This window comes from Narcine bancroftii, chromosome 8 (assembly GCF_036971445.1).
Source record: "Narcine bancroftii isolate sNarBan1 chromosome 8, sNarBan1.hap1, whole genome shotgun sequence".
NCBI lineage: Eukaryota > Metazoa > Chordata > Chondrichthyes > Torpediniformes > Narcinidae > Narcine > Narcine bancroftii.
In genome coordinates this window covers 6,644,900-6,914,455 of record NC_091476.1, presented here as the reverse complement: position 1 = coordinate 6,914,455, position 269,556 = coordinate 6,644,900, and the positions used below count along the sequence as shown (strand labels likewise).

At 41.2% G+C, this 269,556-nt stretch overlaps 4 protein-coding genes and 2 long non-coding RNA genes across 15 annotated transcripts; 2 read left to right on the top strand and 4 right to left on the bottom strand.

Moving 5' to 3' along the window:
* The first annotated feature begins 102,129 nt into the window (after positions 1 to 102,129).
* On the top strand, positions 102,130 to 202,506 carry LOC138740318 (cytokine receptor common subunit gamma-like). Of its 2 annotated transcripts, none has more exons than XM_069892803.1 (8): positions 102,130 to 102,359; positions 113,665 to 113,813; positions 134,397 to 134,509; positions 157,950 to 158,037; positions 164,773 to 164,954; positions 169,226 to 169,365; positions 173,269 to 173,428; positions 202,255 to 202,506. In XM_069892803.1, exons 3-8 carry the CDS (start codon positions 134,407 to 134,409, stop codon positions 202,257 to 202,259), a joined length of 678 nt encoding a protein of 225 aa, XP_069748904.1. In that variant the 5' UTR covers positions 102,130 to 102,359; positions 113,665 to 113,813; positions 134,397 to 134,406; the 3' UTR covers positions 202,260 to 202,506. The 2 variants fall into 2 exon arrangements, with proteins under 2 accessions (XP_069748904.1, XP_069748903.1); XM_069892802.1 differs by lacking the exon at positions 202,255 to 202,506 and adding an exon at positions 184,408 to 184,846 and having other exon boundaries at positions 102,133 to 102,359.
* LOC138740317 (uncharacterized protein CXorf65-like) lies at positions 125,082 to 152,573 on the bottom strand. 9 transcript variants are annotated; one of them, XM_069892793.1, is made up of 12 exons: positions 152,100 to 152,556; positions 147,701 to 147,824; positions 145,400 to 145,486; positions 144,644 to 144,706; positions 141,722 to 141,844; positions 140,179 to 140,247; positions 138,377 to 138,435; positions 132,019 to 132,054; positions 131,167 to 131,269; positions 129,845 to 129,975; positions 126,903 to 127,035; positions 125,082 to 125,294 (listed from the first exon to the last, which is right to left on the bottom strand). In XM_069892793.1, the coding sequence occupies exons 2-10, from the start codon at positions 147,771 to 147,773 to the stop codon at positions 129,896 to 129,898; spliced, it is 693 nt and encodes a 230-aa protein (XP_069748894.1). In that variant the 5' UTR covers positions 147,774 to 147,824; positions 152,100 to 152,556; the 3' UTR covers positions 125,082 to 125,294; positions 126,903 to 127,035; positions 129,845 to 129,895. The 9 variants fall into 9 exon arrangements, with proteins under 9 accessions (XP_069748894.1, XP_069748895.1, XP_069748893.1 ...); XM_069892794.1 differs by lacking the exon at positions 147,701 to 147,824 and having other exon boundaries at positions 141,722 to 141,838; positions 152,100 to 152,566; XM_069892792.1 differs by lacking the exon at positions 147,701 to 147,824 and having other exon boundaries at positions 152,100 to 152,564.
* Positions 179,535 to 184,745, bottom strand: LOC138740321 (uncharacterized). The gene is made up of 2 exons (XR_011342824.1): positions 183,822 to 184,745; positions 179,535 to 180,271 (listed from the first exon to the last, which is right to left on the bottom strand). It is a non-coding gene; the product is annotated as an uncharacterized lncRNA (long non-coding RNA).
* On the bottom strand, positions 200,900 to 236,015 carry LOC138740316 (cytokine receptor common subunit gamma-like). The gene is given in 9 exon segments (XM_069892791.1): positions 200,900 to 201,672; positions 203,771 to 205,201; positions 208,577 to 208,661; positions 210,906 to 210,996; positions 211,887 to 212,052; positions 214,293 to 214,432; positions 217,384 to 217,565; positions 225,519 to 225,606; positions 235,804 to 236,015. Coding segments are annotated over 8 exon segments (1,212 nt in total). The 5' UTR covers positions 235,907 to 236,015; the 3' UTR covers positions 200,900 to 201,672; positions 203,771 to 204,844.
* Positions 236,016 to 237,178: 1,163 nt separating this feature from the next.
* On the bottom strand, positions 237,179 to 239,655 carry LOC138740310 (uncharacterized). Its single transcript, XR_011342820.1, has 2 exons — positions 239,269 to 239,655; positions 237,179 to 237,475 (listed from the first exon to the last, which is right to left on the bottom strand). It is a non-coding gene; the product is annotated as an uncharacterized lncRNA (long non-coding RNA).
* On the top strand, positions 239,326 to 264,505 carry cnpy3 (canopy FGF signaling regulator 3). The gene is made up of 7 exons (XM_069892773.1): positions 239,326 to 239,433; positions 239,540 to 239,656; positions 243,482 to 243,605; positions 244,723 to 244,819; positions 250,910 to 251,032; positions 256,742 to 256,859; positions 260,173 to 264,505. Exons 2-7 carry the CDS (start codon positions 239,551 to 239,553, stop codon positions 260,397 to 260,399), a joined length of 795 nt encoding a protein of 264 aa, XP_069748874.1. The 5' UTR covers positions 239,326 to 239,433; positions 239,540 to 239,550; the 3' UTR covers positions 260,400 to 264,505.
* The last annotated feature ends 5,051 nt before the right edge of the window (positions 264,506 to 269,556 follow it).

The window sequence follows — 269,556 nt, the reverse complement described above, 5'->3', positions numbered from 1 at the left end:
CCTGCTCCGCCATTCAATACGATCATGGCTGATCTAATTTATGACCTAACTCCATCTACCTGCCTTCTCCTCATATCCCCTAATTCCTCTATCATGTAAAAAATTATCTAACCGAATTTTAAATATGTTTAATGAGGCAGCCTCAACCACTTCCCTGGTCACAGAATTCCAAACATTCACTACTCTCTGGGAAAAACTATTTTTCCTCATCTTTGTCCTAAATCTACTCCCCCGAATCTTGAGACTGTGTCCTCTTCTTTTAGTTTCCCCGGTCAGCTCAAAAAACCTTCCTACATCTATCCTATCCATACCCTTCATAATCCTATATGTTTCTATAAGATCTCCTCTCATTCTTCTGAACTCGAGCGAATACAATCCTAGACGATTTAATCTTTCATCATAAGTCAACCCCTTCATCCCAGGGATCAACCTAGTAAACCTCCTCTGGACCGTCTCCAAAGCCAGTATATCCTTCCTCAAATATGGAGACCAGAACTGGACACAGTCCTCCAGGTGCGGTCTCACCAGCACCTTATACAGTTGCAACATGACCTCCCTACTCCTGAATTCAATTCCTCTCGCGATGAAGGCCAACATTCCATTTGCCTTCTTAATAACCTGCTGCACCTGCAACCTAACTTTTTGCGATTCATGCACAAGTGCTCCCAAGTCCCTCTGCACAACAGCATGCTGTAGTTTTTCACCCTTTAAATAATATTCAGCTCTTTTATTTTTCTTGCCAAAGTGGATAACCTCACACTTATTAACATTGTACTCCATCTGCCAGACCTTTGCCTACTCATCCAGCTTAACTATATCCCTCTGCAGACTCTCCACATCCTCATTACAATTTGCTCTTCCACTCAATCCGCAAACTTGGCTACACCACATTTTGTCCCCTCCTCCAAGTCATCAATGTAAATGATGAACAGTTGTGGGCCTAACGCTGACCCCTGCGGCACCCCACTTCCCACTCTCTGCCAACCTGAAAAACTCCCATTTATCCCGACTCTCTGCCTCCTGTCAGACAACCAATTTTCAATCCAGGCCAATATATTTCCCCGGACTCCACTTTCCTGTAACTTACTGAGAAGTCTCTTGTGCGGCACCTTATCAAACGCTTTCTGGAAATCCAAATATACAACACCAACCTATTCCCCTCTATCCACCGCACCCATTATATCCTCAAAGAATCTTAACAAGTTTGTCAAACAAGATCTTCCCTTTCTAAAACCATGCTGCGTCTGCCTGATTGAACCCTTACGTTCCAAAGGTTTCACTATTTCATCTTTAATGAAGGCTTCAAGCATTTTTCCAACCACAGACGTCAAGCTAATTGGCCGATAATTTCCAATCTTCTGTCTACATCCCTTCTTAAAAAGTGGCGTGACATTTGCTGTCTTCCAGTCTGCCGGGACCTGCCCAGAATCCAAGGAATTTTGGTATAGGACCACCAATGCATCAACTATAACTTCTGCCATTTCCTTCAGAACCCTTGGATGCATATCATCAGGACCAGGTGATTTGTCTGGCTTTAGTCCTATTAGTTTCTCCATCACTACTTCCTTTGTAACAACTATTTTATCAAGGCCGTCCCCAACATTCACATCCTTAATTCCGCACTTGGGCATGCTGGACGTGTCTTCCACCGTGAAGACTGACACAAAATATTTGTTTAATGCCTCGGCCATTTTCTCATTTTTTGCTACCAGTTTTCTTTTCTCATCCTCCAAGGGTCCTATGTTAATTCTGGCCACCCTCTTCCGTTTTATATATTTATAGAATTTTTTGCTTTCTGTTTTTATATTTTGTGCCAATTTACTTTCATAATCCTTTTTCCCATTTCTTATTACCCGCTTTGTAACCCCTTGTTGTCTCTTAAAGTTATCCCAGTTTCCCACTGCTCTTCGCAGCTTTGTACACCTGCGCCTTCAATTTTATACTCTCCTTTATTTCCTTTGTTTATCACGGTTGATTTTTCCCTCTCTTGCTGCCCTTTTTCCTGACCAGAATATATTTTTGTTGAACATTACAAAATATTTGTTTGAAAATCTTCCACTGTTCCTCAATTGTTCCATCAATTAGCCTGTGCTCCCAGTCCACTCTGCCCAATTCCTCCCTCATCCTATGGTTGTCACCCCTGTTTAAGCATAATATATTAGTTTAAGATCTAACGATTTCCCCTTCCATCTGAATGAGAAATTCAATCATACTATGATCGCTATTTCCCAGATGGTCTCTGACTATTACATCATTTACTCTACCTATCTCATTGCACAACACTAGATCCAAGAGAGCATTTTCTCTTGTGGGTTCCTTAACATGCTGCTCAAGAAAGTTATCGCGGATGCATTCTATGAAGTCCTCTTCCAGACTCCCACGACCAACTTGATTTTCCCAATCTATGTGGAAGTTAAAAGATCCCCCATGACGACTGCCGTATCATTATTACATGCCTCACTTATCTCTCTATTTATTTCCTGTGCCACTAAACTATTGTTATTTGGTGGGCGATAGATAACACCCACCAATAATTTTTTCCCTTTGTTATTCTTTATCTCTACCCAAATGGACTCAACATTATGCTCTTTAGATCTTATATCATCCCTCACTACTGCCTGGAGCTCATCTTTGATTAACAGTGCAACTCCACCTCCCTTACCATCCTGTCTATCTCTTTGCACCACCTGATACCCTTGAAAGTTTAATTCCCATTTAGGGTCACCTTGTAGCCATGTTTCCATAATGGCTACCAAATCATAGGCATGGGTACCAATTTGCACCTCAAGTTCTTTTCTAATACTGCAGGCATTCAGATAAAGTGCCCTTATGCTCTTTGTCCTTTTAATATCTAGTGACTTCTGTAACCTTTTCTTTTGATTTTTCTGCCCACTAGTTTTCTTTGTAATTTTCTTAAGACTATCATTGACCCGAAAATTCACTGCACCATCTGATTTTTTTTACTTTCTCCTCCCAACATTACTTTTCCTATTTTATTTTCCTGGCCATTACTTTATCTTCCCTACCCTTTTCCCTATCACTCTGGTTGCCATACCCCTGCCAAATTTGTTTAAACCTTGCCCCACTGCTGTACCAAACATACTTGCCAAAATGTTGACACCTTTTGGATTTAGGTGCAACCCGTCCCTCTTGTAAAGATCTTGCCTTCCCCAAAAGAGATCCCAATGATCCAAGAAGCCAAATCCTTGCCTTGTACACCAGCCCCTCAGCCACACGTTCATTTTCCTTATCCTTACATTCTTTTCATCACTTGCATTTGGAACAGGTAGTAATCCCGAGATCACCACCCTAGCGTTCCTGTCTTTCAACTTTCGTCCCAGCTCACTGTAATCCCTTTTCATTACCTCCTCCCTTTTCTTGTCAAAGTCGTTTGTACCCACATGTACCAAGACATCAGGCTGCTCTCCCTCTCCTCTCAGAATATTTTGGACTCGATTTGTGATATCTCGTACCCTTGCACCAGGGAGGCAGCACACCATGCGGGTATACTTATCTGGCTCACAGAACCTCCTGTCTGTACCCCTGACAATGGAGTTCCCAATAACTACTGCATTTCTCCTTTTCCTTTACTTTTGCACCACTCTGCCAGGCTCATTGCCATTGACCTGGTGCCCATGGCCATCTTCTGTCCGGTCATCTCCCTCAACAGAATCCAACACAACATAACTGTTGCTGAGTGGGATAATCACTGGTGTGCTCTCTGTTTTTCTCTCTTTTTTCTTCCCCCCCCCCCTGACGGTTTCCCACTTACCTGACACGGGTTCTGGAGTATTTATCGCCCTGAAAGTTGAGTCGATTAACTCCTCATTCCCCCTTAAAAGCCGCAGGTCATCAATCCGCAACTCCATATCCCTAATTCGCTCCCTTAGTAACTGCATCTCGGTACACCTGGTGCAGATGTGGCCATTTGGGAGGGTGGAGGTCACCCATTGTTCCCACATCTGACACCCAGTACAGAGCACTAACCCTACTGGCATGACTCTGAATACAAAGGCAAATAACTCAACTTACCTTTTTTCTGGCCGCTCCCTCCCCCTTTCACTCCTTTTATTGGCCCCTTGACCAATTAACCCTGTCACTTTCAGCAAGCTCCTCCTCCTCTGACTCACAGCCCAACTCTCTCCAAGCTCCTCCTCCGACTCCCAGCCGAACCAAGTATGGTAGTGGTTAAGGAAAGAGGAAGACATCTCAGAAACATTGGGGTAGGAATTCTCATTATCAGAGCATCACACATGAAGAAAGGGGAAATAAAGAATCCTAACAGGAAATAAGGTTGCAGGAGTTGAATTCGAATGGTTGAGGGTCTATACTGATAGATATTGGTTGTTAAATTATCCCTGATCTGCAGATGGACCAGTTAAGAAATGAAAGGAATGAATCAGTAAAGGGTGATATAAAAATAAGAGCAGAGTGGAAATTGACAGCAAAGCCAATGAAATTCTCAATGTTATTAACGTAGGGGGAAAAGAGGCAAGGAGTGAGGAATGTTTAGGATTTAAACAAGAACTGTTCCACGTATCCCTCCAAAAGGCAAGCATAACTTGAACTCCTACAGCTACATCTCTGATTTAGAGGAAGTAAGTGTAATAGAGAAGTTGTTCAATATAAGAACAAATTCACCAGGCAAATGAAGGTTGTGGCAGAGGAAAACTGCCAAGGGAGAAGCCAACCCTTATGTGGAATTGGGGTATAGACAGAGTGGACCATAAACTAGTGGGGACCATAAATTTGGATCTGTCAGGGCAGTGTGAGGACTGCAGGGGTGTCATGGAACTAAATGGGAAGGGAAAAAGAGTGATATTAATGTAGGGAGAAATAAGTTCTATGGGATATGGGCAGGATGCAAAAAAAGGTCTAGCAGGACTGTACTGTTTGGGGACCACGGAGAGGAGGTAGAAAGAGGATCGGCAGGATTGAGGGTTTATGAGGCTGGAGGCTATGAAGGGAGAACCTTACAAGAAAATGAGATCAATGATTATCTGAGTGCAGTGAACTGGAATTCACTGTCTTTGGGTAGATTAGATGACTGGCCCTTCCTCTTGGCTCCGCCCCCATCGGTCCCAATAGAAAACCCGTTTTACTGCCTTACCTCCAATTTACCGGAAGACTATTGTAGACACCAGCCATTAATTGTAAGCTAATAAAAGTGTGTTTGTGCTCCACACAAGTCTCTGAGTAGTATCAAGTATACTGGGAGATAAGAGCCTGATGTTCAATGGTGGGTGATGGTCCATTGGGAGGTATGAAGAGCATGCAAGGAAAGTTGAGGTAAGGGTCAACTTACCAAACTACCTCATTCTTCCCAGTATCACCTGAACCATAACATGGACAACAAAAGCTCTCTCTGAACTATTTGACAGGACACTTTTTCTGAATTATCGGTCAACCCTGTGAGCATTTATTTGTTATTTATTTTATTTTTAAAATTCCTTTTATATATTTTTTTGCCTTCATGACATCTTAACTGTACTAAAATTATGGGAAGCTCCAGCAAGTAAGACTTTCACTGCTTCTGTACATGATATTTATGTATTTGATAATAAACTCATTTATTCATTCCAATCCTTCAATCAAAGTATTGGGGTGGTCCTTAATGAGCGGACTACTGCAGGTTCAGTGGGGCAAGGTTAGCGCGAGTTAAAAACCAGCAGAAAATTTGAAATGTTCAATATTTACACTGGAAATAAACAATAAGTAGATTTAAAGAGTGTAAGAAGGAAGGGTCGACGTAACTTTGGAATTCTGGATTCGAGAGTTGGGGATGGGGGTGGTGTTGGGGATAATAAAAAGTATACAGTCTCTGGTGCCAAGGCCCATGGTCAAAGATGTGAGTATAGAAGTAAAGGTTGTAGAAGAAGGGGTGAACAGTATGCAGGGTGCAGTAAGATGGGGATGTAGTCAGTGAAGCTGAGTCCCCTGCCCAGCATCCGAGAGGGGTAAGATGGGGAAAATAGAGCAAGGGATTCCACAAGACAAAGACTTGGGGGTCGGGGGGTCAATGGAATAGGAATGGGGAGAATGGAGTTTTAGAATCCAAGAGCAGTTGGAATTTGCCATCTTTGATGTCTGAATAGAAGGAAAAGGACTTTCATTAAAACATAAATTGTGGACAAAAATGAAATGGAAGTACAAATTAGGACAGCTTAGATAAAATAAGTTGATATTATTCTAGTGAATTGAACATCTGGAAAACTGAAAGTTAAAAGAAAGAAAATGCTGGAGATACTCAGTTATGAACTATTGCTGTTGTCTTTCCACACACGCTGCTTGACTTGACTTGCTGAGTTTCTCCAGAATTTTGCTTTTATTATTTCTCATTTCCAGCATCTGCAATTTTCTTTTGCCTTTTGACTTGTTTTTGGTGTTATTGTTGATTTGATATGATGTTAATATCCCTGCTCTTCTGCAGAGGTACAATGGGATCAATGATATGCTCTCAATAGGATAAATATCTCTGAAAGACCATTACACAGAATGATATTGAAATGACAGACTAGATTTTTATGTACCTGTCTCAGGAATGGAGTAAGACATCAATCTTCACAATTCCATCTTGAACAAGAGGACGTTATCACTCACCTATAGCTAACTGTATCTGGACATTAGGATAAGGTCAGGTAAGCATTATTTTCAGAAATGAGGAACCCACACTTCATAAGAAGGACCATTAGAGCAATGTTTACTTGAGCAAGATTACATCTATGAAACTGAAACCCAGTTAGTCCTTTGTCCCGGGAAATAGGACATGGGAAGAGAATGTATCCTGATAAAATTGTCATCAACAAAAACTATTGGCTGCTTTGCTAATTTACACTAGAAGTGTAAACAAATATTGATATGGGCACTAAGATAATTACCAGTTCTTCAATGTGTGAGAAGATCTTCCACACCAAGTAAACAGTGGATTTTTTAGTTTAACATTTCACACAAAGAAAAGAACTTGTGTCAATGCAGCTTCCTTAGACTGGGCTCAAGTCTTGTTTTTGCTTAACGAGAAGTGGACTTTAATGCTGATTATCCATAAGAAGTATATGGAGAACTGCCTTCTTCACTTGCTCTAATTCATGTGGTGAAGGTATTTTCACAGCCATCTTGGACCGGGAGCTCCAGGATTTTGAGCCAATAACGCAGAAGAAACGGTAATATATTCCCAAGTAAGGGAGGTGAGCAAATCCATGTTGAGCCTTTAAATTTCTGTTGTCTTCAATTAATAGTTATAGAGTTACAAAGTTAGTGTACTGCATTACTGTCCTGTTCAGCAAGGTCATGGTATTTCGACACACATGGATACAGTGTAGATCAATGGGGCCATATCACCCCACCCCCACCCCCGGGAGCCACAACACATTTAATGGGGGCCATAGATTGAAACAAATTTTTTAAAATGTTTTTTTATGTGGTCGGTAGGAGGGAAGTATGGAAGAAACCAACCAAACTTGACTGCTTCACAGGGAAGAAGGCCCATAAACTTCAAGCAGAGTCCTAAGGGAGCCACATCCAAGAAAAGGCTGAGAATGGCTGGTGTAGAGGGCATTGATACATTATGCTGAGCTTCTTCACGAATGTCCTTTTGTCAATATCCCTTTTAAAACTTCAACAAGATACAAATAATCTGTCAATATGCATGTATTGCAAAATTATAGCTGACTTTCTCTGAAAAAATAAGCACCAGTTATAATTATAGTCCTTATCTTATGGGGTTTGATACTGAATCTGCTTTTGAACTTTTTTTGGTTCTGGATTTAAGCCCAGAGATGGCTTTGTTTGACTTGCTTAAAGTTAGCATTTTACTTCTGAAGCCTGCATTGCATTCAATTACGGTAGTGGGTTTTATAAAGGAAGGGGATGAATCAGCATACAGGATGGAGATTGTGAACTTGACTGAATGGTGCACCAACAACAACCTTGCACTGAATGACACCAAAGCTAAGGAGCTGATTGTTGACTTCAGGAAAGGAAAGCCAAAGGTATATAATCCAGTGATCAATGGGGAATCAGAGGTGGAGAGGGTGAGCACATTTAGGTTCTTGGGAATTACTATCTCGGAGGACTTTTCCTGGACCCAACACACCAATCTCACTGTGAAGAAAGCACGTCAGCGCCTCTACTTCCTCAGGAGCTTGTGGAGGTTTGGTATGACATCAGAAACCCTGGCAAATTTCTACAGAGGTGTGTGGAAAGTGCGCTGACTGGCTGCATCTTGGACTGGTATAGGAACACCAATGCCCCTGAGAATAAAGCCCTCCAAAAGGTAGTGGGCACAGCTCAGGCATTCACGGGCAAAACCCTCCTCATTGTTGTGTACATCTACAAGGAACGCTGCTGTCGGAGGGCAGCAGCAATCATCAAAGACCCACACCACCCAGCACATGCTCTGTTCTTGCTGCTGCCATCAGGAAAGAGGTATCGGTGCCTCAACTTGCACCTTCACACCAGGTTGAGGAACAGCCACTACCCCTCTACCATCAGACTCCTCTGCAATAAACTCAATCAGGGATTAATTTAAGGACTTTTACTTTTAAACATTATTGATTTTCTTTTTGTTCTCTCTGTATTGCACAGTCAGTTTGTTTACATTTGTTATCGGTGTACAGTTCTTTTATTTGTTTATATGTTTTATGCTGTGTAAAGTTTATTTTTTGCATGACCAGGTAATAGTAATTCTGCCAAGCTCGCAGGAAAAATAATCTCAGGGTTGTATGTGATGTCATGTATGTACTCTGACAATAAATCTGAATTCAGACTCAACTTCATGATCCAGTAATCAATGCTCCCTCTAATTCAATGGTTCTCAACCTTTTTCTTTCCACTCACAGACCACTTTAAGCAACCCCTTACTAATCACAGACCACCTATGGCATAGGGAATACTTAAAGTGGTCTGTGAGTGGAAAGAAAAAGATTGAGAACCACTGCTCTAATTTTTAAGTAATCAGTGTGTGCAAAAATTTGATGTGCAAATTCTTTTTCCTGTGGCAAAAGTATGTGTGCACTAAATGATTGTGCAAATGTGAACTTGAAATTGTTTCAAGATCATTTTGACCCAGCCTATCTCTCATGGCTAAAAAATCTGTAGTGGCACGTTTTAATTTAATACAACTAGGATTCCATTCTACGACATAATGTACTCAGTCAAGATTTTATTCTACACTTTGAGCTGCTTTGTTCAGTTTGTTGTTCCATTAAATTAAAATATCAATGAATATTTCTTATTTTTACATGATGCAATGTCAAAATAAATTAATGAACTAGTTAACAGAAACAGTTAGCTAAGAGATTATTTTCAAGAAGTGTAATTATTAATTACTACATTATTTTAGGTCACTCACCTTTTGTGCCCACATTCATTTCCTTTGTGCGCTGGTTGCAAGCTGGTGGACAAAGGAGGAAAAACCCAACACCCAACCCCAACCAACAAATTTTCCCCTGCAACCGTGTCTGCCTGTCCCGCATCAGACTTGTCAGCCACAAACGAGCCTGCAGCTGATGTGGACATTACCCCTCCATAAATCTTCGTCCGCGAAGCCAAGCCAAAGAAAGAAGAAGAGAGGGAGCAGCGTTAGAGATGAATAACCAGAATGGATTAGCCTTTAACATGGACAATTTTACGTACAGGAAGGGCTTAGATGGATATGGGACAAAACACAGGCAAAATGGAGGAGTGTAAGTAAGCAACCTGCTTGGCATGAAAGGTTGGGGCAAGGGGCCTGTTTGTGTGCTATAAGATCCTCTGATTCTGAATGTATGTACTGAATTTGCCTTCAGTCCTGACCATAAATTCAAAAGTGCCACAAGCTTTGGCTCCAATACATGTGCTTGACTTGTTCAATGGTCTTTCTACATGAATTTAGTTTGTTCCTTCTGATTTCTCTCATTGTTATACTTTTGGCGAGTTGGCTCCGGTCCAATCGAGAGGCCAAATTTGGTATTTCCAATCTCCTCCTCATGAAATGTTCTGCAAGGATATACCATATGGTAATGTCTGCAGTTGTCCTATTTATCAGAAAGAAGTTGGCCAAATGATGCTTTATCAAGTTGAGTCAAATTTATGGTCATCAGAAGTTCAAAGTTCAGCTGACGAAGCAGCATTCTTAGTGCAAACCATGCAGCCACAGAACAGACATAACGTGCACACAGGCAAACAACACGTATGCAGGACAGTTTTTTTATACATTCTAATAAATATTGTTTTGTACATAGCAGAGTCTTGGAGGGTGAGTGTGAGTGGTTCCTTTGGTCGTTCAGCGTTCTCACTGCCTGTGGGAAGAAGCTGCTCCTCAGCCTGGTGGTGCTGGCTCTGATCCTCCTGCATCATTTTTCTTTGGAATATTTTATTTATAGTTTTCAAAATTGAATTCAACATTTTACATGTCACCAACAGTTTTTACAAATCTGTGTCAATTACAACTTATTCTAATCCCGTCTATGCACATTCTCTGTTGAGTTCAAGCCTAACACTTCTTCCCCTTTTTCCCTCCCTCCCCCCACCCCATTCCCTCAACTTCAAACACTTAACACTTAGATAACCAAAAAAAAAAGAAGAAAAAAAAAACACTTAAGACTTTAAAACGTTCAAACACAGGAGTAAATCATATCGGGGAGCTATGGATCTGGCCTGGTCCAGTTTGGCCGATTTTACTTTGTTTTCCTGACTTTTCCTGGCTGGACTGAGGTGGACCCAATTCCCACCCACCCCCTCCAGAGATTGGGGAGGAATTGGGGTGAGCCTGGTCCTGAGGCAAATTTATCTTTTTTCTCAGCTGTGTTCGTATATGTCTCAGATATGGATGCCAATTTTTTTGGAAGGTGCCGTATCTTCCCCTCAAATTATAAGTAACTTTCTCCTGGGGAACACAGGCTTGCATCTCCCTGCTCCATTGAGCAATACTCAAGCAAGAGTCGGATTTCTAGGCAATACTCCTTTATCTCTTCCCCGACAGAGCAGCCGAAAGATGGTGTGTGTGGGGTGAAAGGGGTCCTCAATGATTTTGCACGCCCTCTTTAAACAACAATCTTGGTAGATCATGTTAATGGGAGTGAGGGAGACACCAGTGATTCTCTCTGCTACCCTTATGGATGTGTATATTGACTTCCAATCCATTTCTTTGCAGCAATCACACCACACTGTGATGCAGCCAGGCAGGAAGCTCTCGACAGAGTTCCTGTAGAATGTTCACGCGATGGTGGCAGGTATCCTTCATTCTCGTCAGGAAGTGCCATCGATATTGCTCCTACCTGACAAGTGAGGAGATGTGTGTCCACGATAGGTCACTTGTTAAGTGAACTCCAAGGAATTTGGTGCTCTCCACTCTCGCTACTACAGAGTTATTGATGTGTAGTGGAGGGTGGTCATTCCTGGTCATCCTGAAGTCCACGATAATCTCCTTCATCTTGAGACAAGTTGTTACTTTCGTGCCATATCACAAGATTTGCACTTTATGCTGAGTTTTGAAATCTCTGTGACACTTGCTTCTTGACAGTTTCTTTAGCTATGGACTAAACTTTCAACTGCTATACTTGAAGTTGAATGGGCATGAAGGAATGTGATAGGGGCATAGTAGTACAACTGTGTCATTAATCTGCTTCTAGTACTGTCTTTGTGGAGTTTGCACATTCTCCCTCTGTCAACATGTGTTTCCCTCGGGTGTTCTGGTTTCCTCCCAGTTCTCAAAGACTTGTGGGTTTTTAGGTGTGTGGTAGGATTTGGGGATAATGAATGTGAATGTTGGGAGAATAAAAAAAAAATTGGGATTAATGTTGCATTAATAGAAATGAGTGGCTGATGGTCGTCATGGTCTTGGTGTCCTGTTTACATGCTGTTTCTCTCTATGACTATGAGAGTATATTTGAAAGCATTGTTTTTCATAAAGTTTGTGAACACAACCGTGTTCGCTGAAAAGATTTATTGAGATAAACTGCAACAATTATAAACGTGCCTTTTTTTGGATCTAAGAGATTGCCACAGTGTTGATCAGGACTTTCAGGATTTATACCCAGTGATAATGAGGGACTGGAGTTAGGATCATGTTTTCACTACCAGCTGGAGGATGGTCATCAATACATTGGAAGGGGTGCAGAGGAGATTAAGCAGAACATTCAGGGGATTACAAGGCTTGAGTTATGGAGAAAGGCTGGATAGGCTGTGTCTTAAGGGTAGGCTGTGTCTTTATTCCCTAGAGCACTGGAGAATGAGGAATGATCTTAAAGAGGTTTATAAAATCATGGTGAATACTCATGGTCTTTTCTCCATGGTAGATGGCTCTAGATGTAGATGGCATAGGTTTAAGGAGAAATTTAAGACAAACCTGAGGGGCAACTTTTTCACTCAGATCTGAAAAGAGTTGCCAGATGAAATTGTAGAAGTGGCCAGAATTTTGACATTAAAATGATATTTAGGGAGATGTGTTGATAGAAAAGGCTTGGAAGGACATGGACCATATGCAGGCAAATGGGACTGGTCTTGCATGCCATCTTGGTTGGCATAGATGAGTTGGGCTGAAGGGTCTGTTCCATGGTTTACTGCTATCAGTTTAAAGGATTTGCCTAGTTAAAATTAAAGGAATTTCTTGATTTCAAACATTTTCTTCTTGATTGTCATTTTGATGCACTGCTGCCTTGTGAAAATGCAAAAAGCAAAACTGATGGGCTTCTCTTAACCATCAATCACATGGCTAATCACAGCACCTACATCAGAACCTGACACCTCCACCTCAAGCATAGATTTGAAATGAGCAAGGAGAGCACCACTTGAATTTCTTTTCTTGCTTTCACATCTTCTTGCTCCACAACCATTTCATATCCATTAATGGTGCAAGCACTGTTTCAAGATTTTGTGAGAAAATAAATGTAAGACTGATACCCCAGGAACAACTTTTTGCCGCAGTTTTAGGTCTTGGCACATTGGAAATGGCTTCTACCTTTTCTTGCACTTGTTGCAGGTCATTGTCATCTCCCTTCAAACCAAGGTACGCTACATCTCATTATAAAAGTGTGCATATGTTTCACTTGGTTGCATGTAAGCTCCCGCACCATTAAAAATCAGGAAAAATAATGTGTTTGCAACATTTTATCTGGGTTACCTCAGCAATGATAAGGTTTTATCCATTGTGGCCTGAAAAATGGAGAAACACAAAAGCTACAAATGCTGTAGCCTTGAGCAGACAAAGAAGTGCTGGAAGAACTCAGTAGGTCAGGCAGCTTCCATGGGGAGATAAGGCCAGTCAGCATTTTGAGTCAAAACCATTTATTAAGATTTGGAAACATTGAGCCTGTACTGCTGACTGCCTTGGTATGAGTGCTTGGAAGAGCTTATGGACATAGAGGACAAAGGAGCTGATTGTTGACTTCAGCAAGGGAAAGCCAGAGGTGTACAATCCCATGATCATTGGGAGATCTGAGGTGGAGAGGGTGAGCATATTTAAGTTCTTGGGAGTCACAATCTTAGAGGATCTTTCCTGGACCCAGCACACTAATACCATCTTGAAGAAAGCACATCAGCGCCTCTACTTCCTCAGGAGTTTACGGAGGTTTGGTATGACACCAGAAACCCTGGCAAATTTCTACAGCTGTGTGGTGTAAAGTGTGCTGACCAGCTGCATCACAGTGTGGTATAGGGACATCAATACCCCTGAGTGTAAAGCCCTGCAAAAGGTAGTGGACTCAGCCCAGAATATCAAAGGCAAAATCCTCCCCACTATCGATAACATCTACAGGGAACACTGCCATCGGAGAGCAGCAGCAATCATCGAGGATCTACACCATCTAGCACATGCTCTGATCTCATTATTGCCATCAGGAAAGAGGTATAGGAGCCACAAGGCTCACAACACCAGGTTCAGGTAGAGTTGCAATGCCTCCACCATCAGACTCCTCAGCATCGAACACAATCAGGGACTCAGTTAAGGACTCTTACTGTGCACTTTATTGATTTTTTTATTCTCTCTGTATTGCACAGTCAGCTTGTTTACATTCATTATCTGTTTACAGTTCTTTTATTTCTTTACATGTATATACTGTGTACAGTTTTTTCCCCGCAGTACCAATTAGTGGTAATTCTTCCATGCCCACAGGAAAAAGAATCTCAGGATTATATGTGATGTCATATATGGACTCTGACAATAAATCCGAAATCCATTATGTGAAAACCTTTCATCCAGTCAATCCGTGTACAAGAGTTGTAAAATGGACAGCAGATATTATTCACCTCTCTACAGTTTGATTGAGTTTGACTTTGTAGTCTCCACACTACCAGCCCCCCACATCTCCATCGGGCACACAAAACTCAAAACGGTCAACCAGTTTACCTATCTCGGCTGCACCATTTCATCAGATGCAAGGATCGACAATGAGATAGACAACAGACTCGCCAAGGCAAATAGCGCCTTTGGAAGACTACACAAAAGAGTCTGGAAAAACAACCAACTGAAAAACCTCACAAAGATAAGCGTATACAGAGCCGTTGTCATACCCACACTCCTGTTCGGCTCCGAATCATGGGTCCTCTACCGGCACCACCTACGGCTCCTAGAACGCTTCCACCAGCGTTGTCTCCGCTCCATCCTCAACATCCATTGGAGCGCTTACATCCCTAATGTCGAAGTACTCGAGATGGCAGAGGTCGACAGCATCGAGTCCATGCTGCTGAAGATCCAGCTGCGCTGGATGGGTCACGTCTCCAGAATGGAGGACCATCGCCTTCCCAAGATCGTGTTATATGGCGAGCTCTCCACTGGCCACCGTGACAGAGGTGCACCAAAGAAAAGGTACAAGGACTGCCTAAAGAAATCTCTTGGTGCCTGCCACATTGACCACCGCCAATGGGCTGATAACGCCTCAAACCGTGCATCTTGGCGCCTCACAGTTTGGCGGGCAGCAACCTCCTTTGAAGAAGACCGCAGAGCCCACCTCACTGACAAAAGGCAAAGGAGGAAAAACCCAACACCCAACCCCAACCAACCAATTTTCCCCTGCAACCGCTGCAATCGTGTCTGCCTGTCCCGCATCGGACTTGTCAGCCACAAACGAGCCTGCAGCTGACGTGGACTTTTTACCCCCTCCATAAATCTTCGTCCGCGAAGCCAAGCCAAAGAAAGAAAATAACCACTGTGGTCAATTTCTTTGCAAGCCTTTGGCATCTCCAGTTCAATCTCAGCTTTAGACCATATAAGACTTGTCTAAGCTTTCATCAGGCTGTACGAATACAAGCACATTTGTTAGATGTTTTATGCCCATATAGTTGTCTCCACAAATATTGTCATTACTTGCCAGGTATATCTTATAGTGAGTAAAACACAAAAGTCTGCAGGTGATGTGATGATCTAAAAACACAATGCTGGAGAAACTCAGCAGGTCAAAAGGTATAATTTATATCGCAAAGATAAAGATACATAATCAATGTTATGGATGGGGAGCAGTGTGAGAGATTCCCACAGAACCCCCTTCGGTGAGCAAAGAATTTCTCCTGGGTAGGCACATATTAAACGGATGCTCGAAACAACAACAAAGTTTGAATGTTGAAAACATCAAGTTGCCTCAGAAAATTCTTCCCATTAAAAATCGACTACCTTTATAATTTGCCACAATGTGGCACCCTTCCAATCCATGTTTGTTGGTGTTGCACCATACACCCCATTTGCCCTAATGTCTGTAAATCTCCACTAGGTAGGTTTTCAATTTGACAGTACTTACTGTCAACAGTACAGTCTCTGATTAAGCTTACACGTGCAAATGCCTTGACTCATTATTGCACAGCCTGCAGCAAGATCAATTTGCATCTCAATGGACTGGTTGTTAATCAATGAAAGTCAATCTGTTTGCTTCCATAACTGCTTGGGCTATGGAGCTAAACAATCTCAGTTCTTCTGCATCCAAAGAAATATTCAAATATTGAAGGTCCCCTTTGTATTGTTACAAATTGTTACTTTTTTTTGTTAGCTTGGATCTGTAGGCTGTCAAAATATGATCTTTCTTTTGGCAAGAAGATGGTGAGTGATTCTTTGCAACAGTATCAACTGCCTGAAGTAATCGATACTTTAGACTTTGATATGATCAACTGGCTCTGGAATTAAACGATACCAGTTGTATCTGTTGGAGAAATTCTTTGGCATTCTTGAATGTCACTTTCATTGACATAGTGATTCTGCATGAAACTTGAAACACACAGACAACATTAAGTGAATTTGCTCATCTATCAGCTCACATTCAAATCCTAATGCATAATCTAAACAGGCAGCAAAACTGCAAGGCAACGGATAAGTTCCTAATGAAATGATGTTCTCATTAAGAATTTCATTTTGCTTCTAGCCATTCATCGCAAACTTACAACACTTGCATATACTTTTTTAAAGTTTTTTACCATCCAGGCTTGGTGCATCTTTACATTTTATGACTGCACAATAGAAGGTGATTTCGGCTGTTTAAACCCATGCCGTGCAATTTCACCCAAATTAACCTGCAACCCTGGTACATTTTGGAGGGTGGGAGGATGCCAGAGCATCTGTGAAAAGCCCATGTAGTCACGGGGAGAATGTACAAACTCCTTACAGACAGTGCCAAATTGGAACCCGGGTCGTTAACCATGTTGCTAAATACAACACTTTTCACTTCCCACAAAACAGGGGTTGGCAGCACGCCATATGCTTCAGGCCCAATCTCCCTCAGGACCATAGGTTTTTTTTCTCTCACATTATTTTGGGCTCTCATGACAGTGCCTTCCATCTCCACGATATTGTTCCATTTAAAGAATGTCCTTTTATTTGATATGCTATTTGAATGGTTCTCAGGTTTGGTTTTTCATGTGGAAGTTGCCAGTCATGTTGTCTGTTCCTATTCATTGGTGACAAGGCTAGATGTGATTTGTGTGATAGTCCAAATTAAGTCAATGCCACAGTCTCTTGGCCCTGTAGCTTGTTGAGTTATGCAACCACATTAATTCATGTGAAAGAGGAGTATAGAACAGGAACAAGCCCTTCAGCCCAGTACATCTGTGCTGACCATGATGCCAAATTAAACTGCAAATCTGTTTGCACATTGTCTGTATCCACCCATTCTCTGCTTGTTCATATACCTTCTAACTACCTCTTAAACATTTCTATCTTGCATTTGTCCACCATGACCTCTGGCAATGACTTCCAGGTATACACTATTCTCTGTGTAAAGGATATTTCCTTAAAAATCACCTTTCAATGTTCGCAGCTTTAACCTGTGCTCTCTGGTAGTTAACATTTCCACTCAGGGTGGGTGGGGGAGGGGGGGGGGGAGAGAGAGAGAGAGAGAGAGAGAGAGAGAGAGAGAGACTAATTATCTACCTCTAATAAGTTTTCTTTGGCCAAACCAATTTTGAATCCAATCTACCAAGTCAATGTGGATCCCTGTTCCTTAATATTTTGGACTAGCCTTCCATGAAAGGCCTTGCTGAAAGCTTAGCTAAAGTTTTCATGGATACATCCACTGTCCCACCATCATCAATTATCTTTCCCATCTCCTCAAAAAACTCAATCAAGCTTGTAGGACGGCATCACCCACCGCACTAATAAGTCTCCTTTTCCAGATAAAAGTACATCTTAACTCTAAGAATCCTCTTATAACACTCCCCCCCACCCCCAATCCCCACTGACATTAAGCTCACCTACCGATAATTTCCTCCTTTATCCCTATTGCTTGTTTAAACAAGGAAATAACTGACCATTTTCCAGCCCTATGGGTAATGACAATGTAATGATCTGTGACAAGGCCTCAGCAATCTCCTCCCTTGCTTCTTTGAATAACCTGGGAAAAATCCCATCAGGTCCTGGAGATGTATCCACCTTAATGTTCTTAAAGAAACCCAACGCCTCCTCCTTAATATCAGGGTGCCCTGGAATATCAGCAGACCACTCCCTGATCTCACTGTACTCCATATCCTTCTCCTTGGTAAATGCCAATGCAAAGGACTTGTTTGGTGCTTTCCCCCACCCCCTCTGGCTCCAGACATAAATTCCCTCCTTTATCCTAGTGGTCATACCTTTTCCCTAGTTATGCTTTTGTTTAAAATGACTTGGGATTTTCCTTAATCCTGTCCAGCACATTTCCTGCCCTCTTTTAGCCCTCCTTTATAAGTTCTTCTTGATTCCTTTATATTTCTCCAGAGCACTGTTAGAAATTTTAGCTTTCTAAACCTTATAAATAGTATGCTTCCTTTTTTATTTTTGACAATTTTCACAATTTCTCCTCATTGAAGGTTCCCAAATCTTGCTATCCTTGTCTTTCTTTCTCCGGGGAACAAGTTTGTCCTGAACTCTGGACATCCAGCCTTTAAAGGGCTTGTGCGCATCGGGTGTGCACAATACAGCTGTATTGAGCCTGTCCTTTTTCAAGTTAGCACTTTCACCTGAAGTTCATTCTGATTTTTTCCATCCATAACTATTTGAAAATTTATAGAGTTGTGGTCACTGTTTCCAAAATGGTTTTCTACTGAATCTCTGACCACCTGACGAATACAAGGCCTCTTTCTGGGTTGAACTTATTTTCCCCAAAAGTAGATTTAATGTACAATGAAGTATTTACAAAAATGAAAACCATTCAAAGTATTTTTACAGCCATAGTGTCAATCATATCTATACATTCCCATCAATGTACATTCCCAAATTTCATTTGTTTTCTAGATACACCATTACCACCCTTGAGGAACCTTGCCACTTCCCCCCCCCCCCCCCTCTGTTATTTGAGGGACTTCCCCTCAGTTTCAGCCCCTCAATGCCTGGTAATGGGAGGACTCTAGACTTCTGCACAGTGCCCTCACATTGGCAGTACCAAGCCTCTTTGCATCCCTTAGCACCTGGAATGTTCCGGACGGCAGCATTCTCTCACCGGCATTTTCATGTGCTGAAAGACCAACAGGTCAGGCCAAACTGTATCTTTCACTGAGTTAATGGTCTTCTAGCAGTTCTGGGTGTCTGACTCCATGTGCATCCCTAGGAACAGCCATAGATCATGTTGCTGGCGGTGAACCGTGACAAGGAGCCTTGCAACCTTCTCCATGCACTCTTTGCGAATCTGCATTCAGCAAAGAGGTGGGCGACTGTATCCAATCCACTCAAGAACTATGTTAATGGTCAGTGATATTCGAGTTGTACAGGAAGCATCCGATTGGGAGGGTTCCTATCACCGCCAGCCAGACCAACCCTATCTACATAATGTGTCAAGAAACCCTCCTGGATGCATCCAACAAATTCTGCCCCAACTAAGTCTCTGACATGACCCCATCAATATTAGGGAAATTTCCTCCTGGCTATTAGGAGGTCCTTAGTATAACCCCATCATAGCGATTGAACCTTTCTTATTCCTGAACTCTATGCATTATAGTGTAGCAGCCCATGCGTGGAAGACATGGATCGGTCCGAAAACAGGCTGACAAACAAGGTGACCACATAGAACTGAGGGGATGACACCGACCATTGTCCCAGGTGACCTCTGCATGGTGGAAAGATGGGAACTATGGTGGAATGCCACCCAATGCCAGGCCGGCACTCCAATGACGTGGGGCTCTGACATCAGCACCTGGGGCCCATATAAGCGTGATGGCCAGAGCAATAGACCAGTTTCATTTTCCAAGACTTTGGTGTGCGTGTCGTTCTTCCTCACGCTTGCATAGCCTAAACTCTAAAATAGCCTCACAGGATGAACCCTCCAGAATGTCTTCTCTAAATGAAGCTGTGACATTCTCCCAGATCAGTATGTAACATTCCATTTCTTTTACCTCACTCTCAATTAAAAAAAATGTAAATAATTGCTGAAATGTCATTTTTTAATGCCACAAACTTACCTATCATTTGTCACATTTTCTGATGGAAATGCTACTGAAAATTTCGTTTCCCAATAATTTGTACTATCTTTAGGCACAATGGTTTATTTGCAAGACAGAACATTTGACATATTGAACATTTAAGCTTCTGTCAAAAATTGTTACATTATTCTGGTAGGAAACTGTAAGTTGCGAGTGAAAAATCAATAAAGGTGGTTTAGAATTTTAATGAAATGAAACATACATTATTTACATCAGAATTGCCTTGGTGCCTTGGTTGCCTTGGAGAAACAATGAATTACATTCAGATAAGAATGTAGCCATTGAATTAGTCTTGAGAAATAGAAAACTGAAGAGATTATTCTATATGCTTGAGATTTATATCTGTTACTGGGCTTTAGTGTGATGAAACCTTCTTGCACATTTTTTGTGGACCCATTTGATTCTCTTTTCCCCTCACAAGTGTTCATTTCCCATTTAAAACTGCATGTCGCAAGCTTCTTGATGGAGCTGATGGTGAGTTCATTTGAAAATAATGAGTAGATGAGTTCATTACCAGGTTAAGGACATGCATTATTCAGGTCAATGTGTCCTTTGACATTGTTTTTAACTCTCATTCTGTTGATTTTTGGCTCCACGCATTAATTTGAAATCAGTCTTTAAAGCTGATTGGATTTGGTTACATTTACCAAATTAATGAAGTTGTGGGAATGAACAGCTTTGTAATATGGTTACTGAGAATTTGAGAAGGTGCAAATTCCTATATATTTCTGCTGCAGCGACATTTTAAACTTCTTAACAAACCAAGCCAGCATTTGAAAGTTCATGCTTCCACCTGTGGAATCTGAAATGTTCATACCAAATGAACAAAGGTCTTGATTTATTATGGAGGTAAAACACTTTCAGAAACACATCTGTTGACTGGGCTTTTTGGATCAACCATGGGATACTCATTTCCACAAATTCTATCTACTTTCAGTTAGTTACTCTTGATGGCATTGCAGCGTTGTAGTTGGGGGACATTGGTCGGTAAGACTGAAAAGAAAGACTTTCACTGTTCCAAAGTTCTTTGCACTTCAATATTATTTCATTAGGTATAATCAGGACTATAAGAAGTGCCGCAGCCAATTTGCACAATACCAAGAATGATTGGGTTATTGATCGATGTTCTTGCTACATGGTTGAGTAAAGAATAATACAGTAAAACCCATGATATTAGGAATTCAAGCAACTGGCAGAAAAATAGAGGAAAATAAAATAATTAGGAATAAAATAAATGGCAAAATTGTAAAGGTAACTGTGAAGTAACACATAAATGTTTGGTGAAGATAGGAGCAGATATTCAGCCGGTGAATTGCCTTGGTCGGGCTTTGCTTGCAGCAGCTGTTTGAATAAAGTTGTGTTTGAATAAAATGGCACTGCCCAGGATGAAGAGCTGGTTGATACTGCTCACTGTTGGGGTGACTCCCTTAGAGTGTCTCCTTCTCCCTGCTTAGTAAATCACCCCAGTCATTGGCTTTATCTGTAAACTTGGAGGGAGGGTTTATTATCTCTAATGTTATTGTTCATCTTTCGGGGAGATGCAGCAACATTTAAATGTTTTCAATGAACGTGACTGAAAATATTGTGCTTTTCCTTTATATATTAATGCAAGTGAAGTTTGTTCAGTGTAAGTACAGTGTAGTATTTTTGTCTTTTTTTAAAATTTAAACTGTTTATTCTTAATACAGCTGTATCAGTTAGGCATTGCAAGAGTGTGGTGCTCTGTTAGCCAGAATCACACACACACGAGGTAAAGACTGTACCACAGGCTTTAATCCACAAAGACTTCCACAGAACCAGGCTGCCTGTAACTGCAGCAACTCTGAGTGAGCTTTGGGAGGCCAGCGCAGGCTTATATCCCGGAGGGTGATTGACACCTGACCGGTTGGGGCTTGATCCATTCACGCCGACTGATTAACAGCCGGCCAGGTGTTGTCCTGTCTCCTTACACTCCTGCAGGTACAGAGGTTGCCCCCTGCATTAGGCTGGTGGTGTACCACCACATTCGCCCCTTTCTTTAAAATTGTCCCAGGGGGGCAGTAACAAGGAATTGTACCCACTATACAAAATACAATATTTACAGTTTGAGATGATCTGGCGGCCGTCAGGGTCTCTGTGACTGTTGTAGGACTGGCTCCTGTTCACTGGTCGGAGGGGAAGTGGGGGGGCTGGCGGCAGGGGTCTGTGTGACTGGTGTGGTGCCGCGCAGAGTGGTGGCCAAGGGGGCCGGGGTCGAGTCATATTGAATGGGTGGTGGGGCAGGTTCACCCCCAGGGCTGAACCGGGCCCCTGGTGGTCAAGGAGGTTCTGCGCACCCCATAGCTGCCTGGGGATGGGGATGTATGCCCGGTCGGCGTCATCCTGGGCTGAAGAATGCGGAAAAGTGGTGGGTGTGCCTGCTGGTGCCAGGTCCCTGATTGAGACTGTGTCCTCCTTGCCACCACCAAACCTAACGTAGGCGTAGTTGTGGTTCGTGAGTAGGAGGAAGACCTGCTCGACCAGGGCTTCGGCCTTGTGTGTCCATACGTGTTTACACAGGAGCACTGGTCCCAGGGACGTGAGCCATGCTGGGAGGGACATTCCAGTCGCCGACTTCCTGGGGAATGTGAACAGACGTTCATGAGGGGTTTCGTTGGTAGCTGTACATAGCAGTGACCGAATGACATGGAGCGTCTCAGGCAGGGTGACCTGCCAGTACTCAATGGCCCACCCTTTCGACTTGAGAGCCAGGAAGACTGCTTTCCAGACCAACCCGTTTTCGTATTCCACTTGCCCATTGCCTCTTAGGTTATAACTCATCGTGCAGCTAGTCGTGATGCCCCTCGCCGTCAGGTACTGGCACAGCTCGTCTCTCATGAAACTACACTCCCAGTCGCTGTGGATGAAAGCAGGGTAGCCAAACATAGTGAAGATCTGTCCCAGGGCCCTGATGACGGTGGCCGTGGGGTGTCCGGACAAGGGATAGCGAAAGGGAAGTGTGAGTACTCGTCCACTACCGTGAGGAAGTAGACGTTTTGGTTTGTGGAAGGCAGGGGCCCTTTGAAGTCCATGCCAAGACGCTCGAAGGGCTGAGTGGCCTTTACGACATGGGCTTGGGGCGGGCCGAGAAACAGGGTTTACACTCCACACAGACCCGGCAGGCCTCGGTTATGTCCCTGACGTCCCTGATGGTATATGGCAGGTTCTGGGACTTAATGAAGTGGTACAACCTGACATCCAGATGGCAGAGGGACTCATGCAATGCCTGCAGCCTGTCGTCGTGCATAGGCGCGCAGGTCCGAGAGAGGGCATCGGGGGAGTCGTTAAACTTCCCGGGGCGGTACTGGATGTTGTAGCGCAGGCTCTTGTCGTTTTTGATCTTGCTCTTGTGGGTAGTGTTAAACGGACTGCTTCCACAATCGCCTGGGCTTCTTTTTCAATGACGGAATGCCCTAGCTCAGAGTCATGGAGGGTCCTAGAGAAGAAAGCGATGGGGCGCCCCCCCCCCTTGCATGAGGGTAGCGGTGAGGGCTACCTCGGAGGCATCGGTTTCCACCTGGAAGGAGGTGTCCTTATCCATGGCCTGCAATGTGGCATCCATGATATCCTGCCTGATGCAGATGAAGGCTGCCTGTGCCTCGGGTGGGAGGGGAAAAGTTGTAGCTTGGGCCAGTGGGCGGACCTTGTCCGAGAAGTGAGGGACCCACTGTGAGTAATAGCAGAATAGGCCAAGGCACCTGCGGAGGGCCTTTAGCGTGGGGTGGGGGGGTAACTCCATTAATGGGCGCATCCTTTCTTGATCTGGGCAGATGACTCCATGGGCCACGATGTACCCTAGGATGGCGAGGCGGGTGGTGCTAAATACACACTTCTCCTTGTTGTAAATGTGGTTCAGCTCCGCGGCCATCTGGAGGAATTTTTCCAGGTTAGCATCGTGGTCCTGCTGGTCATGGCCACAGATAGTAACATTATCCAGATACGGGAACGTCACCTTCAGCTTGTGCCGGTCTACCATGCGATCCATCTCCCGCAGGAAAACAGAGATCCCGTTCGTGACCCCAAAGGGAACTCGGCGGAACTGGTACAGGTGCCCGTCCGCCTCCAAGGCAGTGTAGGGCTTGTCCTTCGGGTGGATAGGGATTTGGTGATACACCAACTTTAGATCAATCGTGGAGAAAACTCGGTAGCGGGCTATCTCGTTGACCAAGTCAGCAATGCTAGGCAGGGGGTGTACCGGTTAATGGTCTGGCTGTAATCCATGACCATCCTTGGCTTACTTCCCCCTTTGACCACCAAGACTTTGGCTCTCCAAGGGCTGTTACTGGGCTCTATGACACCTTCCGCCAGGAATCACCGCACCTCAGTCTTGATAAAGTCTCTGTCTGCGGTGCAATAGCTCCTACTTCTGGCGGTGATCAGCTTGCAGCCTAGCGTAAGATGTGGGAAGAGCGCTGGTGGGGTGATGCATAGTGTGGAGAGGCCCCAGGTTGGCCGGGGCTGGTAGGTTGGTGTACTGTGTAACGGGAGTGGAGGTTGGGGCCCCCTAAGGCACTCTGCAGGTGGCACTGGAAATCTGGGCCCAGGAGGACTGGGATGTAGAGTTTGAGTCTGAATCCCGTGTAAGTCTCCCCTCCCACAGTTATATCGGCCGAGCAGCGCCTAAGGGTACCAACAGTCTTATCCTTGGCGGCGAGGGCGATCGAGCAGGTGGTGGGGTGGACTTTTAATCCCCAAGCAGTGGAGATTTCAGGTCCTTTACTATATGTCTAACTATCCCCATGCTTAAGGTATATATATATATATATATATATACACACACATATGTGGGAAAAAAAACACAACAAACCTGTCAGAAATACTTGAGAATCAGGGGTCTAGTGAGAAATAAAAAATGCAGAAAATAATTGTTCGTTAAAAACTCTCAGGAGCCAATGACCAATGATCTACATCTCAGAATTTGAGGGGTAGAGATGGTGAATCTCTAGAATTTTCCAAAATTCTATAGATTCAGGGATGAAGTCGCTCCAATGAATGTTGAGGATGGAGCAGAGACAACGCTGGTGGAAGCGTTCTAGGAGCCGTAGGTCAGCGAAGTACTCGAGATGGCAGAGGCCGACAGCATCGAATCCACGCTGCTGAAGATCCAACTGCGCTGGGTGGGTCACGTCTCCAGAATGGAGGACCATCGCCTCCCCAAGATTGTGTTCTATGGCGAGCTCTCCACTGGCCACCATGACAGAGGTGCACCAAAGAAGAGGTACAAGGACTGCCTAAAGAAATCTCTTGGTGCCTGCCGCATGGACCACCGCCAATGGGCTGATATCGCCTCAAACCGTGCATCTTGGCGCCTCACAGTTCGGCGGGCAGCAACTTCCTTGGAAGAAGACCGCAAAGCCCACCTCACTGACAAAAGACAAAGGAGGAAAAACCCAACACCCAACCCCAACCAACCAATTTTCCCCTGCAACCGCTGCAACCGTGTCTGCCTGTCCCGCATCGGACTTGTCAGCCACAAACGAGCCTGCAGCTGAGGTGGACATTTACCCCCTCCATAAATCTTCGTCCGCGAAGCCAAGCCAAAGAGAGATAGATTCAGGAATGTTCCTGTGGATTGGAGGGTAGCAAATGTTACCACACTACTTAAGAAAGAAGTGAGAGAGAAAACAGGGCTGACCTGTTAGCCAAACAACACTTAGTAGGGAAAATAATTTGTAGTTTCTTTGTGCCTCGAGCAGAAGAACACATCAATTTGTATTTCCATAGTATCATTATTTTCATAGAAAAAATTAGAATCCACAGTTTTCTTTCAATGGGATGAGGTTTTAAGGTCTTCTCTCCCCACCTAAAGGAGACTGAGGGAATGCAGTGAACGTTCACCAGAATTATCCCAAGTATTGGGGATTTGCCTTTCAAAATAGATAGAGCAGACTGGGCTCTCACTCTCTTGAGCTTAGAAGATTAAGAGGTGATGTAATTGAATCATATAATGGACCGGCCATTCAAGTTCTTGCATGGTAGACTCATCCAATAGGTTAAGGCATATTGGATCAAAGGTGATCTGGGTAATTAGATCAAATTTGGCAGTGATAGAAAACAGTAATAATGGTTGAAAGATGCTTTTCTGATTGGAAATCTGTGACCAGTGGCACAATGCAGGGATCACTGCTGGGACCCTTGTTGTTTGTAATGAATATTACAATGTAGGAAGTATCATCTGAGGGTGAAAGTTGGTGACATTGTGGATGGTGCTGACTGAAGCTACAATAGGATATGGATCAGATGGAAAGCTGGGCAGAGCATTGATAGATGGAATGTTAACCCAACAAGTGTGAGTTGATGCAATTTGGGCAAGTCAATAAGGCTGGGATATGTACATAAATGATTGGGCATTAAGGAATGTTGATAAATAGAGGGAACATGGGGTTTAAGTCCATGATTCCCTGAGACTGACGATATGAGAAGATAGAGGGCTGAAGATGATAAATGGCTTGCTAACCTTGACAGGTTAAGGCAAAGGACATAAGAGTTGAGATGCATGTGGAAACTTTACAAAATATTGGTAAGATTGCATTTGGAGTATTTTGTTCAGTTCTGGTCAGCACACTGGCCACACTCAGAAACCTGGCCAGGAATCCTGGGCAAGCATGGTGTCGGCAAGTGCAACGACAACGGGCGCCTCCTGTTGGAGCTCTGCGCAGAACAGCGGCTTGTCATTACAATCACCCTTTTTCAGCAGAGGGACAGCCTGAAGACTACCTGGATGCATCCCCGATCCAAACACTGGCACCTCCTGGACTACGTCCTGGTGCGAGAAAGAGACAAACGAGATGTGCTCCACACCAGGGTCATGCCCAGCGCGGAATGCCACACTGACCACCAGCTTGTTCGCTGCAAGCTCAACCTTCACTTCAAGCCAAAGTCCAGGAACAGTAAATCCCCCAGAAAGAGGTTCAATGTTGGAAACTTGCAGTCAGATGAAGTGAGAGGAAACTTCCAGGCAAACCTCAAAGCAAAGCTCGAGGATGCAATCTGCCTCACGGACTCGTCCCCTGAAACCCTCTGGGATCAGCTGAAGACTGCCATACTGCAATGCACTGAAGAAGTACTGGGCTTCTCCTCCAGGAAAAACAAGGACTGGTTCGATGAAAACAACCAGGAAATCCAGGAGCTGCTGGCAAAGAAGCGAGCTGCCCACCAGGCTCACCTTGCAAAGCCGTCCTGGCCAGAGAAGAAACGAGCCTTCCGTCACGCATGCAGCCATCTTCAGCGCAAACTCCGGGAGATCCAAAATGAGTGATGGACTAGCCTCGCCAAACGAACCCAGCGCAGCGTGGACATTGGCGACTTCAGGGGTTTTTACGAGGTTCTAAAGGCTGTGTACGGCCCCTCACCCCAAGTCCAAAGCCCGCTGCGCAGCTCAGATGGCAAAGTCCTCCTCAGCGACAAGATCTTCATCCTCAACCGATGGTCAGAACACTTCCAATCTCTTTTCAGTGCCAACGCTCAGTCCAAGAATCCGCCCTGCTCCAGCTCCCTCAACAGCCCTTAAGGCTAGAGCTGGATGAGGTCCTCACCCGGGAAGAGACAAATAAGGCAATTGAACAACTGAAAAGTGGCAAAGCAGCAGGTATGGATGGAATCCCCCCAGAGGTCTGGAAGGCTGGCGGCAAAACTCTGCATGCCAAACTGCATGAGTTTTTCAAGCTCTGCTGGGACCAAGGAAAGCTGCCTCAGGACATTTGTGATGCCATCATCATCACCCTGTACAAAAACAAAGGCGAGAAATCAGACTGCTCAAACTACAGGGGAATCACGTTGCTCTCCATTGCAGGCAAAATCTTCGCTAGGATTCTACTAAATAGAATAATACCTAGTGTCGCCGAGAATATTCTCCCAGAATCACAGTGCGGCTTTCGCGCAAACAGAGGAACCACTGACATGGTCTTTGCCCTCAGACAGCTCCAAGAAAAGTGCAGAGAACAAAACAAAGGACTCTACATCACCTTTGTTGACCTCACCAAAGCCTTCGACACCGTGAGTAAGAAAGGGCTTTGGCAAATACTAGAGCGCCTCGGATGCCCCCCAAAGTTCCTCAACACGGTTATCCAACTGCACGAAAACCAACAAGGTCGGGTCAGATACAGCAATGAGCTCTCTGAACCCTTCTCCATTAAAAATGGCGTGAAGCAAGGCTGTGTTCTCGCACCAACCCTCTTTTCAATCTTCTTCAGGATGATGCTGAAACAAGCCATGAAAGACCTCAACAATGAAGACGCTGTTTACATCCGGTACCGCACGGATGGCAGTCTCTTCAATCTGAGGCGCCTGCAAGCTCACACCTAGACACAAGAGCAACTTGTCCATGAACTACTCTTTGCAGATGATGCCGCTTTAGTTGCCCATTCAGAGCCAGCTCTTCAGCGCTTGATGTCCTGTTTTGCGGAAACTGCCAAAATGTTTGGCCTGGAAGTCAGCCTGAAGAAAACTGAGGTCCTCCATCAGCCAGCTCCCCACCATGACTACCATCCCCCCCCCACATCTCCATCGGGTACACAAAACTCAAAACGGTCAACCAGTTTACCTATCTCGGCTGCACCATTTCATCGGATGCAAGGATCGACAACAAGATAGACAACAGTCTCGCCAAGGCAAATAGCACCTTTGGAAGACTACACAAGAGTCTGGAAAAACAATCAACTGAAAAACCTCACAAAGATTAGCGTATACAGAGCCGTTGTCATACCCACACTCCTGTTTGGCTCCGAATCATGGGTCCTCTACCGGCATCACCTACGGCTCCAAAAGCACTTCCATCAACGTTGTCTCCACTCCATCCTCAACATACATTGGAGCGACTTCATCACCAACATTGAAGTACTCGAGATGGCAGAGGCCGACAGCATCGAATCCACGCTGCTGAAGATCCAACTGCGCTGGGTAGATCACGTCTCCAGAATGGAGGACCATTGCCTTCCCAAGATCGTGTTATATGGCGAGCTCTCCACTGGCCTCCGAGACAGAGGTGCACCAAAGAAGAGGTACAAGGACTGCCTAAAGAAATCTCTTGGTGCCTGCCACATTGACCACCGCCAGTGGGCTGATATCGCCTCAAACCGTGCATCTTGGCGCCTCACAGTTCGGCGGGCAGCAACCTCCTTTGAAGAAGACCGCAGAGCCCACCTCACTGACAAAAGACAAAGGAGGAAAAACCCAACACCCAACCCCAACCAACCAATTTTCCCTTGCAACCGCTGCAACCGTGTCTGCCTGTCCCGCATCGGACTTGTCAGCCATAAATGAGCCTGCAGCTGATGTGGTCATTACCCCTCCATAAATCTTCGTCCGCGAAGCCAAGCCAAAGAGAGAGAAGAAGAGAAGTCAGCACACTATAGGAAATATGTGGTTGTGTTGGAGAGAATGCTGATATTGCTTGTACTGGAGGACTTTAGTTATGGGGAGAGAGTTTTCACTGGAACAAAGGATATAGAGGGTGCCTGATAGAAGTATATAAGAGGCATAGATAGATGGGCAGAATCTTTTCCCATGGGAGAAGTATCAAAAACTAGAGAGCATAGATTAAGGCGAGAGGAAGTTTTAAAAGGGATTCGAATGGAGATTTTATTTACACAGTGGTTGATAAATGAAAACTCATTAAAAGAGGAGGTAGTGGACTCATTATGATTAGCAGATATTTAGTAAGGCATTAAAACATGCAAGGTCTATATACAAGGATACAGTGGTCCTAAAATGCACAAATGGGATTTGTGTAGATAGGCAACAAAGTCAGCATGGACATGGTGGATTGATGAGCCATTTCTTTGTGTACAACTCAATGGCTTTAAGAACTATACCTTGGTGCTGTGTGCTTTTTGAAGTGCCAATCGCGTTTATGAATGTATTTGGCACTTCCATTGAAAGGCATAGAGCATAAAAATAATGACCATGCAATTTAATTTTCAGTTCGCTGTTTCTCTGGTCATAAGTAAGTGCAAAGAGTTTGTTCAGTTTGCAAAGAGTTACTAAATCTTGTTGGCCACAGCCTACAGTGTATCCAAGCACAATATCTTTACTCAAGATAACAACAAGAAGAACCATTACTCTCTGCCTTCTGGGCTTTAATAAACTAACATCAACTACTGGAGGCGTTTCCTGTCTGTCTGTCTGCAATTGTTCAAATTCTATCTTGAATGAGCATACATTGACCAGACTTATACAGACAAGTACAGTGCAGTACTTTCTGCTTATTGCAGTTTATATGTGAGGAAAAAGTTTCTGCTTTATAAAAATTGTTTTTTTTATATTTTATTTAAAATTTTAAAACCATGATACATACAGTAGAAAAAAAACCAAATAATATATATTGTCAATAATGAATATAACCCAAACCCCACCCCAACCCATCCTACTATCATTCACCTCTTTATCCCCTCCCTCAATAAAGGTCGTTGTTAAGTATAAATTAAAACCAAGATTTGGATTTGAGCAAAATGTAGGCAATGAATAAAATTGGGGGTGGGGGATGGGGTGGGGGGAGGGGGCAGGAGGTCCCCTCACCATTTTATTCAGGCGCCTGCCTACATTTTTCTCAAACCTCAATGAAGGCCTCAGGTCTGAAAAGTTGGTTATGTGTCTTTACTTTGCTATATAAAGTACCTGCTGAGTTTCTCCAGCATTGCCAAATTTACAGATATTAACTAGTCTCCTTGCCACACATGAAGACTCAACAGTGTAGGGTGGTGGATGAACACAGGCTTGTTGATGAACACCAGCAAATCTCATAAACATCTAGAGGTGTACTGTGGAGAACATCCTGGCTGGTTGCATCACTGCCTGGTACGGAGGCGCCAACTCTCAGGGCAAGAATAAACTCCAGAGGGTTGTTAACTCGGCCTGTGACATCACAGGCACCAGACCTCACTCCATTGAGGACATCTACATGAGACGCTGTCTTATGAAAGCAGCCTCAAAGACTCCCACCACCCAGACCATGCCCTCTTCACTCTGCTACCATCGGGGAAAAGGTACGGGAGCCTAAAGACGGGAGCCTCAGCAGCACAAGGACAACTTGCTATCAGACTAATCAATGAACTGAAGACACTGTCTTACTTTTTGTGCATTATTACTGTTAATATTATATTATTTTTTATAGAAATGTCTTAAGATGGTTATAATATGAATGTTTGCCCTGTGACGCTGCTACAATTTCATGACTTGTTCAAGACAATAAATCGTGATTCTTATTCGGATTCTGATAATTGTGTTTTTACTTCAATCACATCATGTTTTACTCACATCAGAGACCGGGGCTACAACAGTTTCTGACTAAGAACCAGATTTTCATTGGGTTGAATTTTGTGCTAAACTAGGAGAAAAAAAAACTAACTTGTATCTATCATTGTTTCAATCTTGCTCCTATTTTGAAAGGAATTCTTGAAAATCTATTCAAATATTCAAACACACAAGGACCATTCAAAATGATAAATGTGAGGTAAGTGATACAATACGTATCGCTGGCTGGTTGGCATGGACTCAATTGGTTGAAAGGTCTGATATCATGTTGGCTGATTCCATGACCCGAATTTCCCTTGTGTTCTATGCCATCGTGCCCTTATTGATTCAAGTGAGCTGCTCATTGCTCCATGAAGGAGTAAAACACTACTTGCATTGTAGAAAAATACAAAAGCTACAGAAGCTGGAGCTTTGAGCCACCAAGGATTTACTGGAGCAACTCAATAGGTCAGTTGGCATCCATGGGTAGAAATTGTCAGTGAAGGGACTCACGTGATGGAGTAGTGGCTGGTCGGGTGGAACCATCCCTTTCCAGAGAAAAGAAAAAAAAGAGTGGAAAAAAACGGAGCTTAATAAACATAAAATACAGGAAGAGAAAGATAAAGTTACAGAGAAGAGACAGAAGATGGCACCCAAAAGAGAAATAGTAAGAATAGCAGAAAAAAGGGAAGAAGGAAAATCACCGGAGAAGAAAGAAGGCCTTACCTGCACGTCGGAGCAGAGAGCCACCGTGGAGAGGAGTGGCCAATCTCCAGTGTTGGAGAGTCCCCAGGGGAGCGGTGTCCTCCCAACTGGCGGAAAAAAATGGCTCTCAGAGCCAAGAAGAGGTGCACAACTGCGCATGCGCGAAAAGTTGCACATGCGCAATGCGCAAGTAAAAGAAAAGATTAATGCCGGTGGGAGGGGGATTCAGCTGGGGAGCGGCCAGCTGAGAGATGCCCAGTATTGGGGAGTTCGGCTGGGGGAAGCAAGCAAGAAAGAAGAAAAGAAGAGTGGTGAGAATGAAGGGCTGGGAGGGTGAGCGGCAATGGGGCGACCGGCAGGGGGATGACCTGCGGCAGGAGGCCAGCAGTGGGTCGGCCAGCGGCAGGTCGACCTGCTGTGGGAGGCCCAACAACAGGTTCACCTGCAGCAGGAGGCCCAACAACAGGAGACAGAGCAGCTGGAGGCCCAGCAAGGATACAGAAGCAGCTCATCAGAGAAGGATGAAGATGACACAGACATAGATACAGTCACAGAAGAAGAGGAGGAAGAAGACCAAGAATTTCAAAGGCAAGAAGAAGGTAAAATAGAAGGACAAAGTTTAGATAAAGCCTTTTTCAAAGAACAAATGAGGTCATTAAAAGAATGGCCATCATTAGAATTTAGTTCAATCAAAAGAAAAATGAAAAGAGCTGAAGACAGAATTCAAAGCTTAGAGTTGGTCATGACTGAAATAGGGAAAAGAGAAGAAAATGTGGAGGAACAAGAAGCTGCTGTAGAAATAGGGATAAATGATTTAAGAGGGAAGTTGGAAGAGAGCAGAAAATTTTTTTAAGAGACAAGATTTATTGTCACAAAAAATTGACGTATTGGAAAACTACAGTAGGTGAAACAACATAAAAATTGTGGGCCTGAAAGAAGTCAAAGAAGGGTCAGATATGAAGGAATTTATAAAAGGATGGATCCTGAAGGTGCTGGGAATGACAGAGCCACATGAAGAAATAGAAATTGAAAGGGCGCATAGAGCACTAGTACCGAAAACACCACCACATCAAAAACCAAGATCCATATTGGTAAAATTTCTAAGATATACGACAAGAGAAAAGATACTAGAGCAGGCAAGAAAGAAGGTTAGAGAAGCCATTGGAATATAAGGGACAAAAAATATTTTTTTACCCAGATATAAGCTTTGAACTTTTAAAGAAGAGGAAGAAATTGAACACAGCGTAAACAATCTTATGGAAGAAAGGGTATAACTTTATATTAAGATATCCAGCAGTACTCAAAGTATTTGTTCCTGGGGAACGGAATAGACTGTTTTCGGACCCAAAGAAAGCCCAAGAATTCGCTGAAAATTTGCAGGACAGGAGAAGAGAGGAGGAGAAGTGACAAGAAGGATGAAAGGCAAGAAAATATACAAAAATGTGTAAAAATATAAAGTAAAGATAATGTATATATAAAGATTTAAAGATGAATAAGAGAAGGGGAAAAAAGAGAGAGAGCTTTGTTATAAGTATAGGAAAATAGTGTTCTCTGGGGGGGGGCTGGAGAATAATAGTCACTGCAAAATTGGTTGACGCTTGCAAGTAAGTTCGCAAACCGAATGGAAAGGGGAGTGTGGTTGCCGTCAAGGCACAAGGGGCAATCCAAGGAGGGGAGGTCCATTTGGGGTTAAAGGGTTATTGCTTGTGAGGATTGTTGGGGTATTTCATGTCTTAAGTGCATTGTCATATATTGAGATTAAAAAGGAAAACGTAAAAAGCAGTAATGGAAAAAAGGGGGATGGAGGTGGTGAAGAGGCAGAAAAGAAGTGAAAATAAAGTTACAGAGAAGAGACAGAAGATAGCACCCAAAAGAGAAATCTTAATTAAGATGGGCATGATGGACTATATGACTGTAAGCATTAACGGAATATATAACCAAGTTTAAGTTTATCCCATTGGAAAAAAAAATTACATATAATTTAAAAGACAAAGTTACAATGTTTGAAAAAACCTGGGAAACATATATTGAACATAACAGAAAGAGCAGGCCTTGGACCACTTCCACCTAAAATGATAAGAAGATAAACACGATCAGATTTAATGTGAATAAGTAGATGATGCGTCTTTTTTATTTGTATTCCTTTTGTATAAAGATATTGTTTTATTGTATTTTATATGTTCAATATTTACTGTTTTTGGAAGTGGATGAGAGGGATGGGGAAAAAGAGAAAATGTCACTGTGAATATTTAAAGAGATGCATCTGTAAATATATTGGTTGATATAGTTAATAGTGTGATAAATAAAGAATTACAAAAAAAAGAAATTGTTAGTGAACATTTTGGTGTGAATCCTTTATCAGGACTAAGGCTCACCAGCAACAATATCTCATTAGTAGCTTGAGATTTGGTATGCCACCAGAGGCCCTCTCAAATTTCTATAGATGTACCATAGAGAGCATTCTGGCTGGTTGCATTACTGCCTAGTATGGATCACTGTCTGGTATGGAGATGTCAATGCACAGGACTGGAAAGGGATACAGAGGTTGTGAATTTGGCCAGACAGGTCATGGACATTTATCTTTGCTCCATTAAGGACATCTACAAGAGGTGGTGTCTCAAGAATGCAGCTTTTATAATCAATGACCCTCACCAACCAGGCCATGCCCTCTTCTCACTGATGCCACCAGGGAGGAGGTACAGGAGTCTGAAGATGAACACCCAATGTTACAAAAACAGCTTCTTCCCCTTTGCCATCAGATTTCTGAATGGACAATGAACCATAGACACTACTTCACTTTTTTCTCTTCTTCTACACTAATTTATTTATGTTTAAATTGTGTATTTATGGAAATGTTATTTACATCAATTTTTGCACTGTGTAATGCACAATCCTGCTGCTGCAAAACAAATTTCATGACACATGGTCAGGATAATAAACCTGATTCTGAGATAGAATAGCAGAAGGTGAGGAAGTGACCCAGAGGTGATAAGGGTCTGGGACAGAAGGTGTGGTGTGAGATGTGGAGAGTCAGGTAGAGGGAGGAAATATTAGAAAAGGATTGGGAAAACAACATTTAGAGTGACTGGAGAGAGTAGGTAAAGAAGAGATTGGACTGGACCACTGAAATCAGATGGGAGTAGGGGTTACCTAAAATTAAAAAATATCGATGTTCACGGTGTTGGGGTCAAGACTGTCCAGGAGAATATGATTTGTTTTTCCTTAGGTTTATGTTTAGCCTCACCGCGACTATGGATGTGGCCAAAGATGGACATGTCATTGTAGGAATGGTTTGGGGAGTTAAAGTGGTTGGCTACAGGAAGATGAAGTTTTGTCTCATAAACAGAGCTGAAGTGTTCAGAGAAGCGATCAACCAATCTGGGTTTGGCCTTGTGTTGGGTGTAGTTTTGTTGTTAACCATCTTGCTTGTTCAGACCTGTGTCCCACTTCATTGAGAATGATAATGTAGGCTGGCACTCCATTACAGTATCTAAGAAAGTGCTGTTTGATAGGGGCTTCATCTTTGAGATTATGTCTGCTGGCCAATGTTCCACTGTCCTAATTTGAAGAGTGGGGTGGTTGTCCCCAATGCTCTTCCCAAGACTTATTCCTTCATCATATTTACCAGAACAGATGACTTCATTACGTGATCACACAGGGAGTGTGGCCTGTGCCAATGCTTCCTACATTTCAACACTGGGAAGACCTGGGGAACATTTTAAAAAAAAATTACAAAAGTGGATTTTCCACAGGATCCAGAGTTGTACCTTCTGGGAGACATTGGAGATGTGTAGAGCTCGTCGAAAGAATGAAAGACTTGTTGATTCAAACCAAGGCTTTTATTAGCAAAAGACAGGAGCTCTTCACAGGCGGTCGACCAGTCCGGAATGATCCGACCTGGCTAGGGACACAACCCTTTAAGGCCCAGACAGTAGGCGTGGCTCAGCTCTCAGCCAATCGCTGTAAGCACAGTCATTACATACTCTAGATACTGTAACTATATACATTGGTGATAGGTCCGTACTATCACAAGATGTAAGTTTTAGACTGATCAAAGATCAAATTCCGATCGTGAAGATTCCCTTGGCAGTAGCCAGGAGTGTACAGCAGTTTCGTGGAAGTCAAAATCCCTACTAAATACCACATGATGGAATGCGGAAATACAGAGTTGCATCCTCCTGGAAAAACATGGCACATTCGTTAAAGTGTGGCAACCTTACTTGAAATATATTGGCACACAGATTGATTAGCTCCCCCCCCCCCCACTTTGAAATAGAGGTAGTGTGGCAATCTGTCCCAGCAGGGAAATGAATGTAATCAAAGAAGTGGGACATGGTGTAGATGATGTGTTTTTTAGTTTAGTTTTAAGTTTTTTTCCCTTTTAATATTTATTTAGCCTTTGTTATTTAGCCATCCTGGTTGTTTTTTTCCTAGGTTATTTCCTAGATTTCTGTAAGGGTCTATGACCCCATCGGAATTTGTATCTGTAGAATTTAATTGACTGTTTTTTCAGTAGAGTAAGGGTTGGGGGAGGGGGAGTTGGTGGGGAGGTGGGGAGGTGGGAGGGGGGGATAAACACATACTCTGAATGGTAAAAGATTATACTCTTTGTCTATGAAAATCAAAATCAAATATTTTTAAAAAATGGTTAGACTACTGAAGTACTGCACGAGTTGTAAATGTCCTGGGATGAAAGTGAGTCAGGTCCTTCAGTGGTTATCACCTATGTGTGTGTGCCTGGCTCTGAAATGCCTCCTTTGCCTAGGTAAGCAGAAAGCCAAAATAACAACAATAATTCAGAGGTCACATGACTTGTAGTTCTACCTCATTCTTAAATCATCGCTCCTTTAGCAATGGGCAGTTTTCCTGACTGGATGTGGAAGTGGATGTCCAATTGGCTTTGGACGTTATAGCTTCCCTCATTTGCATGGAGTATCTGGTGCCCTAGAATTTCACTAAAACCACCATTTCAAGGCTAGCACTGATTATCAGTGGGATTTTGGATGCAAATCTGCCAAAGGAGCAGAGGAATAATCATCCCTTGTAATGATGACCTGTGGGACTGTGCTTATTGCTGGAGGGACCACTGATGTTGCATCTAATTCATTAACAGACAGGGGAGCAGTCAGCTGGCTATTCATTTGTTGTACTATTTGGGGCATAAGGGTTGGGCCATATGCTGAGAAGTACTCCATGCTCAATTGAAAAACATCGGAGACAACAAAGAAGAATGTGGCAGGCTTGGTCTCTGACAACACATTGTGGTGTATGAGAACTAACTTAGTCAGAGACCCAGCCAAATAACAAAGGACAGGCATTGAAATCTCATCACAGATCTGGAATACAAACCTTATATAGTGACAACATAGACTGTTAGAAGCATTCACTTGGTTTTCTTAATATTTTTCAGGGAAATGAATCTGTCATTGTCCAAATCCACAACACAGTTAACGATTAACTGCCCTCTGAAAAGATATAATATCATTCACTTCATGGGTAATACATGTAAATCTTTCTGGTAATGACCATATTACCAAATGTATTTGAAAAATTATCAATCGTTCACCCTTCCTTATCTCAGTTCTTAATTAATGTGTGTGATATTTGGTGTCCCTTAGCAAACCTCAGTTTTAATGCATATCCTCAAGGAATATGCATCCACAGTATGCATATACTGTGCTCTTCAGTATCCGTGAAGAGAAAAATTGATATCTCAATAGTGCCAAAGAACCACCAGCTATTGTGTTTTAATTACATGAATTTAGCAGAACGTGTATAATAAAAGTTGAGGAACAGTTTCCAACTTGGTTATTAGTTATTAACCAAGGGCTGGTAAGAATGTGGAACTTGCTACTAATGGAGCAGTTGAGGTGAATAACAAACACACATTAAAGGGGAGGCTGGATGTCCACAATGGAGAAAGAGGTTTCAGATTGTGTTACAGGATGAGAATAAATAGGGCAGGCAGAGAGCTGAAGGGAATACAAGCACAGGTGCAGACTTGGGTCTGCTACTCTCCATCTCCTCCACCAGCATTGAAAAGTGAGGGGATGAATGCTCTCCTATATTGAGACATGTCCACTGTAAAGTTGCTGTCACCATTCACCAACTGTACTAGAAAATTATACCACCCCTTTAAGAGGGTGTGAGGGTGATGCGGGCTACTTGAACATGAAACTGGGTCGTGTGCAAAACCACTGGTCAACTAACAGCACAGTTAGCAGTGGCTGGATGCTGAAATATGATAATTAGTAGAAAGAATGAATTTGATGTACTGTCCATTCATCGTAGAACCATAGAACACTACAGCACAGCAAACAGGCCATTTGGCCTTTCTAGTCTACGGCAAAATATTATTCCACTAATCCCATCGACCTGCACATAGTCTATAACCCTCCAGACCTCTCCCATCCATGTATATATTCAATTTATTCTTAAAACAAGAGTGAGCTTGCATTTACCACATCAGATGGCAGCTCATTCCAAACTCTCACCACTCTGAGTAAAGAAGTTCCCCCTAAACCTTTCCTCTTTCACCTTAAAGCCATGTCCTCATGTATTTATCTCTCCTAATCTAAGTAGAAAGAGCCTACTTGCATTTACTTTATCTATACACCTCATAATTTTGTAAACCTCTATCAAATCTTCCCCCATTCTTCTACGCTCCAAGGAGAAAGTCCTAACCTGTTTAATCTTTCACCTGTAACTCAACTCCTGAATACTTGGCAACATCCTAGTAAATCCTCTTTGCACTCCTTTAATCTTACTGTTATCCTTGCTGTAGTTAGGCGACCAGAACTGCCCACAATACTCCATGCACTGTCATTCCTTTATTTATATCTGACAAACTCAACTCCTACAAGGTTTTCAAATGCAGCATGCTGACAATGGCTAACAATTAGAACTGTCGATAATTAGACCCAGCTTTGGAGAGCAACCAACAAGGCAAGGACTGGAGATCAGGGTTTAGAGCTTATTTGGAAATTGAATTCCTGTTTGTCTTTTCTTTCTTTTTCAATCTTTTTATTATTATTATAATTTATAAACACATACAGTTCAAAGAGATATAAAAAATACATAGTAAGTAATGAATTAATACAGAGATATTAAACAATAATATTACAGAATAAAAATATATCATAAAAAAAAATTTAGATCAGTTTAGGGTGTGAACTATCTCTAAAAAAAAAGATATAATTAATAAAAATATATGAAAAAAGAGAAAAAAAAGAAGAAAAAACAAATCTGAATTAAAAAAACTTAAAAAAAAAACAAAAAAAAACCTAGATATAGCTAAACCACGCCGATCACTCCGATCTCATCTTACAGCCCAATTATCATACATAATCATAGAAAGAAAACAGAGCCAGATCAACTCACCACAAATGAAAATATTGAATAAATGGTCGCCAGGTTAACTCAAACTTAGAAGGGGATTCATAGACAGAGTTTCTAATTTTCTCTAAATTTAAACATAGTATAGTTTGGGTAAACCATTGGAAAACAGTGGGAGGATTAACCTCTTTCCAATTCAATAGTATAGATCTTCTAGCCATTAGTGTAAGAAAAGCAATCATATGATCCGCAGGAAGAGATAAATAAGTCAAATCTATCATAGGTAATCCAAAAATTGCAGTAATGGGATGTGGTTGTAAATCAATATTCAAAACAGTAGATATAATGGAAAAAATTTCCTTCCAATAATTCTGTAAAGAGGGACAGGGCCAAAACATAGGTGTAAGGGAAGCTATTTCCAATTGACATTTATCACATATAGGATCGATATGAGAATAAAAGCGATGGAGTTTATCTTTAGACATATGAGCTCCATGAACAACTTTAAACTGTATTCGTGAATGTTTTGCACATAGAGAAGAAGAGTTTACCAGTCGCAGAATTTTATTCCAATTTTCATTGGAAATATGAAGGTTGAGTTCTCTTTCCCAATCATTTTTAAACGTTTCAAAAGTCCCAGAATTTATTTTTGTAATTATATTATATAATTTAGATATCACACCTTTTGGAGGGAATTTTGAATATAGTATATCCTCTAAAACAGACGTAGTCTCCCGATTGGGAAAAGAGGGTAAAGTCGAAACTAAGAAACTCCTAATCTGCAAATATCGAAAGAAATGAGATCAAGGTAAATCATATTTCATGGATTATTGTTCAAATGACATGAAAGAGTTATCCAAGAATAAATCCGAAAAGCATGTTATACCTTTCTGTTTGTCAATCCTACTGCATAAACATGAAGAAATCTCTACTTTGGCAGCACCAACTGCAAGGCACACATCTGTTTCAAACCTCATGCGAAATTAATTTTTCTTGACACTTGACTAGGGTCCTATTCACCGAATCTAAGGTGGAAGAAGAAGCTATAGCAGAATGGAGTCCAAATGAAAACAGCTCATTGTGAATGGGCAGCTCCAATTGTGTTCTTACCTTGAGCTGACAAGATGGTTTGATGATGTTTGGGCTAGGAAGTGGATGATGATTAGCATTTGTTACTAACATTAGAAGACTGTTACACAACAGTGTTGGGAGTTCTTTAAAAGTTAGGCTTGTGTGCATATGTGCACACAATTCAAAGTTTGGCTTGGCTTCGCGGACGAAGATTTATGGAGGGGTATGTCCACGTCAGCTGCAGGCTCGTTGGTGCCTGACAAGTCCGATACGGGACAGGCAGACACGGTTGCAGCGGCTGCAGGGGAAAATTGGTGGGTTGGGGTTGGGTGTTGGGTTTTTCCTCCTTTGCCTTTTGTCAGTGAGGTGAGCTCTACGGTCTTCTTCAAAGGAGGTTGCTGCCCGCCGAACTGTGAGGCGCCAAGATGCACGGTTTGAGGCGAGATCAGCCCACTGGCGGTGGTCAATGTGGCAGGCACCAAGAGATTTCTTTAGGCAGTCCTTGTACCTCTTCTTTGGTGCACCTCTGATACGATGGCCAGTGGAGAGCTCGCCATATAACACGACGTTGGGAAGGCGATGGTCCTCCATTCTGGAGACGTGACATATGTGCACACAATTCAAAGTAGATTCAAAACAAATATGCAATATTGCCAAATGGAATTAATTCCAGTCAACAACAGACAAGCCCTGACTATTACCTCCCTGAACAGGATGACTTCTCACCACTTCAAATGAGGAAAACAGGTTTTATATTTTAGTTCTCAGATGATTACATAAGAGCTCCAGGGACCTGAATTTGACCTTGACTTTGGGTGGAATTTGTATGCTCTTTGTAAGAGGATTGCGTGGATTTCCTCTGATTGCTCGACTTTCCTTCTCATTCCAAAGAATTAATGGGATATTAATTGACAATTACAAATGACCCTATCTTGATGGCCACCTTGATCAGAGCAAGCAATGAAATCCACCAGCAAATGGTACATTGCTTACATGCTCAACAACAGACTCCTGGCACTGACACTATATTCCAACCTATGTCATTGGAATTTACCTTATGGATAGAGCAAAAGATTCGAGGATCTAGTCAGAACTTCCTTGAGGAAGTGTAACATGCCTGCTGTCTTCTCAAAGCATTCTGGATGATACTGTGAATCTCAAGGCCATATACTGGGACCATGCAGAAGTCTTGTATCAGCAGTGAAGAAGCCACACTGTTACAAAATCCCACCTGCTTTGTCAACCCTTCTGGCCCATCTGTTCTCACACTGACCTTATTAGTCAGCTCAGATTCATTGATGATCCTTACTGATTGCTTAAGAAGAAGATATTCTCAAGAGATTTGAAAGAGGTAAGTTTTCCAAAGGTAACACTAATATACTGTCTAGATTCAAGGAGAGTATTTTTCCAGCAGTTCCAGGCTCTTGAGCTACCCATAATACCCTAACCACTCCATTACTCCAGGACTACCAGAGGTAGGAAAAAATAGAAGAGCAGATTATTATTTAAATGGTGAAAAACTACAGCATGGTGTCGTGCAGAAGGACTTGGGAGGGCTTTTGCATAAATTGCAAAAAGTTGGGTTGCAGGTACAACAAGAAGGCAAATAGAATGTTGGCCTTCATCACTGGAGGAATTGAATTCAAGAGCAGGGAGGTCATGCAGCAACTGTACATTGTCCTGATGAGGCCCCACCTGGAGAACTGTGTGCAATTCTGGTCTCCAGACTTGAGGAAGGATATACTGGCCTTGGAGGCAGCCCAGAGGAGGTTCACGTTGTTCCCAGAAATGAGGGGGTTGACCTACAAAGAGAGACTAAATCGCCTGGGATTAGACTCACTCAAATTCAGAAGAATGAGAGGAGATTTTATAGAAACACAAAAAATTATGAAAGGGATGGATAAGGAAGAGGCAAGAAAATTGTTTTCACTGGTAGGTGAGACTAGAACTAGGCGACACAGCCTCAAGATTCAGGGGAGTAGATTTAAGATGGAGATGAGGAAAAACAGTTTTTCCCAGTGAGTAGTGAATCTGTGGAACACATTTTTGTATTACAGGCCAACTGGGAATATTAATTTTTGTTTTTTTTTAATTTTTGTAGTGTCTAATGCATTGTTGATAGTGTGATTTATTTACCTGAGACGCTCCAGCAAGCATGACCTTCATTGCATCTGTACATTGTACTTATACATGTGATAATAAATTCTTCATTCATTTGGTTTAACTATGCATTGTTACAGCATATTGCACATCTTCCACATCAATAAATCTCTACAACACCCAAACCCAGTAATGAAAATTTGAGCGCACACCTGCTCAGTGAGAGAAAGCACTTATGATCCTTAGAAGTTACTTGTTAACCTTAATTAAAGAGTGAACACAAGTCACTTCTAGAGTTTATTTAATGTAGTATTCATGATTGTATAATACAGTAAGACCCCTGGTATCTGGCACCTATTAGGGATTGTTAGACGCCGGATAAGTGAATTTGCAGGTTGCTTGAGATTCTGTGTTGCGTGATTGGCAATCTGACCACCAAGGGCGCCAATGTTAAATGTTCTTATTTTTTACCTATTTATTTTCCGTGATTTTTCTACCAGTTGCTTGAGGCTGCTGGTTGCTTGAATCCTGGATAATTGGAATTTTACTGTATTAGAACCTAAACCACCCCTAAGACACAAACGTAAGAAAGATAGCTCCTGCATATAGAACAATTTCAGATTCTGTACACAGATGCCTTGTTCCAGACTGTGTCTGGTCTGTCAGCTAAAATTCTGAAAAAGCGCTGTGCAATTGCTAAATCTTTTATTGACACCTTTAACAACTCAAACACAAATCCATACAGATGGCCAGATAAGTGCAATATGACAATTGTGTCATGCCTTGATCAACTTTATTAAATGCTTATTGAACTGACAGTAGTTTACCCTGAGTTAGTTCAGTGGACAACTTCTTGCCACATTCTTTGTGATATCTCCACAAGTCAGGGCTAGGCAAGTAACCTATTCATTGATTCAAAGGAATAACATAAGTTCAGGTCTCACCTCAGCCAAAGACTCAGTGCTGTAAGATTGAAAGATGAAAATTTACTCCTTTAATGTCTGGTGTAAGACTGGTATATCACTTATTTCTTCCAGATTCTCTTTAGCAAAACTTGTGTCCTAAATTGTGAAAGAAATTTCTCAGGCAGACTTTGTCCATTTTAAATGAAAATTTTTAAATGTAGACATATAGATATACAGCATGGTAACAGGCCTTTCCGGCCTACGTCCGCACTGCCTAATTACACCCAATTGACCTCCAATATTTTGAAGGGTGAGACCAGGGCATGCAGTAGGCTACTGGTGACTTGAAGCTGTGGGCTGCTGGAGATTGCTGTCAGGAGACTTGCGCTGAGCTTTGGACTGCTGGAAACTGACTCGAACTGGTATCGGAACTAGGATGAGAAGAAGTGCTGAGGGCGCTGAAGGGTTCCTGACCATGTCGGAAGTTTGGATCTGGAGCTTGCGTTGCCAATGGTTTGGACTGACTCTGTATGGCTGTGGGGGGTGTGGGAGCGCTAGAGGCAAATCTACGGACATTCGGTGACTCTGGGGGGACTCTCTTTTGCTTCTCTCTCTATGACTGCAAGTCTGACTGTAAGAGGCACTTAGGCAATTCTAGCTGGTGGCAGCTTATTCTACAAACCCCACTATTCTCTGCATGAAGAAGTTCCCCATAAATTCCCTTTAAACCTTTCCCCTTTCACCCTTTACCCATGTTCTCTAGTTTTCATCTCCCCTAACCTCAGTGGTAAAAGCCTTATTGCAGATAACTTCTTTTGATTTGAATACCAGGTGCTCAAGTACATTGCTAGTCCCACAACACCACCCGAGATGATTTCCTACCTATCAATGTTACCATTTTGCCACAGAAAACTTATCATGATTAGCATTGTTTTTGTAACAATACATTTAAAGAAAAACTCAATATTTTTGAGTTCAATTGGATGGAAAGATGGGACATTCTATGCATTCTGTGGTCTAGTATGGCCTTACACATTTTATCCCATTCACGGCTCAAAGTTTCATGCTTCAGTTTTCCTGTCTATTAACATGTAAAAATGCATTCATGGAGAGTGCAGATTTGCCTATGGAAGATGAATCTCTAACAGAGCAATATAAATGAATCTGCATTGCTTCAATATGCACCTGGTTTATTTGGGATGTATTCAGGGAATATTGTGTATAGTTTGGGCACCTTATTTGAGAAAAGATGTGCTGGGATTGGAGGGGTTCGGAGAAGATTTACTAGAGTGATACCTGGGATGAAAGGGTTAGCACATGAGGAACAATTGTCGGGTCTTGGACTGTATTTGTTGGAGTAAAGAAGGATAGTTTGGGGGGGGGGGGAACCTCAGAGGAATTTCAAATGCTGAAAGGCCTGCACAAGATGTGGCAAGGATGTTTCCCATGGTTGGGGATTCTAGCACAATTGGGCAGAACTTCAGGATAAAAGGGCTTCAATTTAAAACTGCGATGCTGAAACATTTCTTTAGTCAGAGGGTTGTGAGTCTGTGGAATTGTTGCCACATGCGGCTGTGGAAGCGAGGACATTGGGTATTTTTAAGGCAGAGATTGACATGTATTTGATTAGTCAGGGCATTAGGGTTATGGGGAAAAATCTGGGGAGTGGGGCTGAGTGGGTGGAAGGATCAGATGATTAGATTGGCGGAGCAGCCTCGACGAATCAGTGGGCCAACTTCTGCTCCCGTATCTTGTGTTCTTCTGATTGCATTCCTCTGCTTTAACTATTGTTTGAATCATGTTTATTCTTTTGCCTTCCCCTTAAACACTCCGTGAAGTTTGAAAGATGCAGTTGAAAGTCTGTATTTGGTCAGTGCCATCCCTGAGGGGAGGTGTGAAATGAGCATCAGCAGTTGAGAATGAACACAATCTGCTGGGTGAACTCAGTAGATCAAGAAGCATCCGTGCGAGAAAACACATTTTCTCCCATTGATGATGCTTGACCCGTTGAGTTCCTCCAGCAGATTCTGTTAGCTTCAGATTCCAAATTGCAGCATCTGCAGTCACCAGTTGAGAATAGTCTGTCATAAGTAGAAAAGTTTCCCTTTCAGTCTAAAACATTTTTTTATTACACAGTGCTAGTTAGCAATGCCACAATAATGAACAAGAAAGCTTTTTTTAACACAGCAGGGATTGTTTTAGGATAAGATGAAGGTTGGAACTAAAGAGGAAGCCTGCTGTGCCAGACCCAGATAAACACCTTTCTCATTCATTATCCCTGTTACATTAAGAATCTGTTTATTTCTTTTGTATAATATTTAGGACTTTTCAGTTGCTGTCTCAAATGTTTTTGACCTGATTCCATTAGCTCTAACACAGAAGAAACAAGAGTTTCCTGAGATAAGTGGACAAACAAATGCTAGTGCTGTAAACGGTTATATGGTTATATATACCGCAGTATTGGTAATTTGGGTGTACATTGCCCACTGTTATCAGGTTAAGTCCCAGACCAGGAAGTTAAAATTGAGATACAGGACCTTTGAACAACTGGACATGAGCAATTATTTAATTGTGACCTTCAGTGGAATAAGGACACAATTATTTCCTTTGGAGTTATGAAACTGTGCACATAACGAGTCAATTAGGTACGATTAAAACAGAGGTTTTCAAACTTTTTCTTTCCACCCACATACCACCTTAAACAATCCTTTACTAATTACAGAGCACTTATGCCATAGTGAATACTTATAGTGGAATGTGAGTGGAAAGAACCACTGATCTAAAATCTATATAACTATCTAATAAGTACTTAACCATTTTTAATTTGTAAATTCTGCTGGATTTGTATTCCTTCCCTTCATATTTGTTTTGTTCTTGCAATATTTTTGTTTATGTGTGTTATTAGATTATTTCAACTCAGCCATGAAAATACTATGGAATCACCTCATTTTCCAGGACCAGCAGCTTTACATAATTTTGGCATCTTCCCTATCTTTGGCCAGAGACTGAGGTTAGGCCAGAAATGAGTGCAGAGTAGGGAGGGAGGTAGCATGGGGAGGGGGGTGGTTCGTGAGCTGGATGGGGGCTGGAAGCAGGGGCTCACACCTGCTTCAAAAGGGCCTCAATCATCCCGGTGCCCAAGAAGAGCTGTGTGAGCTGCCTCAACAAATTATTGCCAGTAGCACCAACATCTACTGTGATGAAATGTGTTGGGAGGCTGAATTAACATGTACCTAAGCAAAGATCTGGACCCACTCACAATCGCTCCATAACAGATGCAATATCGCTGGCCTTCCACTCAGCTCTGGATCACCTCGAAAACAGCAATTCATACATACGGCTGCTCTTCAACGACTACAGCTTGGCCTTCAACACCATTATTCCCTCAGTGCTGGTCAAGAAGCTACAAACCGTGGGATTCTACATCCCCATCTGCAACTGGATCCTGACTTCCTTATTGGAAGATCACAGTCAGAATGAATTGGAAACAACATATTCTCCTCACTGATTATCAACACAGGCACACCCCAAGGAGGCGTGCTTAGCCCACTGCTCTACTCACTATACACCCACAACTGTGTGGCCAGGCATAATTCAAAGCTACATACAATACCTCAATGTTAATAAAACCAAAGAGATGATTGTGGACTTCAGGAGGAAGTCAGGGGAACATGACCAAGTCTTCATTGAGGGCTCAGTAGTGGAGAGGGTCAAGAACTTCAAATTCCTGGGTGTCAGCATCGCCGAGGATCTGTCTTGGAGTCTTCATGTCAATGCAATCACGAAGAAGACCTGCCAGTGGCTATTCATTCTAAGATGTTTGAAGCAATTTGGTATGCCACCAAAGATTCTTGAAAACGTCTACAGGTGTACTGTGGAGAGCATTCTGGCTGGTTTCATCACTGCCTGGTATGGAGGTGCCCACGCTCAGGACAAGAAAAAATTCCAGAGGGTTGTTAACTTGGCTTGTGACATCATTCCAATGAGGACATCTACAAGAGGAGGTGATTATCCTTAAAGACCCCCACCACCCAGGCCATGCCCTCTTCACTCTGCTACCATTGGGAAAAAGGTTCAGTCGCCTTAAGACAAGCACACAATGGCACAAGGACAGCTTCTTCCCCTCTACCATCAGATTCCTGAATGATCAATGAATCAAAGACACTGCCTCACTTTGACTGTGCACTATTTTTACTTATTGTTGTAAGGTGGTTTATATGAGTGTTTGCACCGTGATGCTGTCACAATGAATTTTGTGACTTGATTATGGCAATAAATCCTGAATGTGATTCTGAGAGGCTACAGTGTATCACGGAGGTCTGGAGTCAAAGTGTGTATTCAGCATTCTCAGGGCTTAAGTAACAAGCAAAATAATAATTTGCAAAGTTAAAGAAAGACTTCAACTTGCATGATCAATCATCCTGTGATCAATGGCACGGTTTTCTATTCTCTAACATTTAGAAACATAACACAGATGACAGGCACCATCACAAGTTCCCAACACAAAGTGTAGTTGCCATTTTGCAAATGACAGAAACCAATTGGAGGACATGAGGCATTATCTGTCAGACATCTTCCCGCCATGACCACCAGATGCTGTAAATTGGTGGGGACCGGAAATCAATCCTTTGCTACACTGTTAAAAATGGGAGTTGCAGAAAAATACCCAAGGCTATTTTCGTTTGCTGTTTCTGTTCCTTCATCAGTGAGGGCTCAAGCCTGAAACGTGGGTTATGTTTGCATCGTTCTTTGCTACGTAAAGTACTGTTTGACCTGTTGAGTTTCTCCACAATTGTATTTTTACTATATTCATGGCATTGAACAAATTCCAGAGAATTAAATGGCAATTAGATAAATAAAATGAATTGAATGATCAGTCAGGAATCTTACCAGCTGGTTTCTGATCATCGTAGGTGGGCCATGAGTTCAGTCAGTTTGCTATGTGGAGTTTCTGGGCATAGAGCAGGTAGAAAAGATGACATAGGCATTGCTGGCAGAGCCACTGCCTCACAGCTCCAGAGACCCAGGTTCAATCCTGACTTCAAGTGCTGCCTGTGTAGAGTTTGCATGCTCTCTCTGTGACTGTTTTGGTTTCTGCCAGGTGTTCTGGTTTCATCCCATACCCCAAGTAATGCCGACTGGTAGCTTAATTGATCATTATAAATTATCCTGGTACTTAGGTGAGTGGTAGAATCTGAGTGACTAGGGTCTTTATAGGAGAAAATTACTGGAGTTCCTCATGCCTTAGTTTTAAATGTAACCTCTTTCCATTCCCTTAGCTGGTGTTTTGTTTCTTAAACACTTTACATGTTATCCACAACAGGGCTCTACTTATTGGGTTTGTTTAGCAATGGGATTTAATTAGCAATGGGATCCAGCTCATGAGACAGTTATTTACACAGACACTTTACAGAAAACAATGATGGTCTGCACATGGCACTATTTCTACGTAATCTTTGAGAATCTCTCTGATTGACTTTTGGTGGCCAATACATAAAAACAAATAAACTATTAAGTAAATTAATGTCACAACTTATTCCCTGGCCTGATTTTGGATCTACTCTGGATATTCAATACTCTCTGCTTCAAAGACTAATGGCATTTATTGTTCAGGATTCAGCAGTGTGTTTGCCACGAGATGGTCACACTGCTCCTGCCTATTACCGGTCGAATGTTGAAGTAAAACACAAAAGTCTGCAGGCGCTGTGGTTGAAGTAAAAACGCAATGTTGGAGAAACTCAGCAGGTCAAACAGAGTCCAAAGATAAAGATACAGAACCAACATTTTGGGCTTGAGCCCTTCATCGAGGTATGAACAAAATATAGGCAGTCACCCACAGCACCCTCACCCCTACCCCGCCATTTTGTTCAGGCACCTGCCTACATTTTGCTCACACCTTGATGGAGGGAGGCTCAAGCCCAAAACGTGGGTTATGTATCTTTGACTTTGCTACATAACGGAGGCCGTTGACCTGCTGAGTTTCTCCAGCATATTGTGTTTTTACAGGTAGAATGCTGTCCTTTGTTAGAGAGGTGTAGCTTGAAGGAGTTGAGGTGCAGGGAGAAAGATCCAGATAAAGGAGGCATAGAAAGAGACCTCGGATGCTAAGTGCTGAAGCAAAAAAAAAACCCCAAACTGCTGGAGGAACTCAACAAGTCATGCAGCATCAGGATGGTCAATGTCTCGTCTTGAGGCCCTGCATCAGCCCTGACGTTGCCTGCCTGACCGGCTAACTTCCTCCAGCAGTGTGTTTGTTGCATTGAGGTCACGTCTGGTGCAGATCTGTTGGTTAAGATCACACTTTACAAATTGCTAGTCGAGCGGCTGCCTCACAACACATTTTTTTTTATTTTGCAAATCCTTGCCACTGACAAGTCAAGATGATGTGGAAATGTTGTGCATGGTGTCCACAGTTCATCTGAAGTTCCTCCCGCAAGACACCAATTCTTGCCCAGATTGCCCCCACTCCAGAACCATTGCAGATGGCAGGAATGAGACCATGAACAGCTCTCACTCACTTCCTCGGTCAGAATCCCCCATCACCCTCTGGCGTCTCCTCTCCAGAGAAGGTTGAGGTTCTGCATTTGCGGATCTGCTGGTTGCTGTGTGGAGGTGTGCGGAGTGCTGATCTGACACAATGCAAGCAGAAGCATAAAGGGGGTGTCGCAGCGCCAGTAACAACACTGCGGGGGTGGGCTTCCAAGGTGCGGTCAGACCCTATCTGATCTCACTGCTGTGCAGAGCAAACTGTCGGAAAGATTAAAATAAAGACTGAAAGTAAAACGTCACTGGAATCGGTAACACGGCTCGTCTTTGCAAGGATGCAGCGCCTTGGCCCCCTGTTCCGTCCAGCAACAAGGCGGTGCGAGCGCGCACTGAACGAGCCGGGACCCTCGTCTCGAAATAGGGCGCCCAGCCCCGGCGGCTCCAGCGCTGCACCCGATCCGACCGAAGGGGAACCCTGAGTTCAAGTTTAGAGAGCGCTTCGGCCAAACTTGTCCGTGCAAAGGGCTAACCCACCCACCGCAAGGAATACTCGACCCTCGGGAACTCCTAGTACTTGGGACTCGAGGGAGGCAAAGCTCCAGAGGTTGAAACCCATGGAGGTTATTTCCAAGGTCCTAAAGAATAAAGATGGAGCCCATGAATGTTTCACCGTCTAAAATGCATGGATGTAGCTGCTTTCATGCAGCTTCTTCAGAGTTTGGTCATAGAAAAATGGACCACCTGGACAGGTGGGAGTCAGAAAGACACGGCTGAGAGAGGTGTCAAGGAAAGAAGGGAGCCAGAGAGTTGATGGAATTTTCTATACTAGATGATTGCAGAGACTGGGTTCAAATACAAACACAATGCTGGATAAACTCAGCAGGGCAAACAGTGTATAAAGATTCATAGCCAGCGTTTCGGGCTTGAGCCCTTCATCAAGCTACCCCGAAGAAGGGCTCAAGCCCGCAACATTGGTCATGTGTCTATAAAGTACACTGACCTCCTGAGTTTATCCAAGCATTGTGGTTTCACTTCATCCGCGGTGTCTGCAGACTTTTGTGTTGGATTATTGGAGGTATTTAAAGGGGAGGCAGATACATTTTTGAAAGATTGGGCAATTGAGAGCCACAAAGAATTGGCAGATCAGCCAGGCTCAATATGTCAAATCACAGATCAAACTTGAGGGGCCGGGTGGCCTGCTCCTGCTCCTCTGTCGAAAGATTCGGGCCCTGAACTCTTCCCACAGATGCTGTCTTACTTGCTAGTTCCTGCACTTTCTCTGTTTCTAGTCAAAAATTTGTTTCACAGTTATTAATGTGGCTGTTCTGCGGGGTCCAAAGACTTTTCGGATTTTCCTCTTTGTAAGCGGCCACTGGGAGATATCCAGGAAATTGACTTGTCATGTAATCTCGCACATCTTGGGATTGGACATTCATTTGGTGAGGAACTAGGGGACTATTACTGACAATTATTTCAAATTTGCAGAGTAGCAAAATGCTCAACTTGATGCATTAAATGTCAAGCTCACGCTGACACACAGGATGACTGTGACCTGCACATTCCAAAAAGCAAAATTAAACCAAACCATATGTATTGATATCTGTAAATCTACTCCTACACATGACTGATAAAATAAAGAAACTGTGTAGATCAAGGTGAAGAAATCCTATTATATCTGTTCTACCACAATCATTTCATTAAAAGCAATGATACACAGAGCAAGGTTTGAACTTCTTTTTGCACCATTTGTCCAGCTGTTGTGCAGAAAAGGTTAATTTTATGTTTGATGTAAAAGGAAAGATCTTAAAAACAATAGGATTTTCATAAAAATGAAGTCCAATTCAGTACAATCATCATCCCCTAAAGTGATCTCAAGGACATTTTGTTTTGTGATGAAGCATGAAAAGACCTGCAACTAGTGGGCTTTGCTTACAGTGTCCCCAAGGCTAAGTGTATTCTGCTGCATGTAAGCAGGTCATTTCCAATCCTGTCTAGTGGACGAACCGGTTCCGTGTTTGTTACGGCCGCAGCATCCATGTCAAGCTGGCGCCACTGGGTTTGGGCTCCTCCATGGGCAGAGGGACCCCGCATGCACTCTCGGCTGCTTCATCACGTTACAGCCGACATGGGGCGGGACGACTTGATGGCCGACTTATAAGGCGCAGCGTGGGTTTTTGAAATAAAAGAGTCGGAAACAAAACTGATTCCAGCGTTTAATCTCTGTTCTCATTCAGGCACATAGCCTACTGGTAGACGTGAAAGCCAAACACCTGGACTTTCCAAACCGTTCGACTTGATGCTACTGTCACCCACGACCCAGGTGTGGCTATGGTGAGCGCTCCTAAGGACAAGTATAGCCACATCCTGAATGAATTCCCAGCTACCCTCTGACCACAGTTCACTTCCACCATGCCACAGCACGGGGTGCTATACCACATACTGACCCAGGGGCCCCCGCTCCACGCCAAAGCCAGGAGGCTTCCCCCAGACAAACTGCAGATGGCCAAAGAGGAATTCTCCCGGATGCAAGAGTTGGGCATAGTCCACAGGTCTGTCAGCCTGTGGGCGTCCCCACTACACAGTCCCCAAATCCTTGGGCGGTTGGCTGCCTTGTAGAGATTACTGCCGCCTTAACGACTCCACCACACCCAACCGCTACCCAATCCCACACATACAGGACTTCACGGGCCAAACTTCATGGTGCGAAGGTGTTCTCCAAGGTCAATTTGGTACGTGGCTATCACCAAATCCCAGTCCACCCAGACGACATTGGCAAGACGGCTACTATCACTCCTTTAGAACTCTTCAAATTCCTCCACATGCTTTTTGGTCTCAAGAACATGGTGCAAACCTTTCAGCGCTTGATGGATGCGGTGGGAAGAGTCTTGGACTTTGTGTTCATCTACCTGGATGACATACTCATTGCTAGCAGGGACCACGAGGAACACAAGGCCCATCTCTGCAGACTTTTCGCTCACATGTCAGAGTTCAGGCTCACGGTCAAAGTAGCAAAATGTCAGTTTGGGAAGGATACCATACAGTTCTTGGGCCACACCACCACCACAAACGGGGCAGCACCATCAGCAGAAAAGGTTGCAGCCATACGCCAGTTTGCCCGCCCTGACACCCTCAAAGGCCTACAGGAATTCACCGGGATGGTTAACTTCTACAACCGATTCATCCCGGGGGCAGTTCACACCATGAGACCTCTGTTCACCATGATATCAGCAAAAAGCAAGACCCTAGTGCGGATGGAGAAGGGTGATGCAGCTTTCACTGTGACAAAGAACACCCTTGCCAATGCCACCTTGCTGGTCCATCCCAGATCCGACGTACCCACAGCACTCACCATGGATGTATCGGCAACAGCTATTGGGGGCATCCTTGAACAATCCTAAGGTCAGTGGAGGCTGCTGGCCTTTTTCAGCCATCCCCTGCGCCCTCCTGAACTCAAATACAGCGCATCCGACGGGGAGCTCCTGGCACTCTACCTGACTATCGAGCATTTTCGATATTTCCTGGAGAACAAGCTGTTCATGGTGTTTATGGACCACAAGGTCCTCACCCATGCCTTTGCCATGGCTAAGGACCCCTGATCAGCATGCCAACAATCCCATCTATCCTATATACCCGAGTTCACCACAGCCATCCGGCACCTCTCCGGCAAGGACAATGTCGTGGCCGACACACTCTCCCAGCCTGCCATCCAGTCCTTATCCCCCAGGCTGGACAACTCCCAGATAGCACAGGCCCAAAAGGAGGATGAGGAGACGCAGGCTTTCTACACAGCCATCACTGGCCTCCGCTTCGAAGAGCTCAGCCTGCCGGACAGCCCCGACACACTTCTGTGCGATGTCTCCACTGGTGCACCATATCCAGTAGTGCCACTGCAATGGAGGCACCAGGTCTTCAAGGCCATTCACGACTTCGCACACCCGTCCATAAAAACCACAACCCGCATGGTAGCAGAGAGGTAGGTGTGGCACGGCCTGAGAAAACAAGTCGTGCAGATGGCTTGCCACTGCACCAAGTATCAGGCATCTAAGGTCCACCATCATGTAAGACCCTGGTCCAACAATTTGACCCCCTGAAAAGACAGTTCGAATATATCCATGTTGACATTGTGGGCCCACTGCCCAACTCCTGAGAACCCCGGTACCTCTTCATGGTGGTAGACTACACCACGAGATGGCCGGAGGGCATCCCTCTAAAGGACACCTCAACTGATTCCTGTGCCAGGGCATTGCTCACGCATTGGATCACAAGGTTTGGGGTACCAGCACACATAACCACCGACAGAGGGGCGCAGTTCACGCCAGCATTTTGGACACAGCTTGCAACTCTCCTGGCCATCAAGCTGCACCACACCGCCCGAGCATTTCCACTGCCACATGAAGTCAGCCCTCACGGCCCGTTTAAATGGCTCCAATTGGGTGGACGAGCTCCCCTGGGTCCTGCTAGGCATCAGGTTGGCACCCAAAGAGGATTTACAGGCATTCTCAGCTGAATTGGTTTATGGCGCCCCACTAACCCTGCCAAGCGAATTCTTCCTTCTGTCCTGAGATTCAGGCACTGAGGGGAAGGCATCATTACAGGACCTACGAGATGGGTTAGCTTTGTTTGCAACCCCCCCCCCCCCCCACCCTCACACCATGGAAACTGGCCGACATCCAAGTCCAAGGATTTATCAACTGCAGACTTTGTATTCATCCGCCGTGGCCCGCATTGTGCCTCATTCCAGTGACCTTATGAAGGCCCATACAAAGTCCTATGCAACTCTGACAAAACTTTCACACTGGACATTGGGGCTAGGGAGGAACTCAGACTGGCTGAAAACAGCACATCTGGACCTCAGTCAGCCGATCATACCAGCACAGCCCAAGCGCCAGGGGCGACCACCTAAGGGCACGACCCCAGAGTGCTCAAGAGCAGCAGGACACTAGAGCCGGTTCTGGGGGGGGGGGGGGGGGGGGGGTGGTTTGTGTGGCAGCGCACATCGTGACGCAGGCAAACCGGCTGCAAGTTTGTTACAGCCGCAGCAGCGGAACAGCCGCATCAAAATGGCACCACCGGGTTTGGGCTCCCTCGTGGGCAGAGGGATCGCGCGCGCGTTGTTGGCTGTGTCGTGGCGTCACAGCCATCACGGGGGCAGGACTTGATGGCTGCCTTAAAAGGTGCAGTGCAGGTTTTTGAAATAAAACAGTCAGAAATGAAACTGACTCCAGCGTGCAGTCTCTGTTCTCATTTCCCCTTCGTAGCTACTGCTATACCTCATTTTTAAAAATCTCTTCTTTTGCACTAATTTATTTATTTTTAATTGCCTATTTATGGAAATATAGCAATTTTTTCATTGGTAATGCTCAGTAGTGCTGCCGCAAAACAACAAATTTCATGACACATGGTCATGACAATAAACCTGATTCTGATCTGAGTGGATGAGGATAAGAGATAAAATGTACAGTATATACAATTATGAAGCTATAGATAGAGAAGACTGGAGAATACTTTTCCCCTTATCTGAGGCTGAATAACTAGAGGACTTAGAATTAGGGAAAGGAGAAAGAGATTTTGCATGAATATGTAAATCAAATGTAAATCATAAATGCGTGAGATCTTCTTTAACGGAGAGTGGTAAATACCTGGAATGCACTGCCGGAGTGGGTGATTGAAGGTGGGGCACTGACAGTACTAAGAAGTATTAAATGAGTAGATTAGACCCATGCAATCCATAGCAAATTGGGAAATTGGATTCAAGATTGGCCTGGTAATGACAGGTGGAGGAGGGTCACTTTTCTGATTAGAAGCCTGTGCCCAGTGGGATCCTGCAAGGATCAGTGCTGGGACACCTGATATTTGCGATATGCATGAACAATTTGGCTGTGGATGTAGGAGGTATGGTTCTAATTCTCAGATAACATGAAAATTGTGGTTTTGTGGATAGTGAGGATTGTCTCAGGTAGTAGAATGGCGTTGATCAGAGCTATGGCAGGTGGAATTTAATCCTGACAGGTGTAAAGTGATGTATTTGGAAGGTCAAATAAAGGATAAACACAGTAAATGCGTTTTTTTTTTAGTTTCTTGAAATTAAGCTTACTAAAACTCAAATCATTGATACGCACTGTTAACAGGTCATCAAATATTCGTGATGTGAGCTTCTTGGATTTGACATTAACTTTTGATTTCAACTGGCTTTTGCAATGTACAGGCTGAACACTTTTACACGTTGTTTGATGCAGAAAACAACACGATGCCAAAGAAAGCTTTGCCCTCCCCCACCCCCCTGAGGAATAGCTTCCTGCATATCTGTAGCTGAGTTGAGGAGGATCCTTCATGTGAACCCACACAAAGCAGCAAGGTGTTTGGGTGGTGAAGGACTGTGTGGACCAGGTGGCTGATGTCCTCATGGATGTCTTTGATATCTCACTCTAGCAGTCCAGTGTCCCTGTAGGGGTCAAGGCAACCACCCATCATCCCAGTGCCAAGAGGAATACTGTCCAGTGTGAGACAATGCAATAGCCCTGACCCTTCACTCCATCCTGATCCACCTCATTCACCAGGCTTTTGTTCAACTCAATCATAGCTCAGAAATTAGTAGATAAACTGTCCTCGCTGGGACTCCGTACCCCTCTCTGCAACTCGATCTTGGACTTGATAGAAAGACCACAGTCTGTCTAGGTTGGCAGAAAACCCACAAGTGTCATCAAACTGAGGACTGGTGTACCTCACAGCTGCATGCTCAGCCTGCGACTGTTCACGTTGCTAACTTGAGACTGAAATGCTAGGTTCAGCTCCAAAACAGACTCATCAAGTTTGCAGATGACACGAGGGTAGTTGGCCTCATCGGCTACAATGACGAGCTGGCTTACAGAAAGGAGGTAGAAAGTGGTGCAAGAGCAACAACCGGAATCTCAAAGTGAACAAGACAAAGGAGATGATTGTGGAATTCAGGAGGACAAAGGATCACTCCCCTCTACATATCAATGGCTCCCGTCATAGAGAGAGTGGGCAGCACAAAGTTTCTTGGCGTCCATTTAAAGGACGACCTACCCCGGGCTCACAACATATCCTCATTAGTCAAGAAGATGCAGTAGCATGTCTACTTCCTAAGGAGGTTGAGGAAGTCAGGGCTAAGGGCCATCATCAAACAATGTTCTACAAGAGCACCATAGAAATTACTGTGGCTGCTGCATCGTAGTGTGGTAGGACAGTACACAGAGTGATTATAACTGGGGTCTCCCTTCCCTCTATCGACAATATCTACAAGGAACAGTGCTTAAAGACGGCTCAGAGAATCATTTATGGTTTTTTGACTGCAGGCATGTAACGGCACAATCAACAAAATTTGCCATTACGTGGGTAGTCTGAAAAGGAAAGTGCAGGAATATTTAGTCAATTCCTGCACCGCAATTTATCCTGCAGGACCCCTACTACTTTTCAGGGAAGCCTGGAGTCTAAATCGCACTGTAAAACTCACCTCCTGAATTCGACGCCCAGCTGATGACGCACTCAGTGTGCGACAACCAGCCTGCTCCATTCCTCTCCAAATCACAAGGGCATTTATGAAATGCGTGAATTCACAGTTCGTGTGAATAATGCCATACATGCTCGTTGTTATTTTCAGCATGGTCTGAGGATCGACAGCCACGGATGCCTTCTTGGACCCAGAGTAGTGACATCAGTGACGCCGCCAGCGTGATGACATCACACGTCAGATACCAGTTATAGACGCAGGCCACATTGCTCCGTGTAAAAGCACTGGGACTAACGCGCACAGGAGCTTCAGGTGTGCAGAGTAAATGACTACAAGGTGAGTAATTATGTTAATTTATGTTAAATTTTTCTGACATTGCTGTCTAAAAAACACTAACAAGGACCCTGACCCATTCAGCTGCAGTGAGAAACTATTTTCAAGGACAAGGTATAGGAGTATAAAAATCAGGACTGCCAGGCTGGGAAACAGGTTCTTTCTGCAGACATTATCCCCTTTTAAACTGCAGCCCCTGCGTAGCCCTCCTGGGACCAGGTGCGATTACAAGGTGCTGGAAGCACCTTTTAAATTGCAGGGACATTGACCCATTAAATCGTGAACTCGGTGATTTAAAGGGGATCCCACCCCTGCAATGACACATCACACACTCACTGGAAGTACCGCCGGATGTTTGGATGACGCACGCAAACGCTGACGTCACTGGACTAAGTGGGTCGGCCATTTTCCTGTTCAAATCGCCTGTGGACGTATGACCTTGGTAAGTTTAACTGGGTTCCCTGAGAACCTTTGAGGTAGGTCAGGGGACCTGGTTGGATTCTGATGGGGTTGACCGAGTCAGACCCTTTCTAACTGCTGCATAACTGGAGCGCTAACCGGGTAAATCCCTGGTTAACCCCATTTTACATGGGAGTTTGAAAGGACCTAGTGAGACGGTTGAATAGCCTTAGAAACCTGTAAGTCATTTGCATATATATTTATTATGGATTGCTATGTATATATGTCGGTTAAGTGTAGAGTGCTCTGTGTTTCTGTGTGTGCACACTATGGTCTGGAGCCATGTTGTTTTGATAATAAACTTAATCTTGAACATTCGTTTAATCAACAACCGTGCAGAGAAGGAAACAGTCCCCTGTATTGGAATGCTTATCACACTCTGACATCACCCTGAAGCCATATGGATGTGAAGGCCAATCTCTCTGGTTTTTCTCATTCTACATTTCAGTGGCATGGTTTGAGTATTAGCAGGGCCTGCACTGGTGCAATTAAGAAGGTCCACCTCCCAAAACATTATTGAGAGTCTGAAAGCTGGCAAAGCAGGTTCAGGGCCTTGCCAGCTGTAATTGATTTGTCATTATTTCTAAACACTGCTGACATTCATAAAAATTTAACAAATATGAAAATTAAAACTTAAAAAAAAACCAATTAATTGTTTTGAGATAAAGTGAACAATTAACTTTTATTTTCAGATTCTCTAGAGTACAGCAGTGGCATGAATCAACAGTTTTGAATTGATCTGAATTACTTGCGTAGTCTTGGACTTCTGAGTATGACATCACGTTGGCAGAAGTCCAACATCTAAGGCAGTTTAAATGTCCGAAAACTATTGATTCCAAGCTGAATCATTGGGATCACTGGGAAGGCCAAAAGGGATCCTGTCCATTAATTCTACACTCTTGGTGGAGAATGTCAATACGATAATTCTGTTTCATTTCATGAAATTGTGGAGGAAAGCTGATCTTTACCTGTGCTTTTGTCGAACACCCTCTAGTGCTGAATGTGGGTTGTTTTTCAGCTGTATGAATAATGCATATCTTGTTTGTATTGATAAACATTATTCTCTTTTATGTGAGATCATTGACCCTCTTTTTCAACATTCTTTGTAATTAAAAATCACCCCTTTTTGCTGTATTAGCTTAATGAATTCTGGGAATTGAAAACTTCAGTTTTATTAATTTTAGTTCCTGCAAAGAAAGCAATAATTATAATATGAGATTAAACCAAATCCTAATTCTACAGTATGTTATACTGTATCTATTGGCTTCAAGGAGCTCTGCAAGCGCAACATGTCTGACCTAGGTCTGGTTCGGTGCGGCCCTTTATGACCTGACCAGTAGGAGTGGCTACGGCTCTCAGCCAATCATTAGAACTGTATGCAAATATATGCAGTGGTGCGAGGATCCCATCCTATCGTGTGTGTGAGATATATTATATTTATAAATAAATAAAAGAATAGGATATTCTTTAGATACTACCACTCATTTCCACTTGCTATATTCTATGGCATTCCTTAATGCTTACCCATGGTATTATCACTCCTGGCCTTAATTTAATTCAACATTCTTTCCCTAACTTTCATTAATGTGCCATTTTGGACCTTGATAAAGGTTTTCCTAAAGTACATCTTTTGTACTTACTGCATTATTATACGTAGTAATTATAAGTAATTATTAAAATTATTGCTGCTACTGCAATTGGCTGTTTTCTCAAACACAATTTGAAAGAGATGCTGGTTAAAACTATTTTCTCTCTAACTCAGTACATTGCGGTTTTATGGTTAATTAGAGATTTCAGAGCAGTTACTTGGGGCAATAGCATCCAATTACTAGACATCCAATTAAGTACTAATAAACATTGTATTGACAATGCACCATAATATCCCATCAAAATAAATGCAAGGCTCTTATTTTTGCCCTGCTCATCAGTCTGATCCATCCTATTTCTTATATTCCTATGCAAATTCCAGTCAATTTTTTAAACCCTTCCTTAATTTAGACATTTTTAATTCAATCATTATTCAGCCTGAAGGAAGTGAGGCAAATGTATTAACTTGTTAAACTAACATTGCTTCCCAATACAGGTATCTGCCTCACCTTAGTTACTTATTCCTTCCTGTACTAAGATAATTTGAATTTTAGATGGACAATCCAGTTGACGTATCACAAAATCTCTTGTGTGCATTCATGAAACTAGGCACCAACAATGAATAATAAGAACCAATTTGAATACAAGCATTCGGCGAACCACATCAATTTCCATCCTGTTAAAAGTTTCTGTTCACCTGTGCAAATTTAACAATTTGCTGATTACACTGGACAACGAAGATTTTGCTTCCTCAACACTCTTCGGTGTATTTCATGGATTTCATTAAATCATCTTAACATTTTCCTATCACATACCTTTCACTTTGGATATAACCTATTTTTGTGGTTTTCTGCCATATTTTGTCTACTTCAAGCAACCAATGTGTCGTTGAAAATTCATTTTCTGCATTCGCACTTGGACATCTTCCCTGCTGATCTTGGTGCAGTCAGTGATGAACATAGTGAAAGGATTCACCAGGACATTGCAACCTAAAAAAGCAATATCAGAGCAACTGGAATCCACCAATGCTGACACAAGAGGCATCAGATGCTGAGTACAAACAAAAATCAACGACAAACATTTTTTGGTCAGTTGAACAAACAATGCGATTAAATATGCTAAATTCAATAAAAGTTAGTTTAATGTTTCTCCAACTTCCTACATGATACAGCAAATCTGAAAATATCATTGTGTTCAGCTTGAAGCTGGCTATCATAATCCACAATATTTTTTCAGGAAGCAAACCTTTTTATAAAAATTGTAGTTCAGTGTTGCATGGGATTCGTATCAAATATTTTTCAAATCAGTATCCTTTTCAAAAAAAGGAATGGTTTTAAACAAGAGTTGTTCTCAGGATGCCCTTAAAGAGAGCTTGTAAATTAGAGAGTCTTTATCAGTGAGAAATTTGATTATCAAGGTTTACAGTGTTTTCAAAAACTTAATTCAGGAAATTTATTATTAATAAATTCTCTCTATGGAGAGCTTGAAATGGGGTAACATAGAGGAGGAGAGTTTAATGGGCATTTATAGCCATTTATTAAATATATTGTTCCATTTTCTGGCCTGAATTAATTTAATGTACATACAGGGATGCAAGAGCAACTGAGTGCTCCAATATGATTTTTGACCAGAGCAATTACTACCATTTTTAGTTGAAACAATAAAGTTGCTGAATAATCCCAATATCGCCATTGATGTTAACCAGTCTTCCTCATTTGTTGGCGCTTGATAAATCTTTCCAGCTGACACCACATTTTGATTGTTGTCCAGAGGCCGCTGTTAATAGAAGCATCTCCAGAGGTGATCATATAACTGCATTGGTGTGTGGAACTCAATAACCTCTCTCAGTCAGATGTCTGTTTAAATGGCTATTTCTTTTATTATATTAATATTAAAGAGCTGATTTGAAATCCCTTTGATTTCTACTATATTTGGGATCACTTTCAACAAAGATCCAGTTTCCCAAGAACTGTATCATGTTATTATCCTGTAATTTAAGTTGGATAGCACATTTACTGTATATTTATGGGTTAATGTTTCTTTTGTTATCCACCACCAACTTTACCTTGGCTATTATATCCAGAAACCAATAGGCATATAGTATTCATAAATAAATGCAGACAAGTAAAAATATTGAATTATTTAACAAATTCTGAAAAATTATATGCATTAAGGCATATAATGTTGTCTTAAAACATTTTCCATTGACCGATCAGCATTTTTCCAGAATATCTTCTCTTAAACATCTTAATATTCTTCTTTTTAAGAGGGAAGCAATTTCCTCCTGACTGCGAGGAGTTTTAAATGCTAATTTTATATGCAGATTTGAAGATAATGAGCGCTAATATTGAAATGCAATGACATGCTTTATACTAAATAAAGGCATTACATCATAGAAGTTAATCTTGGCACAGTAGGCATCCTCATCTTAAGGATATCTTCTCATAAGTCAATTTCTAAATTTGTTTCCTCTCCCAGACTGCACACTTGCAAATATTAACTCTTGTCAGTATTCACAAATATTCCTGACACGTGACAGTGAGCAGTCGGTTATTGATGGATCAAAGAAAATGATCTCACTGTGGGTGTGACTCAGTTGGTAGCAGTTGTGCTTTTGATGGAGAAATCTGTGAGTACGATTGAACCCACTCCAGGGACTTGTGTACAAAATCCAGGCGGACACTTTAGTGCTGAACTGAGGAAACATTGTTGGAAGTGATGCCTTTTGAGTATGATATTTCACTACTCTCAGGTGGATGGAAACCTTCATAGCAAGGTTTGAAGGAGAGCAGAGAAGACTTTCCTGCTCTCCCCTGATTGTTAGCCTTTGATCTTTGTGGGATCATTTGGAAATCAACCTTCCTCCATAACCTTAAAAAGTACAGTAAGATCCCCATTATTCGAAATTCAAGTTACCGGCAACCTCAAGCAAATTGCAAAAAAAATATTTTTTGGTGGAAATATATATATAAAATTAGAATAAATAAAAGTTTAAAATTGTAAACGTAAATGTTCTTCAAAGTGACACCCAATCCTTTGGTGAAGATAGGAGCAAATATTCAGCCAGCGGAGGGCCTTGGTCGGGCTTTGCTTTCAGCAGCCGTTTGAATAAAGTTGTAATTGAATAAAATGGCCTAGGATGAAGAGGTGCTGTTTGAATTGTGACATACTTCAGTCAAGTGAAACATGAAAGTCTTCACAGGGAGTAACTGAATGGAGTGAGACACAAACACTTCTGGGTTTGTGACATAATTTCACATAGAGGTCATGAAGGATGCTAGATAAATGGAATCACATTTTGTTCTTCAAGAAAGACAAGAGAAATTGAAATGTATTTGTTTTTGCATTGCAGTAAAGGGATAGAATGATCTTGCGGCCCAGATCCTACATCAACACCCACACCTGTATTGAGGAAGTGCAGGTAGACAGGCCTACCTTGCAGGACTTGTGCGTCCTGGAGTCGAGAACCATGTTGACAGCAGAGAATCATCCCCAAAGTGCCTTGGTTCAATTTCACAAGCAGGCTACGAAAATTGCATTTGACTTTTAATGTTGGAAACACAAATAGATTTAAACACTTCTAAAGTTGAAATAAATGATCACAAAAAAATATAAAATTCTTTAAAAAGTAGGGAAATGTATTAAAGTCATATATATATATATATATATATATATGACTTTAATACATTGACTATTACACACATATATATATATATATATATATGACTTTAATACATTGACTATTACACACATATATATATATATATTTCTTTGGCTTGGCTTCGCGGACGAAGATTTATGGAGGGGGTAAAAAGTCCACGTCAGCTGCAGGCTCGTTTGTGGCTGACCAGTCCGATGCGGGACAGGCAGACACGATTGCAGCGGTTGCAAGGGAAAATTGGTTGGTTGGGGTTGGGTGTTGGGTTTTTCCTCCTTTGCCTTTTGTCAGTGAGGTGGGCTCTGCGGTCTTCTTCAAAGGAGGCTGCTGCCCGCCAAACTGTGAGGCGCCAAGATGCACGGTTTGAGGCGTTATCAGCCCACTGGCGGTGGTCAATGTGGCAGGCACCAAGAGATTTCTTTAGGCAGTCCTTGTACCTTTTCTTTGGTGCACCTCTGTCACGGTGGCCAGTGGAGAGCTCGCCATATAATACGATCTTGGGAAGGCGATGGTCCTCCATTCTGGAGACGTGACCCATCCAGCGCAGCTGGATCTTCAGCAGCGTGGACTCGATGCTGTCGACCTCTGCCATCTCGAGTACCTCGACGTTAGGGGTGTGAGCGCTCCAATGGATGTTGAGGATGGAGCGGCGACAACGCTGGTGGAAGCGTTCTAGGAGCCGTAGGTGGTGCCGGTAGAGGACCCATGATTCGGAGCCGAACAGGAGTGTGGGTATGACAACGGCTCTGTATACGCTTATCTTTGTGAGGTTTTTCAGTTGGTTGTTTTTCCAGACTCTTTTGTGTAGTCTTCCAAAGGCGCTATTTGCCTTGGCGAGTCTGTTGTCTATCTCATTGTCGATCCTTGCATCTGATGAAATGGTGCAGCCGAGATAGGTAAACTGGTTGACCGTTTTGAGTTTTGTGTGCCCGATGGAGATGTGGGGGGGCTGGTAGTCATGGTGGGGAGCTGGCTGATGGAGGACCTCAGTTTTCTTCAGGCTGACTTCCAGGCCAAACATTTTGGCAGTTTCCGCAAAGCAGGACGTCAAGCGCTGAAGAGCTGGCTCTGAATGGGCAACTAAAGCGGCATCATCTGCAAAGAGTAGTTCACGGACAAGTTTCTCTTGTGTCTTGGTGTGAGCTTGCAGGCGCCTCAGATTGAAGAGACTGCCATCCGTGCGGTACCGGATGTAAACAGTGTCTTCATTGTTGGGGTCTTTCATGGCTTGGTTCAGCATCATGCTGAAGAAGATTGAAAAGAGGGTTGGTGCGAGAACACAGCCTTGCTTCACGCCATTGTTAATGGAGAAGGGTTCAGAGAGCTCATTGCTGTATCTGACCCGACCTTGTTGGTTTTCGTGCAGTTGGATAATCATGTTGAGGAACTTTGGGGGACATCCGATGCGCTCTAGTATTTGCCAAAGCCCTTTCCTGCTCACGGTGTCGAAGGCTTTGGTGAGGTCAACAAAGGTGATGTAGAGTCCTTTGTTTTGTTCTCTGCACTTTTCTTGGAGCTGTCTGAGGGCAAAGACCATGTCAGTGGTTCCTCTGTTTGCGCGAAAGCCGCACTGTGATTCTGGGAGAATATTCTCAGCGACACTAGGTATTATTCTATTTAGTAGAATCCTAGCGAAGATTTTGCCTGCAATGGAGAGCAACGTGATTCCCCTGTAGTTTGAGCAGTCTGATTTCTCGCCTTTGTTTTTGTACAGGGTGATGATGGTGGCATCACCCGGGCGAAGGGTAGACGGCGGCGGCCCCGATACGGGCAGGAGCAAGGGGGAGACGGCGGCCTCGGTCGAGTGAGGCAGACGGAGGCCCCGGTCCGGGCAGGGAGTGGGAGGCGGTGGCCCCAGTCCAGGCACAGGGTGAACTGCGGCGGCCTCGGCCCCGGTCCGGGCAGTATGGACCGACCTAGGAGGGGAGGCAGGCCCCTCCAGCCCGGGTAAGAAACCTGCATAGGAGAAGGCCACTCCGATATAAAACCTACGACCCAAGGACCTCGCTGCCACGTCCCAGCTTGCTTGGCCACGGCACACGAACCATGGGTGTAAAGGGTGGGGCCAGTACTGCGCGCACTGCACTCCACCTAAAAGCTCCTTTGCGCAGGCCCGAGGACAGGTCCACGTCCTCCCCCTCAACGTCCTCCCCCTCCACGTCCTCCCCCTCCACGTCCTCCCCCTCCACGTCCTCCCCCTCCACGTCCTCCCCCTCCACGTCCTCCCCCTCCACGTCCTCCCCCTCCACGTCCTCCCCCCTCCACGTCCTCCCCCTCCACGTCCTCCCCCTCAAAAGATGCTCACAAACTCAAGCTAGCATGCTGGAACATCAGAACCATGCTAGACAAGACTGACAGCCATCGACCTGAACGTCGGTCTGCCCTCATTGCACATGAACTCCTCAGACTTGACATCGACATAGCCGCTCTCAGTGAAGTCCGCCTGGCAGATGTAGGCAGCTTCCAAGAACGCGGCGCGGGCTACACACTCTACTGGTCTGGCAAGCCTTCGGATGAACGACGCCTATCTGGTGTAGGCTTCATGGTCAAGAGCTTCATTGCCTCCAAACTCGAAAACCTTCCGACAGGCCTCTCGGACCGAATCATGTCCATGCGACTCCCACTTCAAAACAAGCGTCACATCACCCTCATCAGTGTCTATGCTCCAACCCTCCAGGCGGAACCAGCAGAAAAGAACAAGTTCTACACCGACCTGCGCAACCTCATCCAACGTACCCCTACAGCCGACAAGGTTGTCATCCTGGGCGACTTCAACGCTCGTGTCGGCAAAGACTCAGAAACCTGGCCAGGAATCCTGGGCAAGCATGGCGTCGGCAAGTGCAACGACAATGGGCGCCTCCTGTTGGAGCTCTGCGCAGAACAGCGGCTTGTCATTACAAACACCCTTTTTCAGCAGAGGGACAGCCTTAAGACCACCTGGATGCATCCCCGATCCAAACACTGGCTCCTCCTGGACTACATCCTGGTGCGAGAAAGTGACAAACAAGATGTGCTCCACACCAGGGTCATGCCTAGCGCGGAATGCCACACTGACCACCGGCTGGTTCGCTGCAAGCTCAACCTTCACTTCAAGCCAAAGCCCAGGAACAATAAAGCCCCCAGAAAGAGGTTCAATGTTGGAAAACTGCAGTCAGAAGAAGCGAGAGGAAACTTCCAGGCAAACCTCAAAGCAAAGCTCGACGTTGCAACCCGCCTCACGGACCCGTCCCCTGAAACCCTCTGGGATCAGTTGAAGACTACCATACTGCAATCCACTGAAGAGGTACTGGGCTTCTCCTCCAGGAAAAACAAGGACTGGTTTGACGAAAACAGCCAGGAAATCCAGGAGCTGCTGGCAAAGAAGCGAGCTGCCCACCAGGCTCACCTTACAAAGTCGTCCTGTCCAGAGAAGAAACAAGCCTTCCGTCGCGCATGCAGCCATCTTCAGCGCAAACTCCGGGAGATCCAAAATGAGTGGTGGACTAGCCTCGCCAAACGAACACAGCTCAGCGCGGACATTGGCGACTTCAGGGGTTTCTACGAGGCTCTAAAGGCTGTGTACGGCCCCTCACCTCAAGTCCAAAGCCCGCTGCGCAGCTCAGACGGCAAAGTCCTCCTCAGCGACAAGATCTCCATCCTCAACCGATGGTCAGAACACTTCCAATCTCTTTTCAGTACCAACCGCTCAGTCCAAGATTCCGCCCTGCTCCAGCTCCCTCAACAGCCCCTAAGGCTAGAGCTGGATGAGGTTCCCACCCTGGATGAGACATATAAGGCAATCGAACAACTGAAAAGTGGCAAAGCAGAAGGTATGGATGGAATCCCCCCAGAAGTCTGGAAGGCTGGCGGCAAAACTCTGCATGCCAAACTGCATGAGTTTTTCAAGCTTTGTTGGGACCAAGGTAAACTGCCTCAGGATCTTCGTATATATATATATATATATATATATATATATATGTAATAGTCAATGCCTTAGAAAATTCAACCCCCCTATATTTGGCCCCAAAATGTTGCATTTTTCATATATCGCCTGTAAAATTGACCCCCCCCCCTCCACCCCCGCTCATTTGAGCTCCCGAGGCCCTGACTGCGGACTCTTGCCCAGGACCCGGCCGCCCGCCCATCCGAGGTCCCAACCACGGGCCTTGCCCCGGCCTCGCCTGAGCTCCTGATGCCCCAACTGCAGACCCTTGTCCAGCTGCCTGCCCATCCAAGCTATCGATGGCCCGACCGCAGACTCTTACCTAAGCTCAGGCCCATTCGAGATCCCAATGCCCAAGCTGTCCACTACATGTATTTACCACAGTAAGTTTGTATGTAATAGCCAACCCTCTAAATTTTACTTTAAAAATTACTGCACAAAATTTGACTTATTACACACATATATATCGTAATTACAAACACATTGCAGTAAAATAATGCAAAAAAGAATGAATTGTATTCTCTTTTTCATCTTAAATCTCCACTTTAAATTTCTCATTTAAATTGAAAGGATCACTAATCCTGCACCAGGTCTGATGTGATTAATCTAAAAGGACCTTCACATCCAAGAGGATACAAGAGATACTTCTCCAATCTAAAGTCTGGTTAATGGAGTGATCCATTGACCATACACCTGCTTATGTGGAAGGAAGGCAAGGATTATAATCAGAACAGAAGGAGCTTCAACAAGTCTGAGACACATCATGAAGTGGTGCAAAATATTAAATCACATTCACAGCATATCAACATTTTCTTTACCCGTGGGTTCATGTTGGTGTATTCCTCCTAAGATTTGATGGGAGAGAAAGTGGAATACACCAGGGATAGCAGTAGAGGCGGATTCTGCTGTGGTATTCAAAGGAGAGCGAGATAAATATCCAAAAGAATTTGTGATGAGGGTGTAAGGAAAAGGACGAACTGTACTGCTCTTGCTTTGACTTGGTATAGACTTGAGTGGTTACCTTCTCTGCTGCAACTATTGGATGATTCTGTGAGTCTGGAAAAAGTAGTTGTTCCCAAATTCTCCATTAGATTTTTTATAACCAAGTTCTATTTCTGCTCTAATCTCACCTACAAGTAGGAATTATCAGTCTGGAAAGTGCTTTTTTAGACATCAAAACAGCATTGCAGGTTTCCCAACACAAAGAAAGTTGCATAAAGAATGAGAACTTCACAGAATGATATTGCTTAGCTTCCTGTGTAACGTTACACTTAGGCTAATATAGTTGGTTTCAGTGACTGATCTTTATTCATGTGCTGTAATCTTACAGCTGTCAGCATTTAGCATGGCTAATGCAGTCTTTGCAGCCAGCCTTTAAAGGAACTTACTGCAAGATAAGCAATAGTCTAGTTGCAACAGGCCACTGACGAATTGATGTTCATTGATGGGAGGGGTGGGGAAATGTTTCTAGGTCAGAGGGTGAAGAATTTTTCCTGCAGGCAACTGTCCAAGTGATCTGAGCAGGAGGTTGCCAGGGAGATCACTGAAAAGATATGGGAGGAGGAGTCTTTAAACGTTTCCACTTTGGAGAAGGCAAACTGCAGCCAAATGTCTGTACACATCCTCCCTGTTCCTGTAAGCTGCTGGAAAAGGAGACAATGTCACCCCTCCTTGAGTATGCAGATTGGGCAACTTCCCTAATGTGCCAGAGAACAGTAAATCACGATACTCTGCAGAGAGCAGTAGAAGCGTCTGGAATGGCTCCGAGGTTAGGAAACTGAGGGAGCCCTTGACCCTGACCTTCATGCACAAAGCTGTGTAGGTAAACTGGGTAGGCTGTATTTACAATCCGCAGAGGTCAAGGCAAAGAATGGAGTTTGTATTAAAAACAGAAAATGATGGAAACACACAAGTAAGTCACGCAGCATCTATGGGAAAGGAAACAGTTAAAGTTTCAAGTCAAAGAACTGTTCTGATGTTGGTTTTTTAAAATGTAATTTAGACATACAGCAAGGTAACAGGCCCTTTTGGCCCATGAGCCTGTGCTGTCCAATCACACCCAATTGGCCTACACTTCTAGAACATTTTGAGCGGTGGGAGGAAACCGAAGCACCCGGAAAATACCCGTGCAGACGTACTGTAGCGCGTCAAATGACTCAAAGACTTGTTGACTCAAACCAAGGCTTTTATTAGCAAAAGACTGGAGCGTAGTACATCGAGGTCGACCAGTCCAGACTGGGCCTGGTTAGGAGCAGGCCTTTATGACCTGCCAGTAGGCGTGGCTAAGGCTCTCGTCCAATCACTACTATATGTAAATATATACAAATATATACATTTGGTGATAGTGTCCTGTACTCTCACTCGTACAAACTCCTTACAGATAGTGCTGGATTCAAACCCGGATTGCTGGTACTGTCACAGCATTGGTTTAACCACTACTCCAACAGTGCCAGTCTTCAATCAAAAGCATTATTTCTGTTCCTCTCTCCACCGATGCTCCCTAACCCAGTGAGTGTTTCTGCATATTTTGTTCTTAGAGATATACAGCGTAGCACCGGCCTACCTGAGGTTGTCGTATTTGCCTGTGTTTGCTCATATCCATTCATTTCTACCCACGTTCCTACCCAAATATTGCTTAATCATTGTAATGGTACCTGCCTCAAACACTTCTTTTGGAAGAGACATGCATAATTACTTCAGATCATTTCAGACTTTCATCATCTGCAATTTATTTTAATTAATTTGCTATGTAATTTATATTGTTGGCCTTTAAATAACTGTTTGATAAGAAATTAGGCAGTGAAGCCTGGTTGTCGAGAAATAAATAAAAATTGCATTTTTGAGATTGAAATTGAAGAGGAATTTTGGAGGTTGCACCGTATGGTGGCAAGGCGGGTGGTGCTGAACACGCATTTCTCTTCGTTATAAGTGACGTTCAGCTCCTCGGCCGTCCTGACAAATCTCTCCAGGTTGTCATCGTGGTCCTGCTGGTCGTGGCCGTAGATGGTGATGTTGTCCAAGTATGGGAAGGGCACTCTTAGGTTGTGCTGGTCTACAATGCGGGTCCATTTCAGGATAACCTGCTCAGCTGGATTTTTTTGTTGGTTGTTTTTTTTATTATTAGAGCAGGTTAGGTGGGTTTTTTATACACCATACTTATGATTTTTTTTTCATTTTCACCCATTGCAGTGGTGGGGGGGGGAAGGGCTCAAATTTATACTGTTTTTATATTGATATATATACATATGTGATAGTGTATTTTCAGTTTTGTTTCCTTTTCTTCATTTTACTGTATTTCCTATATAAAAAAAATTGAGAAAGATTGAAAACTTTTCTGAACACAATTGACAAACTCCAATCCATCCAGCCCTTTTACAGTATGGGAGACCCAGTCAATATGTGGAAAGTTAAAATCTCCTATATCACAACTTTCTGTTTCTTGCATTGGTCTGCTATCTCTCTTCAGATTTGCTCCTCCAATTCTCTCTGACTATTGGGTGATCTGTAATACAACCTTGTGAGTGTGGTCACACCTTTCCCGTTCCTCAGCTCCACCCATATGGCCTCTGTAGACAAGCCCTCCCTCCTGTTAATGCACAGCTGTGATACTTTCCCTCACTAGCAATGCCAATTTTCCCCTTTCATCCCTCCTCCTATATCATTTAAGAAACAACAGAACCCTGGAACATCAAGCTGCCAGTCCTGCCCCTCCTGCAATTGTCTCACTAATAGCAATAATGTCTGTCATCCCATGTGCCAATCCATGCCCTAAGGTCATCTGCTTTACTGATAATACTCCTTGCATTGAAATAGATGCACCTGAGGACATTTCTAACACGTACAAACCTCTGATTTTTGTCTAAACATGCAGTCCTCGCTTAACGCTTGTCCTCCTCCATCTCACTACCTGCTCTAACACTCTGGTTCCCCTCCCCCTGCAAATCTAGTTTGAACCCCTACCCCCCCCCCCACCCCAGAGCAGCAAACCTACCCGCAAGGCTGTTAGTCCCTCTCTAGTTCAGAGAGTTCACCCTGTACAAAAACAAAGGCGAGAAATCAGACTGCTCAAACTACAGGGGAATCACGCTGCTCTCCATTGCAGGCAAAATCTTTGCTAGGATTCTCCTAAATAGAATAATACCTAGTGTCGCCGAGAATATTCTCCCAGAATCACAGTGCGGCTTTCGCGCAAACAGAGGAACTACTGACATGGTCTTTGCCCTCAGACAGCTCCAAGAAAAGTGCAGAGAACAAAACAAAGGACTCTACATCACCTTTGTTGACCTCACCAAAGCCTTCGACACCGTGAGCAGGAAAGGGCTTTGGCAAATACTAGAGCGCATCGGATGTCCCCCAAAGTTCCTCAACATGATTATCCAACTGCACGAAAACCAACAAGGTCGGGTCAGATATGGCAATGAGCTCTCTGAACCCTTCTCCATTAACAATGGCATGAAGCAAGGCTGTGTTCTCGCACCAACTCTCTTTTCAATCTTCTTCAGCATGATGCTGAAACAAGCCATGAAAGACCTCAACAATGAAGACGCTGTTTACATCCGGTACCGCACGGATGGCAGTCTCTTCAATCTGAGGCGCCTGCAAGCTCACACCAAGACACAAGAGAAACTTGTCCGTGAACTACTCTTTGCAGACGATGCCGCTTTAGTTGCCCATTCAGAGCCAGCTCTTCAGCGCTTGATGTCCTGTTTTGCGGAAACTGCCAAAATGTTTGGCCTGGAAGTCAGCCTGAAGAAAACTAACGTCCTCCATCAGCCAGCTCCCCACCATGACTACCAGCCCCCCCCACATCTCCATTGGGCACACAAAACTCAAAACGGTCAACCAGTTTACCTATCTTGGATGCACCATTTCATCAGATGCAAGGATCGACAACGAGATAGACAACAGACTCTCCAAGGCAAATAGCGCCTTTGGAAGACTACACAAAAGAGTCTGGAAAAACAACCAACTGAAAAACCTCACAAAGATTAGCGTATACAGAGCCGTTGTCATACCCGCACTCCTGTTCGGTTCCGAATCATGGGTCCTCTACCGGCATCACCTACGGCTCCTAGAACGCTTCCACCAGCGTTGTCTCCACTTTATCCTCAAAATTCATTGGAGCGACTTCATCCCTAACATCGAAGTACTCGAGATGGCAGAGGCCGACAGCATCGAGTCCACGCTGCTGAAGATCCAGCTGCGCTGGGCGGGTCACGTCTCCAGAATGGAGGACCATCGCCTTCCCAAGATCGTGTTATATGGCGAGCTCTCCACTGGCCACCGTGTCAGAGGTGCACCAAAGAAGAGGTACAAGGACTGCCTAAAGAAGGAAGACCACCTAAGGGCTGACTCCACCTGGCCGGCTGTCAATCAGCCGACCCGAATATAGACCTGAGTCGGCCCCTTCTGAGCCAGTCACACAGGAACCACTAAGGCATGAACTGGTGTTCAGACTTTTACTGGAATAAAGCCTGTTTAAAGTCTTTTGAGTTTTGCGCTTGTTTCCTGCTACCTCAGTGCACCACAATTTATTCCAGTAAAATTTTAAAGAATGACCGTGGAGAAGTTCCTGTCAATCGGGAGCCTGGAGATCGACCCTCAACACCTGGACGCCCAGGCAAGCTTCAAGATCTGGAGGCACGAGATTGAGGCAATCATCCTAACCCAGGCAGAAGTGATCAACACAAACCAGAAACTGCTCAAGGTCTCCACACCAAACTGGGCCCACAAGCTTTCCAGGCCATCATGGACTGCACAGACTATGAACCTGCGATGGCTGTCCTGGAGAGCATGTACAAGCCCCCGACACCAGGTACCTGCTCAGCACTAGGTCTCAGCAGCCAGGTGAGATGGCAGATGCCTATCTGGGGGCCTTGCGGGAGCTAGCTCGCTCGTGCCTGACCGAGACTGGGGTGACTGAAGGGGAAGTGGAGCGATTGATCCAGGACACCTGTGTTCAAGGGCTGCACTCGAGGAGTGCCTGGCAGAAACTGCTAGAAGAAAACATTGCCTCACTTGCCAGGATAATGGATGTGGTCCGCTCCCTGGAGGCTGCAGCTCTTCATGCTGAGGTTTTTGATGCCCAACTTCCCCAACCTCTGGTCTGGCAGATGCAGACGACTGCTGTGGTCGAAGGCCTTCATGTGGAGGAGACTATCGCTGCTGCTGGCACCCCAGAGCCCTATAAGTTCTGCGGGTCCCAGTGTGGGTCAGACAGGCGATCCCGCAAAGGCTGTCCGGTGAGGAGCTTATACTGCTCCCGATGTGGGAAGAAAGGCCACTATGCGAAGGTGTGCCTTTCCAGACCTGTCGGGAGCACTGCGGCCCTCCGCGACCAGCTGGTAGCCCTCCCGAATATTGCCACATGCGATGACCAGGCGACGTCATCACTTCCACCCGCACTGCCGGTGACGTCACTTCCGGCCCAACCACCGACCGACATCACTGCAGTATGCTTGCCCTGAGCACCGCCATCTTCTCCCGGACGACTTCCACCTGCACCAATGATGTCACTTCCACTAGTACTAATGGCGTCACCTCCTACTTCACGGCCAGCCGAGTTGTCCGATCGCATTGATGCCACGTACATCCACCAGGTGCCACCATCTTGGAGACTAGTGTAGAAATTGCAAGGGCCCTGGCAGATATATTCAAAATGTCCTTAGCCATGAGTGAGGTGCAGGAGGATTGGAGGGTAGCTCATGTTGTCCTGTTGTTTAAAAAGGGTCCAAAAGTAATCCAGGAAATTACAGGCCAATGAACCTGACGTCAGTAGTAGGTAAATTATTGGAAGAAGTTCTGAGAGATAGGATAAATAAGTATTTGCACAGCCATGGGGTGATTAAGGACAGTCAGCATGGCTTTATGCATGGTAGGTCATGTTTAACAAATCTTTAGAGTTTTTTGAGGAGGTAGATGAAAGGCTGTGGATGTTATCTACATGGACTTTAGTAAGGCCTTTGACAAGGTCCACTATAGGAGGTTAGTTCTGAAGGTTCAGAAACTAGGTATCCATGGAGAGGTTGTAAACTGGATTTGAAATTGCCTGTGTGGGAGAAAACTGAGAGTAGTGGTGGATGATGCTTCTCAGACTGAAGGCCTATGATTAGTGGTGGCCTCAGGGATCGGTGTTGGGACCATTGTTGTTTGTTGTCCATATCAATGATCTGGATTATAATGTGGTAAATTTGATGAGCAAGTTTGCTGATGACATAAAGATCGGAGGTGTAGTGGTCAATGAGGAAGATTTTCAAAGCTTGCAGAGGGATCTGGACCAACTGGCAGAATGGGCCAGTAAATGGCAGATGGAGTTTAATGCATACACGTGTGAGGTGATGCATTTTTGGAAGAGCAAACCAAAGTAGGACATACACAGTAAATGGTAGGGCACTGAGTAGTGTGGAGGAGCAAAGAGATCTGGGAATACAGATACATTTTTCCCTGAAGGTGGTGTTGCATGCAGACAGGGTTGCAAAGAAAGATTTTGGTATCTTAGCCTTTATAAATCAAAGTATTGAGTATAGGAGTTGGGATGTAATGTTGAAGTTGTTTAAGACATTGGTGAGGTCAAATTTGGAATATTTTGTGCAGTTCTGGTCAACTAACTACAGGAAGAATATCAATAAGATTGAAAGAGTGCAGAAAGATTTACTAAGATGTTGCCAGATCTTCAGGAGTTGAATTACAGGGTAAGATTAAACAGGTTAGGACTTTATTCCTTGGAATGAAGAAGAAAGAGGGTAGATTTGGTAGAGATTTACAAGATTATGAAAGGTATAGACAGAGTGGATGTGAGTAGGCTTTTTCCACAGATTGGGGAGATAAGTATGAGAGGATGCAGCTTGAGGGTGAAAGGGGAAAAGTTTAGGGGGCACGAGGGGAAATTTCTTCACTCAAAGAATGGTGGGAATGTGGAACAAGCTGCCATCTGAATGTGGGTTCGATCTTAAGTTTCAAGAATAAATTGGATAGATACATGGATGGGAGAGATCTAGAAGGTTATGGAATGGGAGCAAGTCATTGGGACTAGTGGAATAACAGTCGGCACAGACTAGAAGGGATGAATGGCTTGTTTTCTGTGCTATAGCGTTCTATGGTTCTTTGGTTCTCTGTAGTGCGACTCATCATTGTTGCTGATGAGGCCAACGACTGTGGTGTCGTCTGCAAACTTGATGAATCTGTTGGAGCTGGATCTTGCGATGCAATCGTGGGTCAGTAGCGTAAACAGGAGCAGGCTGAGCACACATCCCTGAGATGCACTTTCTTTTTTAAAGTGCATTTCCTTTTAAAGAATAGAGTGCAGATTTCTTCTTTAAGACTGGGTGCAGCTCTGAGCATGCCCAACAGTGCTGGAATAATTTACATGATCCCAGCACTGATTCTGTAAAACAAAATACAATTGTAAAAGCTGACCTATCACAGTTTATACACATTTTCATCTTCTAAGGGGTACATGCTAGTAACATGTTTCTATTTCTGTGACTGTATAAGTTGACGGGGGGGGGGGGGGTGGGGGGGTGGGTGGTGAGACAATGAATAGTGTAAACCATGCATCTCTGAACCGCACCCCAATCAGCAAGGCTGCACAAGGATTAAGAAAGTGAATATGAGGACAGGAAACGGGGTGAAACATGAAGCAACAAGACAAGGTGGCTGGAGGGGCAGGAAAATCAAATCAACATGCATTACTTGCCATTAAGGGCCTATGTTGAAAATCCTAAATTCTGGGGCTCAAGTTATTTGTAAGGATGTTTTCTTAGCCTCAGAAAATATTAGCGTCATTGAGAAAAGGGTTTTACTAGCTTTCAGGTGGAGAAGTGGAGAGGGTGAGCAAATTTTAATTGCTGGTAGTTACTATCTCAGAGAAACTTTCCTGGACCCAAGACGTGAATGCCATTGTGAAGAAACCATGTCCGTGCCTTTACTTTCTCAGGAGTTTGCCACGGTTTGGTATGGCATTGAAAGTAAAATTGTACAGGTGTGTAGTGGAAAGTATGCTGACTGGCTGCATCACAGAATAGCATGTGGGCACCAGTACCTCAGAGCAGAAAACCTTGCAAAAGGTAGTGGTTTCCCCATCATCGAGGAAATTTACAGGGATCGCTGCTGTTGGAGAGCAGCAGCAATCATCAAGGATCCACACTACCCAGCACACACTCTGTTCTCATTACTACCATCAGGAAAGAAGTCTGGGTGGCACAAGACTCACACAACCAGGTTCAGGAACAGCTGCTATCCCTCCACTATCAAAACAACAAACTAATCAGTGACTTATTTAAACGCTCTAACTTTGCACATGATTTATTATTGAATATTGTTTGCATTTCTGTCTTTGTTTACATTTCTCTCTATAATCTTTCGTGAGTATGGTTTTTATACTACTGATGAATAGAAATTCTGCCTGGCTCGCAAGAAGAAGAATCTCAGGGTTGTATGTGACGTCGTGTATGTACTCTGATAATGAACCTGAAGTTTGAACATATAATTAGATAGCTACCATTTGAGATTCCCATAACAAATCCATGGACCATTTACAATGGCCAATTAATGTATGTTTGGGCATGCTTGCATGATGTGAGCGGAAATTTACAAGTAACTGGGAGAACATGCAAACTGCACACAGACAGTGCTGGAGGTCAGGATTAAAACTTAGTTTCTGAGATGTCAGGCAGTAGCTCCATTAGCCGCACCATTGTGCACAGGCGGTCTTCCCCAAATATGCCTCAGTCTGCTTATCTGGATACTCGGAGTGAGTGGAAGGAGACTACCAATCCATTGCTTCCAAAGGCACTATTTCACTGAAGGAATTGTCATTTATAATTTACTGGTGGCTCCTTTAATGAACTGTTCAAGTGAAGGCACAGCTGAGGGAACTGTGATGGTTCAATTTATGAGATTTAACTTGTCTGTTTGCAGTATAGATTCTTGCATTTAGCTTCTGACTCACAGGAATAAAGTGACATGAGTAACAAGGCAAAAGATTTCAGATTTCCAATTTAGATTTATTGGCACAGTACATACATGACATCACATACAACTCTTGAGATTCCTTTTTCCTGCAGGCGTGGCAGAATTACCACTAATTGGTAGTGCAAAAAATAAACTGTACACAGCGCGAACATGTAAACAATCAAAAGAATTGTAAACAGATAATGAATGCAAACAAACTGACTGTACAATACAGGGAGAGCAAAGAAAATCAATAAAGTGCACAAGTACGAATCCTTAAATGAGTCTCTGATTGAGTTTGTCATTGAGGAATCTGACGATGGAGGGGTACCAGCTGTTCCTGAACCTGGTGGTGTGTGTCTTGTGGCACTGATACCTCTTTCCTGATGGCAGCAGTGAAAACAGAGCACGTGCTGGGTGATGTGGATCCTTGATGATTGCTGCTGCTCTCGAATGGCAGCATTCCCTGTAGATTTTCTCAATGGTGTGGAGGGTTTTGCCTATGATGTCCTGGGCTGTGTCTACTACCTTTTAGAGGGCTTTATGCTCAAGGGTATTGGTGTTCCCATACCAGACCATGATGCAGCAGGTCAGCACACTTTCTCCCACACTTCTGTAGAAATTTGCCAGGGTTTCCGGTGTCATACCAAACCTCCGCAAACTCCTGAGGAAGAAGTGGCGCTTTCGTGCTTTCTTCACAATACCATTAGAGTGTTGGCTTCAAAAAAGATCCTCTGAGATAATGACCCCCAATAACCTAAATCTGTTCATCCTCTTCACCTCTGATCCCCCAATGATCATTACTGGATTGTAAACCCCTGGCTTTCCTTTCCTGAAATCAGCTCCTTAGTTTTGGTGACATTAAATGCAAGGTTGTTGTTGGTGCACCATTCAGCCAAATTTTCATTCTCCCTCCTGTCTGCTGACTTATCCCCTTCCTTTATACAACCCACTACCATGGTATCGCCGACAAATTTGTAGACTGTTATTGTCGTACCGAGCTACAAAGTCGTAGGTGCAAAGTGAGCAGAGCAGGGGGCTAAGAACACAGCCCAGTGGTGCTCCGGTACTGATGGAGATTATAGAGGAGAAGTTCTTACCAATCCTCACTGATTGTGGTCTGGAGGTGAGGAAATCAAGGATCCAATTGCGCAGTGGGAAACAATACTGTAAGGCTCTGATTGTTTTCTGATCACAGACTGTTAAGGAGATTAAACCCTGCTCCAAGTCCTTCAAAGACACTGCCAAATTTTTCTCTGACTTTAAATACAAAATTTCACATGGCCACTGCAACACTTCCCCAGAAGCCCCAAGGTTTCAGGTCTCACAAGAAGAGGGAAAGGGAGCAGTGTGGGCTGCCTCAACGACTACCACCCAGTAGCACTAACTTCTACTGTGATGAAATGCTTTGAGAGGCTGGTCATGGCCAGAATTAACATGTAACTAGGCAATTTGCCTATCATAACAACTGCTCCACAGCAGACGCAATATCGCTGGCTCTCTAGGTGTCAATGTATCCAACGATCTGTCCTGGTCCCTTCATGTTGACACAAGCACAAAGAAGATTTGCCAGTGGCTATACTTTGTGAGGTGTCTGAGGAGGTTTGGTATGTCACCGAAGACTCTCATAAACTTCTACAGGTGTACCGTGGAGAGCATTGTGGGTGGTTCCATCACTGGTATGGAAGTGCCAAACCTCAGGATGAAGAAAAACTCCAGAGGGTTGTTAACTCAGCCTGTGACATCACACGCACCAGACCACTCCATTGAGGCAGGTGTCTTAAAAAAAAAAGCAACCTCTATCCTCAAAGACCCCCACCACCCAGGCCATGCCCTCTTCACTCTGCTACCATTGGGGAAAAGGTACAGGAGCCTAAAGACGAGCACTCAGTGGCACAAGGACAGCTTCTTCCCCGTTGCCGTCAGATTCCTGAATGATCAATGTACCAAAGACACTGCCTTACTTTTCGTGCACCATTACTTAAAATGTTTTTTAATGTTTATTTTTATAAGATGGTTATAATTTGAATGTTTGCTCTATGATGTTGCCACAAAAACACCGAATTTCATGACTTGTTCATGACAATAAATTCTGAATCTATTTTGATTCTAAACTGGATTTACAAGTACATTTGTGCTAAATAGTCTAAGGTAGTCTGATGCAATGCTCCTGTTTTGCAGTTCCAGACACTCAGCTTTGCAAATCTAAGGTCATTTACGTAGCAGCTCTGGAACTAAGCCAGCACATTGAAAGAGGATTGGAACTCTTGACATGGAATGGCCCCCAATAAACCTTGTTCCTGCTGCTGAAAGGTTTGAGGCATGTTGAGAGCAAGACTTCATCATAGGCAAACTGATCAACCTGAATGGATGTGCTTTTACAGTTCTCCAGCTTGTTTACATTTACTTGTTACATTATTAGCTCGTGCAGCGAGAAAGATTATTCTGCAAGCAGTCTATTAGTTTATGTCTAATATCTACACAGCCAAGTGAAGAGCACAGTTTGCAGAGCATAGAGTTACAACGAAAAGGAAGATCAATTTATATCAAGTAAGGGCAGCATGGTTGGAGGAGTCACGTGATGGAATAGTGGCCGGTCGGGGAACTCCAGCCCTCTCCAGAAAAGTAAAAAAAAGGTAGAGAAAAAACAAAGGCACAAACAAAAAAACCATAACAAAGTGAAAGTGAAAGTGTGGAGAAAATGGCAGCAAAGAAAGAAAAACCAAAAACAACGGGAAGAAAAGAAGAAGGAAGGACGTTGGAGGAGGAAGGTGAAGGCCTTACCGGTATGAGAAGGCCCGCCGTGGAGAGAGAAGACCGCTCCCCCAAACTCAGGACTACAAAAATGGCTCACGGAAGATTCGCGCATGTGCGGATGCGCAAGACAAAAACAACACCGACGGGAGGGGGGACCAGCTGAGGAGTAAATCTCCACAGCTGAAACAGACAAGTATAACACCACAGCAAGACTCTCAATAGGAAAACATAGAAAATAACGGGAACAAGAAGGAAGAGAATAAAATAAGGAAATCAAAGAAACAACAGATGACCCACTCAGAGGAAAAAGACCAACACCAAGACACTTTTAATAAAAATAAGAAGAACAAAAATACCCAACAAAATAAAATAAACAACCCAACAAGAAAATTAGAAGAGACAGAGGTAAAAGACACAGATCCTGGAGTGGACCCAGAAGAGGAGGGAGAACACAGAGAAATGGAAGATGAAGGGAAGGGCAAGTACATGGATATATTTTTTTTTAAAGAATATATGGAAACAGTAAAAGAATGGCAGATGCAAGAATTCAGTGAAATAAAAAGAAGAATAAAAAGTACAGAAGAAAAAGTGAATAGATTAGAGATGATCATGACAGATATAGGAAAAAGAGTAGACAAGGTGGAAGAACGAGAAACAGCCATAGAAATGGAGGTAGATGACTTAAAAAAAGAAATTAGAAGAATCTAATAAAAAAGTTAAAGAAACATAGGAGCTGTTAGCTCAGAAGATAGATATAATGGAAAATTATAATAGAAGAAGCAATATAAAGATAGTGGCCTTAAGGAAGATGAAGAAGGCAAGAATATGAGAGAATTTATAAAAGAATGGATCCCCAGGGTCCTAGGAAGACCAGAGTTACAGGAAGAACTGGAAATAGAAAGGGCACACAGAACATTAGCCCCTAAACCACAACCACAACAAAAACCAAGATCCATTCTAGTAAAATTCCTAAGATATACAACAAGAGAAAATATATTGGAGAAGGTAATAAAAAAATTAAGAGAAGACAAAAAACCACTGGAATACAAGGGTCAAGAATTTTTTTTCTATCCAGATACAAGTTTTGAACTCCTGAAGAAGAGGAAGGAGTTTAATGCAGCAAAAATGACCCTATGGAAAAAAGGTTATAAATTTATGTTAAAATACCCAGCGGTACTTAAAATAGTTATCCCGGGGCAGCAAGGCAAACTATTCTTGGATCCGGAAAAAGCACGAAAATTTGCAGAACAACTACAAAACAGACAGAGAGATGAAGAGATGTAACAAGAACAAAAATAACAAACTATATATGTATATATTAAAAAAATAGAGTATAAGTAAGAACTAAGAAGGGAAAGAAATGGAAGAAAGGAAGTAAGGAGGGAATTAAGAGAGTGACCTTTGTTATATATGAAGATTAAAATCTTTTCTGGGGGGGGCTGGGTGGGGAAAAATAACAGTCACTGCGAAATCAGTTGACGCTTGCGAGCGGATTCGCAAATCCAAATGGAGAGGGGAGATGTGGTTGCCCGACAAGGGACAAAGGGCATCTCAGAAAGGGGAGGGACTATTGGGGTTAAATGAATTTTAGATATGAGAATAGTGGAAATATTGTATGTTTTAAAAATGTTGTCTTATAATGTGTTCAAAAAAAGAAAGCAGAAATGGATAAGAAGAGAAGGTGGTGATGAGAAAACAGAAAGGAAAGATAAACAAAGTATGAAATGACTATGTTGAATTATATGACTTTAAATATTAATGGAATACATAACCAAATCAAAAGGAAGAAACTGTTAAATTTACTGAAAAAAGAAAAAAATGATATAGCATTCGTACAAGAAACACATCTAACTGAAGTGGAACACAAGAAATTAAAGAGAGATTGGATAGGACATGTAACAGCAGCATCATATAATTCAAAAGCCAGAGGAGTAGCTATATTAATCAATAAAAATGTACCAATCAAAATAGAAGAGGAAATAATAGATCCAGCAGGGAGATATGTAATGATAAAATGTCAGATATATTCAGAATTTTGGAATTTACTCAATATATACTCACCTAATGAAGAAGATCAAAAATTTATGCAAGATATCTTTTTGAAGATAGCAGATATGCAAGGGAACATACTAATAGGAAGGGATTTTAACCTTAATTTGGATTCAAACATGGATAAAACTGGAAAAAAACTTAACAGAAAGAACAAAGTACCCAAATTTATAATTAAATCAATGCAAGAAATGCAACTCTTGGATATATGGAGGAAACAACACCCAAAGGAAAATGTATATTCATATTATTTGGGTAGGCACAAAACATACCCAAGGATAGATCTATTCCTGTTATCAGCCCACATTCAAAGGAGAGTTAGGAAAATGGAATATAAAGCTAGACTATTATTGGACCACTCACCCCTGTGATTGGCAATAGAGCTAGAGGACATCCCGCCAAGAATGTATAGATGGAGATTAAACTGCATGCTACTTAAAAGACAAGATTTTAGGGAATTCATTGAACGACAAATTAAAATGTACTTTGAAATAAATACGGAATCAGTGAAAGATAAGTTTATACTATGGGATGAAATGAAAGCGTTCATCAGAGGGCAAATAATAAGTTATGTAACTAAGATGAATAAGGACTACAATCGGGAAACAGAACGGTTGGAAAGGGAAATAACAAATATAGAAAAAGAATTAGCAATAAAGGAAGATACAACTAAAAGAAGAGAATTGGCAGACAAAAAATAAAATATGAAACACTACAAACATATAGGTGGAGAAGAACATAATGAAGACAAAACAGAAATATTATGAGCTAGGAGAAATAACGCACAAAGTCCTAGCATGGCAGCTTAAGACAGAACAAACTAAAAGAATGGTATTGGCATTAAGGAAAAAGGACAAACAAATTACATATAATCCAACAGAGATCAATGAAAACTTCAGGGAATTCTACAAGCAACTATATCAAACTGAAAACAAAGGGAAAGAAGACAAAATAGATGAATTTCTAACTAAAATTGAACTACCGAAATTACAAACAGAGGAGCAAAATAAATTAATAAAACCATTTGAAATAGAAGAAGTACAGGAGATATTAAAAAAAACTACTGAACAATAAAACACCAGGAGAGGATGGACTCCCAATAGAATTCTATAAAACATTTAAAGACTTATTAATTCCTCCCCTCCTGGAAGTAATCAACCAGATTGATAAAAGACAAAACATACCAGATTCATGCAAAACTGCAATAATTACAGTAATACCAAAGACAGGGAAAGATCCACTAGCACCAGCGTCATATAGACCAATATCTCTACTTAACACAGATTATAAGATAATAGCTAAACTATTAGCAAACAGATTGGCCGACTATGTACCAAAAATAGTAAATCTAGACCAAACTGGATTTATTAAAAAAAGACAAATAATGGACAATATCTGTAAATTTATTAACTTAATTCATGCAGTAGAAGGAAATAAAACTCCAGCAGTAGCGGTTGCTTTAGATGCAGAGAAGGCCTTTGACAGAGTAGAATGGAATTATTTATTCAAAGTACTACAAAAATTCAGCCTACCAGAGAAATATATTAATTGGATTAAAGCATTATATAAGGGGCCATTGGCGAAAGTGACAGTAAATGGATATATATCAAAACAATTTAACTTAAGCAGATCAACAAGGCAGGGATATCCACTATCTCCGTCACTGTTTGTGTTAGCTATAGAACCACTAGCAGAACTGATAGGAACAGAAAATAAAATAAGAGGGATAAAAATAAAAGAGAAGGAATATAAAATCAGTCTATTTGCAAATGACGTTATAATATACTTAACAGAACCAGAAATATCAATAAAAGAATTACATAGGAAATTGAAGGAATATGGAGAAGTATTGGGGTACAAGATCAACGCAAATAAAAGTGAAGCAATGCCAATGAATAATGAGGATTTCACAAAGTTCAAGAAAGAATCACCATTTAGATGGCAAACACAAGCAATGCGATACCTAGCTATACAACTAAATAAAAATCTCGGCCATCTATATAAACTAAATTATCATCCATTAATGAAAAAAATTACAAGACGACTTAGAGCATTGGAAAGACTTACCACTAACAATGAATAGGAAGGATAAACTGTATTAAAATGAACATTTTCCCAAGGATACAATACCTATTTCCGTCATTACCAATTCACCTAACAGAGAAATTCTTCAAGGAGTTAAAGAAAATAATAAGGAAATTCTTATGGAAAGGGGGGAAACCGAGGATAGCACTAGATAAATTAACAGAATGGTACAAACAAGGAGGCTTACAACTACCAAACTTTAAGAATTATTATAGAGCCGCACAATTAAGATACCTATCAGATTTTTATCAAAGAAGTGAAAAACCAGATTGGACCTGATTAGAACTAGATAAAATAGGGGAGAAGATACCTGAACATATACTATATAAATGGGATGAAAAATTGGTGCAATGTAGGAATTCACCGGTATAGCATCATCTACTCAACATTTGGAAGAAGATTCATGTAGAAAGGAATAAAACAAATTACCAACTACCAAAACTAATATTGACGCAAAATCAACTAATCCCTTTCACAATAGATAACCTTTCCTTTAGAGAATGGGAGAGAAAAGGGATCAAAAGAATAGAAAATTGTTTTTCGGGAAATAAATTATTATCCTTTGAACAAATGAAGGATAAATATAATATAACTCATGATACAATGTTTTCATACCACCAACTGAAAACCTACTTGAAGGACAAATTGGGAAACAGTCTGAGGTTACCAGAAGGAAGCAATTTTGAATATGTGATTACAGACACAATGATAATTAAAAAATTTGTAACAAACATGTACATCAAACTGAAAGAAAAGGAGAATGAGGAAACAAACGGTAAAACTAAACAAAAATGGGAACAAGATCTAAACATAAAGATAAAGAATGAAACATGGGAAAAGCTATGCTCCGGAACTATGAGAAATACAATAAACACGAGGTTATGCATGATACAATATAACCGGATACACAGGCTATACATCACACTTCAAAAGTTAAATAAATGGGACCCAACAGTATCAGACAGATGTTTTCACTGTAAAAAGGAAACGGGAACAATTCATGCAATTTGGACATGTGAGAAAGTGAAAAAATTTTGGGAAGATCTAAACCAGATATTAAATAAAATCACAAAAAGCAATATACCAAAAAAACCCAGAGATCTTCTTCCTAAATAATATAAGAAATAAAGAATTTGGACTCGATTTGGATGGAGCACAATAAAGATTTGTTATGATAGCCCTAGCTGTAGCAATAAAATGTATTATGTCAACCTGGAAATTAGAAGACAACTTGAGAATACAACAATGGTACATAGAAATGAATAAATGTATTCCATTAGAAAAAATAACATATAATTTAAGAAATAACATCACAATATTTGAACAAATATGGGAGCCATACATGAAATACAATAGAGAAATCCTACCATGGACTTCCACCACCTAAAATGACAGAAGGAGAAGACAACGAAAAGAACTGACTCAGTAAAATTTCTTGTTTATTTTTATTAAGTGACAACATTGTTTAATGGGTTTAATGTATCTTATAGATTGAACTTCAAATAAATGGGAAAGGGTGTGAGGGAGGGAGGGAAGGAAGGGGAAAAAAGGGGGAGAAAATACACTGTATATATTCAAGAAAAAAAATGTCTGTATGTATCTTGGTCAATATGGTTTATAGTGTGAAAAATAAAATAAAAAAAAAAGTAAGGGCAGCATGCTAGCAATGTGGTGGGGTTCATTCAGGAGCCTGATGTCTGTTTGGAAGAAAATACCATTAGGCCTGGTGGTGAACCTTCTCCCCAATGGGAGGTGGGAGATGAGGGTGCGTGCAGGGAGTGATAGGTGTTTCCCAGGCAACAGGAGATGTAGATGGACTGGCGGGGAGGGGAGTTTGTATCATGATCTGAGCTTCCTTCACCACCTTCTGTTGATCTTGAGTAAAGCAGCTTCTGTACCATGCATCCAGTAAGTTAGCTTTCAATGGTGCTCCTGTATCAATTGTTGAGGACAAAGGGGGACATGCTGAAGTTTCTCAGTCTTCTAAGAAAGTAGAGGCATGGTGCACTTCCTTGAATGTCACATCAACGTGCCTTTCCTAAGTCAGGTTTATTCCTAAGAATCTGAAGCTACCTATTCTTTTGACTTCAGCACCATTGATGTCGACATGGATATGGACTCTGCTCGCTCTCCTGAAGAGTGGATTTCAAACCCTGCTCGTTCAGCATCTTGATGGGCAGTCTTGGATGTAGGGTGGTGGTGTGGAGGTGGGAGTGATAATTCCACGACCCCAAGATAGTGGAGAGCTCATTCTCAAGTGGTGCCTGTACAACATCTCTTCCCACACCCGTGAGACACACCCACAAACACTTGTAAGATCACTACCTGTTTTCAACAATTATCCTCGTTCAGATAGCTAGTCTCATTTCAAATGCATTCATAGCCAATAGAAGATTTGTCTCTGAGCAATAGGAGTTACTCAAGGATATTCATGAGGTTGCCATAAAAGATAAAGGACAGAACTACCAGATCTCCATCTCGCTGGATGCAAGGTCCATAATACGAGAAAGGGAAGTTTTGTAAGGCACCCTTCGCCAAAAAGTATGGAAGACAATATGCAAGAGATAAAATAAAGGGGATTTTGGAAACACAGGTGACCTTAAAATATTGATAAGTAAGATCAATCAAAGTCTCTTACAAATACATAGAAAACAAAAGGATAACTAGGAAAGAATAGGATATAGAAGTAACTTAGGCAGAAAGTGATGTTAAGGGCTTTGGGCCTTCTTTCCAGAGGAGGATGTGCTGCTCTTGTGGGGATGATTGTGAAATATTAGTTGGGATAAACATAATTAAAAAGGAAATACTCAAGAATTATCATCTTTTGAACACAAAATATTCGGAACAGGACTGGAGTATTCAGCCCCTCTAGCCTGATCTGCTATGCATTATGACCATGGCTAATCTAAGCTGACCTCAGGTCCTCTTCTGTGCCAGTTCTCCGTGACCCTCAATGCCCCGATTTTTCAAAAATCTCTCTCTAGTGGTTACAGTTCCAGACTTGCATGAAACATTTCCAAAGATGCAAGGGAGGAAATGACAAAGGCTCTGGCCATAATTTTTCACTTCACTCTGGCAACAGGTGCAGTATCAGAGGTTTGCAGAAGTCCTAATGTTGTAATGTTATTAAAATGGAGGCATCACAGTAATTACAACACAGAAGATATAAACAAACATCCCATCCTAAGTGTTCATGCCCTTTATTATTGATGCCTGGCAATCCCAAGCCATTTAGTTTAACTTGGATGGTGAGTGTTATTGGAATCAATTCTAAGTATAATCCTTCTTTTGGAAAGACATAGGCTACTTTATTAACCATCTGTGTACATCCCCACTTCTGTCCTTTTGATAGAGAGAGCAATGATGAAGTTGCTGACGATATTTGTTTCCAGGACACTTCACTAATCAACTCTTGCAGTGATTTCCTGAGACTGGGATGATTGACCTTCAACCACCTTTGCACAAGGTATGACTTCAGCCAATGGAGCCTTTCATGTTTACCAAGGCTCTTTCTTTCATGTCACAGTCAATCAAATATTACCTTGAGGTCCTAACTCTCAGCGCACTCTGGAACTCAGCTCTTCTGGTGCTGTGCTCAGGACTGGAGCTGAATGGTACTGGTGAAACTCTAGGCCATTTCATGTCAGGTCTCTGCCTGGAGACCGGCTACAGGAGCGGATTGAAAACTTAAAACTTTCCTTACTACCCTAAAAGGCTGCTCCTGCACTGCATTCATATTGAGCAGCACCTCATAGTGCCCTCTGGAGCCAATGGAGGCAGGGCAACTGGTGCCATAGCACCCCCACGCAGCTGGAACCGCTCTGTGGTTCCCAGAACAGTTCCAGTTGCGTGGGGTATTATGGGCAGGGAAGATGGCCATTACTCTGCCACGTTCCCGAAGGCCGAAGTGGCCCGGTGAGGCTGTCACAGCCTGCTCCGACCACCCCGATGGCTTATGCCGGCTCTCGGTGTCCCAACGATTCCCAACAGCTCCTGCTGCCTCAACGGCCCCTGCCGGCTACAGCTGCCACGATGGCTCTTGCCAGCTCCCGCTGCTCCAACGGCCCCCGCTGGGTACAGCTGCCCCGATGGCTCCTGCCAGCTCCCGCTGCCCCAATGGCTCCAGCTGGTCTCTGATGGCCCCCAACGGCTCCCGCTGCTCCCCTGCCTTGAAGGGGCAATGGAGGGAGAGGGATGAGTGGGGAGATGGGTCGCGGGTTGATGGCATCATCAGCCCGCCCCTAACCAGCCACTTGCAGTGTCTGTACATTCAGGTCCGGCGGCAGAGTGCAGCGCTCCGCCGATGATCTTTCCCCAAGAAGGATTGGACTCAGTGCCTTGGATCCAGCCACAGCGCATTCAGGAAGGTACGTCTTTAGCCATAAGGGTGAAGAACCTCTGCCTTTACAAACGGGTATTTTCCCTGCTTGAAAGCACCTTTTGCAGACTGTTCATTGGTGAGTAAGTGCAAGACGATAGCGTTGTTAATGACTTCACTGTCTTCACATTGCTGACGGCTGGAAGTAGGGTAGGCGATAATTAGTAGAATTGGATTTTTCATGCTTTTTGGATTAGTTTTCCACATGGTTGGGGAGATGCCAATGTTATAACAATACTGAATGTGGATAATTCAAACTATGCAAGTGTGCAGTATGAAAGAGGCAAATGTAAACAGTGTTTTAATAAAACTTCTAAGTATTTCCATCCCAATGTAATTGATTGTATGGTTCTCATTCATCTTCACAACCAAATTCCATTTAAATCTTAGCAACTTATCAATCAAACAACACAAGAATGAGAACAACATAACTCTGTCAACTGTCACCGAGCTTTCATTCTCATTCACTATTTAATTGATATGCTGTAATTTTAGTCATTTATTTGCAAAATAATAATTTAAAATTTATATTCAGACACAAGCTCATGCCGTTCAATTTACCTAGAATCCGTATGAGTTTTGAAGGGTGGGAGGAAACCATGCACCTGGAGGAAGCCCTCGCAGACATGGGGAGAATGCACAAACTCTTTACAGACAGCGTTGGATTTGAACTCAGGTCGCTGGTGCTGTTACAGTGTTGCGTTAACCACTTTGAAGATCATGCTCGCACGCCCCCCACCTCAGGAAAAATCTATTAAAAGGTTTTTTTGAATCTGTGCCTTTCAGAAAGTTGCATTGTTATGTCTGATCTAACAGGCATGTTGTTCTACGCAGTCCAGGCCAGGTTTGTCTCGATCAGACTACTGCCAGACAATGACAGCTCGTGTCAGAGGAGCTCAGGAGGATCCCCCTGTGGAATCAGTGGAATAACTTGTTTCACTGACTAAACAAAACCTATCTCCAGCTGCTCCCCATGCCCTTGTCCCAGAAGTTTAGGGTAAGAGACTCATAAAACTCAGAAATAGCCCTTCTGTCCCAACTATCAAACACCTATTTATTGCAAAGAGCTGCAGATGCTGGAATCTTGAGCAAAAATGGGAAGCTAGTGGTTCTCAGGGGTTAGGCAGCATCCACAGGGAGGGGAAAAATGGTCAGCTATCGAAAGTGTCCAGATCGAAAATGTTGACAGACTATTTTTCTCCATGGCTGCTGTCTGATGTATTGACTTCCTCTAGCTCCCACTGTTTACTCATTTCCACAATCCCATCAACTCACACCCCTCACCCACACACTAGGGGCAACTCAAAGAAACCAGCAAATCTGCCACTCTGTACACCTTAGACACATTGGAGGAATCTGGAGAACTTGGAAGTAATGCAAGGGAGCTGGTGAACTCCACATTGATAGCACTGAATGTCAGGATTGGACGGGTCACCAGAGTTGTGTGGCAGGTTGCAAGTCCACGTTTGGGGCTTCGGGAGCTCGGATGGGCAGGTGTCTGTGGTGAAGGCGAAAATCGGTGGCTGGGGCATTGGGACATCCAGGGCCGAGGCGAGATTCCACAGTCAGGTCATCGGAAGCTTGGATGGTCTCAGCCTATGTATGTCAAGGAGCTACCTGTGGTTTGTTTGGCCACACCTACTAGTTGTGCTACAATAGGTTCAGTATTGCTGGCTTATGGCAAGCATGGGGGAGGAGGGACAGAAGAAGGGGAATCATCCCTCTGGACCTCTCTCTGATGTCACTGCAGCTCTTGTGGCTTTCATATTACCAGAGACCAGACAGCTCTGTGGAGGTTTACGGTGGGTGCGATTGGATTGGGAATAGTGCGTGCTGTGTTGTGATGGGTGATGAGTGATGGGTCTCAAAAGAAAGGACTTTGAATGCAGTTTTGTAGTAAATTATTTTATTTATGAAAGATGGGTGTAGGAAAATGGTAACGGGAATAACACACACGTGCGAACACAGTTTATAGCGCAGCAAAGTTAGCAGTAATTTACAATACGCACACAATTTATAGACCAAGTGGGAAAGTCGCACTGGACACACGCACACAACGAACTGGGTACATGCAACAATGAAGGAAAAACTTGTATGATATCTACCATAGTGCTACTAGGGACACTAATTAAATGCTCCCAACGCTTTAACAGTGCACATCTTACCAACAATTTCTCCTGCATGATTCTAGGCCTGGAGTGAAGCAAGGTGGTTTCAAGATGGCAAAGAGAAAGAACTGAGTACACATGGTACCTTTTATAGTGCTGGATGGCTGGCAAGTCCAGCCCAGGTCGATTACAGGGAGGTAAATGGCTTGCTGCCAACAAGGTTAATTTGTTTACAACATCCAATGGCCCAAGGCCAAGTACAGGCAGGCTGGCTAGGCCAGCCCAGTCAATTATAGGGGGCCAATGGCTAGATGCCAGCAAAGTTAAATTGATTACAAAAGCCAATGGCCCAAGTGTAAAGGAATTTAAATTGGCAAATGGCAAGGTGTGCACTAATGGGTGGGGCCATACCTTCATTGGCAGATGGTGTGTCTTCTGACCAGCTCATGTGACAGCATGACCCTTCACAATGCATGATGTTAAAAAGCTTTGACCTCAGATAGTGGTTAGAGATTTGTAGTTAAGATTCTTTAGTTAGAACTGTGGTCTGGTTTTCTGATGATTTGTGCAGGTAAGTGCAATTTCCTCTCTCATTAGATGCTATGTCTTATTTCCAGCACTGAAATAGTTAAACCAACATGAGGTGACAGTGGGTGTCTTAGCTAGCCTGGATTTCAGCCTATGAAGCAGAATCAGAAACTTGTTTCTCCACTGAGCTTTATTCCAATGGAAATTAAACTTGTGGGTGACATGAAACAAAGCAACAGTATTCTATCCATTTTATGTTATTACACAAAACAAAATCCATCCCCTAGTTTTAGGACATTGAGGCTAATTTTAGTCAAGGTTAGAGGTAGATATAAAAGCTGCAGAATTCTCCCCTAATATGGCTAAAACGAATCTTTCAAACAACTTTACTACCTGGTCATTTATCTCATTGACATTTGTTGGACCTTACTGCCAGTATGTTAATCATAATCCCAAAATGCCTCATGGGAAGAGGCTGCGGAAGTACTGGAGGTGAATCCGCCGACACTCAATAACTCCAAAGGGATTCTCTTTTGCTTCTCTTACTGTAAGGTGCGTCAGGCAATAATGGCAAATCTTTGTCTGCCCATATGGCAGGCAGAAGGGAATTATGTGTAATATTTCATGTTCTGGACTATTACTTGACAATAAAGGGATCTTGAATTAAATGGAGAAAAATAGCAGTATGGGCTCTTTGGTCCACAATGTTGTGCTGACCTATAAAAACCTATTCTGCCATCAATATAACCTTTCCTCACACCCCATAACCCTCTCTTTTTCTTATATCCATGTGCCTATCTGAGACTTTTAAATGTTTCTATTTTACCAGCCTCCACCACCACACCTGGCAATGTCTTCCAGCCACCCACTACTCTGTGTAAAATACTTACACCAGCCATCTCCCTTGAACTTTCCTCCACTCACCTTAAATGGATTTCAAATGGTATTGACCAATGTCACCCTGTGAAGAGGGTGCTGGCTGTCCATGTTATCTATGCCTCTCATAATTTTCTTCACCTCTTATTAAAACACCTCTCATCCTCTAAAGATAAAAATCATAGCCTGATCAATCTTTCTTCATAAAGATGTGCTCTAATCCGAGTGCTATCCTAATAAATCTCCTCTGTTCCTCCTTAAAAGATTCTACATCCTTTCTGTAATATGACTAACACAATATGCTGTTAAACAAGAAAGTCTGCAGACGAGGGCAATGTACAGAGTGCTGGAGAAACTTAGCGGGTCACACAGCTCCTATAGGAAGGGTTTAGACCCAAAATGTTGGTTATGCTTTACTTCCTATTGATGCTGTGTGACCTACTGAGTTTCTTCAACATTTTCTGTATTGGGAGTGTGGTCTAACCAGTGTTTTATTGAGCTGCAATATTAAATTGCAGCCCTTGAACTCAATTCCCCAACTAATGAAGGCCAGCGCATCATAACCTTCTGAATCACCTTATCAACTTGCGCAACAACCTTGAGGGATCTAAGAACTTGGACTCCAAGACCCTCCACACTGTTAGGAATCCTGCCATAAACCATGTGCTCCACCTTCAAGTTTGACCTTCCAAATTACATCACCATGCTTTTCTGGATTGAACTTTAATCTGCTCAGATCTGCATCGTGCCATTCTGCTATTATAATGGAAGACTACCTTCTACACCATCCACAGCACCTCTGACCCTTCTCCAAACTTACTGACCCACCCCTCCACTTCTTCATCCAAGTTATTTTTAAAAATCATAGGGATCTGGAGACCCAGAGTAGATCAGTGAGGAATGTCACTAGTCACCAATCTACAGACAGAATATGCTCCTTCTACTACCTCCCTTCAGGTTCTGAGAGCAAGCCAATTCCAAATCCACACAGCAAAGGTTCCTTGGATGCATCACTAAAACCCACCACATCTACTGCCAGACCTTCATCATTATCTTTTGTTGTCTCCTTGGAAAAATTCAATTAGGTGTCTGAGGCATGACCCTTCCCCTCACAAAGCTGCTCTGGGTATCCCTAATAAGACTTTATTTCTCCAAGTGCTCATACGTCCAATAGTTAGCCCTCCACTAATACGAGACTCACTGGTCTGCAATTCCCAGAATTCTCCCTATTACTTTTCTTAAACAGTTCCTTATTTCACCTCTGCATTGACCAAGAAGTATTTGCCAGAATGGAGGACCATCGCCTCCCCAAGATCGTGTTCTAGGGTGAGCTCGCCACTGGCCACTGAGACAGAGGTGCACCAAAGAAGAGGTACAAGGACTGCCTAAAGAAATCTCTTGGTGACTGCCCCATTGACCACCGCCAGTGGGCTGATCTCGCCTCCAACCGTGCATCTTGGTGCTTCACAGTTCGGCGGGCAGCAACCTCCTTGGAAGAAGACCGCAGAGCCCACCTCACTGACAAAAGACAAAGGAGGAAAAACCCAACACCCAACCCCAACCCACCAATTTTTCCCCTGCAACCGCTGCAACCGTGTCCCGCATCGGATTTGTCAGCCACAAACGAGCCTGCAGCTGACGTGGACATTTACCCCCTCCATAAATCTTCATCTGCGAAGCCAAGCCAAAGAAGAACATACAACTCCAAGGTTCTTTTTCCTGTGGGCAAGGCAGAATGACCACATATTGGGAAGGCAAAAAATTGTACTCAAAAAGATATCAACAAATGTAAACAACCTGACTGTGTAATACAGAGAAGAAAAAAATTCAATGTCCATAAATGACTTGTCCTTAATGAGTCTCTGATTGAGTTTGTTGTTGAGGAGTCTGATGGTGGAGGGGTAGCAGCTGTTTCTGAACCTAATGGTGTGACTCGTGGCACTGATACCTCTTTCCTGATGTTAGCAGGAAAGCGAGAATAGAGCGTGTTTCGGGTGGCATGGATCCTTGATGATTTCTGCTGCTCTCTGACGGAACTGTTCCATATAGATGCTCTCGATGGTGGGCAGGGATTTGCCTTTGATGTCCTGGACTGTGTCCATTTCCTATTGCAGGAAGTTCCACTTGGGGTATTGGTGTACCTGTACCAGACCATGATGTAGCCAGTCAGCAGACTTTCCACCTCATCTATAGAAATTTGCCAGGTTTTCTGATGTCGTACCAAACCACTGCAAGCTCCTGAGGAAGTAGAAGTGCTCATGTCCTTTCTTCGTGATGCCATTAATGTGTAGTAACCATTTGAAAGTTGCTATTCAAACAAGTTTTCTCTATTTAAAAGAGAATGAGATATAACCTGTGAGACAGCTTCACAACTGACCAGTACATTTCCAGTCTGACACATTCGACAGTGAATTCTCCAAAACACAAAACCACTGGCCTCCGGTTGCTTGGTTTGTGGATATGTAATTTGTGGGTGATATTTAGAATAATTGTGAACAGGCAGCTAATGAAACCAATAAGAGATTGAATTATATTTGTCATGTTCCCCACTTGTTTGCATTTCTGCAGGATAAATATTTCCTGGTCTCAGAATGTATTCACAGAATTTGCCCTCACTCCCTCTTATGCTCATGTCATGTTGAAAACAAGCTGAGGTTCTGCTCCCTGAGGCCACTCTGGAAACTACAATATAGGTGGGAACCGAATGTATCCCCAATTAAATTATAATTAACCAAATTAATTTCTTATTCCTTCATGACATTTGGAATGCTTTCAGATGAAAAGGGCCCATATATTCAGAGGAACAGAGATATGTTAATCTGTGTTTGTTTGAATTGCATACCGAAAGCTGTTCCTGCCACAGACCTTGGGTCTTTAAGTGATGCAAGAACCAAGGTAGCCTACAGCTCCTTAATCATTGAACCATGGAAAAACATAGAAATATGTTTCAATTTGTTAGCAATTGCGAGAGCCCCAGGAGACACCATGGTAGTGCAATACTTAATAGGAAGTGGCAGATAAACAAGCAATTTTAGAGTGGAAAATGAAACTTGAAAGTAATACTGGATGAGATAAGCAACATTTCTTCTTCCAGCAATGTATGGAATTTGAAAGGTAATAAAAGGGTTGAAGATTTTTATAAGAAAATGTCTGGGATCTGTACATTTTTTTTTTAAAGATCATGCAGTATACAGTAAAATTCTACCTCCACTAATTCCAAAACCATTTTTTTCAAAACTCTTGCATGCAGGTCATCTTGCCGCTTTTCTATATATTTCCATATATTTCTCTAGAGCTAATTTTTTTTTAGCCATGTCAAATTCTTATTTATACCAGACCTTCCACTTGTGGGAAAATGGATCAGCTCAGGATTAAATGGCAGGATAGACTCAATGGGCTGAATGGCCTGTTTCTGCTCCTATGTCTAACTATTTTTGAGGAAGTTTCTGCACCTTTGGTTAAAAACAAGCATGTGTTTTATTCCTCTACTATTATGTTATTCCCCCACAGAATTTCTCTCCTCTGTGTTACAGCGTTAACAGCAGCAAAAGTTTTTTCTTCATTAGAAGCTTTTACAATCAGTCATCACTTGTATTCTACTCTCTCTTTCCTATTTTCCTATTCTAAATTCTGAGACTTTCCCAATTCAAAGAGTTCTTGCTTCTATTCAAAGTTTTCTGATTGAATGCTAGTTTTAACTTTCTTTGATAGCCATGGCCGAATTACTTATCATGTCGGGATTTTTTAAAATCTAGAAATAATTTATTTTACATGTAAACTGCATATTTTTTGAATGGCTGCCATTGTTTGCTACCATAAATTTTAACGTAGTTTCCAAATTTACCAGACCAACTAATGCCTCATGCCACTGCATTTTGCTTTGCTCAGATTTCGGATCCTGGTTTCAGATTCAACTAATTAACGAATCAATTTCCATTTTTCAATAGATTTGTATCATAGTGCGCTTTTAAAAAATTTTTCACTCTATGAACCATATTGACCAAATTACACATAAACATTTCCCTCTTCCCACCCTCCTCCCCACCCACTCAATGCTCAACATATACGATACATTAAACCCTTTAAACAATGTCATCACACAATGAAAATAAACAAGAAAATTGTGTCTTCTACTTTTACACACTAGGTCAGTTCATTTCATCTTCTCATTCTGTCATTTTAGGGGGTGGAGGTCCACGGTAGGCCCTCTCTGTTGTGTTCCATGTACGGTTCCCAAATTTGTTTGAATACTGTGACATTATTTCTTAAATTATATGTTATTTTTTCCAATGGAATACATTTATTCATTTCTATGTTCCATTGCTGTATTCTCAGGCTATCTTCTAATTTCCAGGTTGACATAATATATTTTTTTGCTACAGCTAAGGCTATCATAATAAATCTTTTTTGTGCTCCATACAAATCGAGGCCAAGTTCTTTATTTCTTGTATTACATAGAAGAAAGATCTCTGGATTTTTTGGTATGTTGCTTTTTGTGATTTTATTTAATACCTGATTTAGATCTTCCCCAAACTTTTCCACTTTCTCACATGCCCAAATTGCATGTACTGTTGTTCCTGTTTCCTTCTTACAGCATTTCCTTCTTCCCGTTTCCTTCTATCTGATACTGTTGGGTCCCATTTATTTAACTTTTGGGGCCTGTGTAACCATTTCTATTGTATCACAGTTTGCTTTGATGCTTCCTTAGACACTCTAACCCTGTCATTCTCAACCTTTTTTTTTGGCTATGGCACGCTTGGGCCTCTCCTCAAAGTTCCCCGTGAAGCAGTTAAGTTTAGTTGGTTTCTTCTGTACTTCTCTCATGGCGACAACATTTTAAAAAAAATTCACGATTTCAGTCTGTGGCCACCCCTTAACTATGCCATGGCTCCCATTGAGAATGGCTGCTCTAACCAAGATCCATTTACTACCAGATTATCAATTCATTCTTATTTCACAACTTTTGATGAAGCAGAGACTGTTCTCTCTTTTATCCCATTGATGTACTAAACTAGAATGGTTTGTCTCCAATACTTTCAGCATGACATCTTCGTAAGTCTTATCCTTGTTGGTTTCCTCGTGAACCACAACAACTGGCACCATTGACAGCCTAAAAATAAAATTTGTGTGTGTAAATATATAGATATAAGGAACTGGCCAGTTGTACCTGTGGTAAAGTTCACAATGCATAAATTAGGATGATGCAATTTAAAAAACAAGTCAAACCAGTTGTTCAATGTGCCGTTTGCTAAGTCAGCCATTATAAAGAGTATGCCTTGACCATGAGAGTTTAAACAATTAACATGGAACATAGAAATCTACATCGACAGCATCGAGTCCACGCTGCTGAAGATCCAGCTGCGCTGGATGGGTCACGTCTCCAGAATGGAGGACCATCGCCTTCCCAAGATCGTGTTATATGGCGAGCTCTCCACTGGCCACCGTGACAGAGGTGCACCAAAGAAAAGGTACAAGGACTGCCTAAAGAAATCTCTTGGTGCCTGCCACATTGACCACCGCCAGTGGGCTGATAACGCCTCAAACCGTGCATCTTGGCGCCTCACAGTTTGGCGGGCAGCAACCTCCTTTGAAGAAGACCGCAGAGCCCACCTCACTGACAAAAGGCAAAGGAGGAAAAACCCAACACCCAACCCCAACCAACCAATTTTCCCTTGCAACCGCTGCAATCGTGTCTGCCTGTCCCGCATCGGACTTGTCAGCCACAAACGAGCCTGCAGCTGACGTGGACTTTTTACCCCCTCCATAAATCTTCGTCCGCGAAGCCAAGCCAAAGAAAGAAGAAGAGAAATCTACAGCACAATACAGGCCTACCAGCACACAGTGTGGTTCCGACCTAATAATCTACCCTAACAACTGCTTCGAATTTTCCTTCTGCATAACCCTCCATTTTTCTCAATTCCCTGTATCTAATAATCCCTTAAAAGATCCAATTTGCTCACTGCCACCCATTGAAGAAATCTAAAGGAATAACTTGCATTTATAATTCCTTTTCACATTCTCAGGACAGCAAATGATTTACTTTGAAGTCAACTCATTTTAGATTTTTGGCGAATAGTTCAGCCAATCTGACAATTTAAAATGTCACAATCTATGATGTATAGTCTGCATTTTGTCGTGACTGTTGAGCAATAAACAGGTTGATGGGAGTAAGCCCCAATCCTTCAAATAATGTCTTGTCATCTTTTGTATCCATTATGTGTCCTTGCAAGAATTGGTTTGCACTTCTGTCCTATTGTGGTGAGTGCAGACAAAAATAAATGCAAGATAGCAGTTACCATTTGGTAATCAGATAACTGTTTGCATGATATTTATTCACTGATAAGAACTCTAAATGGTGCATGGGATGATAAGAGAAACTGAAAACCCCCATTTCCACTTTTCTAAGACCTTGGAGCTTCTATCTGGTGCCAGTATATGAAGCATTCTACGTGAACACACAATACAGGCAGTGGAGTATGCTGGAGCTTCAGTCTAAACATTCTACTTTTACTAATTGCCTGAAAGTTCCTAAAGTACATGAATTTTCCTTCACTGCTTCTCTGGAAGGAATCTGGAGGAAGTATGTTTTCAAGCATCATCCAACTTCAACAGGGAACCCTCGTAACTGCCAACCTATTATCTCCTCCCCCCCCACCCCCCCCCCCCCACCCACCACTGCCCAGTCCCTGTCTATCTGTTTTGAATTCAGTGATGAGTAAACAGTATACAGCAATTAAATATTTCTAAAATGCAGTGAAATGCATTAGATTATTTCTGTGTGGTATGTTTCCACAAATAGGAGTGACATAAATAACACTAAATTCTTTGAGTTCTGTTGAATGAACTTCCCTATTCTTCTTTAAGAAGTGACATTTGATATTATTAATTTACATGAGCTGACAGATAGGACCCAAGTAAAATGCTTCATCTCCTTTGAAAAGGACAGCTCCTTCTCAAGCAGCCCTAAATTTCAGTTAAGATGGTGTTCAATTTCCCCTCTCCCCTCAACCCCATCTCCCATACCTCTCTCACTTGTGTTTTTTATATATATATCTCAATGATTTATTTTGCAAGGAGAAGCCCGTATATACTTTCAATGCATTTATTTAGACTTAATTTGAAGAGATTTTCTCTGAGATCAGTGTTACATTCCCAATCGCCTTTATTTTGGATGCAAATAATAATATTAAGAGGGAAATGCTTATTTTTAAAAGAAAATTGAAGCAAGGGATGTTAATGAATTTGGTGCATTGTAAAATGGCTCAAAACAAGTTTAGGCCCAGATTAAATCTATTTTAATCTCAAAATTTTATTCCTTAATTCCTCAAATAAACAGTTTTGTATTAGACCCAAGCCCACAGTGAATTGGAAAGTACTCTGCTCACTTTGTGTGGAACTCTGATAGGAAAGTTTTACACTATGAACTGAATAAAGGTGTAATGCTAAACTCTAATCGACACTAAAACCAGGCTTCCTCCAGTCAATCCAATAATTTTTGAAAGAATATTCACTTTTCATGAAAATAATTCAATTATTAATAATTAAAGCACAAAAAATGAGTTATTTGTCATATGCTGAGCAACTTGGGGGGGAAAAACCAGTTCCCCTGTAGAAATTCAGGGATCTCTTTGAAAGGGCTCCTTTTCAGAGGTAAATGTTTATATATTTATGATGAAGGGGATTTCTGCTCTATTTCCTGCATCACCAAGGCAGTCACAGTTGGAAAGAGAATTGTGTTATGCTGCTCTACATTTTTCAGGTCGAAACCAAGGAACGCCACACATTCTGCAATAAGTTGATGAAAGAATGTGTTTAAGAGAAAGTGTGAATCAGTATCTCTGAAGGGCTACCATGACAGCAAGAACTGAACAATGATCTATCAGCGGGCCTGCACCGTTCTCTTCCCAACTCCCCCTTGCGTTAAATCAGACGAAGTGTAAAATTGGGACCGTTCGATCATTATCTGCAGTGTGCAACTATCTGAAACAAATTGAATCCCCAGTGCATTTTCTATGCAAGTGTTAGAGAGGGGACTTTATTCCAGAGAGGGAGGAAGATGAGCATTTGATTGAACGACAATAGTCGCAAGACTATAGAAATAGCATGCAATATATTTGGGTGTCAGCTCAAGTAATATTTGTCAGGTTCTTTCTGCTGTAAGGGAGCCAATTACAATACAAGATTGGATAGACACCTTTCTGCAACCAGAACAGTGTGACCCACATTGACTTTGTTTTGATTTTGACTTTGCCCTTTTCTCCTGTCCTAATGTACAGCTCGAAAAGCAAAGCAGAAACCGTCTGCTCGAGTGAAGTGTGGTGAAAGCAAACTGGAGTGTTCTCCTACCTTAACTTGATGCCCCAGTGATCACTGATCAATTTAGAGTTGCAGTCTTTTTTTGGTAGGCATGTTTTCTATGCATCGGGATGCCTCTGCTAGTCCTAGCATAGATTCGAGGAGAAATATAAACGATTGGATTCATTCAGTCTCATTATAAATGTCTATATTAGGAAACAGATGCTTGTTGACTGGTGCTATACACACTCTCACACTTGGTTCCCTTCATCACCCACGTATTATTAATCAGCCGGCAGCTGTTTCCTCCACCTCATTCAGCAAGTGGATTTTGCTAGCATCAGCTTGTGTTCCAGTTATTAGTTCTTCTGAAATTAATCTTATTTAGCGTGGTAATTAGTTAAGTGTCAGTCACCACATTTCTCCCCGTTGGCCCAGCTGGCAAAGGTGACTACCATTTTCAGCAGGTAGCCAAGGCCGACGCGAACATGAAGAGACCTGTATCCCCAATGAGACCAGAGGCAAGTGGGAGATATAAAGTTGGAGTGGAGATGAATGGAAAAGATTGTGGCAATAGCCAATAACTTCGTAGTTCCTAATGATAGAATACAGAGCATTAAAGCACTTCAGCACAGGGCAGGCACTTCAGCCACAATGGGAACCTATCCACAATAATCACATTTTTCCCTACCTCACACACATGACCCTCTATTTTTCTTACATTGATCTGCCTATTTAAATATCCTTTGAATGTCCTTATGGTACCAGCCTTCATAACCACCCCCAGCACTGCAGTCCATGCACCAACCATTCTCTGAGTAAAACACTTGCCTCTGATGACTCCCCTAAACTTTCCTCCACTCACCTGAAACCGATGTCCTCTGGTATTTTCTACTTTTTTCCCTCAGGAAAAAGGTGCTGGTTGTCCACCCTGTGATAATCATGTGTATCTCTAATAAGTCCCCTCTCATCCTTCATCGCTCCAAAGAGAAAAATCCCAGCTCTGCCAACCTTGCTCCAAACTGGCTGTGGAGCTGATACATAGGAGGCTGATATGTTGATTCCAGAGACGAGAGGGTTAGCCAATGAAGAGAGATTGAGTTACCAAGGACTGTACTCACTGGAATTCAGAAGAATGAGACGGGGTCTCATAGAATCATAAGATTATGAAAGGGATAGATAAGATCGAGATGGGAAAGTTGTTTCCACTGGCAGGTGAGACCGGCACTTGGACACATAGCCTCAAAATTCAGGGTTTAGGATTTAGATGAGGAGAAACTGTTTTCCCAGAGAGTGGTGAACCTAGGATTTTCTGTCCCGAGAGGCAGGGGAAACTGTCATTAAGAACACTTAAAATGCAGACAGATAGATTTTTACAAAGTTGGGGAATTGTTATGGGGGACAGACAAATGGGTGGAGCTGAGCCTTCGGCCAGGTAGGCCATGATGCTACTAAATGGTGGAGCAGGCTTGACTGTGTAAATGGCCTCCTCCTGCTCCTATTTCGATTTCTTAAGTTTATGAATAAGATGCATCTGTAGATTGAACTGAGACAATTTCAAGTGAAGCTTTTGAAAATTCAATTTTCCATTTTCATTGTAAAAATTCCATTCGTTACTAAAAATAAAATCCAGTTGCCAACAGCAGCACGCTGATATCATTTTAGGTGTGTCTCTACAGCAGCAGTAGATGAGTGAGACCTGACTGTGGTTGCACAAGGCACGCAGCCAGCGAAAGAACCACGCAGAGTTGAAAGTGAATTGAACCGACTGACTGACTTCACTGGAACTCTGGGTTTATCAGCACCACCTGGTCTTTTTTGGCCCCTCCCATCGGGACCATTGTGATGTCAACCCAGTGTGAGCCTGCACCTCCATGACCCGGTTCGTTTGTGGATCAGTGCAGCCCGCTACATTCCAAGATTTATTCTTCTAGTTTTGTGCCCACACCCCCCCCCCCCCCCCCATTACAGGAAGGATGTGAAGGATTTGGAGAAGTTACAGAAGAGGTTTACCAGGATGCTGCCTGGTTTAGAGGGTATGAGCAATGGGGAAAGGTTGAAGAAACTTTGGTTGTTTTCTCTGGAGCATCAGAGGTTGAGGGGATAGAAGGTTATAAAAGCATGAGAGACAGATAGGGAAGACCATCAGAACTTTGACGCCCCGAGTTTTTTTTAAAAAAAAAGGCACAAGCAAGAGGACAAAAATTTAAGGTGGGTGAAGTTTAAAGAAAATATGTGGGGCAGATGCTTGAAATGGGCTGCCAGGTGGTGAAAGCAGGAAAAATTTAAGGATCTTCTAGATACACATGAATATACAGAGAATAGAGGGTTTTGGATCATGGGCAAGCACGAGTTCAATATGGGCACCATGTTTGGCAAAGACGTCATGGGGCGAAGATCCTGTGCTTTACTGTTCTAATCTCTGAGTCAGTTAAGTGCCAAAACCATAAATATTGCAATGAATAATTAATTGATTGGTATATATTCTTTAACTCTAGGCTCAAACTTCAGCTCTCCGGGTAATGCAAATCCAATATCTCTTTGTCACATATAGTCTGGGCCAGATAAGGAATATAATTAGCAAATTTATAAATTACATTTCAACTTATAATAAATTTAGAGATACAGTTCGCTAACAGGCCCTTCAAGTCCATGAACCCGTGCTGCCCAAGTACACCAATTAACTTGCAAATCCCGTATGTTTTTGGAGGTTGGGAAGAAATTGGAGCACCTGGAAGAAGAGCATGGGGAGAAAGTACAAACTCCTTACAGACGCGGTGGATTCGATTCCAGGTCATTGGTACTGTAATAGCGCTGAGCTAACTGGAGAGATTTTTAAACACTTTGATGGTCATAGCATTTAATTAATCAGATTTAAATTTTTAAACATTCATGATGGAATTCAACTTCCTTCTCTTGGGTCAGTAGTCCATGTCTTGTGATGTTCGTCCAGTAATTTAATCTCTGCCTTACTTTTATCTTGAGCACTTTTTTCCCAGTTTAGCAGCAGTAGTAATCAGACTGGATATGCTTTCACTTTCCTTGTTACAATCATGTGATTGTGCTGTTTTCGAAAGGCAACAGGTCATTTAGCACATTTCAAATCAGTTGTCACTGGACAACAAAGATTTTTCTTCCTGAACATTTTTGGGAGTATTTTATGGATTTTGAGTTGCTGATCACGAAAATCGTTTTTTTTTTTCTGGTCATGTACTGTTGTTTTAGATATAATCTATTTTTATGATTTCCTGTCATATTTTAAGTCGACCAGTATATTGCCCACAAAGCAAACTGTTTCGGTCAGTCCAAGCAGGCCTGGGCATGCACTCAAGTGCAGGTGCTATGCAAATGTTGTCTTAGGCATGGAAAGCATTTAAAGATGTTGTTGAGAATTTTCTTGGCAACTACAGGGCACCAAACTACATCTAGCTAATTCACAACTTGCTTTAAGCCTATGAAGTGCAATGTGTCATTGAAAATTCATTTTCTGCATTTGCACTTGGACGTCTTCCCTGCTGATCTTGGTGCCGTCAGCGACAAACATGGTGAAAGGTTTCACCAGGACATTGCAGCCATGGAAAAGCAGTATCAGGGCAACTGGAATCCACGAATGTTGGCCAACTATTGTTGGCGACTGACACGAGAGGCATCAGAGACTGAGTACAAATGAAAATCAGCGGCAAAACATTTCTAGGTCAGTTGAACTAACACAACGTGTCAGCATCATTATGCAATTAAACATGATAAATTCAATAAAAGTTGATTTAATGTATCTCCAAATTCTTTTGTGATAAAGCTGATTTAAAATTATCTTTGTGTTCAGCTTGATGTTGTCTATCATAATCCCCAATTGTTTTACAGGAAGCAAACCTTTTGGAAAAAAATTGTTATCCTGTGAGCCATCAGAACATTTGCTTTATAGCTTTATTTTTCAATTTTGTTTCCCAATTCCCTGTAATTTTTATCCCTATTTTAAAAAATTTCTTTCACTGACTGGTTTGATCCCTTGTAGCCAAAAGGATGAGAACATATGAATGGACTGTATCAGTCCTAAAGCAAGGAAACTCAAGCCTGCTTGAATATCTCCTCTCTCCCGTAATAGTAAGAAGGCTTTACTTTGCTAACCAACAGAATACACAAGTACTTCAATGTGTACTTGAACTGCTACAGGGCATAACTATCACCTCTGTACAGGTAAAGTCCATTCCAATGCTGGTTGCAGTTGACTGTGCCCACATGAACCACCCCTGAGGGGTAGCATTGCACAGCATATCTGGCTAATAACTAAATAAACATTCAACTTGCAAGAACCAGACTTTACTTCCTCCTACTGTACTCTTGAATATAAAAACATATAAAGGGTCATTCCTTCTCATTCAAGCTTAAAAAAAAAATTACATTTGCTTATTTAGCAGTCCTGAGTTCACAGGTTGTGAAAATGAATTGAATCAATATGGTGACTTGTAGGCTGGCACTGTAAAGATTAATTGGATTACAGTAGTTTGAAACAAGAAGGAAAGGAAACTGGTTCCTACTTGGTCTGGCCTATGTCTGTCACTTTTGTCAGTAAATAACTGACTCCTAAATTCCTCTAAATTTGCCTGACAAGGCACCTGGTGTAAAAATTAATTATATTTTCTCAAGGGGTTAAGAATTGTCACTTTGCCAGATTGACCCATACTCTAAGAGGAAACTAAGGAGCAAAAGCTTTCGCCATGAAGATGGAAGGAATTTGAGAAAATGGAAGATGTTGTTTAGCCCCTTGTCTTACTACTGCTCTTCATTATATAATGGCAGATGTTTTATCACACTGCCACTTTCCTGCATGAACACCACATCCCTTGTTTGCCTCAATATCTAAAAAATCTATCCACCTTGAATATATTGAGCAACTGTGCCTCCAAAGTTTCTTGGATAGTGGATTCAGAAGATTGACTGTCTACTCCAGGCGAAGTCATCTCTTGTCCTCTCTGTCCGCAATAGCCAATTCTTTATTTTCAGATTGTGACCCTGGTTCTAGAGGCCGCAGTCGGGGAAGAACAGCTTGTGCATCAATTCCTGTCAAGCCCTTTAAGAATTTTGCACATTCAATGAGATCACCTTTCACTTTTTAAACTCAAAAGGGCATCGGCCCAATTTGTTTAATCTCTCCTCGGACAACAAACCTGCCACCTCAGGGAATCAACCTGGTGAACCTTAATTGTATTGTTGACATAATCTTAGCTCAGGAAATCAAACCTCTACATAATATTCCAAATGTGACATCAGGAAATCAAACCTCTACATAATATTCCAAATGTGACATCAGCAGGGCTCCAGATAATTATAGGAAGATTCCTCAGATCCTCTTGCAATAAAGGCCATTGAACTGCTAATTGCTTGTCAAACCTGCATCTTAATGTTTGACAAGCAGTGTAAATGGACACTGTGGTACCTCTAAAGACCCTCAGCTTTCAACCTCACTGATTTGTTTGCTACAAATACTGATGGTTTAAGCAGAGAAAGTGATGTCCAAACAGATGTGTTTAATCAACACAAATAAAACTGCAGAAAGATAGTTATGTGGTTATATGTTAATTTGAATAAAAAAGGGTCAGACTTCAAGGAAGAGAAACTGGTTCATAATCTATTCTGGCCTGAGTCTGGGTTGACTCCCAACATCCTCTAAAATATTGTATCAGATGGGTGGAAAATGACAACAGTGTTTTAAAAGGAGTAAAGTTTCTGCAACTTTGCTTATTTTGTGATCTTAGTGGCCAGGTGGAGGATGAAAGATGATGAGCCAAAAACACTTTGAGATGCTGTTGTTAATAACCTAGACATTGTGTCCCTAAATGTCTCTATCTCTCTGAGGTTTTGTTTATTGGTCATCTGCATGAATATATCCCAAAGTGGTTCAATTTCCTCCTTTGAGTCGTGAAGCTACAATGGTTTTTTTTTGGCGGGCAGAATACGTATTACAATATTGAAAGTGTTGAACACGTGACTGCTTTTATTTTGTAGATGAGAGGCGTGAATGAAACTGACTAGTTTTAAAGTCTGTCCTCTGCTCTCATAGCTTCAACTAATGATCCCAAGCAGAACATTCAAGCTTTCCAATTTTTGATCTTTCACACGAAAAGTTAAACTGAAGCCCAGTTGGCTCTCTATGAGTGATTCTTCTTTGAAGAAGGATGGGGCAGACATCCCTTGTGATCTGGCCCAAGGGATTACTTATTCAACATTTCTGTATTTGTGAGTGGACTCTAAACAACTTGGCCTGCCATATTGCATTTGGAACCACACTGGTTGTAAAGCCTTCTGAATGTATAATCAAGGGTGGTGTATGAATGGAAACTTTCTTGTAAGTGATAACGGTGCCATCATGTGCTGTGTATAGTGCAGAACTCAGCTGAGAAGGGCTGCAGTTATCAAAGGTTCAGGCCCCATATGGGGCTAAGTTCAGCACAGTAGCTCTCTTGTTGGTTTCAATTTGGGGCTGTGCTACTGCACAGGGACCTTGTTCTGCAGATCCCCCTGCTGGGAAGTGTGCAAAGAGCATATTATTAAAAGGGTGTTGAGTTTTAAAAATAAAACTGGGCCTGAGTCAGTATCTTCTGGAAAAGTGGAGGAAAGAAGAAGAAAACTGTACGACCATAAGGACTAGGAGCAGAAATCAGCCATCTGGCCAATCGATACTGTTCCACCACAATAAGATCACGTCTGCACCACCCACCTGCCTTTTCTCCATTGCCCTTAATTCACCTACTATTCAGCTGTGCCTTAAATATACTTAGTCAGCTTGCACTGTTTCCTTGGGCAAAGAATTCTAGAAAGACACTACTCACTGTGAAAAACAATTCCCCCTCATCTTTGCCCTCAATCTATTCCAAATCCTAATGCAATATCCCAAAGTTCTAGTCTCAACTACCAGTGGAAACGATCTTCCTGCCACAATCTTATCTACCCTTTGATAATTTTGTATGTGTCTATAAGATCCTGTCTCATTCTTCTGAATTTCATTGAGTATAGTCCCAGGTGACTTGATCTCCCCTCGAATGCTAATACTCTTATCTCTGAAATTAGCCTGTTTAACCTCCTCTGCACTGTCTCCAAAGCCAGTGTATCCATTCGTAGTTGGTGGTTCTGGTCTCCTTTCCTATATTCCAGGAGCAAACTGTGCTCTTGCAGAAGAACCTCCCAATTTTAAGTTAATCCCTTTTGCAATGAAGGGCAACTTTCCATTTGCCTTTAAATATTACCTGTCGCACTTGCACTACAATTTTTTTTGTGTGACTCACCCACGAGTGCTTCCATTCTCTGCACTAATGCACGCTGCAATCTTTCACCATTTAAATAATAATCGGATAGACTACCTTTTACTTCCAAAGTGGATGATCTTGTGCTCCATCTGACAGATTCAGGCCCATTCACTTAGCCTATCTATATGTTTCTGCATAATCTGCTATTCCCCCACTCAATTTAGTGTCATCACCGAGCTTAGATACACTTCCAAATTATTAATGTGCAGTATTATATAGTGGACAGTTGTGGGACCAGCACTGATCCCTGGAGAACTCTGCTCACCACTAATTGACAATCTGAGAAACACTCATTCATCCCAATTTTCTGCCTTCTATTGGTTAACCAATGTTCTATTCGTGCTAAAATATCACCCCAACTCCATGCATCCTTATCTTATGGATGTCCTTTGCGCAGCACCTCAATGAATGTCTTCTGAAAATCCATGTGACTAGCCTCGTCTATCCTATGTGCTCATCACATCAGAGTTCCAATAAATATGTCAAGCAGGACCCGTCCTTCATAGATCCATGCTATGTGCGCCTGATGGCAGGAAGAAGTTGCTGGAGGGCAACATCTGTGTAGAGAAATGTACAATTGACATTTCAGGTCGAAAATCTTCATCTGGATTGAAGGGGAAGAGAGGAATGATAACTGATTTAAAAGAATTGAGAGGGAGGATGGATGGGGCGAGAGCTGAGAAGTGGTAGATGGATCGAGATGAGGAGGGGCTTATCGGCAGATAGGGAAGTGAAAAGTGGAGATGGTAGGTAGCAATTACAGGGCTGCAGATGATGGAATCTAATAAGAAAGGAAGGTGGAGTGGAACTGAATAAGGGAGAGATGATGATAAATGGGAACAGTGGGTGAAGGTATGGTGACCCAATGGGAGGTGTTTGTGGGTAATGGGCAAATAGAGTAGTTGAGGGAGTGGCAGAAAACTGGATAACAATGAGTTGGGTTGGGGTATGGAAAGAAGGGGTGGTGATCTGAGTGGATCAGAAGGAGGAAGAAGGGGTCAGGAGGGAACAGGTTACCTAAACTTGGAAAATGCAATGTCCATGCTGTTTGGATGAAGAATGCCATGGTGAATATGAGGGTCTGTTCTGTGAGTCTGTGTTTGGCCTCAGCCTGGCAGTGGAAGAGGCTGAGAACAGACTGGTCAGTGTGAGAATGAGAAGAGTAATTGAAAGGGGGGGTCCTTTCCTGGACCCACATACTAATGTCATTGTGAAGAAAGCAAGTCAGCTCCTCTACTTCCTCAGGAGTTTGTGGAGGTTCAGTACGACTTCAGAAACCTTGGTAAACTTCTACAGATGTGTTGTGAAAAGTGTGCTGACCAGCTGCATCAAAACCTGGTATGGGGGCACCAATACCTCTGAGCAGAAAGCCCTGCAAAGTTTAGTTGACAGCCCAGTACATTACAGGCAAAACCATCCCCACCATTGAGAACATCTACGTGGAACGCTGCCGTTGGAGAGCAGCAGCAATCAGCAAGGATTCACACCACCCAGGACCCACTCTGTTCTCGCTGCTGTCATCAGGAAAGTCTTGTGGGTGCCACAAGACTTGTACCACCAGGTTCAGGAACAGTTGCTACTCCGCCACCGTCAGACTCCTCAACGATAAACTCAATTAGAGACTCATTGCTTTGTACATTATTTATTACCACAAAATGAAATCTTGACCTCTGTCATGTATGTTCTCTGACAATAAATTCGAACTTTGTCCAGAACTGGAGCTCCCAATTACAAGCCATTTCAGAGAGTAGATGCACTTCAAAGCAGTAGCCTAATTTGTTGAGCTACATTGAGAGCCATGGATAATGTTGAAAGGAGGTGATGTGAAACTCTGCCTCATCTGGAAGGGCTGTTTACTTCCCTGGATAGCGGTGAGGTAGGAGAGCAAATAAAAGGGGTGGGGGGGGGAGGGGAAGTTATTACTGATGGTGGGATCATTTAGCTGATTGAAATGTCAAAGAATGATATACAAGAGGTAAGGGCTAGTCACGTGAAGGTTGAGGACGGAGGGAGGTACCTTTGTTCTGTATGGAGCGAAGCAGGTGAGAGATTCCAGCATCTGCAGTCTTATGTGTCTCCGTACACACAGGTAAATTGTTTTTTCAGTAATCTTGGCAAACCTCATTAAAAATGATGACAGCCTGAAGGTCTGGGAACTTTCCAGCACAAAAAAGGTCAAAGTTCAAACTCACTCTCACTGAAAACAAAGGGAGCTTTAACTTTAACTGTTTCTCACTTATTATCTGATGATCCTTTGACCTTGTTCTTCCTTTATGTACAGCTGGCTGTACAGTGGAGATTGAGTACGTTACCACTTAAAGCAGAAAAACAAGTCCATTCCCATGTTTGAAGTACAAGCTCTTAAAGGCACAACGCTTCATAAAGTTATTTTCAAAACATGGTGATTATAATGGTGCCATCTTAGAGTAATTCATCATTTCGGAAGGTTGGATGAAGACCCACAGTCCTACAACAGATTTGTTGTGGTGGTGAATGACAATTAGCATTCAGAGGAGATCTGGCCACTTTAAATCTTGGTTGGGCAGGGCAACCAGGTGCTTGGGGGCTTCTTGTATCCACCACCTTTGGTTCAAATCCCAGCAGCTGAAAAAAAATCCTTATTTGGAATATCCATCAATCCTATCTCAGTGTAGTGACAGTCAAGTGATTGGCTTGTTATTGAATCATTTTCCGCTTTTGGGTCTGGTTATGACCAAATGGTCTGCTGTGTCAAGACAATAATAATGATGGGCTATCAAGAATAATCTGTTATTGAAAGCACTTTACATCATTTTGAGGAAATTATCAGTTACAATACAGATACTGGATTTAGCCCTGGATCATTCATGGCGATCTCCACAATTGGCTGAATTCTGAAGCTCTCGGGCATCAGCTGTCTTGCTTGACTCATCTGACTTGTGAAGGCAACTCCCCTCTCACAGACTTCAGCTTGCACCTCCATGAAACAGACTTCCCCAAACTGCGAGCTAGTATCCATAACCTTGCAGTAGTCCTTGGTCTTCCTGGATCAAGAAGATAATCGAGGACAATCGGCAATAAGTTAGAAAGATGAGACATAAAATTATGCATAAGAACATTAATTATCCCAATAGAGGGCAAGATTTCATTTTGTGATTTTGTGAAAATCCAAGAGGGCCATTCATGAAGACCAAGGATATACTTTACTGTTCTGCAGATCAAGGGAGTGATTCCTTTACCACCCTTGTTATTTTGTCTCGATGCCATGGACCTCCATTTTAGTGGGTTTGAATTGATCTAAAACTTCAAAGAACCAGAGTTACCCTCAAAGCTACCAATGCATCCTGCTTGACACAGAAATAAAACTCCATCCATTCACCCCACCATGAATGCTGTTGGCTTGCTCAGACCTAAACCTCCCTGCATATTTCTCCCCATTCAAGGAGCATCAAGATTTAGTGAAAGCTTCACTTGTTGAAACTGCTTTCCTGCCTTTCCACACAATGGAGAAAAAAAATATACCCATGTTTTCCTTGCTCTTGGAAACTACAATGTGTAGCAATGTGTTTGCTTCTCCTTCCACCACCCCCACTCTAAATAGATGAGATTTTTTTCTTTTCCACTTCCACGCCTCAGGCAGTTAATGGATACCTAGCCTCTCATTCAAGTCAAGGTCTTTGCTTTATTTAAACAAATATACCACTTCAGCATCTGTGTACTGACTAATAAAAAACTTTATTGCTACCCTACATACAGATGGTTTTTTATGACACTACACTTGCAAGAATTGACTATATGGATAAGCCAAACATTTCTTGTTTAAATTGCAATTAGAAGCAGATCCCTTCTTGTTCTTGTATACAATACAACTGATGAACAGGTGGTATAATAGGAGTGTTTAAAAGCCTTACCTCACAGTTGAATTGAGATTGCTTCTTATACAAATATTACATCAAGCAGATGATGGGAAAATAATTGAAAATCCTGAATGGATTCAGTAAGTGACACTGGAAAAGCCACTAATTAGTGATCCTGACAGGGCAAAGGCAGCAACACGGAGTTGGCAAAGCCGGCAAATTTCAGTGCTTGCTTTGTATTTACATGTTGGGGATGGTTCATATTTGTAAATATTACATTAAAATTTGGGCATCTTTCAGTATTCAGGGCATTTGGGAATTGGCTTATGTAACAGCGATCCCTTTTTTTTCAACAGTACCTGAATGAACATCAGTTATTTATAGAATGGAATGTGATTTCTGGTTTCACCCAAGATGTTCAAATAGACACTTGGATTGAAGTTGAAGTTTCCATGTCAGATGAGCATGGGTGAAGTTACTCCTTGTGCACCTGGGAAATTAGGACATATTCTATATGTTGTTAGGCACTGCTAGAAAAAACCAAGACTTAACAGCACTGTTGACCCTTCAGTATCATCTCTGAGCAGATGCTGGGAACTCGATCCAACTTTGAGCCTTAATTGGATTGGGTGGAGAGGAGAGTGTCTTTCTTGCTTACTGAGATGTTCCTCTTTCTTGGACTGACTTTTGGAGGAAAAAAGGACTTCCTTTATATTTGGCAAATGGAGAATTTATGAGAGGTTCTCAAGTGTCCACTCATTTTTATTTAGTATTGATCGCAGACTAGCTGATTGTGACCAGTGATCTACAGGTCTCAGAATTTTGTAATGATTTGAAAGCCTGTTCTCTTCAGGAATCCCTCCAGTTGTTCCCTTTGATGCTTTCTAACTAACAAGAGAGAGAAAAAAGCTCAACTTAAAAAGTGATCTCCAATATTTCATTAACACCACAAATTATAATATATCCAGCAAAATGTGATGGAGGAGGAGGAATTTCTTGCTATTGTGGCCATCTTTGGAAAGGCAGTTCTTGAGATCATTTTCTGCAACAACCTTTTCAGAGAAGTGGAATCTCTGGTTGGCAAGTCCATTTATTAAACCACAGAGAAAGCCAGTGTCATTGGCAGAAGGAGCACCCGAGTTCCTAAACGTCCGAACCAACTGACCTACCATGTACCATGGTGTGGTCTGCAAATCTCACCTTGGCCACATCAGCATGTTAGAGGCCGCCTACTGGAGCTGGAACTGGTGCAAATCATTCCCAATCCCGAGAGCTTGATCAAATAAAGGAACAAAGGGGAAGTATGGTGGCGATAGAGTAAACAAGAAATGCAATGAATCCGATGAAACCTGACATAATGGATTTGATTTCAGGTTTATTGTCAGAGTACATGATTGACATCACATACAACCTTGAGATTTTTTTTCCTGTGATCCAGGCAGAATTACTACTTATTGGCAGTGCAAAAAAAAAACTGTACACGTGTAAACAAATAAAGAAATGTAAACTATTAATAGAGAGGAGAAAAAAAAACAAACAATAAAGTGCACAAGCCAGAGTCCTTAAATGAGTCCCTGATTGAGTTGGTCGTGGAGTCTGATGGTAGAGGGAGAGCAGCTGATCCTGAACCTGGTGGTGCGAGTCTTGTGGCACCAATACCACTTTCCTGATGGTAACAGTGAGAACAGAGTGTGTGCTGGGTGATATGGATCCTTGATGATGGTTACTGCTCTCCAACGACAGCATTCCCCATAGATGTTCTTAAAGGTGGGAAGGGGTTTGCCTGTGATGTCCTGGGCTGCATCCACTACCTTTTGCAGGGCTTTACACTCCTTAGGAAGGAGAGGCACTGATGTGCTTTCTTCACGATGCCAATGGTGTGTTGGGTCCAAGAAATCCTCTGAGATGGTGACTCCCAATATCTTAAATTTGCTCACTCTCTCCACCTCTGATCCCACAATGATCATTGGATCATACGCCTCTGGTTTTCCCTTCCTGAAGTCAATAATCAGTTCCTTGGTTTTGGTGACATTGAATGCAAGATTTTGCACCATTTGGCCATGTTTTCAATCTCCATCCTGTATGCTGACTCATGGTATTGTCAGTGAATTTTTAGATGGTGTTGTCATTCCAAGTCCCACAGTCATAGGTGTAAAGTGAGTAGAGCAGGGGGCTAAGCACACAGCTAGTGATGCTCTGGTACTGATGGAGGTTGTGGAGGAGATGTTCTTGCCAATCCTCAAGGTAGGTGAGGACATTAAGGATCCAATTACACAGTGAGTTGTTGAATCCTAGGTCTTGTATTTTGCTGATGGGTTTTGAGGGGATGATGGTATTAAATGCCGAACTGTGGATGATGTATGCATTTTTGCTGTCTAGGTACTCCAGAGCTTCTGTAGAGTCGATGAATGGCATCTGCCATAGACCTGTTGCTACAATAGGTGAACTGGAATGGATCCATGTCACTGCTCAGACTGGAATTGATATGCTTCAACACCAGCCTTTCAAAGCACTTCATCACAGTTGAGGTGAGTCATTTAGGCAGGTTGCCACACTTTTCTTGGGCACTAGTACGATTGGCAGCAGTTTGAATCAGGTGGGTACCACGCCCTACCATAGTAAGATGTTGAAGGTATCTGTGAATACATTGGTAAGTTGGTCGGCACAGGTTTTTAATACTCAGCCAGGTTTTCCATCCAGAACGAATGCTTTCCTCGGATTCACTTTCCGGATGGCTGTCCATACGTCATCCTCGAATATAGATTCACGAGTAGAGATTTTTCTGAATTGTTGCAGCATGAAAACATGGAAGCTCTGCGCAAATGAGAAAATAGATAGTCAACGAAAGGTTACAGTCTCTTTTATTGTCTTTCCAGCTGTATGGATGCACATTAGCGGTTCTTCACAGCAGGAATCTCTTCTATCCTGCATTGTTTGAGCACAGCACCATGACACATCCTGACCAAGTTATTTTATGCTACAGTAAGCAGCTTTCCAATCAGTTTTCTGCAATGCAGCCACAGAATCAGTTTGCTTAATCCTTTCAGGCGAAGAAAAGGCTTAGTCGATTGAACCTCTGCCCCCATTCACTCCAACAAACAGTATCAGCCTTTGTCTTGCTTCTAGGCTGAAAAATTATTCATATTGAGGTCATTGCAATTAGGTGTTGTTTACAAAGTCTATAATCTGAAATGTGGACAGATCATGCGCTGAAGGAGAGTGGGAAGTGTAAATCCAGAACATGGAAGAATTAAGTCAGCAATGCAGGAGAATCAACAGGAGAGCAGCAGACAGAAGGTGGCATTAAAAGCTGAATTCATTTCAGTGAAGGGAACAAAACTAGAAGCAGGGAAGAAGAGGAGCTGGGTCCAAGGTCAGAGAAATGTAAAACTGCCACATTTTGGGGAGGGAATGTGAACATATCCTTAATGATTTGGGGGGATATCCGCTCATGAAATCACAGTCTCATTTTGTACATTGATTTTCTTTTTTTTCCAATCTATTGAGTTACATTGAACACATATACAAGAGGAGAGTTGCATAACATTCATATATTTACAAGTGTTTAAGAAAAAGAACATATTTTTTAACAAATATATAACGAGCCTGCAGCAGACGTGGACATACCCCTCCATAAATCTTCGTCCGCGAAGCCAAGCCAAAGAAAGAAGAAACCATAAATGTCTTCTCTTGTAAAACCAAAAGGGAAAAAAAAGAGAAAAATATATTTTTATATTGCAAAATCTCCTCTAATTAAAAAAAATAAAAGAGGGACTGGATGTCCATTCTGAGATTAAAGTAGGAAAATAAAGGGTTTGCAGGTTAAAACCAAATTTATCATAAGGAACTAGGAGAGAATCCAGTAAAAAAAATTAGAATTCTTTTTTTTGAACATTTTATTTATAATTTTTCCTAACTCAGACAGTTCCAATAATTCACAGAAAACAATCACATTCATCAAGTATATTTACATTTCTTCTACTAAGTCTGATTTTATTCCCCTCTCCTCCCCACCACACAAAATAACAAAAAAACCCACATTAATCATTTAAATAAAGAAACTTAATGTGCATGAAAAGGCAAAAATGCTTATTTAATGTAAAAAAACAAGACACCTCTGACCGAGGACAAATAACAAATTAAAAAAGAGAAACACATTGACACAGGGCCTATTGGAGTCAACGCTCATCCTCCAGGTCTATTACATTCATCTTGATTTAGCCTGATTGGAATTTCCTCCCCCCCCCCCCCCAACAGGAGAGGGGGTGCAGTAAAGCACAGAGGACCACAATATATCCTTGCATCTATGTAATGCAGGTAGAGCTACCAGATTTTAAGAAAAGTTTTATATTTTTTCCTTAGATTATAAGTTACTTTCTCCATAAAATTATAATTCTTGTACTATATGGAAATATTGAATAAACTATCACCAAACTTCTTCAAATTTAAAAGATGTATTGAGTGTCCAACTCCTGATTTTCTCCAAACTTAAACATGACGTGACAGCAGAGAGCCATTGAAGTAGATCAGGTGGGTTCGGATCCTTCTATTTAAGTAGTGTGGCTTTTCTTGCCAATAACATTGAAAAGGCAATTATCGCTGTGCATTGATTTTAAAAATGATTGAGGGCACACCCTCAATCACTTGCTGCCGTGAAAGTGTCATGAATACTTGTGTGGAAAGAGGAGTCTGTAGCCCCTTTTACACTTGCAAGTGGTCCCTGAATTAATGGCCAATCAACCTTTAAAGTGTCTAGTGTGAAAGGAAAATTGTCTCAACGCCAGCGTTAGATGATGTCATCTCACGCCAGGAATCAACGACCTCGACCCCAGTACAATGCCCAGTGTCTGCAGACGCCGGCGTTGAGATCAGGCAAGTGTGAAATGGGCAATTGCATTGTGGGATTGAAATAACCCAAATTTTTGCGTGAGTGCAGCCACGTGAAGGAAGAAAACATTAAAATGAAGGAATAAACTTTGCCGTGGGAATTTCGCAGCGGGAGAGAGAGAGGAGAAATAAATAATAAAAATAGCGAATAATTTTTAAACAGTGTTGGAAAGTTGGTAATGCTATAATGCATAATTTATAAAGATTGTGGGGGGAAAAACTGATGGCGGACCTGACTTCCCAGAATGCTGTGCAGCAGAGAAACCCCTCCATGAGTGCTTCGTAAATGCAGCTCTTTCTCTGCCACATGGCATTCTGGGAGGTCAGGTTTGCTATTGCTTTTTCCCACAGTATTTCTATATTGCGTGTAATAGCGCTACCAACTTTCCCCATCCTGTTTAAATTGTGTGCGATAGCACTACTAACCTTCCCACGGTGTTTAAAAATTGTCTGCTATTGCTATTTATTGCTTGCACTTTTCCACAGTCCCTTATAAAGGTTTATATAGGTTGGCACAACAAAAACTGGAGCTGAAGGTCTCGTACTGTTATAATTAGGCATGATTAATTTTGTCCAAATATAAGATCATAATACATTGATCAGGATTTAGGGCAGGTCCACCATCACTTGATGCGTTAAGACATCACTGGTAGAATGTAGAACAGTCCTAACCCTGGGGACGGCTCCTTGCAAGTGTGAAAGCGTTCAGTGTCCCAGTTAGGAGTGGTCAAGTGTGAAAAGCTAAATCCCCATTCCGATCCCAAGACACTGAACGGCCAATTTGTTGGGACGCAAGTGTGAAAGCACCTTGAGGTAACAGGAGGGTGTTTAATTATTGGGTAGGCATTGGAAGAGGTGAGAATGATCATAACAAAAGGCAGAGTGAGGAAGTTCTGGATCTAGGTGCTCAGGGCATTAAGAAAACTTGCTGTAATATTAAGATTGCGATTGTTAGTGCTCAGTCATGCTGAAACACATAATCTTTCATGAGGCTCATTCGCAAGATGGTCACAGTGAACATTACTCCTCCATCCAGTGCCACAGTTTATATTCCTGGGTGCAGGGGTAATTATGATGGTTGTCCCCACAGAGAGTTGTTTTTAATCTAACCTCGCCTGGGTAGCATTCATGTTTTGGATTCTGAGAATGTTTTCCAAACCTATTAACTATAGTCAACAGAATGGAAGTTTTCCATTAGTAGTTGATGTGGATGATGCCAATGTTTGAAGATTAGTAGTGTTTGGAGCTCTCAAAGTAGATTAAGAGCACATATACCGAATCTTTATTTCCACTCCGTGAGGATGCAGAAGGAAGGTATAGTATATAGGAATGAGTGTCTCTTGCCCCTTTCACACTTGCATTCCAGAAAATCAGCCGTTCAGTGTCCCAGGATAGGAATGGGGGTTTGGCCTTTCACACTAGACCACTCCTAACTGGGGCACTGAACGCTTTCACACTTGCAAGGGTTTATCCCCAGCGTTTGGTCTGTTCTACCTTTAATAGAAAATGCCTGCAATGTTGCTGCCCGTTTCACACTTGCCTGATCTCAACGCTGACATCTGCAGACACTGGGGATTGTACGAGGGGTCGAGGCCGGCAATTCCTGGTGTGAGACGATGTCATCTGATGCTGGTGTTGAGTATATTTTGCTTTCACACTTTCCACTTTAAAGGCCAATTGGCATTTGATTCCTGGGATCACTGACAAGTGTGAAAGGGGCATATATTGCTCCATGAGCTTGACCTGATGTTTGGTTCTGTGTATCATGTTCTTTTTCCCACCTAAACCCCCTATCTCAATTCTCCTTTGAGTCGAAAAATTTCAGCCTTAAATATCCTAGACTGTTTATTCACAGCCCTCTGATGTAGAGGATTCCAAGAAAATATTCCAATCTCTGAGTAAAGATTTTTTTTTTCTCATCTGAGTTTTCAATAGGAAAAGCCTTTACCTTATTCCTCCTGGTTCTGATTCCTAATGAACTTCTCTCAGCATTCCTCCCTCCAATCCTAACAGAGTTCTGTGTAGGTCAATCAGACCAACATGAAGACCAGCAAGACGGAAAGATGGCAAGAAGAATATAAAGAAGGCTGAAGTTAATAATGAAAAGGATCTTATCAAATGCAAAGATTTCCTGAATTCTGCTTTGGGGTCTGAGAGATGTCTAGTGTCAGAGCTACACTGGAGAAATCAAGCACAGGTTGGGTAACCACTTGGCAGAACACATTTGTTCATGACTCTGAACTGCCAGTCATATAGCACTTTGATTCTCTATCTCACATCTCCCTCCCACTCCCATATCTATCTGTAACTCACTGTTCAAGTGAGGCCTAAGATTAGAGAGGAAGAACATCTCATCTTCTTGTCAACATTTGAGATTTAATATCAACTTCAAGAATTTCAGATATCTTGTATTTCCTTTTGTCTAGTTTTGCTGCAAATCATCAGTTTTAATATCAAATGTTATCTCTCTTGACACTGATTCGCCGATTTAGTTTAAAAAAAAATATACAGCTTGGTAACAGGCCCTTCCAGCCCATGAACTTATGCCACCCAATTGACCTACAACTCCTGTATGTTTTGAAGGGTGGGACAAAACCTGAGCGAACATACAAACTCCTAACAGACAGCACCGGGGTCACTGGCGCTGTAACAGCACTGCGCTAACTGCCACGTTAACTGTGCCACCTCTGAGTGCAAGTTCATTTACCCCTAACACGCATTTCACAACCTTTGGTTATTTTGTTTCCAACCATCCCCATTAATCCATCAGCCCAATCGTCACCTTTCCATCCTGCCACAGCAGAGATAGTCCTGTTCTTCACACCTTCACACTACCTGCAAATGAAAACTAATCCCATTTCTATCTTTCTGTACTGATGAAGGATCTCAGACCTGAAACTTTAACTGTTACTTTCTAAAGGTACTACCCAACCTGCTGTGTTTCCAGAATTTACTATGGTGACAGCATTCAATTCCAGATGCGCCTGGGACATGAATTATAGAAAGGGATGGAACTGTTTGGCATTGAGGAGCAAGGCTGAGATTTGTATAAAAATGGAGATGATATGCGAGTTGCTTTTGAGATCAGAGAAAGGAAGACATTTTGGGCTGGTGCAATGAAAGATTTCTGTGCAGTGAAAAATATGATGTCTTTCAAGAATCGTTAATATTCATAGTCCTCTGTTTAATCCCTGTACTAAAACATTGTTCATCTTGAGTGTACAAAATAGGTGGCAACCTGATTGAATTTCAATCTGTGTACTCAACTAAAATTGCACAAAAGGAGACAAATCTCATTCTGTTCCATCACAACTGCCTAAGAACCACCTCCCTAACAGACAAGATTTTCTTTGTGTGTTATTTTTGGATGCAATGATGAAATCGTGCTTAGATCTTCAAAGGTTTGGTAGCCAGCTGAGTGCACGCAGATGGATCCTATGATTTGCACTCAAACTCCTTGACAGGAAACTGAACTTCTGACCTGCCTTGGGAGGTGAGAGTAGTGTTTGGATTCCTCAGCTGCAGCCTCATGCTGCAAGCTTGATTTCCCAACGTCACCCTGATTGAATAAACAGTATGCTGAAAGATGAGAGTTGTTCAATTTTCGCAAAGCTTACTTCTGCCAAAGCTGATTGATGTTGTGTTTAGCATATTAATGCATTACAACAGCTTGAGACAATTTGTGGCTCAATTGCATAGATGCTCGTGTATATATATATATATGTATGCAGCATTTCTGATGCTGGTGAAATTATTCTGGGAGATGAATTCCAAAATTCTGGATAAATCTGCAAAAGCTGGATACCTCAAATGAAAATTTCAACATCTTGAAACATAGAAAATAGGTGCAGGAGTAGGCCATTTGGCCCTTCAAGCCTACATCGCCATTCATTATGATCATGGCTGATCAGTACCCGGTTCCTGCCTTCTCCCGATACCCCCTAATCCCCTTGGCCACAAGGGCCAAATCTAACCTACACTTAAATATTGACAGGGAACCGGCCTCAACTACTTCCTGTGGCAAAGAATTCCACAAAAAAACTTCCCCCTTATCCTTAAACTAAATAGAAGTTGTCTGTGGTTACAGACAATGAACATGGTTGACAACCATGACGCAGAGAAAAACTTGCTTAAAAAAACTAGATATTAGCAGCGACTTCAGGTCTGTCCCAATACAGGGACTCAAAAATATTGACAATTCTTTTCCTCCTGACAGATGCTGCTTGAGAACACACAAAGCCCTTTTTTCCACTGGCATCCCAGTTAATTGGCCATGCAGTGTCCCGGTTAAAGAAGCTGTTTTTTCTGTTTCCAGTGAGTCACTTTTAACCGGGACATTACCGACTTTCACATTGACCACGTCATCCCTGGGGATAGGAATGTCTTCCTTCAACAGTAGTCCCAGGATGCAACCTATCCTTTTTCCACTGGTTTGATCGGCATGCTAGTGTCAGCTGACGCCGGGGATGTTAGCAGGGGTCAAGGCTGTCAATCCCCGGCGTGATTTTACATCATTTGACACTTTTCCTCTGGTCCCTTAACTGGTAAATTGGCTGTCATTTCCTGGGACAAGATTCCAGTGGAAAAGGGCTTTGGAATATTGTGTTCAGTTCTGGTCACCTCATTTTTGGAAGGATGTGGAAGCTATGGAGAAGGTGCAGAGGAGATTTACTAGGATGTTGCCTAGATTGGAAAATATCTCATGAGGCAAGGTTAGCAGAGCTGGGACTTTCCTCTTTGGAGTGAAGAAGGATGAGAGGTGACTTAATAGATTCTGAGAGGTAGACAGACAGCACCTTTTCCCCAGGGCAGGAGTAGGAAACACTATAGGATATCTGTACAAAGTGGAAGAAAGTTTAGGGAGATCCCAGGGGTAATTTTTTTTACATAGATGCTTGTGGGTGCTTGGAATGTATTGCCAGGGGTGGTGGTGGAGGCTGAAACATTAGGGGTGTTTAAGAGACTATTAGAAAGGATGAAAGAAAATGAGAGGGTTATGAGGTAGAGGTTTTTTTTGGTAGGAATATATTGGGTGGCATGGTTAGTGTAGCACTTAGCGCAACACTGTTGCAGTCCCAGTGATTGGGACTGGCACTGTCTTTAAGGAGTTTGTATGTTCTCCCCATGTCTGTGTGGGTTTCCTCTGGGGGCTCCAGTTTCCTCCCACTGTTCAAAACATACTGGGGGGTGGCAGGTCAATTGGGTTGAAGTGGGCAGCACGAGCTTGTGGCCGTAAAGGCCTGTTACCGTGCTGTATGTCTAAATTTAAACAAGCAATGAGATTGAAGGGCCTGTTCGCTACTGCAATGTTCTAGGTTCTATGTTCTTTGTTCTATGACACTGACCTCCAGCAGATTATGCTTTGCTCTAGATTCCTGCATCTTGAATCTTTAGATATAAACAGCAGCTGTCAGCATAGTCTCCATTTCTCAATTAATCTAGAGTATCTGAATGTTTTTTGATTTGGTGTGATAGGTTGAAATAATTTATGGGTATTCAGGGATGCATTTTCTCCATCATCTCATCATGATGGTTCTCACCATCATTTGGGAGTTCTGCAAACCCTTCTGGGCCCAGTGCTGGATCTTCAGAAATGTGACTGCAGCTCTGAAGTATGGAGATTAAGTGGAGTTCCCAAGTTGTTCTGCATACATATCCCTTGCAGAAGATCCCTGGTTTTGATTTACTGCCATGCCCGAGGGTAATTACAAATCGTTTCTGTACACAGCAAGGGAAATCTGAATACTTGACCCACATGTGTAAATTTAAAATTTCTTTGGTATACAGCTGTAGTCACACACAAAAGACCATTGACCTGTTTACTCTGTGTCCTAGCCACAGTTAGAAGGAGGCATCTCAATAAACGTACAGGGTTGTACGCTAATTTGGACGTAATTGGGTGGCATGGGTTTAAATGGCTTAAATCAGCTCCTACCATGCTGTAAATAAAATAAAAAGAAATTTAAATTTACAATGTAAAATTTAAATAAAATCCTTAGCTCAATTATCTGCTTCCAGGATCCAAATATCAAATTGTTGATCCTATTCTACACGTACATCGATTGTACTAAAGAAATGTAATGAACAAAGAGAATATGCAAAAGGCATTTGTGCTGGAGCCCCAAATTTTTACAGTTTATGTAAATAATTTGGATGAAGGCACTGAAGTCACAGTAGCCAAACTTGCTGATGTTTCATTTTGAAAAGATATAGAAGACTATATAGGGATATCGATCTGTTAAGTGAGGGAAAGACATCAAATAGGGTGTAATGAGGGAAAATCCGAAATTGTTAGTTTTGGCAGGAATTGTAAAAAAGAAACATTATCGAAATGCTGAGAGAATGTAGAGGAGTGGGATCTGAGTGCCCTGAAGGAACTATTTAGCTTGGCTAACTATTATTGTGGAGTATTAAATACAAATGTAGAGAGGCTTTTTTGATTATATAGTATATTGGTGAGACCATATCTGTAGTATTATGCGCAGTTTTGGTCTCCTTAGTTAAGTCAAGATAGAGTACGTACATAAGCAACTCAGAAGGTTTGCTAAATGCATACCTGGAATGGACAGGGTAGTCTTGTGATTGGTGGAGCCTAGAAAAATGAGAAGAGGCTTGATTGAAATACATAATTTCTTGACAAGTTGGATGTGGAGAGAATTTTCTGAGTATGATGCGAGTGCCAAGATTGAAAGAGCATTGAATGAAGAACACTGTTACCAAGGGAGTCTTCACCATGTGCCCTGCCATTCCCAACTTTCAAAGTATTCTCAGACATCGTTCCTTTTGCAAAAATCAGTCTCAGGAAACGTGTTTGTCTAAATGTACCCATCAAACTATTTTCTCAATCATTTTGCAGCAGCATTAAAGCTTCCCTTGGCTCCTTTCTATATCAGAGCCAGATTTAAGAGTATTTAAGGAATATCAATTTCCATGGGGCTCATCTTAAGCTTTGATGGACAGAAGATTTTGGGAAGCTTGCCAGTGATTAGCTAGCAATGGTTACACTGGCTGCAGTTTAAGTGAAGAGTATTCAGGATTTTAAAAAAGCTTCTGTGCTCTGTCTCAACTTCTTAAATCTTACTGCACCAGTTTGTAACCTTTGCAGTTCCTATTAGCTTTGCTGAATTAAATTGCAACTTGGTACCAGATTTGCACTGAAAGCATAAGAACATGACAGAAACCATTGAAATAATAAATAACACGTCACACTTGACCCTTAGAGACAGGAGACAATGGAAATTTTTTATCCCATCAATCTAGGATGGATTTCGATTGAGTTTCTGAGGTCAGTATTTTTTCCACAAAACTAATTTAATATACCTGACAAATGTTCAAACAGTGGAAATAAATCAATTCTGGCTGTTGTGATACTAGAACAGGGCTTTGCTGCAGTAATTCCCTCTCAACATATACAGAACAATATCTTGGGAACATTGAAAAAGTTCTTGCCACCTTTTCAATATGTATGTATTTATCCCTGTGGAAGAGTCACCCCTCGATGCACATTGAAGTTACGTAATTATAGGGTATTGGCCACAGGATCACCACAGTTATTTTAATCGTTTGTAGAGCATTGTGCAAACCATACAGGCTAACTATTTCATCTTTCCATATTCCCATCATGCAGATGTGTCAAGAAATTATAGGTTTCCCCCTTGGAGTGAAAGGTCATTAAATTTGTGCTTCTATCCATTTCATGTTATTTTTTCACCTTTTGTGGTACCTCCTTGAGTTTGAGGTGCCGAGTTTCTGTTGGTAATTGGCTGCATATTGTGCAGTTCATCCCATGGTTTAATGTGCATGCCTTGTGTGAATTTCAGATGTGACCATGTGTCCAATTGTGGTTGAGGGTACTGGGAAGCAAAGAGTTGGAAGGATGCACGATAGCAAACAGTAGCCAAGGCATATGCTGAGAAGCTTTGATTTGTGCCATTGGTTCGGACCTCAGCAAGACCACTTCTGCTCCATATGTATGAGGCCTTTGTGCAAAGGACCTTCTTCGCCCTCAATCTTGTCCAAATTATTTATTACTTTCTGAAATGACTGTAATTTCCTTTTCTAAATCCAGAAACATTTTTCCATTTGTTTCATAAAACCTTTTAGGTACTTTTGACAATTAAATGCAAAGTTTTGCCTGATACCAATGACAGAGTCATACTGAACAAAAGAGGACCTTCAGCCCAACTCCTCCATGCTGACCAAGTTAGCATTTTGAGCCTGTTACATTGGCCTCCATTTGGTCGATGTCCTTTTTAACCCTTCCTCTCTATAATGACCAAATATCTTGTGAATGTCAAAATTGTGCCTGCTTCGACTGTTTCCTCTGTTGGCTCTTTCCAGACCATGTTCTGAATGAAGAAAATTCATCCTGGGGCACTCTTATATTTAGACATAATGACTCATAGACATGATAGCAGGCCCTTCTGTCCCATGAGCCCATGCCTCCCACTGTACATACCTGAAATAACTTACAATCCCATACGTTTTTGCAAGTTGGAAAGAAACCCACACAGACACAGGGAGAATGTATGAATTCCTTAGAGATAGTGCGGGATTTGGACCCTGGTCACTGACATTGTAATAGCACTATAACCGTGACATTAATCGCTATGTTAACCATGCCACCCAACTCACCTCTCCCCTTTCACCTTAAACCTTCGTAGGGTAAACGATTCTAGAACTAGATGACGAAGAAACACCACCGTAAGATCATTGTTCAGTTCCCTTTCCCCTAGGGAATAAAGTCCCCGTCTGAATTACTTGGCTCTTGATGACCTGGGACTGGCTGCAGCCTTACCTTTTTTGATCCGTTAAAGTATCTAATCAACTTTGTCACCTCCTCTCCCCCTCCCTCCTCTTCCCCCCCCCCCACCACTACCCCACACCAGTCACATGCCGTCCCCTTCCTCTCTGAGCCTGCAGTTTTAATCTCTGCTGTTTTTGCCTCACAATAATTCCTTGGTAGAAATTTGACAAGGTGACGACAAAGAAACAGTGACTTGCAGAAACTTCATAGTTTTCTTTCATAATGTTTTTGTACTGCTGCTTCGGTTCTTCATGATCTATATTGAAGAGTTGATTGGTTCAGCCAAAATTAGTTGGCCATATCTTTGTACTTTAACCTGTAGGTAATAAATTTAACAAGCAAAGTGTTAGTTATGGAGTGGGATGTCTGTCCTCGCCCTCATCCATTTCTGGGGTGAGGCTAAATGTAAAGTTTAGGAACTATATATCATTATTTTTCCTGGGCAGCCTTAAACCTAACAGCATGAACACTGAATATTCCAATTTTAAGTAAACTCTCACTTTCATCTGGTTTCACTGGTTTTATCTCTTCCTTATTCTGGTTCTAAAGGTTGTCGTAGCCAAAGGGTGGTAGTGGGGACGAGCTCCCACTGCTGCACACGTGCTCTTCATGGCGTGCAACTCAAACGGCCTCTGACGACTCCTGGCCTTTACATGTGACATAGTTCTTATGCCCAGTGGAGCTGCTCTCACTGACAGGAGAAGGGGAAAAGGTGGGCCACTGGCACCTTGAAACTAGTTTCTCCGGCAGATGGACTCGTTATCCACAGATGGTAACTCACTAGGAGAGGGAAAATTGATTTCAAACCTCCACTGCCTTGTGGATCTACCTGCTCACAGGAAAGGGTTTTGGAGTAAACCCCAAAGAAAAATCCAGAGTTGGAGTCTCGAAGACAGCTGACTGATGTTCCCAGCACTGGTACAGCAACTCCTGCAATGCTGCTGGCACCAGACTGTATTGACTTCTGTCATTCCTTTGGATCTGCCATTAGCATGGGGGGGGGGGGGGGGAAGGGTAATTACTGCATGGGCAACAGATGGATCTCCATGTCAACTCTATCCTGGCTTGCACCCTATCCTGGAGAGACTACCAGAGGCACAGTACCCATGGTAGTCCATGACTGATGGAGACCATACACACAACTGCTCCTATTCTCATTTCTCCTGAACCTCCTTCTATCCAGTGGTGCCATGATAAAGTGCTAGTAATAATCCTGACTAGGAGAGGGCCTAGTAGAGGGACTTTTCTGTTGATGTTCAAACAAAGAGGATACAAAATAAATACATGGGCTCATCTACCTGTACTGAAAGTACTAGGAATAAGTTGATGAAATAGCTAAACAAAATGTTCCTTACTTTTAATGATTGTTGGTTTTAACCTTCTGTGTTTACATATTTAAACAATGCTGTCAAACATACTTCAGACCTTATAGAGGTTGATACCATTGTGATGGGCATGGATAGAGTGAATGCTCAGGGTCTTTTTCCCAGATTGATGATTCTAGAACTAGAGGGAATAGGTTTAAGATGAAAGGAGAAAGATATGGGAGGGATCTGAAGGGTGACTTTTCACTTAGAATGTAGTGTGCACCTGAAATAAGCTGCCAGAGGCAGGTATAGAAATGAATACAGTGATTAAATTCAAAGGATATTTGGACAGATACATGGATAATGCACCTTTTGAAGGATAGAGACTAAATACAGGGAAAAATGTCGTGTTGATTGGCATGGATGAGTTTGGCCAAAGGGCCTGTTCTGTGCTGTGTGACTCAATGACCCTATTCTCCTTCACGTCTGCAAATGGGACAGTTGAGGGGCCATTCAAAATAGGTAAAGAAGTTTTAAATAATCAAACATCGCTTGAATTTTGATAAACTCAGGATGAAATACTACTTGACTAATTTCTTGCTAAAACAAGTCCATACCATGCAATGGGAGCGTATTCCTGTTTAACTGCGGTTGAGGAAAATGTGTTTATCCCTTGTTCAACCAAATTTGGCTTTTTGATTGGAATGGAAGCAGTTGAGTGAAACCCCTGTTATCCAGAATTCAAGCAACCTGCAGTTTCGAGCAAAAAAAAATCATGGAGAATAAATAGGTAAAAAATGCATAAGTATAAAATTTGTGAGCCTTGATGTTAGTCCATCAGTCACACAACATGAAATCTCAAACAACTGGAAAATACACATAAGTGCCAGATTCCAGGGATTTTACTGTATATGCCCACCCCCCGCATGTTATGACCATTCAGGAAACAGAAACTCACCCTTACGGAATTCACAAATCACTGCCCAAAAATTTTAGAAGTTGAATAAAATTTGATCTCTCAAAATTAATATGAAAATGCATTAAATAAATAAAAACAAGGTTTTCAACCTGCTTTTTTGTGAAGAAATGCAGACAAGGCAGCTTCACATGATGTAAAAATGAAAAACAGACAATTTTCCAGGAACTCAATAGTACCTAATGGTGAAAAGGCCAGAATTTGGAACTAGATGTGAGAACAATTGAGTTCAGGGTGGATTTGCAGAGCAGACTTAATGGGCTGAATAGCCTACTTCTGTTCCTTGATCTTGTGATCCCGCTAACAGCATTCATTGAAAGTACAACATTTCCAGTGAAAGTGCTCTTAGTTTGTTCAAAACTGAACTGGCACTAGTAGGTGGTAGAAGACATCATAGAAGTTTGATGGACCAAGAAATATTAGGTTGAAACTGAGTGCCAGACTCTTAAGCGTTCATATAGATTGAATGCCCATTATGAGAGGTCAACCAAAACTGGATGATAAATTATTCCATCAGGAAGAAAAGTGTAAAATTCAAGCAAGTCTCACAATAGAACCTTCATTGAGTTCAAATCCAGAAGCAAAAACTCCAAATGCTGATTCAATAGCAAAACTAATAAAATGATCCTAAGATTCTGTATTTATATTTGTTTCTCACTAAACATATCTGTCAATACCTTACTTACATGTACTGCTAAAATATTGATTAAAAAAAACCATATAGTGTACCATTAAGTACGAATATAATTCATGTGCGTTTTCATAATATGAACCTATTGGATGAAGAATCCAATGGAGCTTGCTTTAAAGAATACAGCAATGCAACTTTTACTTGGCTACATGTCTTGGGTGGCATGATGCATGCTGCACACCTCAATCAACCCATGCTTGATTCTGACCATGGGAGCTATCTGTGTAAAATGTTATATTCTTCCTGTGGCCACCTGGATTTTCCCCAGTACTCTAGTTTCCTATCAAATTTCAAAGATGTGCCGATAAATTAACTGGTTACTGTAAATTTCTCCTTGTGTAGGCAGGTAACTAGAGAATTAGGTGGACTTAATTGTCACATGAGAGAGGACAGATTATAAGGAAATAAATGGGGCAGATGAACGATGGGCTTTTTGTGCTGTATAGACTCCTAAGTTGTAAGCTAAAGATGAATAAATAGTTTAATATTATTTTCTTGCAAATAAACAATTCTGATTTAAAACATGTACTATATTTTATACAGGTGCTGTATCTCACTTTCCCATTACATTCAGATGCAGTTTGCAGAACTTCAAGTCGTCATCTTTATTTTTCATTCAGAGACAAGATGATGTTTCTCCAGGATCATGTAGATTAGTTATATAAATATTAAATTAGAGTAGAAGTTAAAATGTTAAAGATATATACAATAAAAGTCCGTGGTTCAGTATCCACATATGTTTTGGGAATTCAGGAGCCTGATGACTTGGGGAAAAACTGTTGCCCAATCAAGCCACAAGGACCTGAGGTCTACAGTACCTCCTACCAGATGGCAGAAGGGTGTTGTAGATGTCCTTCATTTTGGGAAGAGAGCCCCCAGTGATCTTTTCCGTTGACTTCACTCTCCTCTGCAGAGCCTTGTGGTCCGAGGTGGTGCAGCTTCCAAACCAGACGGTGATGCAGTTGCACAGGATGCTCTTGATGCATCCTCAGTAGAATGTAATTTCGATGGAGGATGGAAGATGAACTTTCCTCAGCCTTCGCAGCAAGTAGAGGCGCTGCTGGGCTTTCTTGGCCTTGGAGCTGGTGTTAAGGGATCAATCGAGATTTTCCGCCAAGTGGACTCCAAGGAACTTGATACCCTTGAAGATATCAACAGTCGAGCCGTCGATGTTCAGTGTAGCCTGGGCCCCCCCTGAAGTCAACAACCATCTTTTTTGTTTTGACTTCCTGAGTCATCTTTTCCCATCAACTATGTGTGGATTTCCTTCCTAAATTTTGAAGGGAATGAGTCCCCATCCTTCTAGCAACCGAACCAGTAACAGCTTTCAGTGCTGAATTGAAAAGGGTGGGAGATGATCAGTCCCCCTGCTATTTTTCAGCTTTCAAATAACTTTCGCTTTTATTGAAGGCACATGCTGTCTCTACACTGGCGTGCTAAACAGCACTGGTGTATGCATGTTTCCATATAATACGATAAGCAGCCTATGAATACACAATGGGTATATTCAATGAAAGAATCGCCCATTTAGCAGAATAATTTTTCCAAGAGATTGTGAATTTTTAAAATTGAATTCAGAAATGTATCACTCCGATTTCTACCCTATTTCTTATCAAATAAGTCAAAGTAAAATGGAAACAATACAGTTAAAGTAAAACACGAAAGTCTGCAGACACCGTTGTTGAAGTGAAAACACCAAATGCTGGAGAAAATAAGCAGGTCCAACAGCCCAAAACAAGTCCGAAACATCGGTTATGTACTGTATCTTTTGCTTTGTTACATTAAGTAATTTGACCAGCTGAGTTTCTCCAGCATTATGTTTTAACACATATCAAATGAAACACAATTGGTTGTGTTATTTGTGTTATACTACATATCATGTCATTACATACTTTTCATATTGCATTCACATCTTGGAACTCTCTCTTCAGTGTATCCACATGTTACATGATGGTGAATCCCAAGAATGGGAGGCTTCCAGATCTTTGCAAGGCATTGGTGAGGTGAAGCAGATCTTGCATTACTGAAAATAAATAGATGGTCTGTAAGTAAATGACAGAAGTCCATAAAATCCCATCTGTGGAAACAATGCAGCAGGAAGCAACTCAAGGCCACATTTGAAAAGGTTAAATCAATTAGTATGAGGTGTTGCATTGCTGTAAAAGGAGTTTATCAATTGATGTTTTGAGAGAAGAAACTTTCTATCGTTGTTTTCTCGCTGCAATCGCCCCTTCTTTTATCACAGATTTGATAGAATTTTTCTGTAAATTCGATTTATTTATTCTCAAGAAGGAAGAAAATTAATTAATTACAGATGCTGGACCAGATTTCAAATACAACTCACAAACAAGTGGACATTGCTAAGAAACTTTTCTTTCCCTTTACTGTCCCCTAGTGTTTATAGAAGAACTTGAAATTTATCATGAGAATAATCACTTTTTATGTTTAGTGAGGATGGATGAAAAGCCAATGAATGATGCGTGTAATTCATCAGCTCTCTGAATAATCCCAGATCAATGAAGAAGTTATCGAGTAGTTAAGGGAGCATTTAACATTGGAGGCCCCATGGAATTAGGTCCAGCTTAAATGGGGCCAAATGGTTGAGGTGTTTGAAATCTGACATCAATCCATAGATTTCTGGAAGAGAAGTAGGAAGCAAGTTGTCATTTGAAGTAATTTGATGACGTTTTATGCCACTGATTGAATTTGTTTTGCATGTTTTACTTGGTATATTTTATAACTAGAGGATCAGACCTTACTTTTCATTTATATTTGAAGGGGGCAACCTCTGTACCTGCAAGAGTATAAGGTGTCAGGACAACACCTGGCCGGCTGTCAGTCAGTCGGCCTGAAGGGATCAAGCCCCACCAGGTCGGGTGTCAATCACCCTCCGGTATATAAGCCTGCGCCGGCCTCCCGACGCCCCTCACAGAGTTGCTGCAGCCACAGCCGGCCTGGCTCTGTGGAAGTCTTTGTGGATTAAAGCCTGTTGTTCAGTCTTTACCTTGTGTGTGTCTGATTCTGGCTAACAGTGGACCACAGTACTGAAGATATGAAAGGCTATATTTATATATCAACATCAATTCTTTTTTCATTTTCAAATTTATATTGCTAGTACAGTAACGATATTTTGCAAGAAACACAATCTAAACAGATTTTCTTCTTGACACACATAAGAACACATTGCAAGAAAGAGATGCATTTGGTGTCTAACTTTTTCCAGACTTTTTCCCTTGATCTGTCCTGGTCCTCCCACTGGCCCTGCTAACGACAGGTTCATCTTCTGCGGCAGCTTTCGAGCTTCCTTTTCCCCTCCTCTGCTTAGCAAATGCACAGAAGAATATCATTTAGTTTGTTTTTGCCAGATTCCCACACATCAACCATCAGATACATTTCATAATCATAAATTCAATTTATATTTTCTCTTGTCAACACCACTTTATTTATCTTTTACAATAAACTTATATCCTCACCCACCCTGTGCCCTCCCCCACCTTCCCTCCAACCAGACTGTTTCTTATTTCACACCTTTAGTTCCAGGTTCACCTCGGATGGGTTCAGCAACTAGATGAATGGGATTCTCAGGAGAGGGACGATAGACCCAATTCAAATCCATTTACCTCCTTCACTTTGAGGAAACTGTTTCATTTTGTGAGGGATCATTGATTATCTTCACAGCACAAAACCTAGTTGCCATCGCTGCTGAATCTTTTGCCTCTGTATAACTATGATCATTTAAGGTACCATCAATAATTCACACAAGGCTGAGTAGTGAAACAATCAGGCTTTTAATAGCTAAAGACTGGAACACTATCAAACAACCATCCACCTCCTTGACTGATCAGAGCAAAAGGTAAGGGGTAGCCTGCAAGGGTCTATGGGTAGGATCGATCTCAGTAGACGTGCCCAGTCAGTAGCAGCCAATCACGGTGTAACAGTGGTTTATCACACCATTCATTCGGCAAGATAAGAACATAAAAACATAAGAAATATAAACAAGAGTTGGGCATCTGGCCCATTGAGCCTGCTCTCCATTCAATGACATCATGGCCGAGGCTCCACTTACCTGCACTTTCCCATAATCCTTCAGTCCCCTATGATTCTAAATTAAGAAATAATTGCAGTTAAAAATTGACTATTTTTTAATTTTCAGCATGGTGGAAGCAATTCCGGCCTTTGAAACCCACTTCGCCAAATTAATTAACCTACCACCCTGTACACTTCAGTCGCTTCTTTAATTGAATTTTAATTTAATTTTTAAATTTTGAAATACAGCACAGTTACAGGCTCTTCTGGCCCATGAGCCTGCACTGCTCAGTGCCCAAATACACCCATTATCTTACTAACCTCATACATCTTTGGAGGGTGCGAGTACCCAGAGGAAATCCACATAGGTCATGGGAAGAACATAAAAAACTTTTTACAAACATCATCAAATTTGAACGTGGGCACCGGTGATATCATAGCGTTGTGCTAACAGCTACACTACGTTGAATTGGTCGTCTATGAAATTATATGATGTATTGAGAGTTGGGGCCTTGGTCAGAGAGAGCCTGGAGTTGTGGCAATCAGTGTACTTCCATACATTGACCAGACACATTTTGAATTGCCAGCTTGAACCACACAATTGGACAGCAGTTTAGGATCTCTGAACAAGGATTAAAGTTTCAAACAAACTGTCAACTGACCACTGCTCTTGGGACAAATGCATCCTGTTGTTGGGTTATTTCTAGCCATGAGGAGAGAGGGAGAGAAGGGGGTTGGGGGTGGGGGTGTAGAAGAATAAAAATCTACTTTTTGTTCAGCTCTGAGGCTGGGAAATATTTCTCCCTGCTGAACTGTGTGCAAAGGTAGAGCAGATTAATTCACTGCAATCCCTTCTTTGGAAACTGGGACCTCAGCTGAGAAACGCGCGCATTCCCTAGAATAAGTACTGTGCTGCGGCAGACAAATTCTAATGGGCAGATGATCAAAGTCTTAGTCAGAGATTTTAAAGTTTAAAGAGAGGCAGAGATCTTCAGATGATGAGGGAGAAAATTCTAGAGCGTAGTATCTTGTCAACTGGAGGCGTGGTCAGCAATAGTGGAATGATTAAGTTCAAGAATGGACAAATGTCTTGATTTAGAGCATAATGAGATTACAAAGCACATAGAAAAACACAGCACAGCAAAGGCCTTGCAGCCCATCTGTCAGTGTATGATCTGTATTCCTCTTTTCTCTGCCTCTGCATGAGCCACTCTAAATGCATTTTAACTGTATTGCATGGTGAGACTACAAATATAGGGAGAGACAATGCCCTGGAGAAACCAAGAGTCAGTTATTACTTAATAGGGAGAAAATATGTTAGTAACCACAGGGGCTTGGATGAAGAGGACGTCATTCCACTCAAAACACAACTGCAGCATTTGCACAATTCAATCTTGCCACATATACATATTATGAGAAGGCAGGAAGACTAGCATTCAAATAGTCAGGCCAGGCGATTACAAAGGGTTCATGGGGGCTTCAGCAGACAGATTTCTGTTGAACAATGGGGGGCATCAGGCAGTATGAGAGAGCTGAATAAGGTCTCACTTAGTGACCTTCCAGGTATAGGTGCCGCATTTCACCCAGATAACTTTTTTGTGTATCAAACCCATACTTGATAGTATGAGACACTGGCAAGAAGGTCAAAAATAAACCCTTCCTGAGTCAAATACTGCATTATGCAGAGTTTACACTCATCACTGCAAGCAAAATGAGGAGGGTTACAAGGTGATATGAGAAATTATTAGCTTTTCTTAAGATACAGACTTATGGCTTTGTCATTAGTGAGCTAGCAAGACTTCTGTTTTATGGCATCAACTGCAATGAAGAATAAACAATTCTTCTCAGGACGTAATGAATATTATGTTTTATTTTCCAAGCCACACTCTCAGCAGGGAACATGCAATCAAAAAGAAGGTTACAACATCACAACTCCAACTGACTAATTATTCATTCAACTGGGAAACTTAATACACAGAACAATGGCTAAATCTATATTGATAAACATGCAGTAAATTGTTTTGAAAATTGGAAGTATATTAGTGTCATTTAAAATCTAGATTATAAAGAATCTGTTTACGTAATTTTAAAAGGCCCATATAAAATTTGTTTTAGTATAAGCAAATGAATAAGTTTAATGATAGGATTTCAAATAATTTTAATGGTTTAGAAATGTGGGATAGTTTTGCTTAAAGAATCTTACAAGATTGTCGAGTTATTGCAAACGTTTATTTAAAAATAAAATATCTGCCATGGAATTCCAGTATGGTTGATCCTTTGGGACACATTGTACACTAACTCTCAAATTGCATTAATTGAATAAAAGAAAAATTTTGTGTGTGTGTTTTCTGTAGCTTAAAGCATTGTTGCCAGCAGGGGTTTGTACTCGAGCAAATAAGCATGTTCTTTTTATCATAGGTTTCTGGAAATGAAAATGGATGGGAGGGTGATGACCTTGAAAACCACCCAGCACAGACCAGCTCACTGGGTCGGATCTGGGAAAAGTAGACTGGGAAGAGGGGAAGACAGAGGTGAGAAATCCCTAAAAAAAAAGTGATTGAATTTCAGGGGAGTGTGATAGCTGGAGTGTTCCTTGGCGCTCAGGAGATGTGAACTGCTGCAGTTTGAAATGTGGCCAAAACAATGGCTAAAGTTATTCAGAAAGTAGGAAAAATAATGCATGTTTATGTAATGATCTTCATGGCCTGAAAGCATTTAACAATCAAGAGGCTGAAGGAAGTTGTGACAAGCTCATGAGCACACAGCTCCACCCATTAATATCTACACTTTTCAGTTGAAATCCATGAGATTCCTTCAGCAAGTGTACACAAACTCATCTCACAACAATGAGATCATGCTTGACTTGCCCAATAGTTGCTGTGTATAGGCTAGTCACATGGTCGGGGGATTAAGCTCAAGAGCCGTGACAATGTTGCAGCTATGTGAAGCTCTGGTTAGACCGCACTTAAGAGTATTGTGTTCGGTTCTGAATGCCTCATGGCAAGAAAGATGTGGAAGCTTTAGAGAGAGTGCAGAGGAGATTTATCAGGATTTGTTCTGGTTTAGAGGGCATTGACAGATCAAAGGGTTTTCTCTTGGGAGTGAGGGAGGACGAGAGGTGACCTAATAGAGGGCTAAGATTATCAAAGGGTTAGATAAGGTGGACAAGCAGTATCCTTTTCCCAGGGGAACAGTGGCAAATACCAGAGGACATCTGTTTCAGGTGACCAGAAAAAAAAATTTGGGGGAAACATCAGAGGTAAGATTTTACACAGCTGGGTGCCTGGAATGCATTGCCGAGGAAGCTGGTGGGGATTGGTACAAAAGACCATTGATAGCAGCACAGATGTAAGAAAAATATGGGCTGTGAGGGAGGGAAGGATAAGATTGATGTGGAGTAAGTTTATCTATGTTGCCACAACATTGTGGGCCAAAGGACCTGTACTGTGCTGTAATGTTCTATGTTCGACATACAGAGGCCAGTCTCACAGTGAGCACCAAGTGTCCAATCACATTTACACTTTAAATTAATTGTTTGGTGTATAAGAAATTGCATTAAAGCAAACAAGTTCCTAAGCCAGTATATCTTGTATTTAACAAGCAAATTAGAATCTTATCAATTTACATTTTTTAAACAATAAAGACAAATGAATTATTAATATAAGGCATGCAGAGTTATTGTTCAGAGAGTGACAGTAAGCCTTACAAATGCACACCAAAATATTAATTCTTGTTCCTCAAAATTAAGCACCATAATGATGTTGTATACATATGCTTTGAGATAAATTGGGATTATCATCAACTTTGGCCTGATTCTCTGCCTCATAGTAAAATCGACCTATGGTCAACCACTACCTATCAACAAAATCTATGACGACTGAACAAGGGTTTAACTTTTGGTCAATGCATTTTGGGCATTTGTATGATGTGTATGACAATAAGCTCACAATCATTACACACGAACAGCCCACTGATGATGCAACGGGTTAACTATGAATTATTTCCCCCCCTTATGTATGTAATTTCACATGTTCTATCTTAGTCTTGACAAAGGGATCAGACTTGAATGTGGACTGACCATTTCTACCCATGGATGCTGTCTGGCTAGCTGACTTCCTCCTGTAGTTCTTTCTTTGCCCAAGCTTCCAGCTTTTGTGCTGAACTATGAATTGGAATTCTTTTAGAGAAGCAGCTGAGCGTGGATTCCAATTAATGTAATCACTTTCTTGTATCTAGTGGATGTTGACCTCATTGATTCAGCATTGCCTCAGAGGAATTATTTGTGATTAGCATCAGGATATAAAAATAAGTTTGAACATTGGCTGGCACTGTTATGCTGGTTTTAATATGTAACTGTGGTTGAGTGGTCTATTTGGTTAATTGTGGGCTAGCAATTAAGTGAAGATATGTGACTGAGATTAGATAACTATTAAAATATAATGAGTGAATGTATTTGTTTCACTGAGGCACAGAATCACTAATTAAGACTAATGTGTAGAAATTAAATGTTCACATATTGACACTGGGGTAAACATGTGAAATGGTTAGTGCAACACTGTTACAGTGTCAGTGACCTGGGTTTGAATCAGGCTGTCTAAGGAGTATGTTCTCCCCATGTCTGTGTGGAGTTTTCCCAAGTGCTCCTGTTTCCTCCCACCCTCCAAAATGTACAGACAGCACAGGTTCAAATGGCCAAAATCGGCTTCTACTTTGCTATAAATATTTTTTAAAAATTACCTTCATCCAAGTTTAACATTCAAATACACAGATAACTCAGAAAACTGGGCCAGTTTTTATCAGGACAGACATTAAGGAGTGATTTCTTGATAAAGGAATGAAGCACCATAAATGAAATTGAACAGATTTCAATGATTAGGAATTCTAGTACATGGGCATGGTAATAGCCAGGGACTAGAATTGGTATTGGAGAAGTCTGAATTGATCAATGTGGGGATTGTTTGGATTTTCTTTGAAGGAAGCAGCTCTAATTGGAAGAAATTCTTGAATTTGTGTCCTGGAACTGTACAACAATGCAGCATGGCAAATGGCCATTTGGCCCAACTCACCAGTAAGCATCCCTCTGTATTACCCCACCTCCCAGGACTTGGTCCACTGCATGTGATGTCCATCCTGACATTCCTTGTGCTGTCAGTGATCTAGCTGCATCCACTCCAAAGTATTTTTTTATGTCAGTTCATGTCTCAAATCATTTTATTTATAATCAATCATTATTGGTTGCTATGATTAATTTTAAGATGAAGAAATTGTAATGGAGGATTTTTTGACTTGGTGTGTGGTAACCTCTAGAACGCACTGCAAGGGAGAGAACAATAGGCAGATTAAAGGGAGTTGGATTGGTGTATGAAAAGGGATTTATAGGGTTATGGCATGAGAGAGCGGGGTGGGACTAGTTGCCTTTTCTTAGCTGTAGCTGATATAAACTACAGCTCAATTATGGCTGAAATGTGTTTCCATTGATATGAACTTGCTCTAAATTAACCATTTTTTTTGGATATGGTCCCATTAGGTCTCTTCTCAAAGTTTATGGGCCCACTCCCCTATGAAGCATCAAGTTTTGGTTTCTTCCAGACTTCTACCAATGACATTAAAAACATTAAAAAAAATTATATTATGTGAGGGTGTGCTGTGGCCTGCCGGGGAGTGGGGCTGTGGGGGGGTGGGGGGGGGGGGCGTGGTGGTATTGTTAAGTCCCTGTTGAGAGCGGCTGTTCTAAATGGTCATCTTCTCTCTGTAACCCCTCTGTGATATTCCTGTATCATCAAGAATTTAAAATCATAGCTTTACTGCATGGAAAGTGGCCCCTTGGCTCAATGTGCCCATGCCAATCAAGTTATCTCTCCAAGCAGGGCCTGTCATGTGCCTGCTGCAGGCCATTTTTTACAATCCCATTTCCAGGTCCCTGTGCTTGGTACTTGTTGATCTAGTAAAACTTAAATTATGAAATTGTACCTGTAGTTGCTGAGCTAGAGAATTTTAGATTTATTGTGTTATGACCATATAAAACTACAGCATAGAAAACAAGCTATTCAGCCCTTCTAGTCTGTGCTGAAACATCATTCCTCTAGTCCCACTGCACCCATTCCATAACCCTCCAGACATCTCCCATCCATGCATCTATCCAATTCAAATCCAATCTATCCGGAAAATATCAAATACTCCTGTTTATTACCCATGTGCACAGTCAGAACATGATTTGTCTGGTGCTCATAAGCTAGAATTACTTTCCATACTCTCTAACGGGGTTAACCAAGGAGGAAGACAGGCACCACCTGTGCCACCTTCACCCCAATATGACCAATTTCCTTCGGGAGAAGAGAGAGGAAAGTACAAGGAAATAGGTCAAAGGAACTGCCTATTATAGAAAATGATGAAGAGACCTTCTCAGACTTTTGCTTGATTTGTTGGTCCAAAGTGACACACTGATTCTGAAGAGTTGCTGTAAATAAACAAGACACAGTTAAAAGGAAGAACAATGATTTAACATGGTGTGTTTTTACAACAGAAAATGGGAAGTTATGATGGGAATTGATAGAGTAACGCAAGCAGGCTTTTCCACTGAGGTTAGGAGAGATAAAAACTAGAGGACAAGGGTGAAAGGGAGTGTAGAGACCTATTCTCTTCCGAATGCCGTCATGTTTAACTTAGATTATTGATGCTCATCTTGTTCTCTTTTCCATAATGTAATCCAACAATAAGTTCAGTTTAATGTTGTTTATTGATGTAAATACAATTTCAAACTGTGTTGCATTTCATATATATTGTGAATAATTACAATTCTTTGAAATTACATGATAACTTGAAATAGTTGAGATAGCTTGAGATATATGAAATACTGACCATCAAACAAGACTTCTTGCTTGATCTACAGCGACAAACTGACCCCCGCCCCCTCACATTCTCAAAATCGTAGACACTATAACTTTCACAGAATTGGTAAAAATTCTAAACAAGCAGTACCGTAAATATACTAATACAGAAACGATATAATTTTAGCTTCTACAGGGAGCATTAGAGGGAATCTTCTTCACACAGAAGAGCTTCCAGCTGAAGTGGTAAATGCAGGTTCAATTTTGACATTTAAGAAAAATTTGGACAGGTACTTGGATGGGCGTGATATGGACTGGGTGCAAGTCGGTGGGACTAAGCAGAATAATAGCTTGACTCAGACTGGGAGGGCCGAAGGGCCTGTTTCTGTGCTGTAATGTTCTGTGGTTCTATGGCAATTTTTTTGCTTCATTACAGATATTCTTATCTTTATAACTCATTTGTGACAATAGCAAGAAATGTATCAAGCCTATAAGATATGTGTATCTGAGCTTAAAGGTCACAATATTTTTACATAAATATTCGAATAATATTTAAAAATAAGACACGTTCTCTCGAAGCTCAGCTTTAACTTCTGATTTAAAAAGATATGCCAGGGGTTCCCATGAAATAATAACTTTAATGGGCATCCAAATGGAAAATTTAAGAAACTGTGTATAACAGTTATGTTCCACATTTAAACTCTACTCCATTTGTTGCCTCTTCTGAGTGAGGGAAGAGAGACCAAGGTAAAAAGCCAGGATTCCTGATCAAAGTCACCATTGTTTAAGTCCTGCAGGAATGAACTTCTGCAGAGGAGTCAGGAAAGGACTTGGGCACATTTGGTTGGGCACTTTCCCTGAATTAACATTCCACATGGGCTAGTAGTTAGCCCTGGGCAACATGATTCACTCCATGAATCCAGAGTTCATTTCCTTTGACTGCCAGATTATACAAGTGGATGTAACACACAGCTGTTTGATCATTTGCACTGTGTATATGTCTATTCAAAGTCAAAGACACATGTCACAGAGTCTTTGAGTGATACAGTACAGAAACAGGCCCTTTGGCCCATCGAGTGCATACTAATTATCAACCGTCATATACTCTAATCCTGCACTGATCCAATTTTATTCCACCCCCGCCCTCCCCTCCACTAGATTCTCCCATGATCCATATCCTTCCATTCCCTGCATATTCATGTGTCCACCTAAATGTCTGGCGGGTCAGTTTACAGTAGCTAATTGACACTTCAACTGCATACCAGTTGTGAGGGCATTCACTTCTGAGAGGAAGTGAACTAATTGTGAATTTGCTCAACAAAATGCAAATATATTTGCTAAGAGTTTGTGTCTGCTATTAGTAGTTGCCGTACTTATCAAATTTTCACTTGCATTTTCCTCAAGTGGAATGATGGATTTAAAGGCATTGTCTAGTGGATTTCCTAGAAAAAGACAGACAAGTATCATCTACTTTTGTGATATTATTTTCCCAGATTTCTCCTTTATCATCTTATTTTTATTTCTGTATAATACCATGGGTGCCAACTTCACATTCTGTTTTACATTGATTGCATTTTCAACCTTCAAAAACAGGATAATTCACTGTCGACAGGTCATAGGGAAGCACAGATGTGGAACTGGGCTGACACCCTTGGCTGGTTTTAATATTCATTATCACAAGGTCACTGAAAGCAATTGTAGTTTTATCATTCTGAGGTAGATGGTCAGATTTTTCTAATTTTGAAATTAATTTACAGGATGTGGACATCTTCAAATGTACTGTATCTGAATTGATTGTGCATCTAGGACTAGAACTGAGAGAGCAGTTCAGAGGGCTCGTAAAAGTAACAATACTGCTGGGGGGGGGGGGGGTCTAAAGATATAGAAGGGCTGTAGTAGGAAAAGATGGGTATTTTTCTTCCCTGAAGATCATTACAATAATCTGGTCATTTCACTGTCACTGTAATTTTTCCTTCAGATTAACTGAATAACTATCTCAATTTGAGTACTCAAAACATCATGATGGGATTAAAACACAAAATCTCCACCATGGAGATGTGGATAATCAAGCCCTGAATGTAAAGAAAACCTATTAAGGCAGGAGGCACAGACAGACTGACATTTGGCTGGAAGCTTTTTATTGGATCTGTCAAAGCATTGCACAGAAAATATCCAGAAATTCTATTTGTTTTCAGAATGGTGAACAATGATCCCTTTACACATGTCGCCAATGTCTGGATGCGCTGCACACCCCACCCTTGGAGTTTGAAGATTGTTTTGGCTTGCCTCTGAACCTGTTTCGCTTGCTTCCATGTGAATCTTGCCTGAGATATACAGATTTTCTGGCCAGCCATTTCCAACATGGCCGTTTTTATCTCAGTTCTGACATGTTCCTGGCTGTTAGAGGTGATGAAAATAGACTTCAATAATCCTTTCACCCCCTGACACCAATTTCATTTGGCTGCATGATATTTGACTTATGCTAACTTCAAAGTGTGAGGTCTATATATGAAAACTATTCCCAGTTATTCAGCAATGGGTCCTGAGTTGAATACCTCAATGATAAGGATAACCAAAGGGGACAGGCTGGTTAGGAAAGTTAGGTCTTGGAGGTATACTCATGATTCGCGTAATCTTGTGTGTATTCTGGTAACAAAAGTGTTCAAAGGAGAACTATGACCTGCTAAATGTGTGTGCGGATGCCAGTGGACAGTTTTATTCACATCCCTGCATTCAAACTTGTGAGGTCAATGTAGAATGTCATAAAGAGAGCACCACCAGTGATGGTGCTCTTATACATACTGATTCACCACTGGCAACTAAAGATGATCCAAATTCAGCAATGCTAATAAGTATTTAGAAATAAAATAATTCTCCCAAAGGAAGAAAAGGAACATGTAATTTTGGGGTCCTTACGTTCAATTTTGCATGCATGGTAGATTCCTCTGTGCTCAAATAGGTTTTCAATGTTTTCATTCAGATCTTTGATTTGGAACAGAAGCTTTAGATTCAGCTGCTCATCATACAAGTCTACTGTATCTTCAGAGAAACAAGATGTATGTTATTGAATGGTTTAAAATTAATTCCTATTTCTCTCTCCTCTTGTGGTTAGAGCACTGGTCTTGTAAACCAGGGGTTGCGAGTTCATTCTTTGCTGGGGCCTCATTTCTGCGAGGGGCACTGGACAAAGTGGTGACTCTGCTTTCCTTGGAGTGGACAAAATTAAAGAACTTCATGAATGTTACATTCTAATGTAGTATTACATGACAATAATGGAATCTTTCCCTTTTGTCCTGAAAGTGCAGTCTGAAGAGGTGCTTGCTGTCTATTCAGTAAGAAGGAATGAATGCCCTTTGAACCTTAAGCACTTTCTGATGCACTTTAATGTTACTTAATCACTCCTGAAGTATTGTCACCATCGTCAACACGAGAGTTGTAGTTCCTGATTTGGGAACAACAAGATTCCACAAGTGCTGCAATGTAACTTCTACTACCTTGAAGGACAAAGGCCGAGGATCTAAGGAACTGCATCATCTGATAGTTCCGCCTCCAACTCACATCATCCTGATTTGAAATGCTGTTGAAATTCCTTTGTCATCACTAACCCTAGTTGCTGGAACTAGACACACAACAATACTGTGGGAGCACCTTCACCATAAGGAGAGCCAAGTTTAACATTACATTCGCAAAGGCAATTTAGGAATGGGAATTAGATCTTGGCCTCACTACCAGTCTTGCTTCAGAAGAGAAAAAAAGGCTCCAGCCAAGTGGAGTGAAATTTTGTGAGCGGCTCTCTGGAGATCCTCTCATTTTGTGAAACACAACGGTTCTCTTCTGCTTTCCCTGCTTTATACAATGAGCCTAAAGCCAAAGTTATAACAAATGAACAAGTTTCTGCACCATTCCAGTTAACTAGATCCAGTAGACAAGGATGTCCATTATTTCCAGTTCTATTTATTTCAGCTATCAAACCACTTTCAGAAGCAATTCCAGCATGATCCTGACATTAAGAGATTTAGGGTTAATTAAGAGGAATATATAAAATTAATTTATTTGCCAATGATGTTTTGATCTATTTGACAGAATGAGCACCTTCGTTACAAAAGCTGCACTTAAAATGGAAGACTATGGGGAAGTTTAGGGTTATAAAATAAATTGGGACAAAAGTGAAATTATGCCACTTATGGGAAGGGATTACATTCAGTGTTGAAGAGATACTCAATTTAAATGTCTGATAAATAGGATAAAATATTTAGAGGTACATATAGATAATGACTTAAAAACTTACATAAATTGAATTACTCGCCTTTACTTGAAAGGGTTGCAGAAGATTTGAATAGGTGGATAGCTTTGCCAATAACATAAGTGGGTAGAGTCAATTGTGCTAAGATGAATATATATTTCAAACATTGCCCATATCATTACCTCAGAAGTTCTTTCAGGAATTAAATAAATATGTGAGAAAATTTATTTGAAAGGGTAAGATGTGTAGAGTCTCCATAGAAAAGTTAACATGGAAATATGAATTAGGAGGATTACAATGTCCAAATTAAAAAAAAAATCTATTATCAAGCAGCCCCAGTGAGATTTCTTACTTCCTTTTTTTGAAGAAGGAGAGAAACCTGCATGGGTAAAAATATAACTGGAAAAAATAGGAGAGAGAATAGAAGAGGATTTTATATACAAATGGGAAATGAAATTAAAATCTGGTGAGAAAGAAGCCCCTATGTTAAAACATGTGATTTATATTTGGAACAAGATAAATGGTGAAATTGGAACAAGGGTGGATGGGGGTGCTATCACCTAAAATGTCTTTGATTCAAAACAGATTTATTCCTTTTACAATGGGTAATCAACTTTTAGATAACTGGTCTTGTAAAGGGATCAGAGATATTGAAGATTTATGAAGAAGGACATTTGATGTCATTTGATCAATTAAAAAATAAGTATGGAATACTTAATACATACTTTTCTGCTGGTTTCAGTTAAGAGCATATTTAAGGGATAAATTAGGCCCAACAATGTTATTATGGAAATGTAGTGATGTGGAGACTCTGATCCGAAAGTGAAATGTAAAGAAATGTACCTCTGCCATATATCTTTTACTTCAAATGGAAACTCCTAAACAAAGGGTCCATAAGCCTTGAAAGACATGGAATTAGATTTAAATGTTAGAACTGATGAACAAAACTGCTCTGATCTTTGTTGGGATAGTATGACAAACAACAATAAACATTTGGTACAGGCTGGTTCAATATAATTTTTTACATCAATTATATCTCACGCCATAGAAATTAAATAGGTTGAAGTCAATTTTATCAGATCAATGTTTTCAATGTGGCAAGGAGGTAAGTACTTTCCTACATCTGACTTGGTCATGTCCTGAGATAAGATCTTTTTGGATAGATTTAGAATTTTTTTTTAGATTGGGTTACAGGAATTAAATTTCCACAAAATTCAGAACTATTTTTATTGGGGAATAGCGACAAGACGAAAATTGAAATTATTTAAACACCAAACCGAATTTGTCAAGATAGAATTAGAAGTGGCAAGAAAATGTATAGCAGTTACTTGGAAATCTGATTCACATTTAGGTATGGCATGATGGAAGGCTGAGATGCATATTTGTGCTCCTCCTTGAGAAGATTACATAATTTAAGAAATAAATACAATATATTTTGCAAATTTGGTGCTCGTATTTAAAAATTTCAGGTATAAATTTGTAGACGTCTTCCTAATCCTAGGGACTTGTGTTAACCTTCTCCAAAGAATTAAATAGAATATTTATTGAATATTTGTGTGGGGAGTGGCACTTTCTTGACAGTCCTTTCTGTTTACCTTGCTTTTCTTTCTTTCTCTCATTTCCTGTTCTTGCCTTTTCTTTTTCTTCTCTTTGGGTTTCTAGAGTGGGAGAGTATTGGAGGAAGTGGGGGATTTAACCATCATGACGTATATAATGGATTTATTTTTTCTATTTGCATCTTTTCAATTTTGCAGCTGACTTTATGTATTGACAAAAAAATTAAATAAAATATTGAATAAAAGGCCCATGGCCAAATGCAAAAGAATTTAAGTAGCCAATGGCAACGTGTGGACTAATGGGTGGGGTGTGGCCAAACCTTGATTTGCAGATGGTGTATCTTCCTACTAGGTAGTAGGCATGGTCTCACATGATAGCCACAACCCTACACAATACAATTACCTCAAGGTTTTGGTTGGCCACTGTATGTTGAGTTGGATGACACAAGTAAGGGAGGTAGATTGGGAAGGTGAGACTTTATTTAGCAAGCTGTTGAAAGACGTGCTTCTGGTTTTCTGTTTCTTGTCTGGTTGAATGAGGGAGGCCTGCAGGCATATGAGGCAGAGTAAGGAAAGGTGAGGAGGATGGCTTCATCAAAGGTTTAAGGTGCGAGATTTTAATTTATAGACCAAGACCAATTTAATTCTCAATGAGCATTTTTGCCTCATTTCCCAATGTTTGTCAAAGCTACTCCTGCCCTTAGAATTGTGGAGCATGCTTTATAACAAGCACTGGTTAACTCCCCGAAATAATGTCCAAAATGTCTCAAATGTTTGATTAATTTTATCCACTACCTGGATTCTGAATGTTCAGTTTTTCTTCCAAGTAATGCAAGAAATTTCTGAGAGGACAGTTGGGGTTAGCAAGAAAATGCTCGCCACCTGAAATCAGAAATATAAAAACAAATTAATAATGTATCAATGGAATTGTTTTTTAAAATATTTTATCTTTTTGTTTTTTTCCATAAATATACTCATACAATCTTTAAACTTTTATACATTTAAAATATATATTAAATTTTTACAAACAAAAGAAAACGATAAATTTCCCCCTTTCTCCCACCCCCCAATATAAGTGGACCATTAGAGCTCCCATTTCTTTCATAATTCTTCTGGGGCATCATGTCTTTCCATTCTTTGAAGGGTCAGGTTTGCAATTGGACCCCTACATAAACTAAGTAGAGTTGCTCTATCTTAACGAAAATGTCATATTTATTTTTTAAGTGACTATCTCCATGGCAATGCAATCACACACCTCCCCAGCCCATCGAGCACTAAAGTTATTCATAGAACACAGATGAGTACAGCAAAGGACCAGGCCCTGTGGCTAACCTGCCTATACCAAACACTATGCCTAAGTTAAACAAAAACTCTGATGTTTCGACTTGATAGATATCCCTCCAACCCTCCACATTCATGTCTATCTCAAAGCCTCTTAAATACATCTATTCTATCTGCTTCCACACTCACATCTCACCTGTTTGTACATATACAGGTATGGACATTAATTGTTGTTATCATTCCCCCTTCTCTTGTTTTGCCATTTTCATTTACATAGAACATAGAACAATACAGCACAGTAAAGGCCCTTTTGGCCTCAATGTCGTACGACCCATATATCCCTTCCTAAAAAAAAGTACTGAACCCTTTCTACCCCATAACCCTCTATTTTTCTTTCATCCACATGTCTAAGAGTCTCTTAAATGTTCCCAATGTTTCAATCTCCACCACCATCCCCGGCAAGGAATTCCAGGCCCCAACAACCCTCTGTGTAAAAAAGACCCTTACCCCTGATGTTACCCCTAAACTTCCCTCTGGTGTTTGCTGATCCTACCCTGGGAAACAGGGACTGGCTGTCCATGCTATCTATGCCTCTCATAATCTTGTAGACCTCTATCAAGTCTTCTCTCATCCTTCTATGCTCCAAAGTGAAGAGCCCCAGCTCTGCTAATCTTGCATCCTAAGACTTGTTTCCCAATCCATACCACCTTATCCTGATTCCACCATTACATTCCTCTCTCTGAGTCTGAGCTGACCATTCTTTAAGCCTCACATTCCCAGTCACAACATAGTCATTCAGTCTCAGCATTTCTACATATCCCCTTTCCAATTTGACTTATTCCAAACTTAAGATGTTTATTGCTCTTGTACCTTCCACAACCATTCCAACATTTAGTTTAAGCATTTCCAGCATGCTATCTATCTTGTCTCCCCCATGTTCTTGTTTCAGATCTTTAAAGCCCAACCTTTCCAAAGGATACTCCACTATCTGAGGAGCCAAAACCCCAATTCTCTTCAGCAATACACAGACGTGCTGGAGAAACTCAGCAGATCACACATTGTCTATAGGAAGTAAAGGGTAACCAACGTTTTGAGCCTGAGCTCATCCACCAACTCTGATTCTCTACAGCAACCTATTTACTTCTGTCTCACATGACACAAGTTCTACTTACCTTTGGGGGGCTTGAGGTGAGAGGGGCAAGATTTAAAAGGAACTGTACTGTAATGTTTATTGAATGTCTACCATATCTTTGTTCATTTTGTTAACTATATGAGTTAATTATAGACATAAGTTTATTAATTTCAACTAAAAACTGCTTAATGTGTAAATAATATAAGAGCTTAGTATGCACTTTTCAAAAGCAGCCATACACGACGGCTGTGACATTTGTACGTGCTGGATAAACTCAGCAGGTCAAGTAGCATCCGTTGGACGTGAAAGGTCCACAACATTTTGGGGCTAGGAAGAAGAAAAAATAGATAGATACCTGAATGAAAAGTGGGGGGAAGAGGAGATGAGGGAGGGAGGAGGAGCACAGGATAACATAGGTGGATTGAGGTTGGATAGAGGTGGTAGAAGAGAAAGAAGCTGAAAAGTTCAGATTGGCTTGTTTAACATACATGAATGGTTGTGAATGGCTCTGCTACGACTTTTGGATTTGTCGTAAGCTTCAGAGCTTTTCTCAAAGCTTTTGTTGCATCTCAACCTTTTTCAATATCTGCCTCTTCATCAAGTAAAGCATTGTGTCCCTGTTATTGGAACTGGACATGATACTTCTCCATTCCCAAGACCTGTATAATGTGTGATCAGCTCACCTCTATGTTTGATGTAGATGAACATATTTTTATGACGTCTCCTCACCTGGGTCAAATTTCTGCCTCTCTCCATGTCAATCTGACATCAAAAGCTTTGTGACATCAATCTGTAATAATGAAGTCACTGGAGAAATAATACACGGATTTTATCAAGTCAGATAAGTAATAAGTCCTGGACTGCAACAGCACTCTTAAATGCATTCTGCAAAGCTTCTCCTACTACAAATAGGCAACATGGTTATGTGTGGGCAAAATGGTTCATGTAGCGGTTAGCATAATGCTATTACAACACCAGCAACCCGGTTTTCCAAATCAATGTATTTAGGTTCCAACTAGAGAGAGTGCAATACTGGATCTCCTATTAGGGAATGAGATAGGACAGGTAGGGGAACATTTTTGCCATTAGTTTCACGTTAATTATGGAGAAGGATAGGTCTGGGTTGAGATTCTAAATTGGAGAAAATTCAATTTTGAGGAAATGAGAAAGGATCTGGAATGTGTGGATTGGGATAAGTTGTTTGACATGGCAGTTAGTCAGGAAGGTTCAGGTGCTAGGTATTCATGGTGAAGTAGTGAGCTGGATTCAATAATGGGAGAAGCAAGAGTAGTGGTGGATTATGCTTCTCAGACTGGAGGCTCATGACTAGTGGTATGCCTCACGGATTGGTGCTGGGACCATTGTGTTTGTCATCTTTATCAATGATCTGGTGGTAATGTGGTAAATACAATCAGCAAGTTTGCAGATGACATGAAGATTGGAGATATTCAGGACAACGAAAAAGGTTTTCAAAGGTTGCAGTGGGATCTGGATCAGGTGGAAAAATGGGCTGACAAATGGCAGATGGAATCTAATACAGACAAATATGAGGAGTTACATTTTGGAAGGACAAACCAAGTAAGAGCATCCATGGTAAATGGTAGGGCAGCGAGGAGTGTGGAAGAACAGAGGGATCTGGGAATACAGAAATATAATACCCTGAAAGTGGTGTCACAAGTGGACAGGGCTGTAAAGAGAGCTTTTGGCACCTTGGCCTTCGTAAATCAAAGTATTGAGTATAGGAGAAGCTCAGCAGGTTAAACAGTATCCTTTATGTAGCAAAGGTAAAGATACAGAACTGAGCCCTTCATCAAAGTGTGAGAAAATGCTGGCAGGTATCAGAACAAAAGAGTTGGGGGGGGGGTGGTGGGGAAGGAAGGAGATGATAGGTGGAGAAAAGAGGGAGGGGACAGCACCATAGACAGGAGTAAAAGGGACACCATCACACATAGGAGACAGGAGCAACAACAGCAACCTCCCAGTGGCCAATCATTTCAATTCCACGCTCACATGTCTCTCCATGGCCTTGTGAACTATCCCACACTGATCACTTGCAAATTGGAGGAACAGCACCTTATTTTGTGTCTGGGCACCTTCCAGCCAGATGGTATTAACATTAACGCTACTGTTTTCCATTAAACCTGCTTGCCTTTTATTTCTCCTCCCCTTTCCAGTTCTTCCTCCTACCAAGCTATCCCTCCTTGCCCTCATTGCTGCTCTCCCCTCTCTTCTTTCACTACATATCAATCTCCTGCCTTTGCCACTCTCCTTCCCTCCCTCCCACCCCCCCCCCCCCACTCTTTTGTCTGGATCCCTGCCTGAATTTTCTCGTACTTTGATGAAGTGCTCAAGCCCGAAACGTCGATGATGTATCTTTACCTTTGCTACATAAAGACACTGTTTGACCTGCTGAGCTTCCCCAGTATTTTGTGGTTTTACTTCAACAACCGTGTCTCCAGATTTATGTGAGAATAGGAGCTGGGATGTAATGGTAAAGTTGTGTAAAGCATTGGTGAAACCAAATTTGGAGTAGTTTTGGTCACCTAAAAACATGAAAAATATCAATAAGATAGAAAGAGTGCAGAGAAGATTTACTAGGATGGGGCCCAGACTTCAGGAACTGGGTTAGAAGGAAAATTAAGACTCAGTCCCCTGAAGCATAGAAGAATTAAGGGAGATTTGATGGAGATATTTAAAATTATGAGGGGGTTAGACAAAGTACGTGCAGATAGGCTTTTCCCACTGAAGGTAGGTGAATTACAAACCAGAGGACATGGGCTAAGAGTGAAAGGGGAAATGCTTAGGGGGAACATAAAGGGGAACATAAAGGGGAACTTCCTCACATAGAAAATGGAGAGAGTGTGGAACGAGCCGCCAGCTGAAGTGGTGAATGCAGACAGGTTAGTGGGACTAGGCAAGAAAAGGTTCAGCATTGGCTAGAAGGGCCGAAGGTGCTTATTTCTGTGTTGTAATGTTCCCTTGTGGAAATCTTCACTGAATTTGTGATCTACTTTAGAACAGATTAAGTGTTTGTGTTTAAATTATTACATATAGGATTCATCTGTGACTAAATCTTTCATCTTTATAATCTGAAATAACACAGTCAATTAACAACCACACATAATTTCAATCATCTATCAATGATTTGAAGACACAAGTAACAAAGCAGTTACGGAGCACAGACTGATTGTGTGCACATTAGTGTCTCTATTACATCATACGGATTCCCCTGCTGTAATTTTGCAGATCTGAGCATAGGCAAAGTTCACCACTTAATTTTAGCTGATCTCAAATATCCAATATTATACGCAATGATTCATGTAACTTCTCCAGTTCCTTTCAAACCAGCAGCTCAGTCATGTACCCATTACTTTATACATAACCCATTTGAACCAAGTCCTTACTATTCTTATGTACTTATTATTCCATATTTAAGCCATCAGCATCTCAAGATACTTTGATAGATTGCAAATATTTTAATAACACTGAACTGATGATCTGGGCATTCATCATGTGAAACTGCATGTGAAAGTTTTGTATCACATATGATAAATAGAATTATAAGGAGTGGTTATATTAATGATCAAACAGAATCAAAATTACAATTATTATTCACAATGAAAACCAAAGGATACCCTGGATGTATAAATTAGGTACAAGAATTTTGCCCCTTTCACACTTGCAAGAGATCCCAGGAATCAAACGCCAATCGGCCTTTAAAGCGCCAAGTGTGAAAGCAACATCAGCTCAACACCGGCCTCGGATGATGTCATCACACGCCGGGGATTGACAGCCCTGACCCCGAGTACAATCCCCAGCGTCTGCAGACACTGGCATTGAAATCAGGCAAGTATGAAAGGGGAAATTGCATCGTGGGATTGAAATGACCCAAGTTTTTGCGTGAGTGCAGAAAGAAAAGATTAAAATGAAGGTATCAGCTTTGTCATGGGAAAGTCGCCGTGGGAGAGAGAGGGGAAATAAATAGCAATAAACAGGAATAGCGGACAATTTTTAAACAGCGTGGGAAAATTGGTAGTGCTATAGTGCACAATTAAAAAGTCAGTGGGGGAAAATAGCAATCCCAGAATGCCATATGGCAGAGAAACCCCTCTATGAATGCTCCATCTTTGCAGCTGGGCACACAGCCCTTTCTCTGCCGCATGGAATTTTGGGAGGGCAGGCCCGCTATTGCTTTTCCCCATGATGTTTATACTTTATACGCAATAGCGCTACCACTTTCCCACACTGTTTAAATTGTAGTCGATAGCGCTACCCCAATGTTCCTACGCTGTATAAATTGTGCGCGATAATGCTACCAACTTTCCCACCCTCTTTAAAAATTGTCCACTATTACTATTTATTGCTCACACTTTCCCACGGTCCCTTAGAAAGGTTTGTATAGGTCGGCACAACAACAGAGGCTGAAGGACATGTACTGTGCAGTACATAAAGCTTAATTATGTTATAATTAGGCATGATTAATTTTGTTCAAATATAAGATCATAATACATTGATCAGGATTTAGGGTGGTCCACCATCACCCGATGCGTTGTGTCGTCACCAGTAGAAGGTAGAACCCTGAGGATAGCTCCTTGCAAGTGTGAAAGCATTCAGTGTCCCAGTTAGGAGGGATCAAATGTGCAAAGCCAAACCCCCATTCCTATCCCAGAACACTGAACAGCCAATTTAGTGGGATGCAAGTGTGAAAGGGCCTTTACATTGCAGTCATTGAACTATTTCTATCCAACATAACACACAATAGATTGTAATAAAAAGATTGCCTATGTCATCACAAGGAAGCTCTTCAAGATTGGGGAACTCCGTGAATGTTGAGCACCACAAAAAACTTCTAATTTTTCTCGAATTACCAAGTAAAATTGCATGCAAGTCCGAAACAGTGATAAAACCTTGTTGATTAGCAGAAAGAAGTCGTCAATTAATGTTTCAGGCACCTATGAACATTCATCAGACCCTTCCAAGAAGTAATTTAAATCATCAGGTCACTCTGTGTGTGCCTGTATTGATCGAGCCAGATATCTTTCTTCCTGTTTCAAAAGTGTTAGAAAATATACAGTTACTCACCTGATGACTCTGTGCTTAGTTTGATGTTGCTTAAAAGCATTAATGAGAAGAAAGAAATTTGCTTCAGCAGTCTTCTCATTCTCCAAAACAAGTTCTGTCCAATCTTAAGGATGCGTATATCTTGATAAAATATTTATTTCCCGAAATTCAGCTCTCTTGTACTCACAAGTCTATTAAATTGTCTTCCTCTTTCATTATTACACTTCCTTCTGCTGTGTCAGGGAATTGTGCTGCTTCTGCTTTTGTCTTCTTCTGCATATTTTTAAATAAATGATTTCATATAAATTGGATACCAGCATATCCAATTTAGTCCACTAAATAATTTGGATTGGATAATTGAGTTTCATCTATGGATGTATCAGACTGGCGGGAATCTCAGGAGAAGTCTTATCAGGGTTAAACAAAGAAGTCTGCAGTTGCTAGGATCATACAAGTGCTGGAGAAACTCAGCAGATCACACAGCATCCACTGGAAGTAAAGGGTGGCCAACGTTTCAGACCTGGCCCTTTTTCAGGTATAGGATGTACCTCAGATATCCCATCAAAAATCACCTTAATAAATTCTTACTTCATCATATGTGAAGATGATTGCAACAAGAATCAGTTGAGCTAATGTCAAAAGAGAAACACAAAAGCTGCCAAGGCTGGAAATGTGACCAGATAAAGAAAAGCAGCAGGAAATGTGCAGGTAAGATTACATTCATGAGCAGACCTGTTGAGTTTCTCCAGCTTGTCTTTGTATGTTCACTGCAGCTTGTAATCAGTTCCACTGCCATGAGCTTTAATGTATTGCTTTTTTGTCTTCAGATGAACAAGAAGTCAAACCGGAAGGAACTTCCAGCAGTTTCTGAACACAAGTTTGACCAAGCCTCCATCTTGATAATTTAGTGTTGAACCTTCCCTGAAGAGAGAACTCATTTGAAAGTGGATGAGGAAATCCATTGCTGATCATTACATCCAGAATAGGGCAGCATGTTTAGCATAGAGATTAGCTCAATGAGATTACACCGCGAGTAACACGGGTTCGAAACCGCCACTGATCTAAAAGGTGTTTGTTCATTCTTCCCATCTGCATGGGTTTCATCCATGAGCTCCAGGTTCTGTCCACATTCCAAAGATGTACAGGATTATACTGGATAAATAGGCTAATTGAGAATAATTGGGCGACTCGTGGCCAGAAGGGCCTGTTACTGTGCTGTAAGTTGCTTAGCATGTAAATAATCCTCTATAGTAGCTTCAAAAGGCAGATTCCTCAGGCATATCTGATGGGATATCTGAGGTACATCCTATACCTGAAAAAGGGCCAGGTCTGAAACGTTGGCCACCCTTTACTTCCAGTGGATGCTGTGTGATCTGCTGAGTTTCTCCAGCACTTGTATGATCCTAGCAACTGCAGACTTCTTTGTTTAACCCTGATAAGACTTCTCCTGAGATTCCCGCCAGTCTGATACATCCATAGATGAAACTCAATTATCCAATCCAAATTATTTAGTGGACTAAATTGGATATGCTGGTATCCAATTTATATGAAATCATTTATTTAAAAATATGCAGAAGAAGACAAAAGCAGAAGCAGCACAATTCCCTGACACAGCAGAAGGAAGTGTAATAATGAAAGAGGAAGACAATTTAATAGACTTGTGAGTACAAGAGAGCTGAATTTCGGGAAATAAATATTTTATCAAGATATACGCATCCTTAAGATTGGACAGAACTTGTTTTGGAGAATGAGAAGACTGCTGAAGCAAATTTCTTTCTTCTCATTAATGCTTTTAAGCAACATCAAACTAAGCACAGAGTCATCAGGTGAGTAACTGTATATTTTCTAACACTTTTGAAACAGGAAGAAAGATATCTGGCTCGATCAATACAGGCACACACAGAGTGACCTGATGATTTAAATTACTTCTTGGAAGGGTCTGATGAATGTTCATAGGTGCCTGAAACATTAATTGACGACTTCTTTCTGCTAATCAACAAGGTTTTATCACTGTTTCGGACTTGCATGCAATTTTACTTGGTAATTCGAGAAAAATTAGAAGTTTTTTGTGGTGCTCAACATTCACGGAGTTCCCCAATCTTGAAGAGCTTCCTTGTGATGACATAGGCAATCTTTTTATTACAATCTATTGTGTGTTATGTTGGATAGAAATAGTTCAATGACTGCAATGTAAAGGCCCTTTCACACTTGCATCCCACTAAATTGGCTGTTCAGTGTTCTGGGATAGGAATGGGGGTTTGGCTTTGCACATTTGATCCCTCCTAACTGGGACACTGAATGCTTTCACACTTGCAAGGAGCTATCCTCAGGGTTCTACCTTCTACTGGTGACGACACAACGCATCGGGTGATGGTGGACCACCCTAAATCCTGATCAATGTATTATGATCTTATATTTGAACAAAATTAATCATGCCTAATTATAACATAATTAAGCTTTATGTACTGCACAGTACATGTCCTTCAGCCTCTGTTGTTGTGCCGACCTATACAAACCTTTCTAAGGGACCGTGGGAAAGTGTGAGCAATAAATAGTAATAGTGGACAATTTTTAAAGAGGGTGGGAAAGTTGGTAGCATTATCGCGCACAATTTATACAGCGTAGGAACATTGGGGTAGCGCTATCGACTACAATTTAAACAGTGTGGGAAAGTGGTAGCGCTATTGCGTATAAAGTATAAACATCATGGGGAAAAGCAATAGCGGGCCTGCCCTCCCAAAATTCCATGCGGCAGAGAAAGGGCTGTGTGCCCAGCTGCAAAGATGGAGCATTCATAGAGGGGTTTCTCTGCCATATGGCATTCTGGGATTGCTATTTTCCCCCACTGACTTTTTAATTGTGCACTATAGCACTACCAATTTTCCCACGCTGTTTAAAAATTGTCCGCTATTCCTGTTTATTGCTATTTATTTCCCCTCTCTCTCCCACGGCGACTTTCCCATGACAAAGCTGATACCTTCATTTTAATCTTTTCTTTCTGCACTCACGCAAAAACTTGGGTCATTTCAATCCCACGATGCAATTTCCCCTTTCATACTTGCCTGATTTCAATGCCAGTGTCTGCAGACGCTGGGGATTGTACTCGGGGTCAGGGCTGTCAATCCCCGGCGTGTGATGACATCATCCGAGGCCGGTGTTGAGCTGATGTTGCTTTCACACTTGGCGCTTTAAAGGCCGATTGGCGTTTGATTCCTGGGATCTCTTGCAAGTGTGAAAGGGGCAAAATTCTTGTACCTAATTTATACATCCAGGGTATCCTTTGGTTTTCATTGTGAATAATAATTGTAATTTTGATTCTGTTTGATCATTAATATAACCACTCCTTATAATTCTATTTATCATATGTGATACAAAACTTTCACATGCAGTTTCACATGATGAATGCCCAGATCATCAGTTCAGTGTTATTAAAATATTTGCAATCTATCAAAGTATCTTGAGATGCTGATGGCTTAAATATGGAATAATAAGTACATAAGAATAGTAAGGACTTGGTTCAAATGGGTTATGTATAAAGTAATGGGTACATGACTGAGCTGCTGGTTTGAAAGGAACTGGAGAAGTTACATGAATCATTGCGTATAATATTGGATATTTGAGATCAGCTAAAATTAAGTGGTGAACTTTGCCTATGCTCAGATCTGCAAAATTACAGCAGGGGAATCCGTATGATGTAATAGAGACACTAATGTGCACACAATCAGTCTGTGCTCCGTAACTGCTTTGTTACTTGTGTCTTCAAATCATTGATAGATGATTGAAATTATGTGTGGTTGTTAATTGACTGTGTTATTTCAGATTATAAAGATGAAAGATTTAGTCACAGATGAATCCTATATGTAATAATTTAAACACAAACACTTAATCTGTTCTAAAGTAGATCACAAATTCAGTGAAGATTTCCACAAGGGAACATTACAACACAGAAATAAGCACCTTCGGCCCTTCTAGCCAATGCTGAACCTTTTCTTGCCTAGTCCCACTAACCTGTCTGCATTCACCACTTCAGCTGGCGGCTCGTTCCACACTCTCTCCATTTTCTATGTGAGGAAGTTCCCCTTTATGTTCCCCCTAAGCATTTCCCCTTTCACTCTTAGCCCATGTCCTCTGGTTTGTAATTCACCTACCTTCAGTGGGAAAAGCCTATCTGCACGTACTTTGTCTAACCCCCTCATAATTTTAAATATCTCCATCAAATCTCCCTTAATTCTTCTATGCTTCAGGGGACTGAGTCTTAATTTTCCTTCTAACCCAGTTCCTGAAGTCTGGGCCCCATCCTAGTAAATCTTCTCTGCACTCTTTCTATCTTATTGATATTTTTCATGTTTTTAGGTAACCAAAACTTGCACACAATACTCCAAATTTGGCCTCACCAATGTCTTACACAACTTTACCATAATATCCCAACTTCTGGACTCTATAGTAGATGATAGGTCAACTGACCTCACCAAAGTTAAAAAATGTCATCTATATTACATTCTAAAATGTAGTATTACATGACAATAATGGAACCTTTGGAACTGTTGAACTCGATTGGTCAATCAACTGCTATCATGCATCTGAAACCAAAAGTTCTCTGTGCATTGTTTGAAGGCCTGATATTTAAATACTGGTCCCAGAAGTTGTTAAATTATATGATGACTTTGTGATCAAATGATGTGCAAGCTCTGTGAACATAGCTGAAGTTCTCTACACCCAAGACTTTTCTGAGGTAAAGGTTTCATTATTGTCACGTAAAACTATATTTAGAATGTAGCATACACTAACGGCTCAGCTTCAGTGTAGTGTAGTGTAGTGAACACGTCACCCACAACACTTCCAGCAATGTCCACAGTAGCAACCTGGCATGGAGTGATGTCCGGGGCTTGGACCACAAGGCAGAGAGAAAGAATGTGCTGTGCATGGGTGTTATGTACAGTGCTAATCTGTGCTTCTAGCCAATAATGATCCTAGGTGATTTAAATTAGCCAATGGCAAGGTGTGCACTAATGGATGGCCTGAGTCCAACCTTGATTGACAGGTGATGTGACTTTTGAATAAGTTTCAGATGGAGAGGACACATGACCGCCCACAATACATACATTCCAGACAAGCAGGGAGGCTGTGTTTGCTCCACACACATTAGCATCCAAGATCCATTCCCTACATTTGACCTATCTTCTTATAATTCCTCCTTCTCGATATAGTTGTCCAAATTCTTTTGAATCTTAGATTATACCCACTTTGATAGCTTTCTTTGGCAGTCTGTTCCAGATGAGGAGCTTCAGAAAGACTCTCAACATTAATTACAAATTGGCCAATTAAATGAGTGGTTTCATAGAGCAAGCAAAAAATATCCACTCGGGCAGAAGAGGGAATTCAGATTTTCTTCACCAAAAGGTCAACATCCAACATTTACTGATCCTAGCTTTTAATTTCAAATGTATTTAATGACATGAATTTAAATTGCCTAGCCGTAATGGTGGAATTCAATCTCATGTCTCTGGGTCAATTGTCCTGGCCTCTGGATGTTAATCTCATAACCTAACGCTACGTGATTGCGAAGCAAGTCATGAAGCAAAAGATTGGTCAAGAGAAGTAAATTAAAATAACAGACCCAATATTTATGATTCTTGAAGTCAACATTAAATTTAAAAAGCTGAGATGAGCCATTGCGGCTTCTTCTTTCTCCGTGTTCCTTTGTTGTTACCTCCCTTGCATTCCAGATTATCACAAGCCTTCCCATCTGATATCGCTAAATGTTCCCCAGATTTTATTTATCCCTTGCATGGCCACAGTGGGCATCTTGTGCAGTTGCTGGCCTCCTTGATGAGTTACAATGTGTAATTATGTGTCACATTTTGCCTGTAGATGTGAATTGCATTGTGTTCAATGAAGAATTCATGGAGTGCACATGGAACCTTGAGGAACAGAGAACAAACTCTACCCTGTATTACTGGTGAGTCTGCTACTCAGATCTAACTATTTTCAGAATCAGAATTCATTGTCACGAACAAGTCACGAAATTCAGTGTTCTGCAGCAGCGACACTGTGCAAAAATTCATATAGTTACAAAAAAGTCAGGCCATGTCTGTGGTTCATTGATCATTCAGGAATCTGATGGCAGCGGGGAAGAAGCTGTCCTTGTGCTGCTGAGTGGCCATCTTTAGGCTCCTGTACCCTTTCCCTGAAGGTGGCAGAGTGAAGATGGCATGGTTTGGGTGGTGGGAGTCTTTGAGAATGGAAGCTGCTTTTTTAAGACACCGTCTCATGTAGATGCCCTTGATGGAGTGAAGTCTGGTGCCTGTGATGTCGCAGGCCGAGTTAACAACCCTCTGAACCAGCCAGAATTCTCTTCATGGTACATCTGTAGAATTTTATGATAGTCTTTGGTGACATATCGAATCTCCTCAAACACCTCTCAAAGAATAGCCACTGGCAAGCCTTTTTTGTGATTGCATCCACATGGAGGATCCAGGACAGATCCTCACAGATGTTGACCCCCAGGAGTTTGAAGTTCTTTTCCCTCTCCACTACTGAGCCCTTGATGAGGACTGGGTCATGTTCCCCTGACTTCCTCCTGAAGTCCACAATCATCTCTTTGGTTTTGATAACGTGGAGCGCAAGGTTGTTGGTGTGACACCACTCAATGAGCTGATCTATCTCCCTCCTGTTCGCTTCCTCATTGCCGTTTGTGATTCTGCCAACAACTGTGATGTCATCAGCAAACTCATAGATGGTATTGGAATTTGTCTAGGTGAATTTCTATTGCTGCTGGGTTTTGGGGTCCTCTGGGCTCATAACTTTACATTCTTCCCATGTCTGAAGGGGTTTCTTCTGGGTGCTCCGGTTTCCTGCTACCTTTCAAAATTTACCTAGGTTGTAGGTTAACCGGGGTGTTTGGCTGGCACGGAGTCATGGGCTGGAAGGGCCTGTTACCACACTGTATGTCTACATATAAAAAAGTTTTATTTTATATCAAGTCTAAAACATTTAACGTTTTGCACATTTTGCAACCAACCAATCATCATCACAGATTTACCCATCCAACCAGCGTTCCGAGATTACGGGAATACTCTGCTTCGCAATTTTTGATCAAGAAAGGAAACCTCATCAGCCTATATGCTAGCCTGATTATAGACTGTTTGATCTGACTCTTAATTATGTTATGGAGTTTCCTGGAAAACGCTCATGTTTGAATAAGGAACACCTCGAGAGCTTTTCAACAAGAGGATCAGCTGACACTTGAAATTCCTAAAATCATTTTGCACTTTCTTCAAGTATCAGCACGGACATTTGGCCTAACCACATCCATTAGGAATTCATTTCAGGGGCAGATTACACCAAGTGGTGGCACAGTTAGCAGAGCAGGGCAACACTGTTGGAGCACCAGTGACTTGGGTTCAAATCTGTTATGGGAACGTGTGATGTCATGTAATAAGTTACATTCGATATGGGTGTTCAGTTATATGTCATCTCAAATAGAATAAATCGTGATCAGTTCCTATCGTGTGAGACTATTCTATAGGGTAAATACAGACAGGATTGGTGACAAAATATTCTACACTCTGGACGACAGAATCCACGGGATTTTGAGGAAAGAGGGAGTCAGAGGTGAGAATTTTTGAGGCAAAAACGGCGACCGGGATATAAGCACATGTCCGTCAGCAGTAAAAATAATTCCAACAAAGACAACAAAAGAATAAGAATAAACAGTACATGGATAGTGGATTTACTTTGGTACTGAATATTAAATAGTCAAAATGGCAGAAGGACGTTTTGGGGAATTTAGAGAGACTGAAGGATGGTGTGATTATGTAGATAGATTTGATATGTACTGCATTGCCCATGATGTGAGTGATTCTGAGACTTGCAATTAAAAAACCCAGACGTTATTTTTGAGGGAGGTGGGGAGCAGAACAGATGGTCTGATCAGGATTCTATTGGCACCAGTGAAAACAACACACCAAGTCTTATAAAGAGTTATTTGACCTTGTTGGAGGCCATCTGTCCCTAAAACCAATAGTAATCATGGAAAGATACAAATTCTATACCAGAAAGCAAAAGGCTGGTGAAACAGTGAGCCAATATTTGGCCAAATTGCATAAATTGTCTGAAGACGAGTCATTTTGGAAAATTTTTGGGCGAGATCTTGAGAGATATATTGGTAATCAGTTTGGCTGACCACCATCCCCAACAACGATTGTTCACAAAATATTTGGACGTTAGGTCCACCTATGAGATAGTATTGAGTTTCTAAATGGCTGATCATCACATCAATGTTATACAGGGTGGGCACGTGGTGAAGAGAATGGACCAATGAGAATGTTTCCACTGTGGGAGAAGAACCACAGCCCTGATAACTTATTATAAAAAGGCTAAGTGTTATTTGTGTGACAATATGGGGCACATCAAGTCAGTGTCCAAGAAAGAAGGTCACAGGAGGAAGAAAAACAGTCTTCCAAAGTTAAAAAAAAATGGGCAATGACGGAAGTTCTAGCAGTGACCCAGAGTACCAAAGTGACTGCGAGGATGATGGATGTGGTGGAACCACTGTATGCCTATTAGCACTGTCTGTATGAATGTACAGTATGGGCTGTCCCGCCCCTGCACCTGTGACTCCTCCCCTCAGAAATCCCCATAAAGGCTGTTACACCCTTAGTACCTGCCTTGAATCTGGGCCAGCAACATATGAGATGTGCTGACATCTTAATGTGATTAAAGCCTATTAAACATGACTAATGTGGTTGATGGATAGTGCTACAATGGGACATTGGCATTAATATTCATCCATAATGTATTTGATCACAGATCAGCTATTCTTGTTCATATTAAAGTTAATAATGAACCTGTCCAGATGCAACTCGAAACGGGGTGGCTGTGTCATTAATACTGAAAGATCTGGGCAGCTCCTATTGTACTGGTCAGAAGTGGTGAAATTAAAATTTGTGGTGACTATAAGGTCACAATTAACCAAGCCCTGCAGGTCTCTGGACATCCATTTCTGAGAGTGGAGGAATTATTTCAAGCTCTGAATGATGAAAAAAAAGTTCTTGAAATTGGACTTATCACAAGCATATCAACAAGTCAAATTGGATCCCGAATCGAGGAAGTGTGTTGCTATCAACACTCACCTGGGGTTGTTCACTTACACCAGGATGCCGTATGGAATATCATCAACCTCGGCGATGTTTCAAGCTGCTATGGACAAGTTATTGCAAGGACTGAGTGTTGGATGTTACCTAGATGACATAACATTATGGGTCATGACGACGAAGAGCATCTAACAAACTAGGAAAAGGTCCTGGCTCGGCTAGAACAAGCTGAAGTCTAACTGCGAAAAGACAAGTATTTATGATACCCTCAGTTACATATTTGATCAATCGTGAAGGAGTCAGGATGGACGCAGCTGACACCGAAGCCATTCGCAATGCACCCTTCCCATTGAATCGAGCTGAGCTGCCATCATTTTTAGGTTCAACCATTATCGACAGCACATCCCCAACATGTCAATGCTATGCAACCTGCTCAACCAGTTGTTGAAAAAAATACCAGAAATGGTGTTGGAATGCTGAAACCGACAAAGCTTTCAATCGCTTGAAGAAACTGCTGACCTCAAGGGACAATGTTATCGTTTCCTATGACCCGGACAAGAAAATGGCCCTTGCCGTTGTTGCTTCACCTGTTGGTTTAGGTGCGGTACTGTCACATCACAGAAAAAGGGAGACCAACCTGAAACATATGCTTCCTGCTCTTTGACACTATGTGCAACTGGAGAAGGAAGGACTGGCCATAATCTTTGGTCTCCAGCAATTTCACCAATGCCTAGGAAGGTCACCTTTGTGACGGACAATGAACCATTGAGTTGGATCTTAGGCCCCAAGAAAGGCATTCCTGTGCGAGCGGCTGCAAGGATTCAACGATGGGTGATGGAGCTCGCAACATCCGTGTATGATCTAAAGCATCACCCTGCAGACAGGAATGGTCATGCGCTTACCTCTACCTACAACAGAACAGTAGAAGGGTACATCAATTGGACTGTGGAAGCCTCAGCTATCAACCAGGAACAACTTCACCACTTGCCCAATACAACTAAGGTGATCAGCAAAGAGATAGGAAAAGAAGCCGCGCTGTCAAAGATTTTGTACTTCATCTTAACTGGGTGGTCCGAAGCTGATAGTATTACCCCCCGCCCCCACCACCCAGACTTGAAGGCCTTTTATACTCAGCGAAACAAAATCTCGATCAAAGAGGGTTGCCTGCTATGGGGGAAGAAGAACAATCATCCCCAAGAAATGGCAAGAGGCCCACACCAATCATCCGAGAATGGTCCAGATGAAGGCTCTGGTGCACATGCACGTCAGTGGCTATTGATTGACATAGATATTGAGCTTTATTTTTGGAGATGCCACATCTGCCAAGAAATGCAATTGAGAGCACCCCAAGCAGAAGCATTGAACTGGTTTCAGACAATGGACCTCACTTTATATCAGATGCTTTCAAGCAGTTTCTGCAAAACAACAATGAGCAGGCATATATTACCTGCACCTTACCATTCAAGTATGAACGGGGAAGTGGACAGCTTTGTTCAGGCTTTTAAACAGGCAATAAAAGCAAAGAGTTCATTAAAAACATTATGGAACATTAAAATCGCAGCATTTCTGTTAACACACCGCACTTCACCACGCTACAAAACAGTTGCTGGCAGAACTGATGTTTGGATGTAACTTGGAAACCCGACTTGCTGCGGTGTATCCAAACATCAGACTTTGTTTCATCAGTTGACATCCCCGAGTAAGTCAACAAGATCTCAGGAGATTGGAGACCAAGTATTGGTACAAGATTACAGGGAGGACAAAGAAACATGGGTAAGAGGCGTGCTTCTCAAGAAACTATGTCCATGTTCAGATTCTGTACTAGTTGGTGACAAGTTATGGAAATGACACATCGACCAGTTAAGAGCAATATAGGACCCCATTTCAGTGCCTATTTTGGATGATTCCCCCTGACATTCCCCCTTTGACATAACCCAACTCTAATGCCCCATTACTGGCTACTGAAACAACATCCTTAGTGGCTGCACAGGAACAAGATCCCAGCCAATCACTGGACACACAGCCAGTAGTGTCAGCCAGCCATGAGAGGTTATCTGTTCCAAAAGAGTCACAAGTTTGTATCCCTGTTCGGTGTTCTTCATCCCCGAGAAGATTCAAGAGGAGTAAACTGCACATCTCAAAGTCTACATGCAGTGACTTAAGTAAGTAAGTAGGTGCTTTATTATTGTGTAAGAAGACACAATGAAATGACAAAGCCTAATTGCAGTACTCACAGTATAACATACAAGAGCATATAAAACAGTAAAAACAAGAAAGAAAAAAAGCAGCATTAAAACAATAGAGAATATAAATCCACTAATTGGTGGAGTTTAATTCTTGAATGGCTCTGGGATTAAAAAAAGACTTTGTGTGTTTTCCCAGTTTAATGCATTTTCAAGTTAGATCGTTTGGTACTTCTAGTTAAAATAATTAGTTGAAGTGGTACTTAAGTTTCACTGCAGTGTCCACAAGTGTTAACATATTTAAGTTAAACTGTACAGTTATTTACAAGTAAGCATAATTTTATTTTGTGGGGGAAGAGTGTTATGGGAACGTGCATGTCCGCGTGACATCATGTGATAAGATGCATTCAATATGCATGTTCAGTTCGATACCATCTTAAACAGAATACAGAGTGATCACAGTTCTTATTGTGTGAGACTATTCTTTAGGGTAAATGCACGACAGAATCCAGTGCTGTAAGGACTGTAAGTCCCCCCTGTGTCTGCGTGGGTTTCGTCCAGGTGCTCCTGTTTCCTCCCAGCCTCTAAAACATATGGGGGTTGGAGCTTTATTGAGTGTAATTGCATTACACAAACCCATGGGTTGGAAGGACCTGTTACCGTACTGTGTGTCTAAATTTAAAAGGATGTTTGCATTGAGTACGTGTAATGAAGTCACTTGGAATATTAGAGCCTTCAGAAAGAGTACAGAAGAAATTTACCAGGATGCTGCACAGATCAAATGGTGTGAGCTATAAGGAGAAGCTGTACAAACTTAGGAGGTTTTCTCTGGAGCCTTCGGAAGCTGAAGGATGAATGGATAGAAGTTTAAAAATTATGAGAGGCAATCTCCTATGTGGGTAGACAATCACAATCTTTTATCCCAAGAGGACATGCATTTAACAATGGGTGGGGGTTAAAGGGGATGAGCAGGGCTAGTTCTTACACAGAACTCCTGGTGCCTGGAATGGGCTGCCAGGAGTGGTGCTGGAAGCAAATGTGACAGTAATGTTTAATAGGCATCTGGATAGACACACAAGTAAGCAGAGAGTAGAGGGATATGAATAGTGCCCAAACAGAGGAGATTTACTGTCATGTTTGGTGTAGAAATCAGGGGTTGAAGGACCTGCTGCTGCTCTGTTCTATGTTAGGGTGACAAAGATTATATTTCTAGGTAGCTCTCCTTTGTCTATGAAGAATTCGACAACACAGTGGAGCAATTTCTGAGTAAGGTTTCACACTAAAGCCGAATTTTAAGAATATTTAATAAAAATTATGGAGCATCTTTTTGCCTTTTGAGTTATAATCTCACATTCACCAGAGGTTTTTAATTTCCCATTCATTATTGAAAATGTGACCATTTCTTGTTCATTGCAGGTATGCCTCACATACACCACAGGAATGTAGGAATTATATTCAGCATGATGGTTATAACGTTGGATGCAATTTCTCAGCCAGTGAAATTATACATTTCAAAGCATTTAAAGTTTTCAGAAATGGATCTAGTGACTCCAAAAATATTACAAGAGAGCCCCAAATATTTTATCTCCAGGATCAAGGTAAGAGTGTTTGTAACAAAGGCACATGCAAGGGTGGGTAAATTTAAAATTAGTGAAGAATCTTGATAGGTGAGGAAGTTACTTTATTCATCTCAGTTGATGATCAACTGACGTTCATTTGCTTTTTAACTGATTCCAGATATTAGCCATTACAGATCTATCTTGTCATGTCCTAGCAATTCTGTATCCAGAGCAATTTCCGGATGTAGGCCTAGTTTTCCATTTATTTGTATCCTTTTTTTCCATCTTTGTAACCACATCTTTCAAATCTATCATCTGCGATGTCTTATCTACATTATAGCCTTATTTAAAGCCAAATGTTCTTCACCCTGACATCATCATTTCTACTCTCCCTCACACTGCCTTCTTCTCTTGTACTCTCACCATCTTCTTTGCCCCCACCATCTTGGCTCTTCCTGGTCTGTTAATAGATACCCTCCTCTGTAGAGGTTCATATGAGATAGTACTAAAATATTTGATTATGCCTTCTGATATGTAGACCACTGTAGTAGCTAGATAATTGGATGTTGTGTAAAAAAAAAGTGAATCACAGATGTTGAAACAAAAGACTGATAGGAATATGTGAACTTTCTTCATTTATGCAATGTCCCTATGAATATTCTGGGTCAAATGACATCAATATTGGGAAAAGAGGGGTAAGTCACGCCAGGTTGGATTGATCTTTGGTGTTGTTGTGAAGTGGGTAATACAGAAAACTGGTAGTCTGATTTACATCCACCTTGTGTTCTTTTGCATAGATTTCAGTTCATATTGGGCTTTTTTGCAGTACCTTGACAACAACAATATCTCACCGAGTCTGCTCTAATTAGTCTGTTTGAAGGTCTTTTTCAGAATCAACCAGAAATTTATTTTATTTTTTGAATGAAGCTAAACAATTCCTGAATATCCATAATGGATGTTATCGTCACAGATATCAGACACACATTTCTTGCTTCAGTTAAAACCACAAAGTATCAAATCAATTAGAAAAATAAAATGAATATATTGTGCCGTTGGGAGTTTGACCTTCAGGTTATCAATGGGGAAGTAAAAGCTTTTTTTTTGAGGATGAATTAGAGCAAATGAATGGCGTATCCTAAAGCCAAAATGTATTGGTGGCCTGTGAAACCTTTTCCTTAAAGATGAAATGGACCCAGCGAGTGTTGTTCCCTTCACTTATTTGAATTAATGCTGTGCTTAAAGTAATACAACATCGCAATTGCACAAAACTTGCTGTGTCATTTAAAATAGTACACAGCTGGAAAATGTTGCATATGGCAAAAAAAAAACCCCTCCAGCATTAAATGAAGGTAATTTCTCTTCTGGAAATACTTTGTTCAAACATACATGAAACCTAACAGTGACTAAAGAGATATTGATTTCAATTGAGAGAATTGTGAAATTGTTGTTTATGCAGTAGAAAAGGATGGAAAATTCCTCTTACTACAAGTCAGGGCATAATTACTATTCAGCATTTACCTGATGGGGAATCACAGCTTCCCATGATCTTGTGGATACATCAGAGTATTTCTCCACTGAAATTTCACTTTTTTTTCTTGCACTAACTGCAACTATGAATATTTATTTATCTAACCTTACATATTTATTATCTCTCTTTCTGTCTTGGAATATTGTGGTCATTTATTTATATGATGGTAGTTGATGTATCTTTGGATGCAGCAAGTAAGAATTTTGGTGTACCTGTAGATCCTACTTATGTCTGTGACATTTGCTCTAACTCTGTATGCCAAAGAAGGTCTTTCTACAAAGATGTTTTCCCTCTTTCAATGAGATAAATTTCCTACACAATGATGACATTTGCTTGCTTTGAGCGCACAGTAGAAGCATTATACAAGATATGTGGTGTGCAAACCTCCAGACGATTGTAGCAAGGCAGAGCAGCTAGTGGTGACCTTTTATTGCTGGCTGTATCGTTAGTGTGTTTTGTGCTATTGTATCTCACCTTGCTGGCTCTGTGGTGTCTGTGCTGAACAAGGAAAAGGGTAGCTCTGCCATTGTTTCCAATCCCTCAATGAAGTTATCTCCTGTTTTCCTTAATCTCATAATCCCCATCTTTTTTTCATTTTTCCTTCCATTTGAACATTCCACTTAATTTCTCCTCCAGTCCTGTGGCCCTTGCAGTGGAACTTAAATAGCTTTGATGTCTATTCTTACTATTTACTATGATGAAGAACACAATAACTTATCTACTATCGAGGTGCAACATGCATTTAAAGATTAGGTTTATATTGTTTGACTTGGAATAAGTAACAGTTATTGATTGGCAGAAAGATAAACGATATGTAAAATCCCATAACTATACTACATTAGATCTTCCAAAGCAAATTACATTATTTTATGACACCAGTGGCAAGTCCTCAAGTGTTTTTCATCCACACAAATAACTCACCGCCCTCACACCTTTGGGCACTCCAGTGATCCCACCAAAAGCACCACGTGACTTGAACTTGAAGAAGACCATGGTGCCAGAACCATCACTATGACCCATTTTGCTGTCCGACCTCGAGGTCTTTTCCGAGGTTCATGTTTTGAATCCCATTTCCATAGCCATGATTGTTCTGCATACTCCCTCAAGCATCAGATCTACATAGGTTAAAAGGCTTTGTTTGAATACTCTTGTCTGAGACCCTTCATGACATACCATCCCACAGTATCTGATCTGTAAAGGTCTGAAGACTGCACTCTTATGTCAGTGACTTTTAACTGTTGATATAGTTGCCACCGTCACTTTGAGCTCCTATTTACACTTAACTCCTGGAATTCTTTGAATGGGCTGGATTAAAATATCCCATCAAAGTCATCACAATTTCTGCCTTTGTCCTTCTTCTTAAAAGTAGCATTGTCTTCTCCTTTTCACACTGCTTAATTTTGTTTTCTTCCAAGACCTTGATAATCTAATTTGCTCTCAGGAAGGTCTCCACTTTTCCCTGTGTAGAGTGATCACTCTATAATCAACTGTGATTGGAGTGTCTGTAGACTTTTGTGTTTTGCTCCATGATCGTTCATACTTTTCCATCTCACTAAAATCCTGTATCTGTGATGGCTGCCACCATCATTGGTTATCCAGAGAGCCCCTCATTCAGCAACATTATTCCATTGTAGTTGCCAGTGAAGAGTCCATAGATCCTTTCCTACAATTTGTTTTGGGTTTTGTGCTTCTACCTTCTCGCACTCCAGTTCTTCTCTATATTGTAAACAGGGTGGAGATTTTCACTAAAATCCTTTATTGCTGGTAAAGGACACCAAACTAATGTGATACAACTATGTATGTACATTGTCATACCATATGGATTGCATAGTTCTTAAAGATATACACACATACTCATTTAAAGCAGATGATAGATTTCTTTTACAACCCTCACATTATCATTTTCACAAAGGGAAAAATTATTCTTATAATTCTTGAGGAACAGTCCCAAGACATGTGAATGCAATGTATTTCAAAATTGCTTTATTGCCATGTAATAATATAGAAAATATATTTTACACAAAATCTCCTTTTGCCTGCCGTAATGCGGGCAGCCATTAGTATTGCCTTCGCCCATTACAGTCAGAAAGAAAGAGTAACAAAAGAGGGTCCCTCTAGAGACAATGAGTGTGATTCACCTCCAGCTCTCCCACACCCTTGCAATCCCACAGACCCTGCTCAATGCATCGGCAGTCCTCAATCTTTGCATTTTTTTTCCAAACTGATGATAATGTTTGAAACCCAAGTAGTTTTACTCACTCCATATCAGCTGTGAGCTATCATCATTTTCTTACTCCATGTATTTTTAAGATGATTTTACCACAAATGCAAGGCTCGAGTTATAAGGAGAGGCTGGATAGGGGAGGACTATTTTCCCCTGGAGTGCAGGAGGCTGAGGAGTGCCCACATAAATGAGTACAAGATCATGAGGGGCATAGCCACAGTCTTTACCCAGGGTAGAAGAGTCTAAAGCAAGAGTGTAGAGCGAAAGATTTTTTAAAAAACCAGAGGGGCAACTTTTTCACACAGACAGAGATGTGCATATAGAATGAGCTACCAGAAGAAGTCGTGGAGTAGGATACCATTACAACATTTAAAAGCTACGTGAACAGATTCATGGCAAGGAAAGGGGAGAGGGATATGGGGCAAGTACAGGCATATGAGGTTAGCTCAGATGGGCAACTTTGGTTGGCATAGATAAGATAGGCCAAAGGACCTGTTTCCGTGCCGTAGTGTTCTATCACTTATGTAACCAGATGAAAACTCGATTCTTACTTTTCAGTGAAGCCCTATCCTCCTGGGAACCTGATGGTGAATACCACAGAAAGTAACGGGGTGCTCTTGACCTGGGAGGCACCGATGACTGCCAGATGCCTGGAGTATATAGTCAAGTACCAGATCAATAAGGACAAGAAATGGCAGGTATGGAATGGTAGTGTCAGTGATTTTAAGACCGATTTATCTGACAAAACAAAAACCAGCAACTCATGGCTGGAGTCCAAGGGAATTAGGATGAAGGTCTTTCTTTCCCACCTAGGTTGGATCAAATAGTTTTATGCAGTTCTTTTCACCAGTCTGAAAGCAAATGTCCAGCATATTGTTGATGGACTCACTAATATCCGAGATGATAATGGGTTGATCCTGGAGAAAGATATGATTTCATAGTTGCAGGTGTTGTGAACTAGCAACCCTTTCAATTATTTTTTGGGACTAAAGGGACTTTGTTAGCACTAACACAGGAACAGCAATAGAAAATTAACCAGACAATGGTAAATTCGAAATAATAGTTTTTTTGTTAAACTATTAATAACATATTAATTACTTATCTCTAAGCTTATTTAACTCTAAACTTACCCCCACTATACACAGATGTAAATGTGTGTATGTGTGTGTGTATAATTAAAGACCCACTCTGTAAAGTCAATCTTTAAAAGCAGCATTATTTTAGTCCTGCTTGAAGGTCTTAAATTCTCAGTTCAGAAATAATTGTAAAGTGCTTTTAAACATTATATCTTCAGGCCTTTTTACTCACAATGTGGTTATTTTCCTCCAAGATGAAATCACAAACCAGACAAGGGTTAAATGAAGTGGCCACACAAAAATAGACCCAGTAGAAATCTGTCCTCTTTTAAAAAGAGACAGCGAAATGGTCTTCCTTATTTCAAAAGCCACTGATTCTGTGTTTATCTTTTCCCAGGAGTAACACACAACAACAGCACCGATTCTGATTACTGTAACTCAACCCTTGTTGTTCACAAGGTTTCAACCCCTGTGTCACAGGGGATTTGACTTCTGTACTCTCCAAACTAAACTCTTCCAAAACTGAACTCAAAATGTCTGAATTCAGTAATATATTCTCGAAAACATGTGACCATTACATAATCACCGAGGTGAGTCCCAATTCTTGGAAACCACAAGACCAAATTTCTACAAAATTCTGTTCCTTTTTCAAAACCATTCAATATCCATAATGACCTCTGACCTCATCTCTGTTCAAGAGGCTTAAGTGGTTTTGATTAAAAACAGATGGCTTCCTCAGAATTTCTTGAATAATTAAGACCCACTTGAAATCCATTAACTCTGTCTGTCCCAGACATGTCAACTCTGAGATGAACACTCTTCTCAGAAAACAATGGTTCTCTATAAATGTGCTGTGACCTGTGTGTGACCCTGTACCAACCCACAACTAACTTACTAAGAATACAGATACAATGTTTAACTCTATAATTCACTAAGAGATTTTTATATATGAGAAATATAATTTAACATTAAATTAAAGATTAACATTAATTCATTACACAGGATCATTAGTGCATTGGTTAGCACATTGCAGTTACAGCCCCAGTGACCTTTGAACCTGGCGCTCTTTGTAAGGTGCATGCATATTCTCCCTGTGTGTGTGTGTGTGTGTGTGTGTGTGTGTGTGTGTGTGTGTGTGTGTGTGTGTGCGCGTGTGTGCGCGTGTGTGGATGTGTTTCCTCCTGGTGCTCCAGTTTCCTTATACATTCCAAAGATATATGAGGTTAGGAAATTAATTTGGCCATAGACCATCCAACTTTACAGCACAGTAGAGGCCTTTTGGCCCAAGATGTTGTGCTGACCTGGGTATATTTGGGAAATACAGGGTCATGGGACAGAAAGGCCTGTTAATGTGCTGTATGTTTGAATTAACAAAAATAACATCAAATTCATATATATATTATGTCTGCCATAATTGGTCTGTAGAAAACCAATAAGCTAATGCAAAGCTACATGTCAGTAATGAGTAGAAGATGGATAAAGGTGGAGGGATTTAGTAACTAACCTCTTTCTGGAAAGACAGCAATTTAAAAACTACACTGAGAACACAAGACTCAAATTTAATCATTCCTTAAAATGTATCCACAATTAGTCACATAATCCAGAGTGTGGAAAACCTGACACCTAAAGGGTGGCGAGTCTGCTGGATCTAGGGTTTTGCTTCCTTTCCTGTACCTGGTGAATAATATTGTCTTGCTTCAACAGCACCTTGAGACCTGATGCCATCCTCCATCTTCCAGATGTCTGCTTGTCTCCCCAGAAGGCAGCGCCTGATTATCTGTCTGACCTCCAATCTCTGCCCAGCTGCAGACCCTGCTCCATGATCCAATTTTCCTGCAGCACTTTTCGGCCTCACTGATTCCTCCCTCAAACCACACCCCCCCCCCCCCCCATCACTCCCCCACATTCCTGGATCGGGAAATATTGAAAGTACCCTCATGGTCAGGCAGCATATCTCCTCTTTGGTGCCTTCTCTCCTCTCTCCTCGGCTAAGCTGTAAATCTGGAATCCTCAAACACTTGTGTTGGCCAGCGGTTTTCCAGCTGTGTCCCAAATGTAGGATTCCACATGAATTGTAAAGCTATGGCAATTCCCAAATTTATGACATGATGCCCCCTGCAGTCAAGCCTGTGTCAGATATAGCATCTCTGTTCATTTGGACTGGCTGTGAGGAGTAAGGGTCCAGTGGCGGATTAACCATTAGGCAAAGTAGGTAAGTAGGTTGAAGCCTAGGGGCCTGGAAGGTAAGGGGCCCGTCACGACCACTGGAACACCTCTGTAACCACAACCTCATGCTAGTCCTGGGTCCACCCGTCAATCAAGGCTCGCAGAAGTACCATGCTCACGTGTCAATCAGCAGCGGGGTCTTGGTCCCATTTATCAATTCGGTTCCACCAGTCCCAATACTACCTGTTAATCAATGCCCGCTTTTATCCGCGTGCATGAATCTGAAGTCTGCCCACTGCAGCAGAGCTCGGCTCATGCAACATCGCTCACGGGAGGTTTACTTTTTAAAATAGACTCTCCCTTCTCCTGTGTTATTTTGTGTTGAGACTCTTTTTTAGAACATTTTATTTATCCTTTTGTAACTAACAGACTTTTCAAATTATGCGGGACTAGCAGATGGCTTTTGTAAGGTAAAGTTTTGTTTGGTTTTAATGAAGTTTTTCCTTCCCTCCTCCAACCAAACACTAACTGGTGTATTCCCAGCACAAAACTGGTTGGTAAATTTAGAATATCTGAGGGCGCCACACCCAAAGGCTAATAAATGGAACAATCTCACTTTATTCTATTCAACGAAGGATGGGGGCAAGGTCAGGTGGGGCCTTACTAAAGCTCAGCCTAGGGCCCAGGTGATAGTTAATCTGCCACTTCAAGGGGCCTCATTTTGCTTCGGTTTTATTCAGATCTCAGCATCTGCAGTGTTCTGCTTTTGAATGGAGTCAGACCCAGTAAAGGGGGAGGGGGGAGGGGGGAGGGCGGGGAGGGGAGCAGGGTAGAAAACTCTGTTGGAAAAATAAATAAATTGTGTCGGTGTTGAGAACCCAAAAGATTTCCTCCACACGTTTCTGGAAATAATTAAGCAGAACTAATTTTTACCACAGTAAAGGGATGTCAGAGGTAAGTGTTTTACTCAGAGAGTGGAGGGTGCCTGGAATGCATTGCCAGGGGTGGTGGTGGAGGCTGGCACAAGAAGAACTCTCAAAAGCCACATGGTTGTAAGAAAAATAGAGGGTAATGGGTGTGAGGTCGGGAAAAAATTTATTTGCGTTGAATAGGTTTACGTAGGTCGGCACAATATTGATTGTGGGTTGAAGGGTCTGTGCTGTATATTCTATCGCTCATGTTCTAATTAGCAGGTTGTTTGCAGAAGAAGTATTAAAATGCTGATTTGAAATGAATTTCTCACCAATCACTACTGCTGACAAGTTTTTTTAAAAAATATTGCTCTCTTTCCTAGGATTTGTGACTAAAAATGCCATGAGGTTTCTTTACATTTGAGTTTTTATTATGTTCTCCACATAGAAATCAGCAATCTCAATACAAACCAGATTCAACTTGGCAAGTGTGGATCCAAAGAACCTCTACATCTTTCAAGTGAAAACCAAGATTAATATGTACTGTGGTTCATCTAATCTGTGGAGTGAGTGGAGTTTACCTGTTCACTGGGGAAAATCTAAGACAGGTAAATGAAGTTATTTTGTTGAATGATCATGAAATAATAGAAGACTTCACCCCGATGGAGTTCATTCAGCCCATCACGCCTTGCTATTTGAAAGAGCCATGCATTGTTGTATTCAAATTAAAAATTTTAAATTTAAATTAAAAGTTTAATTTAAAAAATTTAAACATACAGCACAGTAACAGGCCATTTCAGCCCACGAATCCGTGCCGCCCAATTTACACCCAATTAACTTACATCCCCAGTATGCTTCGAATGGTGGGAGGAAACCAGAGCCCCTAGGGAAAACCCAGACAGACATGGGGAGAACGTACAAACTCCTTACAGACAGCGCAGGATTTGAACCCCAGTCCCAATCACTGGCGCTTTAAAGGCATTGCGCTAATTGCTGCACCACAGGGCTGCCCATTCAAGGATTCATTCAAGGATGTAGGCTTCCCTGGCTGAGCGAGCACTTAATTGCCCTTGAGAAGGTAATGGTGAACTATCTCTCTGGCATGCTGCAGTCTTCGAGGTGTGCACCCACAGGATTTTGAAGGAGCAGTGATCTATTTCCAAGTGAGGATGGCAGGTGAATTGCAGGGTTACTTCGAGGTTGGTGGTAATCCGTACATTGCCTGCCCTTGTCCTTCTGATGGGTTGGGATCATGGGCTTGTAAGGTGTTGTCTAGGGAGCCTTACTAAGTTGCTGCAGAGCATCCTGTAGATGTCACAAACTGCTGCTACTGTGGTGGAGTGAGTGAAATCTTTTGAGTGGTTTGCCTATCCCATTATCCTGGTCTTTCTCATTAGCTTTAGTTATTTGGTTAACTCCTTTTGACAAGTTATTATCGGTGAGTTATCAGGCAGGATATTCTAGATCTAAGTACATGTAATAAACTATCTTCCCATCACATCTTACCAACTGCCTCAAAGTGGTACTCTTTGGTTATCGAAGCTTCTGCAAGTACAGTAGATAAATCTTATCCTTGTGTCCATTACATTTCCCTTTAACCTGTTCCTGTCAAGGCAGAGTCATTCTAGTGTCTTTAGTCATGTGACTGGTCCCTCATAGGTTCTTGCCATTCTGTTAAAGTGAGATACAATAATTGGACAAGAGGCACTCTAGATGAGCCTTAAGCTGTGTTTTATGAGGCCTAATTTCCTTTTTTAAAGCATCTATCAGAACTTTCTTCCCTATTGCCAATTTGTTCCCTCTAGCCGTCACCCACTACAGTGCACCCTTGCTTATTGATCTTTCTTTTTATTATAATCCTATACTTTGTAATTGTGCTCTTTACATGGCTGTATGAATGTTAGAGATAACTTGTTAATCTGCTTGGAGAAGAACCCTTCTCACTGTACTAGCTAATTTGTGACAAATATATTTGAAAACTTAATGAAGCCAGATTACTAAAAACCTGATGTGTCTATTTATCCATCATATCCTGTTACCTGCAAATATTTTGGTACAGAATTCCCTCTGCCTTTGATCCATTTATCACCTGGAACTGTGTACTGTTTAGAGTCCTTGCAACGTGGACCACTTCTTGTTCATTCCTTGAAATTTTACTCACCATGTGTCCACGTGTCTGTTCATCTGGATCCTGATTTCATCAATAACTTCTCTCTATTTACTATTATATCTTAAATACTCATACTTCGCTCACGAATTTATATCTGAATGTGTAGTCTCCTAATATCAGCTCCTGAAGAATACTAATTTTTCACATCCATTCATTCAAATAAAATCATTGAATTATAGAAATTTTATAGCATAGAAATGCTTATCTACACTAAATCCATTTGCCCAGATTAAGCTCTGAGACTTTTAAACATTGTCGCTTCTATCTGCTTCTATCCCCTCCACTGGCACCTTGTATAGCACCCACCTTCTGTGTGGAAAAACCTACCCGCCACCTTAAACCTATACATTTCTTGACTCCCTTGATCTATCTATCCTTATAATTTTATAAACATTTTTTTTAGGTCTTTTCTCACCAATCTACATTCCAATGAGAATAAATCCAACCTATTCATTCTCTTCTGATGACCACAACCCAATATTCCACACTGAACACAGATTGGACTTCTTTCTCCTATTTGCCCATCAGCTAACATTGTCTCCATGCTTTCAATTTCTCTTTAATCCTCTTCAATTCATTTCTGCCAAAATGTTTATTTTGTGGTATATTTTCCCTCGTCAAATGCTTGGCTCCTTGATTCTACCTCTTGCTATTCAGCCAACTTTCTGACCAAGTCAATGATTTACCTCCAATCTCAGACACTTCAGCTCCAGCTGACAGGTTGTCGTTGAGCTCATTATAAAGAGCCTCTGGAAATCTTTCACTTCCTGTCCACCATTTTAACCATCTTTACAAGGGAATTCAATCAGTTTTGATGGGCATGGGCTACACTATGGATTTATCCCTCTTTTGCGCTATTGTTTCGCTTATCACAATTCCTTTAAATTTTATTTGCTGCACAGTAGAACCTGTTGCTGGCCATTGATCCCTGTGCTTTCCAATTAACTTCCAATCCTGTATGTTTTTGAAGGGTGGGAGGAAACCGGAGCACCCAGGGACAACCCACGTGGGTCACGGGGAGAACACACAAACTCCTTACAAGAGAGCACCAAATTCATACCTGGGTTTCTGGCACTGAATAGCATCATGTTGACCGCTACACTAACTGTGCCACCTATATTTCTCACTATAATTTTAGTGACTTTACTAAACTTGGTTGGGTAATTTGTATGTGTGCCTTTATAGAACATAGAGAACATAGAACAATACAGCATAGTACTGGGCCTTCGGCCCTCGATGTTGTGCTGACCCATGTATCCCTTCCTTCAAAAAGATGTACTAAACCCTCCCTACCCCAAAACGTTCTATTTTCCTTCCATCCATGGGCCTGTCTAAGAGTCTCTTAAAGGCCCCCAATGATTCAGCCTCTGCCACCACCCCTGGCAAGGCCTTCCAGGCCCCACAACTCTCTGTGTTTAAAAAAAACTAACCCCTGATGTCTCCTCTAACTTCCCTCCCTTCACTTTGTACAGATGTTCTCTGGTGTTTGCTGATCCTGCCCTGGGAAACAGAAACTAGCTGTCCACCCTATTGATGTTAAATTTTAACATTGATGTAAAATAATGATTCAACTACCACAATTTCCTTATTTCCACCTGCATTATAATTAAATTTATGTTGGGATATAGACTAGAGATTAAGGGGGAAACAATTTTTCATTTAAAATACACATTTTTTTCATTTTTTAAGATTATGCACCAATATTTATTTTTAGACAGAATGAGAATGTTCCCCTTTCAGTTGCAGTGAAGCAGACTTCTCAGTTGATGTGCAAACGTGGGGAAGTGACCAGCAGACGGGTCCAGGTCACTCCAATACAAAACAAATTGGGAAGTCGGTGGTGGCAGCTTGCGTGTTCTATAAAATCACTTAATGATGAGATAGGCTATAATGTTGACAATGCAGGCTGTTACATTCAGGTGTAATAATGAAATGGGTAAGGATTTGACTTTAGTGGGAATAATCTGATCACACTAGTGAAGTATAAAATCAGACAATGAGCAAAAGCAGTATGGTTAGAACTGCCATGTATTCCAGCTCGTCAAAAAATAGAAACATTCTTGAGTGCATTCAAGGCAGCTTTTTGAAAGAAATGACTGACAATGAAGAAGAGACCAGACCATATTCAATTTAGTCATGGGTAAAGAACTACACTTACATCTCATGGGGTGTGAGATTCCATTTAGTGACAATCATTAATATGGTCAAGAACATTTGAAATGGAGAAATGCAAACCAACTTCTGATTCTTGATTCAGTTAAAGGTGATTTCAAAATGACCTACTGAGAGAAATAAGAATTCAGTGATATTTATGCAATTTAGCTTAAATAATGTACTTTTACAACTGGGTTCATTGTCCTGACCCTTTCTAAGGACAAATGCACAAAAAGAGCTGAGGTTAATTCAGGGTTTTACAAAGCTGTGAAAGAAGATTAAGGCTGAAATTAAAAGACCATGGCCCTGCAATGGTATTTTTCACTGTGCTCAAGCAAATCCTGGCTCAAGAGCAGTATATAGGAGGGAGAGTGAATGTGGAAATTGATTGGGGATCAGAAAAGGGATGGGATTTAGAGTGAGGGTTGGCGATCATTAATCAGTGGTTGTGGGGAAAGATTGAGGTAACCAGTTGAGGAACTGGGCTTGGAGGCCATGAGGTGATCAGGTGATGATTGAGTAGGGGCATTAGGCTGAGTGAGGATCATAAGTGTGCACGCATCAGACTCAGTCCCATTTGGGGAAGGGTTCCTGAAGGAGAGCCAACAGGGCAAGTTAAAAGTTTGAGAAGAGGGATCTCATTAAAACATTTTGAATGTTGAAAGGCATGGACAGAGTAGATGTAGAAAGGTTGTTTCCCATGGTGGGAGAGTTTAGGACAAGAGGGCACAACTTCAGGATTTAGAACAGAAATGCATTGGAATTTCTTCAGCCAGAGGGTGGTAAATCTGTGAAATTTGTGGCCACAGGTGATTGTGGGGGCCAGGGCATTGGGTGTATTTAAGGCAGAAATTGATAGGTTCTTGATTAACCAGGACATCAAAGGTTATGGGGAGAAGGCTGGGCAATGGGGCTGAGTGGGAAAATGGATCAACTCATGATTAAATGGTGGGACAAACTTAATGAGCTGAATAGCCTATTTCTTCTCCTATGTTATGATCTTATGCTCTTAAAGGACTTACCGGAGCTAAGTTCACCAGTTTGGGACCACCTCAGGATGTTTCCCTTCAGTCAGAATGAAGTGGGCATTGTAGTCACTGGGAGGCTGCTCTCCTGGAGGACTGGCAAGATTTTAGGCAATGCTTTTTCCTGTGATCATTCCGGCCAGAAAGTTCACAGCTTCTTTATGATATTGTAGAGTGAATATTCTTGGAGTATTGTGTGCAGTCTGGTCACCAAGCTACAGGGAGGATGTCATCAAGCTGCAAAGCGTGCGGATAATATTCACAAGGATACTACTGGGACTGCAGGACTTGAGTTATAAGGAAAGACTGGATAGGCTGGGACTTTTGTCATTGGAGTTTGTATTGAGAGGTGACTTAATGGTGGTATATAAAATTATGGGTCACAATCTTTTTCTCATCATAGGGGAGTCTAAAACTAGAGGCCATCGATTTAAGGTGAGAGGGGGAAGATTAGGTGGGGACCTACGAGGGGTTACTTTGTCACACCGAGGATGGTGGGATATGGAAAAAGCTGCTGGAAGAAGTCATAGCGGCAGAGAAAATCATAACACTTAAAGGTAAATGAGATAGGAACATGGATAGGAGGGGGATAATGGGCAAGTGTGGGGAAATGGGACTGGTTCTTGAAGGCAACTTGGCCAGTATGGATGAATTGGGCCATGGAGTCTGTTTCTGTGTGATGTAACTCCGTGGTCCTCATTTGTATTGACTCAGGTTTTGTCAGACAGGAAAAGAGGGATGGGCACACTGGTACCGTTCTCACTAATTCCCTGTTCTGCAAGTGGAATAGTGTGAGTAATGGCAATGCTGGACCCAATTTGGCTGGCATGCCAGCTAAAAAAACGATCCTGTGGGATCTGGATATCGGTGGCTGTCGTAAACCATTGTTGTATGTAGCTGTCTGGTCAGGCACACCCATTGGCTGGCTATACCTGTGGCCCCTCCCACAGGCTCCTGTAAAAAGGTGACTGTTCCACAGCTCCCTCCTCAGTGCAGGACAGTCAAGCAGTATGGATGTGCCTTTGTTCTTTAATGAATAAAAGCCTATTGGTTTCTCAACCTCAGTCTTCGAATAATTGATGGTGCATCCATGGCAAAGTCAGCATTTATTGCCCGTCTGTAATAGCCCTTGAGAAGGTGATGGTAAGCCATCTTCGTGAACTCTTCTCCTTCTGATGAAGACTCTCCCATGGTGCTGTATGGCAGGGAATTCCAAGATTTAGACTTGACAACAACAAAGAATCTGAAATATGGTTCTCATTCAGAGAGGTTTAGAAACACAGGGTCAAAAAGAAGAAAGGACAGATGATGGTTTTGTTTTTCAGGAACTAAGCAAAGAAATTTCAATCCATTGGAATTGCTCACTACTGTCCCAGTTCTGGGTTTATTCATACTGATAACGTATCAAATATACAAAAGGTTGGTACATTTAGTATGATTCTGTGTCATGATCACATACACAGCACAATAACTTGGTTTACTTCTTAAAGCTTCAAGGTATTTTGACCTGTAAACATGTATCGCAGGAAAACTGGGAAACAAATCTTTCACATAAACCAGTTCAATCTTTGTTAAAGAGAATAAAATTCCATCATGACAGCCTCGTTTAGATTAAAGACATAAGAATGAAAAACTTGGAAATCTGAAATAAAAATATGAAATGCTGAATACTCTCAGCACCTGCAAATATAAAATGTTAATATTTCAGGTCAAAAACTTAATCGGAACTGGGAAAGAGAGAAAAGTTGATTTTATTTCAGGGAAGGTTAAGGAAAAGGTGACAGAGAAAGAGAGTTCTGAATGAGAGTAGGATTTTAATTCTCCATCCGACACCAACATATATAACAAGGTAACATTGAAGCTTGAGGAACCACATCTCCTCGTGTTTCAGCTTTCGGGCTTTCATGTCTAATCAACTGCAAGTAACTTCCTTTTTCTGTATAGATCAGAACTAGTCAGATCTGCTTTAGGTCATCCATTTTCTCTCTCCATTTACACCCTCTGATCTGCTGGATATTTTCCAAGTGCTTGGCTTGCATTTCACAACTTTCAAAGGTTCCTTTATGCTCTTCGACCTGCCTGCTCTCATGCACCTATTCAACCTGGCAGAAAAGACAAAGGTTGGATATGTTTTAGATAGTGGAGAAGGTTGGGTGGAGAAATGGCAGGTGGAGTTCAATCTGGGTAAGTGTGATGTACTTTGGAAGGTCAAGCCTAAAGGACATGATAATAGCAAGATTTTTAACAATGTGGAGGAACAGAGGGATCTTGGGGTCCAAGTCCATAGACTTCTCAAGATTGCCACACGAGTTGATAAAACAGTTAAGAAAGTGTATGGTGTGTTGGATTTCATTAGTCAGGAGATTGTGTTCAGTCTGGCCACCTCATTAAAGGAAGGATGTAGGAACCAGAGCAGGTGAAGAGGAGATTTACCAGGATATTGCCTGGATTTGAGAACATGTCTTATGACAGAGCTAGGGTTTTTCTCTATGGAATGACAAAGGATGAGAGGAGACTTAACAGAGATTATATAAGGAATAAAAAGAATAGACAGTCAGTGCATTTTCTCCTGGGGGATCGGCTTTTTCTACTGAGGGTCGGGGTGATACAAACCAGAGGACATGGGTTAAGAGTGAAAAGGGAAAGGTTTAGAGGGAGCGTGAGTGGGAACTTCTGCACACTAAGAGTGGTGAGACTGTGGAATGAGCTGCCAGCTGAGGTGGTGAATGTGGTCTCAATTTTAACATTTTAGAGAAATTTGGACATGTACCTGGATGGGAGAGGTATGGAGGGCTATGGACTGGGTGCAGCAGGTCAGTGGGACTAGGCAAAAATAATGGTTCAGCACAGACTAGAAGGGCTGAAGGGGCCTGTTTCTGTGCTGTAGTGTTCTAGGATTCTTTGGTTCAAACTCCCACAAATCCATAAAATAAAACAGAAACTGGACAGATTGCAAAACAAGTCTTTGGCATCTGTAAAATGTAAATATCAAGGTCTCAGTAGCCTGCTCAATGAACACCCTCAGGGGAACTTGCACTGAACCTTGGCCAATATTTATTCTTAAACCAATGCTGGCTAAACAGATTAGTGATTCATTCTTGTCTCTATTGTGTGTGATTTCTTGTCATGCACTAATTGGTTTTTTAAAATATTTGCAGGGCCATTACATATCAAATGAATTTGTTTGTTGCAAAATGCATTGTGATTTTCTGAGGGCAAAAAGTGCTTTTATGAACACAACTTATTTTGTTCTTGCTCTGTATTTTTATCTTTCCAGAAATTGATGGGACTCTTGCACTTCTCCATGTTTCTCTTCCTCACAGCCCTCACCCTCAGCTTACTTAAACATCTCTAATGCTCAAGACTTCCACCTTTCTTTTTCCTAATATCCACTCTAAAACTTGGCCCACTCTCTACTTCTGCCTTTGCTCCCTTCCCTGTCAATGAACCCTTCTCCCCACCTCCACAAATGGACATGGCTAGAATTACATCTTTTCTTTCAGTGGTCCATTACAATCGTGCTTCCAAAAATTAACTACATTTCAACACATTACTGTTTTTTATACCCTTGACATTCTCCAGTATAAAAAGGTAGGATTATACGCTAACTTCTGCAGTCAATAAATCTGTTAATTTCTGACAATCTCCTTCAGAAATCATTGACCCATTTAAATGTGTTTTGCTGCACAAATCATGATTTCATTTTTTTTTTACCAATTTTTCTTCCAAGTGCAGAACAGCTTTTCTTTCTGATTCATACCATAACTCCCCAAAGGCTGAGCATTCATTTGTTTAAAGAAATGCAATACGGGCTCTGACTTCTTAAGGAAGCTGTTCTAATATCTTCGAACCACACCACATGGAGTGAGCCACTTGCATCTGCAAGGACTCGCCAATTTGAAGCACAGAAACCAGCCCTTTGACCCTTCCTGCCAAGGCCAACTAAGTTGCTTATTTGAGTTAGCACCATTGATCTCTGTTCGGTCCATAGCTCTTGAAACCTTTCCTTTGTAGGTACCTGTCCAAATGTCCTTTAACTATTGTCTTTGTCCCCGCTTCTACCACTTCCCCTGGCTGCTTGTTCCATATACCCAACATGTGATAAACATGTCTTTCAGGATCCCTTTATTTTGACTCTCATTTCATACCCATACCCTCCAGTTTTAGACTCCTCTACCCCGGAAAAAAGACTAACCAACTACCTAATTTATACCCCACATGATTTCATGCTCCTCGCTTTTTTCCTGAAGATTTCTTTGCTCCAGAGAAAACAGTCTCAGCTGATCCAGTCTTTCTTTCGAATTCAAATCCTACACTTCAAGTTCTATGAACTTCCTTGCAATTTTTTTTCTGCATCCTCTCAAGTTTAATAACATCCTTTCTATAGGACTTAACTCACTCTCCTGCCCTTTCTATGAAGCCATTCCCTTTCCAGTTTTTATCCAGTTCCCTTCTGCTGATTTATTGTTGAATCAGTTTGCACTACTTTTTCAGGGATTGCATTCCTGATCATGACCACTTGTAATGTAAAGACCCCTCATCTCCTCTCTGGTACTTTTATTGGTTGTAGAGTTGTGCTGCTTAGAAACAGGTCCTTCAGCCCATCACATCCTTTCTAGCCCTTTCATGATAATCACCCACATTGGGACTGTACTCTTCTGAACCTTGCCCATTGTCTGACTAAGTGGCTCTTAAACATTATACTGATTCTTAAATCTGTGTCATCTTAAATTTGTGATCCCTGCTTATTGACCTGACTATCAATGGGAACAATCCCTTTCGCTTAGTAAAAACAAGCCTAAATGCTGGAGGAACTTAGCCAATCTTTCAGTGTCCATACGACACAAAAATATATTACCTGAGTCCTTCTTCAAGGAATCAGCCTTAAGCAGGAAATCTCAGCAAGTTTCAGGATTCAAACAATGCTGGCTGGGGGAGGAATCCAGACCAACAAAAGGTATTAATTGGATATAAGGGACGAAGTAAGAATTGATCATGTTTGTACGAAAAGAGATGGAATGGAGAGACAGAGTTAGGGAAAGACGATGGGGGAAGAAGGGAAGGGGGGATGGGTTTTAACAAAGCCAGAGAAGTCGATATTGATGCCTTCCAGTTGAAGGGTGCCCAGTTGGAAGATGAGATGTTGTTCTCCAAATTGCAGGTTTGTCAGTGCATGAGACCATGGACAGACATATCAGAAAGGGAATGGGGTGGAGAATTGAAATGAGTGGCCTCCAGAAGATCCATGCTATTGCAGCAGACAGCCGAGATGCTTAACAAAGTGACCTCCCAGTCTGCATCCAGGCTCTCTGACGTAGAGGAGACCATAATAGGAGCACCGGATGCAGTAGATGACTCCTACAGATTCACAAGTGAAATGTTGCTTCACTTAGAAGGACTATTTGACGCCCCGAATGGTGGTGAGGGAGGAGGTGTGGGCATAATTGCTGAGGAGGGAGGACTGGGCAAGGGAGTCACAGAGGGAGTGGTCCCTCCAGAAGGCAGAGAGAGGAGGGAGAGGGGAATATTTGTCTAGTGGTGGGATCACATAGTAAGTGGTGGAGATGGCAGAGGAGGATGCGTTGGATGCAGCGGCTGGTAGGGTGGTAGGTGAGGACAAGAGAAATCCTCTCCTTAGTCCCTTTTACTTACTCTGTCAAGGACCTTCAATGTGGGAAACAGTAATTATTTTCATTCTCTCTTCACGTGACTCACTGTAGGTTTCGATCCATCCTTTCATTTATCCCAGAGGAGGTTAATTTGGTTAGGTTTACCCTTCCATATACTTCCATCTACTTTCTTTCTAAAACTAAGAAAACGTAGAAGCTTGTGGTCAGACGATTAAGCTTCCAAAAATGTTCATGACATTTGTTCATGCCATACTTTCTTGAGGTGTTGTGTCGCTCCATTTCAATCTTGAGAAGGTAGATGACGATTGCTTCTGTCAGAGACCAGTGTGACTTCTCCTGAATATGAAAAGTTGAATGGAAGATGAATTACTTTCACCAAAGGGCCGTCCTTCTCCCCCACATCATCTTGTCGACATTATAAACTGTTGAATACAGATCTTGGAGCCAATCTGCTGTCCTGTTTCAGATAGGGTTCAAGAATAACCAAAACCAAATTTGTAAGGGGTGGTAAATTTAAAAAAAATACAAGTGACAAGAAGAATGTGGGAGCTAATAAGCCACCTGGAGATGAAGCTTCTTTGTTGCTAACTCAGTGTCATTTTTCACAGGTACTGTTTGAAATGAAGCAAGATCTTCCACGAAGTGCATCACCTCAGGAAGTTTCCAAAGGAAAATTAACATTTTCATTAAAAAGTCACATTTATTTCTTCAGAGGCCATTGCCACAAAAAAGGCAAGATGACATCACTCCCATCAGAATGACCGTAATGCTTCCTTGAAGACAAGTTTGCTTTTTTAACCACATCTGCTGAGAAAATCATCACATAGGTTTTTTGGTCTGACAGGTTTCCACTGTGTTTATGCTCTGGAGGCTGTTGGAAAACGAAACTTCGATTATCTCACATCTTTCAGTGATTTTACTCATGGTTTCATACGCTAACTTAAAAAGGAGAATATTCTCCAACCATCAGCTTATAGAGTTTCTATTATAAAAATTAGAAGATGCAGCAATTAATATGTAACAGAATATAAATAATTCATATTCTTCTGCTGGTTTGATTGTTTATTTTTTGAAATTTCTCTCTCTCTCTCTCTCTGTCTCTCTCTTATTGACTGTTTTCTCTCTTTCTCTCTCTGATGTCTGTCTGTCTGTCTCACGCTCGCTCTCTCACTGCACCAGCTCCGTTTCACTTTATTATATTTAGCAATTGTTACGCTAAACCTCTTTTCCATAGTAAAACCTCATCAATCTCAGGCGTAATTTTTTTTTGCAAGTGGCACTACAATCATTACCAGTAGATGGCAGCAATAGCCAATCACATGTTGTTGTAGTCTGGCACACTGACCTTAGCCAGGCTAGACCTCAGCTCTCAGACACCTCTTCTTACTTGCGCCTTGAACTGAACCTCACCAAGAAACATCAGGCCACTCTCTCCTGGGCTATCTCTGATCGCATCACTTCCAGTCATCTCTCTCTCCCACAACCTCTAACCTCATTGTTTTCCAACCCTTTTTTGCCCAGTTCTACCTCCTACTCATGATCGCCAAACCTATCTGCTCTGGTAGATCCATTGCCTCCATGTGCTCCTACCCCTCTGAACTGGTATCATCTTACCTCAGCACTATTTTGTCTCCCTTGGTGCAGTCCCCTCCCACATGCAACCAGGATACCTCAAATACTCTCCAATACTTCCACAAATTTTAATTCTCTGGGCAGGACTGCTTCATTGTCACCATGAACATCCAGCTGCTATATATTTCCATCACTCATAAAGAAGATCTCAAGGCTTTCTACTTCTTCCTGAATAATAGACATAACCAGTTCCCTTCCATCACTCTCCTCTACCTTGTCCTCATCCTCAATAACTCCAACTTGACTTTCTCCAGGTCAAAGGGATAGCCATGGCTGTCTGCATGAGCCTCGGCTATGCCTGCCTTTTTGTTGGCTATGTGGAGCAATCCATGCTAGAAGCCTGCAAGGCCCCTCAATTCTTCCTCTACTACATAGATGACTACATTGGTGCTGGCTCCTGTTCACATGATGAACTTGTCAACTTTATGCATTTTGTTGCCAACTTCCATCCTGACCTCATATTCACTTGGTCTATCTCTGGTAACCCTCTGTGCTTTGTTGATCTCTCTCCATTTCTGGAGAGAAATTATCTTCAGACATCTTTTATAAACCCGCTAACTCTCACAGTTATCTGAACTACACCTGTTCCCAACCTGCCAACTTAAGGATTCTATTTCTTTCTCTCAATTCCATCGTCTCTGCTGCATCTGCTCCCAGGATAAGAATTTCCATTTCAGTTCTTCCGAGATGTCCTCCTTCAGAAAATGTGGATTCCCCTCTTCTAGCTTCAACTCAGCCCTTACCTGCATCTCCTCTGCTTCCAACACATCTGCCCTTGGTCTCTCCTTCCGCTCACCCCCACCCCCACACCCAACACACAGTTTTTCGCTTGTCCTCACCTACTACCATCCAATAAATCATTCTCTGCAATTACCACCATCTATAATACAATCACACCACCAGGTATATCTTCCCCTCCTCTACCTTCTATGCCTTCCATAGTGATAACTCCCTCTATGACTCCGTCATCCACTTCTCCTTTCACACTAATCATCCCCTTGGCCATCTCCCCTTCTCCCCTCCCTTACCACCATTCAGGGCAGCAAACAGTATGTCCAAATGAAGCAACACTCCACGTGAATCTGCAGGGATCATCTACTGCCTCCTCTACCTCAAAGAGACCGAACGCAGACCGAGAAGTTGCTTCACCTTTGTTCTGTCCACTGCAACAACAAGAACCTCAGTATTACACCCCATTGCCATGTCTGTCTGTCGCCTCATGTGCATGTTGGGGTCATCCAAAAATTGGAAGGACAACACCCAGCAGACTCCAACCAGACATCATCAGCATCGATTTCTCCAATTTCTGTTAGCCCCCTCCCCCAGTCTCTCTCTTTACCTCATCTCTCGAGCTCTCTTCCTCCTCCAGCACCCTTCTCCTATCAAATAAATATTTTCCTTAGCCCCTCTGCCCTCTCCCACTATCATTTCTCATCCTCATTTTGTATTCACCTATTACCTCACTTATCAGGTTTCAGATTTATTTATTCATGACATCGCATACAACCCTGACTAATTGGTAATGCAAAATAACTGTACACGGCGTAAACATGTAAACAAAGAACTGCCAAAAATACAATGAACATACAAACAAACTGACCGTGCAACATAGATTAAAAAAGTAAATCAATGAAGTGCAAAAGTAAGAGACCTTCAATGAGTCCCTGATAGAGTTGGTCATTGAGGAGTCTGATGGTGGAGGGGGAACAGCTGTTCCTGAACCTGGGGGTGCAAGTCTTGTGGCACCGATACCTCTTTTCTGATGGCAGCAGTGAGAACAGAGCATGTGCTGGGTGGTGTGGGTCCTTGATGATCGCTGCTGCCCTCTGATGGCAGTGTTCCCTGTAGATATACTCAATAGTGGGGAGGGTTTTGCCTGTGATGTCCTGGGCTGTGTCCACTACATTTTTGAGGATTTTACACTCAGGGGTATTGATGTCCCCATACCAGTCTGAGATGCAGCTAGTTGGCACCGTTTCCATCACACCTCTGTAGAAATTTTCCAAGGTTTCTGGTGACATACCAAACCTCCACAAACTCCTGAAGCAGTGACGTACTTTCTTCATGATGCCATTAATGTGTTGGGTTCAGAAAAGATCCTCGGAGATAGTGGCTCTCAAGAACTTAAATTTGCCCACCCTCTCCACCTCTGATCCCCCAATGATCACTGGATTATATAACCTCTGGGTTTGCATTCCTGAAATCAGCAATCAGCTCCTTGATTTTCGTTGTTGTTGGAGAGAGAGAGAGAGAGAAAGAGAGAGAAGAGGGATATCTGTGTTATTTATACGGATGGGTGCATCATTCAGCCAATTTTTCAATCTCCATCCTGTATGCTGACTCATCACTCATTGGCAAATTTGTAGATGATGTTGTTGACGGACCGACCCACAGAGTCATAGGTGCAAAGTAAGTAGAGCAGGAGTCTAAGAACACAGCCCGGTGGTGATTCGGTACTGATGGAGGTTGTGAAGGAGATGTTCTTCCCAATCCTCACTGAGTGTCGTCTGGAGGTGAGGAAATCCAGGATTCATTTACATTATGTTCCTTCCCCTTACACTTCCTCCCTGCCAACCCCTCCTTTTAATTCAGGTGTCTTCTTGATTTTTGGATCTCTAAAGAAGGGCTCAGGCCTGAAATGTTGACTGCCATTTACTTTTGATGGATGCTGCATGACCTGCTGAGTTTCTCCAGCACTTCTGTGTACTGCTTGTGACCCTAGCATATTACCACATATTTGTTTTCCATTATTCTGAGAGCATTTAAACCACAATGCAACCATGCTCCTATGTTTCATTGCTGGAATAATAATCTAGACACCTTGATCTGGAGGTCATCACTTAGGAGGGAAGTTATTGGAAAATGTTCTGGGCATAAGTAACTACTATAGCTTTATCAAATGCAGATCTTGCCTGACCAATCTGATTAACCTTTTTGAGGAGGTAGCAAAGTGTATTGAAGATGGAAGTGCAGTAGATGTGCTTTACATGGACTTCAGTAAGGCCATCAAAATGTTGGTACAAAGGATTAGGGCCCATAACATCTTTGGCAAATTGAATCCAGAATTGGTTTGGCAATAGGAGACAGAGGGTCCTGGTAGAGAAATGTTGTGTTTAGATTCCTATGACCAGTCGTGTTCTATAGGGAGCAATGCTGTTTATAATAGATGAGAATTATTTGGATGTAGATATAGGATGCATGGTCCATAAGGCACAAAGGTCAGTGGAGTTTAAGCTACAGGGTAATAGTGATGTATTGGTGAAGTAGGCTGAGAAATGGCAGAAGGAGCTTAATCCAGATAAGTGTGAGGTGATGCAGTAATGAGGCTAGGGCATCCACGAAGGTCCTATGGAGTATTGAGGAAGAGGGGGACCTTGGCATGCATATAATGATCCTTGAAAATGGCAGCCCTGGTAGATAACATAGTAAAGAAGACAAATGAGTTGGTACCTTTCTTCAGTCAGGGAATTAAGCACATTAACAAGGGTTTATAAAACAGTGGCCAAACCAGAGTGGAGTACTGTGTGCAGTTCTGATCATCTCACTGCAGGACAGATGAGATAATGCTGGAGAGGATGCAGAAGAGATTGACCAGGATGTTGCCTGGAAAATGGGATTAATATAGATAGGTGAAACACAAAAGCCTGTAGATGCTGTGATTGTAGTAAAAACAAATACTGGAGGAACAGCAAGTCTTGTAGTGTCCATAGGCGCACCCTGAGACCATCTGCAAATTGGAGGAATAGCACATCGTATTCTCTCTGGACACCCTCCTACTGGGTGGCATTAACATTGATTTCTCTGGTTTTCATTAGCTCTCCCTCTCTTCCCCTCTCTCCCCCTCCCTCCCCCTCTCTCCCTCTCTCTTCCCCTCTTTCTCCCTCTTTCTCCCCTTCTTCCCCATCTCTCTCCTGCTTTCTCCCTCTTCCCTTTCTCCCCTCTTTCTCTCTCTCTCTCTCCCCCTCTCTTTCTCCCCTTTTCCCTCTGTCTCCTTTCCCCTAGCTCTGTTTCTACAGAGCTGTAAATAAACTCCCAATTCCCCAATCAATTCTCACCTTTCCTCTCTCTCCTGAATCCTGTCTATATCTAATTAACACCTTTTGTCTGTTGGTCTGTACTCATCCCCTGCCCTTTCTTCCCTTCTCCCTAGCCTTTTAATTCAGGCACCTGCCTGCAGTTTACTCATACCTTGAAGAAGAGCTCAGGCCCAAAACATCGGTAATATATCTTTATCTTCTATGGATGCTGCGCGACCTTCTGAGTACTTCCAGGATATCTGTGTTATTGATACAGATGGGTACCCACTAGTTGGCATGGATATGACAAGCCAAATGGCCTCTTTCCATGCTGAATAAGCCTCTGTTTCTATCAAGACAGATGGGAAATTTACATTTGGTGAATGAATTACATCAAAAATGGTGAAAAGGCAAAAATAACCACTGAACTGTAGTTGAAACATTCTTGATCCATCTATGTCTTTTAAGAAAAGAAATTTGCTACCTTCATTCATTCTGAATGACACATGGGATCATCCTTTACACAATCCTAGTGAACCAATCAATTCAATTGTAATTGGGAGGACCAATTGTCTTGGGTAAACTTATACCTCTCATTTTGATCGTTTTAGATTGGTCACTGTGTTTGAGCTACCGAAAGAAAATAGACACAGTTTATACAAGGCTTTATTACTAAATTTAAAGCTGAATTCACATTACAATATGCAAGCCCTTCCCAATTATACTTATCAATGCCTGGACTGGTCCCAACTGCCGAAGCGAGAGCAGCTTCTCCACCTCCCTCGACTGGGACGTTAGCTGGACTCTTGAAGTTCTTCTTCTTGCTGAGAGATGTTGCCACCTCTTGGAGAGTCTCAAACTTCAGCAGTGGGACCATTGCTTATATTACCCAAAAGTTGTTTACTTCAGATCTTATCTCTTTGAACAAATGATTTAATTATCTTCAAGGTCTCCTGACAGTCTGCGACCAACAAAAGACAACTGCATCTCTTGACCTCATGGTGGAAGTTGGATAATGTCTATTGATTCATATTCAACTGCATCCTGGGCCCCATAGTGGAATTTAGGTGTGTCTACTAAATATGCATCCTGGGCCTCATAGTGGAATTTAGATTATGTCTTCTGATGCAACTGCATCCCTTCTTCCATCAGCTGGTCTAGATCCTCCATTACACCAATTAATGTCGATGGTGCCCAAATCTAATAAACAAAAGTAGCTCCCTTATTTTAAACCTTAGTGCATGACCATGAGGCAGTCTGTCATTGACAATTCGTGCCTAACATTGGGTTAAGTTCTGCTCCAGTGACAGAACAAATGGAAACGCAGGAACGCGGTGGAACAGTTTGAACTGAACACAGTGATGAAATTACAGGAAATGCAGAAATTTTGTGCTCCATGCTCCTGATTCTAATCTTTTGCAGCTTTAGAGATAAAACAACATAAGAAAAGGCTGACCAGGATAGTGGTCATTGGATGTGGATATTATTAGGATTTATTAGCTAATCCTCCTTCAACTGATTGACTGGCCATTCATTAAGACCACACATTTCAGCTCATCTTTTCTGAAACAATCTTTTGATACAGATCTATTGTATTTAATCAACTGAATTTAAATTCCTTGTAGTCTGAACTCATAAATGCAGATCAACAATGCAACATAACGAGAAAATGCTGAGAATTCACCATCAATTCAGCCTTTATCCTCATCTCCTCCATTTCCTGAATCCTGGGTCCCTCCACTCTTAGATGCAGCAAGAACTGGATTTTCCTTGTCCTCACCTACCACCCTACCAGCATCCGCATCCAACATGTTATCCTCCAAAATTTCAGTCACCTCCAACATAATCCCACCACCAGCTCATCTTCCTGTCTCCTCTGCTCTCCACAGGACCACTCCTTTTGTGACTTCCTTGTCTACTTACCCTTTTCCACTAATCGCTCCCTTAACTCCTTCCCCTCTGACTACTGGAAATGCAACACTTGCACCCTAATCCTCACCGCCCCTCAAGACCACAGCGCTGCTCCGGTCAGGCAATGCAGTTCCAGGTGCTCCCCCCTCCCGGCTCAGCGCTGCTCCGGTCAGGCAATGCAGTTCCAGAAGTTCCCCCGCCCCCTCCCGGCTCAGCGCTGCTCCTGTTGTGGCTGTCTCTTCATTGGAGAAACTGGACGCAGACTGAGAGATCATTTTGCTGAGACTGGGAGAACTAGTGCTCCGTCCATATCAATAACAGAGAACTCCCAGGGCCAAAAATTTCAATTCTGCGCCACATTTCCATGCCAACGTGTCTATCCATGCACTGCCAAACCAGGGCAACCCATAAATTATAGAAAAAAAACATCTAATATCCTATCTGGTCACTCTCCAACTGGATAGCATTAGCATCAACTTCTCCAGTTTCTGCTAGACCACTCCCTGTTTTCCCTCCCTTCCCTATCCCTCTGCCTCCTTTTCTCCAGCACTCCACCTCTTCCCTCTCCATTCACAAAGCGATCCCCCAATTTCTCTTGTGCCCTCACTCCCTCATTACCTCTTGCCTGTGAGCCTGTGCTCCTCCCCCTCACCATTTTGTTCAGGCACCCACCTACATTTTGCTCAAACCTTGATGAAGGGCTCAAGCCTGAAAAGTTGGTTATGTACCTTTATCTTTGCTATATAAGGTACTGTACTGTGGATTGTGCAAGGTCACGTTTCTTCTCTGTCTGGAACCTATTTGAAGTTACATCACCTGCCAATCAAGGTTGGACTCTGCCTACTGATTAGTGCACACCTGACCATTGGCCCCTTTAATTACCTTGTGATTACGTGGACCGGACCTTCCATACTATAAAGCCCACCACATGCAGTATCTCTTCCTCTTTTGCTCTTCAGTCCTGAGACGAATCCTGCTCTACTCCAGGTCACAAATTGTGGACGACGCTGGAAGAGCCATTGGTAAGGTGTGCACCATACAGAGATCAGGGCTGTTAGATAGCATTGGAGCATTGCCCATGTTAGACAAGGAATGGCAGGCAGCATATTGTAATCCTTGGTTGTTATGTCTGTACACAGTTGCTAGTATTGGTGGTGTAAAGTCTGATGTGACTGATTATGCTGTGTTTTGTGACTGAGAGTACGAGTGTGTGTTATCCCTGTTGCAATCCCCTTACATGTGTTTTCCTAAAGATCTTTCCTGTGTTTAGCCTGTGTCCAGACTTGTTGCTCTTTGAACCCACCGAACCTTTTCCTTCCCACACGACAGGTATGCTATGTGACCTGCTGAGTTTCTCCAGCATTATGTTTTTATCTCAATCACTGCATTTCAGACTTTTGTGTTTCGCTCTGAGAAAATTCTGGAATTATTCAGCAAATCCGGTAGCATCTGAGAAGAGAGAAGCAGAGCCAAGGTTTCAGTCACAGACCCAATGTCAGAAGTGGGGAAAAGAGAAAGCCGGCAGTATTCAAAATTTGCAGTTCCTGTAACCATCCGTGTGAATGGTTTGTTGCCTTTAATAGCAAGAGGACATGAGTGCAAAAGCAAAGATGTTTTGCTGCAACTCTTCAGGGGTTTGAAGAGGCCAAATCTGAAATGTGGATGCAGTTTTTCCTCTCCTAGTCTGAGAAAGAACATCCTTACCATGGAGGGAGTGCAACAAAGGTTAACTAGACTGTTTCCTGGCTGGGTTGATAAATAAGGGTGTGATGATAAGGGGGGGGTTGAGCTGATTTCGCCTACATTCACTGGAGTTTAGAAGAATGAGTAGTGATCTCATAGAAAATTTGAACAGGACAAGACGGGCAAGGCATAAGAAGGGGAGAAAGGGGGGAATTCCATGAGAGTTTCAGATTTTTGAGCCGTGGGTCACAACCTATTTAGAACATAGATCAGGAGAAGTATTTTCATCCAGAGGGTGCTCAGCCTGTGGTGAATCCTTGCAACAAAGGTTAGTGGAAGCATCATTAAATATATTCAGCAAGGAGGTCGATATGCAAGGCACTAGTGGATATGCAAGGCACTAGTGGCGACTCACAGTTCGGCGGGCAGCAACCTCCTTTGAAGAAGAGCGCAGAGCCCACCTCCCCTGCAACCGCTGCAACTGTGTCTGCCTGTCCCGCATCGGACTTGTCAGCCACAAACGAGCCTGCAGCTGACGTGGACATTACCCCTCCATAAATCTTCGTCCGCGAAGCCAAGCCAAAGAAGAGTGGATATAGGGAGGTGGCAGAATCAGTGTGGTGCAACCATTCTCAAAGGGGGCCCTATGTACCCCCACAAAAACAGGGGCCACAGCACGTTTAAGTAAAAGCCTGGTTTTCTTTTCACCTCACATGACATTTTTAATGCTTTTTATATAGTTGGTAAGTGAGAAGTACGTAAGAAACCAAAACTTGACTGCTTCACAGGGAAGGGGATCCATAAACTTTGAGCAGAGACCTAGGTGCTCATAACTGGTAAACAGGTTGAGAATGGCTGGCTTTGTGGACTGTATGATCTGCCATGCCCATGTTGAATGGTGCAAGGGCTGAAGCGCCTAATCCTGCTCCTATTTTTGGTGGTTACGTATTTCCGTGTAACAAGCAGGAAACAGGATAACGCGCTCTAATGGTTTCTAGCCACAAAGCCTGCGGTGTGGAGCCAGCAGGGTTGCAAAAATGAAGTGTAGTCAAACTGTTCTGAGGCTTCCTGTTTATTGAAAAAGCACATCATGCTGGAAAAACAAAATTGCGATGAGGCTTTGGCTCGTACCAACAGGTTTTCTAGTCTTCAGCCTTAACCACCATTCACCTTATCTTCAGAACCATGGCAAACAAACTTCTGTTGGGTGAGGAACAGGAGCTTTAAATGTTTCATTTCTAACACTGTTTTCATCTGTTCCACAAGACAGCATCTAAGTAATGAATGGATGGGATTTACCTTCATATTATCAAGGGCAATATGCAAATAGAATGAAAATCTTACTTGCTACAGCTTGCCATGTAGAAAAATCACAGAAACAGAGATTTAAGTTTAATTAGCGAATAAGAAGAGAAAAGAAGATAAGAAATGTAAAATAAGAGAGAAAGATATCATAAATATTTAGAGTTTGCTAGCTTAGTTATTGACTTCATTCAATACAGTGAACAATTGGTTTCTGGATTTCAGTCGGTTGGTTTCTGGTTACTGTATTAACGAGTCAAAGGACAAAGAGCTAATGCAGGAGAACCGTGTGAGGAAGAAGTTCAGCCATGCTCTTGCTGATGGTGAAAGATTCCTGCTCATATTCCTCATGTTGTAATGTTTCCAGACCGAGCCTTATCAATCCCATCCTTTTGCATATCTATAAAGCATCATTTCCCTTTTCTCTTCCCTTTTTCTCTGCCTCTTCAGTTCCTCAGCTGCATCCCCATCCTCTTCTTCTGAATCAGAATCAGAATTTTTGCCATGAACGTGTCACGAAATTTGTCGTTTTGCAGCAGCGTCAGAGAGCAAATATTGCGCTCAAATTACATTTTAAGATAAATAAGTAAATTGGTGCAAAAATGAGGCAGTGTCTGTGGTTCATTGATTATTCAGGAATCTGATGGCAGCGGGGCAGAAGCTGTCCTTGTGCCACTGGGTATGTATCTTCAGGTTCCTGTACCTCCTTCTTGATGGTAGCAGAGGTAGCAGGGCATGGCCTGGGTGGTGAGAAGCCACTTTCTTAAGACACCACCTCTTGTAGATGTCCTCGATGGAGTGGAAACTGATGCCAAGATAGCGCTGGCCGAGTTCAAAATTCTCTGTAGATTTTTTCCTGTCCTATACATTAGCACCTCTGTACCAGACAGTGATGCAACCAGTCAGAATGCTCTCCACAGTACACCTGTAGAAATTTGCAAGAGTCGATGAGGACTGGCTTGTGTTCTCCTGATTTCCTCTTCCTGAAGTCCACTATCAGCTCCTTGGCATTGCTCACGTTGAGTGCAAGGTTGCTGTTGTGGCACCACTCAACGAGCTGATGAATCTCCCTCCTGTACGCTTCTCTGAACATTTTATTAAGTAGGATATCCAATCCTGAATGCACTGCAGAGGCGAGTTGGGTTTCTACAATGACAAGAATGAGGGTTGTAACATAACTATAAATGATGTAGCCTTTGTTCCATACCAAATGTTCTCTCTGGTTCCATCTGCACTTTTTGTACTGCAATTTATTTAATGTGTTATGCACAAGTTCCTTGTCACAAGGTGTAATATTACACAAAATTGGCTTTAGTATTCCATAAGGCACCATCAGCACAAATTGCCCGGCACCCCTTGCAGCCAGAGAAAGAGAAGCAAAGAGAATCCCCCCAGAATCACTGAGGGTTCATAGGTTCACCTCAGTGCTTCCACAGCCTCCGCAGCCACAAAGAACATCGGCAACCCGAGCTCCAGATCCAAACCTGGAGGTTTAACTGGTCTACGCACAAAACAATCTCTTTGGTAAATGTGACAACAATCTTGAACTTTTTAATAAGTGAATGTGCTTGTAACATGCAGCTTGTTCACAAATGATAAATGATACTAATTAATTAATATTTCAGAGAGATTTGTGTCAGTGCGATTCAATGTATACAGAACATTTTGATACAGTCTCTTTATTGAAGATGGCTGAAACTCACAGCTAATCTCTGTCATGGTGCAAATACATGCAGTGTCATTGGTTAACTCAGTTAATGTTGATGAATCTTCAGGAGGACTAGCTCAATGGAGGAATCAGAATCAGGATTTATTGTCATGAACAAGTCATGAGATTCGGTGTCTTGGGGCAGCATCAGAGTGCAAACATTCATATTATAATCATCTTAGAACATTACTATAAAAAATAAATAAATATGATACTGCACTGAAAGAAAGGCAGTGTCTTTGGTTCATTGATTATTCAAGGATCAGATGGCAGCGGGGAAGAAGCTGTCCTTGTCCCACTGAGTGGTTGTTTTTAGGCTCCTGTACCTTTTCCCTGATGGTAGCAGAGTGAAGAGGGCATGGCCTGGGTGCTGGAGGTCTTTGAGGATAGAGGCTGCTTTTTTAAGACACTGCCTCATGTAGATCCTCGATGGAGTGAAGTCTGGTGTCTGTGTGGTTGCAGGCCAAGTTAACAACCCTCTGAAGTTTATTCTTGCCCTGACAGTTGATGCCTCCATACCAGGCACCAACCAGTCAGAATGCTCTCCACGGTACACCTGTAGAAGTTTACGAGAGTCTTCGGTGTCATACCAAACCTCTTCAGACACCTCACAAAGTATATAGCTGCTGGCGAGGCTTCTTTGTGAATGCGAAGGAGTTGGGCACCGTGCTAGCATCCCTAGATAAACCCTGAGTTACCTAGCAAGGATATCTGCAGATGCTGGGGTCAAGTCATGACGTGTCCAGAGTAAAAGGCAATCAGCATTTCTGACCTGAGCCTGTAATCAGAATTCCCAACAAAGGGCTCAGGCCTGAAACATCTCCCTTTTAAGTCCAATGGATGCTGCATGACCTGCTGAGTTTCTCCAGGACTGTACAAAATAACAAGAGGAATAGATTGGGCAAATTCAGAGCCTTTTCCCAGGGTTGGGGATTCAATCATGAGTGATGTAGGTTTAAGGTGAGGGGAACAGATTTAACAGGAACTTAAGGGATAAATATTTTACATGGAGGGTGGTGGGTGTATAAAATGGGCTGTCAGAGATGGTGGATGAGGCACGTACTCCTGCAAAGTTTAAGAAAAAGAATTGGACAGATTCATGGGTAGGATGGGTTGACAGGAATATGGGCCAAACACAGGTGGGTGGGTCAAGGATAAGTGGAACAATTTGGACAGCGTGCACAGGTGGGGCTTGTGTCCATGCTGTGTGACTCTATGACTTGTGTGTAATCCAGCAGAATGCTACAGTGGGTTAAAACCTGAAATAAAAGCAGAAAATCTGCATCTGTTAATTTCAAGCTCAGAATGTTCATCAGCTGTAAGGACAGAGACCTTAGATGAAGTTAATGGGAATTGAATGAAGAAGCCCCCTTCATGAGAGTTTGACTTTGAGACAGAAACATGCAATGGTTTTGTCGAAACGATTATTATCAAGGCAGAGCTTGTTGAATTCTTGTGTTACAGGATATGGAACTTGTGGTTAGTTGCAGTGGAAAATTTGCTTGGGGTCTTGATTGATATCTAAGGGTGGGAATAACATTCAGTGTTTATTTTAAGACAACTTTAGCATGCAGCTTTTCAATCAACTGAAAAGTCAAGATTCACACAGAGAATGGACAGCAAAACATAAAGGTCTATATAAGTATTTCCGTGGTCTGGACAAAGGTCATTTCTTTTTAAATTATTTTTATTGATATTTAAAATATAAACAATTGAATGGTACAATTATACAATGTGCCACAAAATTAGAAAAAAAATTACAATTATGATCATAATTAAGGAATCCAGAGCACATTCTTGACAATAAAATAAAGCATATAAGCAACAAATAAAAATAAAGGTAAAATAAAAGGAAAAAAGGTTTTAAAATTTCAATACCCCTTCCTCTAAGGAGGGTTGAAAATTAACATGTATGAATCAAGTAACGGCTTCTTGGAGATGGACAACTCAGTGCCAGAATTCTAGAACAACACTAAATCTGGAGATTATCATCCATAAATGAGCCCCATGTCTTTTGGAATTTAATATTTGAATCCTTAATAGGATATCTAATTTACTTTAAATTTTTGCAAGGTATAATATTGTTTAGCCAATGTGCATGTGTAGGCAGGGTATTAGCTTTCCATTTTATCAATATTGCACAGGTCATTTCAAACAAAAAGTTTTATTTTAAGGACATAGTTGTTGATTTCTAAGAGTAACCCGAACCAATATGGCAAAAGGTTGCCCTAGCATGGAATGAACACATTTTTGTATATTTTGGTCCCTACTTTATCACTGAAAAGTATGCTTAGTGGCAAAACATCTCTAGCCCAGAGCATTTCTATTGCAGGACAACCAGTTCAGTAACTCATTCCAATTGTGGCCAATCTCTGTAATCATCCCACAGTTTCTGCTATAACTACTCAATGAAATGGCAAGAATGGTAGTGTAAAGAAGTAGGCGTCTGGGATAAGCTCAGTCTTTTACAAGAATAAAGACCATTTTGAAGGAGGGAGAGATACAGGTGTGTTAACCAACAGATTGTGAGATCTTCTTGTGATTTCACAACTGTGAACAGACCTCAAGTGCTTCAAACTTCCTGTGGCGTTACGTTAAATCAGCAGTTGTTCTGACTGATAAATGTTATCTTTTGAACAAAACATACAATGGATCCAGCAGTGCTGTGATGCAACTGCGTGGCATCTTTCTCTGTGCTAGTTATTTTGTGCAGACTTTGGCATCAGTGATCTTGTTTGCACTAAGCCTTGGTAAAAATTCATTATTCTTTTTAAGCTGTCTGAGATTTGACATATCATTGAAAAGTCCCTCCATCCTCTACAAGTGCACTGCGGAAAGTATGTTGACTGACTGCGTCACAGTCTGATTTGCAAATTTGATTGCCCAGGAATGCTGAAAGCTCCAGAAGGTAACAAACACAGATAGGTCCGTCACAACTCGAACCTCCCACCCACTGAATACACCTATGAGAGGCACTGCCTCAAGAAGGCAGCCAACATCATAAAGGATCCCTGGTTACAATTTTTTCTCACTGCCACCTTTGGGTAGAAAGAATCGAAGCTTGAAAGACCAGTGCCTCTAGTTTCAAAAACATCTTCTTTCCAACAGTTGTCAGGCTTTCGAACTTCCATTTGTTACACTGATCAGGGACCGTTGCAACACCACAAAAGGACTGCACTAATGGAAAGTCAACTTGTTTGCCCTACAATAACTGAATTTTTATGAGCTATCTTATTTTCTTTTTAAATTCAATTAAGTATATTATTTTGTAGTTTTTGTTTTAAAAACAAGTACCTATTTGGTCACAGCGAGTAGGGAATGGGTGCAGTTCAGAGGAGATTATAAAATTCAACACAACTGGAAATTTGGATGTGCACAAAAATAATTTTATAACAGAAAATGAAACATTTTAGATGGGCAGTAAATTAGATTTACAGAGGCAGTTCTGCGGAATAGAATTGAAATACAGAACAATTGTTATTTCAATGAATGGGATAACATGGCCTTCTGTTCAAGGTATCATTCTCCCAATGAATTATAAAGCTTCCTGGACAACTAAAACTGGAAATCTGTGCAAGGTAGATTTTCTTATCCAATGCATCAAAAGAAATAAAACCTTGGATTGACTGTCTTTTTCATGACTGTTGAACTTTTCAAAGCACTCTAGTTAAAGCACAACAGCAACTGCACTTCCTGAGAAGACTGAAGTGGTCAAAGCTACCGGCCACCATCATATCAACCTTCTACGGGAGCCCTATTGAGAGCATCCTGGTCAGCTGCATCACCGTGTTGCTGTAGAGAGATGGATCCACTGGACCATAAGAGTGACAGAGAGGATCACTGGGGTCTCCCTCCCCCCCATCAACATGATCTACCGGGATCATTGTCCCACAAAATTGTTAAGGGCTCTTTCCTGCCCGCACATAGCATCTTTCAACTCCTTCCGTCGGGAAAGCAAAACAGGAGTATCAGAACCGGCACCATCAGGTTGACAAATAGCTTCTTCTTGTGGTCAGTGAGAATGCTGGACGACTGAATAAGCTGTTCATACTCACCACCCGAGACCATTCTGTTTATGAAACAATATTTATTTATACATTTATATTTATATATGTGTATATTTGTCCGACATACGTATCGCTTGTCTTATATATGTCATGTCTGGTTGCGTCTACATCCTTTTTGCACCGGAGAACACTGTTTTGTTGGGTTGTACTTGTGCAATTGGATAGTAAATAAATTTGAACTTGAACTTGATAAACCACTATTGGTGCTAAAGGAACGAGAGGCTCCCAAGTAGAATGAAGCAATTTCCCAGGTAATGAGGCAATTACCAGATCATTTGAGTGCTGTAATTTAAGGGACTAACATTGGCCTGAACTTTGTGGGTTACTCATGTGTTCTACCTCAAAATAGGTCACATGTCAAGCAGGGTGTCACTTGTGATGGTGCACACCTCCGTATAGAAGTACTGCACTTGATTTCTGCTCTGATCAAATCTTTAACCCAGATTTGAATCAGTGAGAGGAAAACATTTTCAAATTGCCCATTATATTCTAGTTCATTCAACTTAAATGGGGTAAAAAAAATCTGAGATTAGTTTTCCGACGCTATGCGTATAATTTATAAGGGTTAGGACATGACAGCTGCTTGTTTTAGAAAAGAATAATGATAATAATGAGATTATTGTCATCTACATTGTCCAATGTATGATATCAACCAGAAATTTAATTTTATAATCTCCACTTAACTGCACCTCTCCCCAAATGTCTATTGTGTAGTGCCTGTGAAGGAGTAGCAGCCCAATGAAGAGCTTTGACTGACTTGGTGAGAACATCAAATGAGAGATTGTGCATTTTGTGTATCTTTATTTATTACATAGGATAATGATACAAGTACAATGTAGAGCAACAAACATGTGTAATGCTGATGTCCTAAAAGAAGAAAACCAAGACAAAATAATCATAGGTTTTTGCAGTGAAATGTCAGAATCTAACAGAAATAGCCTGGGGCAAAAACAGAATTGTCAGTGATCTCTCCATGTGGAAGGTCAAGTTAACTTTCCTCATCTCAGCCCTAGTCTCAATTCAGATGAAATAACCAAACCACATGAGCAAACTGTTTCTGTGCCTTGTGGGGGAGTTGAAGATGGAATCGGCTTCCAATCAGCTTTCTGATTGTTGAACTTTTCAAAGCACTCTAGTTAAAGCACAACAGCAACTGCACTTCCTGAGAAGACTGAAGTGGTCAAAGCTACCGGCCACCATCATATCAACCTTCTACGGGAGCCCTATTGAGAGCATCCTGGTCAGCTGCATCACCGTGTTGCTGTAGAGAGATGGATCCACTGGACCATAAGAGTGACAGAGAGGATCACTGGGGTCTCCCTCTCCCCATCAACATGATCTACAATCTGCAATCAACTGTTAGCTCCATCTAACAGTTCAATTAAAAACCTTTTACAGTGCCAGTAGGACAAAGATTCACAACCCAGATTTAAAAAAAGGATCTTGAAAAATGGCAAGTGTGAAATGGTAAAGTTGGCATTTGAAAACACGAAGAGTGTTTTGCTTCAGCTCTCTGCACTTCACAACCATGGACCCCTGCTTGAAGCTCAACATCTGTTTGTAAGAAGAGAGAATTAATGAGGCCTTCTAGTTTGACTAGCCAAAGAAGGGGCATGGAAGGGTTTTAGAGAGGAAGAGGGAGAGCAAGTAGTGTGGCTGCACTCAACTTCTAGCTACAAATGAGTAAATGCTTATTAAATATTTAGTTGTAAAAAGCACTTTGTAAGTCTGTGAATGGTATCATAGAATTAAAGGTCTTTCAACAGTCATGGATTGGCAGTTGTAATCACACCTAGAAATGACACAAGGCAGAGGAAATGGTCACCACATCTACAGAACTGTTCTTACTTCTGATGGAAACCAAATTTTGTTCCCTGTGTGAGTTGAAAGTATATGTAGCTTTGGGCAATGTAATACTTCTCACAAGAGCTTTCATGTCTTTAATTAATCGTATGTCAAAAGGTTTTCTTCTTTCTTTCCTATTTATTGCACTGTTAAACCTTTTTTTTGTCACTGTAGGCATTTCAAAACTTGCTTATTCAGATTTGGCCACAGCTCCTGTCCCTTTATCAATGTATACATGCCGTTCTCCCATTATTACCAATATTTACCCATTTCACTTTCTATAATATGTAGGGTGAAGACTATGGAAGGCTAGAATTGCAAGGAAGAGAGAGGTTTAACATTTGGAGCATCCTCTTGGCTGCCTGCCTGGTTAGTGTGTGCTATTTTTTCAATCTCCAATCCTCTGTCTTAAGCTGTTTGTGGAAACAGAACAATTGCTTAAATCTGTGAACATTGTGAATTTTCTCAGTTTTTATTCAGTGCAAAAGGTTTCGTATGATGTCAGATTTAAAGCCCAGATGGAAACTCTGGACTCCAGTAATTTTGAGCATTTTATTCTAATTCTATAAAAGTGTTAACTGTAAAGAAAATATTGAAAAAAATAATTATTATAATTGTTAAAATTGTTGTTTCAATTTGCAGTTCTTTTAACCAAATCAGTTTTATTCATTTGAATGAGATGAAAAGGTATGACTTAGGAGTAGAATTTGGCCCATTCAGCCAATCGTGTCTACTCCACCATTCAATCAAGTCTACTCCACCATTCAATCATGTCTTCTCCACCATTCAATCGTGTCTACTCCACCATTCAATCGTATCTATTCTACCATTCAATCGTGTCTACTCCACCATTCAAATGGAAAACACACAAGTCGGCAGGCACTGTGGTTGAAGTAAAAACACAAAACGCTGGAGAAACTCAGCAGGTTAAACAGTGCCCTTTATATAGCAAAGATAAAGATACAGAACCAATGTTTTGGACTCGAGCCCCTCATCCAGGTATAAGCAAAATGAAACAATTTCCCATACCTTGATGAAAGGCTCAACCCTGAAATGTTGGTTATTTATCCTTACCTTTGCGATATAAAGGACACCGTTTGACCTGTTGACTTTCTCCAGCATTGTGTTTTTACTTCCGCCATTCAAATTATGGCGGATGTAATTTTCCTTTCAACCCCATTCTCCTGTTTCCTCTCCATTACCTTTGATGACCTAATTAATCAAGAACCTATCAACCTCTGCCTTAAATTACCCAATGACTTGGTCTCCCCAGTCATCTCTGGCAATGAATTCCATAGTTTCACCACCCTCTGACTGTAGAAACTTCTCCTCACTAGGACTATCAATCAAGATTGTTAACTTGGCATGAGGATTATAAATTGATCTACTTTTCCTGAAGACATTCAAAGTAAAAATGGGGGAATAGACCAAATAAAATTGTCTGCCTTTGGCCATTTGCCATGTTGCCCATTTTCTAATATGAACATCTCCTCCAATGACAACTCACCAAGCAATGGTTTATACAAAAGCAAATATTCTAAAATATTTTGAAATCCCTTTCCAGGTAGAAATTAAATTATCTTCAAATTGATAAACATAATTTTAAAAAGTGTAGCAGAGATTGAATTACAGAATTAAAAAAACATAAAATACAATGCTTTTGTTAATTTAACATCAAGTGGTATATTAAAAGCTGCAACAACTTTAAGTCACTTGTGACTTCATAACACAGTAACAATCAAATGACTCCAATGCTATAATGTTCAGGCTGCTGGTCTCTCTTTCTCTCTCCCTCTCTTTCTCTCACCTTTGATCAGTTCTTCCTCAGCCAGACTGGTGTTGTTACAACCTCAACAAAATATGAAACAAAACAAAAGAGAACTCTCAGATCAGTATCATATAAGCAAGCATTACATGCAAGCACGGCAATGATAAGGCACCTGTATGCCTTACTTTTGTGAATCAGACCAAACATTTGTGCTTTATACTTCGACTGCTTCTCACAGCTCATGATGTTGCTAGATGTATAAGCTGTGACCTAGTTCTGGAAGCACACAGCTTGCTATTTGATCCATTATGGTCTCACAATGTTTTTATAACAGGAAAGATCAAATTCTCTCCATTGAAATTATCATCATATTAAGTCATATGAGTGATTTCGCAGTCGGAAGCAGCAATTGGTTGCACTCACAGCAATATGTGGCTGGCCAACAGACTATTTAAACAAATACGTAGATGAAGATGATCAGATTTTCTGAACAGACAATGAATCACAGGCTCTACCTCACTTTCTCTTCCTTTTGCACTAATTTATTTATTTTAAAATGCAATTTATAGCAATATTTACACCTGTTACGCTGCCACAAAAATAATGAATTTTGTGATAGATTAGATGCGTTCAGCTAAGCAACTCTGGGCCAATGGACCCCACGGCTACAGTTTTCAATTGGAGCTCAGCCTTCAAATGCAGAGTGAAAAGTAAAGCAGTCATTCATTTATCCAGAAGCAAAATACAGTTGAGTCTGGAAATCTAAAAAAAATTAAAAACTAAAAATCTGAGGAAGGGAAGCCAGCTGACACATAATGTTTTTAAATCTGCACTTGAGAGATGAAATGAAAATACTTAGTTTCCCATAAAACTGAAGCATAAATGTAAAATGCTGGGAAAGGAGAAAGGGTCCATTGATCTCCAAAGGGGAAATTGGCTCTTTCTCTTTCAAAATATAATTGAACTTATTGAGATATATCCTTTTAATTCCTTCGCTAGAATCACTGCTTTCGACCCAATTGTTACTGAAATATTTTGCTTGAGAAAAATTGTCATTGGCCCATTTCCTTTGGAGTTATGAAACCGTGCACATAACAAGCCAATTAGGTACAATTAAAACAAAGGTTTTAAAACTTGTTCTTTCCACCCGCATCCCACCTTAAGCAATCCCTTACTAATCACAGAGCACTGATGGCATAGGGAATACTTTAGGTGGTACCTACTGCTTTCTACAAAATTTGTAATGTCAGAAAACAATATTGAAGGAGATGTGAATTTTGGATGAACCTCTCCATTATTGCCAGGACTCTTGACTTTCCCAGGGATCTTCATCCTTTCAAGCTGCTCATAGGACCCACCATGGAATCAACTCTGGATGGAATCTGGCGGGGATTCACTCACGATGCACACATTCTCATGGTAGCTTGTTTTGAAGCCTTCCAATGTGTCCTTTGAGACGCCAAGCCAATCCTGTAATGAGTAAGAGATTACAGAACACTGCAAAGTATTTGTGCTCTTTGCTTTAGTGTGCTGGAGTAACTAGATGATCCATGGTAAAAACTGTCTAACTTGCTCTTAGAATATTGAAGCTCCACCTGGTTGAACGATGGCTCACTACAATACTCATCCTATATTTCTGCTTTCCTTTTGCTCCAAGAATTTTGCCTTCCTCCACTTGCAAGTACATGTTTGTTCCAGTGGGTAATATTGATTTTTAAAAATCACTCATTCTCTCAAATCCAGCTCAATGAGACCAGTTGCAGTGACAGATGATGTTCCCCTGTTGATTCAGTTTGAGGACTTTATTGAGTGAGTATTCAACTCCAGGATTATTGGGAGAGCTCTATAATCCCACGGACACAGCAAGGATATAAAATCTGGAGAAAACATTCACCAAACTGAATGTAAAATAAAAACAGTGCATTCTGGAAATGTGAAATGTAATCTGAAAAATGTTAGACATCTCAAACAGCATCTGTGGAGAGAGAAAGAAGTGGCTTTGGGCTCAATGAAATACTCTTTATTTTTGGAGACCAGGAGAGTTGGCGATGGACCCTTTTGGTTAAATAATTGGGACATGGCATGGAGCAGAAGCATCTTGCCATGGACAGTTAAAATTGTGAGGGACTTTTCAGTCTGTGTTTAAGCCCCCACTTTTAGATTTATTATTGAATCAGCTGGCTGATTGAAGCAGGGATCTAGATGAGCAACAGCCTCCTCCTGCTAAAACTGAGAGTAGAGGTGGTGAGCCACTTTAATTCCATTTCCAACTTCAAAAAGGAAGATAACATCGCCTCCAAATCTCTTCAGACAACTTAAAAGGACCAGCGCACAATCTTGCCAGCATCAAGTGTGCTTTCAAAAATAATTGCTGTCCTCAGGAGACTGCTCAATTGAGTCCTGGTGTCCATAATGTCAAGGCTGCCCAATTAAAAATAGACAAAATGAACCTCAATAAATCTGTAGACTTTTGCAAAATGGATCTTTGAGAAAATATGGCAGTAGCATTCATGCTACGCGAAATGTTGAGGAAGAACGACACACACCAGTTGAGTCAAGGTCGAAGATTGATTTATTGCCCTTCCAGCTCTGTTTATATTCACTCCTGGCTGCTGACAACAGGTGACGACACCACAGTGCCAGACTCTGACTGGCTGGTGTTCCTACCATTGCCCACTGTTTCCCACTGTGCAAGTCACATGGGATAGCGACCGTTGGTCCCCACAGGGCCCTCGCAATAGCTGCATTCATTGGTCGTTTTGTGAGCCAAGTCGTGACTTGATTAGTGGGCCATTACAACAGCAATGAAGTATGAGACATCATAAGTTAATGGCAGAGAGAAGGATTGTACATCCCTTTGTAATGAATTGCTATTTTTCTGTACCCATAAAAACAACCAGCCTTCGTACCTGTGCAGTACAGAAAGCACATGCAATGGGTTCACTGATATTTGGGCAAGATATACTAAAAATTGTAGTATGTAGAGGAAGTTCCAAGTAGAATTTCAATTTCAATCATAATAAATGTTTCTCGGCATTGTGCAGTCTTGGGAAAAGTGAGTGCAAGTTCTGTCGTCAAATCTGCTGTCCCACAAACCACACTAAGATTTTTGTTAGTCACCCAGTTCAACATTAAGGAACAGCTGGTGGAGCTGCTGTATCATAGCTCCAGTGATCTGGGTTTAGTCTTGACATCTAGTGTTGACTATGTGGAGTTTACATGCTCTCCATGTTTCCCCTGGGTTCTTTGGGTTTTCCTCCCACTTTCCAAATGCTTGTGGGTCACTGGGATAATTGGCCACTGTAAATTGTAGGTGAATGGTGGACTCTGGGATGATTTGTTGGCAATAAAAAAAATTGAGACCACCATTGGACTAATGTAAATGGGTAGTTGGTTAGTAAAGGCTTGATGAGCCAAAGGGCCTGGATCCATACTATATGAATATGATCCACAGATTACTTTTCTACCATTAGTATGGTCTTTGGCAACATCCCAATGAACTTCGGGCAAGTTCTGATTCTTGATTTGATATTAATCTTCACAACTTCTAACCTACTAGCTTTACTTTCATAACAAGAAGGACTTGCAATGCAAAACGGGCTTGATTTTAAGAATCTAGAAAAGGTGCCGAGGTGATGTTTGAGATAGAGAACAACCATCACAGACCTTACAGATGAAGCAATTACACAATTGGAAAAAGTCTACATGTTTTCTTTCCATCTGCCCAATCTGGACCCACCAATGTTCCTACCACCTCTAGCAACACATTACTTCAACCCTACTCACATACACATTTTAATTCCCATCCTTCATATTTTCCATTTTGTTTGCTAATCAGACTTCTGACCATTGTAACTGCCAGCTAAGTTTATAAACTTTTCACTAAGTGCCCTGTCCAATTTGGAACAGGACCATACAGAGTGACAGATCTCAGTGATACTTCATGTTAAAAAGAAAATCAAATGAGGTGATGGTAAATGTACTACCATTGTTCTTAACATTCCTGATCAATGGCAACAATAAGTTGATGATAATTCTTACTCCAGTCACTATAATTGTCTCTTATAGAATTTGTTGGGGGTCACTAATTGTAATATAGCGGAAAATATCTTCTGCTCTTCAAAGGAGGAATCTTGGTGAATTTAAGAATTCTTCCCCTCAAGACAAATCATCGTCTTCCAAAGGTGGGAGAGAATTGAAGGGCTTATGGAGTTACATCCACAACAGCGTTCCTCAGTCACAATCTGAGTACAGCAGATGTTAAGTGAGCTGATCTAGGGAACTGGAGTCATCAAGTTGTACCAAACAGAAACAGGAGCCGTTGGCCCACCATGCCCACTTTGCCCACTTTACATTTTGACACTACTCTGATTTACCTGCATTAGGTCCAAAGCCTGCAATCCTTTGGTCCAATCCATAATCCTAAAATTCATCAGCTTCCAACTTATCTGAGAGGTATGCAGACATCTTTTTTCACTGGAGGTTTAAATGGACTCATCAAACTGCACATCAGAAAATAGCCACACAGGTATAATACTCAAAATATAAAGCCAAATTACTTACTGGCTTACTGCAAACATCAATGTTTCTCTAGCTTCCAATCTGTTCAAACTCTTCACCCACCCCCAACACTTCCACTTCATGGTCATGAAACACATTCAGTATTTTCCTACTTTAAAGAGTGAAAAAGGTCCATCATAATTCTCTGCAGAAGGCTGGGGAAGTTAAATCAAGGTATCATTTGGATAATAGTTCCACCGTTCCTTTCAGATTTGCAGCAGGCTATTATGAACTGAAATCCCAAGAGATGGAAATGATTTTGGTGAACTGTGTCTCCTTTCTTACCTGAAAATTTCCATTGTGATTGTTAAAAAGTGAGTCAAAATTTCTGCTTGGATTTGGAATCTTTGGGATGATGATTACCTTCAAACTGCAAGAAAGATGTCAGAAATTGGAGTAAGAAATTGGAGCAAACAATCAGACACTAAGTAGAAGGCACCATTAATAATTTTGATACCAAACCCAGGGTCAAAATGCAACTTTCCATTGAGTGTACACTCATTTCTCAGCTTGGCTTTCTACATCGACTGCCTAATGGAAGAGTTGATCTTTGTGAGGAAGGGCAGGATTTAAAATAACTGTGAAACTGCTCTTCTTCATATTCAGAGATAGCATGCTTTGCCCTCATTGATAAAGAGTGACTAAGGCCAGCTGTGAGGTTTTTATGAACTCCTGCTGAAGAACTGAATGTCGTTCAGTGTTCCTCAGTCGCAGTGATAATTGATCACAGCTTTACATAGAATGGCAGATGAAGACATTCATTTTATTACTCGTCCTGTGTATGTGGAATTGATCATTGGGCTGCATTGTCTGTTTCAATTTATGAGGACCAGGTTATTCTTTTTGGTCAATTCCATGGGATCAAGGATGGTGGTCCATTCTGATATTGTGCATTCCAATGTGTCTGATGAGGCCAAAGTGGGAACCACAAACTAAAGCATGACATTCATAAACAATCAACATCACTACAATGAATTATATCGAGGTTTACCAGACTATTGCCAGGTTTAGAGGGGATGAGTTATGGTGAGAGATTGGACAAAGTCTGTTTTCTCTGAAGCACAGGAGGCTGACGTGAGACCTGATCATGGTTTATAAAGTAATGAGAGGCATTGAAAGGGTGTACAATCATAATTGTTTCCCCTGGGGTAGATGTATCAGATGCTGGATGATATGTTTACGATGGTGGGGGGTTGGGGGGGTGGTGGAATGAGTTTAAGGGAAATGTGCTGGGCAAATATTTTACACAGAGAGTGGTGGGTGCTTGGAACAGTCTTCCGGAGCAGTGCTGGAAGCAGATACAATAGACCATGTAAGGGGCTGTAGAATAGATGCATGAATAAGAAAAGGATGGAGAGACATCTATCAAGTACAAGCAGCAGAGTTTTTAGTTTGATATGGACATCATGTTCACCACAGACACATAGAAGAAAGCAGAGACTGTACTTTCACACATTGCCTCAAAGGGCACAATAGAATCCAACACTTTCTGACATAACATTATTTGGCCCCTGCTGCTATTTACTTCTCTCTAAATTGGCACAGATACCAATAATGAATGTTCAGTATTCAAAAGGGAGTTTCTTCATTCATATTCCATGCGAAACAAAACCAATGCAATTTCCTACTTTATAGCAATGACTTAAATGTTGAAGTATTTAATTGGATATAAAGTTCTATGTGATGTACTTAGAACATATAAGGACTATTGTTTGTTTTTAGTAAAATAGTAGATACAGAGCAGAATATTTGGCACTTTAGACTTTGTCTGGTATCCATCCATTTATATTAGCTGATGGGTTGCATTAAAGACATACAATTTTCCATGACCAGTGCTCCACTTAGCTCTATTTGTGCAAGACTCTTAGCCCTAATGTTCCATGAATGGGATAACACTAGCAAATAAACAGTTTATAGATCTAGACAATGGCTCATTGCAAATGCATGGACAGATGTTTGTACCATGTTTGATTATCCCTCATCTCTTTTAACTGAAGGCCATTCAATGTATGGAGACTTGATGTAAACAGTGGCAAGGGAATGAAAGGTAGCTACAACAGTCCTCTGAATCTGACAGACATGGATAGATGAACAAGGAGATCAGGAAAACATAAAAGTGAGAAGGAAAAGAGTAAAGAGAAAATATGGAAACCAAGAGACAACGGAGAGAAACCAAGAACTGGCTTACTTTGCTCAGTTCTTTCTACAGGCATCTTCATAACCCACTGTACTTTTGGCCAAAGCTCATGCCGTTTTCACCCTGGTCGATCACCCTAGGTGAAGTGGGAAATCTTGACAGAGGCTCCTGGCCTAGTACCAGACCATCCTACTCAACTGCTTCACATCGTGATATCGATCTGATCCAAATGAAAGGAACTGCAGAGCCACACAGTTGTCCTCAACTTACTGCATGTTTAAGAGTGGGATTCAAAAAAAAAATGGGACATCTCCTTGACAAATATTATAGTACCTGTAGTGACAAGTTGTAGAATTGTACACCCAGTGATATACCAGTAGCAGAAATATACATACCACACACACACACACACACACACACACACACACACACACACACACACACACACACATATGCTCGTGCGATTTTGGATCTTACCTTTCATTCTTTATTAGGCAAACCACAAGTAACATTAATCCCAATAGTGAAATCACAGTGATGTAAGTGTGGAGGATTTGTTTTGAATTCTCTGTAAGACAAAATAACAAATTCTCTCCATGATTTCAGATATTCTTCATGTTTCTTTTATTATTTATACAGTTCCAGCTGCCTTCAGTTCTTTGACCACATCCCAGAATAATTAAGTTCACCCACTCGTTAATATAATTTCATTGGGTTTTCCATTCACTCTGTCTCCCTCTGTTCTACACCTTGACAATTTTTATCTTCCTGGTGTCACAAAACTTAAAAATTGAATCTGGCACTGTCTCTCAGGACTTAATACATTCTGCCTGTGATTGTGTGGCTTTCTTCTGGGTGCTCTGGTTTCATCCCACCCTTCAAAAACAAATGAGGTTTGTAAGTTAACAGATGTACTTTGATAGAATGGACTTGTGGGCTGGAAGGGCATGTTTCCATGCTGTATCTCTAAATTAAACTCTCTCAGTGAAATCTATGAACTTCAAATGGTGGATTGCAATGATTTAAGAGTCTGAAATGACGTGACCAGTGTTACCTGCTAGTTCATTTAGATGGGCAGGTTTTAAGAAAATTGGGGGATCTTCTGCGTGACCTTGAATTGTGATATTAGTGTATAAGTGCTTGGAACTGTCCCCCTCTCTTTCTGTGAGCAACCTTTTCCCCTCTTGGAAATCTTTGAGGAGTCAAATGCAATAAAATGTCAAGTTCTTTGGAGCTCCTGTGGCTTGGTAAGTTTGTCTACACGAATTGAGAACCTAGAATGATTTGTTTGAGGACTCCTTTTAGTCCCTTTTATACAGCTCTTCAAATATTCCCTCCTTTAAATCTATCTATTTGCAAAAAGCACTTGCTTTTGGTTCCCCGACAGTGTCAACAGAAGCGACTTCAGAATGGAGTATCTTTAGAAAAAAATTTATGAAGACCTTATGTTTAATTTACCTGGTTGGGTATCATTTTTTCCCCAGTGAACTGGTAAGCTCCACTCACTCCACAGATTAGATGAACCACAGTACATATTAATTTTGGTTTTCACTTGAAAGGTAAAGAGCTTCTCTGGATCCACACTTGCCAAATTGAACTTAGTTTGTTTTGAGATGGATGCTTTCTAAATGGAGAAATTATGAAAATGAAGAGTTGGTGAATATGATGAACAGTTTAAGATCTAAATAGAAAAAAAATGACAATGTCCCTTCTACATTATTAATTATATTAAAAAAAGAAGAGACTGCAGATGATGGAATCTGAAAAAAACCCCAGAATTCTTGAGAAATTCAGCAGGTTAATCAAAATCTAGTGTGTCAATGTTTCTGGGTGTGATTTTGATTCAGGACTGATAAAGACGAGGAAAGATTGCTGTATGTAGGAGTATGAGGGGTGGATTAGGGTCTGGGACAGAGACTGATGGGTGATAGATGGAACTGGATGGATGGAGAGGCCATGATGGACATGGGAGAAAGGTGAACAATAAAAACTAAAATGAGATAGATGGTTGAGTATGGGTGGGAGATCACTAGAGTTGTGGGTTATCTCAATTAGGAAAAAGTCGATGTTCATACCATTAGGTTGTTAGCTTCTCAAGAGGAATATGAGATGTTGTTCTTCTAATTTGTATTTGGCCTCTCAGCAATGTTGAAAGCCCAGGACAGGCAGGACGATGTAAGAGTGGAAAGGACAGTTAAAATGAAATGTAACCAGAACTCATGAGTGCCATTATGGACAAAGCCAAGGAGGTTCACAAAAAAGCAGTCAATGGTTGGTTTCACCGTGTAGGAGAGGCAGCATTGTGTGTGCTGAATGCAGCAGACAACCATTGAAAGACCAGATAACCCATTCACTCACTGACGATAATGCTATTCTGGTTACCCCTCCCTTCATTTCCTTGCTTTCACTCATCCCTCTGACTCTCCTCTTCTTGTTCCCTGGCCCCTTCCCTTCTATTCTCCAATCAGAGAGCATCTTTTTCAGCCCTCTGCCCCCCTCACTGTAGCTTCTCAGCTCCTTTCTCTCTCTTCTCCCCCCCCCCCAACCAAATATCATCTGTTAGCCTGAGTTCCCCCTCTCCTGCTCATAACCTTCTTATTAAGGCATCTGCCTGATTTTTAGCATACTTGATGAAGGGCTTAGGCCCAAAATATTGTCTGCCTTTTTATGAGCCCAGAGGACCCCAAAACCCAGCACCGATAGATATTCACCAAGACAAATGGTTACTTAAACAAAGATTGCTTTTAATTATCTTTAAACTTGAAAATAGAATTAAACTTTAACTTATCACTATTAACTTAACTAACCTAACTTAATCCCCTTCTAATTCTAAGCACATGTGTATGTAATATGTGTGTAAGTTCAGAAAAGTTCTTTGGTTCACAGTCCAATCTTACTTCTCATTCCTTCAAGTTCATTGGTTGCAGGCAATTCTTATAATGTGCACAGAATTTAACATTTATAAAGTTCACCAGGCTTTAGTGCTTGAAAGGTAAATGGTTACTGGTCAGGAAGGTTCTTGTTGGTTTTCAGAGAGAGATTCATTGTTCAAGGACACCCACAACTGATTCCTTTTTTAATCAGCCACTTCAATGTCTTTCTGAATAAACTTGCCACTTCAGGGTTCTCCAGATGATAACCTTTTACTTTCAGGTCACCACAGAGTTCCTTTTAGTTTCTCTTATTTCAAGTGAAACATTAGACAGCCAGTCCTCTCCTCTTGCATGAACCACAAGGGCTTTGACCAGGCTGAACTAAGCACTCACAACCCATCTTCCAAATGGGGTTTTCCACAAGCTTGTCAGCTTGTCCTGTTCCAGTCCCAGTTGCTGCTGCTGACTGTAAAACTGTAGAACTGATCTCTGTCTGTCTGTCTGTCTGTCTGTCTGTCTGTCTGTCTGTCTGTCTGTCTGTCTGTCTGTCTGTCTGTCTGTCTGTCTGTCTGTCTGTCTCTGAGAAAAAAGCATGTTTTCCTCTCTTTTGCTTGCAAAACCACATGACTCTCTTAGAACAGCAAGTTCCACTCCAGACAGAATGTGGCTCTGACAAGTTCTTTCATCTGTTGCTTTTTTGTAAACAACAATCCATTAGTGAAGTTTCTTGGGCACTCTCCAAAGCTTTTGCAAAGGCTGTTGGTCCCGACATGTCTAGCATGAGCAAAGTTCCAATATTTTATGTAAGATCTGTTTTGAAATGTTTCTATGTGACCTACACTAAAAAACCTGCCCCAATTTATCTCCCACAAACACATCTATATTCTGTCACACTTTCATGGATGCTGCATGACCTGCTGCATTTCTCCGGCACTTTGGCACACTGCACAAGACCCCAGCATCTGCAAACTTCTTATTTACCACTCTGTACCTGCCACTCCTTTTCCTTGTTGGTCCGATGCCTGACTACATACTCCAAACATTTGACATCCATCGGCGCCTCCCATGTCAAGAGGAGGCCATTGCTTTCTGTGATGTTCACCATCAGGTTCGCAGGAGGATAGGGTTTTACTAAAAAGTAAAAATTGAGTTTTTGTTTTGTTAAAAAAATGATTCGAACCACACATATCTCAGAGTGATACCTTCAAGTAAAAAATTATCATCTCGCAGAATTGAAATGACAGAACAGTCTGAGTTTCAAGGTCTAGCATCAGTTCAAATGCAATGCAAAGATTGGATGTTATAAAAGCACCTTATCGGTGGGATTTATAAACAAATTTGTTTAATTATTAAATTATTTGTTCATTTATTAAATGACTATCCAGGCACCTGGATTATTGTTTGATGGGATTATTGTGTCATGGGATCCAGATTATTTGAATTAAGAAATCTGAAATTAAAAGTTGAAGAAAATAATGCTGCCCTGAAATGTTCAAACTATTGCCTCATAACACACCAGCTTTGCATTTACATGCCCCAAGAACCATTATAATATTATACAATTGAACAGCCACAAAAGTTCACTATTTGAGAACCCTTAACCCCATTTATTCCCAACTTAATAAAAGGTCAATTCTGTGGACAATATATCAACATTTGTAGTTTAGTTTAATTTATTTATGGAGCACATTTAAAACAACTCATGTTGTCCAAAGTGCTGTACCGATCATAAATTACATCTCAACTTAAGCAGCTATTTAAAGCGCAGTATAAAACAGGTCCCCAAAGTTTAGGATTGTACGTACAACATGGTAACCATCGACAATCATCTCAAAACACTTGTGAATAAAAATAAAACTGCAGCCTGGATTTAAAGGAGTTAAAGGAAGGGGCTGATTTGATGGAGGGAGGAATATTGTTCCTCATTTTGGGGGCTGCTATCGCGAAGGCACGATCTCCCTTGAGTTTGCGATTTGAGTGCGGAACAACTAAGCACACTAAATTGGCCGATCTGAGGGGTATTGAAGTGGAGTAGGGAGTTAGGAGATTTGTGATGTAGGAGGGGGGTTGTCCATTAAGGACTTTGTAAAGAAACTGGAGAACTTTAAAATCTATTCTGAGCCGTACTGGCAGCCAGTGGAGGGAGGTCAGAATAGGGGTCACATGGTCCCTCTTCTTAGCTCCTGTCAGGAGCCTTGCTGCTGTATTCTCACCAGTTGCAGACAGGATAATGATGACTGACTAATTCCTGTGTAAAGAGAATTCAAGTAGTCTAAACAGGAGAAAATGAGGGCCTGGATAGCTTTCTCAAGGTCTTTCAGTGATAGGACTGATTTGATTTTGGCCATAGCGCGGAGCTGGAAAAAACTAGCGTTTACTACAGCATTGACTGGTTTGTCAAACTTGAAGGTGGAATTGAATATCACACCAAGGGATTTGACGTGTGGTTTGATGAAAGTGGATAAGTTACCAAGAGTATTGGAGATAATTTTGGTAGAGTTGGGGGGGGGGGGCCAAATAGGATGATCTCATATTTGCCTTCTTTTAGCTGCAGGAAGTTTAGAGCCATGCACCACTTTCCAGTTACGATTAATATAATGGTGGAGAGTTTGTGCTTTAATAAAATGCTGATAAAAACTCCCTATTGAGTTAGCTAATTCATAGAATAATAAGGTTAAAGAGATTAAAAGCTCACAGTGACTTCGGTCAAAATCTCTGATGACACAGAACAGTAGGAAAAACCCCACAAAGAGGGGATTATTTTGAAGATGGCAAGTTTTACAATATAAATGTATTCCATTTACTAAAAACAGTTGTTTGCTCACAGAGTATGTTTTCTTACAGTGAAAGGGAATTAAAACTTCACCTCTGTACATAAAGTAATACACAGGAAAATATAGGAAATGATTTTGACAAGGGTTTAAGAGCAAAAGCTTCATTGGGGCTTATGCTGTTGACATCATAATTCAGAGATTTTTTACAAGCTTTTCTCTGCTATTTATATATTTTTATTTATTCAGCTTTGGGACCTGCTGGCGAGGCCAGTATTTTTTTTAAATATTTTATTTAAGATTTTTCATCTCAAACTTCAACCATTGTTCATCTCATTAATACCGTTATCAACAATATTAACATTTTTTACATTTTATGTTTGCTACTTCCAAACAATCACATCGTAGGAGAATTGGATAGACCCCCCTCCCCCCAGCTCCCCTACCTCAGCTACTAGGGGAGGATAGGGGAGGGCAAAGAGACACAATGGACCAATGCCAGTAATTATTCCCCATCCCCAATAGCCCTGGAAAATGTGGTGGTGACCTGCAGTCTTTCTAGTGAAGATAAGGCTGTTCCAGGAATTAGAGCCAGCAGACCAGTGGGTGTGCGACTCCAAGGTTCCCACTTGACCTTCTTGCTGGTTTGGTCAGCATAGATCAGGCAAATAACTGATGTGCATTTTGTCAATAATACATGCTGTAACCACTATGCACCAGTGGTAGAGGGAACCTATGATCAGGGTTCTCCAACAGAGAAGGGAAAAGGCAGAGGGAATGGAAGGAGAAAAGATGCCAGCTTCAGTAGGATAATATTTCTTTCCATAGATGTGGCTGAATTTCAATATTTATTTTCCTTTCCTTTTAACTTGAGGAGGGGAGGCTTGAATTATAAGGAGAGGCTAGATAGGCTGGGACTTTTCTCCCTGGAGTATAGAGGGCTAGAATATGAAATGAAGAAGGGCATAGATATGTAAAGAGTCAAAGTCTTTATCTCAGAGTAGGCGAATCTAAAGCTCGAGGGCATAGATTTAAGATGAAAAGCTAAAGATTTAAAAGAGACCTAAAGGGCACCTTCTTCACACGGGGGCTGGTGGGCAGAAGGAATGATCTGCCAGAGAAAGTAGTAGGAATGGGGACAATTGCTACATTTAAAAGACATTTAAACCATTAATGCATGCAAATAGGAATAGTTTGGCAGTATGGGTGAGTTGGGCTGAAGGGCCTGTGTCTGTGCTATAGAAATCCAGGATCCTAGCTAATTCTACTCTTGCCCACTCCCACCTGTGTCTTTGTTACGAACACTCTTACCTTGATCCTGGAGATGAAATATTTGGGGCTCTCTTGTAATATTTTTGGAGTCACTAGATCCATTTCTGAAGACATAAAACTTTTTGAAATTTTTAATTTCATTAGCTGAGAAATTGCATCCAACGTTATAACCATCATGCTGAATATAATTCCTACATTCCTGTGGTGTATGTGAGGCATACCTGCAATGAACAAGAAATGGTCACATTTTCAATAATGAATGGGAAATTAAAATCTGTAAAAACTGCACTGGCAAAATTACATAAAGAAAGACAATCTAAAAATTCATACACATAGCATTGTTTTTATCAGTACTACCACATTAAAACCAATTATTTTCAGAGTGGACCTTAATAAAACAATTTCCAGACTGAATCATGCAACATTGGAGCATTAACTGAAGCCCTCTGGTCATGAATGATGGTTGCATCGACAATGGAAATTCAGCATCTGAGGAAAGGGATTCATTTACACTTGGAGGGTATGAATTATTAATGGTCAGTTACAAGGGTGTTGACAGGGTGATCGGGTCTGCAAAGTTGAATTTTTGGAAGAGGCGGCGTACTGTGCTGATGAGGGTATTGTATTCAATGTAGTGTGCATGGACATCAGGTAGGCCTTTGCTGAGGTCCCACATGGTAGCCTGGTCGGAAAGGTAGGAATCCGTGGGATCCAGGGCAAGATGACATTCGTGATCCAAAGCTAAGATGATGGGAGGAGGTGTGTGAGGTGTTGTCTTTGCAATTGGAAGCCAGTGAATAGTGGCTTATCAAAGGGATCAATGTTGGAACCCATGCTATTTATAATTCAAACACGAATGTAAAGGCTATGATTAATAAATCAAAAGTTATCATTGGAAATCTCTATTCTCGGGAAAATAAGTGCACAATTTCCAATTTCTTGCCATAATTAAAGTTCAATAAAGCTTACCGGCGTGTGGTCCCCTGGCTTATCCATAATGGTCCTTCTTAAATAAAAACCAACATTAGGTTCTTCTCAGGTCTTTTGTAAATGGATTGGTGGCTAACAAAGATGAAAAATATCTCTGTTGGAGCTGTAGCTCTCTCCTCCATTGTTTCCTACAGTGATCTGGGATTGATCTCATTCAGGCCAGCCATAAAACCATAGAACATAACAATTTGATATCTTACATCTCCCACTTATCTGTTCTGACCTGCTCCATATTATCTATGTACCCATTCCTAAATTATCTACCATGACCTTCTCCTAGGTTAGGTCAGGTTTCTTTATCTTGGAACAGAGAATGCAGAAGGCTGACCTGGCCAAAGGGTGCAGAAGTATGAAGAGTTTGCACAGAGTAGATAAAGAGAATTTTCCCCCCTTTGCACACAAGTATGCAATCAGGTTTAAGTGAAGCGATCAGAGATTTTGATGAGATTTGAGAGGATGGGTTGAACTGCAGAAGGTGCAGTCTGAGGGTATGGTGGAGGTAGGTACTGTTAAAACACCAGAAATATTTGGAACAGCACTTGAAATATCAAGTCATAGAAGGTGGAATGTTCAAAAATAGGATTCGCCCACAATGGACCAATGACCCAAGGGTCATGGAGAAACTCAGCGGGTCACACAGTGTCCACCGGAAGTAAAGGATGGCCAATGTTTTGGGCCTGGCTCATTTGTCAGGGGCCTGGGCCCGTCATTCCCCCCACCCCCCACCCCCCTCTCCACCTTCTTATTCAGGCATCCACCTGCTTTTGCTTGTATCTGACCATAATGAAGCTGGAGAAGATAGACTGGGAGCATGTACTTGCAGATTAGTCTACCTCTGTACAGCGGGAAACATTCAAAGAACCATCATGTTCTCCAAAAGGAGAAAGTCGAGAGCAACAAGTGCAAGGAGTTGCCTTTGAACTAGAAATTGAGGAGATACCAAAATTTGTAAAGAGAGGGTGAAGAGAACAAAGGAAGCAGGGAGAGACCCCATCAAAGTGTAGGGAGGTGCTTCAAAAGGACACTAGGAAGTCAAAGAGGGGTCATGAAATATCACTAACAGATTAGAGTAAATCCAAAAGCATTTTATCAATATAACCTGGGAAAGAAGAGGGTCCTTTACGGACAACAGGGGCACTCTGTAAGCAGAGCCCAAAGGTATGGGTAAGTTCTTAATGAATATTTTTCATGGTCATTCACGAAGAAAACAGACTCCATGGTTGGAGAACTCAGGGAGGAGGAAGGTGAGATTCTAGAGTAAGTTTCCATAAATAAAGAGGTTCTCGATGCCATAGAGGGATTAAAGATGGACATATCCCCTGGGCCATATAGGCTTCATCCCAGACAGTGACAAGAGGTAAGAGATTGCTGGGGCTCTGACTAAGATTTTAAATCTTTGCAGGCCACAAGTGAGGTACCAGATGGCAAGAAGGGCAACAGTAAAAATCCTGGCAATTACAGATCAGTGAGCCTGACATCACAGTAATTATCCAGAGGTCTGGGCTTTGATCTGGAGGTCACCATTGGTAAGAAAGTTAATGGAAATATTTCTGAAGGACATGATCACTTGAAATGGCAGGGACTAATGAAAGACAGACAAAATGGCTTTTTTTTTGGGAAAATTTTATTTATTAATCATGATAAATCGTACAGTAAATATACAAAGAAGTAAAACATAATACATACATGATTTTTACCCCTTACAACCCACCCTAACCCACCCACCCCTCCAAACCCCCCTCTAAACTACCCCAAAAGAAAAAGGAGAGAAAAAGAGGAAAGAAAGGAGGAGATCAATTAACATAACACTTCAATTATTTGCCATGGTTCGGAGCAACACCATCGGTGCGTGCAAAAAAACATTAATAATTCAACCGCATATATTCCAAGCACGGGCTCCAGGATTTAACAAAAAAAATTATTACATAAATTATATGTTATCTTTTCCAATGTTATACAAGATCTTATTTCCAAATGCCACCACTGAATACTCAAATTAGTCTCACTTTTCCAAGTAATTGCCAAACATTTTCTAGCCATAGCTAAAGCCAATCTCAAAAAACAATTTGAAATTTATTTAATTTTAACTCCAAGATCAATTTCTTAATAAAACCCAATAAAAATACCAAAGGATCAAGTGAAATTTTCCAATTTAAAAATAGCTTCTAAAAGTTCCTTAAATCTACCCCAAAAAGGTTTCCCCGTCTCACCAAGTAGGATATAAAAAAGAACCAACTTCCTTATGACATCTCAAACGTAAATCTGAAGAGATAAACTTATATTTCCTTAGTTTCTCCGGAGTTAAGTATAACTGATGAAGAAAATTATAATGAACCAATCTATGCCTTACATTTACAATTTTAGTCATACTAACATGGCTTTGTTAAGGACAAATAATGCCTGACCAGATTAATTTTTTGAGGCAGTAACAATGTGCATTGATGAGTCCAGTTTGAACATGGAGTTCAGTAAGCCAACAACAAAATCTCACATTGGAGACTTGTCTAAAGTTAGGGTCCATTGTGCAGCTTGGCAAAAGGAGGTGAGGGTGATGGCAGAGGGCTGTTTTTATGATTGGATGCCTTTGACAAATGCTGATACACAGGGATCACTGGGCCTTGGCTGTCTGTAATATTCAAGTGGGTACCCATGATTTGGAGAAAGTGGGATGAGTCAAAGGAAAAGTTATTAAGAATGAGACTAATCTCTCCACACCTACATCTGCAATACCTCATATCTCCTCCATCCCTTCAATTACTTTGACCACCTCATTTTCACTATGCACATCCAATCCCTTTACATCTCTATTTGCCACACAGGAGGTTTCAAAGCCCTTTGTTTCCTTCTTGAGATGAGACCTAGCCAGTCACCCTTCACCACCATCCTCCACTGCCTGGCAGAACTTGTTCTCACACTTAATATCTTCCCCTTTGACTCATCCCACTTTCTCCAAATCAAAGGAGTAGCCATGGGTACCCGCATGGGTCCCAGCTATGTCTGCCTGTTTGTGGGTTTTGTGGAGCAATCCATGTTGCAAACCTATGCAAGAAAGGCACCTCAACTCTTCCTCTTCTATTCTGATGACTACATTGATGTTGCCTCATGCATCTGTGATGAGCTTGTCAACTTCATTCACTTTGCTGCCAACTTTTACCCCAACCTCCAATTCACAGCCCATCTCCAGCAACACTCTCCCCTTTCTTGATCTCTCAGTCTCCACCTTGGAGACTTTCCACAGACATTTTTTACAACTCCACTAACTCCCACTAACTACACTTCTTCACAACCTGTCCCCTGCAAGGATCCTATTCCTTTCTCTCAATTTCTCCATCTCTGCCGTATCTGTTCCCAAGATGAGATCTTCCAGTCCAGGTCATACGAAATGACCTCCTTCTTTCAAAAATATGGCATCCCCACCATCACCATCAATTCAGTCCTTACCTGCATCTACTCCATTTCCTGCTCATCTGCCCTGGCCCCCACTGCCCCCAGATGTAACAAACACAGGATTCCCCTTGTCTTCACCTACCACCCCACCAGCCTCCACATCCAAAAAATTTTGTAATTTCTTCCACCTCCAACATGATCTCACCATCAGACACGTCTTCCCCTCTCCTCCCCTCTCTGCCTTCCGTAGGACCACTCCCTCCATGACTCCCTTGCCCACTCATTCCTCCTCACCAATCACCCCACTCTGCTTGGCACCTTCCCCTGTGGGGGTATGAAGTGCCACACACGCCAACACCTCCCCCCTCACCTCTGTCAGGGCCCCAAATAGTCCTTTCAAGGGTAGCAGCATTTCACTTGTATATCTGTAGGTGTCATTTACTGCATCTGGTGCTATTGTGTGGCCTTCTCTACATCGGTGAGTCTGGATACAGACTGGGAGATCGCTTCACTGAGCATCTTCACTTTATCTGCATCAGTGACAGGGATCTCTCAGTGGCCAACCATTTCAATTCTGTGCCCCACTCTCATGCTGACATGCCTTTCCATGGCCTCGTGAACTTCAATCCAAGGCCACCCATTAATTGGAGGAGCAACACATGTAATTTTCCATCTGGGCGCTCTCCCTCTGGATGGCATTAACATCAACTTCACTGGTTTCTGCTAGCCTATTCCCTGTTCTCCCTCCCTTCCCATTCCCTCTGTCTTCTTTCCTCCTGCTTTCCATCTCCTACTTTTTCCATATACAGAGCCATTCCCCCTCCCCCTGCTATTTGGTGTGCCCTCCTTTCCTTATCGACCTATTACTTTCTGCCTGTGGGACTCTGCTCCTCCCCCGCCCCTCCCCACCACATTTTGTTCGGGTGCCTGTCCACATTTTGCCATATCTTGATGAAGGGCTCAAGCCTGAAATTTTGGTTATGTATCTTTATCTTTGACCTGCTGAGTTTCTCTAGCATTGTGTTTTTACTTCATTTACACAGGGTCTGCAGACTCTTGTGCTCATAATAGACTCTGTGATTTTAGACATATTGCGCTATATTTCATTCTGATATTATTCTGAGGAGCAGATAATAAATGCTGATCTCCCCAGAATTGTCCACCTTCTATCAGTGAATTAATTTAAAATGATAAGCGCATGGTGCTCTGAATCAATTTGAACAACCAAACTGGGGTAATTTCTTTGGTATACTTGTGTAGGAAGTGGGGAAATTCCAGCCAATGAAGTATGAATAATACTGTACAGGAAAATTACTTTGTCATGAAAGTTTGCTTCTAAAACTACATGAAATCACATTTGGTTGGTCAAAGGAGAGATTTTTCTCCACATCTCATCTATTCATTGTGTCATATTCTGCATGGTTTGGTGAACTGTACTTTACATTTCAATGTAATCTATACCTCATCTCAGAGAACCTAATGCTTTGCATATATATTTCTCACAAGTACCATCACTGGTCAGGACAACAGTTACAGTTACCGAGAATTATTACAACATGGGAACAGGCAACTTGGCCCAAATGGTCCATATCTTTGATTATGTTCCATGAAAACCTCTTCCCAACATTTTTCATTTAGTGCCAGCTGTGGCTTACTTCGTTGAACTCATCCTCTAATTCAGAAGGTTTATGTTGATGTGCAAAAAAAAAAATCTGCATTATTGCCAAGGTCAGCATTTATTGCCAAACTTTAATTGGTTTCAGCTGAGTGGCTTGAAGAGACACTTCAGAGTACACAAGAATATCATAATCCAGTTTTGTTGGTGAGTACATTCTACCCAGAACCTGCGGGTGTTTCCTCCGGGTCCTCCAATTGCATCCCACTCTCCAAAATGTATGGGGTTGGGAAGTTAATTGGGTGTAATTGGGCAGCGCAGGTTTCCAATGCTGGAAGAGCCTTCTACCAGGCTGTATTGTTGAAATTAAAATTAAAATGAAACGTAAGAAATACAGGTAGGATGAGGCCGTTCAGTCTGTTGTCTCTGCTCTTATGGTGGCACCATACATTCTTGACTAGAGAATTCCAAGAGCTCACTCCTGTCAGGGTGAAGAAATCTCTTTTCATCCTCACCTGAGTGGCTGAACCCTTATTCTGAGATATGTCTACTGGTTCTAAAACCCCAGTCAAAAGAAATATCATCCCTGGTTCAAACCTGTGAAATCCTGAAGGAAGTCTGTGCATTCAACCATCATCTCTCCTTCTCGACTCCGGAGAACAAGAATCAGAATCAGAATCAAGAGTGTCATGAACAAATCATAAAATTTGGTGTTTTGTGGCAGCATCAATAATGCAAATATTCATATTATAAACCATTTTATGAAATTACTATTAAAATAAAATTAATATAACAAGAATAATACATGAGAAGTAAGGCATTGATTATTCAGGAATCTGATGGCAGCGGGGAAGAAGCTGTCCTTGTGCCACTGAGTGCCCGTCTTTAGGCTCCTGTGTCTTTTCCCCGATGGTAGCAGAGTGAAGAGGGCCTGGCCTGAGTGGTGGGGTCTTTGAGGATAGAGGCTGCTTTTTTAAGTCATCACCTATTTTTTAAGCCTCAGACATTTGAGCAATCAGGTGAAGACTCACCTGCTTCATCCCAAGTATGTCCTTCCTTAGATACGGAGACCATATTTACACACATACACTAATGCAACATCTTTCAATTTTTCACCATTTAAGCAATGCTTTGCATTTCCAATTTTTCATTCTACCAAACTGGATGACCTGGAATCTTTGACTGTTGAGTACTCTATTGGCAGAGTATTCATGAAAGTACCATCAGCAAAATGGACTGGCATTTGTGTCAAGAGAGAGCATGAAATGGTAAGAAACCAAAAGAGAATTGTCTGCATGGCCCCTGGAGCTTGTCCTGTGATTTGGAAGGTCATGGTCAATCTGTTTTCTCAAGACCACCTTTACTAATAGCTTGATTCTCTTTTAATTCTGAGAAATATGGTCAGAAAAATGAGAAGAGACAATACAAGTTAGAAGACAGAATTCCATGGAAGGTGCAAGAGCAGAGAGATTTGAACACTTTTCATTCTTTGCAAAGGAGGTTTTTTTTAAAAAGTGGCTAAAATGCATATGGGATATTGAGTTTTATAAATAGAGGCATAGGATACAAGAGAAACAAAGTCATGCTAAACTGGTTTCTAGACCACTAGTTTCCAGAGCACTGGCTTGGCCACAACTGTGTCCAGCCATGAATGCAGATTTTAGGATAAGGCTTAAAGGCTTTGGAGAGAGGGTGGAAGAGATCTTCCAAAATGACTCCACTGCTGAGGAACATCGCTTATGTGAACAGACCAATGGAGTTGAGCTGTTCCCATTGGAATAGAAGAGATTTGTAAAAAAAGGTATTTAAAATCATGAAGGATGTCACCAGAGAAGGTTGGGCGAAACAGTTTCCATTGTCGAGGATATGGGGATATAAAGGTATTTGGCAAAAGAAGCCAAAGGAGACATGATGGGATGCACTGCAAAAGATGAGAGTGGAGGCAGATTCAAGTGCACTGTTCAAGAGGGAGCTGGATACGCAATTTTTTTAACAAAATTGCAAGGGTGTCATGGTGAAAGCAGGGGGAAATCAGATAAGATGAATTGCTCTGACTTCAAAGTGGTACAGACTTGGCCACTTTTCATTCTTTAATTGTGATTCTATGAACCTTGATGTCCAGGTACTACCAGAACAAATTCATGGAAGTCCCCAAACTAAGTTATGTGGTCAGCAGACTCACCAATGGTACAGGGTATGGTTTATCTTCCCTCCAACAAGGTTCCATGTGCACTCCATGAATTCTTCATTGTAGACAATGCAATCCACATCTAGAAGGGAGGCAGAATAGGGACTTAATCACTTTGCTCTAACTATTCAAACATAATTAAAATGTCAAATTTTAATTACAAAACTATACCTCCTTGAACCTCAGACCAGCAAAACTATGAAGGCACAGTACTGGAAAAAAAAGAGGATTGAAAGAAGAAGTCATTGCTGGTTGCAGGATTTGTACACTATCTTACATTTCTCCAGAACTGGAAGAATGCGAAAATGTGGCCTGGAATTGAAAAGTGCTAATTTCAACATAAATCTGGAAAAATAGTGGCCTTTTTCTCATGGGTGCAGTCACTGCCCATATTCACTGCTCATACTTCCCATTCTCCCCCATTTACATGCTCCATGTACCCTATCTTGCTGAAGTGACAAGTTTGTGTGCAATGGCAGTGTCTTAAATGAATCTGTGAGCCAGAACAAGTCCAACTGATGACTCTCCTCTAGAAATCTTTGACAGATGGCAAAGCCATGTCCTCAGTTGGTGTCTATTGAGCCAGGCAAGCTTTCATTTCAATGTTCCTGATTGTCTCTGACATTTTAAATGATTAAACTATCAAAACAATCATAGTTTGGATACCCCTATGCAGACATGATGTTCAGCAGAGTGGATAGAGTAGAGCCACCTGCAGCTTGAGGTAACCTGTTAGAGAGGGCAATGAGGAGAAAAGTAGAACAAAGTAAATCTCACCATAGAGGGAAACAAACAGAGGTCTAAAATGTGCTATGTTGTATTAGCAGTGAGCTCAAGCAATTCCTGCACATGGTGTAGTGGTTAGCTCAACACAGTTACAGCACCAGCGACTGAGATGGGGTTCGAGTCTGGCGCGGTCTGTAAGAAGTTTGTACATTCTCCCCGTGTCCGCGTGGATTTTCTCCGGGTGCTCTGGTTTCCTCCCACCCTTCAAAACATACGGGGGTGTAATTGGGAGGCACGGGCTCACTCATGGGCCAGAAGGCCCTGTTACCACGCCAAATGTCTACATTCAAAATTTACTTTTGTTCTTGGCTTTTCCCTGATTCTATGTATTTGAATAATAATAAACAAAATCAGACCCAATAATCTGTTCTGGAGTTAACCGAAGTTATATATGGTAAGGTTGCAAGTGTGGAGTGGAAGGTGTGGGTTGGCTACATTGCAAGAAGATTGATTCTTCCTGATGTGTGCGTGCTGCAAAGAATTATGTTGTTTTAAGATTAAAATCTTGTGGTTTTTATATTTCAAAAAAATTAAAAACTATCCATAAAACCATATAAAATCAAAACTTACTGATCAGGAGTGTACGCTCATACAAATAGTGAATAAAAATACCCACTGATTTTGCTAAATGTGTCATGAAAATTTCCACTGAACAGCAACTTAAATATTAGAATCTAATGTCAGATCTGCTAGTGAACAAAGATCAGATGACAAACACAAGAGAAATATGCACACATTGAGAGTTGGGTCACAAAGATAAACTTCTCACTAATCTTGAATAAAACAGAAAATACTGGAAACATCTTGCATCAGCTCTGATGAAAGCTCAACTTGAAAGGTTAACTCTCTTTCACCACGCTGCTAGACTTAGTGAGTATTTTCAGCATTTTTCTGCTCTATTTTGGATATCCAACACATACAGCATTTTAGTTTGGATTAAAGTAAAGCCCCCATATCCGGCACCTATGCGGATTGGTCGATGCCAGATGTGTGAATTTTCTGGTTGCTTGAGACTCACTCTTATAATTCCTAACTACACCGTCGTTAAGAATAAACTGTTTAAAAGACAAAATACTGCAAAATGTAATTTGAAAAAAATCTGATTGTAGTCCTTAATTATGTACATTTCATTTTAATAAAGGTAATTCCTGTAACCTACAAAATTTAAATTTAAATTCTAACCCCGGTTGTTGGTGCTGTAACAGCTGTACACTAACTGCTAGGCCAATAGGGCAGCGTCATAATTAACTCTCACCTCCCCCAAGTTTACAGATAAAGCCTTACTTAATAATACTTAAGAATATACTGATAACGATATAGACTCTTACTAGGTGAGCAGCATCAACCAGCTCTTCATCCTGGGGAACATACCTTTATTCAAACTTTATTCGAGCAAAGCACGACCAAAGGACTTCTGGCTGAATATTTGCTCCCATCTTCACCAAAGGTTTATGTGATTCTTCAGAGAGCATTCCCTTTTACAATTTTAAACTTTTCTTTTAATTCTTATATATTATTATTTTTAAATGGTCAATACTTGGAGGGGAGACTGCCTGGGAGCACCTTCTGTGAAGGGCGCTGGACAAAGTGGTGATTCTCTGTCTGCCTTACAGTAGACAAATGTTAAAGAATTTCATGCATGTTACATCTTAATGTAGTTTTGCTTGACAATAATGGAACCTTTAGCTTTAATTCTATTTATTTATCTTGGGGATTTTTTTTGCAGGTTGCTTGAATTTCTGATAATGGGAATTTTACTGTATTTGTAATCTTGCTGCTAGAGGGACATCACTGCTATTTCAAATTAAATATTGGGATAGAACGTCTTGTATTAGATTTCTTCAGCCCTGTGGTGAAAGGTCTTGAATCAGGATGAGGAGGCAACTTGGAGCTAGAATACACATTGCTAGGTATTGATCAGATTGCCCTTGCATTATCTGTAACTCTGCAAACACAATCCTGCATGAACTCTATGCTCATTCAGTTTTGGCCTGGAATGAATTCGTTATCTCTTCTGAATCTCCATTGATGGCCTTTTCATGTGGCCTGAAGGCCCTGTCATGTGGGCTGATGATCCAGTCATGTCATCTGATGGCCCTGTCATGTGGCCTGATGGTCCTGTCATGTAGCCTGATGGCCCTTTCATGTGGCCTGATGATCCTGTCATTTGGCCTGATGGCCCTGTCATGTGGCCTGATGGTCCTGTCATGTAGCCTGATGGCCCTTTCATGTGGCCTGATGATCCTGTCATGTGGCCTGATGGCCCTGTCATGTGGCCTGATGGCCTGGAATTCCACTCTTAAGCTTTCCCGTTTCTCCTTTGCTATGGTCTATTTCTTCGCTCAATAATCATAATGTGTTCTTGTGTGTAATAATACTCCTGCAAAGCTCTTCAAGGCATTTAAAAAATTCAAGCTACAATCTGTACCATTCAGCTCAACGATTGATTCTCATATAGATGAATATGTAACAAAATAGGAGAGTTAATCATCGGGGGATACATTAGGAGCAGGAGCAGGTGGAGGCCACTTGATTCCTCAACCCTGCACTTACCATGGGTGATATGATTGCAATATTGAATCTGCATGCCGATATACCAGTAGTGGCATTTCACACCCAAACTTATCAAATATATTTCAAGTTTTTCCTTAAAAACGTTCAACCTTCTTTGAGGGAGTTCCAAAGAGGCTTATGGTCTATTTCAGATGTGGTCTCATGAATGGCCAACGCAATTGAAGCAAAAAATTCCCTATTCTGGAAATAAATGAAAACACTCATAGAATACAGAATAGTACAACACAGGAATAGGCCAACAGAACTGTCCTAACCTGAAGCCCAAATTAAATTATTCTCTATTGCTTGCACGTGAAACATATCCTTCACACGGTGCATATTCATGTAGAAGCCTGTTAAACATTATTTTCATATATGTTTCCACTACTACTCCTGGCATCATTTAACCACTCTGATAGCTTCCTTAATGTCTTGCTGTATAGGACACCCATCTCTCTGCATTTCAGACTCCTGCAATCTCTCTCCATTTTGAGAATGTACCTTTTTTTCCCTTTCCCTGCCACCAATCGCCCCCACCCCCCTTTCCATAACTAGAGATGGAGCAGGATGAGAGGAGGTCTGGTTCAGCAAGTCCTGCAGAGACCATAAGAAGGAGACACAGAGTAAACCAAAATAGAGTGAAACTAAATGAAACACGAGTCACATTAAGCAGGATATTTTTGCAAAAATTGCCTGAAAATGATTCCTTTCAGTTTTAATAGATAATGGTTAACATCTTCATGATGTTCCTTTATTGAAATAATGTTTTTTTTAATTTTTTTTTTAAATTTTTTATTTTTCACACCATAAATCACATTAGCCATGATATACACTATTTCTTTTTCCCACATATACAGTGACTTTTTCTCCCCCCCCCTTTCCTCCCAAACCACCCCCCCACCCCCCCCTCTCATCCATTTTAGGTATACAATCTAGGTTGCATTAAGCCAGTCAGACAATGTTGTCATTCAACAAAAATACACCAGAAATTCTACTGAGTCCATTCTTTTCTTTCCTTCTCCTTCCATCAACTTAGGTAATGTTTGTCCCCGGTAGGTTTTCGCTATTGTATTTAATGTAAGGCTCCCATACTTGTTTGAATATTTCAATATTATTTCTTAACCTATATGTTATTTTTTCTAATGGAATACATTTATTCATTTAAATTTAGTAGTTTCTTCCTTTTAATTTGGTTATGTATTCCATTAATATTTAAAGTCATATAGTTCAGCGTAGCCCTTTTATATTTTGTTTATCTTCTCTTTCCGTTTTTCCATCATTACCTTTCCTCCTTTTCCATTTCTGTTTTCTTATTTTCAACTCTTTATAAGACAACATTCCTACAACATCCAACATTTTCCTTATTCTCCTATTTCTATCTTCTTTATCCCCAATCTCCCCTTCCCCTCCTGAGTTGTCCTTTATCCCTTGTCGGACAACCACATCTCCCCTCTCCATTTGGGTTTGCGAATCCACTCGCAAGCGTCAACTGATTTTGCAGTGACCGCTATTTCCCTCCACCCCGCCCCCCCCAGAAAAGATTTCACTTTTCATATGTCACAAAGGTCACTCTTTTAATTCCCTCCTTATTCTCTCTATTCCATTACCTTCCCTTATTAATTCTTGTCTATACTATCTATATTTTCCTCTAAGTACAGATACATTCACGTATGCACATTGTCTCTATTCACTCTTATACCTCTTTACCCGCATACATATCAATCGTGATCATTTTTACTCTCATTACCCGTCTTCATCCCTCAGTCTATTTTTGTCTTTACCCACATACATATCAATCGTGATCATTTTTACTCTCATTACCCGTCTTCCTCCCTCAGTCTATTTTTGTAATTGTTCTGCAAATTTTCGTGCTTCTTCTGGATCCGAGAATAGTCTGTTTTGTTGTCCTGGAATAAATATTTTCAATACCGCTGGATGCTTTAGTATAAATTTATACCCTTTCTTCCATAAAATCGCCTTTGCTGTATTGAACTCTTTTCTCTTCTTTAGGAGTTCAAAACTTATATCTGGATAAATGAAGATTTTTTGCCCTTTATACTCCAGTGGTTTGTTGCCCTCTCTTACTTTTTCCATTGTCTTCTCCAGTACCTTTTCTCTTGTAGTATATCTTAGGAATTTTACTACAATAGATCTTGGTTTTTGTTGTGGTTGTGGTTTAGAGGCCAATACTCTATGTGCCCTTTCTATTTCCATTTCTTGCTGTAGTTCTGGACATCCTAGGGTCTTAGGGATCCACTCTTTTATAAACTCCCTCATATTCTTGCCTTCTTCATCTTCCTTAAGGCCCACTATCTTTATGTTATTATTGAAATAATGTTGATGTTAGTTTGTTCATTTTAAATCTGCTAACTTCTCTTCTGGTTGTATAAGAAAGAGAAATTAATATGATGTTGAATCTGCCTTTCGCCTCTTCCTTTTTCAACAAGAAAGTAATCCAGAACATTATTACGAGGAGCAGTTTATTCACATAACTCCCTGGAGTAAAAGAGAAGAGACATGTGCTTCTTCCAACTATAGCCAAGAAAGGCGTGTCACCATTCTAACTCTGCCAGGCAGCCAAATGGCTTTTTCTATCATTAATCTTGACCTTATCTTGGGCTGTGGTTCAATGCATGAAAGGACATTCTAATTTATTCTATAACCCAGATCCTCTTTTCAGGAGTCTGTTTTGGTAAGTGGCGAGGGGCCAAATATAAGTTCAGGTCACCTGGTAACCTTCTTGATGAATGAACACATTCAGGCATAAGGAAGGAAACATGTTTGTGACCATGATAGTTTTCAAAGACCATAAGACATCAGAGCAGAACTAGGTTATTCAGTCCATCGAGGCTGCCTCATCACTTAATCATGAACTGATCCATTTCCCACTCAACCCCACTGTCCGGCCTTCTCCCCATAACCTTTGATGCCCTGGCTAATCAAGAACCTATCACTTAAATACACCCAATGATCTTGTGGCACACAGACTTACCACCCACTGACTGAAGAAATTCCCACACATTTCTGTTCTAAGCAGACACCCTTCAATCCTGAAGGGTGTCTCTTGTCCTAGACTCTCCCACCAGGGAAACAACCTTTCTACATCTATTCTGTCCACGCCTTTCCACATTTGGAATGTTTCAGTGAGAATCCCGCCCCCCCCCCCCAACTTATTCTCCTAAATTCCAATGTATACAGGCCAAACACTCTTCATGTGATAACCCTTTCATTCCCGAAAACGTCCTAGTGAACCTCCTTTGAACCCTCTCCAACGTCAGCACATCTTTTCTTAAATGAGGAGCCTAAAACTGCTCACAACACACCACTTGAGGTCTCCCCCAAGTATCTTACAGACCCTCAACATCACCTCCCTACTCTTATACTCTATTCCTCTTGAAATGAAGGCCAGTATTGCATTTGCCTTCTTCATCACCAGCTCAGCAGCCAAGTTTACCTTCAGGTTACCCTGCATGAGGACTCTCAAATAATCCCTTTGGGTATTTTCGGCTTTCTTCCCATTTAAAAAATAGTAAGCCCATTTATATTTTTCTACCAAAAGAGACTTTATTAAGAACACACCAATCCTGAAGGACAACTGATCCCTGGACCTCATGGTGAACCAGGGAACTCCTCTAATTGGGTTTCTCTCTTTGTTCATCTCCTGTGAAAATCTCAGCTCAAGAGAAGGCTTAGAAATGGGCTTGGGATGTTTTTCGGTGTTCTCATCTTCTGGCTGGGTGAGTTCTTGCACCTGGTCATTCCTAGTGAGTACCGGATGAAGCGACCACAAGGCTTACAGCCCACTTGCCAACACTATTGCCTTTCCCCAGACCTTACAGTCAACTCACTCATTGGAGAAACACCTAGCTCATACATCACTAAAAACTCTTAGGTGAAAGCATAGTTTAGTACAGTGTGCATTTTTTCTATTCTGTCCAAATCTAAACTGAGAAGTGTACCAGTACGACCAATCAACCACAATTAGACAGAGATTCATGATTAATAGGCTTTAATCACCCTAAAGTGTCAGCCCAGCTTGTATGTTGCTGGCCTGGTTCCAAGGCAGGAACTGAGGGAGGGGTTTGGATATGACAGCCTTTATGGGGATATCTGGGAGGAAGGAGTCACAGGTACAGGGGGCGGTCCATCCCATACAGCCCATACATACATACATCTGTACACATAGTGGTTGCACCACAGTACCATTCTGCATTGTGTGACATGTTTGAAATGCACTTCATCTGGGTCATAATTATTGGGTAAATTGCTGCCAAATTAAAGGCTGTTAATCACCATGCAATTGAAATCCCCTAGCCCAACTTAAACCAATGAAGATTTTGTTCTCATTAGTCTTGGCTTGAATTTGGTCCTTCTGATGAAAAGTCAGAAAAAAATTATTTAAAAAAATAACACAACCAATTAGAACTTCAGAAATTTCACAAGCCAGTGTCTATCAATATTTAGAAATATGCTGGAGAAACACAGCAGGTCACATAGCATCCAGAGGAAATAAAGGGTAAGCAAAGTTTCCACCATCAGGTCTAAGTAACGTGACCTCTGAGTTTCTCCAGCACTCGACCCCAGTATCTGTAGACTTTCTTGTTTAGCAAACATTAATATCACTGGACAACAAATTTTTTCAAGAGGTTTGCTTCCTGAAAAAAAAAGGAATTATGTTAGACAAGCTGAACACAAAAAATAATTTAAAGATTTGCGATATCATGTAGGAAGTTGGAGAAACATTAAATTAACTTTAATTGAATTTATCCTGTTTAATTGCATAATGATGCAAACACATTGCATTAGTTTAAGTCACCTAAAAGTGTTTTTCCGGTGGTTTTTGTTTGTACTCAGCATCTGATGCCTCTCGTGTCAGTTTCCAACAACAGCCAGCCAGCATTAATTTATTCCAGTTGCCCTGATGCCACTTTGCCATGGTTCCAATGTTTGGGTGAAACCTTTTGCCACGTTCGTCACTGACTGCACTGAGATCAGCAGGGAAGACGTCCAAGTGCAAATGCAGAAAATGAATTTTCAAGGACCTCATGGTTTTGTATGCTTGAAACAGACTTAAAATATGACTGGAAATCACAAAATAGATTATATCTTAAAAAACATTATGTGATAGGACATTTTTAAGGTGATTTTTGTGATCAGTAGCCCAAAATCCAGAAAATACACCCAAAAAGAGTTCAGGAAGCAGGATCTTGGTTGCCCACTGTATTTAGAACTTGGTACAAAGATTCAGTGAAAGCAAGGAGAAGGAGAAACATGCTTTTTCAGTCAGATTAAATACCATGGAAGATGCCATGAGTGGCCAGCATCGATCAAATTAGTTGATTGACATTCCAACTTCTAAGCCTGTGCAAAACTTGTTTAAAAAATGACTGACCAATGGATAACAGGAAAAGATAAATGAGGAGAGAGTCTTATAAAAAGGAAAATGAACAAGCTTGTTTGACTTAAGTTCCATGTCCTGTATTGATTAAACTACTGTGAACACTGATAATGAACTTTAGTTTGTCAGCACATATTATTAGAGATGTACATCGGCGTTACAAAGCAGATTGTTATTTCGATTGATCTTTAAGGGGTTTTCTTTTAATTATACATAGACTATATGGTAAGCAAAAAGTGGGTTTTCCCCTCAATACAATCTTTTTGACGTAATGGAAAATCAACTGCCATATTTCTACGTGAAGGAACATTCAAGCTATTAAACCTACTGCATGAGAGACTGCATCTTGAAAAACACAGCATCTCTCTGCATCTCCTTTGTGTATGTGCAAATATGACACTAGGAATGAGAAAGGACCTTGTCCTGTTTATCTTTCTCTTTCTCTCTCTTTAAATATAATGGTCTCTTTTTTTTAAATGTAAAAAATGTCTTTAAATATCCATGGGCCTTCTGCATTCATTTTTATGAACAATTTGTTAACCCAATATATAATGACAATATTCTCTTCAAACTTCTGATCTAAAATTCATAAAATACATCAATTATTGATGAAAGTTAACCATTTTCTTTAACTGGATCAAGTCTACAGTTTCCCATCCTGTCAGCGAGGAAATCAAATATTCATATGATCTGAACTTCGTATGATGCAGACAACTGGTGATAATGACCCTGAGTTGATAAGCGTATGTTGTGAATGTGACTTCATTCAAATTTATGGTAAGTGCATCAGAATTAAAGCATGAAATTGTTGAATAATTATAAAAGCTCAACCAATGTGGAGGGAACCTGATCTACCCCGTTTAGGGCCACCATTCACTCTATGTGATTAATTTTTAATATTTTCAAGGCAAATAGCATTGGTTCATAAAATCTTGTCTCACAAGATGTCTTTAAACAAGGACCAATAAAGAACATAACTGGGTCAATATTTTGGATTGTACCCAAGTAAAATGCATAATCTGAAGGGGGAAACAACATTAATGATGCACTCAGCAGAGCACATTTCCACACTTTCCTATTCTTCAGATGGATTTACCTATTAACAGCAAGTTTTCTAATAAATGGAACAAAATTGTTTGCAACTCCAAAGCAAACAATTATTTTTCATTGCTTTATAATTACTAAAACTATGATTACCTACTTGAAGCTGATTTTTTTTAAATTCTAAAAAGATCCCCTAAAATCTCTCAGGTTAATCATGTTCCATGCTTTTGGAAATTTATGTAAGGCAAGATTGTGCATTTGTATATTTCTTGTAGTTCTCATTCCAGTAACCAAGTATTTCCATTCTGAATAGACACAGTACGTTGTTGATAAGTGAAAAATCAAATAAATAACATCCTTTCACACATGGTAATGAATTCAATTTTTAAAAATATCCTGTTTCAAGAAATAATTCAGGTGTGGCTCTCATCTCATCCTTCAATACATTTACTTTGTGTTAGCTTAAAATCAAAGATAGAAAGGTAGCAGAATACTCACCATCTGACTGCACGCTGCATGGGATGCTGAACAAAATAATTAACCAGATCAAGGAGACCAGTTTTTGTTGTATCCTTCCTTTCAATGGGGATTGACCACCCATTTTGTGACAGCCACAAAATTTTAATGGATTCTCAAACAAGATGCATTTTTAATTCCATTCTCAGCAGAGCTGCTTTGCTTGGTTCTCTTCCGTGGTCTGATAACTGACTTCTGATATAGGTTGAGAGTCAAACAGTTTCCTTTCCCCCCCCACCCCCCCTTCTATCAACCTCTTTTGACGTAGAATTTCCTGTGTTTAGTTGTGAGTGATGAATGTAGGTGCCATTTCATTTCAGATTGTTCAGGAAATGTCACACAAATAAATATAAGAGTTGGAACCAGAATCATTTCCCTCCAACTCACCATCAAGGTTGTGAAGTGGAGGAAATAGAGAAGGGTATCCAGGTGAGAAAAGATAAAGGAAGAGCAATTATTCTTGCACATTTGAAACATGTAGTTAATATTTGTGGAGTCCTACAACACGGCATGAAGCTGATCAGCCCATCATGCCCAGAATAATTGTGAAAGAACACCAGTTAGCTTCATTACCTGCCTCATTGTGGAGGCTACTGTGTCTCCCTTACCTCTTTACACTGCCTATCACCCCTCTACTCTTTCAGTCCAGTTCTCAACCTGAAATATAATTTTCCTCCACAGATGATGCCTGACCAGCTGAGTTCCCCCAGTGCCTTGTTTTTTTTTGCTTCATATTCTATCATCTGGAGTCCTATGTATCTGTAAAAGCTGAGATTGTTCTTCTTTTGGGGAGAATCATAGGAGGTATTCAAACTTTGGGATAATACTAGGTAGTTTGAGGTACCCAGAGAATGGATCAGAAATAAAATTGGTTGATGAGAATGGAAAAATTTAGAAAATGTTTCTGATCTCCAATGTGCTATCTAAAATGGCCGTGAAAGCAGAGTGAATAATAACCCAGAACTAAATGGCGAGTACACCCGATAGAGATACTTATGAGTTTTGAAGAGTCAGGTAATGGAGCTAACTGGTGTTCTTTCGTAATTACCTCAAACTACCTAGTATTATATTTCAGGTTGAGAACTGGACTGAAAGAGTAGAGGGGTGATAGGCAGTGTAAAGAGGTAAGGGAGATACAGTGGCCTCCACAATGAGGCAGGTAATGGATCTAACTGGTGCTCTTTCACAATTATTCTGGGCATGATGGGCTGATCAGCTTCATGCCGTGTTGTAGGACTCCACAAATATAAACCACATGTTTCAAGTGTGCAGGAACAATTGCACTTCCTTGATCTTTTCCTTTATTTGCCCCTGTGTGCCACAGTTTAACATCTGTAATCAAACAATTCACATGTGATTAAATTGCATATTCAAGATTTTATTCAAGGTGATTTGTACACATTTTGGTTGGACCATGTATAAATTACAGCACTTTTTATATATAGTCCCCTCATTTCAGGTCATCATGATGGTTGGGACATTTGGCTTGATAGGTATTTCTGATTATTCAGGTATGTTTAATTGTTTCATTAGTGCAGTTATAAGAGAGCTGGGCTTTTTCTAAGCTTTTGATCATCTTTGGATTCTGTCGTTGCCATTTATCAACACGAGGACCAGAGATGTACCAATGAAAGTCAAAGAAGCCATTATGAGGCTGAAAAACAAGAATAAAACAGTAAGAGACACAGCCCAAATGCTAGGATTACCAAAATCAACAGTCTGGAATATCAATAAGAAGTATTACAGCTCACAGTGTAACTGTCATTTTAAGGATTAGTTTATAGCTTGTGGTGAGACAGAGATACCAGCAAGTATTGACTATAAACAAAAGTTAATACTCTGTAAGAAGAAAAAGAACAATGGTTGTTTATTCAGGAAAAACATGGTGAGAGAGAGTCATGTGATTATGAGTCATGTGATTGAGGCTCTTAAAGAAATAGGATTCAGTTTGATCAGTCAGTCATATGATAAACAGGTGGAGTGACTTTGTGTGAAATTGACAATTTGAATGATTCTTCTTGTAACACCTTCCAGCTGGTGCTCCTCCCTTTTATTTTGGTATCTGTGTGGATCTTGATATTCCCGATGAAGGGCTTTTGGCCTTAAATGTCGGCTATCGTTGCTTTTCACAGATGCTGTCTAACCTGTTGAGTTCCTCCAGGACTGTGTGTGTTACTCTATTTTTCCATCATCTGCAGACTTCCTGTTTAGTGGCACAGATCTATCTGTCCTTGGTCTCGTCTATTGTCAGGATGAAGCCAAATCCAAAAACCTACAGATTAATTGATGTATTTGGGCGGCACAGGCTTGTAGACCAGAAGGGTCTGTTAACTTGCTGTTATATAAAGTTTAAATGACACCATATTTCTCCTGGTCAATCTCAAACCCAACAGCATGAACATTGATTTTTCTTATTTTAGGTAACCTCCACTCTTAACTGGTTCCAGTGTTTACCATTCGGTATGTCACCGAAAACTTCAATAGGTTTTCCGTGGAGAGCATTCTGTCTGGTTGCATCACTGTCTGGCATGGAGGCGCCAACTTTTAGGACAAGAATAAACTCCAGAGGGTTGTTAACTCGGCCTGTGTGACATCGCAAGCACCAGACTTCACTCCATCAAGGACATCTACAAGAGGTGGTGTCCAAAAAAAAGGTGATATGAAATTACACCATTAGGTCACCAGGGGGTCATCCTGGTGACCTTGTCTATAAAGCAGTCCAGAGCTACAGTCTAGCCTTCCAGTTCGTCTTGCAGAGAGACAAGACCTCGTAGTGTACCTATTAGTTGATTAAAGCTGTCTTATACTCGCACTGCTGGTGGGGTTATTGTCAGTACAATCTCCACCACCCAGGCCATGCCCTCTTCACTCTGCTACCGTCGGAAAAAGGTACAGGAGCCTCAAGAAGGGCACTCAATGGCACAAGGACAGCTTCTTCCCCGCTGCCATCAGATTCCTGATGCCCTTTTCGGGCAGTACTATTTTCATTTTTATATACTGTAGTCGCACTAGGCATGCAGCGAGCGAAAGGACCACTCAGTCGAAAGTGCGTTGAACCAACTGACTTTAATAGAAGACTCGCATGCATTTAAATCCCTCGGAACCCAATGATGCCTGTGACCCTGCCTTGCACCCGGAGCTCTCACAGTCGGATCTGCTGTGGACTTGCCCTCGACTCGTGTGGGCGAGCCACCACATTATTGTCGTACACACTACGACGCTGCCGCAGAGCACCAAATTTCATGACTTGTCCATGGCAATAAATTCTGATTCTTACTTCTGTACCCTCCCCTTTCCCTCCTCTCTACCGGTCTCTCCTCCTCTTGCCCCTTCTGTCCTGTTGCCTCTAGGCCCCTCGGCCAGCTTCCTTCACCCTTTCTGGACGTATTTCATTCTCTTCGTTTTGATGAAGCGTCCCCCCATCCCCAGCCTGGGAATTCATCTCACCCGCTGAATTCCTCCGGCAACTCTCTATTCCATCCACAACAGCTGGCCAGGAACGCTCGGCGCGTGCTCGATGGAAAGATCGCTCGGATTGGCTGGCCACGACACGGCGAATCTGGGGATTGGTCAGAGCGAAGAGGAAGTGGATACAATGTAACAAAGGCTCGGGTGAGTATCAATTTCTCCTTGAGCCTGATTGTATTTTGTTGAGAAAGAAACGATTCCAAAAAATAATTTGTAACTTTTAATTCTTATGTTTTCTTTCCTATTAAAGATCGCAGGGCTATGCTGACCGTGGCCAGGCTGATCCCAGCCCTCCTCCTCTCCTCTGGGCTCCTCTTGGGGAGGGACGATGATTCGGAATGGGTGAAACTCCCCAATAAATGTGAAGGTTTGTACCCCCTTTCTTCGTTCTGGACCATTGACCGCTCCACATGTGGCTCACAGAAGTGAAAAAGGGCCGTTTCGTTCCGTGTCACTCTCCAGGGGACTCTCCAGAAGGGGCACCTTGCTGTTGAAATAATAGTTGGTCGTTGCGTCGTTCTTGACCTCTTCAAGTCATCGATGGAGAGGGACTGATCTGGGAATTGTCACTGCGACCCACTTTCCTGATCACAATCCATCATGTTCAGTTTCCTGGATTGCAGCATTTTTAGGTCCTTGTGCCTCATGTGCGATAGGCCTCGTGATATTCGGTGGATCCAGTTAAAACGATTCAGGTTGCAGGTTTATTTGAAGGACTCCGATTTCAGTTGGAGTTTTTATCCATATACCTTTGGTGTTGAAATGTTTCACTGGAAACTGCTTACTGAGTGTGGGCATGGCCGATTAGCTCAGAGCCCAACCTACATTAGGCTCTTATGAGTGAAATACATCCACCCAGGAGTAACTTTTGAAGTACACATGGTCCAAAATATATAAGAACTATTTGAGTTGAAAGGTAGAGTTGATGAAAATTGTTGCGTGTGGAATAAGATGATTTTTGGTGGTTGTGATTTCTGTGTTGTAAATGGTTATAAAACAAACAAAAGCAAAAATTAAAACCCTGTCCCCCTAACAACGATACATGGCAAAAAGAGGCAACAATAAACCACTCCTGAAGGTGAATGGAAAAAGCCAACAAAACTCAGATTGTAGAGTCTATCTAAAGATGGTGAGAATAAGCTACATGGATCATACAGATCTTGTTTACTGTTGTTTACTATCTGTAATTTTAATTTATTTTTACCTGGACTTTCTTCTTCTTTTCTTTGGCTTGGCTTCGCGGACGAAGATTTATGGAGGGGTAAGGTCCACGTCAGCTGCGGCTCGTTTGTGGCTGACAAGTCCGATGCGGGACAGGCAGACACGGTTGCAGGGGAAAATTGGTGGGTTGGGGTTGGGTGTTGGGTTTTTCCTCCTTTGTCTTTTGTCAGTGAGGTGGGCTCTGCGGTCTTCTTCAAAGGAGGTTGCTGCCCGCCGAACTGTGAGGCACCAAGATGCACGGTTTGATATTATTATTTTCTCAAAACCAATAAAAAGATTGCGATAATAATTTGGAAATGGCCCTCACAATGCTTAGAATCTTATGCTAGAATTAGTGACTGAATATTGAATCTTTTCTAAACTTAAACAAGTTAAAGTATCTCTCAGACACTGAGCATGAGTGGGCGGGTGGGCAGTGTCCCCTCCATCTGAGCAGTCAAGCACATTTCAGTAAAAGACAAGATACAACATTTATTTGGGGATCGACAAAGTATCATCTTCTCCCGTAGAACCAAAAAGTGCTACTAAAAGTGCTTCTGTTCCAACTTTATAGCCAAGATTAAAGATAAAGTTTGGAAAACTTTTAAATATTACAGTTAAATGTGCTTCCAAAATGAATGAAAATGTGTCATAAAATCAGTTTCTTCCTCATTCTGCAGAAATGTTGAAGTGAGAAATTGCTGCTATTTCTTGTTCTATTTTAATCTGCCACAACTAAATTTACTGATGGTTTCTGCTTGCTAATTTTGTCAAAAATCATTATTTATTTAAATCTTTCTTGCATTCTCTCCTGTAGATTTAATTTTTTTTTCCATTCCTTCCCTTCCTAACTTTTCTCCTGTTCTGAAAGATTATCAACAAAGTCCATATCTTGATGAAGGGCCCAAGCTCGAAACATATCTTTTTGATATGTCACGAACACTGTTTGACCGGCAGAGTTTCTCCAGCATTGTGTTTTCACTTCAACCGCAGTGTCTGTAGACTTTTGCGTTTTACTTCCATTGTCCATAACTTTTTTGTCTTGCTCTACAGATGCCAACAAGCATGTCTATTATTTTCTGTTGTGTTACTATGGTTAAAATGTTATTTTTAAATTCTAATCTATCTGTGTTCCAATATATTCAGTATAATATGTTAAAGATTTAAACTGGAGTCTAAATCAGAAGAATCAGAATTTATTGTCATGAACAAGCCACAAATTTGTTTTGTGTCAGTATCACAGAGCAAACATTCATATAAACCACCTTATAAAAATAGTGCACAAAGTGTCAAAGTAAGGTTCATTGATCAGTCAGAAATCTAATGGCAATGGGGAAGAAGTTGTCCTTGGGCCTCTGAGTGCTCGTCTTCAGGCTCCTGTACCTTTTTCCTGATGGTAGCAGAGTGAAGAGGGCATGGCCTGGGTGGTGGGTGGGTTTTTGAGGTTAGAGGCTGCTTTTTTAAGGCATCCCCTCATGGAGACGTCCTCGATGGAGTGAAGTCTGGTGCCCGTGATGTCACAGGCTGACTTAACAACCCTCTGGAGTTTATGCTTGTCCTGAGATTTGGCCCCTCCATACTAGGCAGTGATGTAACCAGCCAGAATGCTCTCCCCCAGAACACCTGTAGATGTTCTTGAGAGTCTTCGGTGACCTACCAAATCTCCTCAGACACCTCACAAAGTCTAGCTGCTGGTGAACCTTCTTTGTGATTGCATCGACATGGAGGCTCAAGGACAAATCGTTGGAGATGTTGACACCCAGGAATTTGAAGCTCTTGACCCTCTCCACTACTGAGCCCTCGATGAGGACTGGGCTGTGTTCTGAAATCCTCCTGAAGTCCATAATCATCTCCTTGGTATTGCTAATGTCAAGGGCAGGGTTGTTGGTGTGACACCACTCAACGAGCTGAATAAATACAGCATGGGAAGATTTGAGCTTTGCTTTCTTTTTACCCCAAATATTTCCTGCATAACTGAAAAAGGAAAGAGTGGCAAATCCCTTCAATAACATCCCTCAATCTGAGCATAACTTCACAGGAATTCATTGTTAACTCCTATTTCCTGAAAATAAAATTGCACCAGTAGCTTCAAACGGAAGGGATTGCCCAAGTGAGAAACAGTAGGCTGATGTTGCAGAAGCAACCTTTTGGGAATAGCCAATCTGAGAGGCAAATTGATCAGGCTGGAAAAAGGGCTGGAAAAATCTGCAGAAATCAAAAGGTGTAAGCAATTCAGTAGCTTATTAGTGAATTGTCAAAGGAGGAAAAACCCAACACCCAACCCCAACCCACCAATTTTCCCCTGCAACCGCTGCAACCGTGTCTGCCTGTCCCGCATCGGACTTGTCAGCCACAAACGAGCCTGCAGCTGACGTGGACATTTACCCCCTCCATAAATCTTCATCCGCGAAGCCAAGCCAAAGAAAGAATATTACATTTGAATCAGCTATGTAATATTTAGATCATGCTTTCAATTTTATTTTGAAATTTCTGCATTCCCGTTATTCCCAGTATGTTGCCTAGAACCTTGAGTTCAATGTATTTTGGAGGCACAGGGGGACTGCATGTGCTGGATTTTTTTAAGATAAACACAATTTGTTGGGAGAATTCAGGGGGTCAAGCAAGATCAGTGGAAGAGAAAGCCTGGTTTGTCAATCCTGAGTTGGTCCTTGTCTCACCCCTCCCACCCTGGTCTCTTACACTTCTCTTCTACATTTCTTCAGTTTTGATGAAGAGTTCTGGCTCAAAATATCTGCCCTTTTTTCTCCCGCTGATGGTGCTTGACCCAAAGTTCTTGCAGCAGACAGTGTTTACTGTGCAATGTATGCTTATCACTCAACAGGCATCCAACTTTGAGTAAATGGCATCGTTTTGGAACTCCGATGATTGAGTCAAAATGTGAAGTCTTCCATCTAGGAGTCAATAATAAAGTTTACAATTGTACTTATTCTTCCTTTATGTGCTTCCCGTCCCTTGCTCCTTTGTCCCTCAGTTTGCAAGTATCTTGCTGTGGAATTGAAATCAACCTTTGCTGAAACAGGAAAAACCAACGAGGTGATTGATACTAAATACAACTTTATGGAAGGAAAGGGTTCGAGGATTAAATACAGGCATTCGTAAGCAAAGTTCTGTAAATTTACTTATTTTTGAAAGCCTGCTTTTTAAAATCTTGTGTCTTCTTTATATACCATGGGCCTAAAATAACAATGGGGTAATCTGTTTGTCAATCTCTTGAAAAGAAATTCTGAATTCCTGTTAGTAAATTTCCCGACAGAAAAGTGATGGTTGGGCAAGGTGAATTGCGGTCCTTTATATTCATATCCGAAGCCCAGAGAATTTAAAAATTAAACTGGCCCATGCCCCAAAGACGCCAGTTAATGTATAATCCCCGTACGTTTTCTGAAGGATGGAGGAAATCAGAGATTCCAGAGGCATTGGGGAGAATGTCCAAACTCTTTCTACACACACCAATGGATTTGAACTCTGGTCACTAGCACTTTAATAGCCAAGCATACTGCCCAAATGTGAGCAAGAATTGAAACTGCCAGTGTAAAATTCTGCTGTGTAAGATTTAGAACATGTTTTCAGTTTTATTTCAAATATTCTGCACTCATTTTATTCTCAATACGACACACATAATCTAATGTGAAATTTATTACAACAAATGTATAGCTTTTACAGCATATTCAGGCCAAAACCTGTACCAACCTATCCCCATTCATTTTATGTGCGTTTGGTAGCGCTTGATGCAGAAATTAATACTAGGGTCCAAAACAATCCTGAAGCTTTGATTGACATTCTTTGAATTCTTGAGTCGAAAATACACTTGCTCACAAAGTTAAAAGTCTTGCAGCAGTGTTTGATTAATGGAGGATATTGAACTAGGAGGGTGCTGCCATCTTAAAATAGTTTGATTCAATTCTTTGGGATTGTTAAAATAACATGAAAACAAAAGCAGCAAAAGAAGAGAGCTCGAAGTGCTTGGTATGTGAAGGAAAAACTTGCTTACTAAATTTTCAACTAAATAACCTCATAAATTATTTCTGCTTGACTGTGATTTTAAATGAGCATTTTTAATGCACCAACAAAAAGTGTACCCATTGTTTATTTCCGCATAAAATGTAAAATCGTGGTCAGTGTGATCAAGCCAGATTTCAAAACTAAAATAACTGTTGAATTTCAATAAGAAGTTTGAACATTAATAAATGGTGTCTATTTTTTTTCCTTTGCAAGTGATATTCGGTTGATCGAAGTAACTGAAAATATTTGTAATCGGCTGCTGGATTATAACCTACACAAAGAACGGAGTGGTAGTAATCGCTTTGCTAAGGTAGGATCTGATGGGCTGCCTTTTAGAGGAGGGGAGGAAAGTGGTCCTTTCGGGATTCTGAGAAGCATTGTAATTGCAGTTGCTGGAGGTGCAGCTTTGATTCCACAGACAATTAAAAAAACATTGAGCAAAGTCATGGCTTACAGCTGACTTCCAATTTTGTTCTTGGATTGAATGATGAGGCATATTGAAGACAGCATATTCAACGTAAGTGGAATTTTATTGATGAAAATGCTGTCTTCAATAGGGATTTTCACTAATAACAATCAAGGATGTGTATATACAAGTCAGGATGGTGTGAGGCTTGATGATGTGCCTGATTGGGAAGTGATATTAACACAGATGCAGCAGTTTGCTGAAGTATACAGACAGCACATTCTATATATTTTTTTAAACTTTATTTATTCGTTCAAAAAACAAATAATATATGACATATACAGCAATTAAACATGAACATTTAAAAAAAATATATATATAGAAAAAAAAGAAAAGAACCCCCCCCTTCAGCCAACTCTCCGAAGGAGAGCCATAAAAAAAGAAAAAAGATAGAATATTAAAGAAAAAGTTAAATATATTAAAATCTAATCAATATAAATTGAAATGTAAATATTCTGAATATAACAGCCACTTATTAATAAAAAAATTATAATTATTATGTGAAACATACATAATTTTTCCATTATTAAACAATATCTCATCTCATTATGCCATCTATTAACATCAATCATATTTGTATCTTTCCACATACTAGCAATACAATTTTTCGCTACGGATAAAGCTAAATATACAAAAGCAAGCTGGAATTTATCTAATCCCAAACCTTTCAGAGGTTCCAAATTACCCAATAAAAATACTGTTGGATCTAAAACTATTTTAATCTTATACAGATATTCTAAAAATGATTGAATTTTCTTCCAAAAAGATTGTATATGTGTACATAACCAAACAGCATGAAAAAAAATTCCAACCGTCTCACCACATCTAAAACACAAATCTGATTCATTAAAACCATATTTAAAAAAAATTTTTTCAGGTGTCAAATATAATTGATGTAAAAAATTGTAATTAATCATTGCATAACGTGCATTTATCAATCTAGTTACATTATCATAACAGATATCTAACCAATCATCTTCAGAAAAAATAAAACCAATATCTGCTTCCCATTTAATTTTAGATCTATCCCAACCCTTTTTATCCATACCATCCTGCAATATTTGATACATAAATGAAATATAACCCTTCTCTGGTACCTTCATAAGAAAAATCTCAAATTTAGTCATTTTAGGTAAAATCATATCTCTACCAAACATACATTTTACCAAAGATCGAATTTGATAATAAAGAAATAAAGAATTCTTATCAATACCAAAACCTTCTCTCATCTGATTAAAAGATAAAAACTTACCCTCTTTAAAACAATCTCCCAAATTTTTCACATCTTCAAGTCTCCAATGCAATAAACTTTGATTATGTATTGAAAAAGAAATAAGTTGATTATTATACAATGGAGTCAAAGCTGATAATTTACCCCTAGAGCCTGTCATTTTATTTTTCTTTATCCATAACTTCATTAAATGTTTTAGTATTGTTGTAACAAATTCAAGCGAAAATCCATCATCGCCAAGCGATTTACCATCTGGCATTTCCAGCATAGCCATTTTAATTTCCAAATCAGTAAATGGTTCTTCTAACTCCTGTATATCTCCATCCTCTAATATCAGTAAATTCAAATGTGGTTAAAAAAAATCAATCGATTCAGTTTCCTGTTTTCCTTCAGATGTATATAACTTTTTATAAAATAAACAAAATTCATCATTAATCTCACGAGATTTACAAGTAATAAGAGAATTCCGTCTAACAGCATAGTCCTCGATATCTGTTCTTTCTTTAATTGCTACGCCAATACCTTATGTGCTTTCTCTCCCCATTCGTAATACCGTTGTTTAGTCCTATTAATGACACATTCAAATTGATAAGATTGCAAAGTATTATATTTCAATTTCAACCTAGATTTTGTATTTTCTGATCTTCTGTAGCATCTTTCTGAAATTCCTTTTCTAACTCATCGATCTGTTTCTCTAATTCAAGACTCTGATTTAATTGATTCTTTTTTATTTTAGAAGTATAACTAATTATTTGTCCTCTCAAATAGGCTTTCATAGCATCCCATAATACAAACTTACTTTGAACAGAATTAGAATTTTCTTTAAAAAAAATTAATAAATTCCATATTTTTTAACAACATTGTATTAAATCACCAACGATAAGCTATTTGAATTTTCTCAGAAGTCTCATGTAAAATATAACAGAGAATGATCTGAAATCATCCTACTTTTATATTCCGCTTGTTATATTTTCCCTTGTAAATGTGCTGATACTAAAAAGAAGTCAATCCTTGAAAACGATTCATGTCTAGATGAATAAAAGGAAATATCTTTCTCTGTCGGATTAAGACGTCTCCAAATATCTACTAAATTAAGATCTTTCTTCAACGCTTGAACCTGAATTGCCATCTTGGATTTTTTAACTTTCTTCGGAGATTTATCTAATAAAGGTTCCAAAACACAATTAAAATCACCACCAACTAAAATATTATCATTAGCCTGAGCCAAACATAAAAATGCATCCGAAATAAATACTTCATCATCTGCATTTGGAGCATAAATGTTAAGTAAAGTCCAAAATTCACTAAAAATCCTACAATTCAATTTAAGAATACATCCTACCTTTTCCTCCATTGATTGTAATTCAAAAGATAAATTTTTATGTATCAAAATTGCTATACCTTTAGCCCTCGAATTAAATGAAGAAGAATCTACATGCCCAACCCAGTCCCTTTTTAATTTCACGCTTTCTTTCACATTCAAATGTGTTTCTTGTAAAAAGGCAATATTAATTTTCATTTTCTTAATATATGCCAAGACTCGCTTACGTTTAACCATAACCATATAACCATATAACCATTTACGGATCGGACTATTTAATCCTCGAACATTAAAAGTAGCAAACCTCAACTTCGACATATCTACTATTATTACTAAATACCAATAATATCTTTATATAAAAACTCAAATCAATGTATGTAGGCCCTCCAATAAGGAAAAAAATCACAAATTAAAAACTAAGAAAAAAGTTAAAAAAAAACAAACAATAAACCCCCCCCCCAAAAAAAAACTACCAAAAGGTAGTAATCCCTTAAACAAAAATTGGGTGTGGGTCACCCACCAGTGGCTGATGACTAGTAAAGAACTTAGTGCAAATCTCCCCCTCCCCAGCCAAACAATCAGTAATTATCAGTTTTATTCTTTCCAATAAAATAGCCATGTGGAGTTAAAAGCAGCACCGTATCATAGTTTGTAATGAACACCATCCTTTCATTTGCTCATTAACATTCTCTTTATTGTATTTTATTAATTGTCTGTGAAGGTTGGCATCATTTTGAATTTCTTTCTTTTTAAACTATTTTTATTGATTTTATACATTTTTTAAAAAGTTAGTACATTATATGGAATGCAAAATGTAAGTAAGAAAAAGTAAATATAATATGCAAAGACAAAAGGGGTTTCAGAGTTTGAGTTACAGGGAGCGGTTGAGCAGGCCGGGACTTTATTCCCTGGAATGTAGAAGGTGATTTGATAGAGGTTTTCAAAATTATAAGGGGGACAGATAGAGTCAATGTGGACAGGCTTTTTCCACTGAGAGTGGGGGAGATTCAAAGAAGAGGGCATCGATTGAGAGTAAAAGGGGAAAAGTTTAGGGGAAACATGAGGGGGAATTTCTTCACGTTGGGGTGGGGGTGTGGAATGAACTTCCAGCAGAGGTGGTAGAAGCGTGATCGATGTTAATATTCAAGGAAAGGTTGGATACGTATATGGATGGGAGAGATGTGGAGGGTTATGGGCCAAATGCAGGTCAGTGGGACTACTTGGGAGAGGATGTTCGGCACAGACTAGTAGCGCCAAACTGGCCTCTTTCTGTGCTATAAATGGTTATATGGTTATAAAACATCCAAGTATCATAATAACAAAAGAAAAAATAAAATAAGAAAATACTTATTTTCATCCAAAAGACTCCAGTCTTGAAGATCCCATTTCGGAAGGAGGTGGACTCTTTCCATTCCCATTTCTACTATTTCTTCCGTTTCCAGAACTACCAAATTTTTCTTTAGAAGATAATGGTGAGCTACGTCTTTGTCCTCTTATATCCGGCAATGAGTCAGCAAAAATCATTGCTTCACAATCAGTTTCAAAAATCCGAAATTGATAGTCTCCGTAAAAGACCTTCAACCTGCAGGGTAACAAAAAGTAGACTTATAACCTTTACGCCACAAAACTTATTAACTGGATTAAATCGACATCGACGTTGAATGACATCTTGACTCAGATCAGGATAAAAAGACTTTACTATTCTGAATCATTAATGGGGTTTGTCATTGTCTCGCATTTTGTACTGCAAGTCGAAGTATTGCTTCTCTATCCAAATAACTCAAACATCGAATTATTACCAGTCTCGGTGGTTGACCAGCTTCTTTTTAAAGCTCTATGGGCTCTTTCCAGTGCCAATCTCCCAGAGAAAAATTCTTGCCCTAATATTTGGCGAATCCAGTCTTTAAAGAAACGAAGACAGTCTTGTCCTTCTATACCTTCTGGCAAACCAACAATTTTCACATTATTCCTTCTGCTTTGATTTTCCAAATAATCTATTTTTCTTTCTAGCTCTTTCTCACAATCTCCTAATTCTATGACTGATTTTTCCACCTTCAACACTTTTTCTGTGTTAGAAGTCACTGAAAAAAGCAGTCTGAAATTTTTTAAATTCTTCAAAAGATGCATCCACACGTGCTTTAACCATATTTAATTCTGAACTTTTACCAGCGTTCATTTGAACCGTCTCATTCATTAGAGATGTAAACATAGGTTGAATAACTGCATTTAATTGCATACATTGTGAATCTGTAAATCTCAGCTCTGCTCTTTCTGACGTGGTGACAGAACAAGGTAACTGCAGCTCCTGCTACAATTCAACAAAAGACATTTTAAAAGATTTCCCAGCGACAGCATCCCGACTTCTTCAGGGAGTCACCGCTGGTCTCCCCCCACATCTTGTTGTCTTCTCATCCATTCACGAAGAAAAACGACTTCTTCAGATTGTAATGCTGCCTGATGCATTTCCTTTTCAGCCTCCACAGTCGATCCTTGGGATTTAGGCAATGAAGAAATTGAGCCTAGGGCTGCTTCAAGTCGTCTAGGCCCCATTTCTTCAACACTTTGAAAATGTATTTTCTTTTGAACTTGAGATTTAGTCTTTTTACCATTAGTGGCCATAATAATTCCTTAATACTTTAAACTAAAATTTAAAAAGTTTAAACTTGGAAACAAAGGGTTAAAAAACGGGCATTTAAAAGTCTGGCCAGAGAGGTCAAGATTGCACGTCTAGACTCTACGCCATCTTGCCACGCCCCCCCCCCCCCCCCCACATTCTATATATTCTTTCCAAATACTTCTTAACCTCAGATTTACAAATCAACACTTTTTTTGTAGGATTGTTATCAGTTCATTCTTAAATGTCAAAAACTGAGAGAACTGGAGGAAATATATGAGAAGATATTTGGATGAAATCCATTTTTATTTTGAATACCACTAACCTCAGATCTAAATCTCATTATGTAGTGGAGCGAACAACTTAAGTTCATTGAACCATAACAACTTCTGTTAACCTTGCCAAAAATATTGCTGATATTACAAATATCTCCATGCAGTTTGTTCAATATTTAATATACTTGCTCCCTTCTTTCTCTAATTAGTTTTCCCCCTAACACCGATATGATAATGGTGCATTTTAGCTTACTCTGTCTGTATCAATATAGAGATTACCTGGCATGTACTAAAGATCATTAAGGTAGTGAAGCCAGTAAACTATTCAGTGTTATTAGGAGTTGATGCTTGTGAGATCCAAGTGATGAATGAGATACCATAAAGAAGCCAATAAAGCTGAGGTGATGTTGGAATATATCTTTGTTAAGATCAATTCTAAGAAATCTCATTATTGTAGCCAAAGCCATTGATGTTTCATTTCTTTTCCAACCAGGGAATGAGTGAGACATTCCAAACTCTCCATGGTCTTGTTCATAAAGGTGTGAAAGTAGTGATGGACATACCCTACGAGCTGTGGAATGAGACTTCTGCTGAGGTCTCTGACATGAAGAAACAGGTAAGTGTGGAACACCTGAACTACAGCCTGAAGTAGACAGTGTAGGCGACGCTTTCCAAGTTTTAATATTCCCCAATTTCAAAACATGTCATCTTCACAGAAATGTAAGTGACAATATTCCAAATTACCATTTTATTAATCCAACAACTTCGTAGTTGCAGCTTTAAGTAGCTTTAATTTGTTGATATAACAGATAAACATTTTGCATAATTTTGCATTGAGATTTTCATACAATGAGTAAACAAAGCATCCTGTATAATGATTACAATATTCAACTTTTAAACAGATATAAAAAAATAAACAAAATAAGATGAATTCAAAGAAAAGTATCTCAAACTTGCATCTCTGTCGAGATTCTTCAAAGAATGAGATACAAGCTCCCAGTCCGCTCAGATATTACAACATATGAAGTCATAGTAACTATGTTAACACTACAAAAAAATATTATTTCTTGTAGGGAATAGGCACAAAATTAACAAGGTTTTAACCTTGACAGACAGTTGCTCCAGTTGGTGATAATTATGAGATATTTTCTATCTCGTTAAAATAAACAACATGGGGTGATTACTTGTTCCCTGTTATTGATCCATTGTAAATATAGCACCTTGTAGGCATTTGGACACAGATGCAAGAAACATTCTAGGTCTGGGCTTGCTGAGTTGATCTCCTAGTTAAGTAACAACACAATTTAAAGTTTCATCCTTGGTGCCACACCATTCGATGCCTTTCTCCGTTAATATTACTTCTTGCAGTCTTATAGCACAGAGTAATTTCTCCACTCTTCCAGTCTGACTTCCATTGGCTGTCATGTCTTCAGTTGTCAAGACTTTGCCTATCTACTATGATGTTCTCTTCCAAAACAATCTCTTTGAGCAAGCCCTAGGATCTCCTTCTGTGGTTCCACCTTCAACAAATTTTGTTTGAACAACCTAGTGAAGCACCCGTCAGCCCATTCCGAATCCAAGTTAGCTGAAATTAACTCCAATGCTTCAAAAGGTTGATTGAATTCAACAAACTACCTCCTATTGGTCTGTTTTTCTCTATGTCCGGCTGCACAAATTCAATAGCCAAAGATGTTCTCTCTCCCCCCCCCCAACACCCTTAAACTTGTTCCCTTACTGAAAACTGGTATCAATAAGATTGAAAGACTGCAGAGAAGATATCTTAGGATATTGCCAGGTCTTCAGGAACTGAGCTGAAGGTTAAACAGGTTTGGACTTTATTCCCTGGAGTGCAGAAAAATGATGGGAGGTCTACAAAATTATGAGAGATGTAGACAGAGTAAATGGGATACAAACCAGAGAACTTGAGTTAAGATTGAAAGGGGAAAAGTTCAGGGGGAACTTCTTCACATAGAGAAATGGAAATGTGAAAAATGTATATAAAAAAAGTTTTGGAGAGGTACATGGATGGGAGTGGTACGAAGGGCTATGGACTGGGTGCAGGTCAGAGGGACTAGACAGAATAATAGTTGGCACATTGCTGTAACTTTCTCTGGTTCTAAAACTTTTGAGTTGTGTAGCCAAAACAAGAGAATCAACAGCTTCTATCATCCTCAAGAGGAGGTATGGATGATACTTTCAGAAAAGTGTGCATTTAATTTTTAACTGGCCAAACCTCTATCCAGCAAGGTCATGAGACACCTGTTTAAAGAAATAAAAAATAAATAAGTTGAAAAGAAAATTCAGAAATAATTTTTCAAAAAAAAGTTCACCAAAGGACAAAATGTACATCATCTGTTTCCTTCACAAAGATTTTGCAGACTGATTCTTATTTTGATGTCAGTAAGCTGAAAGCACTTCCCCACCCACATCAACACCTAAGTGAAGGCCTGCAGACACCGTGAATGAAGTAAAAACACCGCTGGGGAGATTCAGCTGGTCAAACAGTACATTTTATGTAACAAAGATAAAGGTACATAACCAACGTTTCAGGTTTAAGCCCTTCATCAAGGTATGGAAAAATGTTGGCAGGCGCCTGAACCAAATGGTGTGGGTGGGGAGGGACAGGGGCAGAGCAGAGTCCCACAGGCAGGAGGGCACAGCAGCAAACAGGGAGGAGGGATGGCTCTGGGAAGAGAGATGAAAGGGGGTGGAGAGCTCAGGGAAAGAAGACAAAAGGAAAGGGAGGGAGATTGGAGAGTAGGTTAGCAGAAATCAGAAAAGATGAAGTTAATACCATCTGGTTGGAGAGTGCCCAGCTGGAAATTCATTGTTTACAAAAAGATCTGTTTCCCACCCTTGCAATGCTCGGTTCTACCTTTTAACCAAGATGCATAAACCTACTCATCCAGGTAGCCCCATTGTTTCTGCCTGCTCTTGCCCTACCAAACTAGAATCACCTTACCGTGACTCTATCTTTTCTCCCCAAGTCCAATCCCTCCCCACCTATATCCACGATATCTCACAGGCCCTCATCTTTTCAATGACTGCAAATTCCCTGAACTTGACTGCCTCATTTTTTGCTATGGATGACCAATCCCTTTGCATTTCCATCTTCCATACAGAAGGTCTCAAAGCACTTTGTTTCTTTCTTTCTTCACCCCCACTGCCTGGCAAAACTTGTTGAAGGGCTCCAGTCCGAAACGTTGGTGATGTATCTTTATCTTTGCTACATAAAAGGCACTGAGTTTCTCCAGCATTTGTGTGTTTTGTTCTTACTCTTTAACTCTTCTCCTTTGACTCTTCTCACCTCCTTCAAATCGAAGGAGTGGCCATGGGTACCTGCATGGGTCTAATGTTTCAGAGCCTCCCTGTTTGTGGGTTCTGTGAGCAATCCATGCTACAAGCCTACATGTGCAAGGCCCCTCAACTCTTCCTTCGCTACATTAACCACTATCTCAGGGCTGCCTCATGCACCCACGATGAGCTTGTCAACTTCATTCACTTCACTGCCAACTTCCACCCCGATCTCAAATCCACCTGGTCCATCTCTGACAACACTCTCCCCTTTCTTGATTTCTCTTTTTCCATCTCGGGAGACAAGGTTTCCACAGACATATTTTACAAACCCACTAACTTCCACAACTATATCAACTGCACATCCTCACACTCAGTCCCCTTCAAGGATTCTATTCCCTTCTCACAAGTTCTCCCTTTCTGCTACATCTGTTCCAAAGGTCTTCCAGTCCAGATTATCTGAAATGGCCACCTTTTTCCACAAACATGGCTTCCCTTCCTCTGCCACCATCAACTCAACCCTTACCATCATCTCCTTTATTTCCTGCTCATCTGCCCTGGTCCTCTGCCCCCAGATGCAACAAACACTGGATTCCCCTTGTTGTTACCTACCAGCCTCCACATCCAGTACATTATCCTCTAATTTCCGCCACCTACAGCATGATCCCACCACCAGACACACCTTCCCCTCTCCGCGTTCAATAGGGACTGCTCCCTCCATGACTCCCTTCTCCACTTGTCCCTCCCCACCAATCGTTTCCCCTGTCACTTTCCCCTGTGGCCACAGAAAGTGTCACATTTGCACCCACATCGTTTCTCCCTCACTACCATTTAGAGCCCTAAGCAGTCCTTTTAAACGAAGCAACATTCACTGTGGGAGTGATCTATTGCATCCGGTGCTCCCTTTGTGGCCTTCTCTACATCGTAAAGATTATGCACAGACTTGGAGATCGTTTCGCTGACAACCTTTGCTCCATCTGCATCAGTGACAGAGACCTCCCAGTGGCCAACCATTTCAGTTCTGCATCCCACTCCCATGTTCACGTCTGTCCAAAACCACCTGTAAATTGGAGGAAGAACTCGATTTTCCATCTGGGCCCCTCCAACCAGAAGGCGTTACATTGACTTCTGGTTTCTTCTTACCTACTCTCCATTCTCCCTCCTTCCCTTCCCTTTCCCTTTTTCTTCCTGGCTCTCCATCCCCTTACCTCTCTCTTCCCAGGGGCAGCCACCTCCCCCTGCTTGCTGCTGTGCCCTCCCTCCTTTATCCACCTATTACCTCCTGCCTTTGGGACCATGGACTCCCCCCCCCCCCCCCCCCCCACCATTTTGTTCAGGGGTCTGATGACGTTTTCCATACAAAATGTTGGTTATGTATCTTTGTTATGCAAAGTACTCTAAAAACACACACCATGTTGGAGCTGCTGAGTTTCTCCAGCATTGTGTTTTTACTAACACTTAAGTGAAATTGATGGCACAGAAATGCAATTGGTGGTACTGTGGAGTTAGTGAAAAGTTTAATGCAGATCTCTGGTGCTGTCTGGGCAAATTTTGTGTGACCTCCCTGTTGCCTCCAGTGAGAGTGTCGTAGTCAGAGGCTCTTTGGCTCAATTTGTCCATGCTGGCCAAGTTGGCATCTGTGCCAGTCCCACTTGCCTGCATTTGGTCCATATCCTTCTAGGCCCTTCCTATCTATGTATCCATCCAAATGTCTTTTGAATTATAATTTCCTCTGGCAGCTTGTTCCAGATATGAGTGGGAAAAGTTGCCCCTCAGGTTTCACTTAAATCTTTCCCAACTCAACTTAAACCTGTGCCTTCTAGTTAAAGAATCATCTTCCTTGAACCTCATGATCTTATTAATCTCCACATGGTCAAGATGTTTTTCTAGAGCAGGGGTGGCCAATCATTTAATTTTTAATTTAGACATACAGCACGGTAACAGGCCAATTCGTCCCACAAGTCCGTACTAGGGGTGTAGGTTAATTGGGTGGCACGGACTCATAGGCTGAAATAGCCTGTTACTGTGCTGTATGTCTAAATTAAAAGGTTGGCCACCCCTGCTCTAGAAGATGTTCAGGTTTCCTTCCACCCTCCAAAGACATGCAGGTTGATTGGTTAATTGGCATGTAAATTGGCCTTAATATGTAGACAAGAGGTAGAATCTGTGGGGAGGGGGGTAAAGGGATTGGTGGGGAGAATGAAATGTGATCAATGTAGATGAGCTCTTGATGCTCAGTGTGGATGTAAAAGCCTGTTTCTATGCTGGATGTCTGCCACTAATTGAATTAGGACAATCATTAAAAAAAGGGATTACATCAAGTCATAGGGCAAATGTTGCGGCTTCAGGGTTGTACCTGGACATTTTGAAAAGAAACTACAGACCGGTCTGATGAATGTGTAGATGGAAATGAACCCCAGGGCCTGAGCTGCAGCCAACAGATAATTGGATCCAATGATGTGGGAGATGCCATGACTGTTGGGTAATAGTTGCAAGATTGAGTTGAGTAAATAAGTTGCAGGAATGCATGTACCTTATGGTTTGTCACATTCTTATCATGTAATGTGATCATAATTTCACGTTTTCAACCTTGTAATAGTATTATATAATTTCAGTCAATTAAAGAGTTTTGAGTTGTACTGTTCATAGTGTTGACTAGCTTTACCCCCTGGCTCATCAGAGGTGATCACATAAATAATTATGGTGGAGTCTTACTTGAGAGGCCCTGAGCCTCCCATCTCACTGCTGAGCTGCCACACCACTGGCTTCAGCCCTTGAATGAAGCCTCTCCACATTGATTCGTTGGTGTGGAAGTGCTGGCACAAAGGTAGGTGTTCACTCCAGGGTCATGGCACAGCCTTATTTAAGTACGGGAATACATCCTGGTTACTGGGCAGATTGGAAGAGTAAAAGGCTAACGCATCAGTAGGGTAGTGCTAAATAGAGTCCCATTTTAGATTTTTTCTTTAAGTGATATGCCTGTGTTGGTACCTGTTTTTATTCAAAGTCTGTGCTCTTTTTAATATCACAGTGCGATGTGATGGTAGAAATGTATGAGGATGCTATTGAGGACTGGTACAAAAATCACCAAGAGGAGGACCTCGCTGTATTCCTTTGTGAACGGCATGTGCTAAAGCCCCATGAAACAGGTATAAACCTTTTTAAAAAGTCCAGAAGGTGTTAACTTGGATGGCTTTGATTTTTTTGCTGTAGGTTTACAGAATTTATTGTCATGAAATAGTGTTTTGCGGCAGGATCATAATGCAAACATTCGTATAACCATCCTGCAACATTACTATAAAAAATAGTCGTGCACGAAAAGTGAGGCAGTGTCTTTGGTTTATTGATTATTCAGGAATCTGATGGCTGCAGGGAAGAAGCTGTCCTTGTGCCACTGGGTGCTGGTCTTTAGGCTCCTGTACCTTTTCCCTGATGGTAGCAGAGTGGTGGGGGTCTTTGAGAATAGAGGCTGCTTTTTGAAGACACCGCCTCATGTAGTTGATCTCAATGGACTGAAGTCTGACACGTGTGATGTCGTAGGCCGAGTTCACAACCCTCTGGAGTTTATTCTTCTTGAGAGTTGGCACCTCTAGACCAAGCAGTGATGCTACCAGCTAGAATGCTCTCCACAGTACACCTGTAGAAATTTATGAGAGTCTTCGGTGACATACCGAATCTCCTTAGACATCTCACAAAGTATAGCACTGGCAAGCCTTCTTTGTGATGCATTAATGTAGAGGATCCAGGACAGATCCTCGGAGATGTTGACTCCCAGGAAATTGAAGTTCTTGACCCTCTCCACTACTCAACCCTTGATGAGGATTGGGTCATGTTCCTTTGACTTCCTCTTGAAGTCCACAATCATCTCCTTGGTTTTACTGATGTTGAGCGCAAGGTTGTGGTCATTACACCATTCAACGAGCTGATCCATCTCCCTCCTGTCCGCTTCCTCATTGCTGTTTGTGATTCTGTCAACAACTGTGGTGTCCTCGGCAAACTTGTAGATAGCATTGGAATAGGGCCTGGCCACACAGTTGTGGGTGTATAATGAGTAGACCAGTGGGCTAAGCACATATCCTTGAGGTGCACCTGTGTGGTTGATCAGTGCAGAGGAGATGGACATTGTTTCCAATTTGTACTGACTGTGGTCTTCCAATGAGAAAGTCAAGGATCCAGTTGCAGAGGGGGCTACAGAGGCCTAAAGTTTGTAGCTTCTTGACCAGCACTGAGGGAATAACAGTATTGAAGGCTGAGCTGTAGTCGATGAAGAGCAGCTGTATGTAAAAAAACTCTCCTTCGTCCTCTCTCTCTCTCTCTCTACTTACTTTTTTTTTTAAAAACTTTGTTTTGGGCTCTTTTATCTGTTGAAATGTTACATTCAATACATTTCTTTGGCAGTATTTGATATATGTCTTGATTTAATACCTTGATGAAGGGCTCAAGCCTGAGACGTTGGTTCTGTATCTTTTGCTGTACAAAGTATACTGTTTGACCAGCTGATTTTCTCCAGCTTTGTCTTTTCTACTTTTGTTATTATGTCAGTCAATTTACTTTCTTGTTTCCTGAGTTGAGACCCGCTGAACTGGCTTCTCATTTGAGGAATCTTAGTCTGGTAGCACTTTTTTGTTGTCTTAAAGAAGAGGACTGCTGGATGGTTAAATTGAGCCACACAGGTTGAAGTGTTTATTAACACAAAAGGAGGATGCTTGGCTCTTCAAGGGTTTACTGGCTCTTTCAGATAAAAGTCCCATTACTCCCTTTCCTCATTTTGTTGTACTTGTTTTCTCAAAATATTTCTCCAGTTCCTTTTTGAAGGCACTGTGTCCCTGCTGTTTGGCAGTAGATCACAAACATTAAAAATAATTCTTGAGCCTTTTGTGATTCTTTTGTAGTCGTCTTAAACCTGAGCACTTTGTAAATTGGGGTTTCTGCTTTTATTTTGCTTTCTTTTGTAATTTAGAATTTTAATTACTTTCATCATGTAGCTTCTTTTGCCTCTGTAGACGAAGGAAGAGAGCCAGTGAACGCCTCTATACTTCCCTCTGTAGACGAAGGAAGAGAGCCAGTGAACAGCTCTATACTTCCCTCTGTAGACGAAGGAAGAGAGCCAGTGAACGCCTCTATACTTCGCTCTGTAGACGAAGGAAGAGAGCCAGTGAATGCCTCTATACTTTCCTCTGTAGACGAAGGAAGAGAGCCAGTGAACGCCTCTATACTTCCCTCTGTAGACGAAGGAAGAGAGCCAGTGAACGCCTCTATACTTTCCTCTGTAGACAAAGGAAGAGAGCCAGTGAACGCCTCTATACTTTCCTCTGTAGACAAAGGAAGAGAGCCAGTGAACGCCTCTATACTTTCCTCTGTAGACGGAAGAGAGCCAGTGAACGCCTCTATACTTTCCTATGTAGATGAAGGAAGAGAGCCAGTGAATGCCTCTATACTTTCCTCTGTAGACGAAGGATACCACATATGTTATTTACTTGTCCCACCAAGTTCACTATAAGCAAACTTTGAGAAGCTGGACGGACTCAGTGGGCCAGGTGTCATCTGTGGGTAGAAATGGTCAGTTTATTTTTCTGGGTCGCCTCTCTTTATCCAGACAAACCTGTTCAATTTATAGTCCATCTCCAATTATCCCTGAAGTAAGAAGGCAAGAGCCATGTTGGTGGATGTACTTTATTTATGCCAGACCAGAAATGAATGTGTGATCCCTTTCTTCAAGGACATTAATGATCCAGAAAGGCTTCCAAATTAGTGTTTTGTTTTTGCAAAGTAAATTCATTTGATTTAATTTTTGAATTTAAAATCTTAAGCTACTATGTGAGAACATGACAGCAAAGTACAGGCCCTTCAGCCCACAATGTTGTGCTAACCAATGTGAACCTACATCACAACAATCTATTTTTCACACCCTTTACCCCCCTTTTTTCTTACATTCATGTTCCTGTCCAGGAGTCTTTTGAATGCTCCTATTGTACCAGCCTCCACTACGACCCCCAGCATTGTATTCCAGACACCTGTTACTCTGTATAAATGAAAAAGCACCTTATTTCTGACATCTCCTTCACTCACTGTAAACAGATGTCCTCTGGTATTTACTATTGTACTGAGATTCCAATTTGTGCTTTTGGATCCAGCGACAAAACTTTGGCTGCTTAGTCCAGTAACCTAACCACCACATTGCTATACATCAAAATCCTCAAATTCAGCCCCACCCTTTAAAATTGTCCTAGCTCATAGCAATTCATACAAAAAGGTAATTTATGCAAAAATGTATCAACTTCACCTGCCATTTTATCAGAGGACTTCTCAAACTGAACATGCACTATCAGGATCATTGGGCAATCCAGTGTAATTTTTGTTCCACTGAAACAATACTCATAATCTGTTAAAGACTTTCAGCCACTAAGGTTATGGCTCCCTTGATAAATCTGCGAATAATGCACCTGTTTTATTCTACTTCAGGATGTTTGAAGGAAGAATGGACAGGCCAGAAGGGAGACCCTGCAGCCATTGACATGGACAAGAAGAAGAAAAGAAAGAAAAAGAAAGATAAAGAGGCCAAGAAAGAGGACAGAAAGAAAGGGAAGAAAAAGAAACCAGAAGATGAGCAAGAAAAAGAAGACCTGTTATCAGATGTTAAGCAAACAAAGCAGGAATTGCCTTCTTCCCATAGACCTGATGAACTATAAAGACTGAAGGAGAAAGCATTGATTTAGAACAGTGCGTTTTAAGAGCATCATTGGTTTAAAAGAAAACATTGACCTAAACAATTGGTCTTTTCTCTTCATGTGCATTTGAAATAGATTTAAATTAGTGGTTTTCAAACTGCCCCCAGACTCTCAATCCCTCGGCCGTTGGTGCTCTGTGATTAGTAATGGATTGCTCAAGATGGGACGTGAGTGGGATGGGAAGGTTGAGAATCACTGCTATAGATCCAATTGTTACCGAAATATTTTGCTTTGAGAAAAATTGTCATTGGCCCATTTCCTTTGGAGTTAGGAAACCCTGCACATGACGAGTCAATGAGGGATGATTAAGACAGTGGTTTTCAAACCTTATTCTTTCTACTCACATACCACCTTAAGTAATTCCTTACTAATCACAGAGCACCTGTGGCATAGGGATTATTTAAGGTGGCATGTGAATTTAGGGGGGCAATTTGAAAACCACTGATTTAAATGAATCAGGACTTTTGTCAACAAATGGTTCTTCTTCCAGCTATTAGTTTGTTATTATTCTCCACATAATTCCTTTCCATTGGAACACAGAATTCATTTTAAATGCTATTTTATGACTGGATGCCACATCCTCTGCTTAACAGAAGACCTCTTTAGTTGCTTTACCGATCCAGTATTAGAAACAGTAAGAATTGGTATTGTACCACACTTTATTTAATCGGTGTGGCCGTGATTCCATAATTAGTTAAGTCAATTTTGCGCTGCTTTCCTCACCTGTAATTAACACGTAATTGGTCATTTGGATGAAGGAGTGGTGCAACTGCATTCAAATGTCAAGTTTTAAGGTACATAAACATCTGGAAGAAGTTTTAAATTGATAAAATAGAATCAATTATATTTTTTCATTGTTACTGTTTTTCTGCTTTATACAAAAAAATGCACATCTAAAACTCCAAGAAAATCTTTTAAAAACTTGAACATTTAGAAGTCCATTAATTTATTTCCAGTATTATCTGAAAACAACCCCATTGATGTATTTCCATAAAATCCATCTTCAAAGCATCAGTAAAAATCATTGAATCCCTTTATTAAAAATTGAACTTATTATTAAGTCAACCTTAACTTGTTATTAAATCAACCCTTCTACCCCAATAGATTTTCACCAATACTGCAGAAAAATTATAATTCTGACTAGAAGAGTTGGGCAAATGACTGCTTCGTGCATTAATGACAATTTGAAGGTAAAAAAAACACAAACAAGTGTGTACATTTTACAATGTCATCAGTGACTTGGATTTTTAAAGATACATTTTGTGCTCTTCAATTGAAGGCTACTTTACAAAACTCGGTAGGAATAGGTGGAATGCTATTCATTGTTTTTGAAACAAACCCATAATTTTATTGCAATCAAGTTGGAGTTGGATGGCCAAATAAAACTGATCACTTTCATCACCTGGATTTCAGGAATTTTCCATTCAATTCTGGTGGTGACTTCTGTAAATCAATAACTAGTGCTGCACCACTCCTTACTGAACTGTTTGAGAATGACAGTAGTAGCAAGAGATGCTGTGGAAATTCACAGCATCCAAGATAAAGAATAATAGACTTTGGAAGAATAATGCTTTATATTTGTAAAAGGACTCAATTGTGTCTTTCCTTTTTCTGCTGGATGTGGCTGTTGTACTTTCTCAGATCATGTATAACATAATTTCACTGTATCATGATGTTGGTACAATTTAAACACCTGCCTCTATAATTTTGAAGTGTGTTGCTGGACCTTGCCATTTAGTATTTAGGTCAGGAATGTGCATGAGTTACAGCAGGATTCACTGGAAGAAATTCTCATAATGCTGAGAACATCTAAAATACACCAAAAGGCTCACATTGTTTACAAAAGATTGAAACATTAACCCCCCCCCCACTTAGATGTATAAGAAAATGTGGGTAGGTAGATTACCCAACTACCACTGCAAATTATGCAAAAGAGTACAGTGGCAGGAGTTTGTATAGACTTTCATTTGAACAGAGGAAAATGGTTGGATGCAACTGAAGCAAAAGCAAATAGCCAAGAATAAAAGGAATGTTTTTCATCAAAACTTTAGGTCTCTGGAATGCTGCGCCTTTTCGAGGTGGGGATCAGATCATTAAATATATTTCAAGTGGAGATATATTTGAAACATGTGGATTTGAGAGTTATGTGGAACAGGCACTAAAAAGTTGAGATTAAGACTGATCTAATTCGATCATATGGAACAGTGCAGCTTGGTGTTAGTGTATCTGACAAATGGAGTACTTTGATTTTGTTTGAAATGGTGCATTGGAGCCTATAAACCTAAATATTTAGTCGACTGTGTGATATTCATGTATTTAATTTGAAAACACTGATGTGTATTCCTTTTTCAGGGTTGCAAAATTAATTCATTAATTAGACTAAATGGAACTTCACTCAACCCTTTTACCTCTTCACACCCTCCTACTCCAGAGGGAAACACAAACCCCACTTCCAGGATGGAATTATTTGTGTCAATCACCATCTAGATTTTCTTTTTTTAATGTAAGCATTAAAATACCATCAGGTTTTCCCTTTTATCTGGTATCTTTACTGAGACTACAAATGCATACTTAGAGCGGGACACATAGGTAACAGAAAACACACCACTTCTTTAAGGTGATTGTAACAATTTGATACTGTATTAAAACTAGACCTTTCCCTATCCCAGAGATGCATGTCTGCCCTAAACAGTATTGTTTCGGTTTGGGGACCTTTCCATTCAACAGTGGGGAACTCTGTAGGGAATCTTTTTGTGGTCATCCACTTCAATTTTTGTTCTACGTCAACTATTGATCCATGAATGGTCATTGTTGGAGTCTAAAAACTGATGTTGCATCCAGGAATGTAAGAATGTAGATAAAATGTGGAAAAGGCAGTGTTTCCCTCAGTTGCTTTAACTAATGGCCTGCCCATTCAATGAGTATGATTTGCCCCTTAAATACGTGATGGCGTTGGAGAAGGTAAAGAGAAGGTTTAATGGAATTATATCAGGAATGAAAGGGTTAGCAAATGAAGAATGATTGTCAGCCCTTAGATTGTACTTAGAGTACAGAAGGATGGGTGGGGGGGGGGGAAGAGACCCCATTGAGGCATTTCTAATGCTGAAAGGCCTGGACAGAGCAAGGATGTTTCCCACGTTCGGGGATTCTAGGAAAGGGGGCATAACTTCAATTTAAACAGATGTGGAAACATTTCTTTAGAGGGTCTAGAGTCTGTTGAAATGTTGCTACAGGTGACTGTAAGCAGGTTCATTGGGTGTATTTAAGACTAAGGTGAACTTAATCACCTTGCTACAAAATTCTATGATACGATCACATTTTCCTAAATACCCCTTAACTATCATATTAATGAACCCTTTCTCATTGCAGAATACTAGATCAAAAAATCACCAATTAATTCATTGGCTCCTCAAAATACTGACAGATAAAACCATCTTATTTACTCTGCATTGACACAGGTAATTTGGTTTTAAGTGTACATATAAAGTCCCCCATTTATTATTGCATCATCCTTGTATGTGCCTTTAATTTCTTGATTTATCACCACTGTACTGGGCCTAAAGATAATTCCTTAAATGTTTACAGTTTTTTGTTCTCAACTGCAGCCAAACTGATAAATGTTTTTTTTTGGACTAATATTCTGTCGAAACAAGAGTAGGGGAATGATAAAATTAATGGAAGTGCCCTAATGAGAGTCTTCTAAGGCCAGGGCACTTTAATGAAATCATATCATACCAATCAAAGCACAAAATTTCTCAATTTATAAAATGCAAAGTGCAAAGTCACATTGATTCCATGTAATCGTACTTTTTCTGGTTGCACGGGCAGTAGAATTTACTATCTCACATCTGGGGTTTAGACAAATATCTGACTTGAAATTTCCTGTTTATTATCCTAGAATATTTCGCGCTTATTTTTCACGTAGATCATAACTATGTTTTTTTATTGTGAAAAATGATCTATCCATTCACAATAATTAAGTAGTAGCTATAACAAGATTATATTTAAGAGGGCTGGGAATTTCAATTCTGCCATCTGGTGGCAAATAAATTTGTAACTGTTCTGAATTGGTAGTATTTGGCTCTTTTCTGCTACCTCTATACTTCCACAAAAAAGCCACAAGTGAATTAAACAAGATTTGTAAGTGTGAGATCATGTACCACCAGATTCAAGAATAGTTTAGTTCCTGGCATTATCAGACTCCTGAACAGATCTCACTCGTGTAGAAATAATATTGCCTTTGTTCTATTTCAACTGGTATCACTCTGTAACTCTGCACTGTTTTTAACTGCTGTTCTATGTATGGTTGGGGAGCTGGACCACTTGCAAAACAAACTTTCTCACCCTAACTGCATACACCTGACAATAAACTTGAACAAAACAGCAAATAAACAGTAGGAAATGAAAATCAAAACTGAAAGTGCTATAAATGTGAAATAAAAGCAGAAAACTCTCCACATGTCAAGGGAATTTGTGGAAAGAGAAACACAATGAACATTTCAAGATAGCCTTGGTCAGGGGGTCTGTCATGTGATATCAAATGTGCGCACTAGATTGAGCTTCATTTTGTGCTTTTAGGTGTGGGGTAGCCAGGCCTGTGTTGCAATAATAACAGTAATTCATAAATTTTATGAATCATTGTGTTTTTAAGTTTCTTTCAAATTAATTCATTTCAATCCAAGAATGATATAGTTTTGCTCTTAAAGAATGCCCATAAAATTTTCAGTCTTAATAATCATTAAAGTAAGTTTCTACCTTGTGCGTAATGGAGGAAGTTCATCTTGACAACTTTGCACAGGATCGCAATTGAGAGTATCCTGTCTGGCTGCAGCATTGTGTGGCACGGCAACTGAAAAGCAGAAGTCAACACAGAGGATTAATGAAGATCAATGGGGTCTTTCTTCTATTGAAGACATTTATCAGGAGTGTTGCTTAAGTATGTCTCAGAGAATTATAGAAGACGCTTTCCAACCAGGACATTGTATCTTTGACACACGACCATCAAGAAGGTGGTACAAGAGCATCAAAGGCAGGTCTGCCAGGCTAGGAAATAGCTTCCTCCTACAGGCTGAGAGATTGTGCTACTGTTAAGAGTTGTCAAGATGAACTTCCTCCATTAAGCACAAGGCAAGATTAATTTTAAATGAGAGAGATCTGGAAAAACGCTGTTTCATCAGTTTGTATACAGACTATATTAAAGTCAACTCAGTACTGACATCAGCTGTTAGCCAGAACTGCTCATTTAGTGGATTCCTTCGTGGTGAATAGGCTGGTTGCTCTCCATTTCTGGAGAACACACGACATGCCTTGTACACTACATAAAATCAGGAGCAATTGAAGAATCTGAATCCTCCTGCGTAGAGACTCTTTGAAGACATAGAACTGCACCTAGATTTCAGATTTCAATGTATTTAGGCTTAGTTTTTCCAATATTATAATAACCGAGAAATACGACAGCATGCAGTGGAGGTAGAGCTCACAATAACTCAACATACTGACCAGTGTTGTTCCAGGCAGTCCATGTTGTTTTCTGTCACATTTCTCAGTTTGCTGTTCACTGTGTGGTTGGTGAGGTTACCTTGACTCTGTACTCCTGACACAAGAAGTTGTTACTTTGGTTTCAGTGAGAAGCTGGCATCGTTACATTGGCATTTGCCAGCTTCCCTTGAGGGCTACTGCACCAATAAGGATTCCATTAAATAACCTAGATCTTTCTAACCTCATAGAAAGGATTTCCAGTTCTTAATGTGGATGGCTTCATAGATCAGGAGAATTTCTGGCAGATCCTTTAATCTCAAGGTGTCCATTACCCCCTAACATTTATGTGCAATACTCCCTAGTCGATGCATAATGTTGCTTTGTAAGCCCACTTGCACTGCGTTTAACACCAACTAATCAATCTCTGTATCAATTAGTTATGTGAATTGCAACATTTCTGTATTTCCTGAGGGGCTGACTGGTTTCTGCCTCCAAATTTGTATTATAAAGCTGACAGGGGCAGTGAGTTGCTTGAGCAAGAAAGCGTGGCACTATAGCCTCCAATCTGATCGCCACTCAAAAGGCATGTGCCGTGTTCTGCCAATGTTAGCTTTTATGCTTTGGTCTGCTGAGGGAGGAGATTCGCCAATGCAGCAGGGAGCAATGTACACGAAAGTATAGCGATTAAATTGCCAGATACATTGAGCCAGTGAAGTTCACCAGCATTTAACAAGAATAAATCCTTCCTGGAATTGCAAGTCAGGTTAATTTTAAGCCATTAAAAACCAAGAGTCATTCCACGATTCACATTGGGCATCAATTGACAACGTCATGCAATTGGACGTGATCATTGAATCATCATGAAATCCTCAATTAGTCCCTGCCATTTTTAACTCCTCGTTTCAATACAAAATGGGTGGTTGGCCTTGCAAATCTGCTCTACCAAGGTAATAAGATCATGGCTGATCTGATTTTAACCCCAACTTTGCATTCCTAGCTGCATCTTTCACTCCCTTGCTTACTAAACAGCTGCCTCGGATTAAAAATATTCATAGATAAAAATATTTCTTGAGCAAAAAGAAAAATACACATTTCATCTTTGCCTTAAACGAGTTGTAATGCACTCTCCTCTACATTGTCACCTCCCTCTTCTCTCTCTAACCTTCTCTCCTGCTCCTTTGCCTCATGAATCTTCTCCTGCAACTCCTGGCTGGCATCCATATTATTGAGAGGGGTGAAAAAAAACCAGGGATCTTTCCTGGTTCCCTTAAAGACAATGGTGTTACACAATACTCAAAATTTTTAGGATGCTGGTGCACAATCAATACAAGATGATCTCTTCATTATAGACATCAACAATGACTAGTTAGCATTTTCCATACAACTGCTGATTAACAGCACCTGCCTCCAAGATCCTCTTCTCCATGAATATTGCTATCCATCTCCTCCAGACATGTGAGATGCTGCACAAGAGAGGGCACCCATCTCTCACAAATTTATTCAAAATGGAAGAACAGGCTACATTTGGATGCACAGGTAATGGGTGATGTAGAAAAGGGTGGGAAGTATAGTGACTGGAGAATTAACACTCAAAACAAGTCTGCCTCTCTGGCTATTCATCTGCGTGAATAGACTGCAGCCCAGCTTGAATTACGAGGTCATGAAATTTCTTGCAAGGCTATTCCATTGATTGTTCATTCTCATTAGTGCATTAGATTGATGAGCTCGGGTATCAAAGGTTATGGGGACAAGGCCAGTGAGGCTGAGTGGGAAAATGGATTATTGATTAAATGGCAGGGCAGGCTCAATAGGAGCAGAAATAGGCTATTCAGCTGATTTCTTATAAGCTAGCTCAGGACATAACCATGAATTCAAATTCAATATGAATTTGGTGCCATGATTGTGACGGCCATTTCCAGAGTTCGCTTCTGCTTGGGCTGCTCTCAATTGCATTTCTTGGCAGATGTGGCATCTCCAAAAATAAAGCTCAATATCTATGTCAATCAATAGCCACTGACGTGCATGTGCGCCAGAGCCTTCATCCGGACCATTCTCGGTTGATTGGTGATGGGCCTCTTGCCATTTATTGGGATGATTGTTCTTCTTCCCCCATAGCAGGCAACCCTCTTCGATCTGAGATTTTATTTCGCCGAGTATAAAAGACATTCAAGTCTGGGTGGTGGTGGGGGGGGGGGGGGGGGGGGGTAATACTATCATCTTCAGACCACCCATTCAAGGTGAAGTACAAAATCTTTGACAGTGCGGCCTCTTTTCCTATCTTTTTGCTGATCACCTTAGTTGTATTGGGCAAGTGGTGAAGTTGTTCCTGGTTGATAGCTGAGGCTTCCACAGTCCAATGATGTACCCTTCTACTGTTCTGTTACAGGTAGAGGTAAGCGCATGACCATTCCTGTCTGCAGGGTGGTGCTTTAGATCATACACGGATGTTGTGAGCTCCATCACCCATCGTTGAATTCTTGCAGCCGCTCGCACAGGAATGCCTTTCTTGGGGCCCAAGATCCAACTCAATGGTTCATTGTCCATCACAAAGGTGACCTTCCTTGGCATTGGTGAACTCGCTGGAGACCAAAGATTATAGCCAGTCCTTCCTTCACCAGTTGCACATAGTGTCAAAGAGCAGGAAGCATATGTTTCAGGTTGGTCCCCCTTTTTCTGTGATGTGACAGTACTGCACTTAAACCAACAGCAAGGAGCACTTTCTTGTCCGGGTCATAGGTCGTATTTCATAGGAAACGATAACATTGTCCCTTGAGGTCAGCAGTTTCTTCAAGCGATTGAAAGCTTTGTCGGTTTCAGCATTCCAACACCATTTCTGGTATTTTTTTCAACAACTGGTTGAGCAGGTTGCATAGCATTGACATGTTGGGGATGTGCTTTCGATAATGGTTGAACCTAAAAACGATTGCAACTCAGCTCGATTCAATGGGAAGGGTGCATTGTGAATGGCTTCGCTGCCAGCTGTGTCCATCCTGACTCCTTCACGATCGATCAAATATATAACTGAGGGTATCATAAATACTTGTCGCAGTCAGACTTCAGCTTGTTCTAGCCGAGCCAGGACCTTTTCCTAGTTTGTTAGATGCTCTCCATCGTCACGACCCATAATGTTATGTCATCTAGGTAACATCCAACACTCAGTCCTTGCAATAACTTGTCCATAGCAGCTCAAAACATCACCGAGGCAGATGATATTCCATACGGCATCCTGGTGTAAGTGAACAACCCCAGGTGAGTGTTGATAGCCACACACTTCCTCGATTCGGGATCCAATTTGACTTGTTGATATGCTTGTGATAAGTCCAATTTCAAGAACTCTTTTTCCATCATTCAGAGCTTGAAATAATTCCCCCACTCTCAGAAATGGATGTCCAGAGACCTGCAGGGCTTGGTTAATTGTGACCTTATAGTCACCGCAAATTTGAATTTCACCACTGGGTTTTCTGACTGGTACAATAGGAGCTGCCCAGTCACTGAATTGAAGTTTCTTGATTATCCCTTCACTTTCTAATCTGTTGAGTTCATTCTCAGTTCCTTTCTTTATAGCAAAAGGTATTGATCTTGGCTTAAAGAATTTAGGTTTGGCTTCTGATTTCAAATGCAATTTGACCTGGACTCCCTG

Excerpts from the sequence above, each read along its gene's own strand:
- LOC138740318 (XM_069892802.1), top strand. The coding sequence starts at position 134,407 with ATGAAAATGGATGGGAGGGTGATGACCTTGAAAACCACCCAGCACAGA. Across the intron at positions 158,038-164,772 it reads AACTCTACCCTGTATTACTG|GTATGCCTCACATACACCAC; the intron begins GTGAGTCTGCTA and ends TGTTCATTGCAG. Across the intron at positions 164,955-169,225 it reads ATTTTATCTCCAGGATCAAG|TGAAGCCCTATCCTCCTGGG; the intron begins GTAAGAGTGTTT and ends CTTACTTTTCAG.
- cnpy3 (XM_069892773.1), top strand. The coding sequence starts at position 239,551 with ATGCTGACCGTGGCCAGGCTGATCCCAGCCCTCCTCCTCTCCTCTGGG. Across the intron at positions 244,820-250,909 it reads GTAGTAATCGCTTTGCTAAG|GGAATGAGTGAGACATTCCA; the intron begins GTAGGATCTGAT and ends TTTTCCAACCAG. Across the intron at positions 256,860-260,172 it reads GCTAAAGCCCCATGAAACAG|GATGTTTGAAGGAAGAATGG; the intron begins GTATAAACCTTT and ends ATTCTACTTCAG.
- LOC138740317 (XM_069892792.1), bottom strand. The coding sequence starts at position 152,178 with ATGAGAAGACTGCTGAAGCAAATTTCTTTCTTCTCATTAATGCTTTTA. Across the intron at positions 144,707-145,399 it reads ACTGAACATTCAGAATCCAG|AAACCCAAAGAGAAGAAAAA; the intron begins GTAGTGGATAAA and ends CTCCCACTCTAG. Across the intron at positions 129,976-131,166 it reads AGGGAAAAAGTCTGGAAAAA|TAATGCAAGATCTGCTTCAC; the intron begins GTTAGACACCAA and ends ATTTATTTTCAG.